This window comes from Podarcis liolepis, assembly GCF_965112155.1.
Source record: "Podarcis liolepis genome assembly, chromosome: Z".
Taxonomy (NCBI): Eukaryota; Metazoa; Chordata; class Lepidosauria; order Squamata; family Lacertidae; genus Podarcis; species Podarcis liolepis.
The window spans coordinates 34,728,628-34,960,635 of record NC_139570.1 but is presented as its reverse complement, the minus strand read 5'-3'; the positions used below and the strand labels follow the sequence as shown (position 1 = coordinate 34,960,635).

At 45.0% G+C, this 232,008-nt stretch overlaps 9 protein-coding genes and 1 long non-coding RNA gene across 27 annotated transcripts; 5 read left to right on the top strand and 5 right to left on the bottom strand.

The window, feature by feature from the left end:
- Positions 1 to 4,378: 4,378 nt before the first annotated feature.
- ZDHHC12 (zDHHC palmitoyltransferase 12) lies at positions 4,379 to 10,815 on the bottom strand. Its single transcript, XM_083484546.1, has 5 exons — positions 10,631 to 10,815; positions 9,154 to 9,290; positions 8,217 to 8,303; positions 6,421 to 6,587; positions 4,379 to 5,521 (listed from the first exon to the last, which is right to left on the bottom strand). Exons 1-5 carry the CDS (start codon positions 10,734 to 10,736, stop codon positions 5,209 to 5,211), a joined length of 810 nt encoding a protein of 269 aa, XP_083340672.1. The 5' UTR covers positions 10,737 to 10,815; the 3' UTR covers positions 4,379 to 5,208.
- Positions 10,816 to 14,269: 3,454 nt separating this feature from the next.
- On the bottom strand, positions 14,270 to 36,532 carry ZER1 (zyg-11 related cell cycle regulator). Of its 4 annotated transcripts, none has more exons than XM_083485091.1 (17): positions 36,128 to 36,524; positions 32,297 to 32,485; positions 30,625 to 32,011; positions 29,665 to 29,815; positions 28,243 to 28,673; positions 26,513 to 26,689; positions 25,729 to 25,843; positions 24,721 to 24,867; positions 22,914 to 23,087; positions 21,927 to 22,142; positions 21,467 to 21,508; positions 20,634 to 20,753; positions 19,243 to 19,358; positions 18,425 to 18,613; positions 17,975 to 18,072; positions 15,896 to 15,998; positions 14,270 to 14,700 (listed from the first exon to the last, which is right to left on the bottom strand). In XM_083485091.1, exons 3-17 carry the CDS (start codon positions 30,780 to 30,782, stop codon positions 14,643 to 14,645), a joined length of 2,295 nt encoding a protein of 764 aa, XP_083341217.1. In that variant the 5' UTR covers positions 30,783 to 32,011; positions 32,297 to 32,485; positions 36,128 to 36,524; the 3' UTR covers positions 14,270 to 14,642. The 4 variants fall into 4 exon arrangements, with proteins under 4 accessions (XP_083341217.1, XP_083341218.1, XP_083341219.1 ...); XM_083485092.1 differs by having other exon boundaries at positions 30,625 to 30,923; positions 32,343 to 32,485; XM_083485093.1 differs by lacking the exon at positions 32,297 to 32,485 and having other exon boundaries at positions 15,896 to 15,995; positions 30,625 to 30,923; positions 36,128 to 36,532.
- Positions 36,533 to 39,386: 2,854 nt separating this feature from the next.
- Positions 39,387 to 65,163, top strand: TBC1D13 (TBC1 domain family member 13). Of its 2 annotated transcripts, XM_083485277.1 has the most exons (12): positions 39,387 to 39,637; positions 47,717 to 47,790; positions 50,533 to 50,573; positions 51,185 to 51,246; positions 52,302 to 52,401; positions 52,666 to 52,748; positions 52,884 to 53,043; positions 54,022 to 54,232; positions 55,006 to 55,169; positions 56,505 to 56,665; positions 58,374 to 58,431; positions 60,842 to 65,163. In XM_083485277.1, the coding sequence occupies exons 1-12, from the start codon at positions 39,615 to 39,617 to the stop codon at positions 60,905 to 60,907; spliced, it is 1,203 nt and encodes a 400-aa protein (XP_083341403.1). In that variant the 5' UTR covers positions 39,387 to 39,614; the 3' UTR covers positions 60,908 to 65,163. The 2 variants fall into 2 exon arrangements, with proteins under 2 accessions (XP_083341403.1, XP_083341404.1); XM_083485278.1 differs by lacking the exons at positions 39,387 to 39,637; positions 50,533 to 50,573.
- Positions 65,164 to 67,274: 2,111 nt separating this feature from the next.
- Positions 67,275 to 70,537, top strand: ENDOG (endonuclease G). Its single transcript, XM_083484882.1, has 3 exons — positions 67,275 to 68,066; positions 68,942 to 69,051; positions 69,271 to 70,537. The coding sequence occupies exons 1-3, from the start codon at positions 67,533 to 67,535 to the stop codon at positions 69,581 to 69,583; spliced, it is 957 nt and encodes a 318-aa protein (XP_083341008.1). The 5' UTR covers positions 67,275 to 67,532; the 3' UTR covers positions 69,584 to 70,537.
- A 2,529-nt stretch (positions 70,538 to 73,066) lies between these two features.
- LOC310697911 (uncharacterized protein) lies at positions 73,067 to 109,275 on the bottom strand. Its single transcript, XM_083484514.1, has 27 exons — positions 109,178 to 109,275; positions 108,146 to 108,292; positions 96,914 to 97,036; positions 95,477 to 95,535; positions 93,983 to 94,133; positions 93,006 to 93,155; positions 92,219 to 92,305; positions 91,667 to 91,795; positions 90,681 to 90,801; positions 90,301 to 90,377; positions 89,431 to 89,520; positions 87,688 to 87,874; positions 86,187 to 86,263; positions 85,313 to 85,399; positions 84,987 to 85,054; positions 81,812 to 81,986; positions 80,623 to 80,665; positions 79,871 to 79,987; positions 79,377 to 79,536; positions 78,643 to 78,732; positions 78,207 to 78,256; positions 76,578 to 76,708; positions 75,586 to 75,658; positions 75,189 to 75,287; positions 74,392 to 74,494; positions 74,152 to 74,299; positions 73,067 to 73,798 (listed from the first exon to the last, which is right to left on the bottom strand). Exons 1-27 carry the CDS (start codon positions 109,256 to 109,258, stop codon positions 73,724 to 73,726), a joined length of 2,898 nt encoding a protein of 965 aa, XP_083340640.1. The 5' UTR covers positions 109,259 to 109,275; the 3' UTR covers positions 73,067 to 73,723.
- On the top strand, positions 108,267 to 146,076 carry LRRC8A (leucine rich repeat containing 8 VRAC subunit A). Of its 4 annotated transcripts, XR_014521370.1 has the most exons (5): positions 108,267 to 108,482; positions 115,807 to 115,986; positions 133,682 to 135,845; positions 143,260 to 143,777; positions 145,789 to 146,076. XR_014521370.1 is itself a non-coding variant. In XM_083485083.1 (4 exons), the coding sequence occupies exons 3-4, from the start codon at positions 133,689 to 133,691 to the stop codon at positions 143,533 to 143,535; spliced, it is 2,433 nt and encodes an 810-aa protein (XP_083341209.1). In that variant the 5' UTR covers positions 108,267 to 108,482; positions 115,807 to 115,986; positions 133,682 to 133,688; the 3' UTR covers positions 143,536 to 146,076. The 4 variants fall into 4 exon arrangements, 3 of the variants coding, with proteins under 3 accessions (XP_083341209.1, XP_083341210.1, XP_083341211.1); XM_083485083.1 differs by having other exon boundaries at positions 143,260 to 146,076; XM_083485084.1 differs by lacking the exon at positions 108,267 to 108,482 and adding an exon at positions 110,183 to 110,372 and having other exon boundaries at positions 143,260 to 146,076.
- On the bottom strand, positions 145,765 to 150,131 carry LOC310698372. Its single transcript, XR_014521468.1, has 3 exons — positions 150,021 to 150,131; positions 148,373 to 148,573; positions 145,765 to 146,622 (listed from the first exon to the last, which is right to left on the bottom strand). It is a non-coding gene; the product is annotated as an uncharacterized lncRNA (long non-coding RNA).
- On the top strand, positions 148,513 to 168,881 carry PHYHD1 (phytanoyl-CoA dioxygenase domain containing 1). Of its 3 annotated transcripts, none has more exons than XM_083485351.1 (11): positions 148,513 to 148,662; positions 152,620 to 152,778; positions 155,285 to 155,360; positions 157,121 to 157,168; positions 161,058 to 161,113; positions 163,738 to 163,800; positions 163,918 to 163,939; positions 165,810 to 165,938; positions 167,159 to 167,275; positions 167,550 to 167,676; positions 168,165 to 168,881. In XM_083485351.1, exons 2-11 carry the CDS (start codon positions 152,680 to 152,682, stop codon positions 168,214 to 168,216), a joined length of 789 nt encoding a protein of 262 aa, XP_083341477.1. In that variant the 5' UTR covers positions 148,513 to 148,662; positions 152,620 to 152,679; the 3' UTR covers positions 168,217 to 168,881. The 3 variants fall into 3 exon arrangements, with proteins under 3 accessions (XP_083341477.1, XP_083341478.1, XP_083341476.1); XM_083485350.1 differs by lacking the exon at positions 148,513 to 148,662 and adding an exon at positions 149,949 to 150,084; XM_083485352.1 differs by lacking the exons at positions 148,513 to 148,662; positions 152,620 to 152,778 and adding an exon at positions 149,884 to 150,084.
- Positions 168,882 to 169,302: 421 nt separating this feature from the next.
- On the bottom strand, positions 169,303 to 176,179 carry DOLK (dolichol kinase). The gene is made up of 2 exons (XM_083485176.1): positions 176,158 to 176,179; positions 169,303 to 171,212 (listed from the first exon to the last, which is right to left on the bottom strand). Exons 1-2 carry the CDS (start codon positions 176,162 to 176,164, stop codon positions 169,486 to 169,488), a joined length of 1,734 nt encoding a protein of 577 aa, XP_083341302.1. The 5' UTR covers positions 176,165 to 176,179; the 3' UTR covers positions 169,303 to 169,485.
- NUP188 (nucleoporin 188) lies at positions 171,682 to 227,431 on the top strand (the record flags this gene model as incomplete). 9 transcript variants are annotated; one of them, XM_083484937.1, is made up of 44 exons in its annotated part: positions 171,682 to 171,794; positions 185,080 to 185,134; positions 186,227 to 186,300; positions 187,254 to 187,338; positions 187,658 to 187,738; positions 188,625 to 188,669; positions 189,903 to 189,995; positions 190,099 to 190,218; positions 190,768 to 190,979; positions 192,089 to 192,203; positions 192,528 to 192,725; positions 193,805 to 193,894; positions 194,061 to 194,126; positions 194,828 to 194,947; positions 195,253 to 195,379; positions 197,384 to 197,539; positions 198,135 to 198,261; positions 199,394 to 199,481; positions 199,587 to 199,663; positions 200,608 to 200,722; positions 201,197 to 201,317; positions 201,776 to 201,842; positions 203,207 to 203,335; positions 204,241 to 204,374; positions 204,878 to 204,984; positions 205,807 to 206,013; positions 207,153 to 207,322; positions 207,498 to 207,567; positions 207,982 to 208,049; positions 208,875 to 209,070; positions 209,441 to 209,515; positions 210,643 to 210,728; positions 211,999 to 212,144; positions 212,758 to 212,939; positions 213,571 to 213,771; positions 215,329 to 215,421; positions 216,868 to 217,026; positions 218,190 to 218,327; positions 220,207 to 220,281; positions 221,602 to 221,811; positions 222,944 to 223,075; positions 223,867 to 223,940; positions 224,289 to 224,418; positions 224,952 to 227,431. In XM_083484937.1, 44 exons carry the CDS (start codon positions 171,682 to 171,684, stop codon positions 225,120 to 225,122), a joined length of 5,298 nt encoding a protein of 1,765 aa, XP_083341063.1. In that variant the 3' UTR covers positions 225,123 to 227,431. The 9 variants fall into 9 exon arrangements, with proteins under 9 accessions (XP_083341063.1, XP_083341062.1, XP_083341065.1 ...); XM_083484936.1 differs by having other exon boundaries at positions 208,857 to 209,070; XM_083484938.1 differs by lacking the exon at positions 171,682 to 171,794 and adding an exon at positions 174,356 to 175,634 and having other exon boundaries at positions 208,857 to 209,070.
- Between the last annotated feature and the right edge of the window lie 4,577 nt (positions 227,432 to 232,008).

The following is a 232,008-nucleotide window of genomic DNA, read 5'->3' as shown; positions in this document are numbered from 1 at the left end:
TCTGTTTTGGCTATTGCCTCATTGGAAGCACAGCTAGGAGTAGCTAAGAGGTATAGGACTGATGCACAGGCCCTTCCCTAACTGGCAAGCATACTTTTTACAATACAGTGGTACCTTGGGTTACAGACGCTTCAGGTTATAGACGCTTCAGGTTACAGACTCTGCTAACCCAGAAATATTACTTCGGGTTAAGAGTTAATTCCTTACTCTGGACATTCTGTGCCTGACAGCATCCTAATGGGGGGAGGATATCAGACAAACTATGCATAGTAAACATTACAGGGTAGTAGCCAGCTAAGTTCTACTCAGAGTAGAACTCAATGAGATGAATGAACCTAAGCTTATCATGTTTATTAATTTCAACGTGTCTGCTCTGAGTAGGATGAACACTGGGGAGACAACCCAGCGTGTTTTCAACTTGGCCCAGAACTAGGAATCTCTCTGGCTGTGATTGCCATTCTGATGCTGACTTTTCCTGAATGAATTTACTTTATTACGGTCACAGACCAGCATAAGCAAAACGTCTAAATAAATAGCATAACAGTATCTCTAAGCGGATAATTATTAAATTAAGTGGGAACAAGAACCAAACGTAGATTAAAACATATACATAGAATACTTGATTAAGCATAGGAAATGGATGAATAAAAACCGATAAGGAAATTTTAAAGGAGATCAGTTAAAAAAGAACAGCTGTATGGGGTGGGGCTTCAGAAGTGCAGATCTAACAATATGGGCCTTCTATTTAGGACTGATTTGTAGCATAGACCATCCTTTGACGAATATCTATCATGGCAGCGTAAAATTTGGTGACTAGATATGTCACTTCTGGGCTTTTGTTCTGTAATGATAGGTAGATGTAGTGTTGTTCTGAACACCCAGGGAAGCATATATAGGATGGGTTGGAGAAACCTAGCTCAAATGTCTATATCAGGCATCCCCAACCTTTGGCACTCCAGCTGTTTTGGACTACAGTTCCCATCATCCCTGACCACTTGTCCTGTTAGCTAGGGATCTTGGGAGTTGTAGGCCAAAACATCTGGAGAGCTGCAGGTTGGGGGTGCCTGGTCTATGTAATACTGACAATGAATAAGGGCATGCTCCGTTATTTCCTTCTGCTCAGAGCCCCATGGGCATTTCCTCTCCTCATATGGTATCGTCCTATAACGGCCTTCCTTAACTGCTGAAGGGAAGGCCTGACAACGAGTCAAGGTATAAGTCCTTCATTGTTTTGGTATTTCACAATTAGCTATGTATGGCATTTGGGAAGGCTGACTTTTCCTTTTCCTTTTTTTTAAAGAAGAGCTGGTTCCTAGCCCTTATGGTTCTAGGGAGAAATTAGTGTTGCCATATTTCAAACAGTGAAAATCCAGACAGAAAAGTTGTTGAGCTTGGATTTCCCCGGACATTCAAACACTTTCTGCCCAGACACTGCTGCCGACTGCGATGTTCTGGATATGTCCAGTGGATGTTAGGGGTGAGGGGGGGTTTCCCTGCACGTGTTTTTCCCTGTTTAGTGAAAGGTTCTTGTGCCTCCTGATGTTTTCTCCTCACATATGCTCAGCAGCGTGAATTGCAAGAAGTGCATATTTCAAAGTGCCAACTCCACAGGCAGCCCCTTTCTGGTGCCCATTCATACCCAACACTGATGCCTGGGCCTTCTCCTCACACCTATCTTCACAACAGCCCTGTGAGGCAGTTTAGACTGAGAAGCAGTGACTGGCCCAAGATCACATCCGGTAAGCTTCATGGCTGAGTGGGGGATTGGAACGCTGGTCTCCCAGACCCTAAAAGATAAAGGTAAAGGGACCCCTGACCATTAGGTCCAGTCGTGCCCGACTCTGGGGTTGCGGCGCTCATCTCGCTTTATTGGCCGAGGGAGCCGGCGTACAGCTTCCGGGTCATGTGGCCAGCATGACTAAGCCGCTTCTGTCGAACCAGAGCAGCACACGGAAATGCTGTTTACCTTCCTGCCGGAGCGGTACTACCGACCTTCCGATCAGCAAGTCCTAGGCTCTGTGGTTTAACCCACAGCGCCACCCACATCCCCTCCCAGGCCCTAGACCTCGTTTAACCCCCTACAACAATCCTGTGAGGTAGGCCAGGCTGAGAGGCAGTGACTGGCCCCCAAGGTCACCCAGTGAGCTCCGTGACTGAATTGGGAGTTGAACCCTGATCTCTCGCAGTCATAATCTGACACTAGAACTGTTACACCACACTGTCTCTCTGAATGTGAATGAAGGTGGTTTAGACATACAGCCATACCTTCAGTTGAATGTGCTTCAGGTTGAGCGCTTTTGGGTTGCGCTCTGCGGCAACCCCAAAGTAACAGAGTGCGTTACTTCCGGGTTTCGCCGCTAGCGCATGCACAGACACTCAAAATGACATCACACGCATGCACGGAAGCGGCAAAACGCGGCCCACGCATGTGCAGACGTGCCATCGCGTCTTACGTTCCATTCAAGATGCAAACGGGGCTCCGGAATGGATCCCGTTCGCATCCCGAGGTACCACTGTATTTCATATCCATTTGTAGGAGCTAAAGCAGAGCAAAGGATTTTGGGAATTCTCCAGAACATACAGCTATTTCCCAAACCACTATACAACACTGCTTGTCTATGGAAAAAACGCCTTTCTGTAGGCTCTACTCAGCCTGTATGGTTCTAGGATTCTGAGATAGGTTAGTCTGAGGGTGAATGAGTCACTGGCCCAGGACTGCTGAAACAGTACTGCTGGATTTAGTTGTAGCTTTCCTGGGAAATCCAGTATTTCTTTTCCCCCATGTTGGCGGGGGCTGACAACTAGAGGTGTTGTGCAAAGCGCCTGGAATGCACCAGATTGGCAATGGTTCATGTGTTTAAGTCTGTGTGGAGTGGACGTGACCAAAATATATAATTATGGCCCACACTGAACACATTAAATAGGCCACATAAATGCTAAGATGATGGCTATGTTGGCAGTTCTTATTCTTTACTCCCGCTAATAGCAAACCCAGCTGGTGAATGTTGATATGACTGCAACCAAGATAGGAGAAACAAAGCACCCCCCAAAGCATACTGGGAACTGTAGTTTGCAAGCGGTGTTTAGAGCTGTAATTTCCCACATGGCTTAACAATCAATCCCTCTTCCCAGGGAATGGTAGCCCTGCGTAGGGAACAGTGGTCTCCTAACTATTCTCAGCTCCAAGAACAAACTGCAGAAACTCCCAGGATGCTTTTGGGGTAGGCACACCTGTTTAAAGTGGTATGATACTGCCTGAAATGTATACAGCGGTACCTCTGGTTACAAACTTAATTTGTTCCGGAGGTCCGTTCTTAGCCGGAAACCATTCTTAACCTGAGGTACCACCTCTGCGCGACTTCTGTTCTCATCCTGAAGTAAAGTACCTGAGGTACTACTTCTGGGTTAGTGAAGTCTGTAACCCGAGGCGTTTGTAACCCGAGGTACCACTGTAGTGCAATTGGGACCTTAATCCTCTCCACTGACTTCCCTGGGTCTACCCTGAGTAAGAGTAGCTTTGGCTACCAGCCTATGTTTTTTTCTTCTCTCTCTGTTTCCCAAGAGATCAATTGGGATGCCCTCTTTGCCAGGACTGTGAAAACACCCTTTGCACCCACATTGGGTGGGGCTATTGATTTTGGCCACTTTGTCAAGGGCCTAACTCCTCTGGATCATCTCCACCCTCTTACCTCAGAAGGGCAGAGGTTCAAAGACTTAACTTTGTCTCCAGGCCCCTGCTAGAGCTCAGATTCATTCTCACTGGGTCGGAATAGTTTTGTTCCTTTTAAGGAATGTTGTGATGATGATGTAACTTTTGAACGTAGAACCGGAGTATGGAGCTTATTTCTGGAATTTAAATCTGTTCTTTATTCATCACCATGAGGACTGGAATATTTTTTCTTTTTTTTAGCAGAGGTTGGATGGTCATATGTCATGCATGATCTAGTTGAGATTCTTGCATTGCAGGGGGTTGGATTAGATGACCCTCGAGGTCCCTATGTTCCATGGCAGAGCATCTTCCAGTAGGACTGGGAATGTCCCCTGCCTGAAACCCTGGAGAGCTGCTGCCAGTCAGTGTAGACAATACTGAGTGGGGGATGAATTGTCTGGACTCAATAATTAGGCAGCTTTCTTTTTTCCTTGAGAAAAGTTGAGAAAAATTCAACCCACCATGACATGCACTAGATTCAGGCCCAAACAGGGCCAACATCAAATAGAAAGCCACAGTTTAAGAACTCTCTAATTAATCTTCAGGTGAGAGATAAATTTGGGCTTGTTCTTTTAAAAAACAACCTGTCTAGAAACTGAGGTAGAAATATTAGGAAGACAGTTTTTTGGGGAAAGTTGCATTGGAGGTGGGGAGACCAGAAGCAAGAACCAAGCTTTAAGCTTTTAATAATGTTAAATTTTATTGGATTACAGAAACAGAATGTAGAAATGGAGCATGTAAAAAAATTGCCCCTCCTATTGAAGAAGCAGAAACAGGTTTAAACTCCTTTCCTGAGGAGAGGCTCCCAAGAGGACCTCAAGAATTATTAAACAAAGCTTTAGTCCCTGAGATCTACTTCTTGAAGGCACGCCGTGAAATGCTGGAGGAATACTGGGAACATAGCTCTTTGTTTTAAAAAAGAGTGAGCCCAGCCTTGACAGAAGGCACACCCTGCCCCACCCCAAACAAAACGCCAAGTACCACCCCAACAAGACTTTAGGTCTTCAATATATGGCCTCCTCCTCTTGGTCCATCCGTGGTGGCTGGGGACCATTGGAGCAGAAGGCAGGGAAGCCATGATAAGTGCAACCAAAGCCAAGGACAGGCAGGGCCACTCCTTGCTGGGGTTTAAGGAAGGCACGTGGGGGGCAGACTGAGGCTGGCTGGGCAGCAGCCCACTCTCCCAAATGGACCATGCTCCCTAGCTCCCCTGCCCATCTCTCTCCCCAAAAAGCAATTTGAGCAGCAAGGTCTGAAAGCAGCGTCTGCGGGGTTCACTTTCTCAAAGGACACACTTCAGAACAGCTCTGTCTTGGCTTATGGGGAAAGGCTGTTTTTTTTTACATATTTTGCTGAAATATGTAGGAAAGCTACTGGCAAAAGTGAGCCTCTTCCCTCAGTTCCATAGCTGCTGGGAGAATACACAAACATCTGCTTCCACCCAGCCAACAGTTCACTCTCTCTTAGTCCTGGATTGGGTGCTCTCATCCAGCCCACGGTCACACAGTGTGGCCTCCCACTTCGGGGTACAGGGTTTCCCAGGCGATGAGGTGGCAGGCGCAGAAGAACTGCCAGAGGTTGAGGAAGATTCCTCGGTCGAAGGGGTTTTCCACTTCACAATCTCTCAGGTAGGAGATGCGGTGACGGGACATGAACTCCCAGGTGGTGGTGTTGTGGGAGGCCAGGTAGAGGTGGCAGCCCAGGAGCAGAATCATCACCACAGTGAAAATGGCAACCACAAGGAAGGAGAGGAGGAGGAGCAGGTTATACTGAAACCATGCCCATGAGGGATGCTCAAAATCAAGCCCAGACCTTTTTTTTTTTTTTAGTGGTGGAGGAAAAAAAAAAGAACAACATCAGAGTTATTGCAAGATTCACAAAATTATAAAACCAAAGCTTTCGCAGGTGATATTGTCTTAACTTTGGAACAACCTTTAGAAAGTGCCTCAGATCTTCAGATCTAGCTGCATTCCTTTCAACAGGGGTGGGGAACCTTTTTTTCCAGCTGGAGGGCTGCATTTCCTCGCAGGCATCCTTCCAGGGGACGCATTCTTGGATCTGGGATGGCCAGGGGCCCAAAGTGGACGGGGCAACAGGTGTACCTCTGTAGAGTGGGCTCCATTAAGCCATGCACTGCTCAAGAGTTTCCTATCCATAACACCTCTGACATTCAAGACAATCAAGGGAGAATTCTCAGTCCTATGAGTGGGTGGAGCAGGGCAGTGAGGGGTGTGGCTTGAGGAAAGGGGTGTGGCCTGGGTCAGTTAATGTTGTGTGAGGTTCCGATGAATGAATGGATGGATGGATGGATGGATGAATGAATGAATGAATGAATGAATGAATGAATGACTATTCTTTCATCCCTGGTTACGAGAAAGGAAATTACGACTAAACATCAGGAAGAGTTTTCTGATGGTAAGAGCTGTTTGACAGTGGAAAGGACTCCCTCCAGAGATGGTGGACTCTCACTCATTGGAGCTTTTTATGCATAGATTGGATGACCATCTGACATAGATTCTTTAGTTGAGATTCCTGCACTGCAGGGGATGGACTAGATGACCCTCAGGATCCCTTCCAACTTTACAGTTCTATGATTTTAAGATTGGGGAAGGGGGCTGAACACCTTCCTTTAAACACACACACACACACACACACACACACACACAATTAAAAAAAATGTCTGGGGGTCTCCCGCCATAAGCTTTGCTTACCAGGCCACTGGCAGGGCCCACAGGAGAACTACAAGCTGAACAGCCAAATAGGCGACGAAGAATGGGTGATTCCTCTCCCCAACGCAGTTGTAAATCCAGGGGCAGTGGTGGTCATAGCGCCGGACGCAGTGCCGGCACGCCTGGCAGTGCCTGGCCCTCATTGGCTGCTGTGAGATAGAAAAGAACAGGATGTGTTTTTGTGCTTCCTTACATTTTCAACTCCAGGAGGGTCTGGGAAAGAGAAGTGCTGCTGGTGGTATGTCAACAGTACTGAGCTTAGCTGGGCTGAGGGTCTGGCATAGGATCAGGAAATTTCCTCCAAATAAGGCCTTAGCAGACTGAGATGGATGCAATATGCAATTATTAATGGTGGGAGGTCTTCGGAGGTTCCTTTCAGCAGCAGCTGGGGGCAACCTTAAAAGAGAGATCTGGGACAGACTGGAACAGGGATACACCCATTTATTTAACTGTTGAAGACGTCTAAACCAAGGGAATTATAATTGCGCATTATTTCACTAAAAGGCACCAGCTGATCAAAAATTAAGATTAAAAGAAGAGGATTATTTATTGTTAATGTTGGACTAAATAGAACTCAAAATAAAAATAACAATATTAATCTACTGCTCTGGACATTAAAACTTTTTTATTTTGATGTTGACGGTTGTAAAGATCTGAATATATAATTGCAAAAATCTAACCGTGAGAAATGTGGGAGAGGGGGAGGGAGTAGGCTGGAAGTACTGTTTTTTTTCTGTTGAGCTCAGTGGAGTGTCCTTGACAAAGTTCTGATAAGGGTAAAAATAACACTCCTGGCTGTGAGAAAGCATCTTTTATTATGGAATGAAATTCTACAGAGGAAGCCAAGAAACAGGGAGAGAATCAGCCCTCTCTGTTTAAATCAGAAATGGGAGAAGGAAAAATTTTAATTTCAAAACAAACCAGCCAGGCCATAATGGAAGAGTTTGTATGATTGGCTTTTAGATTTGAAAAGAGAATTGTTTGATGAGCTAAAGGAATATGTCAATAAGGCAGCTGTTAAAATTCAGGAAAATATAAATTTAACTTCAGAGGCTGTGAGACAACTAAAGGAGAAGGCACAAACCACTGAGGTAGGAATGATAGCAAGACGAAGTCTGAAGAAAATACAAGGGAAAGCAAGAGTGGTGCAAAACAAAAATGGTAATTCATGTGAAATGATATGGGAGTCTTTCACAGACAAAAATTATATTTTAGGTAAAAGGATTTTGGAGGCTCTTACTGTGATAGAGAAAAAAACAGAAAGGGAGAGCAAAAAGCATAAAAGGTTATTATATGTGGTGGCAATGTAAAATTATTTAAATGGCCTGGGATAAGACATATAAAGATCTGAAAGCAATGTGGAAAATGATTGTCCAGTAGCACCTTAGAGACCAGCTAATTTTGTTCTGGGTATAAGCTTTCGTGTGCATGCACACTTCTTCAGATACCCATGCACACAAAAGCTTATACCCAGAACAAACTTAGTTGGTCTCTAGGGTGCTACTGGACAATTTTTAAATTTATTTCGACTGCATGATACCAACACGGCTACCTACCTGAATCTGGAAAATGATTGTTGTAATAAATTGTTAACAAAAAAAGAAAATTTCCTCCAAATAAGGCCCTAGCAGACTGAGATGGATGCAATATGCAATGATTAATGGCGGGAGGTCTTCAGAGGTTCCTTTCAGCAGCAGCTGGGGCAACCTTAAAAGAGAGATCTGGGACTGACTGGAACAGGAACACACCCCTCAGACTCTTTTTCAAGGAACATCTACCTTCAACAGACAGTAGCCACAGCGCCGAAGCCGGAGGTTTAGAGATTCCTGGGAGCTCATTGCTTCCTTCTCATCGCTTACAGGTTCCTACCAGAAACAAAAAAATAAAACAGAATACAGATGAAGGAAAAGGGGAAAAAGAATATAAGCATTTAGGGATTGGAATGGAGGAGTGTCTAAAGCATTTAATGTCTCACACACTCCATATTTAAAGCCCATGGCATTCCCCAAAGGATTCTGGTTTACCCCACAGAAAGTTATGATTCCTAGCACCTTTAACAAATGACTGTAACCAGGATTCTTGAGGAGAAGACATGTGCTTTAAATGTATCCAATGGCATTTTCTGCTAGAGTGGGGAGAAGACCCCCTGCCCAAAACCCTGGAGAGCCATTGCTGCCAGTCAGTGTACACAGTGACGATCTAGGTGACTCTGTTTATGGCAGCTTCCTGCATTCCTATTTAATTCCACTCTTTATTCTGGACAATGAGGGCTAGAATCTTACTTCATTCTTAGGGCACAAGGTTGTAGCTCCATTGTAGACCTCATGCTTTGCTCACGGAAGGTTCTAGGTTCCATCTCCAACAGCTCTGTAGGCTGTGCTGAGGGCGGGAAGCGGGGGAGAACTCTGCCTGAAACCCTGCAGAGAGCTGCTGCCAATCAGTACAGTGGTACCTCGGGTTACAGACGCTTCAGGTTACAGACTCCGCTAACCCGGAAGTAGTACCTCGGGTTAAGAACTTTACCTCAGGATGAGAACAGAAATCGTGTGGCGGCAGCGGGAGGCCCCATTAGCTAAAGTGGTACCTCAGGTTAAGAACAGTTTCAGGTTAAGAACGGACCTCCAGAACGAATTAAGTTTTTAACCCAAGGTACCACTGTACTGAGGCAGATGGGCTAATGGAGTGACTCAGTAGAACACCATTCCCATGACGTACCTTCTCCTCTTCATCATGCTCAACGTATCCTGGGTCCATGAGAGAGACAACAAAGTACAGCGACATGGAGCAGAGAACCAGTGCGAGGAACAAGAGGGGCTGGAGGAGGTCTCCCTGCTCTTCCTGCCTTTGCAGGTCTGAAAAAGAAGGGAAATTATCACGGGGGAAATGTACTGTACATGATTCTGTTTTGGGGGCACTGACCATAAACAATCCAGCATCTCCTGGGACTATGCACTGAGCTCCCAGAGATGCAAGGCATCCACTCCTATTGGAAGTGTCCCAGCTGGCCAGCCCTGCACCTCCTGGACCACTGATTAGCCTCCACTATCCAAGGTAAGGCAGGTAGCACCTGCAGAAAGAGAGACAAATAGAGCCTTGCTGTGGGGCTCCCCACCTCCAACATGATTGTCCTTTGAGTGCCAGGCAAATACTTATTTTATTGGGGGGACAGGACATTCCCATGTTTTCATCATTGCTGTAAAATCTATCCATTTGTGTATTTCACACACCCCATTTTCTTCTTTTGGTAAAGGAAATAAAATAGAGGAGGAAGAGGAAAACCTGTATTACCTCTGACCACATGCAAAGTGCTCCACCCCTTAACCCCACTGCCCTCAGTCACAACCCACAGACTATCTTGCAAATCCAGCTCTCTGTGTTAAGTCCCCTTGTGTATATTTATTTCGGAATAAAGAAAACCAACTGCAGCCTGGGCATGCAAGGAGAAAATGAAATTCTTACGTCTTTAAATTATATTTATAGCCCCCTCTATTCCTTCCTCTTGGGAATGTAGGGCAGGGGCAGATGGTTCCCACCCCCCCCCTTTACGCTCCCAATAACTCTGTGGAGTAGGTTGGGTCGAGAAGGTTCTAGACGATGGTGGCCCAAATGTTCATATCAAGTGGGCCACAAAAGTGCTTCGACACAGAACCCACAAGCCCCACAACTGCCTTGTTGGACAAAATTTGACGCTCCTGCCCAGCTCTATCACTGTGGGGAAGCTTGGTGGGGGAGGGTTATAAAATTTTGCAGAGGGCTGCCAAAAAAGTCCTTGAGGGTTGGACCACCCTGGGCTAGACTAAGGCCACTCAGCATGCTACACAGGAAGGTGCCTTCATACAGAGTCAGACCCACTGGTCCATCTAGCTTAGTATTGTCTGCACTGACAGGCAGCAGCTGCTCTCCAGGTTTCAGGCAAAGGAGATTCCCAGCTCTGGAGATGCTCCACCACTGAACTTACAAACCTTCCACAATTACCCATGGTTTTATTTTATTTTAAAAATAAAAAATTAATTAAGGTTTATAGAGAAAAATACACAACTTAATATCTTCCCCCTTTTTGAAACCAAACCAAGATTTTTTGGGGTGTGGCAGAATGCTTTCTCTGTAGCCTGAGTGCAGATCTGAACCCTAGGGGTCCTGATCCTACCGCCCCACTTTTGGGGAGAGGGAGGAGAGGGAGAGACTGCCTCACCTGTAGGGTAGAGGAAGAGCCCCAGCAGGACACCGCACGTGAGCCCCACGTACACTGCCCGGACCATGAAACCCCCGCTGCCCCGCGCCCCTCTCCACGCCATCATCGCTGCCTGCCGGGATCAACGGAGCTCCGCAACCAAGCCGGCCACAAAGTTGCGGAAAGAGGCGGAAAGAGACTGCGAGAGGCGGGCGGGGCGTGTGTCATGGAAGAAGCGTGGCGATTGGCTAGCGTCAGAGGCGGAATGTAGCGAGTTGGATCCGAAGTCTGGAAGGGAGGGGCGGGGCGGACTTCGATGAGGCAGTGAAGGGCTGCCGAGGAGCTTTGTGGCATCTTATCAGTCGTTTTTGACTAATGATTTAAATAACAGTAGCAATGAAGTATTCTGATTATCGTTAGAACCATAGAACTGTAGAGTTGGAAGGGACCCCAGGGATCATCTAGTCCAACCCCCTGCGATGCAGAAATTAACATAACAATAATATATCATGGACAGAAACCCCTTCATCAAATGCAGAAAGCTTCTGACGCCATCATTAATATACAACAGAGGTGCATCCAACCAGCCCTGCTGGACACCTCGTTGCTGCCCAGCCCTCCATCTCTTTCAGGCCACACTAAGGCTGCCAGACTTCCAGGGTTGGCCTACAGTCTCCATCTTTGCCTGGTGATGGGAGCAGTCTTGAATCTCCAGGTGAGCCAGAGCACCTTTCAGGGTTTTTGTTTTGTTTTGTTTATTTTTGTACCGTGTCCAGCGTGCAATCAGAGGCGTACCTAGGCTCCCCTCCCCTGCACTCTTGGCAAGGAGCTATTTCTGAATCTGGGAGACACCATGGACCAGAAACTCAGAGTTTGCTTTTCCCTGCCTTTCGTGCTCTGCCAGTGACTTCCTCCAAGGCCATGAAGTCTGCTCTGCTCCCCCTCCCCTCTTCCGGCTTTAAGTTGCCCCAAGTGACACCTGGCTTTTAGGGTGGAAATGACTCTCCACTCCTGCTTTAGGAGACTTTTGTTCCTCAGAGTTTCAGTCACGGAGGAGGTTACCCAATGATGAACTCAACACATTTTTGTTTAATGGTAGCCACTGATGCACTGAGTGAAGAAGTATCTTCTGTTGTCTGCTTTGAACCTTCCAGCATTCCGGCTCTGAACTGCTTTCATGATGAGTTCATCATTTTTATTGTGAGCTTGGCACAACCCATTTGCTACAGTTTTGTGGTATGGACACTGGATAAGAGTGGTCATAGGCATAGCCAAAGGGGAGCAGGGGGGCAGCTGACCCCCCCCAATCAATACAAATCGAAGCTTCTGTCCCCCCAAACAATATCCTCCCCCCCAACAAAAATCCTGGCTACGCTCATGAGAGTGGTGGAGGCAATTCCAGTTCACTTAGGAGCACACCTGCTTGATCTGCATGTTCCCATTTAATTTTTTCGATACCTTAAGTAAAATGCAGTGAAGGAAAAGGCCTTTGTGAAACAGCACTAGGAAGGACACCATCTTGTTCACATCTATTCATCCTGCATAGGTATTGTGTGTTGAGGCAGTGAACATAAGAACCTGATGGATCAGGCCAATGGCCAGTCTAGCCCAGCATCCTCTTCTTGCCACAGCCAACCAGATGACTGTGGGAAACCTGCAAGCAGCACCCAAGATCAAAGGCATCTGCCTCTCCCGTGGCTTCCAGTAGCTGGTCTTCAGGAACATTTCTGCCTCTAACTGTGGAGGCAGAACACAACCATCATGGCTGGTACCCTTAATAGCCCTCTCCTCCATGGAATTGTCTAATCCTCTCTTCAATCTATCCAAGTTGGTCACTACAGCCTCCTGTGAGAGGGAGTCTCACAGTTTAACTATGTGCTGCATGAATAAGTTCTTCCTTTGATCTGTCCTGAATGTTCTAATGTTCAGCTTCAGTGGATGCCCACAAGTTGCAGTGTTAGGAGAAAGGGAGAGAAACTCTTCTCTTTCCATCTTTCTTCAGAGGGAAGTCCCAGAGCTGAGAGTGCTGAGTTCATGTGGTCTGGAGATTGTTTGTTCCTGGCTGCTGCAATTCTGGATGGAAGTGTAGCAACCAGCTCAACAGGGCCAGGTGACACAGAGCGACCAAGAAGGTTCCACCTGGCTCTGTATGAATCTGTTGCTGAATCCGGCCAAAGTCCTCCATATGAGTAGCTGGGCCCTGGGCAAGGAGAGGAGAACCCCAGGCATGGGCTGTGTGTATATGCATGCACCAAATGCAGTTGTTCAAGCCTCTGTCCAACTCCCAGGCCTCTCTGCAGGTCACTCCTCTCAGTGGCCCTGTTGCACTTCCTTCTTGAGGCCTCTTGCTTGCTGAGATGGAGGGGTGGTTGTGGGTTTCCCAGAGGCATCTGGTTGGCCACTGTGGGGACAGGAGGCTGGACTAGATGGGCCAAGGCCTGATCCAACAAGGCTCTGCTTATGTTCTTAGGCCAAATTAATGAACATGGTGTCAATCATTTAATAGGTCCAATCTGAGTGAGATTTAGAGTACATACACACTGTACATTTAAAGCACCATGATACCACTTTAAACAGGGATGTCGTCCCCCACAGAATCAAAGAATGTTGGAGTTGGAAGGTGACGAGAACCTGCTCGTCATCAATAATCAGCCTCACGCCAAGTTGGATTCAAAGAGCCTAATAGCCAACATTTATTGTGTACAGTAAAAAACATACTCTCTGCCTTCAGCCCAACGTTTATTGTGTTCCGTACTCCAAAAGTAACAACCAGAAGAATGCCACCTTGCCGGCAGACAAAGAAGTTGCTATATTTGGGCATCAGGTCATCACACCAGACCACGTAATAAATCAGGCTATACTACGTGGGCCAATCATTAGGATTGCATGAGCTGTCCACGCGCTGTTCATGCTCCAAGCAATGCCTCCTGCTACGAAATCACCCTGCAATAATAAAAACTTTCACCTATGTTCTTATGTACAAACAACCATTTTCCCACAGGGACCCCAAGGATCATCTAGTCCAACCCCTGCAATGCAGGAATCTCAACTAAAGCATCCATTACAGATGGCCATCCAAACTTGGCCCACCACCTCTAGTCCCTGTAGCTCTTACTGGATAATCAAATCAAAACTTTATTAGCAAAGCCAACAGGCCACAGCTGTACAAGAGTTAAAAGTGAGAATGGGGATAAAAGGAAGAAAAGAACAGGCAAAAGGAGGTCCGTCGGGTAAACAGGTCTGTCACTCAGATGGTGGCCCTCAATTTCGCAGCTCTCTCGATGTACCTCGCGACCTTCTCTGTTATCTGACTATCTTACTGGATAAGAAATGTAAAGCATTTTGACTCTGCACTGCACGAAGGAGGATGATTCTGTGATTCTTTTTATCTGTCCTGAACCTTCCAACATTCAGCTGCATTGGATATCCATGGGTTTTAGCATCAAGACGGAGAAAAACCTTTCTCTCTCTGCTTTCTCCATACCATGCATAATTTTATACACTTCTATCATGTTGTTCCTTACTTGACTTTTCCCTAAGCTAAAACACCCCTAAAAGAAACAGGGAAATTATTATTATACCCATTGCACAGCTAGATAATTGGGCTTACATTCATTTGAAGCTTTTCATATTCTCCAGAAAGCGCCAGCAGACACAGGATATGGTCATTGCTTAATTTTCCTTTTTTTATATATATACAGAAATCATAAACATACACACAAACTCCAATCTGAACCATTTGAAACAAAACAAGACCAAAAAAAGAGGAAGTTGTAGTGGTAGAAGGGGTTAATGGATTTCTATCCATTATTTAAAGGAAAGGAATTGTTGTTGTGCAAAATGGTCCCCACAGCTGGTGCTACTCGGAAGCGCTTTTGTTTGCTGGGGGGTCTTTTTCAAAAGACGGACACACACACGTATTCATAAAGGCTTGTTCCAACTGCTAAGCTGTTGAGAAAGTCCAAACTATGTACAGTGAACGGGAGAGATGTCAAATGCAATGCTGGCAGGTGGCGGAAAGCCAGGGGTGCCTCTATCTAGACGTGTCCATGTTCTCGTCCATAAAGTTATTGCAGTATTCTATGACTTTCCTGGAAAGGAAACAGAGGTCAGTGATTTAGGAAATGGCAAGAAACACAGAATGAGATATGACTATTGTAAAACTTTTCCTCCCTCTCTTGTAACAACAGAACTTGTGGACATCCCCACTTTGGTGCTGGGAGTTTCAGGACAGATAAAAGGGATTTATTCACACAGCACATAGTTAAACTGTGGAACTCACTGCCACAAGAAGCAGTGATGGCCACCAACCTAGATGGCTTTAAAAAGAGGACTGGACAAATTCATGGAGGTGGAGAAGGCCATCAATGACTAGTAGTCACAATAGCTATGCTCTGCCTCCACAGTGGGAAGCAGTAATACTTATGGAAAACAGTTGTTGGAAATGGCAGGAGGGGACAGTGCTTTTGTGCTCAGGTGTTGCTTGTGGATTTCCCACTGCAGCATTTGGTCAGCTGCTGTGAGAATAGGATGCTGGACCAGATGGGCCCAGGGCTCTTCTTATGTTATTACTATTAAATTTATTACCTGTTCTTCATCAGTGGGTCTGAGGACTGGTTGCAACAATTTAAAGTTCATAATTAAAAACAGATTACAGTCATAGGAATAGAGCGGGTCTCCAAAACACACATCTCAGGTGTCAAAGGCCAGAGATGCGCCTTCAGCATCTGCCGCCGGAAGCTGCATAGTGGAAGTGCCAGACACATCTCTGCAGTGAGGGAGCTCTGCAACTTAGGGGCTGCCACAGAGAAGGCCCTCTCCTAGGCCAGCCCCAAATATCTGAAGGAGGTGGAACTACCAAGAGGGCCCCCTCTGCTGATCTTAACAGCTGGGAGGGTCTGTAGGGAAGGAGGTGGTCGTCAGTCACTATTGACACACTGCTCCGTGGCTGCATCTGCATTATAGCTTGAAGCAGTATCACACCACCTTAAACAGCTGTGCCTTCCCCCAAAGAATAATGGGAGCTATAGTTTGTTCAGGGTGCCCAGAGTGGTTAGGAGACCTCTCTTCCCCTTCAAAGAGCTACAGGTTCCAAGGTGGTTCAGTAACGGATCTCTCTTCCCAAGGATCTCTGTGAATTGTAGCTCTTCTGAAGGGAACAGAAGATGCACCTTTAACAAGCTACTGGCCCGGTATTCTTTAGAGGAGGCAGCAACTGTTTAAAAGTGGTACGATACCAATATAAATGTATAGTGCAGATGGGGCCTATTTCTCCAGAGGACTTACCTTCCCATCTCCTTCGTTTCTGGCCGGGCTGATGCCATTTTGATCATGTCGCTCAGGAGAAGGAGGCCACCTTCTTTGATCAGTAGAGGGCAGTATTTATCTGCTGTGAATGGGGAGGGGAAAAGATGAGTTTACAGTGGTACCTCGGGTTATATACGCTTCAGGTTACATACGCTTCAGGTTACACACTCCGTTAACCTAGAAATAGTGCTTCAGGTTAAAAACTTTGCTTCAGGATAAGAACAGAAATTGGGGCCCCATTAGCTAAAGTGGTGCTTCAGGTTAAGAACAGTTTCAGGTTACTGTATTTTTCACCCTATAGGATGCACCGTCCCTTAAGGCGCACCTAGTTTTTTGGGGGGAAATAAAGGGGGGGAATTATTTCCCCCCCCAGGCGCGGGGCTGGGGAAGCCCGAGCTTCCCTCGATCCCAGCCCCCAAACAGGCAGCTCTCTGCAAGCTGTGGGAGCCCAGCGCCGGCTCCCGCTGCTTGCAGAGAGGTGCGCGAAGCCTGGACACGCTGAGCTCAGCGCGCACAGGCTCCAGCATGCAGGCAACTCTCCGCAAGCGGTGGGAGCCCAGCGCCAGGCTCCCGCTGCTTGCAGAGAGGTGCACAAAGCCTGGATGCGCTGAGCTGAGCGCACACAGGCTTCAGCATGCAGACAACTCTCCGCAAGCAGTGGGAGCCCAGTGCCGGGCTCCCGCTGCTTGCGGAGAGGTGCGCGAAGCCTGGAGAGCGAGAGGGGTCGGTGCGCACCGACCCCTCTTGCTCTCCAGGCTTCAGGGAAAGGCTTCGCCCCATAGGACGCACGCACATTTCCCCTTCATTTTGGGAGGGGAAAAAGTGCGTCCTATAGGGCAAAAAATACGGTAAGTATGGACCTCCGGAACGAATTAAGTACTTAACCCGAGATACCACTGTACTCCCAACTACACTGAATTATAAAAGGACAAGTGATCATATTTTGCTCTTAAAAGAGGGGCTGTCTACACTTCCCGATGCTGGGTTTGACTTCATTGATGGCAGAGGAACTCTACCCAGGAAAGGATATAAAAATAAGGTAGAAGGAAGAGAAATACCATCCTACTTGATGATCCTAAAAAATGTTTGGATACATCCATAGAAGTTATCCTGTAAGTTCAAAAAATTATTTTTCTTTGAAGGTTCCCTGTCCTCCCATTTTTATCACATTATTCTTAACTGAATGTTTGCAGGGGAAGGGAATTGAAGAGCAAGAAGTAAACAATATTAAAATAAGAGATTAAGTAAGCAGAGATTAAAATAAGATGCCACATCAGAGTTGGGGAACCTGTGACCCTCCAGCTGTTTTCGGACCACAACTTCCATCTTCCTCTGAGATGATGGGAGTTGGGGGTCCAGCGACATCTGGGAGGTAAAAGAAAAACCTGCTGCCCCCACTATAAGAGAAACCACCTCTCTTGGGACGGAATGCCTCTTCTAAATAGAGGATTTCTGGCATTCCTCCTTCCATCTCATTCAGGAAGGAACACTGCTTCTTAGAGCAGGAAGGGGAATCTACAGTCTCGCAAATCTTCATTCAGTCATTTCATTCTTTTTAATAGTTCATATACCTCTTAATATAACAAACTCTCCAAGTGGTCTGCACAATTTGCAATCACATACATAAAGAGTCTAGGAAAACATGAGAACAGAAATACTGAAATTATGTCTATGGGCTGCTAGCAATGCTTCAAAGAAAATACATCAGTGATGCATTCTCACACCCTAAACTGTGACTAATTTTAACTACTGCTTGCTGAAACAACTCCCAGCAACCCCCCAGCAATGGCAAGGGATCATGGAAGTGAAGCCTAGGGGGTAGTTCAGTCAATACAGTGCGAGACTCTTATTCTCAGGGTCATGGGGTTCGAGCCCCACTTTGGACAAAAAGTTTCCTGCATTGCAGGGGGTTGGACTAGATGACCCTTGTGGTCCCTTGCAACTCTTAACAATTCTATGATTCTAACATCTGGTGCGGATATTTCCTTAGAGGAACATTCTTAACTACCTAGTCTAAACCTCAGCTGCTGCAGTAGAGGTTTCTCAGGAGGGACTTACGGTAGACAGACACAAGGTTGAAAAGGGCCCACGTAGCCCAGTGCTGGCTCACTGGAGAGCTTCCTTGAGGGATGAGCCTGAGGATTGGCTCAAAAGACCTGAAATGATGACAAAAAGCAGGGTAAAAAAGTGATCAGGAGAAAGAATGGGAAACCCAACATTCTGCAGGTATTTTGTGGAGGTCAAACAACAATGACAACAATAACCATTTAAAAATGGTAAAGGAAAATATTACAAAACTAATATTAAAAATACAAGGTTTTCCAGGCCAATGTGGGTAGGGAAAGTGAATCGCAGTTTAAGGATATGTCCGAGCCTAGCAAAAGCACTCAAGAGGGGGTGGAGCAGTACCCCTGAGGGTGGTGTCCTGGGGAGAGTCCTGAGGGCCAGAACTGAGAGGTTCACATTTGGTCCATGGGCCTGAGATTCCCCAGCCCAGTCTCTGCCTACCTGTAGTTGATGTTCCTCCTGGAATTGACATCCCACCGCTGGATAGCTGCCCACATCCGGTCAACCACCTCCTCCCTGCGGGGCTCACTGATCATCCAGGCTTCCGGGCCATCAAACATGATGTGGGAGAGGACTCCACAGGCATTGTAGGATACTTCAATGCCGTCAGCTTCACTGTCCAACAGGTTGCTGTTGTATATAAAATAGACGTATAAGCCAAACTGCACCAACCTTTAAAGCCCTGGGTACCTAAAAAGGATTTTTAGGATACCTTAAAGCCACCCTCTCAAAAGGATTTTCTCCTCTGCAATCTTCCAAGATCTGAGTTGTCTGTGGTTGGGACATGGGAAAAGGCCTCAGCTTGCTGGGCAGACCTAAACATCCCCAGCAAGGGAGGCCAATCACACACCTGATCTGATGGCTTTTCATTGCTATACCAGTTGGTGGGGAGAGTACCTTCCCACTGAGGGTCCAGCTTGTGAGCTTCCAATTGGTGCATCTGTTTGACCACTGTGAGGACTGGGTACCAGACCAAATGGCCAATAGTCTGATTCAGCAGGGCTCTTCTTATGTTCTATTTATTCACTCATTGCTGGAGGCAGGATGCCTCTGAAATCTAGTTGATGGGAATGAGGGGCTGCCGTTTCACTCGGGTTCTGCTTTTGGGTTTCCTGTTGGGACATCTAGCTGGCCACTGAGAACAGGGGGCTGGACTAAGTGGGCCACTTTGGTCCATTCCAGCAGCCAATCCCTTCAGATATTCTCTTTTACCAGAGAAGAAGAAGATGGTGGTGCTTAGCCCTAAAAGATGCACCCACCTGAATACACTGATGAACTGGGAGGTCATCAGTTGTGGGCGGAGCTCTTCCACCTCTGCCACGTTTCCCAGGAGGCCCAGCATGTTGCGATGCAGTTCTTGCTTGTCGGGAAATTCCTGCAGGGAAGACAGGTGCGAGGAACAAAGATTTTAACAGAAGAGGGAGAGGGATTCAAAATGGTCATCATGCCAACCTCCCAGCCTACAGCAAGTCACGCTATGACTCCTCTAGATGTTCCTGGCCTACAGCTCCCAACATGCCTGCTGGCTGGGGCTGATGGGAGCTTGAGTCTAGCAGTATATGGAAGGTCACAGGTTCCCCACCCCGATCTAAGAAGAGGCATTTCACTTTCTCATAAGGGGAAGCTTCAGGAGACATTGTTGCATCTCTTGCGAAGGAAATGCCTCTTCTTAGATCAGCAGTGGGGAATCTGAACCAGAAAGAAGCATTTCTGCATTGCTTGCAAGCTGCTTTTTAGATCAGGGATGAGAGACTTGTGGCCTTCTAGTTATGATTAGACTCCAACTCCCACCATCCCTGGCTCTTGGCCAGGCTTGTTGGAGGCTGATGGGAGTTGGAGTCCAGCAATGTGTGGAGGGCCCCACAGGTTGCTCACCTCTGCCCTAACACACTTCTCACTTGGGGCCAATGTGAGAAACTTTGCCACCCGAGGTAGAAAATGTTCTTGGCAACAGATACCCATGCACACACAGACACAGTGCACACGTCTGGTACATTGCTTCAAAGCATACCATTCATGAGAGTGTTCCAGTGATCTCACCCCCATGTATTTACTGAATGCATGAGAGAAGGTTTCAGTTTGGGTGGGAGGGGTTTATGCACATCACACCTCCGGGAAGCTCGCAAACAGGACCTGAGCACAAAAACACTCATCCTACTCATGACCCCCAGCTACTGCCTTTGACAGTGGAGGTTGAATGTAAGGGTCCTGAAGGATCAGGCCACAGGCCAATCTAGTCCAGCATTCTGTTCCCCCAGTGGGCAATCAGATGGAATCCTACAAGCAGGTTGTTGAGTGCAACAGCACTCTTCCCCCTACCCTTGCTGAGATTCCCAGCAATTGGCATACAGAGACAGGGGAGGGAAAATGAAAGATTCTAGGGTAATAATCTAATTAATACATGAAGGAGTTAATTAATGCATGAAATAGGTTGTCCTGACAGGCTTGGCCAATGTCACTTCCCCTCTCCTCGGGAGGATATGGGCAACCAAGCCTTTTGTTGTACTCATGCCCCAAAGGGAAGCCTATAAACAGGACCTGAGCACACCAGCAACTCCCCCACACTTGTGACTCCCAGTGACAGGCATTTGAATGTTTTTATTCTGTTTCTGTAGTTCATGTAACTAATAGCGCTTGAAATTCTGCATACCTTCAAGCACTCCAAGAAGAGCTTCATGCCACTGTAGTTGAGGAACATTTCACAATTGTTTGGGGTCTCGTCCGTGATGTTCCACAAGGCGCTCCAGGAGAACTCCATCACCTGATCACACTGCCGGAGTAATGGAAAAGGAAAAAGGATTCAATCTATTGGAGTCTCTAAGGGGCTTCAGCCTCTGGCTTCTGTTTGGCTGGAAATCCTTATTTGTGTCCTCACCACCCATAGGAGTGTGGTGGGCAGGGACAACGGACAGCATGGTTTTGGAGGCAGCACTTTGGAATGCTGGAAAAAGTGAGGCATCCCCCTCAAAAGCAGCAGCAGTGTGTGTGATCAGCACCACCAGGGTTAAAATCCTGATGCTGCCCCCTGAAGGTCCCTGGGTAGTCTTGGGACAGTCTACCCGCCCCCCCACCTATCCTACTTTGCAGGATCGCTGTGATGGTGAAAGCCGGAGAAAAGTCAATACATTTCCTTGGAAGAAAGGGGCAGGAATGAAAATGTAATATGTTTGAAAGATTTGTTCTTTGGGGGGAAAGGTAAAATCTGGAGCTACCTGGGAGATCCTCAGGGTGATCTGTAAGTCACATGAACATAGAAAGGTGCCTTCTTCTGATTCAGACCATTGAGGTCCATCAGTATCAGTACGGTCTACACTGACTAGCAACAGCTCTCCACGGTTTCAGGCTGGGGTCTTTACCACACTCTACCAGCCTTTTGTGGTTTGATTAAAACTATTTGATTTGATTTGTTCCTGGCTCTGGTGCCCTTGTGGGGTTTGCGGGGGGTGGGGGAGGGCAGGACAGAAAACCAGATCTGAGTCATACCGTTTTATCCAACAGCTTCTTCTGAATCAGTTTCAGCATGGTCTGTTGGTGGGAAAAAGAAGCTATGTAAATGTTTAGGATAATTGAGGCCAAGGGGTGATCACTGGATAAAGCAGGCCCAGGGGCCAAATGCTGTCCATCAGTTTCTTCTCTCCCCCCACCCAATGTGGCCCCCAGAACTTGGCCAAGGCTGTATCTCCCTCACCAGGCCACGTCTCTGTTGACCCTGCCCATCATTCACTTGGCATGCCCTCTTTTATCCCCTGGTCTCACCCACTTCCAGCCTCTGGTCCTGACCACTTTTGGCTTCCCTGGCATGCCAGCCCCAGAAGGTTGCCTGTAAGGGAATCTGGATGGTTTAAGTGGGAAAAGACTCTAGAAAGCGTCCTGGAAAGAAATTTTGGCTCAGCCTCCATTAGCATTGAGCAGACGCCTGAAGGCAGCGTTCATGAAAACCCACCATGACAAACCCCATCTTGCCCACAGCCTCCTTGTGGTCGTTGTCCACCTGGCACACCAGGGCGTTACAAAGGTGCACCGCAATGCGCTGGATCGACTCGTCCTGCCGCGTTGGGTTTAGGATATTCAGGAGCAGCTCATTGACCCGCCGGTACTGAAACTCCACCTCCTCAGGGATGCTGAAGTTGCACAGAGTCAGGCAGCAGTTGCGCTGCACCTGGGGGAGGGAAGAAGGGAGGAAGTAGTGGTGACCAGGCAGCCAGAAAGGGCTGTCCTGCTTTAGGTGAGCTTTGGGCAATGCAGTCTCCCCAGTTTCCAGAAGGAAGCTGCCTTTCACTGAGTCAGACCATTACCCCACTGAGCTCAGCACTGTCTACACTGACTGGCAGTGGCTCTCCAGGTTTCAGGCAGAGAACATTCCCACATTCCTACATGGTGATCCTGACTGAACGTGGGACCTTCTGTTCGCAGTGCAGATGCTCTGCCCACCAAGCCACGGCACTTTCCATGTCTGCCAGAGACACCGGAGAGCTGCTGCCGGTCAGGAAGATATTCTGACATGGTAGAAGGCGGCTTTGTTAAGAGCAGAACTCTGAACCACTTGAAAAAGTCAGCAGTAATCAATCAATCAATCAGAAGCTTCAGCTAATAATTAACTGAAGCTTGCTTGGATTGTTCATAAGACTGGGCATGGGGATTTTAAGTCAATGGAGATGCAAGTTAATTTGTTGCCCATTTTGATCCTGGTGCATTTTTTCACAAGGAAGTTGAGAACTTTTGCTCTTAGCTCCGCCTCTGAGCCACCAGGAGCAGCCAATCAGATGCTTTCCCCTGCTAGACTCCACCCCAACAGGCTCCACTCCTGATGCAAGATGCACTGCCCCTCTCCCTGACTCTACCTCTTGACTCTTGGGGGCCCCAGCAGACCTGGCCACCCAGGACCCACAATTATGTCAGTGAAATTATAAATTTGGCAGTGACCACTTACAGTGACTTCCTGGTAAGACTCCATGCCACTCAACACCACCTGGACAACCTGGCGCCGCAACTTGATGCTCTGCTCCAAGCGGTATTCTGCATTGGTGAGGTAGAACAGAGTGGCACTTCCTGTCACCTGGATATTCTTATCGTATTTGTGGCACTTCAGAGCTGTTATAACTAGCTGTGGAAACGGAGCAGGAAAATGCCATTGTCACTCAATTTTTTCTTGATTTTATTTTTAGCTTTTTTGCAAACCATTTTTTGAGGGGGTTTTTTTTTTAAACCCACAATCAAGCAGGGTATACATTTTATGAAATAAATACAATTCTATAAGTCTGTGATTCTCCTCCATGAGAATGTAAGAGCCTGGGCAGATCAGAGAAAAAGTTCTCTCATATACAACGCCCTGGGGTCCTAAAAAATAAGGATTTTTATATTTCATTTAATAACTCATATAAAACAGAGAAAACAGCTGTAACAACATACAAAAAACAAAACTGTAACATAAGCATATAGAATAAGCACAACTGAACTTGGTTTAAGGTAACCAGGTATACATAAAGAATATCATCAAGTCTAGTTCCAGATTTGCCTGGCTTGTGACGAGAGCTGTCTTGAAAACGATGGTTCCGTTGTCTATGTTGTCAAGGAACGCCAGAACAGACAGAAAGCACCTGGAGGGTCCAATCCTTGTTGGAATCTCAAATTATGCACAATTTCCTCCATTATAGCTCTGCTCCAGAGTGAGTGGTCCAGTGTTTGATTTGGGGCTGTTTTCCACTGAGGTGCAATTACTCTTTGTATAAGCTTTGAAGATTATCTGTTGCTGCTACCAGTGGGGATCTCAGAAAACAGCAACAGAAATTGCCGGCATTTGGCTGTTCATCCCATATTCGGAATGGAAACCAATCCAGTGAATATAATAGGTATCTGCTGTTGTTGCTGCTTTCAGTCGGGGGACTGAACCCAGGACCATTTGTATGCAAAGCAGATGATCCACCTTTCCTTCTAAATAAAGTAAGGTTCTAGTCCTCCTGGGTTCTAGTCCAGCCCTGAATAGAGGGCTGAATAAGAACATTGGGAGCTGTCTTATACCAATCAATCTCAGTGCTGTCTTCACTGACCAGCAGCAGCTCTACAGGATTTTTACAGGGAGGTTTATTTCCAAACCTTACCCAGAGGTGCTGTTGAGGATTGAACTTGGGACTTTCTGCGTGTAAGGCAGATGCTCTATCACTGAGGTATCACCCTTCTCTTAAAACATAGGAAGCTGCCTTATACGAGATCACACCATTAGTCCCATTGTGCTGACTGACAGCAGCTCTCCAGGCTTTTGGATAGAGCATTCCCACTCCAGCACTACTTGGATATTCCATTGGGAATTGAACCTGGAGCGTTCTGCATACAAAGCAGATGCTGTACTACCGAGCTATGGCCCTTTCTCAAAAAAATAGAATAAAAGAATCATAGAATTGCAACTGTAATGCAGGAATATCAAATAAAGCATCCATGACAGACAGCCATCCAAACTCTGCTTAAAAGCATCCAAGGAAGGGGAGTTCCCACACCTTCCGAGGGAGTCCATTCCACTATTAAATGGCTCTCACTGTCAGAAAGTTGCTCCTTTTGTTTAGTTGGAATCTTCTTTATTGTAACTTGAATCAATTGGTTTGGATCCTACCCTCCGGAGCAGGAGAAAACCAGCTTGCTCCATATTCCATGTGACACCTTTTAGCTATCTGAAGATGGCTATTGTAACTCCTCTCAGTCTCCTAGTCCTCATGGTTCAGAATAAAAGACTACGACTCGCTCACCTTGAGGGCTCTCAGGTGTTGGTTGCAGTGCTCAATGCGAGTGATGTCAAAAAGGTTGTTGATGGCTCGAGACGTGATCTCAGGACGATGCTCGGTATATGCCTCAATGGCGTTGAGCACTTGCTCTTCACTCTTGCCTCCAGTAACCTGGCATGGAGAATGGGGACAGTTCAGAGGCGGCACAGGAGGTGTGAAGTATGGGGAAGCGGGTAGAGCACTGGTTTTTGGGATGGGGAAGACTTGGCTTCAAATCCCCAAGCACATGTTTCACTTATTTTGTTTATATATTTTGGATCCCAAAGGGGTCCAGAGCTGCAAACAACAAGCAATAAAACAGCTTTAACATGTTTAAAACATCTTTAAAAACAACTTCAGTGCAGATGTAGACTGACAGAAAGATCTCAACTTAAAGTGCTTGTTGGAATAGGAAGGTCTTCAGCAGGCGCTGAAAAGGCAATAAAAATGCACCTGTCTATCATTTTAATGGAACAAAATTCCAAAGTGCAGGTGCTGCTATACTAAAGGCCCAATTCCTACATTGTGGCTAATGGATCTCCTGAGTCGACAGTATCTGCAGGAGGCCCTCACCTGCAGAGTGCAGTGTTCAACTGAGTATATAAAGGGTGAGAAAAACTTTTAGGTATTTTCTACTTAAGACCACTGAAATCGCTGATGGGAGCAGATTAGATTGTGGGGTGAGTAATTTGTTTATGTTACCAAATTATGGATGGCGCTACGTGAATAATATAATGATCTCCCAGTGTAGCCTATGTGTGAGTGTGGGTGTGAAATCTTATTGAGAGCTATGTTTTTTGAACACATTGGCACAAATCAGATCAGTCCCTTTCAGAATCCATGAAGATCATATTCCTTAAGAAGACCTAATATGCATCTATGAGCTGTGTTATTCCGCCAAACGATTAAAAATATTTTCCCCTCAGCTGAAAAGATGCCTCAGTAGCAGATATAGTTATTATGAATACTTTTTGCCGTCTATTCTTGCTTTACCTTGTAGGCTGGGATGTGTGAGAGATGGCAAAGGGAGGTCTCGAAAAGGCCCAGGAACTGGAGAGGCTGCTTCAGGTTCCTGAAAGGGGTGATGCTGCTCATTTCAGGGCTGATGCTGGGGGAAAATAGGAAAGACATGAAAAACCTCACCCAAGAGAAGCAGGCTGCTGGTCAGTCTGGCTAGTATGACTCTGACTGGCAGCAGCTCTCCAAGGTTCCGCCTTCAGCTCCCCCAAGAACCTTTTAACTGGTAGATGCTCAGGGTTGAGCCTGGGACCCTCAGCACTCAAAAAAGAACGTGTGGATTGAGTTGTGGCTCATTCCAGTCTTCTGTGCACATCAACCAGAGTCAGGCCAGTGCCCATTTAGTTGTCTTCAGCAGGGATGGGCACCCTGTTACCCTCCAAACATGGTGGGACTCCAACTCCCATAAATCCTGGCCAATGACCATGATGGCTGGGGCTGATGGGAGTTGTAGTACAATAATATGTGAACACCCACTGGTTCCCCACTTCTGAGGTTCCCTCATGAGGAATGTATCTTCTAAATAGTGGCATTCCTCCATTTCTTGCACGCAGTATGGAATGCTCCTTCTTAAATCAGGGATGGCAAACCTGTGGCCTTCCAGCCATTGATGGACTACAGCTCCCATCATCCCTGACCTATTGGCCATACTAGCTGCTGGAGGCTGATGTGAGCTGTTGGGAGTCTAGTAAGATCTGGAAGGGCCCCAGGTTCCTCTACCCCTGTTTGAAGCCACCAATATGGCTCCCGTCTGACTCACCTTGTCTGGTCCACTTTCTCGTCCTCACTAGAAGAGGAGCAATTCTCCAACATGACGTGGCCAGAGATGTCCAGAGAGGTGAGGTTGACCAGGTTCTCCACAAAGAGGTTCAGGACCCGCTGGGTCAATTTGAATTTGTAATAACTGGAGAGGCGGTCCCTGGAGATGTCCAAGTGCCTGGGAACAAGGAAGAACAGAAGCATGACGGCAAGATAGAAGTGTGTAAAACTATGCATGGCAAGGAGAAAGAGACTAGAAAGGAGTCATTCTCCCTCTCCCGTAACACTTGAACTTGGGGGGGGGGGATATCTAATGAAACTGAATGTTCAGTTTCACCCCTTCAGGGTGATGCATGGTTCAGAATGTTCAGTTTCACCCCTTCAGGGTGATGCATGGAACTCTTTTCCACAGGAAGAAATGATGGCCACTAGCTTGGCTGGCTTTCAAAGAGGATTAGACTAATTCATGGAGGAAGACAAGGCTATCAATGGCTACCAGCCACAATGGTTATCCTCCGCTCCCATGGCTGGGAAGCAGAAATGCTTCTGAATACCAGTTGCTGGGAATCACAAGTGGGAACAGTTGTGTTGTGCTCAGGTCCTGCTTGTGAGTTTCCCAGAGACACACAGTTGGATGCTGAACTAGACGGACCAGGGGCTTGATCCAGTAGGGCTCTTCTTATGATGATAATAATATTTATTACTAGGTGATGTGGCTCCTGCTCACCAACCCTTCTTACTCTTTGCCATTCCTCCACACCTGACCAACAATGTCTTCCCCCTCATTAAACAGTTCACATGAGCTGGCCTGCTGTCCCTCACACTGCACTTGCAATGGCTGCTTCTTGGCAGCAACGCAAATTGCAGAGTGTGCCCAACCCCTTCCATTGCCACATACATTGGAAATTGATATTTATTTATCTATTTAGTTAGTTAGTTTGTATATCGCCCTTCATCTATAGATCTCAGGGCAGTTCACAACATAAAAATACAGTATAAAAACACAAACTACGTAATAAAAATAAGAACAAAAACAAACCAATAATTCCCCCTCCCGTAGCACATTTGAAAGGGTATCAGATGTTAATTAGCCAAAGACCTGGTTGAAGAGGAAGGTTTTCGCCTGGCACCTAAATATATCTATTTTAGCTCATTCCTTCTGCATTTCTGCTACAGTTATTTTTATAATGTTCTTACTGTGAATAAATATTGGGTTTTCATGGGTTTTATAGGGTAATAGTCAAATAAGTTGTACTCAGAGAAGTGCTGTTGGTTTCAGTGGCTCTATTCTAGGGATGACCTTGAGCTCTGGCTTACAGCAAGGAAAGCATTTAAGCACATGCTGCCTGGGGGCTCATGGGAGTTGCAGTCCAAAACACCTGGAGGACAGCAGGGTGGAGGAGCCCGAGCTAAATGCCTGCAAAAACAGTCACATACTTGGGGTAGAAATTCAATCAATTAGAAAGGCATTATCTTGTGGCAACGAGTTCCACAAGTTGGCTCTATCCTGGATGGAGAAGTTAACAATCAGGTCAACCCAGCCTTTGCTAACTCAGTGCTCCCCAGGTGTTTCAGACTACAACAACCATCCATGAAGGCTGGGGGTTGGTGGCAGTTGTAGTAAAAAAACATGCAGGCTGGGGACTGATGGGGGTGCTAGTCCAGCCAGGCTAGTAAAGGCGGGGCAAAGTGGCTGCAAAAACAAGCGGGTCAACAGCACCACCAGCTGACCTGAGCTTGCGCAGTTGGGCGATGGCCTGAACATGCTCCTCACAGAGGTCCACGTTATAAAGCACCAGGGAAGCCAAGCTGTCCTTCCATTGGGTGAGGAAAAAGATGTCGTTGAGCTGGATCCCAGAGAGGTCCAGTGCAGTCAGTGAAGCCAGAGGTCGGAGCAGGCTCTCCACATTCACCCCTTTGGTCATCTGGCCCAAGTTGAGGAACCGCAGGCGGTGGAAGCCCTCAAATGTGAAGTCCTTGACCAAGACCTGGCGGGTTGGGTTTAAGTCATCCTCGCAGCCCCCTGGATTCTCCTCCTCATAGAAAATGTTGGTGCAGCCGAAGAGGCTGAGGGAGACAAGGGTGGGGCTGAAGCTGCCCAGGGTCTGGAGGCTCTTGGCTGTCAGTTTCTCGCAGTTTGTCAAGAATAATTCGACCAGGTCCTAAGGGACGGAAAGGTAGAGTGAAAAGTTAGAAAAGTTCGGCTGACTTGGTTTCAGGCAGCTTCTCATGTCCCTATGAAAGATTAGGTTTGGGAACGATCCTGTGCCCTGGAGAGTGGTGCCTTCTGTGGAAGATGCCAAACAGAGGAAATGTCTGTTGCTCAGTGATAAAACAACTATTTTGCATGCAGAAGGTCCTAGGTTCAATCCACCATTGCATCTCTAGGTAGGGCTGGGGAAAAGACTTCTATTCCTATTTAATTCAGCTCTTTATTCAGAATCATGAGGACTAGAATCTGATTTTATTTTTTAGGGAAAGGGCATACAGCTCAGCAGCAGAGCATCTGCTTAGCATGCAGAAGCAGTGGCGTAGCGTGGGGGGTGCCAGGGGTGCCGGCCGCACCGGCCGCAACATTTGAGGGGGCGCGTTTGGCCGGCCCTCCTCGAGGAAGCAGGAACCCCACTGTCCTCGGACCTCCTCCGAAGGCTGGCGGTGGGGCGGAGAGACCTTCTCCCCGCACCAGCCTTCGGAAGGCTGCTCTGAAGCCTGGCGGTGGGGCGGAGAGACCTTCTCCCTGCACCAGCCTTCGGAAGGCTGCTCCGAAGCCTGGCGGTGGGGCGGAGAGACCTCCTCCCCGCGCCAGCCTTCGGATGGCTGTCCTGAAGACTTGTGGTGGGAGCAGCGGCATAGCGTGGGGGGTGCAGGGGGGGCCTGCCGCACCTGGCGCAACATCTGGGGGGCGCGGAAGAGACTCGAGTGCTAAAATCCACGGGTTAGAGGGCGCAAATTACTTGCCTTGCCCCGGGTGGTGAGAACCCACGCTACGCCACTGTGCAGAAGGTCCTAGGTCCAATCCCCCATGGCCTCTCCAGGTGGGACTGGGAGAGACCCCTGCCTGAACCAGCAAGATTCACTGCCAGTCAGTGTAGACAATGCTGAGTTCAAGGGACCAATGGTTCAATGCTACAAATTGGCTTCTTCTGTCCCTACCTGTTTTCGGATGGCTTCCAGGTCCTGATCTTGCACAATATCCTCCCGCAAATGGATTCTTGCCAGCCTGGTGCTCCGTGGATCTGAGAAGAGCGTGAAGAAGTTCTCATTGTGCTCAAAGATAGTGTCGGCGTTTACCAGCTCCACATACCTATGTTTAGAGACAGAGATCAAGGTGAGGAAACGATCTGAGAATTTTTCGTTAATCAAACATCAGCAGACAGAGGGGCTTGGGTTTGGCCGCCAGAAATAAGGATCCAAATTTTTGCTTAGCCCTGAAGCCCTTCATGGCTCCTTCCTGAACTAATAGAATTTTTCCACCTACACTACCTCACAGGGTAAGTCATGAAGATTAAATACAAAAAAGGATACATTGCTACTCATGTGTAAGCCTTATATATTAGGGCACTTAAGAAATTTAAATACAGTGGTCACATCCAGACCATACATTTAAGGCACACAGCTTCAACCAATAATCATGGGAATTGTAATTTGTTCAGGGTGCTGGAAATTGTAGCTTTGTGGGCCGTAAACTCACAGAGTTATATTCCCACTACAAACTACAGTTCCCAGGATTCTTTGAGGGAAGTAATGTGCAGCACAGATGTGACTCAAGTCTGTTTTCTGAAGCATGTGCCACCGTGCTCAAGACTTTACCATGAACCTCAGGAATGAGCAGAACTAGTAAGAAATTCAGCAGCAGAGCATATGCTTTGCATGCACAAGATTCCAGGTTCAACCTCCAGCATCTCAAGTGAAAAAGACTCCTGCCTGACACTCCAGAGAGCCATTTCCAGCCATACAAGGCAGAGCTAGATGGAGCAAGGGTCTGACTCTGTGTAAGGCAGGTTCTTTTAGAAGCATCTCTCTGCCAGGGACTGAAGTGACCAGGCTAGGATAGTGAAGACAAGGTGCTCCCAAATACAATAAATAAATAAATAAATAAATAAATAAACTTACTCATTGACAAGTCTGTCACAAATCTCACTCGGCAGGAAGATGTCTGGGTGGAGACGGAGTGTCTCGTTGTCCAGCAAGTAGCAAAGAGTCCCCTCCAAGTTGTAAAGACAATAATCTGTGCAGAGGGTCATCAGAGGGTCTGGGCTGTCGGAAGCCATCTTGTGGCAGTGAACAGGGGAAGACCAGGGAGAGTGAGGGAGAAGGGGCAAATGTGGGGCAAAAAAAGTGCTTCTTCGTCCCCACCTGGAGTTCCTGTTCCTTTGTTTTAGGGATATTCCCCACTGGACTTTGCGGGAATGCTGCAGGCCGATGACGGCGGGGTGGAGAGAAGAAGATAAATCAGAGAGTGGGGTGGAACATTTTCCACCACAAAGCACAGAAGTCCTTGCAATATTTTCCCACCCTCAAGCCAAACAAAGATTCAGTTTCAGTGGCCTGAAGTCAGACCAAACAGGGATGGGTGTGTGGTAGTCTTGGATACCAAAACTCAACCTTGACTAAATGTCTAATGAAATGGGGGTGGGGGGTTAAAGGGGACTTTATGGGGTATTTTAAGGGACACAAAGGAGGGGTAGACAACATGGTGCGCTCCAGATGCCTTGAACTACAACCCCCCTACTCCTCGACTATGGCTAACGGGAACTGTAGTCCAGCAAAGTCTGGAATGCAGCAGGTTGGGGAAGGAGCCTCCAGTCCATTCAAGCAACATTAAAATTACACACACACACACACACAACTTTATTTTATTACATTGTTCTTCCACTGCTCCCCAAGGAACATAGGCTAGCATACATTGTTCCCCCTCAATTTTAATCTCACAACCTGAGAGATAGTTTGATGAAGAGGCAGTGTATCCTACTTTACAGAGAAGAGGCCTCTATTGGAAGGCTCTTATTTTGAAGAGCTGCCTGAAGTCCAATTTTGGCTTAAAGGGGAAGAATCCCAGGAAGCAGAGGAGCATCAGCAGAAAACAGCTGGGCAGTAGAGTAAGCAAGCAGGCTGCTGCTCAGCTGGTCACAGTCTTCCCAATACCCCACTGAGGTGAGCTTTACCTTTCTTTCTATTCAAATTATAGTCATTATATCTAAATTTGCATATACATGTATAGATCAATATATGCACATTTTCTGCAAATGTGTCCCCACATCTGTCTTTTTCAATAATGTGCAAGTGACTACCTTAGTAGCCCAGAGAGAGAGAAAGAGAGACAGAGACAGAGACAGAGAGAGAGAGAGAGAGAAAGAAAGAAAGAAAGAGTGCATTAAAAAGCAGTGTTAATAAAAGAAAAAAGAAAAAATATGCACAACATTACAAACTTTTACACCATTTATCAAATATGTGAGAAAGAGACAATTACTTACAAAGTGCCATGAAAACTTACAAACTACTGCCGAGGTGTAGAGAGAAAAAGGGACACAGCGATATATGATTAAGTTAAAGAAAAGATTAAGAGAACATATATTTGACAAAAATTATTTAGAAGCTGCTGAAATAATTTAGTAAATTGGGATGCAGAAAGGGGAGGAATGGGGAAGTCCGAGAAATGAGGGTTATGAAAAAAAGGTCATGAAATTATACTTGTTTGTTTGTCTTTTTATTTGTTTGTATTGTTTAAAAAATGTTGTAAAACCAATAAAAATTTATTAAAAAAAAAAGAAAACTTACAAACTACCTAAAATAAAGTGAACTTGCAATATCAGATTTTACTAGGTTCTTACAAATTCTTGACTTAGTTTTTCGTTTTTTCTTGTTTTTTAAATAAGTTCAAGAAGATTCAAGAAAAGGGTAAGTTCAACGCTGTTCCTGGTAGCTGTGAGGTCCACATGTTATGGGATTGCCCCAAAATCCAACCCTTCTTGTCCTACAAGAAATATGCAAACAGAAGCCACCCCAGTCCTATTGAATATTTTCCAAGACAATAGCACACACATTATAAAGAGCTTATAACCCACCTACTCTCAGCATCCAGAAGCATCGTAGCCAGACACTGGAGAGACCTGTCACGAGTGAACATGGACCACTGGTACCAAATTGTATGGGAAACAGCCTTCCTAGAAAAGCTAACCAACATACTGAAACTGAAAAGGGGACAAATAAAAGAGGACACATTTGCCCCAGAGTGGCTGCCCTTTATTACACACACAGTCCAACAAGACAACAAGAACCCACCGTTAGCACACAAATCAGTATGCTTAACTTGACTCAACAACCCCACTGCAAAGAAATCTGCAGTCAACTGAAGGTAACCAACCATGCCCTGGGCTCCCCCCAAAAAACTTTCTAACTGCCAATGAAAACTAATAAATGAAAAGAAAGAGAATCTACCCAAGTGACGATGACACAAAAACCTCACACATACACTAAGTAAAAGAATGTAAGTTTACTACCACCCGTCCCCTCAATCTCTCTCCCCACCTCTCTTCTCCCCCAACCTTATATTGTATACAACATTAATGGCTCACATCAAATGTAACTTATCCATAGAAAAGACTTTGCAACCTGAAAATAGACACAAAGCAATACTTTTCTAACCCAATAAAATCTTTAATAAAAGCTTTTTAAAAAACAAAACCATTTTCATCCAGCGCCTAAATATCAAGACATTAAGCACTTTTCTAATTCCAGGTGGGAACTCATTCCAGATGGCTGGAGCTGCAACATTAAAAGCCTAGCCTTTACTGCATACATAGCACACCTCTGGGGCATGCAGTACTCTCAGCAATGTCCCACCTGAGCAACAAAGTTGACCAGCAAGGATATGGGGCCGAGGCAATGTCTTAGGTAATCTGATCCCAAGGTGCAGGAAGCAAAACACTGAACTGCACCCCATAGCACACTGGATTCTCTTCCAAGATATAAAAAGATGGCAGGCACTAAATACTTATTTTAAAAATAAGTAACCTTCCTAAAAATGCACAGCTTAATTAACTGTGTGTGCCTTTTTAGTTAAGGAAAATAGTTATTATGGCTACTAGCCACCACTCAGTTAAAACCTATGTTTGACCTCCACTGTTGGAGGAAATATCTCACTTGCTGGCAATTGCAGGTGGGCAGAGAGCTCCTGTGCTCAGGTCCTGATTGTGAGCTTCCCATTGGAGCATCTGATTGACCACTGTGAGAATAGGATTTTGGACCAGGTGAATCACTGGCCTGATCCAGCACTTCTCTTCTTATGGCCTTGTAACTGATTAAAGGTTGCAGCTCTACTACTTGCCCAAAGACTTGAAGTCTAGTGCTACTCCCGCTTCTCAAGGCAGGCTGTGCCAACCTCAAGTAAACTGTGCACCTGAGTAAATCCCTTTTATAGCCTTCTGACAATCTAGCACTGTTTTATAAGCTGTGTAACCTTCCTAGCCAGGGCAACAGAATTGCATGATCATAAGTCATCGCTGCAGCCAATGCTGCAGTTGCAGTCAAGAAGGGAGGTGTGGTGAAAGAAGACAGCAACACAGACCAACATCCAGAGTGGACTAAACCAGACCATTAGATTCCAGCAGAGCCTACAGTTTTGAAGAGGAAAGTGCTTTGACCTTCCTGCTGATGTTCCCATGGATCCCCACAAACAAAAATCTTGGAACAATTCAAAGGCAACCTGCCTCTTCACCTTCCCTTTGCATGAAAGTCTGAAGTTATTTTAGAATATGATACTTAGTGCATGTGCATTAGAAGTCACGTTTTCCACTCAAATCTATGTGTGTTCCTTCCAAATGATGTAGATATCAGATACAGGAGGAAAAGAATGAGACTGACCCTGCAACATCAGATTTAAATCTGATGTACTAGTATTCTTCAAGCCTTTATTCCACATTAACTTGAGATCTGTATGTACCATCGTAATTGATTTAAATGGGATGGTACGTCAGTTTCATACACAAGCATTGTTGAACACTCTGTTTAACAACACGTAGAGTTGCCAACTTTACAAGTATTGTCTGTAACTGACGTTTATCAGCCATTCATCTGCAGCAAATTAGCAGGTGGCATAAGGTTTATCTCCAGGCTGTGAAGAGCCTCATGGTGCTAATTTCTGCAGATCAAGCATACACAGAATCAGGGTAGTGATTAGAATGTCAGGTTTGAATCCCCACACACTGTCATGAAGTTCACTGGGTGACCTGGGGTCTATCACAAATCTCTTAGCCCAACCAACCTCACAGGGTTGTTGTGACGAGAAAAGGAGAACTCCATGTAGAAAAGGCAGGAACAGAAATGCAATAATAAATGCACGACATTTCAAAAACAGCAATTTAAGTCCCAAATAGTTGCTCTGGGCAAAGGTAACTGTTTGATCCTCCACTAACATCTACTTTTTTTTGTCCTCCTCAGTTCCCAGTGGGCATTTGGGGCATTTTATAACCATTCAGCAGCCATCAGGCACTCCACACCATTCTCTGTGTTTTCTTTTTCCACCCTCAACATTCCTGCCATTCTGCATACACATAGTGCCTTCCAATACAACTTTTAAAAACTAAAACAGTCTATTTTCTGCAACTGATCAATAAGTATATTTATCTGCAGGAGGGAGTATTGGGGAAATGGATTTACCAGGAGAGTCCTTTCTATGCATTATATTTTGAGGCATCTCAGCTGACACAGAGCCCACAGCACCAGATTATAGTGGGTAGACACCACATTTTCCTATGGAGCAAGTGGATTCCTGAGGCTTCCTCTCGTTTTACGGAATATTTATTTATTCATCTTATATACTGCAGTTACATGCTACTTGTAGTTTAAGAGCAGCATTACTATATCCTGCACCAGAGGTGGAAAATCCTTTGGTTTCCAGATGCATCTGGACTTCGACTCCCATCATCCCTGACCATTGGCCATGCCATTTGGGGTTGATGGGTCTGGAGTCCAACAATACCTGGAGGGCTGTAGGTCCCCACTAGTGCCCTATGAACACTCACTCACCCCAAGTGGATCTGAGGCAAAGCTGTCTGAAAGGTGCTGTGACCACTTTCCCTGTGAGTCTCCCCCATTCCCAGCAAAAGAATCTGCACAGATATCTGCCTTGGCACATATGCCATAGGCAAAACACAGGTGGGTTTTGGACAATACATCATTTGTCAACCCCTCCTCTCAACAAGTGGCCCTCAAGGCTGAGATTTTCCAGTGATGGAATTTCAAGGTTGTGGTGAGATATGGGTTACCAGCTTTCTGAAGAATGTGCACATATTGGTATCCTTGCCACGGGCAGATCCCAGATGGATCAGCTGTTACCCTCCTCTCAACAGGTGGGTCTCAAGGGGCTTGATATCCTTCCAGTGGCGGGGTTTCGAGGGTTCGCCAACCCACCCACTGGGCCCACCGACTGCGCCCTTGCATCCAGTAGCTCCCATGCAATTTGGGTGGGGTGGAGTGGGGGGTGCTGCCCATAATCTCCGCCCCCGCCACGTTGCAGCAGGGTGCATCCCAGCGGGTCCTCCACCCCTCCCAGCAATGCACGAATTGCTCCCAGGGTGCCACTTCCACCTTCCCCATCAGTCACACGCGCACTCACCTGGCTCCCCGGCTCCCTGGACGAAAGAGAGTGTCCGGGTTGGAGTTGGTTCCGTTTCCGGTAGGGATAAGAGAAAAGGGGCGGAGGGGGGGGGCTGGATAGAGATTAAGCGAAAGAAAAGCTGCGGGGGGGAGTCCCTAGTTCCCACCCGGGTCCCCTCTCTTTCTTTCCCAATTCTCTCTCTCTCGATCGCTCTCTCCACCCCGCCGCAAGCAGCAGCAGCACCAGCACCAGCCGCTGTCAACAAATCGCAACGTCACTTCCGGCAGCCGGTCTCCTCTCCTTTCCTAGAGAATCAGAATGACGTGTCTTTCTCCCCTCCCCTCCCAGAAAATAAGTCTACGAGCGGAGGGTTCCGACCCGCCCATTTCACCTCGCAGATTTGGATCGCACATCCACGCTATAAACCTCTGAAGATCTTTGGCTTCCACCGCCTCACCCAGCAAAGAATCATGGGAACTGTAGTTTGTCCAGGTTGCCGAGGGGCTGTCCTGTAGCTTTGCGAGGGTGACGCTACAGTTCCCACGATACTTGATGGAAGTGTTTGCTCTAAATGTGCAGTTAAGTGTATGGTGTGGATGTGACCTCTAAAGGAGATTTCCCCTTTAGTACAGCGACCTGGCCGTTGGCCATGCTAGCTAAGGCTGATAGGAGCAACAGCTGGAGGACCAAATGTTCCCCACACCAGTTCCAAAGGGAGCCCCCATACCAACTTGTCAAGCTTCAGCTGCAGTTTATTTACCCAAATCCAGCCTGTTACCAATTCCACATAGCAGTTTTATGCTTCCATCTTTCACACCAGAATCCTTGTTCAGCCGGGCTTATACTAATACAGAGCCTATTGTCACTTACACCAAATGTGTTCTGACTATATACAATTTTGGTTTTAAGTGTGATCCCCATAATGTAACCCCTGCATAAGTAGAGGGCTTACTATATTTGTGACCCTGTCACTGTATTACAGCAACCAGAGGGGTATAATGGCTTGTTGGTCTGTTGCAAAGCAAACAACAGAGTCTTGAAGGCCTGTACTTAACCAATTTTTAATGTAATGGGCTCTCATAGTGTACAGTACATTATTTAAAGGCATTAAGTGTTACACTTAGCAAACATATGGGGGATGTAAACAGTGGGGTTAAATAGCAATGAGATACCAAAAAAATGTCTGTGACAATTCAATTTAAATTGGCAATACAATTTAAGTCAAATACACGCACGCATAAAAGCACAGTGATCTTTCACAACAGCAGTTCTAGGACACAATCATCTAGGCACCTGTGAGCAGGACAAGTCTCTGTTCTACCCTATCTATCAAACTTCATGCTACATAGACAGCTCTCCTAGGATACTTTGGGCTTGAATAAAAGCAAGTTTCCTATTTCGTTAACTCTTAAACTGGGTTTAGGGCCTGCCTCAACATACAAGTTTGGTGATAAATATTCTACAAATTGCAATAGAATAGTTGTTTTAGTTTGGAGAGTCCCCAGAACTCTGGAACTAGGAGGGTTTTTTAAATTGTTTCTTCCTATATGCATAATAATATAAGGTTATTATCACACAACACTGAAAGACTTGTAGTACCTCATCACAATCCAGGATTTGCATTAAGTCAATGGTGAGGGAGGAGAGCAAAGCACGTTTTAAAATGACAGAATTAATCAGGATTAAGAGAAAAACAGAGCAACCGTGAGAGGCTGGGGGGGCTGGAGAAGGAGAAGAAGAAGGAGAAGGAGAATTTATTATTTCTACCCTGCCCATCTGGCTGGGTTTCCCCAGCCACTCTGGGCGGCTTTAAACAGAACATTAAAAACAGAATAAAACATCAAACATTAAAAACTTACCTAAACAGGGCTGCCTTCAGATGTCTTCTAAAAGTCAGATAGTTGTTTATTTCCTTGACATCTGATGGGAGGGCGTTCCACAGGGTGGGCGCCACTACCGAGAAGGCCCTCTGCCTGCTTCCCTGTAACCTCACTTCTCACAGTGAGGGAACTGGCAGAAGGCCCTCGGAGCTGGACCTCAGTGTCCAGGCAGAACGATGGGGGTGGAGATGCTCCTTCAGGTATACTTTAGGTAAAGATACTCCTTCAGGTAAAGAGATACTGTAGAGGTTTGGGTGAGAGGTTGGCAAGGTGCGTGGGGGGGTATGTAGGGCTGGCGAGCAACTAGAGTAGGGCATGATAATAATCATTCATCTGATGAGGTGTCCTCTCTAGTTCACCAAAGCTTTGTGACAATAAACCTGTTGTAGCTTATTCCTATGTATGTCTGCTCAGAATGTCCATTTAATTCAATGGGACTTGCTGCCAGGTAAGCCTTCATCAGCTATTCTAAACATCTTGCCTAGGAGTAAGTTCTGTTGACTCACTGGGGATTACTTCTGAGTAGATGCTAGTAGGACTGCATTGCAAGTCTTAAGGTGTCACAAGAGATATATTAAGGGCATTTTAAAAATAAAGGAATATATCCAATTCATAGTAGAACCACTGAAAAAAATGGAATTATGCTCATTAATTTTAGTGCATCCACATTATGACAACCACTGAATTGAACTCAACATGTTGTTTTTTTAAATATATAAATTGCTTAGTTTCTTTTTCTTTATGATGCTAAGAGGTATAAAAAGATAGGAAAATTACATCCAGCTAAGTAGATCCCACTGAAATTAATGGAACAAAGTTAGATATGTCCATTAATTTAAATAAGTCTACTCTTAGTAGAAGTAATGTGAATGCAATATGTTCTAGTCAATAATTGTAATATATTTTAATTGTTTTTAATTCTGAATTTTAAATTGTTGGAACCTGCCTTGGAAGAGTGTAATACATTTAATACTAAATACTAATATTAATGGTATAATTAATAGCTACAACCCAATGGTTCTACCCTCAGTAGGACTAATCTAGGTCATATTGTATAGGTGGCTCGTTATTTATAAAGGCTTGCATTTAATGCTCGGCCTCCTCAGGGTAGACCCACTGGAACTAAGACCTAAGCTACTCCTAGTCCCTCAGTTTCAGTGGGCCTACTCTATATAGGACTAATTCTAACTCTATATATACTAACTCTATATAGGACTCCTATTGATTTCTGAGTGGTGTGCACCTCTTTGTTTATTGTGGCTTGCATTGGATACTAGTCCTCAACAGACAGACCCTTTCAAATTAATTAAGGCCTAAGCTTGCCATAGCCCTTATTGTCAGCGGGTCTACTCTTGAGTAGGACTAACACCGGCGCCCACCTCCCCTTCCCCTCCCGCTCAATTAGGCAGGCCAGCCTCCCTGGGGCACCTCCTCCTCCTCCTCCTCCCCCTTGATTTATATCTTCACATTCCCCTTCGCCGGGCGGAGTCTCTGCCCGCTGCGAATGGAGCTGGCTGGTGCTGGGCTGCTCGCCAGTGGCTCCGCGAGTCCTGCGAGTGGGAGAAGGGAACAGAAGAGGAGGCGGCGGAGGAGGAGGCGGCGGAGGCTCCTGTTCGGCCTTCACCATGTCGAGTCTCCACAAGAGCAGGTGGGGCGCCCGCGGGACTAATGGTGGCGATAGCGGCCGTTATTGTAAATTAGGGTGGCAGGACTTGCAGTGGGCACAAGCGTGGGCAATGAAATGTGTGCTTGTTTGTTTCGTGTCTTTTCTTCCTTCCCCCTCCACCCCCGCCGCTTTCTCCCTTTTGAGGAAGGGTGTTTGCTTAGACTAGGAAACGTTTTCTCCTCCCCACTTTTTTTTTGCATGCAAATTGCAAGGGGTGATCTCGATATATTAATGTGTGTTAATGAATTGAAGGCGAGAGGTTTGCAATGGGCAAATGTTTGTGTTTTCCTCTTTTTGGGGAGGGGAAGGGGCTGCATTTAGAAAGCCAGTCGTCCTTCCCTTTTAAAGGAAATATATGTTTTAAACTAATAATAATTCGTTTTTTGCAAGAAGTCTGTAAGGGGTGAGTTTGATATTTATTGATATTTAATACGTATTAATGAACCGGGAAATGAGATTTGCAATGGGCAAATGTTTTGGGGTTCCCCACTTGGCGGTGGGGGATGTATGTGTGTGTTAGCTTAGACAGTTTTCAGCACAGCACGATAAAAAAATTAAAGCATTCTATTCATTTGTTTTCTCTTAGAGAAAAACCTACTCCCCCCACCTTTTGGCATGCATTTTTTAAATGAGAACTTGTTATTTATAAATAAATTAGGAAGGGAGACGTTTGTAATGGGCAGTGCAAACGTTAATGGCTTTCCCTCCTTTTTTGAAAGGGTACTGTTTGCTAGAGCCACCCTACTGTTTTGGAAGAAGCCTCCCCCTTTCTCTCTTGCATTGCATTTTATTATTTATCAAATGTTTATTTATTATTCAATCTTATGTTCTGCCCTTCACCCCAAAGGAGCCCAACGGCTGCAATGGATAAGCTTAATTTATTGCTGTTTAGTAGATACTGATATTATTTATCGGATTTGAGAAGGTGAGGTTTGCAGTGGCAAGTTTCTGTAAACGTTATTGCTTTTCCTTTTTGGTGTGTGCTTGCTTGCAGCGGTTCTCAACCTGTGGGTCCCCAGATGTTGCTAGCTAGGGGTGATGGGAGTTGTAGTTCAGCAACATCTGGGGACCCACAGGTTGAGAAAGGCTGATAGAGAGTCATCCCCCACCTCACACAAAAAACCCTCTTTTTTCTTTTCCTTTTGCATGTATTTTTTAAGTGTGATGCTTATTGATACTTAATCCCCTCCCCTTTCCTGTTTTGCAAGAAGGATGCCTTCTCTTGTCCAACATTGAGGGGGTTTCTTTTCCTCTCTGCCTCTCATTTGCAACCTTCCCTCTTCCTCTCTCCCCTCCCTGTTGGTTCTTCATCTTCTTTACCCTTATTTTTCAAAATGTAAAGTCACATTATTTCCCTCAAAGAATTCTGGGCAGTGGTCACTGTAGTTTATCCTTCAGAGGGACAATTCTCAGCAACCCTTAACAAACCACACTGCCTGGAATTATTTAAGAGGGGGAAATGTGCTTTGAAAGTATAGTGTGTACACAACTAAAACCACATTTATAACCTACCTTCAAGGAGCTTCTACTAGTACAGTATATGTTATCTCCTTTTAATACTCACAAATTCCCTGTTAAGTAGGTTAGGCCTAGAGAGAGTTACTAGCTCAGGGTTGCTCAGCATGAACTTGATAGTTGGATGGGGATTTGAACCCAGGTCTCCCTGGTCCAGTTCTGGCATGCTAGCTATGATACCACCTTGCCTAAATTGATTGTTGCTACAGAAGATTAATCATCCTGGTAAACCCAGGTTGTCTTAATTTGAAACTGATTGATTCCAGCTCCATAGGGAGGCAATTCTCCCTCAAGTTTTTAAAAATGGATTATAATTATTCCTAGTTCCACTGAACCCCATTTTTTTTCAGGGGAATGCCATCGCATAGTGGTAGAGGACCTGTTTTGCATGCAAAATGTCCCATGTTCAGAACCTGGCATCTCCAGCTAGGGCTGGAAATGTTCCTTGTCCAAAACCCATGAGACTCACTACCACTCAGAGTTGCAGAGTTTCAAGGGACCACGAGGGTCATCATGTTCAACATCCTGCAGTGCAAGAGACTTGCCCAACATGGGGCTTGAACCCACAACTCTGCAATTAAGGGTCTCATCTTCTGCCAACTGAGCTACCTGGAGAGCCACGGCCAGTTTACGCAGTACTGGTGACGCTGTGGGTTAAACCACAGAGCCTAGGACTTGCCAATCAGAAGGTCGGCGGTTCGAATCCTCGCGATGGGGTGAGCTCCCGTTGCTCAGTCCCAGCTCCTGCCAACCTAGCAGTTCGAAAGCACGTCAAAGTGCAAGTAGATAATTAGGTACCGCTCCGGCGGGAAGGTAAACGGCGTTTCCATGCGCTGCTCTGGTTTGCCAGAAGCAGCTTAGTCATTCTTAGTACATGACCCGGAAGCTGTACGCCGGCTTCCTCGGCCAATAAAGTGAGATGAGCGCCGCAACCCCAGAGTCGGTCACGACTGGACCTAATGGTCAGGGGTCCCTTTACCTTTAAGCTAGATGAACCAGTGGTATGGCATAGTATAACTAGGCAGCTTCTTAGGTTTCTGCTTAAATTTCTTTTATGGTTATTTTCAAATATGTTTTCTGAAGAGCTCCGTTATCTACAGTGTCAAGGAAGGAAACCACTGTGGCTTGAAAATCGCTCCTCCAGCATTTAGCAATCCATCTTCCTTCCTGGTTTTGTGTGTGTGTTTTTTTAGGGAGGGGGTCCATTTTCCCTCTGAATGCTCAAAAAATGCAAAGTCAGTTGTTGATGAGGGCATGTTTGTATGCTTAGCCCCCACATTGCAGTGTCATGACATTGCATGACACACAAGGAAAGAACTTGTGTGTAAAGCGCCTTTCCGAAACAAATTTGACTAAACCCCACACGTGGGATGAAGAAGAGAGAGACAACTTCCAGGAGAGGGAGAGAGTGCAGCTTTCAGGCAAACTTGACACCTCTCCCCCCAAGTGCTTTTTACTTCAAAAAAAAAGGAATCTTGTCTTTTCAACTGATGAAATTCTCTTCACCAATTTGCATGAACCAATTTGAATACCATCTAAGCGTACTTGCAGAATCTTAACAGTTTCTGCTAATTGCTAGGCATCGAGTCTTCTACAAAAGTCAGGGATGTGGTAAAAAGAAGGCAAGGGGGAAAGCCCATTGTAGATCAGAAATGTTTCTGAAAACCAATTACTGGAGACCACAGTAGGGGTTCTCAAGTCCTGTTTGTGGGTCTCCCGCAGGCATCTGGTTGGAGACTGGTTGGAAACTGTGACAACAGGATGCTGGAGGAGAAGGGCCTGTCTGGTTTTTTTCCCTGATAGTGGCCAGCAGTGGTGGCTAGAAGGCATTGGGACTGGTGGGGTGGAAGGCAGGGAGATCACCAGTAGTTGGAGCCAGAGCCAGTGGCAGGCAGAGCTGCTTCCTGATTGGTTGTAAGTAAGAAGGCAGGCGGGACGCGGGTGGCGCTGTGGGTTAAACCACAGAGCCTAGGACTTGCTGATCAGAAGGTCGTGGTTCGAATCCCCGTGACGGGGTGAGCTCCCATTGCTTGGTCCCTGCTCCTGCCAACCTAGCAGTTTGAAAGCACATCAGAGTGCAAGTAGATAAATAGGTACTGCTCCGGCGGGAAGGTAAACGGTGTTTCCGTGCACTGCTCTGGTTTGTCAGAAGCGGCTTAGTCATGCTGGCCACATGACCCGGAAGCTGTACGCCGGCTCCCTCAGCCAGTAAAGCGAGATGAGCGCCGCAACCCCAGAGTCAGTCACGACTGGACCTAATGGTCACGGGTCCCTTTACCCTTTTTAAGAAGGCAGGCATGTGGACTAATATGCAGTTCACATTAGTGAAATAAATATAACATGGGGGACACCTGGCTTACTAGTAGTACAGGGTCTTAGTGGATCACAAGCTTAACATGTGATGCAGTAGCAAAAAAGAAAAAAAGTTAATGCTAGTCTAGGCTGTATAGTGTCCAGGTCAAGGAAAGTAATAGTACCACTTTCATCTGCCTTGGTCAGACCACTCCTGGAGTACTGTGTCCCACAGTTTAAGAAGGATATGGATAAGCTAGAATGTGTGCAGAGGAGGGTGACCAACCTGATCACAGGTCTGGAAATCAAGGCTTATGAGGAATGGTTGAAGGAGCTGGGTACATTTAGCCTGGAAAAGAGGAGACTATGATAGGCACCTTCAAATATCTAAAGGAGCCTGCTCTGGAGCGTAGGACCCAAACCAATGGCTTCAAGTTACAAGAGAGTCCAACTAAACAAAAGGAGCAACTTTCTGATGGTGAGAGCTGTTTGACTGTGGAACAGACTGCCTTAGGTGGAGGAATCTTCTTCCTTCCTTGGAGGTGGAATGACTCCCTCAGGAGGTTGTGGGCTCTCCTTCATTGGAGGTTTTTAAGCAAGGATTGGATAGCCATCTGCCATGGATGCTTTAGTTGCAGTTCCTGCAGTGCAAGGTGTTGACCCTGTTGATAGTAGAATCCCTTCCAATTCTACTATTCTGTGATTCCATGGCACATTTTTAATATCACACTTTTAATAGCAGTTTTTAATTGGACACTACAAACTTAAATGTGGCTCAGTCTCGGCAATAGTGGCCAACCATAAGTATTTATGAATTCTGGTACGTATGTACATGTGTACGTACGTATCTTGCTGAATTCAATGGGGCTTACTCCCAGGCAAATGGTATTGGGATTGCAACCTAATTCATTATTTTTGAGCATTACCTCTCCAGCAGCATGGCTTTGAATACTTCATTTGCAAGATAACATTTTTTGCAGGACTGCCTGTACAGTTGAGCCTTCAAAATCCTGTTACATGAAAGATTCTGGGTACCTACATGTACTGTGACAAACTAACTATGTATATGTTAATGCAATTTGCAGATCTTCCTTTTAATATGCAGAATCTGAGAATATATTAAAACATTAATGTAGGCATCATTCTCCTTCTCCCTTGATAGTGGCCGTGTACTCAAGAGTTTTTAAAATGCAACAACATGCTATTACTAGACAAGTAGCTATCTCTCAATTGAGAATTGAGTACCACTTTCTGAATTGAGGATTGCCATCGTTTTCCTGGTGAGTGCCTAGGGCTGCAGCATATGCACATCAGACAACAAGTCAACATGTGATGCTTATTTTATCACTGTATGTCTGAAATGGGGAGGTTCCAGCAGTTTTGACTTCTGAATTCTGCCTGTCATCAAACTGGCAAAGGTACAGAAACCCTGTCATTAAAAAGTTGTAACTCTGGGTGGGACCTTGTTTATCAAACATGAACAAAACCATGTTTGCTATGTAATACATTTAACTTACAGTAAGTTTAATGATTTTGTTAACACAATTTCAAAGCCTTGATTCAGTACCTGACAGGGGTGTCATAAGGATTTAAGGAATACGTACCTGCAGCATCTGAACACTCAAGCACATTTCAAACACTTATTATGTTTAATTTTTTATTGTTTAGCAGTTCCTCCTAAATAATGGGAGTTGGGAGAAGAGAGGAGGCCCCAAACCTCTCCAAGCCAGCCTTTTGGCACCTTATTACATAAACAAGAAAGGAATGCCCACAAACAGAATGAAATAAACTTGGAAAGATAGGTGTCAAAACAACAACAAAGCAACCTCCCCAACTCTTCTTTTATTCCCTTCCCACATCAGTCATGCTTGCCAGTCTCTCTCTCTCTCCCCCCCCTCCTTCCCTCCACAACTCTGAACAAAGCTCATTTTGCTTAAAAACACATCCATTCACACCCTTTTTTTGCTCCTCTAAATTGGACTCAAGGCTCTATCTGGGCTTTCCAAACCACACTCTATCTGAAATAACAGGGTGATGCAGTGTTCAAAACTTGCATTGTTCTAGGCACATTTTGCGACGGGGAATTTCATTAGCGCTGAGCTCTTTAGTATAGCCATGTTTTGTTTTGTTTTTTGGTGGGCAAGCCTTTTGTTAGGGGGGCAACACCTCAGTTAGCTATGTGTTTTTATTGATAGCCCTGCTCCCCCTTGGCTATGCACATGGAAGGAAAGGAGGACTTTGTTCTGCCTCCCCACTTCCATCTACTCTCTGAAGACTGGAGAAGAGACCCTCTTAAAAATATTAGGGGGTGGGTGGGCAGGAGACGGACTAGACCACGTGAAAAATGAACATAATATTTTAGCTGCAGTTCATTTTCAGCTTTGTATTCTTGTTATTAAAAAAAAGTGCATGTAGACATTCTGTTATTGCTCCCATAACCTAGGTTTTAGGTGCCATTTAACTCCTAGCTTTCATATCTCAGTTTCTAACACTGGGGTGATGGCAGAGAGGGGCTGGAGCAGATGACCGCCTGTAGGAGAAGGAAGAAGCAGAGGACACCAATCCACCCCTCTCCTATTCTCCAGGAACCAAAAGCAGAGTAAAAAATGCAGAGGAGCAAAGGGGGAGAGAGGCAAGAGGCACTGGTGGCTTAAAAACAGGCTGCTCTGGAGAGGGTGGGCTGGCTGAAAAATCAGCTGCAACAGCCTTTGGAATCATGGGGGTAGAGGGTGGGAACAGTTGTCATGTTTAACCATAGAAGGACTGAGCTGAAGGTTCTCGTCCCCATTTTATCCTCACAAACAACCCTATGAGATAGGTTAGGCGGAGAGAGGGGGTGACTGGCTCAAGGTCACACCCAGTGAGCTTCATGCCTTAGTGGGGATTTGAACCCTGGTCTCTGTCAGCTCATAGTTCAACACTTGAACTCATGGGTCTTTAGACAGAAGCTGTCACATTTTGCCACATATTGGTGGCAATGATGGCCCCCAACCTGTTGTTGTTTAGTCGTGTCCGACTCTTCGTGACCCCATGGACCAGAGCACGCCAGGCACTCCTGTCTTCCACTGCCTCCCGCAGTTTGGTCAAACTCATGCTGGTAGCTTCGAGAACACTGTCCAACCATCTCGTCCTCTGTCGTCCCCTTCTCCTTGTGCCCTCCATCTTTCCCAACATCAGGGTCTTTTCCAGGGAGTCTTCTCTTCTCATGAGGTGGCCAAAGTACTGGAGCCTCAGCTTCATGATCTGTCCTTCCAGTGAGCACTCAGGGCTGATTTCCTTCAGAATGGATAGGTTTGATCTTCTTGCAGTCCATGGGACTCTCAAGAGTCTCCTCCAGCACCATAATTCAAAAGCATCAATTCTTCGGCGATCAGCCTTCTTTATGGTCCAGCTCTCACTTCCATACATCACTACTGGGAAAATCATAGTTTTAACTATATGGACCTTTGTTGGCAGGGTGATGTCTCTGCTTTTTAAGATGCTGTCTAGGTTTGTCATTGCTTTTCTCCCAAGAAGCAGGCGTCTTTTAATTTCGTGACTGCTGTCACCATCTGCAGTGATCATGGAGCCCAAGAAAGTAAAATCTCTCACTGCCTCCAACCTAGGCAGCTTTAAAAGAGGATTAGGGAAGCTCATGGAGGAGAGGGATATCAAAGGCTTGCTATGATGGCTTGCTCTGCTGCCATGGTTGGAGGCACAAGTGCTTTTGAATACCAGTTGCTAGAAAACAAAGGAAGAGGAGAGGGTTCTTGGTCTCAAGTCCTGTTTGCTAGTTTATCACAGGCACCTGCATAGCCACTGTGAAAACTGGATGCTGGACTAGCTGGGCCAGTGGCCTGATCCATCAGGCTCTTCTTTTGTTCTTTTTAAGAAACTTCAGTAGTTTTGGAAGGGGCAGCTGGCTGCTTCCTTCCCCCACCCCATAGTCTCATGGCTTCGTTTTGCTCCGATAAAAGTCCTTATCTGAACGGCACATTTCTCTGACTGTTTACAATGGGCTTGGCTAAGATTGTAGGTGCCCTTGATGCAAATAGTAATAGTAATATTGAACACCATTCAAGCCTGGGCATTATCTTAGTAAGATTCGGGCCTGGTGGAATTAAAAAACAAAAAACCTCATGTACCCAATGTCTAGATTATATAAGAGCTGGATAATAACAAGCAGCAACCTGGAATGCAGTTGCATTCTTGCGTTTAACATTGCTTCCTTCTGATAATTGTTGCATTTATCACCTGCTTCTCTTCTTCCTTTAGGATTGCAGAATTTCAAGACATCCTTAGTGAGGTCAACATCTCGCTAGAGAAGCTCCGTGAACTTTGCTTCAGCGGTAAGTGACTTTGGCAAATTCTCCCTCATAATTGACATCTGCACAGGTCTAGTTTCAAGGGCTAAAGCTAAGGCGGTGATCAAAGCTTCCCAGATGGGATGAGCGTCAACTGATGGAGCCTAGCAAAAGATAATGCTTTGATCGGGGTGAAAGCAGCATTCTTCAGGCAACTAAAAACCAATAACAACCCATTTCTGGATTTGGAGATAACCCTTGCTGTTTTTCACCAGTCGTGCCTTGTGGTTGTAAATACAGATGTAACTAGAACAGCATTGTGATGTGTAGAAGGTTGTCTGAATCTGCTGGCGTAGCAAAGTGTTTCCTTCCTGAAAATACCGCTTCTCCTCCACTACAGTGGTGCCTCGCAAGACGAAAATAATTCGTTCCGCGAGTCTTTTCGTCTTGCGATGTTTTTCGTCTTGCGATGCACGGTCCGTCGCAACTGCGCCTCTTCAAGCGGCTTTAAGAAAAAAGTGCAAGATGTTTTTGTCTTGCGAAGCAAGCCCATAGGGAAATTATTCTAGCGAAGCAACGCAAAACCGAAAAACCCTTTCGTCTAGCGAGTTTTTCGTCTTGCGAGGCATTCGTCTTGCGGGGCACCACTGTATCAGTCTTTCCCTTCAATGTACAGTCACAATTAAACAGTGAAACTCACTCCTGCAAGTGGCAGCTCGGTGCAGAGCATCTGCTTTGCATCCCCCATGGCATCCCTAGGTAGGGCTGGGAATGTCCCCCTTCCTGAAACCTGGAGAGCCACTTTCTGCCTGTGTTAACTGTGCTGAGCTGGATGGGCCAAGGGTCTGAGTCAGTGTAAGTCAGCGTGTCACTGTCAGTCAGTGTAAACAGACAGCTTGCTATGGTATGAGCCAGCTTCCTATCCTGAAAATTAAAAATATAACACAACTGGGCATTACCAAGGGCTAGAACAGGCAGATCTATGCTCAGAGGGCTGTAAGTGGGTCCCTTAGCCATCAGGGCATTGTGTGTCTGTATGTGGGTCCCTACACCCATAGAGTTTTTGTTCTTTTCCTACGTATCTCTAATTCCCATCTTAAATACATCACAATCTGTTCCCAGGGCTTTTTGCCTTTTTGCATTATGAATAATACATTTTGCAATGAGAATCACAGGCTGCCTCTATACTTGGATTGCCTTGTTTGAAAGCACTGTGCAAGTGGTCGGTATTCGCATACAGTCCTGTGTCATTTTGTATTTTCCCCTGCGGTGAGTTAAGGGAATGCTGAAATGTTCTGGATAAAAGGTTCCACAATCTACTTCTGGCTGCTGTTTAAAACAACCAAAGGCCAACCTGGCTGTCACTGAGTTACTATTTCTATAAATATTTAAACATATTAACTCTTGGAAACTTAAAAGTGCTTGTGGAACTGATTTTTTAAAAAATCTTTTTACACTGTTAGATGTGTAAATGTTGCTTGTCTTGAGATTTGTGTGCTTAAAAAAGAACAAAAGAAGAGCCTGCTGAATCAGGCCAATGGCACGTCTAATACAGTATCCTGTTCTCAGACCGCTAGTCTCATGGCTAGTTTATTAGATTTGGCATAGGGCAACCCAGCTTCAAAACCCTAATCGGACATCTCTGTTGCTCTCTCTGTCTTTCTGTCTCTGACTCTCTTTTTCTCTGCCTTGCCTACCTCTCAGCATTGTTAGGAGGATGAAACAGAGAAATGTGCTAAAGAGCCAGTGTGATCCTGTGATTACAGTGTTTGTCTGGGATCTGGGAGGCCAAGGTTCCATTTGGTGGGATAAAATGGGAAGGAGAACCATGTGTGCCTTCTTGAATTCCATGGAGAAAAAGTGGGATGTAAGCATAAAAATTAGACTAAGGTCCAGTTAAAAAGGGGTGCGGGTGGCGCTGTGGGTAAAACCTCAGTGCCTAGGACTTGCTGATCGTAAGGTCGGCGGTTCGAATCCCCATGGCGGGGTGAGCTCCCGCCATTCAGTCCCAGCTCCTGCCCACCTAGCAGTTCGAAAGCACCCCTAAGTGCAAGTAGATAAATAGGGACCGCTTACCTAGCGAGAAGCTAAACGGCATTTCCGTGTGCAGCGCTGGTGCTGGCTCGCCAGATGCAGCTTCGTCACACTGGCCACGTGACCCGGAAGTGTCTTTGGACAGCGCCGGCTCCCGGCCTCTAGAGCGAGATGAGCGCGCAACCCCAGAGTCGGTCACGACTGGCCCGTACGGGCAGGGGTACCCTTACCTTTACCAGTTAAAAAACAACAACAGGTAGAGAATACTGGAGGGAATAGAACACACACACACACACACACACACACACACACACACACTTGGTGAAGGAGAAGCTGCTGGATGCCTCCCTCCTTCACTTGTTTATTTCCCTTTTTCTGTTTCTCTATTTGTTACTTCTTTGCCTGTTCATGGAGTATACGGTTATGCTGCCTATGGTCTGCCCCCACTGTCCGAAGGCAGGATGCCTCTGAATACCAGTTGCTGGGAATCACAAGTGGGGAAAGTTTCTGCTGTTCTCATCTTTTGCTTTTAGACTTCCACATTAGGGCATCTGGTTGGCCACCGCGAGAACAGGATGGATCTTTGACCTGGTCCAGCAGCCAGGCTCTTCTTAGATTCTTATCTTCGGAGTGTCACATTTCCCCTCTGAACTGAGAGAAGGGAAATCTAGGCATGAGGATGAAAGTCAGGCACTTGGTGGAGAAAGGCAGCAACGCTTAATTTCAGTGGACCTGTTTTTTCTTGTTTCACAGGGATTCCCTTTGAAGGTGGCTTGCGCTGTCTGTGCTGGAAGGTAGGGGTTTTTTTGACGAGGAACCTGAGTCTTCTCTTGGTGTTTTGTACAGGCTTAAGAGGTTGGGGTGATGTTTTCAAATCATACTGTATCCACTTAGGCAGAACTCCTAAGTGCTTTACAAACACAGAGCCTTCTCGGTTATGGTTCCCAATTTGTGGAATGCCCTCCCTGGCGGGATCAGTCTCCCTTGTTATAACTTTCAGGAGGAATTTAGAAAAGCATTCTTGTTCAGCTAGGGATTTGATAGCTGAAAGTGGCTGTTCCCAGAAACCTTGAAATTATTAACTATGATAGTATATGTGATTGTTTTTAGGTATGCTTTTAATTGTCTTGTTCATGTGTTTGCCATCGTGGGCTCCTTCTGGAAGGAAAGGCAGGATATAAACTTAATAAATGAATAAATAATAGGTTGATCCTTGCAGCAAATTCCCATTTGACAGATGGGAGAAATGTGATTATGTGAGAACACTTTTACCCCATGGGTATAATGAGCTGGATTCCTTTAAGATTATTGTGCTCTAGAAAAACAGGTAGCCAGAAACATTTAGCTAAATAATTGCTGCTCAATAATATAAGGCCCTTATAGTCATCCTGCTCTCTTTATACAGATCCTCTTGAACTACCTTCCCGTGGAGAGAACCTTATGGAGCTCCGTTTTGCAGAAGCAGAGGTGAATTTCTTTTCTGGGTCCTTCATCCCCCTGTTTATGGCCTTTATATCACTACTATTCTTTAAGATCAATCTCTCTTGACTTCACAATAGCAGCCAATGCTGCAGTGTTTGATTCTATAAGTATTAATTCAAATACCCTTGCACTTGCTTCTCTACTGGAATGTCCACTGTGGTAATTTCATACTGCTGATTGTTAGGACTGAGGGCCATACTTTTTCCTTTTTTTAGTTGCTGATAATAGCAACAGATCAGCAATGAAAAAGCCTTTTAAAAAATAAGCAAAAATTACCTGAATTAAACTAAATTCACTGTGAATTGATCTTCTAATTAAAGCTTCCAACTCTATTTGTTTTAAAAAAACACAAAACAGAACTTAAACTAGATGCTCCAGTCAGATTAGAATAATGACATTTGGATAGCAGGAGAAAATGTAAGAATAAAGCTTGGCACTTTCTATGTTTATTTAAAGCATATCTAAGAATACTGAGTGGGACGCGGGTGGCGCTGTGGGTTAAACCACAGAGCCTAGGACTTGCCGATCAGAAGGTCGGCAGTTCGAATCCCCGCGACGGGGTGAGCTCCCGTTGCTTGGTCCCTGCTCCTGCCAACCTAGCAGTTCGAAAGCACATCAGAGTGCAAGTAGATAAATAGGTACCGCTCCAGCGGGAAGGTAAACGACGTTTCCGTGTGCTGCTCTGGTTTGCCAGAAGCGGCTTAGTCACGCAGGCCACATGACCTGGAAGCTGTACGCTGGCTTCCTCAGCCAATAAAGCGAGATGAGCACCGCAACCCCAGAGTCGGCCACTACTGGACCTAATGGTCAGGGGTCCCTTTACCTTTAAGAATACTGAATACCAGAAGAGCCCGCAATCAATTTTGCGTCATTGATGCAACTTTCTCTTTTCCCTCTTTTACTGTAGAGCAGGGTTGGGCATCGCATCATGGACCTTCTGGGGTAATCTGGGGCTGCACACTAACTGTGGGTGGTGCCGGTGGGTATTTGGGTTTAAACCTGGTTCCTAACATATAATTCTTTCTCCCTCCCTGTTGAAGAGAATTGTATACCCAGTTTTTGAAGGAAATGATTATACAGCCTGGAATAGCCAAAGCCAACCTCGGAGTCTCTAGAGAAGATGTGACCATGGAGGATCATGTAAGTGCAGCATCAACAGTAAGGCTAAACCATGGTCAGAGGCAGTATGCCTCTGAATAATACCTGTTGCTGGGAACTGTAGGTGGGAAGATTGTGGTTGTGCTCAAGTTCTGCTTGCAGGCTTCCCAGAGAGGCATCTGTTTGGCGACTGTGAGCTAGTCTGATCCTGCAAGGCTCTCCTTAAGCTCTTAGAAGCCCTGCTTTAGCGTCTGAAGGCCTTTCTTACTCTCAACTTGGCTTCTTGTCTTAAACTCTTCCATAAAGCCACTGAATCCGAACCCTGATAGCAGATGGAACACTTACTTCAAGGACAACGAAGTGCTGCTGCAGATAGACAAGGATGTCAGGTATGTGAAGACGCTGAGTGTAGGGGGTGTGGGAATCCCACCGCCAAAGCTTAATCTGCTTTGGGACGGCTCCCTTTTCGCCATGGTGCTTTGCTTGTCCTTTTTACAAGCCCAATGAATAATTATTTCACCCAGGAGGCTGTATCCTGACATGGCATTCTTCCAGAGCATGACCGAATACCCCTGCCTGTTGATCCTGGACCCCCTGAATGATTTTGAGACCCTCCGGAAGCGAGTGGAGCAGACAACACTCAAGTCACAGACAGTGGCACGGAACCGGAGTGGCGTCACAAACGTAAGAGAAAGAGAGTTGTGTGTTTTTGTTATTGTTGGACTACAGCCCCCATCATCCATAGCCAGTTTGGCCAGCATTCAGGAATGATGGGAGTTGCAGTCCAACATCTGGAGACCCAGGGTTAAAAAAACACTGAAATAGAAAATGCCTTCAAATAGAGGTCGGTCCTTTCTAAACTAGGGACATGCGGCTACCAGACTAACTTCCAGCTAGTTTTGAGGCCTAATTCAAAATGATGGTCTTGACTTTAAAAGGCCAAGATATCTCAAATCCCATCTTCTCCTGTATGAACATGAACTTCTGAGGTGTTTGTGTGTATAATTGAAATTTTAACAATATGAAATAGCAAGAGAGACAAAGTACAAAATATTTTCGAAACAAAGTAAATAAATATACAGTAAAATACAGTGGTGCCTCGCAAGACGAAAAGAATCCGTTCTGTGATTCTCTTCGTCTAGCGGTTTTTTCCTCTTGCAAAGCAAGCCCATTGACGGATTAGCGCTATTAGCGGCTTTTAGCGGCTTATCTGCTGATTGGATCAGCTGATAAGCGGCTTAGAAAAAGGGGGGGAGGAAAAAAACCCAGCAGGAACTCGCAAGACATTGTCGTCTTGCGAAGCAAGCCCATAGGAGATTCGTTTTGTGAAGCACCTCCAAAACGGAAAACTCTTTTGTCTAGCGAGTTTTCCGTCTTGCGAGGCATTCGTCTTGCGGGGCACCACTGTAAATGGAACAGTGAGGATATGAGTAATCACTCATCATGTTCCAATTCTTGGACAAGGTTATGAATATAGAGGCATATAGAATATGTTGATTGATATTATTTGGTTTTAGGAGTGTGGTGATTTTGTTATAAGCATGTTGTGTGCTATTTCAAAAGGTGGGATGTAAGTGATGGAAATAACGGAGGTTCCATTTGCTCCAGATCTGGTATCCGCAAATGGTTTCGTATGTTGTTCTCCTTCCTTTGATTTCTTAGGTAAGTTCTCCTCTGAAAACACTGGCCTCTAACTCGCTGAACGAGTATGAGGTTCTGCCCAATGGCTGTGAGGCTCACTGGGAGGTCGTAGAACGAATCCTCTTCATCTATGCTAAACTGAATCCGGGGATAGCCTACGTCCAAGGGATGAATGAAATCGTAGGACCTCTTTACTACACGTTTGCTACAGACCCCAACAACGAATGGAAAAGTAAGAAGAGCACATGCCCTTCTTGAACATACTGTCCAGTTCTCAAATATTGTAATGCTGAATGTTCAACAAACCCTGGTGTTCCCCCCTTTTTCTTTTTTTATTGACTTAAGAAAATTATACAGACAGCAAATTGAAGAAGCCTAAATTAACATTGGCTTCTACCGATAAGAAATAATAATAACTATTACAATAACTAAAATACTAAAAATACATTTACTTCCCCTTTTGAACTTCTATTCTGTTTACAATATATTATTATTCTATAACAATCTATTATATCCTTTGCTGTCCCATATATTATTTTATTTCCCAAATTCAACCTAACCCTCCCCTCCTCCCCACAGCTTCCCTTTACCTGTGTGAGATCTTCCCATCGTAATATTTTTTTCTAGTTGCTTTAACAAAATAGAAAAACATGAAAACTGTTAAATTATAATTACTTCTTTTGTCCTTACACGCTTAACAATTGCCTATTAAGAGTTCTGCTTTAACACCATATTTCTTCATGTATTCCCCTATGCATTCCCATTCTGTATAGAATTTTTGATTGGAGCAGCCCCTGATTGATGACTGCATCATTCAACAAACCTTAGTTTGTTTCTCTATGGGGCAACTTGTGGCTTGTTGAACAAACCATAGCTTTGGGTTGACTTGACTGTAGTACTGCGTTGTAACTTGCTGAGATCCAAGAAACGTGCAAACCAGGTCACTTCCTGGCTTGTGGTCTTGATAACAATGCTGATGGTATCTTCCTTATCCCCACGCTATAGAACACGCAGAAGCAGATACCTTCTTTTGTTTCACTAACCTCATGTCTGAGATCAGGGATAACTTCATCAAGAGTCTGGATGACTCTCAGTGTGGCATCACCTACAAAATGGAGAAGGTGTATTCTACCTTGAAAGAGAAAGATGTGGAGCTCTACATGAAACTGGTAAGGAATATTGTTCCACTGTGGCCTTCAAACAAAGTCCTAGGAAGCCTTGGTGTGTGTGTATGGGAAGCATCCTTAATGAAGGGATCATCCATCATAGCATTAAGTGGTATATCTTCCTACATACATAAAAAGGACCAACTGCTCTCTGAAGCACCTGCCCCTTTAAAACCGTCAGGGGATAGACACGAGAGGGTGGATGAGCTGTAACGAGAGGGGGAATTGGTGAGCAGGGGCAGCAGAATTTTGAAACAGAAACACTTAATATAAACCAGGGTTCAAATCTCTACTTGGCTTTCATGAAACTCACTGGGGACCTTGGGCCAGTCTGTACCTCTCAGCCTAACCTACCTCAGGGTTGTTGTGGAGATTAAATGAGGAGAGGGAGAACGATGGAACTCCTTGGAGGAAAAGGTGGTATATAAGTGAAATAAATAAGTCATTTGAATGAACCCAATGGTTACTTGTTCCTTTGCAAAGAATAGCTCTGGTGATCTGTAGCAATTTTTATTTTTCTCAAAAGACTTGGAAGGGGGAAGGAAACTTCTTGAATCAAAAATCCTCCAGAGAGGTATAGATGCTAAACGAAACTTAAATGTCTGCTGAACAGTAACTTAAACTTGCAGAGAATTTAACTACCGTATTTTTCGCTCTATAGGACACACTTTTTCCCCTCCAAAAATTAAGGGGAAATGTCTGTGCGTCCTATGGAGCGAATGCAGGCTCCTTGGCTTCAGCGAAAGCAACACGAAGCCTCCGAAGCACAGAGGGAGCGCTCCCTCCGCGTTCCTTGGCTTCGCGTTGCTTTCACTGAAGCCCTCTCGCTCTCCAGGCTTCAGGGATAGCTGCCTGAAGCCTTCGGAGCGCAGCGGGAACTCGCAATGCGCTCCAAAGGCTTCGGGTTCCTTTTGCTGAAGCCGGGAGAGCAAGACACTCCTGACTTCAGCAGAGAGGGAGAGCTGTGCAGCGCCTCTTCAGCAAAGTGGGAGGAGAAATGGAAGGGGCTGCGTTTCTCCTGCCGCTTCGCTGAAGGGGCGCTGAGCAGAGAGGAGGAGAATTTTTTTCCCCTGTTCTCCCCCTCCTATGGTCCAGTGCGTCCTATAGAGTGAAAATTACGGTACCTTGTAGGTTTGGTTTGGTTAAGGAAATGAAAAGAGGACCAGCAAGAGCTTTTTAGTAGGCTCAGTTTTGCTCCCCAAAATGTCCCTATTTAACTCAGCTCTCAGTTCAGAGATTTGAATCTTTGTGGAGCAGATATCTCCAGTCCCTAGTCCCCCTGCACACACATTTTTAAAGAAGTGGTCTGAAATAATGCTTTTGTCTCTCCCCTGCCAGCAAGAGCAGAACATCAAGCCCCAGTTTTTCACCTTCCGCTGGCTAACGCTGCTGCTGTCCCAGGAGTTTCTGTTGCCAGATGTCATTCGCATCTGGGATTCTCTCTTTGCTGACGACAACCGTTTTGACTTCCTGCTGCTAGTCTGCTGCGCCATGTTGATGTGAGTTCCAGCACAACTGTTGGCAATGCCCCGCATGGATCGCCATACCATCATGGTGATGGCTGTGGCAAACTAATTCTCTTTTTTCAAAGAAACAGAGCAACTCGTATAGGAGGTCAGGTCTGTCTATGGCCATTATGCAGTATAGCTGTAAAGAGTCTGTGTGTCCAGAGGCAGCCTAACTCTGGAATATGTGTCCAGAGGTAGCCGCTCCTCTGGAGAGAAAAGAAGAATGCATGGATGGCTGCCACCTTCATTGTCTGCTTGTGAGTTTGTAGGTCAGGGTAGGAAAAGGTGTTGTATCAGAAATGGTTCTATATCAATGTCCTTATCAGTGCAAGGATTTCTACTTGCACAATAGAATGTTTCCCCCCTTTTCTTCCCCCATGTGCTGCCTAAATCTGGGGGTTTCTGTTGTGCAAGCAGAAATCCTTGTACAGATGGAACAAGTGAATTAAATACCATCCTGGCCTCTCCCCCCGCCCCCATGGGCCAACTTTGACAGGTGACAAATGGGGAAAGGCCTGCTGAGTCCCTTTGAAAACTGCCTGACAGCGCTGATCACCTGATGAACGCTGAGAGCTCAATTTAAAAGAGAGGTGGCTGTTGGCGCTGATCTGCACTGAGAGCCAGTCCTTTCATGAGCTATTTGTATTCAAAACCATTTGCAAATGGCTTTCAGATATGTCCATCAACTGGATGGCACCAAGAGAGCCCTGTTAACCCCAGGGAGCTGCTACCGGAAAGCTTCCTAGTATAGTGGTACCTGTGGATGTGAACGGGATCCATTCCAGAGCCGCATTCACATCCTGAAGCAAACGCTCCGTACATGCATGTGACGTCATCTTGAGCTTCTGCACATGCACGACTGGCGAAACCCGGAAGTAATGCACTCCGTTACTTCCGGGTCGCCGTGGAGCACAACCCGAAAATATTAATCCCGAAGCACATTTAATCCGAGGTATGACTGTACAACTGATCCCAGCTGAATGTAGCATCAGGAGTTAGGCAGGTTTGGGGAAGAGAGGCCTCAATATGCTACAGGCAATATGCTACATGCTATGGGCTGTGCCCTTCCCAGCCAGCCCTTTGCCTTTTTCATGCTCCACTTGGAACTGTGGTTCCCAAACTCTTCTCATCCATGGACCACTTGAAAATCACCGAGGGTCTTGGTAAACCACAGTGATTTTTTTGGCCTGCTGTAGCAATTGTAATGTGCCGTTGCTAGGTGCAGAATGATTTTTAGTTGTATTTTTATTGCTTCTTACATAGGCCCCAGCCGCATTATGCATTTAAAGCAGTTATTGTACCACTTTATAAACAGTCATGGCTCTATCCCTCCCATAGAATTCTGGAAGCTGTAGTTTGCTGAGGGTTGTTAGGGATCCTGTTAACATCTCAACGCATCCTGTTAACAAAGCACGGGTACAGTGGGCGCTCGGGGTTGCGAACGTGATCCATGCAGGATGCATGTTCGCAACCTGCAGCAGCGCGTCTGCGCACGCGCGGGTTGCGATTCAGCGCTTCTGCATGTGCACAAAGCGCGATTTAGCGCTTCTGCGCATGCGCAACCACCGAAACCTGGAAGTAACCTGTTTCGGTACTTCTGGGTTTTGGTGGTCCGTAACCCGAAAAAATGCAACCTGAAGCATCTCTAACCCGAGGCATGACTGTACTTTGATCATTTCTTTCTCCCCCTCTCTTCCAGGCTCATTCGGGACCAATTACTAGAAGGAGATTTTACTCTGAATATGCGACTTCTGCAGGTAAAATGCAGTAGGGGAGGTTCTTCAGTTGTACTGCCTCTAGTCACTACCTTGTCCACCTCCATGCTTTGATTAGTAAGCTAAGGTGGGCAACCACTAGAGAGGACATAAAAAGAGGCCCATCTGGCCCAGCATCCTGTTCTCACAGCGGCCAACCAGATGTCCCAATGGGAAACCGCAAGCAGGTCCTGAGTGCAACAGCAACACTCTACCCACTTGCAGTTCCCAGTGACAAGTATTCAGGGGGGTAGTACAGATGAGAACTCAGTTGGATACAACTCGTATGTATGTATGTATGTATGTATGTATGTATGTATATACAGGCAATGACCATTCTGCGTGCATCCACTGCAACCTGGAAGTGGACTGAAAAGAGGGGCATAGGCACAAAAGGGCAGCGTGGGCTTATGCAGAGCGGGGTATACAAACATAATCCCCATGCAAATTGGTTGTTGCTTATATGTACTACACCCATAAGGTTTCTCGGCCATTTACGAAGAATTGTTCATCCTGGTTTTGGAGATACTCAATATGGATATAAGAAATGAACAAGAAATAAAAGGAATTGCATTAGAGAGCAAATTAGTTAAGATCTATAAATTAAAATCTAACACTTGCTGGAGATGTAATATGGCAGAAGGAATGATGTACCATGTGTGGTAGGAATGTGAAAGAAATAATTCTGGTGTATTGTACATGACAAATTGAAAAAGATGTTTAAAATATCGAGAAAAAAACCAGGTGTTCCTATTAGGTATCTTATCAATAGACATCCCTAAGGACAAGAAAAAAGTTTTTTTATATATGCCACAGCTGCTGCCAGAATATTAATAGCCAAAAATTGGAAAGGGGAAACAGTCCCATCAAAAGCTGATTGGCAAAATAAACTGTGAATATATAGCTGCTGTCATCTTGGCCAATTATATCAGACATCAAATCAGAAACTTAGGAAAGAATGGGAAAGTGGAAGAATATATGATAAAACATTGTTCCAAAATAAAACAATTGATATGCATTGATGAAATTTATTGATTAAATAAAATATGGATAGATAAGTTAATTGCTTTATGGAAGAAAACAAAAACAATATTCATAATAGAAAAAGAAATGTAAGTAGAAGAAGCTGCAGCGTGGTGGTGGGAAGTCACAGGGAGAGGAAAAGATGTGATATTGAAAATGGTTATAACTTGAATGTAATGTAAAGATCGTTAGAAATGTGCAATTGTATAACGAATGACAACTAAATAAAAAGCAATTTGGAAAAAAATGAAAAAAAGGAATTGCAACATGGCACCACTGTTAAAGTGCAGAAGAAACCAGTTCCGTTAAATACATACAACTATAAATGACCATGATTAAAATGTGCAATAAAATGTTTCCTGTTAAGGCAATTACCGTATTTTTTGCACCATAACACTCACTTTTTTCCTCCTAGAAAGTAAGGGGAAATGTCTGTGCGTGTTATGGAGGGAATGCCTACGGGTGGCATGCCTACGGATTTTCCTCCTCTAAAAACTACGTGCGTGTTATGGTCGGGTGCGTGTTATAGAGCAAAAAATACGGTAATACAAGGGACCAAGGGAATGGCTGTGTAAACAGGCGTGTCTTCAAAAGCCAATGGAACACCGATTCTGACGGGGCCTCCCATATTTGGCAGCGACATCAAGTTGTCGTGCTTTATTGTTACTTTATTACTTGCCCTTCACCTGAGGTCCCAGGGCAGTTTACAATGATTTAAAATACAACATAAAAAACGTAAAAAGGCTTAAAATGACCGAATATGCAATCGCCCCCAAAAATAGTTTTTCTGGCAGCAGATTTTTGGGGTGTGATAAGATGTTCATCCTTCATGTCATTTTAAATAAAACGAAAACCCACCAGAAAAGGGATGTTTGTTTTACTCCTGCTGAGTGAAGCCTTTGCCCTTATTAGTCACGTGGGTGATCCCAGCCAGTGGAATGTCCAGACTCCCTCACTCTACAACAAATCCCCACCCCCACAGTTCAGGTTATTTTTTCACCCATTGTTTCTTTTTTAATTTTACTGATATGTTAACCAAAAGAAAAGAAACAAAAACAAAGAATTAAAAATGTAAACCATTGAGCGTCATGCCCTGGAAGGACCAAAGGTACAAAGGCGCAGCTCCAAGGGGATAATAAAGTATTAATTCATAACAGATATTCCCTTTACAGATAATTAAGATAAATAATAATAAAAGTATTATGTGAGTTCCATCATTGCTGAGAATAATGGTTCTTTATGGTCTTTAATGAGCAAGGCATTTGCGTATAGTGATGGCACTGAGTGACCATGTCCCTCAGTGTTTGTCTAAGAAATAAAACAGTGCCATATTTGGGGTGGGGAATTCGAGCTCTGCCCTTTAGATTTTTGCTCTTTTCTTTTCATGCAGGATTACCCCATCTCTGATGTTCACCTGATCTTGAAGAAGGCAAAAGATCTTCAAGACTCCAAATAGCCCTGGATCATAGAGAGAGTCTCTGCAGGTACCTGGAGGTGGAGTCCGTTGCTGAAAGTTCCTACTTCTGCCTCTGATCAGGGCCTGACTTGTGTCCTGGCTCTCTGCCCCTGGGGAGGCTTCTCCCCGCTCTATTAATTCACAAGAGAGTGACTTTCAGTTTTGCTGAGCCCTGCACTCTTAAAATTTCTTGAATCTCACCTGCTGAAATGATTCCACATCAAGTGACCTATTCCCTTTTCAATTTTGTATTTCTCTGTTAAATGACTCCAGACAGGGAGATGGAAACACCTGTTTCCCTGTCATTATGGAATGAAGACTATCGAGGGGCATTACTGCTGCAGGGCACTTAATGCGCACACACACAAAAACCTTTTTGGGATACAGACAGGACAGGCACCAGTGGAATTTAGCCGTATGAGGAGAGAGCTAGCATATTTCAAACCTTGGCTACTTTCTTCTGTGGGGAGTTGCTGGACTCTACTTCTACTTGTTAAACCCTATTCTGTTCAGTTCCTTCCCGCAACAGCTAAATGCCAGATGGATCTCTGACTTTCTTCCTTCAAGGAAATGGGTATATAGCACTGAATTTCCCCAAGCAAAGCCCTCTCCAAATTCACCTCTTATCTGATCCCCTCCCCTTTTGATCTTGGCTGTACTTGGAAGCTAGTTCTAACCAGTGAAAACAAGAGCTTTGTTGAATGAAGTTGGATTGGCCTTATCACCCACTGCCTTAGAGAGGGCGCCCTATTTTTTCCCCTTCTACTCTTATTCCCACTGCTGAGAGATTGCAGACCTGCTGCAGCATTGCTACATAGCTCAGGGCCCTAGCAGCTATTGGGCTGTACAGAAGATATTGAGACACAAAAGGCCAGTGAGTGAGAGAGAGAGAGAGACCAAGCTTCTAGGTGTGCTGAACCGAGGTCGCTCCTCAACTGTGGGTTTCTGGTGTAATCCTTCTATCCCTCACTCTAGCTCCTTGGTGTGTGGGTAAAGATTGTCAGTCCTTCTGTAAGTTGGTGGCTTCTAATGAGCCCGTATCTCCCATGTTTTCCTGGAAAAATTAAAAGATTATGGCAAGGCTCGTGTGTGCTTGTGGTGCTGGGATGTAGTTCATCCACAAGGTTGTCATCCTGAGCATATCTGGGTAAGAGTGACAGCAAGAAGAAGGTGTCCAGCAAGTGTGGGGAACCTTTGGCCCTCCAGATGATGAACTACCACTCCCATCAGTCCCAGCAAGCATGGCCAATGGACAGGTATGATGAGAGTTGTAGTTCAGGAACATCTGGAGGGCATCACAGGTCCTCCACACCTGGTGTAAAGACTAATAATGGCACAGCACCTACAGCCACTTGATGTCTTTTCAGAAGGGTGTAGCAAAATTGGGCTTTTCAAAATAGGACTGGTAGCTTATTCTACCTATGTAAGGAAGGAAGTCTGGCAGAACTGGCTTTTTCTAAATGAGATGGCAATAGTTTTATCTCTCTCCTTATCTAACACAGCCTGAGTCTTGACACTTCCGATTCTATATTTTTATCTTTTGTTTTCATCTTCTGGGGCAAACCATAGCACTAAAGGTTGGCTTTGATGCTGCTCTGCATCAAAACTGGTTTGGAATAGTTCCAAGTCCTGTTTCTGAAGCTTATCAAAAGCTCAGCACATGAGCAGTGCCTCAAGTCTCAGAGGGAAGACAAGATGAGCCTTGGGGAGCAGCTGGAAGTATAAGGTTCAGTGTATTCTGGTATTCTGTGTATTCAGGGTATTCTGGTACCCTTATCCTGCTGTCCTCTGTTTACAAACTCTTGGAGTGCTTCAGGAATCCTGTTTTACTAGAAACAACACTAGGATAGAACACGTTTCTCAGTTTGTAGGCAAAGGAAAAGATGGCTCTTCCATTCTGCCTTCAAATCTTTGCATTAGAAGAAAAAAGGGACAATTCTGCCTCTGGCTCTGTTAAGAGAAGCAACTGCTTTCTCTGAATAGTGCTGCTGTTCTGATTATAATTAAGAGTTACTTCCCAGGGGCAGGGAGAAGAGCTGCTGGTTTTCTAAATTTGTGACACTCTATTAATATGCCACATCCACGCCAAACATTTGAAAGCATGTTTAAAACGAACTGCTGCCCGCCTCAAAGAGTCCTGGAGACTCTTAGGTGCTGAGCATGGTAGCTCTGGGAAGGGGATAAACTACAGTTTCCAGGATTCTTTGTGGGGTCATGTGCTTTAAACGTATGGTGAAGATGTGGCCATAGATGTGTCAGAGTTCATGCCTTTTGGAAGGTTTTTTTGGGGTGGGGAGAGGTTGCAGAATTTCTTGGTGCTTTTTTGTCTTTTTAGCAAACCAGAATCTGCATGGTAACAGGTCTATAAAAGACCCCTTCACAGACATCTAAATCTTAACCTCTTTCTCTGCATATAAGCAGATTTGTCTTACAGTGGTGTTTACACAAGACTAGAGCGGGTGCCCTGGATAAACTGAAGAGATTTCTGGATAAAATGATGTCCTGATCTCATTGAGAGGAATGTGTTTTATGGGAACCATGGTGTGGATAAAGCTTGTTGGTTATGGGGAACAAGGAGGTGGGTGAGCACTATCTCTCCAAAGAACGGAATTCTCAAGGAAACGTCAGCCCTAACTCACCACCAAATGTGTATGAGAGGCAAGGGAAGAGGTGACCACAGGAAGCGTCCATTGTAAACTTGGTCAGGTCTTCAGGGATGGGGAACCTGTGAACCTCCCAGAGGTTGTTGGACTCCCAACTCCCATGAGCCCTGGCCAGCATGTGACCCTACAATCAGGGGTGATGGGAGTTGTAGTCCAGGGATATCTGGAAGGCCACAGAATTCCCCTTCCCTGAACTGGATCCTAGTTTACAGTCCATTGAGAGGGGTACAAATAATGACATTATTATCGTTACTATGTGCCAGAATGATGCGTCAAGTAGACCACCATGCCAATGTGGACTGCAGGTAGAAAATGCCATTTCTGAATGCTTCTTCATGTGAAGGGAAAAAACTAGTGCATTGGTGGGAGAGGGAGAGATATTCTAGGGTTTTCTTTTCCCTGTTCTGCTTGCAGAAATTAGTCATGTAGAGCATTTGCAAAAATAAATAAATGCCACTGGCATATTTCCAGCTACCTTGGAACTCTTACCACATCTCCCTGTGTGGATTTTGTCTCGGTGAAGAGACCTAAGTGATAGCCTGTTACGAGTAGCATGCTTAGTTTCTTGGTCTCGGCTTGCATATTTGGCAGTTAGCAAATTCTGGATGTTAAAAAAACTCTTTAAGTAGAACTTTCTGCAGTTTCTGAGATCAGTTCTCTAATATTCTAAAAAAAGGAAGGTGATGGTTTTCTGTTACCTGTGGGAGTCTGGGCCTTGGCATCTGCATTTATTTTTATTTTTTCAAAATTGCATAATGACGTTTTGCAGAAAAATTGTGGATTAAATGAAGCCAATGGTAACACACAGAGAGAAATCTGACTCAAATATGTGCTCACAAGCATTTAGTTTATGTGGAAATGCTCAATGAAATGGTACAGGCTTGGCCTCTCAGCTCACTAAGGTGGAAAGGGGAAACTGTTTTTGAGAGAAGCTGCAACGTTCCGCTGAGTATGTATAGTAGGAGTAGAGAACCTCTCATGCACAGGCTTTGCTAGACCTGGAACAGATCCCAGTTTGGCCTACAGGGACATTTCCACCCAAACTACATTTATCTGCCCCACCACAGCTGATGTCAGCTCTGGCACAGGTAAGAATGAAAATAAGGGGCATTGAAAATAAGCTGATTGTGTTCCTTTGTAAGAAGGGCTTGCTGTCGTCACTGACAGCAAGCCCTACTGGGATCTGCTATACACAGGAGTTCCCATTGTATGTCCATTAAATGCACTAAGGATTTCTCTCATTACAGATAAGGTGCCTAGATTATTATTTTTTAAGTGACACAGGGTAAGGAGCTGACTGTCAGATACAGAATGTTCTCCCACCCACCTACCCCCCATTCTTCTACATTGTATTTTTCCATTATCTTCCTCAGACTTTTTCTTTTTAATTGCCTTTTGGGAAGTTTGGAGCATGAACCACAAAAAAAAATGGTTCTGGGGTTAGTGCGTGTTCTGTAGTAGCCCAATATTAATGGCTTTATTTCTGTATACTGGACCACCTACAATACTGTTACGAATTCTGTTTTCATCAGTGTGGCCTCCCTCTTGATTTTCCCTGCCCCCCTCAAAAAAATAAACATGAACCTTTGTAAATCTTGACTTGATTTTTTTACCCTCTTCTGACAGTAACCATAAGGGTGGAAGTGACTGGTGTTAAAATGAAGGAGGCAGGATGTGGCAAATGAGTTTGTACAATCTCAAAATAGGTGTGGGCATGAGGTTTTTTGCAACATGGTCTTCTGCAAAAAATGTGCCACCATAAACCCTATTATTCTGTTATAAAATAAAATGCTGCACAAATTTTGTTGCTATCATGGGCTTGTCAAGTGGCCTTTTAAATCTCAAAAGTTTAAATGATGGAAAAAATCAGTCTTTCAAGAACACAAGAATGTGGTGGATCAGGTGAATGGTCCATTTAGTCCAGCATCTTGTTCTCATAGTGGCCAACCAGGTAACCTGTGGGGAACCAGCCTGCAGTATTTGTGCACAAGAACACTCTCCCCTCCTGTGGCTTCCAGCAACTGGTATTCAGAAGCATAGCACTTGTGGCTAGTAGCCATTGACAGCCCTCTCCTCCATGAATCTAGATTGGTAAACATAACTGCCATCCTGTTCCATAACTGTTGCATAAAGAAGTACTTTATTTTACACACATTTCTCAGTGGTTTTTGCTGCATCAGACTAACTAGTAACCCCTCTAAAAGTGATACTGGTATTTTCTCCTGTGTATTTTTTGGAAACTTCTTTGTATCTGGACACATGGATGCTTTCTGAGTTCAAGCAGGAGGCTTTTGTCTTAAGCTTGCAGACAATTGGACCCTGTTCTGAATCATGATGGTGAACCAGAGTTTCCAAAACCACTGATTTTAACCACTGATTTTCAAAACAGTGATTCTTTTACTTCTTAGAATTACTGAGCAGGGTTGGGTCTGAGGCTGCTTGGTGACCTATAAATTACATCTTGGTAATTTCTTGAAAAGTTAAAAAGTACAGTTGTAATATATTATTTAAAGTTATAGTGGTTCTGTTATTGTACTGGTTGAACCTACCAACATGCTCTACACAGTGGCAGGCTCTCCACACTGTTAGAAATTATTGTTAACAGTCTTAATTCATTACAAGAAGGAAGGCTTTAAATGCGGGTTTATGGAATATAATATGAAGACAGTTGTAGTGCAATACACCTTTGCTTCAGGCCAGCCAAAGCACCAATCTTCTTCTAACGGCTCCCTAAGGTCAAAGAATCAGCAAGGGCAAGGACCGTAAAGTGTGACGGGCTTTTTAGTGTCCTTAAAAGGGCAATGTTCTACAATTGTTACATGCTCCGCATATACTGTAAAGTAATCATAGAATCATGGAACTGTAGAGCTGAAAGAGACCCAAGGGTCATAGCCCCCCCCCCCTACAATGCAGAAATCCCAGCTAAAAACTCCCGCTGACATGACCATCCAACCTCTGTTTTTAAAACATCCAGCGAAGGAGGACCCACTACATCCTGAAGAAGTCTGCTTCACTGTACAGGACAGCTCTTTTGGCAAAAAGGGACTGCCTTCTTTTCCTGTGAGTGTGTGGTTTTGTAGAAGCAAGCGCTGCTTTTTCTGTCGTGGGCTTTTGCTCCCCCTGCTTAATCTTTGCTAGAGCCACAGCAGTACGCTCTCAGGCGCCCTCCTTCAGGAGAAGCTTACGTAGCCCTCAGCCTTTCCAGAGCCCCAGGAACCGACCTCCTTAACTCCAGTGTGCATTTGGCTGATTTCTTTAGTATCAGGGCCAGCAGAAGATATTTGGGTGCCTGAGGGTGAACCCCAAAATGGCACCCCCCCACCCACCACGGAAGAAAGGGTGAGTGAAGATCAGGAATACTGACATCAGGATCAGCTGCCCCTGTGGGTTCTGCCACCCGAGGCGATTATCACACCTTGCCTCATGGATGGGCCGGCCTGCTTAGTATTATTGTTACCGTGGGTACTTGTTTTGAAGACAGGAGTGCCTGGCGTGCTCTGGTCCATGGGGGTCACGAAGAGTCGGACACGACTAAGCAACAACAACAGTACTTGTTTTGTGGCAGAGCTGATGTAGCAAGCCACCTTTAGATCACGGCCCACGCGACCCTGTAGCGGGCCCAGGGACCTCCCCCAGTCGCAAGACCAACGCGGTATAGCCCGTCTTAGCCTCCTGTTCGAAAACATTGCCCCTTTAAGAAGTCGGCACGACCGACGAAGGCGGGGCTACAGTGTATCCCTTTTGCTCCTCCTCGAACGTTCTGTCCCACTCGCACCTTCCCTGACCTTCTGCTGATCGAACGTTTCGTTCCATTCACACTTTTTTCTCATTTTCGGCGTTCCGCTGATCGGACGTTCCATCCCCATTCACACTCTCCCACCCGCAGAACCGAGAGTCCTCGTGTCTGTAGCAGCCGCTTGCAAGCTGCCGCTGGGTCGCTTCCGCCAAGCGGAGCGGATGAAATGAAGCGCTTCTGCAGCGGCAGCCGGTGGCTGGTGCCGGCGGCCTCCCTGGCTCTCGGGTTGGGCTTGGGCGCCGGCTTGTCCAAGAGAGGGAGGCAGCCGAGCCAGCTGGGAGCGGAGGCGGAGGGGCTCCTCTCACGGCTGCCGGTCGTGCCGGTGGTCGCCGCCGCCACCACAACTTCGGATTTGGCTGCCCGAGGCGGCGTTGGCGACTCGGGGGATCTGGCCAAGTACGGCTTGCCGGGGCTGTCCCTGCTGCGGACCCGGGAGTCCTACGTGCTGTGCTACGACCCGCGGGCTCGTAGCGCCCTCTGGGTGGTGGAGCAGCTAAACCCGGCCACGCTGAGCGGCTCCTCGGACCGCGCTGCCTGCGACTTCCGTTCCGACGACTCGATTCACGAGTACCACCGCGCCACCAACGCGGATTACAAGGGCAGCGGCTTTGACCGGGGACATCTGGCGGCCGCCGCCAACCACCGCTGGAGCCAGAAGGCCATGGGGGACACGTTCTACTTGAGCAACGTCGCCCCCCAGGTAAGGGAGAGTGTACTGGATTGGCTTGTTTGAAGGCAGCGAGCGAGCGAGCTATTTTCCCCGGGCGCTCAAGTCCCTCTGTTAATGGTTGGAAAGCTGGTCTTGTCCCCCACCCTAAGCTGTGGCAATTGCACTCTGCATAGCCTCAGAGGCACTTCTTAATTTGATATCGAGGAAATAAAGAGAATGCCTGTCCATGTGACCAAAGGCAGACCTACATTTGGGGGCCCCATAAGCTTTAATTGTTATGGGGGCCCCTTTGCAATAAGCAGTCATGTCTGGGTAGCCATTGTTAGTTTCTTCAGTGGGATTGTTCCATGACAATCACCAGTTGTGTTTTTGATTTTTACAACATCTCAGATTTTGATTAAAATTGCCCAACTGGATTATCTCATGTCAAAGTCACAGAAGTGAATAAAAATTTCCTATGCCTTACAGTTTTTGAGTTGTGTGACTCAAATTAGGTCTACTAGACCTAATATTTTTAAAGCAATGTGAACTAAAGTCACTTCTGGGTCACCTCTGGGATTAGGCGCCCCACAGAGGCTTTTAAAAGGTGAGCATAGAGTTAAACATAGCACCACACACATAAAGGCTGCTATGGAGTCAGGTCAGTGAGGTCCACCTAGTTCAGTGCTGTCTACTCTGACTGGCAGCAGCTTATTTGGGGCTTCCAGCAAGGGACACTCCCAGCCTTTCCCAGGATTGAATCTGGGACCTTCTGCATGCCAGGCACGTGTTCTAACCAATGAGCAACAGTCGTCGTCCCCTTACCACCTTGTGGTTCTGCAACATTTGGACCACACCTAGCCTTTTAACTGCTTCATTATCATCCTCACTTCAGCTACTGAACACAACATTTATTTTGCTTCTAGAATCCTCATCTGAATCAGAATGCCTGGAATAACCTGGAGAAATACTGCAGGAGCTTAACTAAATACAACAAGAATGTTTATGTCTGTACAGGACCACTTTTTCTACCCAGGTAATTAATAAAAACGAAAACAACTTACAGACTTTCCCCTCTGGTTTACTCTGCCAACATCCCCCACCCCGCAATCACAGTTATTATTTTATGAAATAATAAAATATCGATTTTGTTAAATAAAAATTATAATATTGTTTCACATTTTTGTAAAAGGGGTGCTGGAATTACCCCACATCATGGCTTCTAACTCCCCCCCCCCCCGATTTCCCCATACAGGATGGAGGCAGATGGGAAGATGTACGTGAAATACCAGGTGATTGGGAAGAGCCACGTGGCCGTCCCCACACACTTCTTCAAGGTGCTCATCCTGGAGAAGTCAAGTGGGGAGATAGAGTTGCGCTCCTACGTCATGCCAAACAGCCCTGTCAATGACAAGATCCCTCTGGAGAATTTCCTGGTCCCCATCGAGAGCATCGAGCGGGCCTCTGGCCTCCTCTTCGTCCCCAACATCCTTAAGAGGACTAGCAAGTTGAAAGCAATCTCTGCTGGAAGCAACTTGAAAGCAATCACAGCTGGAAGCACCACCTAAGGAAGTGATTCCTGAGACCTTGCAAACAGACACTTGCCAGGCGGTAGGATCTGCCCAAGTAGTCAGTAGCTATCCCAGCTCCAACAAGCAACTCTCTCTTTCTCAGCACTCTCAAGGAACAGTACCTGCTTCTCTCTAAAGACAAGAGGCAGTGATGGCCACTAACTTGGATTGCTTTCCTCTGCTTGCTGTAAAAGGGAAACTTGGGGCAGATGGGGCTTGTCAACCTGGGAAGGGAGCCCATCTAGGAGAAGGAATCTCTGCTGCTTTGTGGGATGTCTTCAGGAGAAGAAAATGCTAAGGAGTAAACCCTATACAAATCCAGAGTGCGCCTCCTTCTGGCAACTCCTGCAGCCAAGCTGGTACCAAACAAATTGCTCTGCTTTCCTTTGGACCACACCAGCAAGGCCGAGACGGGGGTCTTGCCATCTGGGCAGCCCAGGACAGCCCAGACATGTCCTCCAGGGAGGTCACTTTGGTGCTGCTTAAGCAACACAAACAATGTAGGAGGCAGCAATTATGAGTTACTGGTCTCTGCAGCCACAGCTGGCACTGTGAGTCTCCAGTAGTATGACTTCACCCCTGGAGGTGCCATCCATTGTGTTTTGAGAAAGATGGGAGGCCAATAACAAGTATTCATAAAAACCACTTAGCTGAAAGCCACTTCTGCAGTTTCCCCTCCTTTCTCACTGGAAGCTCCGCCACTCCCCACGAGGGTGTCAGCAGGGGCACAGGGCTTTATCAGTTGTGGCTTCTCAGCTGGGGAATGTTCCTCCCCAGTGAGGTCTGCCTGGCACCATCATTAACATTATTTTGGCGTCAGGTGAAAACTTCTCTCTCCTAGACATTTGCAGGATTAGGGTGGTTTTGTTGCTGGTACATTTTTTTGCTGCTGTTTTATAGGATGTATTTGTTCTGATTTTGCTTTACGCTATTAAAAATTATGCAAGTTCACTTGGAGGCTCATGTGATAAGTGACTAATACACTGAAGTAGTATGATTATCATCATCATAGGAAAATATATCAATAAGGGCTTGTATCCAATGCTAGTCCTACTCTGAGTAGACCCATTTAAAACAATGGGCATGACTAACTTAGATCCATTAATTTCAGTGGGTCTGTGGTGGATGATCTTAGTTGGATCCAACCCAGTATTTAGCAGGAGAGAACACTGATTTTCTGTCTGCCTGTAACAACCAGGTAAGTCTAAGAGCTGCCTGAACCACTGTTCAACACCTATTATTGGGGGGGGGGGGTGGCAGTCATCCACACATATTCTTCTCCCCACTGCAGAGGTTGTGCAGAGGGAAGCTGCAAGTTATTGAATAATAGGAGGTGGTGCTGTTAAACTGCCAGCTAGCAATTTGATTGATTAGTGAGATAGGTTTCCCCCCTTCTGAAGCTTGAGAAAAGCTATGTGAGTTGAAATTTCGTGTCAATGTGCACACACACACAGTTCACAACAGTGGTTCCCAAACTTTGTTTGGGCCAGCGCCCCACCCCACTGTACTGTCAGAAAGTTATTGCTCATGGTTAGTTTGAATCTCCTTTATTGTAACTTGAATCCATTGGTTCAAGTCCTATCCTCCAGAGCTGGAGAAAACAAGGTTGCTTCATCCTCCATCCTTGAGATATTTGAAGATGGCTATCATGTCTCCTCTCAGTCTCTTATTTTCTTAGCATATCCACCTCCTTCAACTGTTATAATAGTAATAATAATAATTTATTATTTATACCCCGCCCATCTGTCTGGGTTTCCCCAGCCGCTCTGTGTGGCTCCCAACCGAATATTAAAAACAATACAGCGTCAGACATTAAAAACTTCCCTAAACAGGACCGTCTTCAGTTGTCTTTTAAAATAGTTGCTTATTGTCTTGACAACTGCTGGAAGGGCGTTCCACAGGGCGGGCGCCACTGCTGAAAAGGCCCTCTGCCTGGTTCCCTGTAACCTCACTTCTCGCAGCGAGGGAACCGCCAGAAGGCCCTCGGAGCTGGACCTCAGTGACCGGGCTGGACGATGGGGGTGGAGACGCTCCTTCAGGTATACTGGACCGAGGCCGTTTAGGGCTTTAAAGGTCAGCACCAACACTTTGAATCGTGCTCGGAAACGTACTGGGAGCCAATGCAGATCTCTCAGGACTGGTGTTAAGTGGTCTCGGCAGCCACTCCCAGTCACCAGTCTAGCTGCCGCATTCTGGATTAGTTGTAGTTTCCGCTCACCTTCAAAGGTAACCCCACATAGAGCACATTGCAGTAGTTCCTCATAAGGCTTGATTTCCAGACCCTTGATCATCTTGGTCACCCTCCTCTGCACGCTTTCCAGCTTGTCAGTATCCTTCTTAAATTGTGACGGCCAGAACTGGACACAGTAGTTATTCCAGGTGTGGTCTGATCAAGGCCAGTACTATGACTTCCCTTGATCTGGACACATCCCTTGATGCAGCCTAGAGTAGCATTCACTTTTTTTTACTGCTGCATCACAATGTTGACACGTGTTCAGCTTGTGGTCTAACAAGACCCTAGATCCTTTTCACATATACTACTGGCAAGCCAGGTGTAGGTGATCATTTATATGTATATATTTTACTTCTATTAATGCTTAATGGTTTAAATAATAAAAATGCACCCCCCCCAAAAAAAATCCCTGCACAAAACTGAATTAAAACCATTTCATTTAATTCAACAAAATTGATGAACCTGATCCAGTGATACTAGCTATTTAACATCTGATAGTCCTTTTCACTCTGCTAAGTAATCCCTCCCCCCCCCCACCAGTGGGCAGTATTGCCCACTTTGGGAACCACTGGTTTATACCTTTAAAAGGTTGGCCGTTTAATACTCCTGGAATATCACATTAGGTCATACACTTGATATGTTTCTTCTTAAACTGTACGTTGCTTGGGGTGGGGGGGCGGAGATCATATCCCTAGCAGTCTTAATTGTGTGGATAAAGTTGTTGCTCCTGTGTTAAACATGAACGTGTTTGCAACAGATTGCATTTGAGCTGGAGGGCATCATCCTCCAGTCAATTGCCACACTTAGGTCTTCACTGTTTCCCAAAAGTTCGAAGCAGATGCCTCCTTCTGAGAAGTGGCAGCTGAGCTAGACAGGCCAGTCTCCAGGTCCTTCCCCCTTTCCCCCTCTGTTTGTGTCTGGCTACTCTCCAACCCATGGGTAGGCAAACTAAGGCCCAGGGGCCGGATCCAGCCCAATCACCTTCTCAATCTGGCCTGTGGACGGTCTGGGAATCACCGTGTTTTTACATGAGTAGAATGTGTCCTTTTATTTAAAATGCATCTCTGGGTTATTTGTGGGGCATAGGAATTCGTTCACCCCCCCCCCCAAAAAAAGCCTCCCCACAAGGTCTGAGGGACAGTGGACTGGCCCCCTACTGAAAAAGCTTGCTGACCCCTGCTCCCTGGCAGCAGGGAGGTGAGTTTCCTGACCTCCCAACAGAGAGAGAAGATGGTCCTACATCACAATTCGGTGTTAAGTTGGCTGGGAGAGGTGATGATTAATTTATTATTTCGGTCACAGACCAGTTCCAGCCCACATACAATATCAAAGAAGTCATAAAACATGATAGGGTTACATTTGAATTTGCAATTAGGTATAACAGGGACAATACAGATATAGCAACAGTTTAAAAATATATAAATTAAAACTTAGTCACTAACATATAACCTAAAATTATCATTTAAGGCCTTAATCATTATGATAGCACAGCTTGTTCCCTAAGTTTGCACAGAATTTGCTACCCTTAACGTGATCTCAGGATCCTTGTCTTCTACCAGGGATTTTAGACACTGAAGTTTGGATTCATTTAGAGATTTTTGCATAGCAGGGGTAATAAATACCGAGCGTATATCCCCGTAGAAATGGCAGCGTAACAAGGCATGAGAGACAGTTTCTACCTCCATCAAGCCGCAGGGGCAGACTCATTTCACATATGGTTTACCCTCGAATCTGCCCTGCAATAAGGCAGATGGCAGCACGTTGAATCTAGTGAGGGTAAATGACTGTCTGTATTTAGGTATTTGTAATTTTGACAAATAATTTGCTGGGGCAAATCCTGGGCTGGGAGAGGCAAAGATTGATGATGGTCTGCCCATGTTGGATGCTTGAGTTTCTGCTTCTGTTCAGAGGTTGCTGCCTTTCTTCACTGCTTCTTCGATCCGAGGTCTCAGCGCCGACAGAGAGATGAGAATTGCTTCCTGGAAAGGGAACCCCAAAAAGAAATTTATGGCCACTGTGAGAACAGGATGCTGACTTAGATGGGCTCTTGGCCTAACCCAGCAGATTCTTCTTTTGTATGGGTGCAGGAGGCCACCATAAGGAACAAAGAAAGAACCTGGCTGTCAGATTGGGCACCTATCAGCATCCTCTTCTCACAGAGGCCAGCTAGGTGCTCCAATGAGAAGCCTGCAAGCAGGACGTAAGCAATAACAACAACTCTTCCCCCCTTGTTATTTCCAACATATTGCCTCTAACAATGAAGGGAGAATATAGTCACTGTGGCTAGTAACCATGAGCCTCCATGAACACCCTTTTTAAAAAAAAACCTCACCTCAGTCCTGATGGTGCGGCTGCCCTGCCCCGGACAGGTGTTTAAATAAAAGTCAAACAAAGTGCTTGGATCTGTGACCTCCAGGTTCAGGTCCATGTCTACGCTTGCCTCCAGGCCTTGCAAGCCTCCGAAAACTATCAAAGCATGTCTGGGAGACAGAAGAAATGGTAAAGCAGGTTTGCGGGATGTAGAGAGAGGATTCTAGTCCCCATAAAACCTGGTAGGATTGCAAAGGTGTACCTGAAAGAAGGCAGAGTTGCCTGGTCCACAGAGGCCCCTCGCTCAGAGGTTCCAATGGAGAGATCGTAGCCTTCTTTATACGGGGACTCAGCAAACACAGCACCTGACCAGCAAAAGACAAATGTCAAGCAATGCACTTAAGCCATGGACGGGGAAAACCTGCGGTTCTCCAAATTATTTTTATTAAATTTACAAGCCACTTAATGCCACTTAAATTTATAAACTACTTAATGACTTCTAAGCAACTTAAGTCTAAGATCATACATTTCCCAAAAGAATGCTGGGAACTCTAGTCTACTTTATTTCATAAAATTTATACATCACTTAGGTGTAAATTTTTTTTAAAAAAATCTCAATCCAGTTTACAAAAAGGATGATAAAAGAAAATCATCAATAAAAACAGCAATAATTCCAGGCTTTCAGAAAATCAAAATATCAATAGACATAAACAGATTAAGACTCCCACTAACTTTCTAAGCATCTGGGTACACTTGTCTAACTAAAAATGTTTTTTGCAGGCACTGAAAAGAATGCAATGGTGGTGCACACCTGATTTCAATAGGCAGGCAGTTCCAAAGGGGAGGTGCCTCCCCACTAAAAGATCATTTTTTTACAGCTGCAGAGCAAGTATAATGTGGGGCCTGTTAACAGTGCCTGTTCCCCCAATCAAAGCTGTTGAGTGGGCATAATGACGTAAAGCAATCTTAAGTATATAAAGCCAGTTGTTAAAGGCTTTATATACTTAATCATAACAGTTTGTTATGGCGTCTTTTTAAAAAGTAGGCGTGTACACTTACTCAGACAGGATGCCAAGCGGACGCTGTAGCCCCAGTAGAGCCCAGAAGCAGTTCGGGGCTGGTGCGATGAAACAACCACCCCCTTCTGTGTTTTGCTCTCTAGGGAAGAAAGTGGGGAGTTAACAGGGCTGGCTGGCCCACAAGAACCCAGGTTTTTGTTGGGATGCGAATGGGCAGTCCGCCTCCCAGTTGCATGGGAAAAGGAGAGGGTTGCTTGCAAATTATGAAGTTTTTCCTCACAACTCTTGAAATCATGAAGCTCAGGGAAATGTTATGAAAGGGAGATTCTGCCCCCCACATCCTTGTCTGGGACAAATTTGAGCAACCTGAGTGCAGTGGTAGATGTGGGGCTAGCCCATTCAGCATTTGGGCCAAGGTATGGGGTCAGTCACGTTACCTAGATTTTGCTGTGGGTTGAGACGCACTGTAACACGAAGGCCTGCCTCCAGCTGCTTATCGATCTGTACCTCCTGTAGGAAGAGAACATTGGCTTGGGATGTGGCAGATCTCAGGCCTGCTGAATGCACAGCAAGGGAAGGGTGTAATATAAGCTATAGGGGTCAGGTAAGGTGACAACGGGATGCGGGTGGCGCTGTGGGTTAAACCACAGAGCCTAGGGCTTGCTGATCAGAAGGTCGGCGGTTCGAATCCCTGTGACGGGGTGAACTCCCGTTGCTTGGTCCCTGCTCCTGCCAACCTAGCAGTTCGAAAGCATGTCAGAGTGCAAGTAGATAAACAGGTACCGCTCCGGCGGGAAGGTAAACAGCGTTTCTGTGTGCTGCTCTGGTTTGCCAGAAGCGGCTTCATCATGCTGGCCACATGACCCGGAAGCTGTACGCCGGCTCCCTTGGCTAGTAAAGCGAGACGAGTGCCGCAACCCCAGAGTCGGCCACAACTGGACCTAATGGTCAGGGGTCCCTTTACCTTTAAGGTGACAACACAGTGTAGTGGTTAGGGTGTCGGACTAGGACCTGGTAGACCAGGGCTCTAAATCCCACCGGGCCATTAAGTGCGCTGGGTGACCTTGGGTGGTTCACTGTCCCACATCACAGGGCTGTTGTGGGGATTAAATGAGGAGAACCATAATCTCCTTGGAGAAAAAGGTGGGATAGAAATGCAACAAATAAATAAATATGAGTAGCTACAGTTTCACATCTATTGCTCTGTCCCCTTTTTGGTCTTTGGCCACATCCCTCACTGGTAAGTGGCCCCCAGGGAGTTATCCTTGATGCAATGCAGCTCTAGGGTCTCCCCCTGATCCGCAGGGACATCATGCTTGCCTCTGCAGAACTCACTCACTCCATCAAGGATAGAGATTGGTTAAGGATCGTGGAGGGTTAAAAGTAGGACCCCCCTTAAGGTATAGCAGCAGGACAGGTGAGGGTTTACCTTTTGCATTCCACAGTTCACAAAGGATCCCCGGCCGGGCTTGGTGGGCCGTGACAAAACCACTCCTTCCCGATACTCCGATTCCTCACTTATCCGCACGTGGTGGGGGCTGTCTAGGGGGTTTAAGAGCCCTGAAACAACATGTCCAAGGTGAGTAATATGGAGTCACCCCCACCCTCCCCATCCAATGCAAAATAAACTAACACTGCCCACATTGTTCACCTTCTGGCATCCACTGGAGACCAAACAATTCCTCTAAGTCTTTCGGGGGTGGGGGTTATATACTCAGCTACTGATTTATTCCAGGGAACCAATCAATTTAGTGTAAAGTTTATGTGCTCTTATTTTATTTTTTGAGGGACCTTATTGAGTGTATAATATTTGTTTATCTGACTGTGACCTGACCTAAGACTGTTTGGCTGGAAAACGTCACTGAACTCTGATAATGATGCTGCATTTTAAATTGCATTTTAACCTGTCTTTTAAATGGTTTTTTTTCTTTTTCTTTTTTTCTTATTATGTTCTTACTGAAATTTTATTGATGTTAGCCGCCCTAAGCCCGGCTCTGGCCAGGGAGGGAGGGGTATAAATAAAAATTATTATTATTATTATGCCTTTTCATTAGGAGGAATGAGTGTGTGGGGACGATGTCTGGTTTCTGACATTGTGACATACCACTGGCTAAACACTGAAATATACCAATATATAATGGTGTCACTATGTAGAGGTGCGACACAGAAACACCCGCACACACAGAGAGAGAAGAGGGAAAGTAAGGAAGGAGGATTAAACAACAGGGCAAATTTTTATTATTATTATTATTATTATTATTATTATTATTATTATTAACAACTCAGAAGTAAATAACCCCAGTCTATTTTTCCATGGGACTAGCAGTGGCTTCCAAGCGAGCCCCGGCTGGGGGCAGCAGCCTTTCAAAAGTCAGGCTTGGGTAGCAACATGGGGGGGGGGGCTTTTAGGAGATGGAGCCGAAAGGGCTTCCTGCTCTCGCAAGGGCCCTGGCAACCCTCAGGCATGAGGAGGCAGCTCTGCCAGCAGAGAGAGTCCAAAGGAGGAGAAAGGCAGGGAAAAGGGGCTCCCAGCAAGAAGCCGGGAGGTGCTTTGACAGGGGTCTCCCTCAACCACTTACCAGCCTGGGTCTGCACTTAAAACAAGAAGCTCATGGTGTCTACATTACTGAGGAAAGTTCCCAGGTAGGCTTCTTTATTCGGCACCTGCTCTTGTGGTTCACTGCCCCCTATATAAGAGGCAGCGGAGAGCTGGGGAGGCAGAGCAATAGGGGCAGCAGGAAGCACGAGCGAAGCGATGACTGGCTTCATGGGTTTTCCTACAGCATGATTTTTTAACATAGTGCATGCACACGTTGTGATTCGAGATATATGGCCACGTCAAATATCATGAAACTATTTTGGAAACTGGTTTTGGATGATGTATTTATACATACATCGTGTGTGTGTGTGCGTGCAGAAATGAGCCTACTATACAGAAGGTAAAATCTGCATTAGTTGTTCTGCTTGCTTTTGCCTCCAGCTCTGTCTACCACTGGAATACGGCCCCCAGAATGTTGCCCGGAAGGGAATGTGGCCCTCCCATTGCTCTAGGCCTTACCTGCAAACTGAAGGTCCTGGTGTTTGGGGAAAAAAGACTTCCTAAGGTATCTGTCCAATAGAGGAAAAGAAATGCTTTTAGAAGGGAAAATGAGAAGAAGCAGCTTCCAATATTCAGCTGCGATAATGGTCAAGTTATCCAGTGATGATAAAATAAAACACTGCAGCCAACAGAAAAATCTAGCCAGCTAGACCTAAGGCCCCCAAGCAGAAGTGGAGTGCACTCTGAGATATACATGGAGCGGAGGGTCAAAATCTCCCCTTCATCCCATGAAGGGCCTGCTGAGAGAAAAACAAGCCTGTCTAATCCCTGGGGCATTATTGTTCCCTCTCTCCCCCCACCAGCAAATTCCAGTCCTCGACAATAAATATTGAGGAAGCATCGGTAGCGTAAAACCATTAAAGGCGCTTTCCCATGTTTTTGCAGAATGACTTACTGGGGACATTCCAGGTACTGCAGAATCCGGGCCAGCTGCACACAGGCCTGACCTCTCTTCTTGATCCCTTCAAATTCACCTTCCACCGTCCTGAAAAGATTGAGGCGGGGGGCGGGGGAGAAAACAGAACAATCTTTGGAATTAAATTTTAAAGTTAAACCCTGTTGGCTTTCTGTGGGCCACTCAGTAACAACAACAACAACAACAACAACAACAACAACAACAACAACAACAACAACAACAATTTATTATTTATACCCCGCCCGTCTGGATCGGTTTCCCCAGCCACTCTGGGCGGCTTCCAACTAAAATACAATAACCTATTAAGCATTAAAAGCTTCCCTAAACAGGGCTGCCTTCAGATGTCTTCTAAAAGTTTGGTAGTTATTTTTCTCTTTGACATCTGGTGGGAGGGTGTTCCACCGGGCGGGTGCCACTACCGAGAAGGCCCTCTGCCTGGTTCCCTGTAACTTGGCTTCTCGCAGCGAGGGAACCGCCAGAAGGCCCTCAGTGCTAGACCTCAGTGTCCAGGCAGAACGATGGAGACACTCCTTCAGGTACTCAGACGCTGCTGCAGTGTGTCTTATTATAAGAGAGCATCTGCTGTCTTTGTGGTAACAGGTCCCTACTCTAATTCCCCATGGCATCTCCAGGTAGGTCTGGGAAGGAATCCCTGCATGGAAATGATGCCAGCTAGCTAGGGGGAAAGCCTCGCGAGCAAGCAGAATCCTTACTTTGAATCCTCCCCTTGCTCATCAAACACCACAATCTCGTCCACGCAGAAGATGACGCAGGCCCTGGCGATCTGCCCGGCAAGGTAAGTCCGCAACTCTGCCGACTGGGCATTGCTGAGAATGGAGCCCGGAAGGGCAACGCTGACTGTGTAGTTGCGTCCTAGGAAATAAAGAAGTTACTGTTTAGGAGAAGCAGCGCACAATAAACATTCCTAGATTTCACGAGGAGGGTTTTATTACCCATCGTACCCAGTTCAGTGGTTAGAGCATCAGCTTTGCATGCAGAAAGTCCCAGGTTACTTCCCTCCTCCATAGCAGCCTGAACCAATCCTGTGCCCCCTCTAGATGCTTTGGAGTACCATCAGTCGTGCTGGCTGGGGCTGATGGGAGTAGTCGTCCAGAACATCTGAAGGTGGCTCCAGATTGCCGAAGGCTGTTCTGTAGCACATTCTAGGCAAAGTTCAGTTTCATTCCCATTCGTGGTTATCCGTTACCTTTATCTTCAATGGGCTTTGCCTCCTCTTTCTGTTTCTCTGCCGCTTCCTGCATCATCTTCTTATCCAGTTTCCTCAACAGCTTCAACTCCTTCCATTTCTTCTTCTCCTCCTTCTCTGGAAGAGAGATGAGAACACAGAATGGACAATAAGTGAAATCCCTGAGAGTTAGCATTGGGGTTAAAACAGTTTCAACACAGAAGGCCCTGGACTAAGGTGTACTGGGAATAATCAAGCAAGGACTGTGCAGTGCTTTTCTCCCAGGACTCTCAGGCTTGGAATACTGCTGGTGTGCCAAGCTAAGACAAAATGAGGCATCCACTTGGAAGGCAGGGGGGAAAGCAGAAACATAAACTTGTTTTTCTTCGTGTGCACTTTGACAAAAATCTTGTGTTGCAAGGGGGTGGGGGGATCTGGAAAGCCAGTAATGTACAGTTTGAAAATTGGTAAATTTAAGACACCATAAGCATATGTGTTTATTAGGCACTTAACAACAGGCAACGGCAGGGGCAAGCCTCTGCACACATTGTATAATGGGAGAATGAGCTAATTTTCTACACTAATGGCAAATGGCCCAAACTATATCAAAACACCCTCTTCTTTTGAGTTGGATGGAATGGCCTTTGGCCTGATCCAGCATGGCTCTTCCTATGTTCTTTGGCAGGACAAATTCCCAGTGCTGACGCAGAAAAAGTAAAAAAAAAGTCTGTGGGGGTGGGGAGAAGACCCAGGAACCCAAAGAGCATTCTTACTTTCCTGCTTCCATTTGCGCCAGTCCATTTTTCTGTCTTCCCCCTAGGAACGAAGAAAGAACAAAGATCCCATTAGCTGCTTCAGCGGGATACATGCCTTAAGGATGGTCACACAGGTAGTTCACATCACCCACTTCTGTTCAAGACACACACTCGATTCCAGGATCGATTGGCAAACAGTCATGTACTCATAATAGTGCATTGTTATCATTATTAATTGCCCACCCTTCTCTGTAAGGTCCCTGGGATACACCCTAAGAAAGAGTCTGGCTGTTGGATCAGACCAAAGGCCCATTTGGTCCAGCATCTTATAATCATGAACATCAAATAGTAATCACCATCAGATTATCAGCATCTTAACCAGATGCCCCACTGAGAAGCCCACAATGGGTCCCATCTTGTGGGTAAAAGATGGGCAGCTCTGCTCATGAGCATCCAGAGGTGCTTGGCAAGCCCTGAGTTAGACCCATCTATCTGCCTGGTGTTTGTGGAACATCTGAAGGGCACCAAGAAGGAGAAGGGGTCCGGGTGAGGAACTGGTATTAGATTAAAGTCTGTGGCTAAAATTGGACGCGGGTGGTGCTGTGGGTTAAACCACAGAGCCTAGGACTTGCTGATCAGAAGGTCGGCGGTTCGAATCCCTATGACGGGGTGAGCTCCTGTTCCTCAGTCCCTCTCCTGCCAACCTAGCAGTTTGAAAGCACGTCAAAGTGCAAGTAGATAAATAAGTACCGCTCTGGCGGGAAGGTAAATGGTGTTTCCGTGCGCTGCTCTGGTTCGCCAGAAGCGGCTTAGTCATGCTGGCCACATGATCCGGAAGCTGTACGCTGGCTCCCTTGGCCAATAAAGCGAGATGAGTGTCGCAACCCCAGAGTCAGTCACAACTGGACCTAATGGTCAGGGGTCCCTTTACCTTTACCTTAAACCAAAAATGACAGCTGAGTGAAACCTCCATGTCCCAACGCTGCCTACCTTGGAATATGAGGTTGCTGGGAAGGGTGTGACTTTACCCTTTGCCTCGCCCTCTCAAAAGGTCTCATTTTCTCCCACCACCATTATTTAAAAGATGTGCCCCCTCCTCCAAAAGAACAAGAGGTCCCCCGCTCTCCTCAAGCATCAGCGCCATCTCCTTATTCACCCCAAGAGTGGCCCCGATTTCCCACCCTCCAAGAAGGCTGAGCCCTCTCACCTTCCCCCGCGTAAATGCCCAAGCTGAACCTAATGCACAGCAGCCTCTTCCTTCCACCCCCTGAATCCCACGTGTACCTCCCGCAAGCGCTTCGCCTGGCTTTTCTCCGCCATGTTCCACTCGCCCAATCACCATCCTACAACTTGGGGGCGGGGCCAGTATTATCCTACGACCGCTGATTGGGCGAGAAAGGGAAGGGCCACAGAGCTATGAAACAAGCAAGACAGGGCTTCTCCCTGTATAGATTTGTCACTTCCTGGTTCATACTGAGAGGCTTTCCCCCCGTGTGTGTTAAATCGTCTAACCCTTTCGCGTTCGCCCCTCAATCCCTGGTAAAAGATTGGAGAGGGGAAAGGGACTTTTATAAGGCTGGAAAGGGTTGCATTTCCCCAGATCTTAACGTCGAACGCTAATATCTCATTCGCAACAAACGTGTGTTGTGCATGTGTGTGAAGCGTATCTCCAGTTGCGCTCCTGCAGGGTTTAGTGTTAGTTCGTCTTGCTGACAATATTAAGTGCCCAATTAGTTATTTCTCTAATCAGGACAGAAACCGAGCTGAAAAACCCTTCTGCGGGGAAGGACAGTGACACATCAGGAAGGGAAGGCAGGATTCACGCTTTCACTTATTCCTCGGAAAGTTCATCCTCCGTCCTAGCAGGTTTAAAAGATGAAGAATCGGAGTCACACAGTTCTTTTTCTTCCCTTCAGAGGCTGAGCATTAGCAGCGGCAGCGGCACATTTCCGTGATGACAGGAGAAGTGTTACTGGAAGAGAGGGAGAAAGGAGACCACTGCTGCACGTGGCTGGATCTCCTTCTGTTATGCTTTGTGGAAGGTGCTAAACTTTTCTCTAATGGGCAGAAGCAGCCTGTGCCTGGCTAAACATACATCAGATTACACTCTTTCTAAACCAAATAAACATACAAGTTCAGGCGTTACACAGCCCAAATATTTTTTAAACAACTTCTTGACACGACTAGCCTAGTAGGGAATTGTTTTTCAAATATATAAAATTCTCACACTGTTATGTACTGAAGTTCTCACCCTGGGCCAGCAGGGGGATATTGTAGATAGTTTTCACTCAGGTCTACATATGCAAATGAGGAATTGAAAGTGATGTTCAGTGATTGGATAGTTACAGAAAGTTGTTATGTTGCTTTGTAGTTGAGCTCTGTCTAAGCAGGTTGGCTGAACCCTTCAGCCCTGTTCTGTTCTGGGCCTGTGAATAAACAAGAGCTGTCTGAAGAATTGCTGTGCCGTCTGATATGTTCACCCACAACTTAACACACACAGTTGGCTTTCCTGCCCCTTGTGACATTATGATTAAAATGGGAGAAAGACTCTGCAGAGGAAGTAGATGAACAACTTTGGAATAGCTTGCCAGGTTCGACCTCAGTCAAGACTTAGAAAAGACTTTAAAAATAGCACATTGCTGGTACATGTGTCTGGTCTGACTGAATAAAAAAATAAAAACTATGCTGACAGGAAAGTCATTTGCCTGGGTCTCTAATATATATGCGGTAGCCTTGCCCCAAAATTATTTTCTTCTGGGATTTTCCCCCCTTGAACAATTGATCAAATGACAAAACAGCTTGGACCCAAAATTGGTTTTATTCTTCACTCCCCAGACTCAAAATGCAACTGGTAGAGCTCTTATCCTCCATTCACTAACAGCAGCTAAATTAGTGGTAGTCAAAATTTGGAAACCCATAGATATCATTTTGAAGCTGGGATATTTTACATATAGACAAATTAACTGCTCTACAAAAAGAAAAAAGACCAACACCAGTTACACAACATGGTATCCATTTACTGACTTTGTAAATTTATTAAGCGTGGTTTTCATCCTCCATCAACACATGGGATATTATGGAACAACATCTTTATTTGATTGCCTATACTGGAACATAAGTGACTGCAACTTTCAGCTTATATTTACCTCAATCTTTTATCACTCTCTGCATTCCTATTTAATGACATTCTATGATTATTTTGTATGTTTATCCTGTTAACTTGAAATTAAAAACCCCAAAATGTTTTCTTTTTCTTTTTTCATTTTTCATGATTATGTTGTCCTCTAAGAACCTCAGTCCCAGCCAGGATGAACAGCGGTAAGGGAAGATGGGAGTTGTAGTACAGTCACACTTTAAAGGGGCTGCAGGATCCCCCACCCTTAAGGGAAATGCGAGGATTTCTCATATTGATAGGACCTGTCCTACCCTTGAAGGAGAGTGAGGGAAGATAGGACCAGATGTTCTCCTTCCTTGCACTGGAAGAGAAGTGGTCAAGTAACAACTGCGGGGTAGAGGCAGGGGAGAGATCATTCTAGACCCATACCAGTGTTACAAACCACCTACCTGCCCCAACACACATACTTCCCAAAAAGCAAATTTGTAGTGAATTGCAGTCATAACATCACATGCTCAGAAATTTCGTTCGTTAAGGAGCTGCTTCTAAAAATTATTGCACTAATAAGGACAGCCCAGCAAGAAGCACACTCACAGTTTCAGTTAAAAATTCAGATCAAAAGTAATGCAGGGGTGCCTTTGGAAGCTGTTGAGCAGGGGATGGGGAGGGGATGGGGCTTTCCAATGTTGCAGGACTACAACTCCCATCACCCCTAACCATAAGGCCATGCTGGGAGCTAATGGGAGATATAGTCCAACAACATTTGGATGGGCACAGATCTCCCCATTCCTATTTATGGAGATGCGTTAAGAGTTTCACAAGTAACACAACAAATTGTAGCCTGTTAAGGAAACAAGGAACTGTAGCTTCCTAAGGAGGAAATTACAGTTCCCAGGATTCTTTACGGGTGGGGGAGAAACGTACTTTAAATGTATGCTGGATGTGCTTTAAATGTATGGTGTGGTTCTGACCACAGATATTGGAAGCCTGACAGGCTGTGAAGAGAGTGGCCAGGAGCAGCATTCTCCATTCTGCTGCCTTCCAGATCTTTTGGACCACAACTCCCATCTGGGAGACTATGACAGGGCACATCACGTTGGTGAATGTGCGATCCCTAGGGCCTAACACTACTTCCCTGCTGCATATGCAAATTGGCAACAGAGGGCTATTCTGCACCCTGATGTCAAGCGGCAAAATAGGCACGTGGGTTTTCTTTCTTTCCTTGTTCCAACATTCTAGCTACAGAGCCTGCTTCAAATGATCATATTACTGCCCCTGTGTCTTCCGACTCCATTGCTGCAAGATGCTGTCTGCGGCTTCCAGAGTTGAGTCTTCCTAATGCACAAAACAAAAGTAAGTTTTAAATGCTGGTGTTTGGCACTGCCAAGATTTTTTATCTGACGCCTGCCCCCCACCCCCACCTTGCACAATCAAAAATAGCTGTTCAACATCTGGAGGGTCACAGGTTTCCCAGCACCCTCATTTTTTGCTAAAGCAGCTCACAAGATACAAAAAAATGTATGTAAACATGTCCCCCTCAAGTGGTGTGAAAAATGTGGGAAATCATTCCAAATAATCCCATGGACAGCTCACCTTGGCAAAGCAAAAGCGAATGAGATGGTCAAAGTTCTTCTTCTGTGGTGGGCTAAAGAAGGCAGAGACCGGAATGGCGGTTAAGCCCTATGGAGGTAGAAGAATTGTGTATTGACAGATTTTCCAGCTACATGATAAAGTATCTGCCTTAGGTTTTTTTTTAAAAAAATGAAAACGGACACCTATTCTTTGTAAGATTAAAAAACAATTCCTGACTGTTTTTAAATCTTTGTAATTCACCTTGACACACAAGTGAAAGGGGATTCATAGATTAAATACTGTTGCTATTCTTATTAACATTATAATTACACGTATCATTGTAAACCACTTTGAGATTATTATTTTTTTACAATCAAACAATGTACAAATTTTATCAAGTAAAGAAAGAAATCTTATTATAATTATTATTATGCACTCTCACTCGTCTGGCTTCATGTCCTGAGTGTTTCCCCCCTGGTTGAAATGGGTGTCTGAAAATGTCTCTTGCTTGGATGGAGGAGAGAGGGGTGTGTCCATATACAGAAACTGGTTCACTGTACAAAAGCTAAACACTGCATTCATTGATCCATCCACCTTTGTCTCTAGCCCAGCCCACCACTGGCACATGGCCCCTGGAAGGCGGAAAAAAGTTCTCCACCCCTGGAGCTGTCAATAATGAGTTGGATGGAGTATTGGTCTGACACAATCCCAGGTGACGTTCTATGTTACCAACCTTCTGAGTGCCTGAGGCAGAAAATCCAGTGTGGCCATCCCTTCCCCGTGTCAAGAAGCAGCAGACTGGCAATAGTGCCACCTTCAGTGTTTTCCCAAATCTGCCACCTAAGGCAGCCACCTCACTAATGGTCTGGACGGTCCCAAACCTTGGGTCACGTACCTTGTTCTTGATCATCCACTTTGTAAAGCGATAATCGTACGGCTCCTCGAAGTCTGGCTCATCAGGAAGTTCATCTTCTAAGAAGAGAGCATGGGCATTGATTGAGAGGCTAAGTGGCTAAGATTGCTAAGTGGCAGAGCACATGTTTTCATGAAAAAGGTCCCCAGTTCAAATGCTTGGCACTGGAGAGACCCATAGTCAGAAACTCTGGAGAGCTGATGCTGATCAACAATGCAGGGCTTTATGCACAAACTATCTTAAGTACAGTGGACGCTCAGGTTGCAAACGTGCATCCCGCAGAGATCACGTTTGCAACCCGCAGCTGCGCATGCGTGGGTTGCGATTCGGCGCTTCTGCGCATGCGCAATGCGTGATATAGTGCTTCTGTGCACGCGTGACCACTGAAACCCGGAAGTAACCCATTCCGATACTTCCAGATTTCGGCAGTCCGTAACCTGAAAAAAACACAACCTGAAGCGGCTGTAACCCAAGGTATGACTGTACAGTGGTGCCTCGCAAGACGAAAAGAATTCGTTCCGCGAGTCTTTTCGACTTGCGATGTTTTTCGTCTTGCGAAGCACGGTCCGTTGCAACTGCGCCTCTTCAAGCGGCTTTTAAAAAAAAGCACAAGACGTTTTCGTCTTGCGAAGCAAGCCCATAGGGAAATTCGTCTAGCGAAGCAACGCAAAAACGGAAAACCCTTTCGTCTAGCGAGTTTTTCGTCTTGCGAAGCATTCGTCTTGCGGGGCACCACTGTATAAGGCAGCTTTCTATATACAGTGGTACCTCAGGTTAAGAACTGAATTTGTTCTGGAGGTCCGTTCTTAACCTGAAACTGTTCTTAACCTGAGGTACCACTTTAGCTAATGGGGCCTCCTGCTTCCGCTGCGCAGCCACCGTGCAATTTTCTGTTCTCTTCTTCTGAAGCAAAGTTCTTAACCCAAGGTACTATTTCTGGGTTAGCGGAGTCTGTAACCTGAAGCGTCTGTAACCCAAGGTACCACTGTATCTCCACTGAAATCAACCCTTTATTCTGAATCCTGAGGACTAGAACTTTACTTTATGTTTAAGGGAAGGACCATGGTTCAGTGGTGGGGCATCTGCCTTGCATGCAAAAGGTTCTAGGTTCAATCTCCAGGCCTGGTAAAAACCTTTGCCTGAAACCCCAGAGAGTTGCTGTCAATCACTCTAGACAGACAGTACTGAGCTAGGTGCACCAATGGATCTGAATTTGGACTGGGTCTCAAAACAAGCAATATTATGGCTTCAGACCCACCATACATGTACAGCACATGGCTTGACTCAGAGAATCCTGGAAACTGTAGCTTGTTAAGCATGCTGGGAATGCAGCTGGTGAACTACATTTCCCGGGATTATTATTTTTTTGAGAGGAAAATGTGTTTTACATGGATGATGTTCTCTCTTTAAATGTATGTTCTCTCTTTTAAAAAAATAATAAGTGTCCACCATTAACTGGGTGAAGGGGGGGTGTCACGCTTACTGAATTCGGAGAGGTCGGCCACTACAAAATAGGAACCCTCTGGGATAATGGGCTTCATGCCAACAGCAAGCAAGCTCTGGACCAGGAAGTCTCGTTTTCGCTGCAGCCGTTGAGGTAGCTGGGCAAAGTAGCTCTCGGGCTTCCCAAAGCGCTCAAACTCTTTCTCTAGCCCACAGGCCACGGCTTCCTAGAGACTCATGAATAACAACAGATGGACATCAACTGCAAATGCAATTATCAGGCAAGATTAGCAGCGTCAAAGTTGTCACTAATTCCCCCTCCCCCAGGTTGATTATTCCAGTAAGTATATACATTCCATGCTCAGTTCTTTGAGATGCCAAAAAATATTAATGTGGGTCTTCTTCGGTTTTAGTCCTACTCCGAGTAGACCCACTGACAATAATGGGCATGATTTAACTGGCCCAATAATTTAAATTGGCTTGCTCCAAGCAGAAGAATAGTTCCCAAAAGCCTGCGGGAAAAGAAGCTTCACCTGCTGGCGGAAGGACAACAAGGAGGGAGCCAGGCTGGCCTCCCAAGGGAGGGAGATTCAAAGCCAGAGAGCAGCCACTAAGTAGGCCCTCTCCTGCAACCCCAGTTAGAACTACAGTGGTACCTCGCAAGACGAATGCCCCGCAAGACAAAAAACTCGCTAGACGAAAGAGTTCTTTGTTTTTTTGAGCTGCTTCGCAAGACGCAGTGGCGTAGCGTGGGGGGTGCCAGGGGTGCCGGCCGCACCGGGCGCAACATTTGGGGGGGCGCGTTTGGCCGGCCCCCCTCGAGGAAGCGGGAACCTCTCCAAGGCCTTCGGAAGGCTGCTCCGGAGCCTGGCGGCAGGAGGAGGTCTCTCTGCCCCACCGCCAGCCTTCGGAAGGCTCCTCTGAAGCCTGGCGGTGGGGCGGAGAGACCTCCTCCCACCGCCAGGCTTCGGAAGGATGCTCCGAAGGCTGGCGGCGGGAGGAGGGCTCTCCGCCCCACCGCCAGGCTTCGGAAGGCTCCTCCAAAGCCTGGCGGTGGGGCAGAGAGACCTCCTCCCGCCGCCAGCCTTCGGAAGGCTGCTCCGAAGCCTGGCGGTGGGGCGGAGAGACCTCCTCCCTGCGCCAGCCTTCGGATGGCTGTCCTGAAGACTTGTGGTGGGAGCAGTGGCGTAGCGTGGGGGTGCAGGGGGGGCCTGCCGCACCTGGCGCAACATCGGGGGGGGGGGCGCGGAAGAGACTCAAGTGCTAAAATCCACGGGTTAGGGGGCGCAAATTACTTGCCTTGCCCCGGGTGCTGAGAACCCACGCTACGCCACTGGCAAGACGGCAAAGTCTTGCAAGTTTGTTTCCTTTTTCTTAACACCGTTAATACAGTTGCGACTTGACTTCGAGGAGCAACTCATAGAACGTGGTGTGGTAGCCTTTTTTGAGGTTTTTAAAGACTTTGGTGATTTTTGAAGCTTTTCCAAAACTTTCCCGACACCGTGCTTCGCAAGACGAAAAAAATCGCAAGACGACAAAACTCGCGGAATGAATTAATTTTGTCTTGCGAGGCACCACTGTATTATTTAGTTCTTTCTAGATTAAGACTTGCTTTAATGGATTGCATGTAAACCACTCATAGGATCCATTTGGGCAGTACAAATGTTCTAGATAAATAAAAATAGAAAAACATGGGAGATTGTAGTCCAGCAGCATCTGGAGGGCAACACACTGGTTACTCCTGCAGTGGAAGGGACTGTTTTGTCCAGCGCTGTTTTCTTACCTGAGCTGCTGTTGCACAATGATAAACTGAGTTTTGATGAATTGTCCTCAGGTGCTTCAAAAGGTGGTCGGGCCCAATTGTCCAGCCAACCTATGGCCACGGAAAAGGAAATGCGGTTATTTTTCAGATCTCTGGATAGCTGGTATTCTTCATATGTCACTGAGAGTGTGGGAAAGTCTACAGTGGGCAGGTGAGGGGCTCTGCAACCAGAGGGCTACATTGCCGCAGAGGCAACCTTCTGAGGAACACCTGTCAGCAGTGGGAGGAACCAGAGGCAAAAGTAGGCGGAGCAATAAAGATAAATGCTACCTTTGTACACCTGGCTGGTTTCTACCCACAAACACACCCTCTAGCCTCAAGAGGCATTACTAGAGTTCAAGGACACATTAGGAACAAAGGAAGCTGCCTTATATTGAGCTAGACCATTAAGGTCCCTCCAGCTCAGTATTGTCTGCACTGACTGGCAGTGGCTCTCCAGGGTTTTAGGCAGGCTCCCAATGGCAGTGCTTGTCCCCCAAGCCTGAGGTTCTCCTGGTCTACGGGATAGTCTCCTGGTCAACACAAAGATAGCTAGGCAGCTCTACTGTTTATGAACAATACAAAGCTATGCTATGACCATCGTCCTAATATTTGATGAAATGCTGTGTGCTTTGAATTACCTGTCGGCTGATCCATTTTTCATGTGTAGATGAAGATGATTATTAAAATTGCTATGCTGCCCTTCATCCGAAGATCACAGGGCCTGGGACCTCTCACATGAAAAGTATGCACCTTACCATGGACCTATTCCTTTGCCTGCAAAGGATTAGGTAGGAATTTCAACTGGAAAACAGTCCTTAAGTCTGGCTCCTCCTACACCTGCCTCCTCACCTTCCATCCCGTTGCACTGAAGGTTTTTCCGGCACTTCCAATGGTCACGGTTCGTTCCCACATTCCTGGTAAACTGGCTGTCAGCAAGGAAAGAAAATGAAGCTGAAATCTACACGGTGGTGCATTCAAGAGAAAGGAAATCAGAGCTGGAACATTCCTCCCATAAGGGAGAAGCACCCTGAGTATCTGCTCCTTTAAAAACACTGTTCTTTGCAGAGTCTGGAAAGTCCAAGGCAAGATCTTGCAGGAGTCAGACCACTTTGGTCCCAAAAGGGAGAAGAAGGCATAGGGACCCACAAATGCTCATACCAGCTCAGGCTCACAGATTAGGAGGATGATCAGGTATGAAGCCAAGTGTCCAGAAAGCGGATCTGCCTTACCCATCCGGATATGCTTGTTGCCATCGTAGACCAGCCACTCGTATACCTCATCACTGAAGCAGAGGACGTCATGTCTCACACACAACTCTGCAATGAGCTCCATCTCCTTTCTACTGAACACCTGCACAAGAGGGAGAAGACTGGCAACTCTGGGCCCCTTTGACATAAAACAGTGGCAGCTACTCCCACTGTTGGAATAAGGACGCTCCGAACACCCATGGGAAGGGTAGTCTGCTATGCTGAGGAAGGTGTTCCCAGGTGGCAGAGAGAAGTTAAGGAATTTGACACTCTTTAAGACAATAAATAGGGACACAGGTGGCGCTATGGGTTAATCCCCACGATGGGGTGAGCTTCTGTTGCTCGGTCCCTGCTCCTGCCAACCTAGCAGTTCAAAAGCACATCAAAGTGCGAGTAGATACATAGGTACCACTCCGGCGGGAAGGTAAACGGAGTTTCCATGCGATGCTCTGGTTCGCCAGAAGTGGCTTAGTCATGCTGGCCACATGACCAGGAAGCTGTCTGCAGACAAACGCCAGCTCCCTCGGCCAATAAAGTGAGATGAGTGCCGCAACCCCAGAGTCGGTCACAGCTGGACCTAATGGTCAGGGGTCCCTTTACCTTTTAAGACAATAAATGCTGCTTCATCAGGAACAGATGTCATTCATTCACTCTGTTCCTAAATGGAGACTTCAGACAATATTGCTGTCTTTCAAGATTGGTTTATGAAGAGTTTTCTTTTTACAACAAAAGTTGGGAGAATCCTCAACTTTCCCCCCGATCTTGCAGGAGAGGAAAATCTGGCTGCAATGGCATACAAGACTGGGGAAAGGTGGTGGTGGTGGTGAGGATGGGTTTAGCTGAAGCAGAGATTGATGCCTATGCGATGCCCTCAAGCTACAATGATTCTATGGCACATACTGAACTGCACATACATATTTCAAATGTACATCAAGTGGCCTGTGCAAAATTGCAGGGTTCTTAGTTACCTTCCCCAAAGGGTTGTTGGGAGAGTTCAGCACAATGGCTTTAGTTCGCTTGGTGAACTTTGCTGCCAGCTCGGCTGGATTCAGTTGCCAGTCTCTGCTAGAGTTCAGCTTGCCACCTTCTGCAGCATTCTGGCGGAGGAGATGGAGAAAAAGAGAGAGTCAAGGGAGAGTCAAGCCACTGGACTTCTGCCCATGGGCAAAGGCCCCAGAACTAGCTGTTTCGTTTGATTCAGGTGAAGCTGTGGAAGAGCGGAGCCACCATCTAGGATCAAGGCCAGTAAACTAAAGCTGCATTGGGACAGGACAGAGGCAGTGTTGAGACAAGACAAAAGTACTGTTGGTGAGTGACTCATCCATTCAGGGATGTGGAGTTCAGGTTGTTTTGGATGAAGTAGCACTGCCCGTAAAGAAGAGTTGGGTTCCAACCCCCATGACATCCACCCATACCCCAGTCTGTGTGGCCAATGGTCAGGATTGATGGATGTTGTAGTCTAGTGAATCTGAAGTATCAGGGTCACTGTTTACAAAGGCCAGCACAATCAGTCCACTTACTAGTTGCAGAGGTATGAACACAGAAGTCCCACCAGCCATTTTCACCATGGGCTCATAGCAGTCAAAGTAGGGCTCAATAATAATGACCTAAGGAAATGCAAAAGAGGTATCAAGCACATCATTGGTTAGTTTTTATATTATGTGGTTACAGGATTTCAGACCTCAATATATTACTTGATTTTGTGTGTGTGTGTGTGTGTGTGTGTGTACGTACAACATTTTAACAAACTGCCAGACAAAAGGATCATTAACAGCAGTGATGCCACCCATCTGCCTGTCAGGAAGAGAAGAAGGAAGTAAAGAACACGAAACAAGGCTGGCTGATGGATCAGGCCAAAGGGGGCCCACCTAGTCCAGCATCCTGTTGTCACAGTGGCAAACCAGATGCCTTAACAAAAAGGCCACAAGCAGGACCTAGATGCAACAGCAACACTCTCCCCCACTGCAATTTCCAGCAAATGGTATTCAGAAGCATACTGCCTCCTGACAGCAGAGGCAGGACACAGCTATCAGAGTCAGCAGTCATTGATACCCTTATGGATTTGGCCCGTCCTCTTTCAAAGCCATCCAGTTTGGTGGACATCACTGCCTCCTGCAGAAGTGAATTCCATAGCTTAGCTACATGCTGTGTGAAGAAGTCCTTACTTTTCTCTGTACTCCCAACATTTAGCTTCATTGGGTGGTTCAGGGAGGCAGAGGCTAGAACCCCCACTTTCCAGTTTCATGAAGTCTGAGAAGCATTGTCCTAGCCATTAATATGTCCCAAAGCACACAGGCACTCTGTTACCTCATCTCCATCATCCACCAGAGCCTGGAAGCAGCAGAAGAGGGCCTCATAGGCACCAACAGTCACCATCACATTTTTCAGAGGGTCCAGGTCTCGCTCGAGCAGCTTCCCAAAAAAGCGGGCCAAGATTGCTACTAAACGTGGGTGGCCCTGGGGAAACAGCAGAGGCTGAGAACACGGAATGGTAACCTGAAGCAAGCAGGCTAGCAGACGTTTATTGAACATTTGTGCTGAACTTGATCGTAAAAACAAGTGTTCTTTCTGCTTACTTGCTGCACTTAGATTGCAGCCTCCCCAGAAATCCTCTTCTGCAGCCCCATCTGCACTATACATTTAAAGCACTATGATACCACTTTAAGCTGTCATGGCTTCTCCCAAAGCATCCTGAGAACTGCAGTTTTTGAAGAGTGCTGAGAGTTGTTAGGAAGCCCCTATCCCCATACCTAAGGGACACGGGTGGCGCTGTGGGTTAAATCACAGAGCCTAGGAATTGCCGATCAGAAGGTCGGCGGTTCGAATCCCCGCAATGGGGTGAGCTCCCGTTGCTCAGTCCCTGCTCCTGCCAACCTAGCAGTTCGAAAGTACGTCAAAGTGCAAGTAGATAAATAGGTACCGCTCCGGCGGGAAGGTAAACGGCGTTTCCATGCACTGCTCTGGTTTGCCAGAAGCGACTTAGTCATGCTGGGCACATGACCTGGAAGCTGTATGCCGGCTCCCTCGGCCAATAAAGCGAGATGAGCGTCGCAACCCCAGAGTCGGCCACGACTGGACTAATGGTCAGGGGTCCCTTTACCTTTACCTTATATCTCCCTACCTATAGAGCTACAATTTCCAGAGTGGTTTAACAACCAATCCCTCTTCCCGTGGGATAACTGTGCAGGGAACTATGTATAGTAGTGTTCTTGCATAGCAACACTTCAGACTTATGTAAGGTATGCATGCAGCCTGAGAGAGAAAGGGAGGAGATTCTTACGTACAAATTCTCGGGTATATTGGTGCAGCAAGGTATTCTCTCCACCAACGGCCTCTACCAACGCTTCCCTGACAAAGTCCGGTGGGGGGAAATTAGGGAAGCCTTGGCCCAGGTTCACGGTCTTGTACGTGGCTGCCAACTTGACAAACTCCACCCTAAGGAGAGTGAAAGGCAAAAGAGCAGAGAGGAAGAATTAAATCCCACTAGGCCAGCCTCCTGCAATCTCAACCCCAGCTGGATTACAGATACTGTCTATTGCTGGGGTTCAGGGTATGCAAAGAGGCAAGCCTTGGTTGGGTGGATGGTTTGAATCCCATCATTCACTGACTCCCTAAAGCAACCTGCCAGCCTAGAGCAGACAGATATAGCAGAAGCAACGGACATGAGATAAAGGAAGGAATGCTGAAAGCCTGATGGAGGCCTGGTTGCTAGGGGAATGGTGACAGAAGTGTGACATTTGAGACCCAAATGGCTTAGGCATTCTTGGGGCACCTCTATGTGATTATGGGGGTGAAGATACCAGTATGGAGCCATGCTTGTTGTACTTCTCATGACCTGTAACCTTCCTTGATATATGTAGAAGGATGTTTATGTTTTAAGAACGTTTAGATGTTTTATGACTCTGTGTGCAATCTCTATAAAACCCTCATTCTAATTCTCCTCGTGGAAGAGCTTCTTCTTAAGTGGCAGTTCAGCTAGAACAACCACATTAAGTTTGGCTCTGCCCTATTGAAATAGTATCTAATAAACTCTGGGTCCCTAACTGGATCTGCTGAAGCTTGCTGTAATTGTAATTCTCTTGGTTCCATGTTTTCCTAAAAACCTGTTCCCTCTCATCTGGGTAATGAACAGGTGGTGTAGAAGTAAATTCTTACCACACTTGGACTGCCTGGATCATGTTTTGGGGCTGAACTGATGCTCTGTGCTTGGCTGGCTAAGACTATGCTGCTCCTTGAACTCTGCTCTCTCGGGCAAGTATTTTGACAAAACGCTTTACCCTCCTTGGACAGAGGTCCTAGCACCTAACAGCAACCCTGGACCATAACCAGTACCCCTTCGCCCAAGCAAACAAGATGTTGTTGTTGGTTTGTCAGGGTGGGACTGTGGCTGAGTTGCAGTGTGCCTGCTTTGAATGCAAAAGGTCCCTGGTTCAATCCTCAACAGTATCTCCTGTTTAAAAGGATCAGGGAGTGGGTGAAGTGACTAGGCTAGATGTAAATATAAGGCCTCTTTATCCTGAAAGGGCTCTGCACCTGTTCAGCTTTTATTTTTGCTTGGTCAGTTACCTTAATAATGCTCTGTATTTCTTTTCGTTTTTAAGAATGGTAATTTATGTTTGCACGTTGTAAGCTGTCCTGATATTTTTATTATCTGGCCATACAGAACTACATTTATTAGTAAAGAAAGAAAGAAATAGTCTGGCCTTGTATAGTCTGGCAGCTGGGCAAGTATGGACTGGGCAAGTATGGTGTATGGGGCCCACACAAGAAGGAAATACCAGATATTCTTCTCTACGCCCTCCAGCCTCCGAGCCTGAACCATCCTGGACATTTTTGCCTAGAGAAAGGAGGAAAGGGCGGGGGGAAAGAAAGAAGGAAGGAAGGAAAGAAAGCATGTTAGAATTGCTGCTGATAATGGCTCTTTAATAACAAAGAACTGCAGAACTTTTTCATCATCTTTCAGATCTTTTATATGCCAGTAGTTGATATGGTCCCTATAGGTTCGCTTATTTTAGTTTACAGCTGGTCTGTGGAACCTTTGGCCCTTCAGATGTTGGTGGACTACAACTCCCAGCAGCCAGCATAGACAATGGCCCAGGATAGCAATGGGAATTGTAGTCCAGCAGCATCTGTAGGGCCAGAGCTTCCCAAAACCTCATTTAGTGGCATTTAAGAGGGTCTTCTCTAATTTTTCTATGGTGCTTTAAAGTGTGGAATTCTTATTAGGGTTTTTTTGGTAATTTTTATAATGTTCCAAACTGCAACGTTTGATGCATAAAGTGGTAAATAAATTACTAATAAAAAAAGGAGCAACCTTAGCACAGCAGGCAGCAAATACCCCGACCTCCCCTGCTCTGTTCTGTCATCACCAACAAAAAACTTAAACTCCATCCATACAAAGCACAGTCACATTTTCCAGCTGGCTCCTTCTGGTTAAATGGTTTTCCTATGGCAGGGCAGACTTTTTCAGGCCTAGGGCCACATCCCCTCCTAGGCGACCTTCTGGGGGCCACATGCCACAGGGTAGATAGGGCCAGTGGCAAAAGCAGGAGCAGCAACAAAGGTGATTTCCCCCTTTGTACAGCAAGCAACACCCACTCGCACTTCCCATCCTCCATCCAGACAAGGAGGAGACTGGAATGTCTGCAGAGGGTGACTAAGACGATCAACAGTCTGGAAACCAAACCTTATGAAAAATAGTTGAGGGAATTGGGCATGTTTAGCCTGGTAAAGGCAAAAGGTAAAGGTAAAGCCTGGTAAGGAGACTGAGGGGAGATATGATAGCCACCTTCAAATATCTAAAGGGCTGTCGCATGGAATATAGAGCAAATTTGTTTTCTGCTGCACTGGAGGGAAGGACCCAAACCAATGAAATCAAGTTACAAGAAAGGAGATTCCAACTAAACCTTAGGAAGAACTAACTAATGATTGACAATAAACAAGCTACCTCGGGATATGATGGATTCTCTTTTATTGGAGGTTTTTAAACAGAGGTTGGATGGCCACTGTTAGGGATTCTTTCGCTGGGATTTCTGCATTGCAGGGGGGCTGGATTGTGCTTATGGTCCCTTCAAACTTTAAGACTCTACAACTTTAAGACTTGTTCCAACGAGACCAAAACACTCAAGCAGGGCCAGTGAGGGGGAGAGTTCCAAGGGTTTGGTAGAGAAACCTGGGAGTCCACATTTGGCTCCTGACACTCCTGGTCTTCCTACCTTAGAGTGATACCAGCAGAATCCAATACGATTATTCCTTCCCAGTAGGTAATGAATCAAGGACAGAGCGATACTTCTAACCATACCACTACAACACTGGTTTGCTGTGCCGTATGCATGGACCTGTGTTATTTCTTACACAGAGAGAGGAATGGGGAAGAGGAAAAGAAATGAGAGATCAGTTGCATTCAGACATAAACCCAAAGCTGTTCCTTGATCTTGGGAACCGTCATGCAAAATGTGGTTAGGATATCCTAGGTCCAAATATCTCATAGTCCAAATGCACTATGAGAAAATGAACAAGTTTGCAAAATACATAGCTGATGTATGAGCATACATGGGGTGTGGGTGGGACAAATTGTAAAAAGTGAGGTCAGAAGGAAATGAAATTTAGAAAAGTACGGAGAGTCATAATTATCTACTTGCAAGTGCCAAGATGTCTGTGTCATCAAACACTGTTTTGTAAATTACCATTGTTAAGCACTTAATTATCACTTTGTTTTTATATACCTTTTAACTGTTGGTTGATTGATTATTTATTTATTGCATGCTTGCTTGCATTTATAACCAACCCTTTTCTCTCCAAGTAGCTCGAGAAGGTGTACATTGTTCTCTTCCCCTCACAAGAACCCTGTAAGGGAGGTTAGGCTGAGAGGCAGCATCCAGCCCCAAGGTCACTCAGTAAGCCATATGGCTGAGCAGAGGGATTCGAACCCTTGTCTCTCACAGGTCCTAGTCAGGAACTCTTAACAGCCGTACCACCACTGGTTCTGTCTTTACCATTAAAATATTTCAGGATGTTTTATGAGAGACATTTACACACACACAAGATACACACTCATATACACACAAAATCAGTGGTTAAGATCAGTGCAATTTTGAAAGGTTCAGTCTTCGACCTTCAAAATGCCATCCAACTGTACCCAAACATAGATGAGAATGTGATCTTCAGTCACAGGAGCCATTGTGCAAAATTTGGTGGTGGTAATTTAGCAAATAGACAACTTTCCAAAATATATAGTAAAAAGCAACACATACAGGTTCCATATAAAATCCGTAACTCCCAAGAACTTGAAATATGATAGCAGAGCATATGGGTTCAGCTACCTACATTTAAGTTAAAAACAAGAAGATATAGCTGTACGTGTGTTTTGGTGGAAAGTACTAAGGACCCAATTCATATATGTGTACATCTTATATGTATTCATATTAACTTTGTACTCCTAAAAGAGAAAAGAAGGTTAGAAATAAATTAAGATGGTTATGAAATTGGAGGGAGGGGGTTATCAGTTTGCTTTCGTTCTTGTTTTTATTACTTTTTCTTAATCTTGTATTTTTATGTTTAATTTGCCCTGAAATGTACTCATGGAGGATGGTATATAAATTTAATTAATAATAACAACAATAACAAAACTTTATTTCATAAACTTCATATACTGCTTAATTGTAAGAGAAAATTTAAATGTGGTTAGAATCTCAAACAATGTACTTAAGAGCACATTGCTCAGTAACAAGGGTGCCTCTGAGCACATGTAAGCCAGACACTAAAGCAACTTGGGAATTCAGAGAACATGGCTTTCAAGCTCCGAAGACTTTCACTTTACAAGAGTTACCTTGCAATCTTATGCACAGCTGTGAGTAACTAATGGGACTTACTTCGGAGTGGACATGCATACGTGTGCGTTGCAAGGACTGGCTAGGGTGTTGGTGGAACTGGTCACCCCTTGCAAGAAAATATTAACATGACCTTCCATGGGATCTCAGTTATACTGGTTAGTTATTTCCTGTTTAGGAACTGAGGAAGATTGCATGCAACTTCCTTACTGTGGGCAGGTCAACAATAAAGAAGAGCACTAGCAGATTTCTCACAAGCAAGTCAGTTTGGACAAGGGATTTAGTTGCTGCTGTGATCTGCATACTCTCACTGGAAGCAAATAGCCTTGAGCCAGCAAGGTGTAGTGATTAGTACTGGACAAGGGTCAGGGAGCACATTGGTTCAAAAATCTCCAGTCATGAAATTCACTCTGTGACCTGGACCCAATCACTAACTCCCGGTCTAACCTGACTCACAGAGTTGCTGTGAGGATAAAATGGGAAGAGAGAAAACCGTAAGAACTGTCTTGAGCTCCTTGGAGGAAAAGTGGGATATTAATGTAATGAACAAAACAAATGCTGCATTTGGAATTTGAAGGATGTCACAGAAGCTTCTCTACAAAAGGAAGAGATGCCACCCATCCCTGTCCTAAGTAAGAGAAATAAAAGCACATTTCCTAAGAATCACATGCTTCCTGGCAGGATCAGAGCAGCTTTCAGAACCAAGCTGAGTTTTGTTGTTTCCTAGCCACCAAATGGATTATTAGGTGTAAACAGATAATCTCAGAGGAACACAGGATGACAAAACTAAGCATATGGGGTTTAATCAAGAATTTTAAAAAACAAAGAGCAAGAACTGTTAACAACAACATGACCACTATATTTTTAAAGAAAAGATTCCAGAGGAGTTCAAAAGCTGTCACAAAGACACTTTCTGTCTTATTTCTAGATAAACATATAAATACTTAATATTAATAATAAAGCAAGTCTTTAAAAAGGGGGGAAAGGGGATCCGCTTGCTCTAAAGTTTTCTGGTCTTTTCCAAGCCACAAAATTCACCATGCTTGGCACCTTTCTATTTCCCTGTGGGTGGTTTTGTGTTTTGTTTTTTGAACAAGTGAAATATTTCTGGGAGGAGATATGGCAGGGCTTCCAGCCAATCACAAAAAGCACAGGGAGGATTTTAAATAAAGGGAAAGGGATCTTGTGGCACCCCAGCTAGGGGTGACAGCCTTTTTTCTTTCTTTTTTGGCCTGGGGTCCTCAGCTGTCAGCAATGCCATGCCTGGGGGAGGGGGGAGGAAATTGTCACCTGATTGTTCAGCTTCTATTAATGGCACAACTGTACATCAAGGCTGTGTTTAAAGCATTATACTGTATGTTTAAAGCATGATCCTCCCAAAAGAAATCCTGAGAGCTGCGGGTTTGTTAAGGGAGGGGGAAATTTGCTTTAAATGTATGGCGTGTAGGCAACTATAATTGCCCTGTTCCTTACCTTCTTCTGACTAGCTGGCAACCTTAATTCCGATGTCCCTTTTGACCAAGCTGGTGATGGCAGAAAGGAGGCAGGTGGCTCCTTTTAAAGAACTTTGCTCCTCAATCTAGATAAGTAATAAGTAACCTTAAGAAGAAAAAAAGGAAATGAAACAAACAAAGCTGGAGGAGGTGTGAATTTGCATGTGCTTGACAAGCCCTCTGCTGGGTGGAGAGAGAATCAACACTGCATACATTCCCCCACCCCAACCCCAGAAGAATCCTGGGAAGTGTAGTTTGTTAAGGGCAGGCACAGGCAAACTCAGCCCTCCAGATGTTTTGGGACTACAACTCCCATGATCCCTAGCTAACAGGACCAGTGGTCAGGGATGTTGGGAATTGTCATCTGGAGGGCCAAGTTTGCCTATGCCTGGTTGAGGGTGCTGGGAAGGGCAGCTCTGATAAGTAAATTCCAGGATTATTTGGGGAGGAGTGTACTTCCATGGAGGGCACAAGGAGAAGGGGACGACAGAGGACGAGATGGTTGGACAGTGTTCTCGAAGCTACCAGCATGAGTTTGACCAAACTGCGGGAGGCAGTGGAAGACAGGAGTGCCTGGCATGCTCTGGTCCATGGGATCACGAAGAGTCGGACACGACTAAACGACTAAACAACAGTACTTCTGACTCTGATCCACACAAAACATTTAAAGCATATTCAGCACACATTTTTTAAAAAACAAAACCCAAAAGAAACCTGGGAATTTCAGTTTCCCCTCACAGTGCTGCTATTCCCATCCTTTGGCAGGCATGGGGTTTAAATGTATAGTGTGGATCTGCCCTAATTAAATGTACATTGTGTATCTAGCTTTCATTTGAGTGACACTGCCCTTCAAAAAGGAGGATAAGAACATAAGAGTCTGCTGGGTCACACCAGCCACTCATCTAATAAAGCATCCTGTTCTCAAGCAGCAACACTCTTCTTATGTTCTGATACCTTTCAGATTACAAGGCTGCCAATGGCCACCAACCAAGCTCTCCCTTCACAGTTGTGTGATAGGAATTTTGAGGTCTTAGATATATGGAAATGTTCATAAATGTACTAACCAAGCACGTACATAGATCAGCACAGGAAGACCAACCTGGAACCATTTTGATTCCTAAACTGAGCAAATGTTTTCTCTGCAAGGTCAAAGTGGGAAACCTCCCATTGTCTCTTTCCTCACAAATCTTGTCTTAAGGGCACATTTAAGATATGAATAGGGTGTGAGCCTGTGACATGGCCCAGGAACTAAGTATTTATCATTACAAAAGAATGGCCAGGCTCCCCAGGCAATCCAATCAAGTAACCTGCCAGACAGGAGATAATTCAAATTTCTGTTTAGACCGCCCTTTCTGTGATGTAGGTATGATGTATCTGAGGGGTGGTCTTAGGTTACACCCCTTCTGTGATGTATGTATGATGTTTCTGGGGATGGTCTTGATCTACTGGGTGGCAATTTCAAAAGTCTTTATAAGGCCTTGCGCACCATTTTTCGGGGTTCCTCCTCTCTCCTGCGGGTGAGGGGAGCACCCTGTTGCAACAGATCAATAAAGATCAAGCTTACTAGCTGCTTTGCTTCTCAATATTCTCTGGTTGGCCTCTGTTATTCTCTCCTACCAATAGGGAACCTATGTAAGGACTCTATATGGGCTCTTGGATACCCCATAAGGGGAAAGGGCATTTTTTGTTTACAACAGTTGGAGGCAGTGATGCTTCTGAATTTCAGATGCAGGAAACTGCAGAAGGGGACAGTGCTTTTGTGGTCAGGTCCTGCTTGTGGGTTCTCCCTTCAGGGTATCGTTGGGCACTGTGATGACAGCATGCTGGACTAGATGGGCTACTGGCCTCATCCAGTAGGTTCTTCTTATGTTCTTAAGTGAGAGCTATTTGGGGACTTGGGCTTAGATTTCCCTCTCCCTGTGGGAGGTTATGTCTTCAGGGTGTCTGGATAAGTGAAAGGGTCAACAGGCTACCAGTCTTTGCAGTAACGTCTGACTTAAATCTCAAGAGGCCTGCTTTGCTCTCTGTGCTATGACACTGGAGGTTCCCACTGGAACCTAACCAGAAAGCAAGATCTGTTGGGAGTTAATGCTGCAAAACACACCCCAGTTTTATGCTTATAGGAAATGACAACAGTTTCTAGCAAATCACATTCAAAGCAAACCAACCCAGGAGGCACACTGGAACCCTCAAAACCTTTCACCCCTCTGAGACTGGGGTGTATTTACACCCCCAAAAACAATATTTACAACAATATTTACATGAACAAATGGAACATACATCCTTGTTCCGAGACTCTAATGACATGGAGGGCAGATCTGCACCATACATTTAGAGCACATGGCTACCTGCAAGGAATCCTAGGAACTGTACTTTTCTTCTTTCATAGCTACAAGCCCCAGCACAAAACTACAGGGCCTAGGATTCTTTAGAGAGAAGTCGTGTGCTTGAAATGGCCCTAAGAAGGGCTATAAAAATCAATGTGATTTACTGCCAAGTAAACGTACTTAGAAATGCAACATTGGTGAAATCTCTAAAAACCACCCCTTAGATTTTAATATGGAAATATATTTGTAAAGACACAGTATTTGTAAAAAGAAAAGAAAAGACCACCTTAAACACTGTGGTTGCTTTCCTGCTCTAATGAAATTGGAGTGAATGCCTTTCAATTCTCCTTTATCAATATTTCAGGAATTTACTATGCAATCAACATTTTTGTGATGATCCAGCCCAATAAAAATGTTGGTGAGTGAATCATCCAAGTGCATCAGAAAACCCACTTTTTATTGATGCTCACACAAAAATTAACATTGGAATCTGATACAATCACAGGCTTGAAAGAAGGCTGCTATCTAGCGGGCAATAAAAGGAACATTTATCTGACCAAATGCCTTGACATTGGGAAACCAAAGTCACAGAGATGCTTCGGGTTGTTAGCAAAGCACTTTTCTGTTTGTGAAGGCAATTATGGAAGGGTAGTCTTCTGGTTTGTTTGCTTTAAAAAATAAATAGTGTGTTGCCCGGAACAGGCAGTAGTTGCAACTATCATTACTGTCTGGAAGAGTGTGGAAGAGTGCTTAGAGAAGGGGTTGTCAACCTGGTCCCTGCCGCCCATTAGTGGGCGTTTCAGGATTCTAGGTGGGTGGGAGGGGGTTCTACAGTACAAGCTGAATCCTCTTTCCATCGAGCACTGAATCATAGAATCATAGAGTTGGAAGAGACCACAAGGGCCATCGAGTCCAATGGTGGGCGGTAAGGAAATTTTACCATCAAGAAAGATGCATTAGTGGGCGGTAGGTATAAAAAGGTTGACTACCCCTGGCTTAGAGCATAAAATTAGGATCAGATAGACTCTGGTTAAAATGCATGAAGCTCACTGCGTAATGGTCATCATCTCTGTGGCCTGGGGAGAGTCCTGAGGGCCAAAAAGCAGTTGGCCCTCTGGGGACTGAGGTTCCCTTCCCTTCTCTGTATCTTGCAAATACATATTAATATGCTAACAAATTTTTGCCAGGCCCTTTAAAAAAATGATGATGATGATCTGCAGATTGATGCAGAAATGTGGAAAACTGGACTTGCGAAGCCTAGATAAACTGAAATTGGTATTTGCCCTTCTCTAGATGCAGGAGGAAATGATGGGAGGTAAAGTGACTCCTGTTTACACACATTACCCATCTGTCTGTCTGTCGCTCTGCCAGTGAAGAGTGTGGAGTGCAGTCATTGTGTCGGTAGGAGCTGGGAAGCCCAGGTTCAAATCGCCCACTCAGCCATTGTTATAGGGGTAGGCTTTTACAGCCCAGCTCTCCATCAAGGGATTCAGTGTCCCCCAAGTCTGTTATCAGTCAGAGGAAAATGAGTGGAACCAGTAGAAGGAAAGCAAGGAAGACATTTATTTTTCTGTCGCATCAGAATTCCCCCTTCCACCACCTTGCAATGAGGTGAGGACCCAGAACAAAGGTGTATAACAGCTTTTAAAGACTTAAGAAATTTCCCACCCCTTAGCCAAAGACCACTCAAAAGCATCCTACAGATTCGAGAGTGTGTCTTATCTTCTGTTTGTCAAGATAGCTGATAATCCTTTCTGATTGCATTATCCTGCCAGTCTTTTGAAGTGATAGATACCCTAGCTTCTGAAACCTTTGTCACAGACCTCCCCTATTCATACACAAAATGTGCTCTTTGGACTGGATTTGAAGGATTTGTAAGTGAAAAGAACAATTGGGAAAGGTTTTGCTAAGATAAACCCTCTACAAAGAAATAATGGGGGTCAATAAGAGTCAATAAGACTTCAGGATGGATCTCCCATACTATTGCAGACATGTGCTTTATGTGCTTAAGTATATGTGTTTATCTTGTGCACTTATGAACATTCATTTTATTTACAACCCCTTAGAGTTCTTATCATGGATCACAGCCTTGTCATGGCGAAGGGGCTTGAATAACTCAGAGAAGCTATGAGCTATGTCCAGCAGGGCCACCCAAGATGGACAGGTCATAGTGGAGAGTTTTGACCAAACGTGATCCACCTGGAGCAAGAAGCAGCAAGCCACTCCTGTATCCCTGCCAAGAAAACTCCATGGACAAAGACAACAGGCATATAAAAGTTATGACGCTGGAAGATGAGCCCCTCAGGTCAGAAGGTGTTCAACATGCTACTGAGGAAGAGCGGAGGACAAGTACAAGTAGATTCAGAGCTGATGGAGCGGCTGGGCCAAAGCCGAAAGGTCGCTCAGTTGTGGATATGCCTGGAAGCGAAAGGAAAGTCCAATGATGTAAAGAAAAATATTACATAGGAACCTGGAATGTAAGAACCATGAACCTTGGTAAGCTGGATGTGGTAAAAAATGAGATGGCAAGAATATTGACATCCTGGGCATCAGTGAACTAAAATGGACGGGAATGGGCAAATTCAGTTTGGATGACCACTATATCTACTACTGTGGGCAAGAATCCCATAAAAGAAATGGAGTGGCCCTCATAGTCAATAAAAGAGTGGCAAAAGCTGTACTGGGATGCAATTTCAAAAATGACAGAATGATCTCAATAGGAGTCCAAGGCAGACCTTTAACATCACAGTAATCTAAGTTTATGCACCAACTACCGGTGCTGAAGAAACTGAAATTGACCATTTCTATGAAGACTTACAATACCTTCTAGAAATGACACCAAAGAAGGATGTTCTTCTCATTATAGAGGATAGGAATGCTAAAGTAGGGAGTCAAGAGTTAAAAGGAAAAATGGGCAAGTTTGGCCTTGGAGTTAAAAACGCAGGGCAAAGGCTAATAAAGTTCTGTCAAGAGAACAAGCTGGTCACCACAAACACTCCTTTCCAACAACACAAGAGACGACTCTACACATGGACATCACCAGATGGGCAGCATCGAAATCAGATTGATTATATTCTCTGCAGCCAAAGATGGAGAAGCTCTATACAGTCAGCAAAAACAAGACCTGGAGCTGACTGTGGCTCAGATCATCAGCTTCTTATAGCAAAATTCCAGCTTAAACTGAAGAAAGTAGGAAAAGCCACTGGGCCAGTAAGACACAATCTAAATCAAATCCTTTATGAATACACAGTGGAAGTGAGGAACAGGTTTAAGGATTTAGATTTGGTGGACAGAGTGCCTGAAGAACTATGGATGAAGGCTGGTAACATTATACAGGAGGCAACAATGAAAACCATCCCAATAAAAAGGAAATGCAAGAAAGCAAAGTGGCTGTCCAATGAGGCCTTACAAATAGCAGGGCAAGCAAAGAAGGCAAGCAAAATGCAAGGGAGATAGTAAAAGATACAGGAAATTGAATGCAGATTTCCAAAAAAATAGCAAGGAGAGACAAGAGGGCCTTCGTAAATGAGCAATGCAAAGAAACAGAGGAAAACAGCAGAATGGGAAAAACCAGAGATCTGTTCAAGAAAATTGGAGATATGAAAGGAACATTTTGTACAAAGATTACGATAATAAAGGACAAAAGTGGAAAGGACTTAACAGAAGCAGAAGACATCAAGAAGAGGTGGCAAGAATACACAGAGGAATTATACCAGAAAGATATGGAGGTTTCGTACACCCCAGGTAGTGTGGTTGCTGACCTTGAGCCAGATATCCTGGAGAGTGAAGTCAAATGGGCCTTAGAAAGCACTGCTAATTACATGGCCAGTGGAAGTGATGATATTCTAGCTGAACTATTTAAAATTTTAAAAGATGATGCTGTTAAGGTGCTACACTCAATATGCCAGCAAGTTTGGAAAACTCAGTAGTGGCCAGAGGATTGGAGAAGATCAGTCTACATCCCAATTCCAAAGAATGCTCCAACTACTGCACAATTGTGCTCATTTCACACGCTAGCAAAGTAATGCCTAAAATTCTACAAGGCAGGCTTAAGCAGTATGTGGACTGAGAACTTCCAGAAGTGCAAGCTGGATTTCGAAGGGGCAGAGGAACCAGAGAGCAAATTGCAAACATGTGTTGGATTATGGAGAAAGCAAGAGAGTTCCAGAAAAATATATACTTCTGCTTCATTGACTACGCAAAAGCATTTGACTGTGTCGACCACAGCAAACTATGGCAAGTTCTTAAAGAAATGGGAGTGCCTGATCACCATTGATTGTCTCCTGAGAAATCTCTATGTGGGACAAGAATATACAGTTAGAACTAGATATGGAATAACTGATTGGTTCAAAATTGGGAAAGGAGTACGACAAGGCTGTATATTGTTTCCCTGCTTATTTAACTTATATGCAGAATTCATCATGTGAAAGGCTGGACTGGATGAATCCCAAGCCAGAATTAAGATTGCCGGGAGAAATATCAGCAACCTCAGATATGCAGATGACACAACCTTGATGGCAGAAAGTGAGGAGGAATAAATGAACCTTTTAATGAGGCTGAAAGAGGAGAGCGCATAATATGGTCAACATCAAAAAGACTAAGATCATGGCCACTGGTCCCATCACCTCCTGGCAAATAGAAGGGGAAGAAATGGAGGCAGTGAGAGATTTTACTTTCTTGGATTCCATGATCATTGCAGATGGTGACAGCAATCATTAAATTAAAAGATTCCTGCTTCTTGGGATAAAAGCAATGAAACCTAGGCAGCATCTTAAAAAGCAGAGACATCACCTTGTCGACAAAGGTCCATATAGTTAAAGCTATGGTTTTCCCAGTAGTGATGTATGGAAGTGAGAGCTGGACCATAAAGAAGGCTGATCGAAGAATTGATGCTTTTGAATTATGGTGCTGGAGGAGACTCTTGAGAGTCCCATGGACTGCAAGAAGATCAAACCTATCCATTCTGAAGGAAATCAGCCCTGAGTGCTCACTGGAAGGGCAAATCCTGAAGCTGAGGCTCCAGTACTTTGGCTACCTCACGAGAAGAGAAAACTCCCTGGAAAAGACCCTGATTTTGGGAAAGATGGAGGGCACAAGGAGAAGGGGACGACAGAGGACGAGATGGTTGGATACTGTTCTCGAAACTACCAGCATGAGTTTGACCAAACTGTGGGAGGCAGTGGAAGACAGGAGGGCCGGGCTTGCTCTGGTCCATGGGGTCACGAAGAGTCGGACATGACTAAACGACTAAACAACAACAAGAATTCTTAGAACATCAGGAAGCTCACCTTTGGCACCTTTGCTCACCTCTCCGCCTAACCTACCTCACAAGGTTGTTGTAATGGATTAAAAAAAATGGGGGTGGGGTGGGGAGAGAAGCATAGGTGCCGCCTTGAACCTTTTGCAGAGGTGGGGAGGAAAAGGTGGGATAGATATGCAACAAATAAATAGCAAACATGCAATGCTAGTCCTATTCAGAGTAGGGCCATTGAAATGGATGAGCATGGCTGATTTAGCTCTATTAATCTCAGCAGGTCTACTGTGAGAATTTATTTGGACGCAACCCAATATGTTGCTTTTTATATATAATATTGTATATATGGTTTATAAATCTGCTATAAAACATCACATTAGTACCCGTTGTCATCAGGATATGGGGATTAATATTGCCGTTTTTACATAATAAGTTGGAGATTTCCCTCCCTTTAAATACGGAGAGGCGCAACGTGTTAATTATATATATTTTAAAAAGAAAGAAAGAAAGAAAAACGTACGTGCTGAATGCGACCTTCCCTTACCAAGATGGCAGCTTTGAGCGCCTTTCCCCCTCCATACTCAAGATGACCTCCAGGCATCTTTTGCGCTTTCCATTCGCTTCCTTTCCCTCTCGCTCCGTGGGGAATGCCTTGCCCTTCCCAAGATGGCTCCTCTCGAGATGGCGCCGCCTAGTGGAAGAGAGGAGCAAGAGTCGCGGCTGCTGCTTACTTCCGGTTCTGCCGCCGCCGCCGGGGGATGCCCATGCCGGCCGGGTGAGGTCAGCTCCGGGGTGGAGCAGCCCGGTGGTGCAGTGAGGAGGCTGCGAGGGGGGCAAACAAAAGAAAGCCCGAAGCGACCGAGCCGGGAAGCTGCTGCCGGGTGAGTGCGAAGGGTCGCAATAATGACACTGTCAGGGGCTGGCGTTTCCCGCCCCGTCCTGGGGGGAAAGTGGACTGGCAGGGAATCTGATGAGAGATACGAGGGTGTTGAGGAATGCCGAGGCGAGCCAGGAACACTGAGGACTAGTAACCCCCCTTTTTTTGATGGGGAAGCGGGGACGTCGGGCATGTCCCCTCCCCACACACACTCGCGCTGGGTGGGTTTGTTTGGTATTTCTTTTTAGTATCGAGGTGGAGGACCAGTAACCGTGTTTTAGCTAGTGAGTGGCGGGGGGTCGGGGAAGGACGTGGATCTCGGGAAATAGAGAGGAAGATTGCCCCATTTCCACACGCTGCTTTAGAGTATTGGGGTGGAGAGGGGCGTCTGGGAAAGAGGACGTCCTCAGAAACCTCGGGGACCAGCAACTTTTATTTATTGGTTGGCATAATGGAGGAGGCTTCTCTCCCACCCCCACTTCCAACCTACACTGGTTTTGTTGAGGTGAAAAGGGGCGTCAGGGAAAGGACAGCCTCAGGAACCTACAGGACCAGTAACCTTGCTGCCAGTGAAAGGGGAAGGAGAGGAACTTGGGCAATGCAGAGCTGGGAGAAGGATCCCCTGCCCGTCGCTGCTTTTGAGTATTGGGGTGGTCTCTGGGAAAGAGAGTAGGCTTAGGACCTGGAGGACTTAGTAACCTGGTTTTGTATGATGTCAGTGAAGAGGAGGGTGATCGAGGATGGCGAGAGATGTGTGCCCGGCAGGGTGGAGAGGAGCATGCATGCCTTCAGCTTGTGAGCTTTGCAAGCGTGGGGAGTGGAGAGAGATCTAGGAACCCCTAGGAAAATCCTGGGTTGCAGAAGGACCCGTGTGTGTGTTGGTGTGTGTGGGTGTATGTGAGTGTGTGGGTGGGTGTAAAGTTTAGGGCTGGCAATTCCTCAATTGAGAGGGAAGGCCGTAAGGAAAGGAAGGGGGGATGTGCACGTGTATGAAAGGAATTTCTAGGGGGCTGGGATGGTAGGTGTGATTCGAGAGTCCGGTAAGACGTGGAAGAGGTATCGATGTGACATGGCCATCAACAATCATAACCGGGGCTTGCAGAGGAGTGGGTGACAATGGGGGGGGGGAGTTAGGAAGAGTGGGTTTCCCCGGAGATGTGTTGTGGAAGAGATCTGAGACTGGGTTTGTTGTGGGCATGGAGAGCTAGTGAGGGGGGATGTTAGGAAGAGGGAATTATCCAATCCGCCAACCCCAAAATCTGCTATGGCAGAATATTCTTGCAAAGGCAGCCAGTGTTGGACTAGGACCTGAGAGACAAGGGTACACTCAATCAGGAAACTCACTGGGTGTGTCCTTGGGACCAGTCACTGCCTTTTAGCCTAACCTACCTCACAAGATTGTTGTAGAGATTATATGAAAAGGGGGAGGACAGTGTAGGCCCCCTTGAGCTCCTGGGGAGAAAAAATGTGGAACATAAATTCAGTAGTTAATTAAAACGAATGCAGGACACTAGCAGCAATTGAAGGTTTATTGTGGGCATTGAGAGCGAATAAAAGCGGTCTATAAAAAGGGAGCTTTGCTTATGATTCAGAAAATAGAGGGGAAGGGATATTTGGAAGGGGTGGGGGAGGTGGAGAAGGGTTTCGAAGGCTTGGCAGATGGAAAACAGTCACCTTTTTGTAGGTTCTCAAATTAATTGGTTATTTTCCAAGTGGGGAGGGCGGGATTTATTGGCTGTCTCCCACCTCTAGCACTTGTTGAATAAGAGATGGTGGTGGAGGGGTTGTGAGATGGCACTAAAGAAGGAAACTGAAGCATTATGGATGGGAACAAATTTAGGGTGTGTGTTTATCTCTTGTGCTGTTTTTGAAAGTGGATCTCAAAAGCGAGAAGGTGAGTGATGATAGTTCTTCTTAAGCTGTTCTTGCAACTTACGGGGCTGGCAAGGGGGAGAGTAAATAGGGGCAGGAGAGTTGTCAAAGGGGCTGAGTCTGAGAATGTGCCCCAGTAACTGTTTATTTTTGGGGTGACAGGGGAAGCATTAAGGGCAAGGAGAGGAAGCAGAGACTCCTTTGCTACGTAGTGTTGCTGGCAATTAAGGGGTGGCAGACAGTAAGTGAAGGAAGGAATAGTGCCTGGTTGGCAAGAAACACTGATGAGTCAAGCTGTGAGCAAGTCACAGAAGGGCTGGAGAAGCTGGGTGGGTGGTGTTATCGTGTTACTAGTCCATGCAATGTGAGTAAAGGGGGGGGGAAGGGGGGCATCTGGCAGGGACCTGTGAAGTGAAAACAAAGGGGTGGCATTCTGTTGCAGAAAGTTGTGTGTGTGTGTGTGTTATTGCATTCAGGTAGCTCAAAGAATGGGTGTGGAAGCAAACTTTTTGGCACCCGTGGGGAAGGTAGGTTGTTGGAAAGGAAGCAGGAGTATCGGGAAGAGGCAGGAGAAAGGGTGTCAGTGGAAGAAAAAGGCCGGGCTGGAGGAGGAAAATATTTGGGTGTGGGACATTGGAGAGCAATGTTTAGCTTTAGGTGCTGCTTGATTGGGATTTTTTGCAGTCAAGCCTCCAGAAAGATCTCTGTTGCTGGATGCCTCAGAGCCCTTTAAACTGCCATGAGCCTATTTTATGATTGTCCTGGCCTTCCAGTAATTGGGGATGGCAGGTTGCTGTAACAACAGCGAGGGGGTGTGCAAATTTCCACTGCAGCAATGTGGCCTCTTTTAAGGTTTATGGGATTATTCCATTTACAGAGAGCAAGGTCATCTGAGGTGATGTCTTTTTGGAGTCCTGGGGCAAGTAAAGGGAACACTGTCAAATGTGAAGGTTCCAGGAAACTAGCCAGTGTCCTCAAGGCAGGGATGTGCAAAATCATGGCTTGACTGAATTTCTTTTTTAAATGGAGCAGAGCTTCTGCATTGCCTAATTCTGAAATGCATCACTTTTGGGGAAAGGGTGGGGCTCCTCCTTTAATTACTGCCCACTTGATTTCAAAATTGTGTGTGTGTCATCATTTCAGCAGTATACTGTACATGATATTCTGTACATTTAATGCACCCCAGTGAATCCTGAAAGCTGCTGTTTATCCTCCACAGAGCTAGAATTCCCAGCACTCGTAACAAACTATAGCTCCCAGGATTCTTTGGGAGAAATCATGTTTTTTAGAGTTATAGTGTGGATGTGACCAAAGATCTTATTTAATAATCTTGAAAATGTCAGGGGGGGTACCCTTTTTATTGTGAAATTGCTTCAACGTACTTTACAGGATGGGACGCGGGTGACGCTGTGGTCTAAACCACAGAGCCTAGGGCTTGCTGATCAGAAGGTCGGCGGTTTGAATCCCTGCGGCGGGGTGAGCTCCCGTTGCGCGGACCCTGTTCCTGCCAACCTAGCAGTTCGGAAGCACGTCAAAGTGCAAGTAAATAAATAGGTACTGCACTGGCGGGAAGGTAAACGGTGTTTCCGTGCGCTGCTCTGGTTTGCCAGAAGTGGCTTAGTCATGCTGGCCACATGACCCGGAAGCTGTCTGCGGACAAACGACTGCTCCCTTGGCCAGTAAAACGAGATGAGCACCCCAACACCAGAGTTGTCCGCGACTGGACCTAATGGTCAGGGGGCCCTTTACCTTTACTTTACAGGATGTGATTCACAAATGGAATGAAAGCAACAGAAAATAAAATGCTTGTTGTGTTTTAAATGTATCATACTTATGCAGCCTTACTGCTGTGAAATATACTAATACTGTATTCAGCAACTTTGCATGCTGGGACGGAGAAATAAGCTAAGTGGAGAAAGTATACTAGTTCAGGAGCAAAATTCAAGGTGTTGATGTTGCTGGGCGACAAATCCCTTCATCCCTGAATATTGGACATGTTGGCTGCTGGACTCCCATGATGTCTGGAGGACTGTTGGTTTCCGAACCCTGGATTACAGCTTTATGCTGTGGCTCACCCAGTGAAGTTGGATCAGCAGTTGATTGCAAAGTAATTCATCATAAGATACACAATTCAGTTATGGCTTTTTCTGCCACAAGATGCAGCAATGGTCACTTGGCCTAGATGTTTTAAAAGCGAGACAAGTCACATGGCAAGGAGGCAGGAAGATACCTTTCAGTGTCTACTCAGCGAAACCTCTCTCTTCAGATAAGTTATGCCTCTGAAGGGATAAGAATGGGCTGTAGTTGCGTGGTAAAGTAAAGGTAAAGGGACCCCTGACCATTAGGTCCAGTTGTGGCCGACTCTGGGGTTGCAGTGCTCATCTCGCTTTATTGGCCGAGGGAGCCGGCGTACAGCTTCTGGGTCATGTGGCCAGCATGACTAAGCCGCTTCTGGCAAACCAGAGCAGCGCACGGAAACACCGTTTATCTTCCCACCGGAGCGGTACCTATTTATCTACTTGCACTTTGACATGCTTTCGAACTGCTAGGTGGGCAGGAGCAGGGACCGAGCAACGGGAGCTCACCCCATTGCAGGGATTTGAACCACCGACCTACTGATCAACATGCCCTAGGCTCTGTGGTTTAACCCACGGCGCCACCCTTGTGGTAGAGTACCTTATTTGCATGCAGAAGGTTCCTGGTTCCAGGCATCTCCAGGTAGGGATGGGAAAGATACCTTCCCGAAATGCTGAAGAACCACCTCCAGTCAGGATAGGCAGTGCTGAGCTAGATAATCCCTTGACTTGGTATAATGTAGGTTTCTCTGTTCCTGTGAAACAGTTACTGTCCTCATGCCTTGCTTCTGGAATTCCCGAAAGCATCTGTTTGGCCATTGCTGGAACTTTACTGGTGGTGAAGCCTTCTATTATGTTGTTATGTCTGTTGTGGAAGTTGAAACAGAGGCCTTGTAAACACTTGGTGCTGGTGGTTTGGTGTTTTATGAGTAGCCAAAATTGAAAGAGTGATGCCCAAGTCATGCCAGTTATTGCTGAGAGCATTCTCTGGACCAAGAGTGTGTTTGGTTTGAAACCTGGTCCATCCCAAAGGGTTGAGGGAGGGAATTGCAGTGTCTCAAAAATCTGGACACCCAACAGCTTGCAATGCACCAGTTTGCCCCACTGGCTTGTAGGAGGTATGACAATGTCATGGCCACACCTGGAGCTGCCAAGTATACCCTTTGGCCTTAGCGGTAGCTACAAACCAGTTCAGAACTGTAACTGAATATGAAACCTGTGTAAGTGTTGATGCCTGAGGCCCTTCCCACCCCATCCTGGGAACCACCCAGTTGTGAAATTACCAGAGGAGTTCTCTTCATGGGGAAGACTGTGTTTTCTTTGGGATTTAGGGCTCACCCTGGTGAAGAAGGCTTGACTAGGAAATCCTGAGGTGTTACTCAGTTAAAGTACATTTGTAATTGTTTGCTTTTCTGTCAGTTAGTGAACACCTTCAATAAAAAATTACATATGAGTGAGTGAGCAAATAAATAAATAAATAAATTTTTATTTATACCCCGCCCTTCCTGGTTCAAAAACCGGGCTCAGGGCGGCTAACAACAAATCTAAAACACTTAATTGTAAAAACAGCATAAAATACAGTATAAAAACACGAATACAGTGGTACCTCTGGCTACATACTTAATTCGTTCTGGAGGTCTGTTCTTAACCTGAAACTGTTCTTAACCTGAAGCACCACTTTAGCTAATGGGGCCTCCTGCTGCCGCTGCGCCGCCAGAGCACGATTTCTGTTCTCATCCTGAAGCAAAGTTCTTATCCCAAGGTAGTATTTCTGGGTTAGTGGAGTCTGTAACCTGAAGCGTATGTAACCTGAAACGTATGTAACCCGAGGTACACTGTAACAATAAAATTCAAAGTTCAGAAATCAATTTAGGGGAAATCCATCTAATAAGCATTAGATAATCACCAGGGCTAGCTGGCTGTATTAGTCCTACTTGGGCCAGCGAGGAGGCCAGGGGAAAATTAGCTGTGGGGCTCAGAGCAGGTAATCTTCATAAAAGGGGAGGGGGAGGGAAGAGAAGAGGGGGAGGGAAGGCTGAATTCAAATTAAATCAGGCTGAATTCAAATTAAAGGCCAGGCGGAATAGCTCTGTCTTACAGGCCCGACAGAAGGAGTTTAAATCCTGAAGGGCCTTAGTCTCATGGGACAGAGCATTCCACTAGGTCGGAGCCATCGCTGAAAAGGCCCTGGCCCTGGTGGAGGATAGTATGACTTCCTTAGGGCCCGGGACCTCTAAACTATGGTTATTCATGGACCTTAAGGTCCTCTGCGGGGGATACCAGGAGAGGCGGTCCCGTAAATACAAGGGCCCTAAGCCACAAATAGGAAAAGCTTCCTTTGTTTTCAGATGCCCTGTCAGGCTTCATCTTAGGCATTTCCAACTTTATGTGCATCTCTTGATACAAGTTTCCCCCCAGCAATATTTGTTTTCATTGGATGCATGTAAGTTCTAGTTGTATTGTGAGACTATAGAGAGGTGATTGCTCTCTGTACTTTTTGCATTCCATGCATTCCAATGTATGTGTGCTTTATCAGAGGTAGGGAGCCTTGCAGGCCTAGGGGCAAAATGTGGGCCTCCAGGGATCTCTGTCCAGCTCTTGGGATTCTCCCTAGACCACACACCTCACTGGTCCTGCTATGCATCCTCATGTGCTTTTGCCGGGCTGGAATGTGCCCGTGAACTGGGGTAGCACCTTTTGCTTGCCTGGATATGGACAAAAAGAGATAAGTGCGTAGTAGTGCATGGCTGGAATGCTGCATACCTGAATAGTTGCTGCTGTTGCAATGTCTGCTTCTGCCCCTGGCCCCCTCCCACCACCAGAATGCATGCAGGAATGTGACCCTCAGGCTAAGACAGGTCCCCCATCCTTGAAACCAGCCATTGATTTGATTTAGCAGTTTTCTTTTCCTATTCTTAAGGGGCTCATTGGGAGTATGAATGTCACTGAGATGTTTTGTATCCTAAAAATGGTTATTACTAATACTGTACAGTGGTACCTCAGGTTACATACGCTTCAGGTTACATACACTTCAGGTTACAAACTCCGCTAACCCAGTAATATTACCTCAGGTTAAGAACTTTGCTTCAAGATGAGAACAGAAATCGTGCAGCGGCAGCGGGAGGCCCCATTAACTAATGTGGTACCTCAGGTTAAGAACAGTTTCAGGTTAAGAATGGACCTCTGGAACAAATTAAGTACTTAACCCGAGGTACCACTGTACCGGGATGGTTTTTGGATGAAATGCGCCTTGTGTGTTGAAAGTGGGGAGTGGCTGTGTAGGGATAGCGGCCTTTGGGTTCCTTAGTCAAGTATTTTGGGCTGGACATAAAACCTAGCCACACTCAGCGTGCCTTAGTAAACTGTGTGCTTCTTTTTCAGGAATTAGCTCCCATGGCGCTTGGGAAAAGCCTCCCTTCAGCACCCGCCCAGAACTCGACCCTCGGAGGCAGCCTCTATCTTCAGTACAAAGGGCTGAAGTGCAGATAGCAGTATACCCGGGCACAGAGCGGCAGCCTGCATCCCATTCTTCCAAGGGCTCCACTGTTGACGATGTACTTGGTAATGCAATATTAGTATTAATATTATTTTGAAATGCAAAAAGTAACGGTGGTGGTGGGGGGAATGCCTGGTCTGCAGCCAAATGGAAAAAGCCTCCAGGCGAAAGGGTGAAGCCAGAAGAAGGGGAAACAATGTTCTTGCATCTCATTACTGCTTAGGCATGACTTGAATTGGAATAGGAGAACTGAGTGCCCTTCGTTGTGTAACAGCTTCCAAGCCCAGGCATGGAAAAGGGGATTGATGCAGTTTCCGTTCCTTTGTATTTCCCATGCCTTGAGGCCCCCAGCATTCCTGTCCATTTGTTTGTGTAGTGTTTCAAGTTTTCTCCTCCAGGAAGTTGGGGCCTGCCTGCTTTCAAGCCTCCTGGGTGTGAAGTTTGGTCCTCCAAGTGCTGCTGCCTGTTGGGGTTTTCCAGGTCCAGAAAATCTCAGGCCCGTGGGGCTAATATAGCCCTCAGGACACTCCCTACCCCACACTGCCTCTTCTCAGACCACACCCACTTTGCATCCTCTTTTGAGTATTTTTACCTGGCTGGAATATGTCCCTGAACTCTGATCATGCCTCTTAGTGGCCTGAATGGAGGAAATAGAGGGTTGTGTGAGTGTTTGTAGAAAGTTCTATACTGTACAAAGATAAAAATTCACATTTGTCATCCCACTCACTTTCGCCTCTGGCCCAGAACACCATGGGCTGTGGCCTCTGGAAGGTTGACCAGAAGGGAATGAGGCCATTGGGCTGACAAAATGTTCATCACTGTTGAGCTCGTGGGAGTTGTGGTCTGGTTCTTTGGTGGCCTATATGTGTCCCTCCCAGGAGAGGCAAGGTGCAGAGATGGTCTTTCTAGGGCTCTGCCGCGGCTCTGTTTCTTCATTTCAGCCTAACCCAACCTCCTCTCCAAAAACAATCCTGTCTTTCTGTTTCTCCCCCCAGCCACAACCAGAGTCTCCCCATGGGATGTCCCAGCCCTTGCATTTTAGAAGTAATGGAGTCATTATTCAATTAAAATGTTGACTTTAATTAACCAATTACAGCTTTCTTCCACCAACAGCCCCTAATGGATATCCTAGTACTGTAATAAAATGCTGTACAGTGTTTCGTTTTGACAGCAGGATTCTGGCTTTGTGTGGTGTTAATGTTTGAAAAGCAGGCAAATAGATTACTCATTTACTTATTTATTACCCACCCTTCACCTCTAGAACATTAAAACATAATATTAAAAACAATTAGAAACAATTTACAATAATAAAAATAGAAGTGACTGAGCTAATCATAACTTTGGAGTTCATGTGAAACTGTATTTGGTCCTTGCAAGGGGAGATTTCTGCAGGGGAGCCACATAGACTCTCTCTCTCTCTCTCTCTCTCTCTTTTTGTGTGTGTGTTGCTGCTGTTAAACTACATTGGAGATTTAAACAGCCAAACGTTCCCTGTGGCTAAGAAGCTTTGCCCTCCCTTTCTTTGTTAATTACTGCGTATGATTAACATCTAATGGAAGACAGATTTTGTTAGAAAAATGAAGTCATTTGATGCCTCTTCCTCTTATCTGCCCCACCCAGTTCCTTGCTCAGTTTTTGAATGCCTGTTGAGATAAGGATCCAATGTTGTGGATCTGCATTTGGGGTTGCTACCTTCCCTCCCCATATCAGCTTGCCCTCCTTGAAACCCTGGTCTATGGAGGAGGATCATGGGAAATGTTCTAGGAGAGGGGGGGCTGCCTTCCTTTGGGGGAAACCATGCAGGACCCGTGTGCCAATAATGGTGTGTGGGCCATAAACAAGAGTGGTTGGAATACTAAAAGCAAATGTTGCCATATGTACAGTTTTTACATACATTTCCTTCTGTCCCATCCAGGCATTTTCAGGGTTCAAAGGCGCGTTCTCTCTCTCTTTTTTTAATATAATTTTTTATTAGTTTTTTAACATATCATTTTCAACAGTAATTAAACATACTTTTACATATTATTCAATTTTTTTGACTTCCATCAGTCCTGTCTGAAAATTTTCCAATTTAATCTCTTAGTATGCGTTTATTATTTTCCCTATTACATTTCAAACTCATAACCAATATCTATCTTTTTCTACTTTGTAACACTTTGTATATTTCTCCTTACAAAACTTCTTGTAGTCCTACTAGCGTAATTTGTTGATTACAGTTGCTCTTCAAATAATTCATATACTTTTTCCAATCTTCTGCAAATCTCTGGTCCGACAGGTTTCAAATCCTTCCTGTCATTTTGTCCAATTCTGCATAGTCCATTAATTTCGTCTGCCATTCTTCTTTCGTCGGAAGTTCTTCTTGCTTCCATTTTTGGGCTAACAATACTCTTGCCGCTGTTGTTGCATATAAGAACAGTTTGACATCTTGTCTATTAATGTCTTGGCCTATAATACCAAGTAAAATTTAAAAAAATGTATATTTCAACATCTTTTTCATCTCATTATATATAATTTCCCAGATGTTCTTTACTTTCTTACATTCCCGCCACATTTCCAACATTTATTATTTGTCTTATACATTTTAGCTAACTTCACTGGTGTAATATACCATCTATACATCATTTTCATAATATTCTCTTTCAAAGCGTTACAAGCTGTAAATTTTATCCTTTCATTTCACAACTTTTCCCATTCTATAAACTATATATTATATCCAAAGTCTTTTGCCCAGTGTATCATTAGCGATTTCACTTCCCCATCTTTCAAATGCCATTCCGACAGTATTTTATACATTTTAGACATTATTTTACATTCATTGTTTAATATTTCTATTTCAAATTTTGATTTTTTTATCATCAAATCCTTTTTCCTTTAAATCCTCTTTATACATTTCATTGACTTGGCAGTAGTGCAACCAATCATTTACATATTCTTTAACCTCAAAGGCGCATTCTCCGCAGGCAAAAGCACTTGAGTATGCAAAGCAGGGGTGGCTTGGTTTGGCACAGGGAGAGTCCATGCTGGGAGGGGTGGCTTAGAACTCCTTTTTCTCCCTTGCTATCTGGGTAAAAGTGGTGACTTTAATGTCACAATTGCTGGAGTTTAGAACACTTGTCAAATCTGCATTCTAGAATGCCCAGCTTCTGAGAAAATTGGATACGGGTAGGCAAGCATAAATCTTCAGCATTTAAATATTATTTTCTTAGCTAACCAGCTAATTCAAGGCAAGCATCTCCCTAGGCAATTGACAAGCAAGCTTTTAATATTCTGTCAGATGCCTGGAGGAAGATGAAAGTCTTAACCTGGCAGCAGAAAGATGTCTGGGTCAGCACCAGGCGGGCCTCACTTGGGAGAACATTCCACAGCTGTTGGGAGGGTGGGTGCCAACCAAAAAGTGGCTCTCCCTTTTTGCAAACCTCAAAGCCTGGTCGGTGATTTGTGGAGATATGCCTGTGAAGATGCGAGCAGGGTGGTGAGAAAGTTTTTAGTTTTGTTTTTCTGATGCAGTTGGTCATCTTGAGAGATGCCCATCAGGAGAGGAGGGATTCCACCTCCCCCCTCAAAAAACACATTGCGCAGTGGTGTATGACCTGAATGGCTTGCTGCATATAACGTGGGTTGATTGTACTAGATGCTTTTTGCTTGATCCACATACTTTTCTTCTTGCTGGAAGGGTTGTTGTTACTTTCAGGTCTTCCTTGCAGTCTTCCCATTGGGGCATCTGGCTCGTCAGTGTGAGAGCAGGATCAGGATGCTGGACTAGGTGGGCTGTTGGCCTGATCCAGCAGGGCTCTTCTTGCATCCTTACGTTCCTCTGTTTACCCCTCCCTCCATCTCTTGTGCCCCTTCCACTGTTCCTTTCCCCTGAATTGAGTTTTAAGATTGTCAGCTCCTTGGGGCAGGGATCTGTACTCTTGTACACTTGTCAAATGCCACAGCCCATGGATGCTGTACAGGAGATAAACAGTTGTTATTTGGAGCACCCTACGGGAAGCTGCTTCTACAGAGTCAGAACACTGGCTCATGTAGCTCAGTATTACCTACACTGACTGGCAGCATCTTCTCAAGATTTAAGATGGGGAGCTTTTTCTTGGGCCTTCCTGGAAATGCTGCTGGGGCTTGAACCAGGGACCTTCTGTATGCAAAGCAGATGCTCTGATGCTGAGCTGCGTTCCCTAGTTCCTTCACTTCACCAGTTGCGTCAAACTGCCTTAATTGCAAACAATTCCTGGCTTGGTGCAGAGGAGCAGCGTCTGAACGTGATGGTTTTCATCAGCTCCATCCCGCTGCTGCAGCTCCATCCATAAACACCTTGTACCCTCCTCTGCCTATCTCTCTTGTCCTTGAATACACCTGTGTTCAGTCCCCTACTAAAATGCAAACGCTGGTCTTGGACAGGAAGCTTGTAGGATGTGGTGACTTTGCACTTCTATAATTCATAAGGAGGCACTGCCTACCTGGCTAGCTGTCGTCTTGCGTCACTCTCCAAATGTGCCCTGCTCTTGTGCAGCCTGCTTTCATGCTACGTCCCCACTGCTGCTTCAGCACATCTCCTGCATCTTCCCAGGAAGCAGTGGAATCACACACGCGTGCTAGAGCTGCAGTGTGCGGGGCTCCCTAGAAAGGGGGATTAATTGTTAAACCATAGCTGTCAACTTTCAGATTTGAAAATAAGGGATCAGCAGCCTCGAAAATAAGGGATCAGCAGCATAAGTGTCAACTTTCGGATTTGAAAATAAAGGATCAGCAGCCTTACCTGTCCCGGAGACAGTCTACGGGATATCGAACAATCCGGCATAGCAGGGAATTTCCCGCAAAAAACGGGAAGGTTGACAGCTATGTGTTAAACCATGCTCAGAATTGTAGCTCTGTGAGGGCAGTAGGGGGTCTCCTAATCACTCTCAGTACCCGTAACCAACTACAGACCCCAGAATTCTTTAAATGGGAAGAAAGCTGTTTTAAAGTGACATGATAGTGCTTTAAATGTATGGTACCATTGAGGGTGGCGCTGTGGGTTAAACCACAGAGCCTAGGACTTGCCGATCAGAAGGTCGGCGGTTCGAATCCCCATGACAGGGTGAGCTCCCGTTGCTCAGTCCCTGCTCCTGCCAACCTAGGAGTTCGAAAGCACATCAAAGTGCAAGTAGATAAATAGGTACTGCTCCAGCGGGAAGGTAAACGGCGTTTCCGTGCGCTGCTCTGGTTCGCCAGAAGCGGCTTAGTCATGCTGGCCACATGACCTGGAAGCTGTATGCCGGCTCCCTCGGCCTATAGAGCAAGATGAGTGCCACAACCCCAGAGTCGGTCACGATTGGACCTAATGGTCAGGCGTCCCTTTACTTTTACATTACCTTTACCATTACCATTACCATTGAGGTCCCTCCTTTCCTTCCATTGTATATCAGGGTCTCCAGCCAGAGTCAGGAGTTTAAATTAGTTAAATTGGACTACTGTAATGCACTGTCTGCAGGGCTGCCCTTGAAGATGGGGGGCGGGGGCCTCCCGCCAGTGCAGAATGCACCTGCTAGACTGGAAAGTGGGGCATTCTGATGGAACCATGTGCCGCCATCCTGAAAGTGAACTAAGGATCTCAATTCAGGGTGTTAATACTACTTATTTCTTTATTTAAAATACTTATCTGCCACTTAGTGTCAATAATCTATAACCTGTGTACAAGAAACATGATGCAGAAAAGGTAAAAAAAAATCAGTCAAAACTATAAAATCAAGGTTAAACTAAAATTCCTGTGGAATATACTAGCAAATTGCAATGGTTCTTAACTTTTTTTGGGGGGGGGGTGTTGTCTGATGAAAGCTTTTAACCCTCTTTCCAGAAGAATGCACATAAACACATACACAATAAATTTTCCATCAATGCAATTATATTCCATTGTTAAAATAATCTCTCTTTTCTTTTCTTTTTCCTTTTTTGCTCCCAGTTCACAGACCACCTAAAGGTCCATGGACCAAAGGTCAAGATATAAAGCTCTAAATGGCTTGGCACTCAAGTGCCTAAAAGGGCACCCAACAATTGGCAGGTGGAGGCCTTGTTCTTGGTACCATTACTGGGGGCTGCTAGATTGGCATTGACCCATGATTGACTTCTCAGTGGTGGCTCCCCATTTGTGGAATGCCCTCCTTTGTGAGGTGCACCTGTCTCCCTCTGTATTGACTCTTGGGAGAAATTTTAAAACATTCTTGATTTTGATGGCTGAAAGGTATGGCAACCCTAAGGCCAATGGTTCGAGATAATGTTAAAAAACTATTTTCAGGTTATTTTTTAATGTGTTATCATTTCTGTGTCTGCTACCCTGGACTCCTTTGGGAGGAAGGGTGGGAAATATGAGTTGTTTGCAGAGGAGGGCAACCGAGATGATTTAGGGTTGGGAAACTAAGCCTTATGAGAGATGGTTGAGGGAGTTGGGTATGTTTAGCCTAGAAATGAGGAGACCGAGAGGAGACATGATAGCCATCTTCAAATATCTAAAGGGTGTCACGTGGAAGATGGAGCAAGCTTGTTTTCTCCTGCTCTGGAGGGTAGGATCCAAACCTATGGCTTCAAGTGACAAGGAAATAGATTTTAACTAAATATCAGGAAGAACTTTCTGACAGTAAGAGCTGTTCATCAGTGGAACAGACTCCCATGAGAGGTGATGGACTCTCATTTCTTGGAGGTGTTTAAGCAGAGGTTGGATGGCCATCTGTCATGTATGGTCTAGTTGAGATTCCTGCATTGCAGGGAGTTGGACTAAATGATCCCTGGAGTCTCTTCCAACTCTACAATTCCATGTTTCCATGATTCTATGAGTAGACGGGCCATTGGCCTGATCCAGCAGGGATCTTACATCTTATGACAGAGCAACAAGAGCTCACCCCATTGCAGGGATTCAAACCGCCGACCTTCTGATCAGCAAACCCAAGAGGCTCAGTGGTTTAGACCACAGCACCATCCACATCCCACAGCTCTGTCCCAGCTCCTGCCAACCTAGCAGTTCAAAAGCACACCAGTGCAAGTAGATAAACAGGCACTGCTGCAGCGGGAAGGTAAACAGTGTTTCCATCACGGTGTTCTGTTGCGCTAGAAGCGGTTTAGTCACGCTGGCCACATGACCCAGAAAGCTGTCTGTGGACAAACGCCACTTCCCTCGGCCTGAAGCGAGATGAGCGCCGCAACCCCATAGTCGCCTTTGACTGGACTTAACTGTCCAGGAGTCCTTTACCTTTAGCTTATATTTTTATGATTTTCTCGCTGTTGTAACAATGGTATGTAAACAATGGTTATAATAATGGCCTCCCATCCCAAATTTGAACCCAAAAATCTCAACCCATTTCTATGCTGTTGTATGTGAGCCTTTGGGACACCTCCTCCTGTATTTGCCCTCAAAACGATTGCAAGAAGATTGGGAATTTGCCTTAGCTGTGGTACTTCCACATGCACCCATTGTTTTACATCTTTTCTTTGAGCTCTCTTGTTGCTAAGAGAAGTTTTCCTCAAAAGAGAGCTAGCATTGCAGAGTTCTTTTCTAAAGTTACACCCACCCACCCTCTATCTGTTTGTAACTGCCCTAGTTTTTGAGGCTAAGAGTTTTTCATTGGCTTCCTTCCACTGCCGGGACAGAAGCAGCTTTGTGCGCCCCCCCTTTTTTTTAGGATTTCAGGTGGTGCTTTTGAGAAGTTCGCTGTGGGCATGCCTGCTAGAAAAGCAGCGTTCCTGTTAGCTTCCCTCCTATTGCAATATTATATTGCATAATAATGATTTAAAAGGCTGGATATTGAAGCAGTCGAGACCTGTAGATTCCCACCCCTTCAGTTTTCCTGTCTTAAAAACACAGCATGGGGAAGAGACTATGTCTGAGACGCCCTTTCCTTTGTGTTTTCAGACAACAGAAGCTAACTTTCTGGAAGGGGAGGCAGGTAGAATAATATTGCTAGAGAACAAGTCTTCTGTATTTGTGGAAGTCGAGTGATGGAAGATCATATACATGATTGATTAATACTGTAGTCTGTATGAAAATCCGGGGGGGAAATGTGTGAAGATTTTAGAACCTGTGGCCACTTAAAGTACCGTAATACAGGAAAAATTTTTTTGCTGAAAAGGACAGCTAAGCCGTGTGTTTGTCTAGATTGGTTGTGAAATGTCCCAACTTAGAATAGCATTATGAGGACAATGGTTTAAGTTTCTTTTTTCTGGGAATGTATACTTTTGTATTGTACTATCTGGCAAGATTTTTTTATGGTTACCCTCCTCCTTGGCTGTAGTCTGCATTTAGTTGCCTCATAAACTTGATTGATTACAGTGGTACCTCGGGTTAAGTACTTAATTCGTTCCGGAGGTCTGTACTTAACCTGAAACTGTTCTTAACCTGAAGCACCACTTTAGCTAATGGGGCCTCCTGCTGCTGCCACGCCGCCAGAGCACAATTTCTGTTCTCATCCCGAAGCAAAGTTCTTAACCTGAAGCACTATTTCTGGGTTAGCGGAGTCTGTAACCTGAAGCGTATGTAACCTGAAGTGTATGTAACCCGAGGTACCACTGTAAATATTTCTGTTGGGTGTCAAAGTTTTAAGATTTTAGGCCCCTGAGGGAGGTGGAGAGGACAAGTAATCCAGCTATTAAATTTAAACAAGGGATTATTAATGTATTTCATAAAAATTTACTTGATTATAAAAACAACCTCAAAGTGTTTGTCTGTAAAAACAATTGTTTAAAACCTTCAATAAGCTAAAAATGGATTAAAATGCATGTCAACATGCTACAGGTCTGGGCAGGCTTGCCTAAACCAAAGTGTTTTTTAGTGGGCAAGGAAAAGAGTACAATGAAGGAACCTGCCTGATGTCAATTGGCAGGGAGTTCCAAAGTGTGAGTGATGCCACAATGAAAGATTTTAGAAGTCCAGATGTCCGGAATCAAATGTTTCAGAGGCTAAAAGAGATTACATCAAAAACAAGAAGAAAAAAGCATGCTCTATGCAGCATATACTAGTGGCATATCTGGGCCTTCCTTGGATAGAAACAGTGACTGGAATAGACTTTTATGTAACTTCTTGGCTGTATTAAAACAAGAGACATATTAATGACTCTCTTGACCTTGAGAATCTGAAGATGCTATATTAAGGAATATGTGGAGGTGTGAGAGGAAATTGATTGCAAATAGGCCAGGAAATGCTTTGCTGCCGGCTCTTCAGATGGTGGTACAAAATATTGAATGCTGTCCTATCTTTAAACATTGCTGGCTTTTACAAAAGGCACCATGTTTCCTGATTTTAGTTTCTGTGGATAGGCTTCTCTGTGCCAGTACCCATTTTATTTAAACCAGGAGTGAGCAAACTTTTTCAGCAGGGGGCTGGTCCACTGTCCCTCAGACCGGACTATATCAGGGGATGGACTATATTTTGAAAAAAATAATGAACAAATTCCTATGCCCCACAAATAACCCAGAGATACATTTTAAATAAAAGCACACATTCCACTCATGTAAAAGCACTAGGCAGGCTCCACAAATAACCCAGAGATGCATTTTAAATAAAAGGACACATTCTACTCATGTAAAAACATGCTGATTCCCGGACCGTCTGTGGGCCGGATTTAGAAGGCGATTGGGCCGGATCCAGGCCTTGGGCCTTAGTTTGCCCACCCATGGTTTAAACCATGCTCTCTGCAGGGGTGTTGACAGCTTCATGTGCAGCGAAGGCATCTGCCATAGGCAGCGATACCCATAGTTGATATCCTTATATCTACAACAGATATCAGGCTATTTTTTGACACCTATTAAAGTTGATGTGAGCTTTCCTATGTTTTTAGTATGTTGTTATTTTAATTTTCTGAAATCTTTAAATTATTGTTGTTAATGTTTCTTATTGATAATTTTATCATGCTACCTTTTTCTTGCAAACTGCCTTGAGGTTTTCTTTTTACAATCAAGCGGCATGTAATTTTTATGAAATGACAAACTACTGTATCCACCATCGTTGCTTTTGTATTCAGGCTGTAATATGGATTAGAATCCCAAAATCCTTCCCATACATGTTCTGTGTGGGGTAGGGCCATAGCTCAGTGCTAGACCATCTGCCTTGCATGCTAAAGGTCCCATGTTTTAATTCCCAGTATTTCCAAGTAACACTGTGGGAGGCCCCACTAGAAACCCCCAAAAGCCGCTGCCTGTCAGTGCAGACAACATTGAGCTAAGTGGATTGATGGCCTGCCTTGCTGTAAGGCAGCTTTCTGTGTTCTTATGAAACGGTGGTACAAATTCCTCACCACTTTTGGCTATATCAAGTGGTTATAGACATCCGTTCCATACTTTAGAATAAATCCCATGAAGCTCAGCAAGGTACTTTTGAGTAGGCATTTATCAGGACAGCACTGTAAAAGCTTGTTTGGGATAACTAGTCTGAGTTAAAGTATCTTCAGTGCATGTTTTCTGAGGAAGCAAGACCTTGTCTTCTTCCACCCCCACCCCCCATGGGTCTAATTAATAAAAGGTTTTGCAGATTTCCTGTCCTTATAGCTCCTTTGGCTGCAGAGGGAATTCACTGGGGTCCACTCCTGGGCTTTGCCAAGGAACAGGAGATAGATGATGGTGCAGCTTCTGTTAATATTTCTAGAGGGGTATATCAGGTGTGGTTTTCAAGCAGCATTTGGCATTTGTATGCTATGCTGCCTGGACCTGTGATCACTTTTCCTGGGCTCTTTGTACTCAAAGTATCCCCCACCAAAAAAAGGAAGGAAGGAAGGAAGGAAGGAAGGAAGGAAGGAAGGAAGGAAGGAAGGAAGATGTTTGCATTTGTTCCATCTTTCTGTCTCTTTTGCTCCGCCATCACTTTAATGAACTGCGGTTGCCAGGGTGAGCCAGCAGAAATGAGAACTCTTTGCCATCCAGTTGTCATCTCAAATCTAGCAAAACAACATCACACAAGCCATGCAGTGCCTCTATGTCAGAGGGCTGGAGAGGTGGAGGCTTTTTTGCTGGAGGAGGAAATTTTTGCTGGATCCACATCCATCCCTTAACTTGTTGTCATACCTGGAGGCCCTGCCTGTAGTAATTATTCAGCTCATCCCCACACCCCTTTTTCAGCAATGCTAGCTTCTGAGGCTGATGGACTGTGCTGGGTGAAATGAATTTCTGTATGATTGCTCAAAAAGCAAGACACCCAATATATCCTGGCCATTGTATGATTACTGTCAGACAGGAAAATCTTTGCCAAATGAAACAAATCCAGCATTGACGGTTTTTAGAACTAAAACTGTCTGTAGACCCAAGTTGCACACCAGGCAAGAAGTGTCTTTGGCACACACTTTCTTGAGCTTACTGTTTTAAGCATTTGTAGCCCATTTCAATAATAATAATAATAATAATAATAATAATAATAATAATAATAATGGTCACCAGCGTCTTTGATTTCTTATTACAGGTAGGTAGCCGTGTTGGTCTGCCGTAGTCGAAACAAAATTTTAAAAAATCCTTCCAGTAGCACCTTAGAGACCAACTAAGTTTGTTATTGGTATGAGCTTTCGTGTGCATCATGTCTCTTTCTGTGTCTCATCATGCACAAGTTGCGCTGGCAACCTCCCTCTTGGTTACCTATAGGATCTCTTGTCTTCTAGATGGCTTAATGTCCAGGCCATCATCCGCCCCTGCCTCTCTGTCTGGCAGAAAAACAAGCCCATGCATACACACCGTATCTTGCATAGGTGCTGATTCAAACATTCTGCAGGTGTTTGTGTGCTTGAGTGCTTTAAACGTGAAGGTGAGCTGTCTGTACTGTACTATTTTTGTTTTTCAGCTGCTGAGTGGAGAGGCTATTACAGGCATGTACACTCTCTTTGCCCAGTCCCTAAAATCCGGCCCTAAAGCAATTTGTTTTGCTTCCAGTGAAGTCATTAAACTTGTGGAATGACTTCTGCTTGCACAACAGACCTTTCATTCTCCGCACTCGCCTAAATATTCTCTGGAGGGTTGGGGTGAATCCAGGTGTGGGGAAACTTTGGCTCTCCAGATGTTGCTGAACTACAGCTCCCTTCCGCCCAAGATAGCTAACAGCCAAGAATGATGAGAGTTGTAGCTGAGCAGCATCTGCAGGACCAAAGGTTCCCCACACCTAACTTAGCCAGTAAGACAACTATTTATTGCTAGCCCCAAAGTGTCACACCCATTCTAAAATTCATTGCTACTGTTATAATAATTTTAAGGTCATATATATATATATGTGTGTGTGTGTGTGTGTGTGTGTGTGTGTGTGTAATGTTCATAACAGTATATATAAACCACATGTTTGAAACCCCATAGAAAAGGTCCTGAACAAATTGACCTCAAATATTTCTCTGCAAGGTCAAAGTGGGAAACCTCCCCATTGTCTCTTTCCTCACAGATCCTGTCCTCATAAATCCTGTCTTAAGGGCACATTCAAGATGTGAACAGGCTTGTGACCTGTGGCCTAGATTCAGGAACTGAGTAGTTATAATAACAAAAGAGTGGCCGAAACCCAGATAATGCCATCAGGTAACTTGCCAGACAGGAGATAAACAATGCAGTCAGATTTCTGTTGTAGACCACCTTTTCTGTGATGTAAGTATGATGTTTCTGGGGGTGGTCTTGGACTCCAGGGCAAGTAATTTAAAATATCTATATAAGGGCGAGCACACCTTTGTTCTGGGTCCTCCTCCTATCTCCTGTGTGTGGGGGAGCACCCTGTTGCAACAGTTCTTTATTTTATCAGGCTTACTAAGCTGCTTTGCTTCTCAGTATTCTCTGGTTGGTCTCTGTTATTTTATCCTACCAATAGAGAACCTACAAAAGGACTCTATATGGGCTCTTGGGTACCCCATAAGGGAAAAGGAGCAGGTTTTTTTCTTATAACACTATGTTTGTTCTTAAATTGTCTTGTTCTCAGTGCTACTAGAAAAACAAAGTTTCTTCTTGTTGCTGTGAGCTGATTGGAGTAGAAGGGTTGGGTGTAATGCAATAACTCTTTGGAAAAAGTGAATTGGTTTTTACCGACACTTTTGTGCGATGAACCTGGAATCTTTTGGTGAAGGGGTGGTTAAGAAATATGTGATAAAACATATAAAAAATCCAGAAGGTAAAAGCTTGATGGAGAACCGTCACAAAATTGGCTCTTTTTATGATTAGAGAATTAATAGTTCTAGCTCTTGTCATTCAGAGCCTGGGATGTGGTTTGGAAAGTTTTGCAGCTTGAAAAATTTCCACTGTTTCATTTTTGCATTGGACCCCCCCCCCCCCCGTTTCATAAGCTCATCAATAACAATGGATGGAGGCCAATTGCAGATACGATGTAAGACCGGCTTGGCAGTATCAAAACTGTATTTCCCCCCCCCCCCCAGGTTGATGATTCCTGGCAAGTATATGACTCAGCACACAATGTGCAGTTCTTGGGAAAATTAAAATTTATTAGTCTGCTAAAACTCTGTATTACATCTTCTTTTCTTAACACGTTTGCATCATTTAAGTAATATCTTCCAATTCTTACAAGTGTTCCAATAAAAACAATATTCATCGTGTAACATTAAGCATTGTTTACTTAAGAACCTGAGAAGGGTCCTCCTGGATCAGGCCAAAGGGGGCCCATCTAGCTTAGCATCCTGTTCTCATGGTAGCCAACCAGATGTCCCAGCAGCAAACCTCAAGTTGTGTTTCTCATCATCTGGTATTCATAGATACGCTGCCCCTGGGCATGGAGGTACTGCTTTCACAGAAGACTTCCATATGGAGAGATGTGCTGGATTGGACCAGAGCTCCATGTAGTCCAACATTCTGTTCTCACAGTGGCCAGCTAGATGCCCCAATGCAAAACCAGAAAGCAGGACCTGAGCACAAGCACTCTTCCTTCCTTTGGTTTCCAGCAACTAGTGTTGAGAAGCATTACTGACCATGGAGGCAAGCACTGCTAGCCATTGTTGGTAGCCTCCTCCTCCTCCTCCTCCATCATCATGAATTTGTCGAATCTTCTTTTAAAGCCATCCAGTTTGGTGCCATTACCGGGGGAGCTACTTCTACAGTTTAAGTATGTGCTGTATACTACGGTATTTCCTCTCAAAACATTTCAGATCGCATACTTCTATATGGGGGGGTGGAGAGAAAAATCAACAAGAGTGATTTTTTTTTTAGCTTTGTTTATCAAAAACAAGTCAAATAAACATGCTAAATTAGATCACTCTTTAGGACCAGAATAGGGAAATCTGTGGCCCTCCAGATGTTCAACTCCCATCAGCCCCCATCAGCATGGATAAAGGTCAAGGATGATGGGAGTTGTCATCCAACAACATCTGGAGGGCCATAGCCTCTCTGCCCCTCTGGGGCATGAGAAAAAAAAATGACGTAAATTACCTTGTGCAGATTTTGTTTTTGTTAGAAAAACTGGCATTGCTTCTCAAAGCTCAATTAATTGGTTCCGTTGGTGGATCAGACCTTGAAGTATTGTGTGTGAATGTGAGCAAGTTGTGCTACAAAGGGATATTTGTTGAGTGTCTCAAGTGGGTAGGTTGTTAAGCAGAGCTGACATCAAACAGAATGTGGGTAAGGGTCAAGCGAGAATTTCTGAAAGACCAAGGAAGAGCTATTGAGTTCATAGAGCAAACATCAGAGCAAACAACCAACCCAGCCATTTTTCAGTAGTATATAGGGGGTGTTTGATCAGGATATGGGATTTTTTGCTTCAATCAATATAATGGGACCATCATATCTGCTTAGTTTCTTGAGGAGGAGAGAGAGAGAACCCATTGAGTGGGTTATTTATTCATTTTCATTAAAAGCATTTCCAAAATACTTAATATATAAATACATAAGTGGTATACAAGAAGTTATGGTTATATCGAACCATAGTCCTGCTCTGAGTGGGCCCATTGAAATCATTGGGCCTAAGTTTGCCATGCCCATAAATTTTAATGGGTGTCCTTAGCAAGAGTACTTGTTGGCATCCTTCTGTCTCAACGGACAATGGAGTGCACCTCTGGAGGTGAAGCTGAACTGCTGCATTAGCAGCACTGAAGTGGCCTCCCCTGTGTGCAAGCGTGGGCTGTGTGTATGGAGGTCCTGGGCTGCTCAAAAGACAAGACACTTGGCTTCACTGATTTGGCCCAAAGGAAAGCAGAGCAATACGTTTGGCACTAGCTTGACTGCAGGACGCGTGTGTACAAGGCGCCATCCAACTATCTTAGGGATGACCCCCCCCCAGCCCCGCCGATTGTAATCTTGTGAAGAGGGACAGTTTTGTTTCAATCAATTGTATGCAAACCTGTCCAGGAACCTTTTTGACTGAAGAGGGGGTTGCAAATATCTCCAAAGATATTATTTTTTTAAATAAAGCATTATATTGTAGACAATAGGATAGAATCACAGAATTGAAGAGTTGGAAGGAACCCCACGGGTCATCTAGGCCAAGCTCCTGCAGTGCAGGAACAGAGTCTTGATATTTGCTTGGTTGCTGTGTCTCTATGCGATGCCCACACCAGTTTATCCAGATGTGGCTGTGGGCCCCAGGAAGGTTGGCGACTCCAGAGTGGACTGCTTCTGGTTACCCTCATGTGAACCTTTGAGTCCTAGCAGAGGAGCCTACTGCCAGGTGGGAGTGGCCACAGCCAGGAAATAATCTTTTGATTCCCATCTCCTTTGCGTTTCCTTCCGCTTGCTGAGCTCACGGAAATTAGAAAGAAAATGAATAGTGCTTCTTGCACAGAGGCCCAAGTGACTTTATCCTTAGTGCCTGTTCCTTTGCACGCATTCACGTCCACACACACAAAGCCCCCACCACAAAACTTTGTGATTTATACATGTGCACTGCACTCTGTCTTCTGCTTCTCAATGTGGTTTTGCAGATAACAGGTGAAAGTTTTGCATAAAGTCACAAGGCAGGTTACCATATCTCAGTGGCTCTACACTTGGAACAAAATCGGCTGGTTAATGTGTTCCGCAACATTTCTCTGCATTGGGAACAACTGGTTTTCCTGCGTCTTGGAAGAGGACATAAAAAACCCAAAACCACAACCTCTGATTCTTTGGGTTGAATCCCACAAGATTACACTTGCAGTAGACCCGTTAAAATGAATGTGCCAGAGTTAATTCCAGCCCCAAATATCTGAAAGACTGCCTCCTTCCCTGCAAGACCCTCCTGGGTGATGAGATCGGCAAAAAGGGCCTTCTTGGTAGTTCCTCCACCCGCAGAGGCTCTGTGGGTGTCACCTTGGCAGAGGGAACTTTCTGTGGTGGCACCTAAGATATGGAACTCTCTTGCCCCAGAGGTGTGCCTAGGACCTCCTTTATACAGCTTCCTCTGTACCTTGGCCCTTTGATACCTGTTGTGTCTGTTTTTAGGATCCACCTTGTTTTTATGATTGCAAGTTGTTTTAAATTGTTTTTGATACTATGGTTTAATGTTGCAACCCTCATAGACAATTACAGGATATTTTTAAGGAGGATAACAAAAAAGGCTTCTCATATTCCGTTTCCAACTTCCAAAAGGAAGTGATAGAAGAAAATACAAAATTATTTTAAAAGGCATATAATATTCTTTTGGAGTGGGAGACCAAAGATGAAGAAGTAAAATCAGTAATGATTAAATGGGCGCAAGATGTAGGACATAATATACAATTTCAGGACTGGATAAAATTGTGGAAAGTAAATTTGAAATTTACAGATTGCATATTATTGAGAGAGAACTATATGAAAATGATGTACAGATTATATGTATCACTGGTTAAATCGGCACAAATGTATAAAAATGAAAAGAAAGGGTGTTGGAGATGTGAAACAGAAGGTACATTTTATCATATGTGGTGAGATTGTAAAAAGGTAAAACCCTACTGCGAAATGATATATAATTAATTGAAGAAAATGTTGAAAATAACTTTTGTAAAAAAAAACAAAACAGAAGCCTTTCCGTTAGGTATTTTAGGTCAAGACATACCAAAGGAAATGAGGACTTTATTTATGTATGCCACGACAGCAGCAATAATGTTGACTGCACAAAATTGGAAGACTGGAGAAATACCAACTAAAGAACAATGGCAAGAGAAGTTGATGAACTATGTGGAACTGGGAAAAATGACAGATAGACTAAGAGAAAAAGACAACAGAGACTTCGAAAAAGATTGGGAACCATTCATATTATATTTGCAGAAACAAAGAAAGTCAATAGACTTGATGGCAGGATTTAAATAAACATTCACATTATTAGCATAAGAAAATGTTTAGAAGATAGTGAAATATGATGGTGCATTTACTGTTACTTTTATGTTTTTAGGCTTGATGTTATGTTATTAATAACTTTCTGTTAAGAGATAACAAAGTGGGTGAAAATAGAAACAAACCAGAAGTGGAAGTTGAGGGAAGCCTTGGAGGGGAGGGAGAATTTGAGATGTATGTAATGAATGAAAAAGAAAAATGAATAAAAATATAATGATGATGATGATGAGGATGCTGTGAAGGCCCCCTCTATACTGTATATTTAAAGTGCTAGTTGCTCTAGCCACTTTTGCCTCTATCCCACGCACCTCTGGCATGTAGCCCCCCCCAAAAAAGTTGATATAAAGGGAATGCTGCCCTTGGACTGAAAAATCTGCCTCTCCATCTGCTTCTTTTGTGCAGTTCAATTGACTGCATGTATCTTTGTTGGAACTAAATGTACGATGATTTCAACCCTATCCTTTTGTTGTAATGTAACCCTTGCCACCTCGTGGTCAGTTTGGAAATGTGCTGTTCTTTGTTGGTAACCTCTGTGTTTTTGTGTCCTCCTTCCCCCCCTTCCAGGTGAACCATGATTCCGGTCACAGAATTGCGCTACTTTGCCGATACCCAGCCGGCGTACCGCATCCTAAAGCCATGGTGGGACGTTTTTACAGACTATATCTCCATTGTGATGCTGATGATTGCGGTATTTGGTGGGACGCTGCAAGTCACCCAGGACAAAATGATTTGCTTGCCTTGCAAATGGGTCACCAAAGACGCTTGCAACGATTCCTCCAGGGACTGGCCAACTGCAAGCCTGGACACAAGTTATTTTAACTCCTCTTTAGTGGCAGCCATGGAGCCAGGGCCGACGGGGATTAAATACGAACTTGACAGGCACCAGTACAATTACGTAGATGCTGTGTGCTATGAAAACTGCCTTCATTGGTTTGCCAAGTATTTCCCTTACTTGGTGCTAATGCATACACTGATCTTCTTGGCTTGCAGTAACTTCTGGTTCAAGTTCCCACGGACCAGCTCTAAGCTGGAGCATTTTGTCTCCATCCTACTCAAGTGTTTTGACTCTCCATGGACCACAAGGGCCCTCTCTGAGACAGTGGTGGAGGAGAGTGACCCCAAGCCCACCTTCGGGAAGATGAATGGCTCCATGGACAAGAAGTCTTCCACAGTTAGTGAGGATGTGGAAGCCACAGCCCCAATGCTACAGCGGACAAAATCTCGGATTGAGCAAGGAATTGTGGACCGGACAGAGAATGGCGTCCTGGACAAGAAGGAAGGCGAGCAAGCCAAGGCACTCTTTGAGAAGGTCAAGAAGTTCCGGACACATGTGGAGGAAGGAGACATTGTCTACCGCCTCTACATGAGGCAAACCATCATCAAGGTGATCAAGTTCATCCTCATAATTTGCTACACTGTTTATTATGTCAGCAACATCGCCTTTGATGTGGACTGTAAGGTGGACATTGAGAGCCTGACAGGCTACCGCATGTACCGTTGTGCTCATCCTCTTGCCACCCTCTTCAAAATCTTAGCGTCTTTCTACATCAGTCTGGTGATCTTCTATGGCTTGATCTGCATGTACACCCTCTGGTGGATGCTCCGGCGGTCCCTCAAGAAGTACTCCTTTGAGTCCATCCGGGAGGAGAGCAGCTACAGTGACATCCCTGATGTAAAAAATGACTTTGCCTTCATGCTACACCTCATTGACCAGTATGACCCCCTTTACTCCAAACGCTTTGCTGTCTTCCTCTCCGAAGTGAGTGAGAACAAACTCCGGCAACTGAACCTCAATAATGAATGGACCTTGGAGAAGCTGCGCCAGAGGATCACCAAAAACTCTCAGGAGAAGCTGGAGTTGCACCTCTTCATGCTCAGTGGCATCCCAGACACTGTCTTTGACCTCCTTGAACTGGAGGTCCTGAAGCTAGAGCTCATCCCTGATGTCACCATCCCACCAAGCATCGCTCAGCTCACCAGCCTCAAGGAACTGTGGCTGTACCATACAGCGGCCAAGATAGAGGCCCCGGCCCTTGCCTTCTTGAGGGAGAACTTGAAATCCTTGCACATCAAGTTCACGGACATCAAGGAGATCCCTCTTTGGATTTACAGTTTGAAGACTCTTGAAGAACTCCACCTGACCGGGAACTTAAGTGCTGAGAACAACCGGTACATTGTAATTGATGGCTTGAGGGAGTTGAAGAGGCTCAAGGTCCTGAGGCTGAAGAGCAACCTGACAAAGCTTCCCCAGGTGGTGACAGATGTCGGGGTGCACCTCCAGAAGCTCTCCATCAACAACGAGGGCACCAAGCTCATCGTCCTCAATAGCCTCAAGAAGATGGTTAACCTAACAGAGCTGGAGCTGATCCGCTGCGACTTGGAGCGCATCCCCCACTCCATCTTCAGCCTCCAGAACCTCCAGGAGATCGACCTCAAGGACAACAACCTCAAAACCGTTGAGGAAATCATTAGCTTCCAGCACTTGCACCGCCTCACTTGCCTTAAGCTGTGGTACAACCACATTGCCTACATCCCCATGCAGATCGGCAACCTCACCAACCTGGAGCGCCTTTACCTGAACCGCAACAAGATTGAGAAGATCCCCACCCAGCTCTTCTACTGCCGGAAGCTTCGGTATTTAGATCTCAGCCACAACCTCTTGACTTCGATACCAGCAGACATCAGGCTGTTGCAAAATCTGCAGAACCTGGCTGTCACAGCCAACAGGGTAAGAAAAGGGGATTGAATGTGGTGGTGGTGGTGGGGCACAGAAGCCGTTTGGGCTGGGAGTGGTCTCCCATATCTTTGGTACAAGGCAGGCCCTACCATTAGGCAAGGTGAGGCGACTACTTCAGGTGGCAGATGATGTAGGGCGGTGGCAGTGGCGATGGCAGCCTCCTGGCTTTTCCTCCCTACTGAAGGGCAGAGCTGTGTTAGCTACATGGAGTAAGTTTGCTTCTCTAAACTAGGCTACAACAGGTGGGTTATGGCAGAGTCATTGCTGCCATGTTAGATTCTAGTTAAGATTGACTAGACCAAAGGAGCACTGCATGAATGGATTGGGCTAGGGTGCATTCTTCTGATGGTTGTTCTGAACAAGCCGCCAACTAGGGAGGACTGCCTTGAACTTACATAGGGATTTCAAACACACCACACCAAGGGTCAAAAAACTTCAAAACATCTACATTCTACATACATCAAGAAAGGTTACGGGTTATTATGGGATGTAAACATGCATTGCTCCGTACTGATATCAACTTCCCAAGTTTCCCAAGCCGTTTGGCCTCAACTATCATACTTTTAAAATTTTACTTGTTTGTTTGCTTCCTTGCTTTATTAAATTTGTATACTGTTGTAAACAAAAATTGCCCTTTTCCCTTATGGGGTATCCAAGAGCCCATATAGAGTCCTTACATAGGTTCCCTATTGGTAGGAGAGAATAACAGAGGCCAACCAGAGAATATTGAGAAGCAAAGCAGCTAGTAAGCTTGATCTTTATTGATCTGTTGCAACAGGGTGCTCCCCTCACCCACAGGAGACAGGAGGAACCCAGAAAAATGGCGCGCAAGGCCTTATAAAGACTTTTGAAATTGCCACCCTGTAGATCAAGACCAACCCCAGAAACATCATACATACATCACAGAAGGGGTGTAACCTAAGACCACCCCTCAGATACATCATATCTACATCACAGAAAAAGTGGTCTAAACAGAAATTTGAATGTTGTTTTTCTCCTGTCGTTTATCTCCTGTCTGGCAGGTTACTTGATTGGATTGCCTGGGGAGCCTGGCCATTCTTTTGTAATGATAAATACTTAGTTCCTGGGCCATGTCACAGGCTCACATCCTATTCAAACACAGACATACCCTTAAGACAGGATTTGTGAAGGAAAAGACAATGGGGAGGCTTTTCCATTTTCCATTGACCTTGCAGAGAAAACATTTGGTCAGTTTGGGACAGTTTGGGAATCAAAATGGTTCCAGGTCGGTCTTCCTGTGCTGATCTATGTATGTGCTTGCTTGGTACACTTATGAACATTTAACATATATCTAAGACCTCAAAATGCCTATCACAATACCACCCTATACCTGTAGATCTCAGGGCGGTTCACAACATAAAATTACAGTATAAAAAACACAAAACACATAATAAAAATAAGAACAGAAACAAACCAATACGCTCCCCCTTCCACAGCACATTTAAATGGGCATCTAATGACAACCAGCCAAAGAGGTTAAAGAACCCTTTTTGTCTGGTGCCTAAGTGAAGGCGCCAGCGAACCTCCCTGGGGAGAGCATTCCACAAACGGAGAGCAACTACAGAAAAGGCCCATTCTTGTGGTGCCACTCTCCAGACCTCTCCAGGAGCTTCAAGGAGATGCTGAATTTACACCCTAGTGTTAACATTAAGAAAACATCCTGGCTGGCCATTTGTGCCACTTTTAGGATCAGAAAAGATTACATGTTTATATCTTGGAAAGGAAAGCATGAGGGTTGCAAAATGCAGGCACACAGGAATTATTCATTTGACGCATTCTGTCTAAAAGTTAAATGCAATTAACATTGAATCATTGAAACAAAAGCAAAATCTGTATCTAATGTGTAATCAAATTTCTACATCAACATCAATGGACAGGGCACTTTTTTGGTCCTGTCTCCTCTGTCATCTTCTGCACCATCACCCCAACCAAGTCGACATGAAACCTTCCTGACTGAATCGGCTATTGACGGCTTGATTTCTTCCGTAATTGTTGCAGTAGCAAAGACCTGTTTTTTGTTCTTTTGATTGGCTGTTCCGCACACAGGCACTGTGTACCCTTTGGGTGTGGACTTGCTTGTGGAGCTTAAAATACAAAGTGGAGGAATGCTACTTACAGGGGGGTGCAACATGACCATTCATTCTTGGAGTATTTGCCTAGCACTGAGCCATTATTATCAGTATTTGCCTAGCACTCAACCATTGTTTTCACAGTATTTGCCTATCACTGCAGAAGCCAAATGCTGTGCTTTGATAAACCTGCTGGGCCCCGGCTTACCCTAAATAGTGTATGATTTATCAGAGCAGCTCTGCTGCTAGGCTGCTGTGCTTCTTTTTCCCAAAAGGCACACAGGATGTTACCTTATATTGACTCAGACCACTGGTTCAGCTAACGATTGGAGCATGGATGGCGTTTAACAGATTGGGGTTGAATCATGACAAGGCAGATGTACTGTTTTGGGGGGACATGGGCTGGCCGGCCGTGGGACTCCTTGGTCCTGAATGGGGTAACTGTGCCCCTGAAGGACCAGGTGCGCAGGCTGGGAGTCATTTTGTCACAGCTGTCCATAGAGGCACAGCTCCATCTGGTACGCCCACTGAGGCCCTACCTGTCCATGAACTGTCTCACCAGAGTGGTTTATGCCCTGGTTATCTCCTGCTTAGACTACTGCAATGCACTCTACATGAGGGCTACCTTTGAAGGTGACCCAGAAACTATACCGATTCCAGAATGCAGCTTCAGTATGTTTCTGAGCGCAATTCAAAGTGTTGGTGCTTTGGCCTTGGTCCAGCATACCTGAAGGACTGCCTCCACTCTCATTGCTCAAACTGGACACAGGGCCTTATCGGCAGTGGCACCTTCCCATCAGATGTCAAGGAGATTACACAACTTTTAGAAGGAAGCCCTGTATCAGGAAGTTTTATATGCTTGATGTTTTACTATGTTTTTAGATGTATTGTAAGCTGCCCAGAGTGGCTGGGGAAACCCAGCTAGATGGGCAAGGTATTATTACTACTACTACTACCACTACTACCGTATTGTCTATACTCTCATGTAGAAGCTCTCTCTAAGTTTTTCAGAAAAGGGTGTTGTTGTTTTTACCAGCATGACCCTTTCCCTAAAAAAATAAGTAAGATTCTAGTTCTCATAGTTCTGAATATAAAGGGCTGAATTAAATAGGAATGCCAGAAGTTGCCTGAGTCACATCCTTGGTCCATCTAGCTCAGTATTGTCAATAGTGATCGGTAGCAGCTCTTCAGGGTTTCAGGCAGGGAACCTTCCCAGCCTTACCTAGACATGCCTTTGGGGATTGAACCTGGGACCATTCTACGTGCAAAACAGGTGTTCTGCCACTGAGCTACAGCACAAGAAGACAGATTCCCTGCTCCAAGGATCTCTCACTGCATCTCTTAAGGGACAGAGAACCAACTCAGCCTTTCCACCACTTGGTAATACTTAGCAATTTGGCTTCCCTTAACGCTGCACATACCATTTGGTGGCAAACAGTTTCCAGTTTCAGTAATGTGTAAAGGTCTGCCACATTTTTTCTTTTGCACCTTTGCCTTGCAAGGGATCTAGGCGTTCCGAGACGGATCCCAATAACTGCTGGGCTTTTTCCTTTCGTTCTATTTTCAGAGTTGGAGAGCATCAATTACTCCTTTCATTCCAGTATACTTTTGGTGCAACCTGAGAGCTTTCTGCACTTGGCATAAACTCACTTATTTAGTCTGCAAAGAGCTTCCTGAATCACTAAATTAAGACTTCCATCATGCAGGCAGGACTGTTACCATCTGCATCTGCAACCTTTTTCTTTCTCTCCCTCCCCAAGCTGCTCTTTTTTCTAATTTTTTAAGCATCCACTCTCTGAAGACAAAGCCAGCTCGCTGGTGGGTTTTTTGTTCTGTTCTGTTTTGTTTCTGCATATAGTAGGTTTGAACAAAGGCATTGGTATTACTGCTGTGTTGAGCCCCCTCCTCACCAAATGGGTCAACATGGCTGGCTGCATGCTTAATTAAGCATTGATTTCTCTCCCTTCCTTGCCTCCCAAACCTTTGCTCTGAAGGTTGCCTTGAAGAGAAATATGGTTGGCCACTATGAGAACAGGATCTTGGACTAGATGGACCATTGGCCTGATCCACCTGGCTCTTCTTATGTTCTTAGTCTGTTGTACTAGTGTAGAAGGAAGTCTAGAAGCAGTTCGCTTGCCCACCTCTCTTTAAGCTGTCTCCTCATTAAAGCCTCATCTGCACTATACATTTAAAGTGGTATTTTCCCCAAGCCTACCTGGGGATGCTGCCAGGGACTGGACCTAGGAGCTTTTGCCTGAAAAGCAAGTGCTCTACTACAAGTGCCTTTCCCCTAAAAACTTTGAATAAACACTTGAATTACATAGGAAGCTACTTCATACCTAGGACATTCTACATGCAAAGCAAATGGTCTACCATTGAGCTCCTTCCCTCTCCTTAATAGCACAAAAACCTATGTTTCAATGTATGCCGTTGATTCCCTCCCTGAGAGATAGCTCACTTGGTAGAGCATGAGACTGTTGGTCTCAGGGTTGTGAGTTCAAGCCCCACGTTGGGTAAAAGATTCTTGCATTGCATTGCAGGGAGTTGGACTAGATGGCCCTTGTGGTCCCTTCCAACTCTACACTTCTATGATATCAAAATGCTCTATGATATCAAATACTGACAGTCTGGAAACATCCCTCATCCTCAGTAGCTAGCTTATAAGAAGCCAAGAAGCAGGGCTGGGTCCCATCACCTGTTATGGCTTCTTGGTTTTTGTTTTCTTGGAAATAATGTGTTGATCTCATTAGCTCTATGACAACAAAGGATGCAAGTTGGAGAGCCATGGCTACGGTGGATAAATTAACAAGTTCCCCTGCTTCTCCACCCTGAACAAGATGCTTCCTGTTTTCTAGTGTGGGTTTGTTTTCTTAGGAACATAGTTTATTAATAGAGAGTGATTTCTCTAGGGCAGATCTTAGTTAGCCACAGCAGTGTCATGGCAGGATCTCCCAGAAGATATTTCTGTGGTCCAAGAGTTAAAGAACTGTTTGAATCAAGAGCATATTTGCCTGCAGAGGAAGACTTGCTTGGCTGAACATCAGAGCTTTTCTGGATCAGTACAGCTGACCCCTCCTCTCCCCCATGACTAACCAGATCTCAAGTGAATTTTAGACCTTCGTTTTCAGCAGTCATCGTTTTCATGCATTATAACTGCTCCATTGCTGTTTTATAATGGTTACTCGAAGCATCCGAGCAAAAATTCACTTAACGCCCTGCGTAATGTGGGATCTGGTGAAATCTCTGCAGTTGTGACAAAGTCATTCATACTTAATTTTTTTAAAAAAATCTATACACTGCTTGATTGTAAAGAAACCTCAAAGCAGTTTACAAAAAAAGATAAAACAATAAAATTGTTGGGTAAAAAAAACACCAACCCACCAAAATTTGTTAACACCTTCAATAAATTAAAATCAGCAATAAACTAAAAATGGATAAATCATGCAACAGCATTCTAGCTACCCGGGTATGTTTTGTTTATGGGAATGTAAGGACACCAACCATCTGATTGCAGGATATTGCTTCGTAAGCTGTAAATGCTTACCCTAAAAACATGCCGGTTTTTGGATAGAACGAACTATGGCCATTGATAGTAGTTTTAATCACAATAAAGTCAACTTTTGCAAGTGTCAGTCGAATGGCTAAGCTGGCATTTTGCCAACGGGGAGGTCACTGTGGGGACTGACTGGCAGGAGATGGAACCTCAGATCATTACTGATGCATAGGGCAAAGGTATTATGTATTCAGTGCCTGCCCATCAGAGAGAAGCTGTCCTAGTCACTCAGAACAACTCCTTGCATGGTCACCTTCTGACGAACTGCCAGGTCTGCCTCCAGAAAGTGGTTCCTGAGTGTTGGAGCATAAGGCTCAAGCCTTTCTGAAGTCCAGTTACAAGTCACAATGCAGCATCACAATACGCCCAAGAAAACAAAAAGCTGTACCCAGTTTATTCATTATACAAGTTAAGGATTAAAAGCACCCATTATTTGGGGTTTTCTTATAAATCCCATGACTGCTTGTGCAGGCTTTGCAGCTCCCGGTTTGGGAAATGCTTCTGCAGAAGCATGGCAATCCTGCCACTGCGGTGTACCTACTCTTAGCCCTACAGCGCACCAGGATAAACTGAAACAACTCACATATGGGGAGCACAGCGACAGAGTGTTAGGAGACATCTGTACCAAGCAAGTGTCTGCCACTAGATTATGGGCTCTAAAGTGTCTTGCGCCTTCCTGATAGTTACTTATTCATCGCATTTATATCTCACATTTCCTTCTCTCGGGATCTCGAGGTGGCAAGCATAGTTCTCCCCATTTTATCTTCCCAACAACCCTGTGAGGTAGTCCAGGGAAAGCATTGGAAGCCCCACACCCCACCGCAAAAAAATTCCATGGGTTCAGTTTGGATGGCCAAAATAATCCAGGCCCCCAAACAGGACATCTTTGTTAAAAGCATTGCTATGTGCTGCGACCCATAGAACCAGTTGTAGAGTTGGAAAGGATCTTAAGGAATCATCTAGTCCAACCCCCTGAAGTGCAGGAATCTTTTGCCCAAGTATTTCAAACAGCAGTATTTGCACACTTATTCAAGCGAAGAATAAGCCAATGGGCAGTTATGTCCATATATGGCAATCTTCCATATATGGCAAAGGGTTGTTAGGTCCATATTTCTTCTGCTGGCTTATACTGGTTAAACCACGAGACATAGCAATTTCCTTTTCTTCCTTTCCCTCCTGCTTCCTCAACAGCTATAGCAATAGCTCTAGTATACATGCCATTCCACCCTTCTCTCAGGGTTGTCTTGCAAACACAGTCTTTACATTCCAAATGTCAATCACTCAGCCCTTTTCCCAATGACTGTACAGTGGTACCTCTGGATATGAACGGAATCCATTCTGGATCCCTGTTCGCATCCTGAAGTGAACGCAACCTGCGATTTGCCGCTTCTGCGCATGCGCGTGACATCATGTTGACTGACTGTGCATGCGCGAGCGGCGAAACCCGGAAGTAACGTGCTCGGTTACATCCGGGTCGCTGCGGAACGCAACCCGAAAGCTCTCAACCTGAAGGTATTTAACCTGAGGTATGACTGTAGTTGTAAACGGATTTAGAAGCCACTTAGGTATTTATTTTGTTTGTTTATTTATTAGATTTTATATAACACCCTTCATCATAAGATCTCAGGGCGGAATGCTTTCTATAAATTGATGATGATGATAATAATAATAATAATAATAATAATAATAATAATAATAACAACAACAACAACAACAACAACAACAACAACAACAACAACTTTTCTCCTTTTTCCTCTCCCAGATTGAGAACCTCCCAGCAGAGCTCTTCCAGTGCAGGAAGCTTCGGACTTTGAACCTGGGCAACAACGTCCTTCAGTCGCTGCCTTCCCGAGTGGGTGAGCTGACGAAGCTGTCTCAGATTGAACTGCGGGGGAACCGCCTGGAGTGCCTGCCGGTGGAGCTGGGCGATTGCCCCTTGCTGAAGCGCAGCGGGCTGGTGGTGGAGGAGGACCTCCTTAACACTTTGCCACTGGAAGTCAAGGAACGGCTATGGAGGGCTGACAAGGAGCAAGCCTGAGAGTCTCCACAGAAGAGGAGGTGGGGAGAAGAGGAAGGAAACCCAACACCTCAGGCCAAAACAGCCAGGGGGCGCGGGTATGGGGAGCCCCTCAGGCAACCTTGTCCCCATGTTCCCTTACCCAAGAAAACCCGAGCCAAAACAGACTAGCCAAGGACCACCCTGCCCAAGGACCGCCTTGAGGAGTTGGGAGAGGAGGTTGCTATTTTCCTTCGGAATTGTGGAGGTGGTGGTGGTCCAAGGTGAGGACTGTGGCTACAAACGAGAGTTTGTGGTTTGTACGGCATAGGAAGTTGAATGCGGCCGCTGTGACCGACCAGGAAACGGAACTCTAGAACTCTTGCACTGAGTTGTTGCGAGTGTCGGGAGGAGCTGGCTGGCATCCAAGCTGGTGGGGTGGGGTGGGGGAGTGAATGAGTGGGACCCATTGATCCTGTCCAAACCGCCTGCTGCTATGTTATCTCTGTGAGGGCTGTCCAGGAACCGGGTGTTTTACCGTTGTACAATCAAGGATAGGAACTGTGTTTGGCCTTTGGCCACACACCGTGACACTAGCTTTTTCTTGCACACACTGATTTATTAACTGTTGACTCATCAGTCTGGATGATTTCAGAGGAGCTAATAGGAAAGGACTTCTTAATTTCTCTGTTTCATGCTGACGTTGTTGGTCGTTTCTGTCTTCGGTCATTTTACCTCTTGATCACTACATGCGGAATTTTACTTTCCTTTTAAAACCTTCAATTAAAAATCCCCCTGCTGCCGCCATGTGGTGGCCTGATAGTAGGATGTTCCCACATCTGAATCTTTTCCTGCTTGAATCCGGCGTTACATCTGCCTCTGGGTGGGGTTGTGTTTCAAGAGTGGCTAGTATGGCTTAAGTGGGGAGATATATATATGAGAATGTATTACTGGAATCTCGTGCCCGAAAGCTAAGGAGACAATCTGCAAAATTATTTTCAGTTGGCAAAACCACAGTACTGCTGTTTTCGACTACGTAGGGAAGGCAGGGCAGGCATACATTCGAATGTTCCTTTTCGCTCAAAACACTGGAATTCAAAACATGTCAATTCAAAGCATCCCTTTTTGATCACAAAGCATGGGCAGTGGGCATTAAAACACTAAAAAGCAGGAGTGGGGAACCTGTGCTCCCCCCCCAACAACTTTACTGAGCTCCCATCACTTCCCCTCCCCGTCAGAATGACCAGTAATCAGGGATGGTGCGTGTTGTAGTCAATGAACATCTGGAACGTCACAGCTTCTCCATCCTTGACAAAAAGGAACAAGCCAGCTATCCTCTATACTCTTCAGCCTCCCCCTTGCCTAGTGCCTTCCAGATGTTTTGAGCTACAGCTCCCATCAGCCACAGCTAGCATGAGCTAATGGGAATTGCACTCCAAACATCTGGAAGCCCCCAGGTTGGGGAAGGCTGATGTAGGTCCTTGTTCTCCCCTCCCTCCCTCAGGTGCTGCCAACATCTTCCATGAGATATAAAAAACAACTTCCATGAGATATAAAAAACCCAATTTCTTCTCCCCTCTCTCCTTACTATTTTTATAGCAGCTGGTCTGTGTTTTAATTTTTTATATTATTTTGCTAGCTCCCATGGAGATAGCATTGATACTTGCCTCTTTTATCCGAGTTGTCATTCCATGGGGCAAGAAGCCTGGTTCCCCTTCTCTGCAAACGTAGCGGAGTCTCTCTCTCCCCCCCCCCCCCCGTTTTTCTACTTCCCTCTTCAGTGTTAAAGGAAGAGCATAAAATGCCTCCCAGGGTGGACGCTTCCCATCCACCCTCATTTTTATTGCAGAAGTCTTGCTCTGGGGAGCGAGGAACACGTATAGAAGAAAAGTAAAATTTGCACTACTGTTTAATACAGGCTTTGCCAAGATTACAACCTCCAGGTGTTTTGTTAAGGCTATCAGTTGTAGTTGTAGTTCAGCAACATCTGGAGCTCACCAGGTTGGCCAAGGCTTTCACAGAATCATGCAGTTGTAGGGTTGGAAAGGGACCCCAAGGGTCATCTAGTCCAACCCCTGCAATGCAGGAGTCACAGGTAAAGAATCTCCCAACAGCTAGCCATCCAACCTCTGTTCAAACATCTCCAATGATACTTAAATTTTAATTATTGGGGTCTAATACAAGCATCTAAGCTGGTTTAATATACCTATCTATTGGAAAGGTAAACCATTTAACAGCTAGTGATCTATTGCAAAACAGGTACTGCAAATCTTAACGTACCGTCATTTATTTCAGACAGTTGTTTTGCTTTTTACTGAGATGCCAGGATGGTGTTGGTTTCAGACAAACGTTCGTGTGTATGCACGTTCGAAAATCTCCCCTCCTTGGATGTTTCTGGCAGTGAAGAGAAAGAATAAAATATACTGCTAGCTTCCTGTCTGCGTCTGAAGTCATAGGAAAAAGACCTGCACGCAATTTAGCAATGCTGAGGACACACACAGACAAATCAAAATCAAATAACCAAACCCAACCAATGTTAACCAGGTATTGTCAATGTCTAAATAAAGCTACATGGAAACCTTATGGAAGACTCTCTTTTTTTTATATGTTTGTTTAATACACACTCACACCAGCTGGAAGAATCCTACTGAATCAGGCCAAGAGGAGCCCATCCAGTCCAGCATCTTGTTCTCACAGTGGCCAACCAGATGCCCTAAGCAGGACCTGAGCCCTGGCAGCAACACTCTCCCCACTTGTGATTCCCAGGAACTGGTATTCAGGGGCAATGCTGCCTCTGATGGTGGCATTGACAGCCTTATCCTATCAACATCCCCAGTGACTAATGCGTGGACTTTTCAAGAACAACTTTCTGGCTACAGAAACACCTGCAGTGTTATTATTTTATTATTGTTATTAAAGGGGATAAAGGTAGTTTCTAGCTCTCTGCCCAAAAGGTATCTGTCAAGGAATGCATATCTATATTGCAGTGTGCTATCAGTGTTCAAGCAGGGGCAGGCTACGGTGTGAGCTTAGTCACTGCTGCCACGAACATGGTTGGTGAGAACAAGGGTTCCCAAACTTGCCTGTGAGCTTCATTCAGGTGGCTCATGCTGTCTCTATGAAGAATACCTACAATTTGAATTATAGATAGATTTGCCTAAGGCGACCGGCAAGTGCAGTTAATAATATTTAATACACTGCAATACCTTTACAGGTAGGCAGAGCTTTCCAAACTCTGTGTTCGCGCTGCTTTGCTTAGCCCTGTGTTAAAAAGGAGACCCGATTGCTGGCCTGTCAATCCACAATAAGGAGAATCAACTGACAATCAAGGAATCCCTGCACTGGGTTGTTTCCTCCATTTTATCAATACGATTTCCCAAAAATGCAGATAAGCACAGCCTTCTACCACATGTGAAAGTCAGATCCTATAGAGTTAAATTAGGTTTCTTTGCTCTCTGCTGGCCAAGGCTATTATTGCCTCTCGTTCGGCTTAACCTTTAAAAGTATCTAGGCTGTGAAAGCTAAGCCTTCAGGATGATGCTAAGGCAGCATTTTATTGCTGCATTCAAAGCTTGGGCCCCAGCAGCTACTGTCCCACCATAAACAATTGTGGCTCCCCCCAAGGAATTCTGGGAGCTATAGCTTATTAAGGTGCTGGGAGTTATTAAGAGATCTCCTAGTCTCCAGCCACAGCTACAATTCCTGGAGTTCCCTGGGAAGAACGATAGTTAGACTGCTCTGGGAATTTTAGCTCCCTCTGGGGAATAAGGGTTGTCATAGCTATTCTCAACACCCTTAACTACATCTCCCAGAATTCCTTTGGGGAAGCCATGACTGTTTAAAGGGATATTAAAGGTAAATGGACCCCTGACCATTAGGTCCAGTCGTGGCCCATTCTGGGGTTGCGGCGCTCATCTCGCTTTACTGGCCGAGGGAGCCGGCGTACAGCTTCTGGGTCATGTGGCCAGCATAACTAAGCTGCTTCTGGCGAACCAGAGCAGCGCACGGAAACGCCGTTTATCTTCCCGCCGGAGCGGTACCTATTTATCTACTTGCACTTTGACGTGCTTTCGAACTGCTTGATCAGCAAGTCCTAGGCTCTGTGGTTTAACCCACAGCGCCACCCCCAGTGCATTAAATGTATGGTGTGAGAGTAGCCTTAAGATCAGGGGCCCAACAATCTCAATATTGGCTATGGCAGAGAGAAGCCAACATAGGGCCCTGGCTGGGGATGACAGGAATTGGAGTCCAAAAAGATCTAGAGGGCATCACATTGGCTGGTCCTGGGTGACACTGTCAGCACTGTCCTGGAGATGTCAGGGGTTGAACCTGGACCTTCTGCATGCAAGACAGAAGCTTTACAACCAAGCTGTGGTCCTCTCATTAAATGCAAAGTAAGATTCCTATCATCCTAGTTCTGAATAAAAGGCTGAATTAAACAGGAAGCTGCCTTATACTGAGTCAGACCATCCGAGTCCATCTAAGTATTGTCAGCACTGGCTAATAACAGCTCTGCAGGGTTTCAGGCAGGGGACCTTCCTAGCCCTTCCTGGAGATGCCATTGGGGATTGAACTGGGAGCACAAAACAGGTGCTTACCACTGAGTTGAAGGCTCAAAACCTGAAATCGCAGAATAGCAAACCTCTATTACAAGTGCAGAAAGAAGCAGCAGTAAACAAGTAGGCATTGGTTGGGGGTGGGAGGACCTTTTTACACTGGCTCTTCTTACATCACGGGGTCGTAGAATGCAGGAAAACAAGTTCTAGCAATCAGATCCTAGTAATCTGGTTGTCATTCTGCACCCTTTCCTGCTTGCAATTCTTTGGCAAAATACTATGAATTCTTCTTCTCGTTCTGGGAAGTAATATAATAGTTTTACCCAAAGAAGCCTCTCTTTTGGAGATTTATTAAGGGGAATGTTCCAAGAAAATTGGCAGGATTTGGGCTGTGCTGTTTGCAGAGCACTGCATGTTCCCCCGTCCTTGGTTTCTTCGCCCTTTGTTCGTCTTTTGAGGACAAGAGGCATTGGCGTGACTCACTGTTCTCCCCATTCCCCTGAGAGTAAATGCCATCAGAACTCCTAACAGCAAAAAAAGAAAAGGGAAAAGAAGAGGGAAAATACATCCTCAGCTCTTTCGGAATGGTCTCTGGTGTCCTGAGAACTGACAGGTAAGATTCCAACCAGCACTTTTCTGGCTCAGGGTTCCTGGCTTGCCACATTTATTTAAATTTATATATATTTTAAATGTTGTAAACAGCCATCAGCAAGATTATAATACACAACAGCAAAGGAAAGGAATGAAGGAGGCTAGGTCTGGAGAAGGAATCATTGCATATTGGACACAGAAGATCAAACAGAAGAGTGTAAAAGTGAACTATTAGGAAAGAGTACCCTGTCTCCCAAACATGAGGAACTCGGGAGCAGTGGCATGCAAATATGCCAATTTCATGCTCTGTCAATTTCTCATTTTGTCCCATTTTAAATTCAGTTCTCCACATTCCCACATCAGTTTGTGACTTTAAAAAAAGTCATGAAAATTCATCAGCATTTTAGTGCAAATTTTTCCTAATACACCTTCAGAAAGTGATTTCTCCTAATATATTGCATTTTGTTGCGTAATTTTCAGTATTATAAGCATTGATATGTACACTTTAGCTTAATGTAATGCATTTTTGTAACACATTACTTAGGTGGATAACTTTGTTGCAAAATTCAGAGAAGGGTACATTTTAAAGGATGGCCAATTCTATGGATCATCTACAGGTCCTAGGATTATTTGCAAGAAGCCATAACTGTTTAAAGTATTATAAATGTGCTTTATAAATTCATTATGTGGCCCATTTCTACTTCAAAATAAATCCCATCAAATTCACTGGAGCTGACTTCCCAGGGAAGTGGGGTTGGTATTGAAACCTATGGGTTGCATTTCATAAAGTTCTATTAAGAGCAGACCAACTGAAAATAGTAAATTAGTTATATCCACTCATTTAAATGTGTTGTAGCCACTGCTAGTCCTACTCAGAGCAGGCCCACTGGAAATAATTGACATGACGAAATTAGATCCATTTCATTTAAAAGGCTTCTACCCTTGAGTTGAACAGAGTTGGGTGCAACCCAGTAGGCCTCCTCTGAGTAGGACTAATATTGGGTACAACCCTAAGTCTACATTTTTTATTATTTTTGGCATTATAGAAGCTGCTGCCTTTGATGCGCTTGCAAATTAGCCAGAATATAAAAGGCAGCAGCAGAAGCATCACTTAAATCTTTTTATAAACGTTTGCTTTCCAGCTTAAAAAAAGAAGAAGTAGCAAAAGGATAATATGCTGATTCCATCTGGACTCTAGAGTCCAAAGAAAATAATTCAAGAGGCCCCTGAAATAATCATCCTGTACACAAATATATATATATATCCGCCTGTGTCCTCATTGGCAATATCACATGGTCCTGGAAGGGATCACAGATACAAGCCGTGGAACATTAACTGTGGAGCCTCAACAAGATTGCACATTGACCACGCTTCCCTTACCTCCTGGCTGAACTTCTTTGCTTTGCCTTCGATGGCATCCATAACCCAGGAACAGATCCATAAGGTAAGGAGGGAAATGCCAACAAGAAAAGGTGGATAAAAATGTGTGTGCCCTGATGAGTCGCTTTGAATTAGCAAAGCTTTCCGCTGATTCCCCCACCCCCGCTAGCCACCCTCTGAAATTGGATTTAGCAATGATTAACTCAATGAATTTATCTCTTGTTTTTTTGTGCACCCATATGGAGAGAGAAACATCCTGCCATGACTTGAAATATATTGTTGGCCTTTTGCATACCCTTTCTTTTGATCCTTCTCATTCATCTCCTGATCTTTCTCTTTATCCGTTGCCTCTCTTAAACTCTGAAAATCCACCTCTCTTTATCCATAATCTTCTTGGGCAATGTGTTCTCCAAAGTAAGCAGGCACTTCATTCCAGGGGGTTGTTGCTGCGATGGTGTTGCAGGTTAATTTTCTTTTCCTTTTCAATGTTGTTTTGAATTTTGTTTTATAATGCTTTTGTTTGTTGTTTAGTCATCTTAGTCGTGTTCGATTCTCCGTGACCCTATGAACCACAGCATGCCTTGGAAACTCTCACTTTCTTCTCAAAGCTTCTCCTTTTTTTATGTCCATGGAGTTTTCTTGGCAAAATACTGGAGTGGTTTGCCAGTTCCTTCTCCAATTTTTTTTTATAATGTACAGAATGATTATAACAGATGAAAATCAAAACCGTAAAATAGGCACACAGAATAAATACAGTTACTGAGCAGTTCAGTAACAAAGTCCAGGCCAAGAAAGAAAAAAGAATGGAAGTTGTCTTCACACATGAAGGAAGAATATATAACTGTTACTTGATTTTCAAGTAGAGTTCCCAATTTCCCAGGCTTGTAACGAAGGTTGCATTGAAAATAAGTGTTCGGATGTAAAGGAATGCCAAATCATATAAAAAGATTCTAGACCCTGTCAAAATCTCAAATTATGTGCAATTTCCTTCACTATACCTGCATTCCTGAGTGGTGTCAAGTGTCCAGTGTAAGATTTGGGGCTGTTTTCCATTGCGTTGCAATTACTATTTGAGCTGCAAATACCATATATAAGACAAATCCTTACGAAAATAAATCTACATTGGTATCCTCAACAATTCAATGAGATTAATTTTGGACAGCAAACAATAGTTCCTCTGGTAGTACTGATCATTTCTGTCAAAATTAAACAATTAAAGAATTCTAAGTATCTTGAACCAACGTACATTCCCACCATAAATGTGTTGTGGTTTGATTTGATAGATAAGAAACAATGGCAAATTTGAATCAATAAAGCAGAAATCTCTCTTTATTTCTTGCTACTTCAGTGGGAACGTTTATCAGACCATTACGTAGTCAGAGCCTAACATTATTATGAGAAGGATCACCTCTAAGTATGCTAGGAACTAAATTCTTCAGTTGAGAGAACCCTATACAGTGCCACTGAAACCACAGATTTAGGGGTTTTATGGTTTTATTTTATTTTATTTCAGTTTCAGGGGCCCCAGATCCCTCCCAGGGCTTAGAGCAGGGGTCAGCAACCTAAGGCCTATGGGCCACAAGCAGCCCATGGGGGTCATTTACCTGACCCATGGACCCCCACCGCCCACTTGGGGACCCCACCACCCGCTCGGTTGGCTGGCTCCCATGCGCCATGCTAAACCAGCACGGAGCAGAGTGGGGACGGCCTTCCGCGATGCTAGTCAGCTTCTCATTGGCTGCAGGAAGCTCCTGCAGCCAATGGGAAGCTGCACATGTCTCCTCTGCGCCGGAAGGAGCGCTGGAAATAGTGTTTGCACATGCGCATGCTCGCACACACTCCGGCCCACTGTGGCGTCTGCAGGACCATGAACTGGCCCAAGCCACAAAAACTTTGCTGACCCCTGGCTTAGAGCAAGGGAGAACAGCAGATGCTTTTGTGCAACAAATGAGTCATTGGAAGGAGTTAAGACTTATTGCTCAAAGACCTAGGGCCATCACCAGCTGTAGCAGATGATTCATTGAAAAAGACTCCAACATAACTCTATGGAGCACTATGATTTGTAATACTGTCCAGCAGGGAATAGGGCAGAAATTTGATTTGGTTCACTCTTAAAGGAAAACTTACCCTAATTTGCACTTTCAGAAACTATCTGTGAACTGAAATGCAGTCATGTTTTGAAATTTGTACTTCTCTGAATGTTGCAATGTTGCTTTTCAGCCAAGTCATGCGTAAAAATAATAATGCACATACTAGGGTATAGCATGCAGAAAAATAAACACCCAAGTAAAAATAAAATACCCCACCCCAAAATGCATTCTGTTAGAGGAAATGGCATTCTTTGCCAAAATGTGTATAAATTGCATACAAAAATGTGTATGTTGGGGAGAGAGTCACACTGAAATGCTGATGAATTTCTGGGAGGACTTTTTGAAAAAGTAAATAAATCACAAACTGATATGGAAACCTGGAGAAAAGTGGGGGGCGGGAGGGGAGAGAAACTGAGCAAAAGTGAAAACGCCAGATTTGCCTATCTCTTGATTCTAGTCGTTGTGGTGATGGTGATGGTAACAAAATGTCCTCCCTCCTACCCCCCCAGTTCCGCCAAGATGGCTTCCTTGTTCTTGACCGGTTTTTCAGCTCTGAAGTGTGTGAGGCCATGAGGGCCCAGATCCAAAAGATCATTGCTGACATGGACGTGCCTCCTCACTGCCGTACAGAGTTTTCAACCCAGGAAGATGAACAGCTCCAGGCACAGGTGCAGAAACCAGCTTCAGTCACATCTCCCACCACAGAAACCACTGCAGCGTGGTTAAGAGTGCAGGCTAGTACCAGGGAGACCCCAGGGTTCAAATCCCCACTTCCCTGTAGTTGGATTCAGTTTCATTTATTTGTTTCTAATCCTTAGGCAGTGTGAGCTGTATCTGTATGACAACCAGCTTTAAAAAAGAAAAGAAAAGAATAAGATTTTTTATTTGTTTTATTGCTTTCTGTTTGCATCCCTGGGCTCCTTTGAGAAGAAGGATGGGATATATATTTAGTAAAGGAATAAGTAACATGAAGTAACATGGCACCTCTATTTTGCTATTTGCATTTTTTAGGACAATATATTGTTGATGACAGTAATAATAATGATTTGCTTCCAACAACTTACACTTTTTTCCGTCTTTCCTTTTTCACTATGCCAACCTCTTTTTGGGGACAGATGCAGGTAAACCCCTTTTTTGCCATGCAGACAGGATAATGGTCCGTTGCTGCAGAGTAACTCAGAAGAGCAGCCTACCCCTCAGCCCCAGCTTTTTGAACTATTAAGAGCCAGGGTGGCAGAGCAGTTGCTATGTTGGATAGGAACCAGGGGGAGAGTTCGAATCCTTTCTCAGCCACACAGCTTGCTAGACAACTGTGGGCCTGTTGCAATCTCTCAACCTACCTTACAAGGGTTGCTGTGAAAGTTACCTTATTTTTCGCTCTATAGGATGCACCCGACCATAGGACACACCTTGTTTTAGAGGGGGAGAACAAGGGAAAAAAATTATCCCCCTCTCTCCGCAGTGCCCCTTCAGCGAAGCGGCAGGAGAAACGGAGCCCCTTCCATTTCTTCTCCCGCTTAGCTGAAGGGGTGCTGTGCCTTAGCTGAAGGGGCACCTACCCTTCAGCGAAAGGAACCCGAAACCTCCAGAGCGCAGAGGGAGCTCCCACTGCGCTCCAGAGGCTTCAGGCGCTATCTTTGAAGCCTGAAGAGTGAGAGGGGTTGATGCGCACTGACCCCTCTCGCTCTCCAGGCTTCAGTGAAGGCAACCCGAAGCCTCCAGAGCGCGGCATGAGCGTTCCCACTGCGCTTCGAAGGCTTCGCGTTGCTGTCGCTGAAGCCAAAGAGCCTGCATTCGCTCCATAAGATGCACACACATTTCCCCTTAATTTTTGGAGGGGAAAGTGTGTGTCTTATAGAGCGAAAAATACGGTAAATGGTTTGAGACAGTGTCATTGTGTGCTCCCCTGATCTCTTAGGAGGAATATGGGATAAAAATATTATATTATTGAAGTAAAAACAATGCACTCACTTCTGTGCATGGATGTACACTTGTGCAACAAAACTCCCCCCCCCCCTTCTTCTCCCCTCAGCAGCTTCCCCAGTCAGTTCTGTAGGGTTGAAGGAACCCCATAACATATTTAGGGGGTGCATGAGGTGGGGAGAGGTGTGGAAGTTCCATTGCACAAGCATAAATCCTTGCACTGGTGGAAAGAGTTAGCGCTGCGTTGGAGACAACCAGATATATATTATAGAATAATGCCTTTATCTAACTGAATAAAATTCTAGTGCCAATTCCAGTGTGTTGTAACTGACATGAGTTATCCAAATAACAGGATATTATAGGCATATTCAATTTCTCATTAATTTGGAAGCTACAGTTTAGTACGAGGGAAACGGGTGGCGCTGTGGGTTAAACCACAGAGCCTAGGACTTGCTGATCAGAAGGTTGGCAGTTCGAATCCCCGCGACGGGGTGAGCTCCTGTTGCTCGGTCCCAGCTCCTGCCCACCTAGCAGTTCGAAAGCACGTCAAAGTGCAAGTAGATAAATAGGTACCGCTCTGGCGGGAAGGTAAACGGTGTTCCGTGCGCTGCTCTAGTTCGCCAGAAGCGGCTTAGTCATGCTGGCCACATGACCCAAAAGCTGAACGCCGGCTCCCTCGGCCAATAAAGCAAGATGAGAGCCGCAACTCCAGAGTCGGTCACAACTGGACCTAATGGTCAGGGGTCCCTTTACCTTTACCTTTACCTTTACAGTTTAGTACACAGGGCTTACTTCTGAGTGAACACATATAGGATTAAACCATGACATGTTAAGTTTGTACAGTCTCAAAGAAAGAGGAAGGGCCATAGCTCAGCAGCAGAACACCTGCCTTGCATGTAGAAGGTCCCAGGTTCAATCCCCAATGGCATCTCCAGGTAGGGCTGGGAGAGACACCTGCTGGTCTGTGTAGAGCATACTGAGCTAGATGGATGAATGGGTTGACTTTGTTTAATGGCAATTTCCTAAGTCTTAAAGAATGGGTTATAGCTCTGTAGTTAAAGGGGCCACATGACTTCATCGCAAACAACATTTTTATTAGCTTATCAACATTTCTATATTGAACTTCTTACCAATTTTATTATTTGTATTTGATTTAAGGAAGAAGCACCCTACAAACTGCACAAAATATTTAAATAAACAGCCTCAGTATTCATTGTGAGATGATAATATTTTTATTTTGGCCTCCAACAGGGCAGCGCGGAATATTTCCTAACCAGCGGAGACAAAATCAGATTCTTTTTTGAAAAAGGTGTTTTTGACAGAAAAGGTAAGCATTTTCTAATTTTTTAAAAAGAAATCTAGACTTAAATAAAAAAGTTAAAATAATAATCCAGAAGAAAAAAGTACAAACCCCTCAATATACTCCACATTTAATTAGATGTTATAACATAAAGCAGCCTGATACAGGAAGAGGAGAAAGCAAATGTTATGATGAATACCAAATAAAGCCACATTTCATTGGGACGTGCCACCCCCATGATTGGCCTATCATATAAGTAGCAAATGACTCCAAAATGAAGGTGAAATCACAGGTACCTTTAATATATGACAATTTCTCAGAAATGAGAATAAACATTACTCTGTGGAAGCAAATGTTTAATGAAAAACCAGAGGACTCCTTTCAGTCCTGTGATACAGCCAAACTATTTTGGGAGTGGGGATGGGGTCAGCTTTTGCTCCCCCCCCCATAAAATTTTATGAAGGTTTTTTCATAATACAGTACAATAAAAAACAAACTAATCTAAACAAAAACAGAAACTGAAAAAAGAAAGGAAAATGCAGAGTCCTGTCTCAAAGGCATAGCTTTCAACGTTTTCCTTTTTTTAAGGGATATTCCCTTACAGTGGTACCTCTGGTTTCATACGCTTCAGGTTACAGACTCCGCTAACCCAGAAATATTATCTCAGGTTAAGAACTTTGCTTCAGGATGAGAACAGAAATCATGCTCTGGCGGCGCAGCAGCAGCAGGAGGCTCCATTAGCTAAATTAGTGCTTCAGGTTAAGAACAGTTTCAGGTTAAGTACAGACCTCCGGAACGAATTAAGTACTTAACCTGAGGTACCACTGTATTCCGAATAGGATTCCATGCAAGAAAAGGGAAAAGTTGACAGGTAGCTCAAAGGTAGCTCTGACCCCTTGTCACCCACAGAAAGGGGTGGACCCTTCAATCTCTCACCTGAGAGCTCCCCTTTCTTCTCCCAGCCTCTCACCTTGGGAGATCCTCCCTTGCCTGCCTCACACACAGGGTCCTTCAGCTAGTCATCACCTTCATGAGTGTATAATCCCAGAGGAGAGGACACCAAACAAAAAATAAAGACAGAATAAAGAAAATAAAAGGAAGTGAGAAATAGAAGGGGGGGGGGGGGAGAAAAAAGAAATTAAAAGAGCATCTGATTTTCCATCTGTCAGTTACATACATTTCTTCCTTAGAGGGTCGTGCAAACCGTTATAATTAATAATGCTTTTTGTAGGATGGGGGGAGTGGGGATGAGTTGATGGAACCAAAGGTGGCAGTTGCTGAAAAAGAAGAAGAAGAAGAAGAGGAGTTTGGATTTGATATCCCGCCTTTCACTCCCTTTAAGGAGTCTCAAAGCGGCTAACATTCTCCTTTCCCTTCCTCCCCCACAACAAACACTCTGTGAGGTGAGTGGGGCTGAGAGACTTCAAAGAAGTGTGACTGGCCCAAGGTCACCCAGCAGCTGCATGTGGAGGAGCGGAGACGCGTACCCGGTTCCCCAGATTACGTGACTACCGCTCTTAACCACTACACCACACTGGCTCTTTAGGAACTTTTCCTAAACTGATCTAAACTGATATAACCAGTGCTTTTTTCTGGGGGTACGCAGGGGTATGGTTACTCCTAAACATTTTGTGAATTTAAGTTTGGCCTCATTAAGGGGCAGAATTTCAATATGAGTAGTAAAATGTGAGTACCCCTAAGCATTTATTTATTTTTTAGAAAAAAAGCACTGGATATAACACATGTGCTATGTGATTTATGTTGAATTCAACATTTTTCTTTCCTAGGAGATTTTCTTGTTCCAAAGGAAAAAGCTGTTAATAAAATTGGCCATGGTAAGTATTAAAGACAGAAGTGTATGAAAATGATACACACTTGGCAGTCCATTTCTCCATAAAGCATGTTGCAAAAAGCATTTTGCAAAAGCCAAGCCACGGACCCCTACTTTTGAAAGTTTTGATAACTCTATAGTAGTTACCTGTGCAAAGAAATTTTTTAAAGAAAATGTGGGGTAGCCCCTAATAAGAAAAGGATTTTAGGTGTACTAAAAAACAGACCATAAAATTTGTGATATTACCACAACTTGTCTATCCACAGAAAGTAGGAACAACTTGTCGCCATTGTTTCATTACAACTGAATTTTTTAAAAAGCAATTGTGTCCCTAACTTGCAAGTGCTCTATATGCAGAAAGCTTTTTATGTGAGTATTCACACATGCTATTCCTTCCTTGTAATCTGAGACCGTACATATAAGCAAAACTTTGCAACATAGGGTTCTGCTAAGTAAGGGATCTTGCACCTTCAAGACATAGGTGAAGGCTTGGTCAGGGCTTGATAACACATTGGTGAAGACTGAGTAGAAAACAACTGGGATTTTGTAATGTTGGTAATACTTCTTCTACTACTAGTAGTAGTAGTAATAGTAATAGTGCATGCAGGTATCTGAAGACTGCAGGTATCTGAAGAAGTGTGCATGCACACAAAAGCTTATACCCAGAGCAAACTTAGTTGTTCTCTAAGGTGCTACTGGACAATTTTTTAATTTTTTAAAAATAATTTATTTAGTCTTCCTGTGCCCAAGTTTAATCCTTGGCTTAAAGAGCTTAATTAAATACAGTACTTTTGGGGAGTGAGGTTGTTATTTTTTGATGATTACCCAATAGGAACAACCAACTTTTTAATTTATTAAGATTCAGCTGTACATCCATTCTCCACCCTACCCCCATTGTAGCCACATAGCTTCCCAGAGTAAACAAGAAAACAACATCCATGCAGGCTGCCTTTTGCACTACATAGGCCTGGGTGATGTACTGATACATCTCCCAGCACTCAGTGGTACAATACCGGTATATTGCAAGTGCAATCACCACTGCTCTCCAGCTGGCGCTGATAGCAGCTTAGTGAAGCCACCATCCCACTCTGCTCTCATACTGGCAGAGGGAAAAACAAGGTACATCAGTGAGGCGCTGATAGAACTTGTTTCTCCCTCTGCTTCTTTAAACTGCTCAGCTGAGGAGTGCACGGCTGTCCTTGCCTCAGCCAAGCAATTTTACGGAACCCCTGACCTGCCACCTGCTCACATGAGCCAGTGGTGGGGTGGTTTTCCATGAAAATGCTCCACTAAGGGGTGCACGATTGCCCCTCTCCTCAGCTGAGCAGAGCCCCCAGCCCACCACTTGCTCCTTCATTGGGGGGGGGGAGACCTCTTCCATCCTCCAGCTGAACAGTTCAGCGCAGGTGAGCCTGAAAGGGATCAGGACTTGTTCACTGTGGAGGGTTGGGCCATGTATCTTGGCTGCTTCTTCCTTCCCTAAGGTAGGAATGACCGTGCAGGCTAATCGTTTCCCTTCGAGGTCGAAGGTTGCTGTCTTTCAGAGCTGGGAAGGAATTCCCCTATTGAAATATACTCGGAGTCGAAAGTGGATTTCATGCTCTTTATTCAGCTCATAGTGGTGAGGAGGAATGGAAGTTCCCCTAGAATGTCTGCCATATATACATTATTTACACAATGGTCCCCACGTGATTGGCTAATTCCAGGATTCTCCTGTAGGCCAATCAGGCTGCAGATTCTCTTCCACCTGGAGCTGGTTTGGGTGGCTCCTGTGGACCAATCAGACTGCTGCATTCTAAACCCTATTGTTCTAGGACAATCAGGCTGCTGCATTCTGAATCCTATTGTTCTAGGACCAATCAGACTGCTGCTTTATGGATCCTATTCAACTCAGTACATAACACCTGCTCTGCAGGTTTTGCCTTCCCCTTAAGAATTGTCAAAACTTTGGTGGTTTTAGGTCTTGGGCAGAATCCTTTAGTCCATCAATGGAATGGAGGGGTAGTGTGGTAACGCACCCCTCCTGCGGCAGTGTTGCAGGGCCCTGTTAGAGGGGGTTTGAGAGGGGAGTCACTGACCATAAGCACTCGTTGGAGGGTCAAACTCCCCTCAGCAACTTGAAAAGGGGAGGGCAGCTGTGTAAACGCACGTTTTGCAGTGTCCCTCATATTCCTGACTGACCCTGCCTAGCCACAGATCCTAGCTAGGGGGCTGAGAGGGATACATGCCCAATGCCTAATGCCTAAGCCAAGGTTTTACTACATCTGAAATTAATAAAGTTGTAGCCAATTTAATCCCATATCTACACTGTCTTGTGCCTTTATTGATTTGGGGCCTGGCTCCTGGGGAGCTGGGTCTGCTCCTGGACACTCAAGAAGCAGCCGAGATAAATTCCAGTCACCGTGATGAATCAGCATATACCAGTATTTAGCTGCTGATATATCACAATGTGAATGGGATGCAGGTAGCGCTGTGGGTTAAACCACAGAGCCTAGGGCTTGCCCATCAGAAGGTTGGCGGTTTGAATCCCCGCGACGGGGTGCAGTGGCGTAGTGTGGGGGGTGCAGGGGGGGCCGGCCGCACCGGGCGCAACATCTGGGGGTTAGGGTTAGGGGCGCAAATCCATGGGTTAGGGGGCGCAAATTACTTGCCTTGCCCCAGGTGCTGACAACCCACGCTACGCCACTGACGGGGTGAGCTCCCATTACTCTGTCCCTGCTCCTGCCAACCTAGCAGTTCAAAAGCACGTCAGAGTGCAAGTAGATAAATAGGTACTGCTCCAGTGGGAAGGCGTTTCTGCGCGCTGCTCTGGTTCACTAGAAGCAGCTTAGTCATGCTGGCCACATGACCCGGAAGCTGTATGCCAGTTCCCTTAGCCAGTAAAGCGAGATGAGCGCCGCAATCCCAGAGTCGTCCGCAACTGGACCTAATGGTTGGGGGTCTCTTTACTTTTACCTTTATATCACAATGTTGAAAAAGAAAGTATTGCCCAGCCCTAAATCATCAGAGCTGTTGTGCTAATCATAGTGGCAATTTGCTTAGCTATTTCCCCTGTGGGACTTCCAAGAGGAGACATGAATCCCAAACTCATAAGGCAAGATTCACTGAAAACCCTACCTATAAGCAGTGGGAAAGTCCTCTAAACTTGATAGTTCTTGAAAGCAATTAGAAGTCATTTTCAGTTTAGAAGTAGATAACAAGGGGAAGGAATCCCTTACATTTTTAAAAATGATAATAAGGATTTGAGCTGTTTGCACTCCTTCCCTTCCCTCTAATCGCAAGAGCCCATAGGAACTGTGTCAGAGGTTTGTGCCCAATCCCAGCTCACCTGCCATCCAGCAACTTTTCCACAAGTTTTTCCCCTGCCAGCAACCAGGCATTGGTCATGAGCAGAGGCTGGGTGATCTGTGGAAGGCTTTCACTGCACAAATTAAGTGAGCCCCTGGCAGGAGATGGAGCCGCAGACTCCCGGGGTGTGTTCTGCGGACCCCCAGGGGTCCCCGGACCCCTAATTGGGAGCCACTGGTGTGGACAATACTGAGCTAAATGAACCCAAATGGCCTCCTTCACTATAAGACAGCTTCCTATGTTCTGCAAATGTGTGCCTCATTTCAAACTGAATCATCTGGATGTCAGGCCCCAAAACTCATCAGCACACTTACCTGGTAACGCAGTCCATTAAAATACCGGTAAGTGTGATTTACCTCTTAAGTCAAGACGCATAGGATTGCGCTTTCATTGATGGACCCCCTTCATTGCTGTTTTTAAAAAGGGTATAGGGATGTCCCTTTCCCTTGATCAGGAAGGTGATTGGATGAGATACAGTAAGTTGCAACAGCAAAAAAGCAGGGACAATTTCTACTTGCTTCATCTCTTTCCCCACTCTTTTGCAGCGTTGCATGCATACGATTCCACCTTCAAGCAGATCACTCACTCCTCAGACGTGCAGGTGAGTTCGAGTGCCAACCGAAAGCCCCAAGTCCATTTAGACCACATTTCTACCATGCATTCAAAGCCCCCCTTATACCCCTTTTAACAGTCATGGCTTCCTCCAGCAAATCCTGGTAGCTGTGTTCAGGGTTCTGAGATTCATTAGATCATCCCCCATTCCTTTCCCAAAGCTATAGTTCCTTGAGAAGAGTGGTGGATGGTCCAGGCACTCTGGGAACTGCAGCTGTGTGCATAGAACAAGGGAGTTTTCTAGCAACTCTCAGCACGCTGAACAAACTGCACCAAAAACCATGGCAACAGCAGTTACAAGGGTGCTGAGAGTTGTTAGGAGACCCCTATTTTGCACAGGGAGCTACAATTCTCAGAGCAGTTTAACAATCCATCCCTCTTCCCAGGGAACTCTGGGATTTCTTGCTGGGGGTGGGGGAGATAGGGGGTCTCCTAACAACTCTCAGCACCCTTAACTAACTACAGCTCCCAGGATTCTTTACAGTAAGTCATGACTGTTTAAAGGGGCACTGTACGGTGTGTATGTGACTTTGGAAAGAACAATATGGGGAATTATTGGTTCATACTCTTTCTGCTCTTTCTGGTTCACAATAGCCTTATTTTGAAAGGAACTGAGCTACTGGTATGACAAAATCTGGCATGTAGCTTTGCTGGATAAACTTTCCCACCAATGACAGGTGATGAGAGGACAATGGGAAAGTGACCAGTTTTCGGCCATCTGGTTTCCATTGGTTGAATATGCTAATACACTGGAAAATGACTAAGGGCCCAATGAGGTACAAATAGGTGTAACTGCTCCAAACCTTCAGTGGAAAACTATATCCTCTTTACATTTGACTGTAAGGAATCGCCTACTCTGAAAAATTGTAACAGAAGGGGAAGAAAGCATTTAAATAATTTAATTACTACCTCTGACAGCTTCCTTTACATGACTTGCATTGTTATAGTCCAGTGGTTCCCAAAGTGGGCAGTGGAGCCACCTGGGGGAGTGCAAAGAGACAAGGGGGTGGTGGGGGGGGCGCTGGAGGTGTAAACAGCTTCAAAGAGCTGGCACCACTGCATCAAGTCCTTCAATTTTGTTGAATTAATGAAACTAAACAGCTTTAATTGGGTTTCAAATAAATGTGCAATTAATTGTTACTGTTTTGAATTTTATTGTGCTATTATCTTCCTTAGTGGGTTCTGCAGACTGCTAATCTGAAACATGCTTTTGGGGGCATAGTGTAGGGAACACCAGGGATGAGTTTATGGAACCAAGGGGGCAGTGGCCCCCCAAAATTTGGGAACCACTGGTCTAGTCCACACTGCACCTGGAATCACACTGTGCAAATTCTGGACCTGGACACACTGGCGGAGGAAGAGGAGTGTGCGGGGAGTGCACCACCCCCAGCAGCACGATCCCGGTGGGGTGCCATTGCAGCTGCCACCAGGCTGCGTGTCCCACCCCTGGGATTTGTGCCAGCCCCGCCCCCACCTGCTCTCCGCCCCCCAGTGCTAGAGCATGAAGCTTCGCCACTGTCTGGACCCTGCACTCATACATCTGAGGCCCTTCTTTGGGTGCTTCCTCCATGAGGTCTGGAGAGTGGCAACACGAGAACAGGCATTTTCTGTGGTGGCTCCGTGTTTGTGGAATGCTTCCCAAAGGGAGACGCACCTGGTGTCATCATTACATATCTTTAGGTGCTAGGCAAAAACATTTTTTCCCCAAACAGGTGTTCAGCTGATTAACATCCTATGGCTTTTTAAGCGTAGTGTTGTTTTTTTGAGAGGGTATTGGTTTTTCTTTGTGTGTTCTCATTTTGTATTTTTCTGTTGTGAACCGCCTTGGGATCTGTGGATGAAGTACAATATACAAATTTTAATAGTAATAATAAGGTATGGGTCCTGTTTCTTTCCATCAGGCACGGAGGGTTGTTTTTGGTAAGGACATGTTCACTTACCTGCCTTACTATCTTTTTTTCTGTATACTTTACTTCCCTTTTGCAATATGCAAAACTTCATAAATAACTATATGAGAAGGAATGAAGTTCTCAAGCTCCAAAGGGAGAGATGTGCCTTTGTTTGTTTGATTGATTATATTTCTGGCCCATAAATATAATATGAAGAGTTGAAGAATATTTACACGTTATAGCCATTAAAACCAAATCACATTTTAAAAACTGTTTCTGATTGTTAATACTCTCATTTCAAAAGCCACGGTTTGTGTGAATGTATAATGGAGTTGGAGCCAATGAAGTTGGAGCCATTACAATGGACCTCAGTTCGTCATGCCCATTGATTTCAATGGGTATACACTGAGAGCCCCTATGTTTTGTTACCTGCTCCTTTGTAGTTAGCTAGCTTAACAAGCCTGCTTCATAAACTATGGTTTGAATGTGGCATATTTTGAAACTGACCATAGTTTGTAAAAAAGCCACAACTGCAAGCAGAGTTTAACAGAAACTGAAAGTAAGTTCCCAAAAATCTCCTTCTGGCTATGTGGAACTAAGTGGTGTGTAGGCACAAACCTGAGGGTAGTTATAGCTTGCACATGTCATGACAAACCATATTTCACCATGATGTGTGAACTACTATTTTTATCTAATCTCGTGCAAATTTTGGGATATTTTTCAGGTACTGGCAAGAAAACTGGGCTTTGAAAACCCAGTGGTGGTGCAAAGCATGTACATATTCAAGGTATGGTAACCTTTAACTCTGCTTATTAACTGAATGAATGAATTAAATGCATTAATAGGACAATCTTTTTGTAGTTTCCTCCTCAATAAAATGGTGTTTCCCCCCCTTGTTTTCTAGCAACCTGGCATCGGCGGTGAAGGTGAGGTTCATACTCTGCCTATTTCTACAATGAAAGTAGTTCTGAATAAAGGGCTGGATTAAACAGGAACAGAAGAAAGTCAGACTATTGGTCCATCTAGCTCAGTATTGTCTGCACTGACTGGAGGTAGCTCTCCAAGGTTTCTGGAAGGGAACAGTACCAGCCCTACATGGAGTTTCCATCAGGGATTGAACCCGTGACCTTCTTCCCTGGCCCTTCCCTCCAAATTAAAGTCCCAGACCTCATGATTCTAAATAAAGGAAATAAGCTGTTTTATACTGAGTTAGACCATTGAGCTATCTGGCTCAGTACAGTCTACACTGGCTGGCACCACCACCACACGGATTTCAGACTGGGGTTGTTCTCAGTCCTATGTGGAGATGCTGGGGACTGAACACTCCTTCCTGTGTTGCACCACTCTCTGGCCAAGCTGAGTGCCCTTCTTGAATGCTTTTGGAGGGCACACACGGACTTTGATCATGTATTTTACTTTTGTATGTTTATGTACAAACTAGGTTACTGTGCAAAGCTAAAATTTACTCCACTGACGTCTGCATCTGTCCCTGACCACTCCTTGCATATGGCGCCCAAAAGGTTTGTCCAGAATAGAACGTAGTGCTCTCTTCTCTTGGGAGTAGATGGACTTTTGATCTGATGTAGCAAGGCTCTTCTTATATATAGGCTTTTGGTTGTTTGGCCAAAGATTGATTCTGGTGAGGGGCACGTACACAGCTCCTGATAATCTGGTTTCAGTGTAAATCAGTGTTTCCCAAACTTGTCTCTCCAGCTGTTTTTGGACTACAACTCCCATCATCTGTAGCTAGCAAGGCCAGTGGTCAGGGATGATGGGAACTGTAGCCCAAAAACAGCTGGAGACACAAGTTTGTGAAACCCTGATCTATATTAAGAAAGAGAGCCAGTGTAGTGTAGTGGCTAGAGTGTCAGACTAGAGCCTGGGAGAGAGCAGTGTTCAATTCCCCCACTCAGCCATGTAGCTCACTGGGTGTGACCTTGGGCCAGTCACGGCCTCACAGGCAACCTACCTCGCAGGGTTGTTGGAGGGCATGGTGAGGAGAACTGTGTACTTCACCTTGGAGAAAAAGGTGAGTTATAAATGCAGTAAATAAATGAATAAATAAATAAATGCAATCTCTTGTTACCTGCTGTCACTAACAAGCCAAGGATATAATAGACCAGTGGCATGGTTAATAGCGAGTGCTGAACTCTTGCACTGCTTTGAGGCTGCAATTCAAGACAGCAGCGTCCCTCTGCAGTATTACTGTCAATGATAATGTTACAGTCAAGGGAAGGGCAAGTCCATGGAAGAGGAAGGACGGGAAGTTGTTTACTTTGCAGGAAAGCCCATTTTGCCTTTTCTACCAAGACATCTATGCAAGATGTCCATGGATTCTGAAAAGGTTTAAAGTGAACATTGCATGCAGAAGTTTCCCTGGTTCAGGCTGGGAAAAGCCCCCTGCCTGGAATCTGGAGGGCCACTGCTGCCAGTAAGTTTGAATAATACTGAGATAGATGGACCAATTATATGACTTATAGAATTACAGAATCATGGAACAGTAGGGTTGGGAGGACCCTCAGGGTCATGTAGCCCAGCTCCCTGCAATGCAGTAATCTCAACTACAGCATTCCTTACAGATGACCATACAAGCACTGCTTGAAAACCTCCAGTGAAGGAGAGTCTACTACCTCCCAAGGGAGTTTGTTCCATTGTCAAACATCTCTTACTACCAGAAAGTTCTTCCTGGTGTTTAGCCAGAATCTCCTTTCTTGACTAAATGAGGGTTGGAGAAAACTTTTGTTTAGTGTGACATTCGAGCCAGCTGTTTGCATCTGTGCGATCTGTTGCTTCCAGTGACGCCACATCAGGATGCCACCTTTCTACATACGGAACCTTTGGGGCGAGTGATCGGCCTCTGGATCGCCCTGGAAAACGCCACCCTAGAGAATGGCTGTTTGTGGTTCATCCCTGGCTCTCACACAAGTAAGAAAATAGTAGCATGGCATTTGATTTGATAGGAAAGCAACTGCAGACCCACAACATCTGGTTGGCGCCACATTGGCTGCCCTTGCTACAGCTTCATTTGGCACAACAGTGGTACATTTGTCCCGTGCCCCCAGCTCTGTTACTGTCCTTCAGTGGGGCTCTTCTGCCTATCCTGTCCTGAGAAGCTTCCTCCTCTTGCAGGCTGGTTGCTTGGCCCCTCCCTCCTCATCAGCAAAAGAGCACTGCTAATGAGAGGGTACAGGCATGAGTGGGGCGAGTGGGATGCTTGAAAACCCACCAAAGGGGAGAGCTGGGCATTGGATGTTTCAATGCCCTGCCTTTTGATTGGCAGGCCAGCGCAGGGACACAAAGTGGAAGTATGGCTGGGAGGCGGCAACCTTTTGAGGGATGTGGCAGAGCTGACCTGCCAGGTTGGAGAGAGGCTGTGATGCAGCCCAGGACCAACAGAGACAGGGTGAACAGCCAACCAGCCAGTGGGTGGGGAGAACTTAGTGGGACCTCTATCTGCAGCTCTGCGGGACAGGTTGACTGCCCCTGGACATGGAGGCTGTGCTGTTGGCTGCCCTGTTTGACAGGCAGGGTGGTGTGTAGCCATTTGCTACGGATTGCAAATTGGGCTAGAATTATGATGATGATGATTCTACGTTGCTTTTTTATATTGACAGGGACTCAATCTCCCCACAATCTAACAATTGTGTATTTAATTATATATACAGTCATACCTCGGGATGAATACGCTTCAGGTTAAGCATTTTCGGGTTGCGCTCTGTGGCGACCCGGAAATAATGGAACGCATTACTTCTGGGTTTCGCCGCTCATGCAGATGCTCAAAATGACGTCACGCGCATGTGCGGAAGCGGCAGTCGCGCGTTATGTTCACTCTGGAATGGATCCTGTTCGAATCCAGAGGTACCACTGTATATTAAATTTATTAATTGTATTAAATAATATTAAATATATTATAAACACTTTAATTTACAACATGGAAATTTAAATCAGTGTGTGGCCGGCAGGTTGTGTGTCCAACTACTATTGCAGCCCACTTGGTCTGAGAGGCTGGACCACCCTGGCCTAGAGTATTGCTTTACTTGGAGAGATCTTGCCAGGGCATCTGTGTACAAGACACAAGTCTGTCAACATGTCCTCCTTGGCACTTTCTGTGGCATCCTTCATGTTTCCAACGTGCTGTTTTATAGGTGGGATCACTCGGCGTATGGTTCGTACTCCCCCAGGCACAATCCCCTGCACAAAGTTTGTTGGCTCTGAGCAGACGTACGATGACAGGCAATTCATCCCAGTGCCTGTTGAGAAAGGTAAACTTGACAACAAGGGTAAACATTAAGAGGAATATAGATATTAACTGCTGGGCATCATGCCACGAACACAGTGTAGAGAAGACAGGGGGGTGTTCAGGTAAGCATCTCACTCTCCTTTCTTTGCTACACAACAAAGGTTACCTTAGGTTTTGATTCAGATCCAATAGACAATAGTAGGCTAGGGGGAATGGCAATGGGATTGGTGATTTGACTTTGCAAATTCATGCACTCGCTTGGTATGACGGTGTGTTGCTTTTAAATCACAAAATAGGTGGCCTCATTCTGATCCATGGTGAGGTTGTCCACAAAAGTGAGCCGAACCTCTCCGAAAAGTCCCGCCACGTCTACACTTTCCATATCATGGAGGCCAAGGACACGGCTTGGAGCCCAGAGAACTGGTAGGAAGGAGGCTGTAGATCAGAGAACACTTTGCAATATAAAAGGGACCTTGGGGGTGATCAGTTGCTAAGCACTATGCACTTGCCCCCACAATAGCTTTCAAATCTTAGGAGAAGGGCTGCAGCTCAGTGGCAGAGCATCTGCTTTGCATGCAGAAGTTTCAGAGGTTCAATCCTCAGTAGCATCTCCAGGTAGGGTGGGGGAAGACCTCCCAGCCTGAAACCTTGGAAAGCTGTTGAGAGTCAGCACAGACCATCCTGAGCCAGATGGACCAAGGGTCTGACTCAGTATAAAGCAGCTTCCTATATTCCTATGCAAGCCGGCCCTTTTCCTAGGAGGTTGCCCAGAAGGGAATGTGCTCATTGGGTCGAAAAAGGTTTCCTACCCCCACCTTCCTTTGGGAGATTTAATTTCCATGCATGTTGTGCTCTAGTTAATCTGTTAGTATTCTATGTTCCAACATACCATACCTTTTTTTGTCTTCTAGGCTTCAGCCAACCCCTGAGTTGCCTTTCCCCTCTTTGTACACACAAAACTAACAACTGGAGTGCAAGGTGGCGACTGACCAGCCCATGCCTTGGAGTTCACTGCTAGCTACTTTACCTTTTTTAAAAATCTAGCTTTGTGATTTCTTGTTTCCAGTCTCGTCTCATCTTTAACGTGGAAGATTCCTCTTCTGGGCAGGATGGGAGAATCAGAGTCAGTGCGGTCCTTAGTGCTAGACTGGGGAAGACCCAGGTTCTAATCTCCACTTGGGCCAATCACATACACTCTCAGCTTAGCCTACCTCACAGGGATGTTGTGAAGCTAAAAGGATGGGTATGTGTGGCAGGGAGGAGAGAACCACATACTGTGGAGTTGTATCCAATGGTAGTCCAACTAGCCTAGATCTACTGGGTTGTATCCAATGAAGTTCTACTCAGAGTAGGCCCATGGAATTTAATCGACCTAAGCTAGTCATTTTCGTTCATTTAAAAGGCCAGGACAATGGAAGGCATTGAAATGGATGAAAGTGACGAACAGAGGTATTCATTTCATTGGCTCTCCTCTGAGTAGAACTTTGTCAGAGACAACTCTCTGCCTCTTATTCCTTGGAGGAAGCCTGGGATACAAATGTAATAAGTAAGTAAGATTTGTATAAATGATGGAATATAATTACACTAAATAGACTGGCAGCACCAAATAAATCTTAAATGTGTAGGAATATTCTGTGTTTTCCCTGTTTTACAGTGTTGCTTATGAGCAAGGGGGATTTCAGGAAGGCACCAGCTATGCCCTGCAAAAATAACCTATGCATATCTACTGGGAAGAAACTCTCACTGAATTGAGTGGGACATACTCCCAGGTAAAACTGCATGTGTAGAACTGCAGACTTAACAGCACACAAAATCTACAATTCAAGATGTCCATTATGAATTGCCTTCTGACAGGGTTGCTTCTGGGCCGGACACTAACAGCCATAGAAAAGACCTTTAATCACCAGGACCATTAAGCCATGTAAAGAGTCCAATATGCTTAGACACGTTGCCTTTCCTTGATTTATCTTTACAACACTGCAATACAACAGAACTAAAGTTGCTGGACTAATTTTGAAAACACAATTAAAAATGACAAGCTGACAAAGATACTTTTGCATGTCCATTTTTAAATATTCATTTGATCCAAGAGCAATTATCTGAACACTGTTATCCCTCTTTTGGAACTTTACATCCTGATACTGCGAATTCACCACAGTGATTCAAGCCATTGCCCTCCCCTATAGCCCCCATCCCCGCACCGGTCATGCCAAGATTCCCAGCCAAGGCCCCCTAAGTCATCAGTAGTATTTGGAGGTAGAGAGGCAGAAGTAAATTGTCCACTTGGGTAGTGTAGGCTTCCAAAAGGGAAACCAAGCTAATAGATGCCAGAATCCAGGAGTAGCTGGCATTTAGATCCACACCACTGTCAAAGATCAGAATGATGGCAACAGCAATGATCTGGGAAAATATGCCCATCATGGTGCCTTCAAAGGTCTTCTTGGTCCCCGGCCATTTGATCTCCCCCGCTGTGCTCCCAAAAATAGAAGCTACTGAGTCCCCAATGCCCACAGCAAGCACCCCAGAGTAAGGGGCCAAGGCCCCAGCCCCAGGCAAAGTAGCCTTTGAGGCACAAGGTCTGGGGAACAGCCAAACAGGGAGGGACATCCCCAGCAGAAGATATATGTGAGTCAAGATCAAAGGCCCACTGTCCCGTTCATCCAAAAAGAGAGAGAGCAAGTTCCTGAGGGTGTGCCCCAAGGGTTTGATGGTGAAGTATCTGATGTACTCTAGAAGAATGAAAACTGCCAAGCACACCACAGCAGCCACATAGAGGAGCTGGCGGTCGTAGATGAGTCCTGGGACATACGTTGCCACCACAATGAAATGGAAATATTTCCTGGTTATGGTTGATGCTTGGTGTTTCTTAGAACCAGATGACCTCTTGGCGTTTTGATAGAGAACCACTGTGCATGCCAAAGCAGCCAGGAGGATCCAGTAGGCGAGGAGATAAACTCTGGTCTGTGTTTGAGAGAGGAACTGGGAGAGCCAAAAGAGGGGGTTCTGCCGGATCAAGCGGTAGAGCCACGGCATGACAACCCCCAGACCCAGCACCGCCGTCATCATATGAAAGAACATGGAGGAGATCCAGGTCCCAGAATCCATGAAGAAAAAGAGGGCAGTGAAGAATATTCCAAGGAGAACCACCCCGACCACCACCACCAGGAGGAAGAAGTCAATCGGGTCCCCTCTGCTTTCGGTTACGTTCAGAGAACGTTTGATGAGCTGATTGAGGACGAAGCTTATTCCTGTCAGGACGAGCAGAGCCTCACCAGGAGTGAAGCATCGAGGCAGCAAGTATAGCAGTATCATACTGAGGTAGACAAAGATAAGCAGGACCTCCAGGACCTCAATCACTTCAGAGACCGTCAACGAGTGCTTCATGGTGTAGATGATCAGGCTGCCAGCAATGCCAGAGAGGATGCAGGTATTTGTTGGCACAGGTTTGGTAACACCGAGTGCTATCACAGAGAGGAACAGGGCGATGATCATGCCAGTGGACGCTACGATGATGCCAAAACGCTCAAAGTACACAATACCAGCTGCTTGGCATCTCTCTTTCATCACAATGCCCAGCAATGGGACAGCCATGCAAGCTGGGAAGAGGCCACTGTTTGCTCCTGCCCGAAACTGGAAGACAGCGCTGCCCAGGCGGAGGAGGTTGTCCCATTTAAACTGGATATAGAAAGCTTGGATTGCAAGCGCAATGGCGCACCAGGAAAAGCGATCCCAGACTGTGCTGTGCACACAAAGCACGATGGTGAACATGATGAGGGATTCCACAAGGATGGGTTGCTTGCTTAGCATGGTGACAGCCAGACTGTTGCGCTCCCTGTGCTCAGAAAACCCTGGCAGCTGTTTGTTCTGGTCCAATATTTTCAAATGCGGTCTCTCTGTGTGTGTGTCTGTCTGTCTGTTTCCCTCACTGTCAAAAGCTCTCTTGTATCTTAGTGCCCTTCCTAGAAGTGAAAGCAAAAACCATCCCATTAAAAAAAGAGCGTATTATATACACCATCTGCTTCTTCCCTTGTACTGAAGGAAAGCTTCTCTTGTTTAATAAAAACATTGACACGCTCTGGAACTCCATGCAAAGGGAGGATAATTTCTGCCCCTCCTTGCTAGTTTTCCATCACAGTTAAGACCTTCCTATACTGGAAGGGCTGTTGTGGCTGGAGCTCATTGCTTGCCTTACTAGAATTGATAGGGAATCTTTTTCCTTCTGAAAGTGTAAATTCTAAATTGTTTATTCCTGTTATTATGGTAATTTTACTGTTGGTTTCATTCTATGTGATTACGTTTTTCTTAGCTGTTATGAACTATAAGAGGAAAGACGCAGTGCAGATAAATAAAATATGGTTTGGGCACACTCCTTTGTTTACGTGACTTCTGGTATATTCTGTTTAAATCACTCTTGCCTCTCCCTGTTGCATGCAGATGTACAGATGCCAACATGGTGCCTTCCAGATGTTGAACACCCATCATAGAATCACTGTAGAGTTGGAAGGGACCCCAACCACAGCTAGCATGGCCAAGAGAGAGAGGTGAATGGGAGTTATAGTCCAACAACACCTGGAAGGCACGAGGTTGGCTATCCCTTTGCTATAGAATACTTGGTTGCATCTAATGATACCCCCTTCTCATCTAATGATACCCCCTGAGACCTTCGGGTATAGAAATAAAATAAAATACTCAGATTTGCCTCATTGAAATTAATGGACGTAAGTTAGTCATGGAGTTGGAAGGGACTCCAAGGATCATCTAGTCCAACCCCCTGCAATGCAGGAATCATGGTGCAAGAACCCTTGACAGATAGCCATCCAATTTATGTTTAAAAACCTCCAGTGAAGGAGAGCCCACCACCTTCCAAGGGAGTTTGTTCCACTATTGAACAGCTCCTATCAACAGAAAGTTCTTCCTAATGTTCAGTTCTTATAATTTGTATCCAACTTGTTCAGGCCCTACCCTCTGGAACAGCAGAAAAGAAGTTTGCTCTGTCTTCCATATAACAGCCCTTTGGATAACTGAATATGGCTACCAAATCACCTCTCAGTCTTCTCCTAAGCAACCTAAATATATACCCCACGCCCTCAACTGTTTCTCTTAAAGCTTGTGTCATGAACTGGGAGGACAACAGGGAGGAGGAACAGGATCCTGGCAAGCTGTGACTGGGACCCACCAAGGCAAGCTGGGGATGGGAAAGGAGAGATTGGAGTTGCACAGGATGACGGGATGGCAAGGGGGTGGGAGTCAAGGTGCAGGGACCAGAAGAGCAGGATCCCTCAACAGAATCAGAGAGGACTCTGTCTCCATGAACAAGGCAGGCTCTGAAGCGTAGTGAGCAGTGGGAGGTATGCTCTGGGAGGCTGAGGCAGGCAAGGCTCCAAAGCCCAGGTGAAGCTCATTAGCCCCACAACCCGGGGGGGGGGGGAGAGATGTGTGATTCCTCAGCTGAAGTAGGCTCAGAACAGGTGAGGATCATATGGCTTGTCAAGCCTAGATGCCGCAATCAGGATTCAAGAAATAAAAGGGAAACAGGTGAGGGGCTACATCTGCTTAACTGCCCATGTTGCTGGACCTTGGCTTAGATGCTCCAGGACTTCCAATGGACTGTTTTCCCTGACTGCTAGACTTTGGACCTGACATACTGTATAAGACAGTGGGACTTGCTGCCATGTATGCTGGGGATTCAGGACAGCTTGGTTTACAGACCCTTGATCACCTTGGTTGCCTTCCTCTGCACATGCTCCAGTTTGTCAATATCATTCTTAAACTAGGGTGCCCAGAGCTGGCCACAGAACTCCAGGTGGTGTTTGACTATGGCAGAATAGAGAGGCCCTAGGACTTCCCTTGATCTGAACACTATACAATGGGTCTACTCTGAGCCCTGAGTAGGAATACCACTGGATACAACCCACTGTGGTTTGGTTGTTTAAGATAGAGAGAATTCTGCCTCACTGTGAGGATGGAGTAAATCATTCCTTCTGTTTCTACTGAAATCCATCTCCCTGATGGGGGGGGGACCACTTATCTTGCTTCATTTCATTTATATGCAAGCAGCCTATATTCTGATGGTATAGCTATTTAAAGCATAAACAATAAATTGATATACTTACATGAATCCATGGCACATCCACATCAGAAATAATATGTGTTGCATCCAATTAAGTTCTGTTTAAGAGTACACCTACTGGAATTAAGGTCAAGTCATGTCCAGTCTTCTGCCCAAACTGGTTTTGCATGATTGCGTTTCCCACATAACACATGCAAGGAGTGTTGGCCACACCCACACCCACAAACCATCAAACACTTAAGCTAGAGTGGTCCAACTTTTCATGCCAAGTAGGCTGCAAGAGTACTTTGACACAGAACCCGTTGCACACAGGGGCAGGAAGTGAGTGAGGCAAACATCTGACAACCCTCTAGCCCTCATGATGCCTTCCCAAAGCAGGCTAGGTGAGGCACAGGGATTGGGAAGGAGATGTAAGACTCTGGCAGGGTCCTGAAGCCCTCCCATCTCCTTCCCAATGATGGGAAAGTGCAAACTAGGCTTTGGGGAAGGAGGCAGGAGGCTTCAAAGACCCTGTCAGAGCCCCCATGCCTCCTTCCCAAAGCTGGGTAAGGAGGCACAAGGTAAGGCAGTGCAAGGGCTGTCGGGTGGGGCATATAATAATAATAATAATAATAATAATAATAATAATAATAATAATTTATTATTTATACCCTGCCCATCTAGCTGGGCTTCCCCAGCCACTCTGGGTGGCTTCCAACAAAATATTAAAATACAGTAATGCATCAAACATTATAAGCTTCCCTAAACAAATGTTGTTGTGGGCCACCAAAAAAGGCATCACATGTGGTCCCTGAGCCACATGTTGGACCACCCTGACTTAAGCACATGCATTTAACAACCCTAGATCCATCAGTTGCATTTTCCAAAACTATGTTTCTTACCTATCACATTCGGTCAGTGTGATATAATGGAGAAAGCTGTTGAGCTTGGGTGTTGGAGGACCAGCCTCAAATCCCTGCTCAGTCATAAGGTCATGAAGCAGGGTACATGTACTTGGGCAGGTCAGTCACAGCTTAATCTACCTCACAGGGCAATTCTAACAATAAAATGAGATAAAGTTAGAGAGTTACACATCCTGAGCACCTGAAACAGGCTTAGAGGGGAAATCTAAGCACACAACCACCCTACACTAGGCATGCAGAACTTTCTGCAAACAAGCTCTAATTTAGCCTTTAAAGCTTCCCCACCCCAAGCCATGGCCATTTGCCCCACAACAAATGTCTCACATGTAACCACAAAGGAACAATTGCACTCCTGCTCTCTCCTTGGCAAGCGGAACTTGGTGCTAAAGGATCCACTGTTTAGCACAGACAATCCCCATTGGATCTTCCTTTGAAGGCCTGTCTCAAGTTCAAGCAGGACTGCAGAGTAAGAAAAGGAAGAATCAGGAGCACATGCCTAGTTCTTTCCTTTGAAGTTGCGTCACCTGATGTCACAGTGGCACCAAATGGTTGACAGGTAGGCAGTTCCACCAACCCGAAAAGTCGCCCACCCGTGGGGTGGAATGAGGATCTAGCTCACCAGTCCTCAAACCCTGCTATCTACCATAGAATTAAGTTGTGTTCACTCCCAATAATTCCCTCAAAAACAGTCTTATGCAATTCATTTAAATCAGTCACAGACCTACCCATATCTACCCCTCCTACACCCGTAATGAAGCAGCGGCCACAGTGAGATACAAAAGGCACCCACTATTTACACTTTTCAGAAACAATTGCAGGCATTTTTGTTCTGGCAGGCCTTTCCAGCTGGATAAATGGGTCTTTACTGTGAGTGTCCACTTGTTAGAAATTTAGTTTTGTTCTATAAGTATTTGCTGTTTTTAGTTACCTTATTGCTTTGAGATGGTGGTTTAGAATGAGATTAAAAAATCAGTGGTAATACCTGCCTTGACCCATTTTCACATTTCTACTTTCACACCCAAATGTCACCTTTATTTTCTATGCCTCCTCAATATGCAGTAAAAAAACAAACAGCAGCAACAATAAGAATACACCTCTCTATCCCGTCTCCCCACAAAGTTGCTTAAGAATATTATGCCATTTTAAAATTTGCATCAACATTCTGTATAGCAGCAGAGAAAACAACTGAGCCTATCTCACAAGGTTACTGTGAGGGCAGAATGACTTTTGCACACTTAAATGAGTCCATGGGAACCATTGTTAATTACTGGTGTGCTGCCAACGCTTCCCATTGCCATTTACTGAGAGGGAGGAAGGCTACTTTGTTCTACTTTTAACAATACATGAAAGGTGTTTGTTTTTATGTTTCTAAAGATGCCATTAGGTGCTTGGAGACCTTTGCATAGCATGTAAGTAACACATCTGATGGATTCTGTACTTGACCTCCTTTGTAATGTTTTATTTTGAAATCTTTAAGATAATAGCTTGGTTTCCTGCTAGTTATGTCTCTTTCAATGTATACTTTATATCTGACTTCCTTCAGTAATGTTTTATTCTAGATTGTTGTCTTCATGTATTGTAAGTCACTTTGAGATTCCCCCCTTAAAACTATAAAGCGGAAATGAAATGAATAATATTAATATAGAACAGTAATAAGCAAATAGCAAATAACACAACAAGCATGAACTCCAGGGTAGCGTCAGGTTGCCTCACTGCGCGATCGGTTACCTTTCTGCATTCAACACCTTACACTGGGCTACCTTGGCTCTGGCAAACACATTTATCAAATCTAAATATATAAATAATATTAATAAGCCAAATAAAGAAATGCATTAAAAATATTTATACCCAGCTGCTCTTTCTCCCGCACCCAGCATAAATTTTAAAATATATATTTTTTAATGAAAGCAACCTCAACAGGCCTCCACAAACCTTCCATTGCCTCACCCAGCTGATCCCTCTTCGGTAATAAACTCACCCTACTGGGCGCCGCCATCTTGTCGACGTGCTACGCACATCACGTCACGTCGCCTCCCTCACCCTGCGCCCCTCACGCTTCCTCCCCCCACCACTGGGGCAAGAAGAGGCAAGAGAGAGAAGGGCCTTGTGTCACGTGACTCGCGCACAGCGGGAAAGAGGCGCTCTAGCCGTTCGCTCCACCTTCTTCTTTCTCCCTTTCTAGCTCATGGATTGGCTGATTTTGGGAGGGAGAATATCACGTGGGAAAGGGGGTGGGGCAGGGGGAAGAGGCAAGATGGCGACTGGGGGGCTGTGCGCGAGGTAAGGGAAGGCGCGCGTTGCGAGGAGCGACTGACTGGGTGAGGGCGAGGGGAGAAAAAGATCGTGCAGTTTCAAAATGAAATAAAATGATTTTATTTTAAATTGTGGCTAAATCAGCCCGAGAAGGGAGGTTGTTGGGCCAGAGCTTAGCCCTACTCCAAAGTCGGCCCCTTTGAATGAATGCATGTGGTTTCTTTTAGTCGTTTTAATAGGGTCATACCCGCAATTAGAAGCTAGTTGGATTCATGCTTAGAAAGTTGAGGTAATTTTAATCTGTTTAAGTCTTCTAACTTTTGTTTGTTTCAAAGCAGGGTTGTTGATTTTTCTTGATTTTCTTGTTTTATCTTTTTGTAAACTGCTTTGAGGTTTTTTTTTTCTTTTAAAGAACCCAGCAGTGTATAAATCTTGTGAAATTAAATAAATGAATAGGAAGCTGCATTCTCATGAGTTAGCCCATTGACCCATCTAGCTTGGTGCTGCCCACACTGACCGGAAGTAGTGGCTCTTTGGGGTTCCTGTCAGGGGATGTTGAAAGTGGTACATGGAGATGCTGTTTGGGACTGAACCTGGGAAACATGCATGCCAAGCAGATGCTTCAGTTACTGGGCTATGGCCCTTCCTTGGAAGACACACCACTTCTTTTTACTGAGTTGCACCTTTGGTCCATATAGCTCAGTGTTGCCCACACTGGCTGGCAGCAGCTGCTCTCCAGGTTTTTGGACAGGGTCTTTTCCCCAACCTTACCTGGAGATGCAGCTGGGGATTGGACTTGGGACCTTCTGCATGCAAATAAGATGCTCTGCCACTGAGCTATATGCATTCACCTAAATGTAAAAGAAGGTTCTAGTCCTCATGGTCTTAAATAAAGTGCACAGTTAAACGGGGCAGGGGAAACTGCCGTATACCAAGTCAGACCATTGGCTCTTCTAGCTCAGTATTGCCTACACGGACTGGCAGCCACTCCAGAGTTTCAGACGGGGGACCTTCCCAGCCCTACCTGGAGAGGCTGCTGGGGATTAACCCTTTGCCTTTCTGTGTGGCAGACAGAAACTGTAAGCACTGAGCTATGTCTCAGTCTTTAAAATCTAAGTAAGGTACTGAGTTGAAGGCTGATTTAAATAGGATCTTAGGAAGCTGTTTCTTGGTCACTTTGGGCTACATTTTCTTCAGGTGCACAGGAATGGGAAGTTCATATTGGCAATGTACATAAGTGTGCTGTGTGTAGAAGTAACTGTACTTGGGGCAGTGTTAGAAACTCTGATATATAAGCTATTCGCCAAATGGCCCCTTAAGCCTAGGTTAAGAGTGTGCACGCGTGCGCGCGCGCACACACACACACATATACACACAGTGGTACCTCTGGTTACATACGCTTCAGGTTACAGACTCTGTTAACCCAGAAATAGTGCTTCAGGTTAAGAACTTTGCTTCAGGGTGAGAACAGAAATCGTGCTCCAGCGGCACGGCGGCAGCAAGAGGCCCCATTAGCTAAAGTGGTGCTTCAGGTTAAGAACAGTTTCAGGTTAAGAACGGACCTCCAGAATGAATTAAGTACTTAACCCGAGGTACCACTGTATATGCAAGAGTATGAAGCAAAAACTGGACAGCCAGTTAGGAGATGGTCCCCCCAGAGACTGATGGAATTTGATGGATTCTTGACTGCTCTGGGGGATTTCCCAGTGGATAGAGCAGGTAATCCAGTTGGTAATTGCAGAAGAAAGTAATTGCAGAAGAAGTTGGATGTTCCCAAAGTGCTGTATCGAAGCACATTAATGGAAAGTTATGCGGAAGGGAAAAGTGTGGAAGAAAAAGGTTCACAAGCAGCAGAGATGACTGCAGCCTGGAGAGGATTGTCAGGAAAAGACCATTCAAACGTGTTGGGGACTTTCACAAGGAGTGGACTGAGGCTGGAGTTGGTGTATCAAGAGCCACCACACACAGATGGATCCTGAAGATGGGCTTCAAATGTATTCCTCTTGCCAAGCCGCTCCTGAACAAGAAACAACGTTAGAAGCGTCTTACCTGGGCTAAAGAAAAAAAGAACTAGTCTGTTGCTCAGTGGTCCCAAGTCCTCTTTTCTGATGAGAGCAACCTTTGCATCTCATTTGGAAACCAAGGACCCAGAGTCTGGAGGAAGAATGGGGAGGCACACAATGCCAGATGCTTGAAGTCCAGTGTGAAGTTTCCACAGTCTGTGTTGATTTGGGGAGCCATGTCATCAGCTGGTGTTGGTCCACTGTGCTTCATTAAGTCCAGGGTCAACGCATCCGTCTACCAGGAGATTTTTTAGCACTTCATGCTTCCTTCCGCAGACAATCTTTAGGGGGATGCTGACTTCATTTTCCAGGAGGACTTGGCACCTGCCCACACTGCCAAAAGTAACAAAACCTGCAGAATGCAGAAGAGCTGAAGGCTGCTATTGAAGCATCCTGGTCTACCTTAGCAGTGCCACAGGCTGATAGCATCCATGCCACGCTGCATTGAGGCAGTAATTGATGCAAAAGGGGCCCAAACTGAGTACATATGTATGCTTCTACTTCTCAGAGGTCTAATATTGATCTATTTGCAATCCTTGTTTTGCTGATTGCATTTAATATTCTAATTTTCTGAGATTGTTAATTTGGGGTTTTCATCAGCTGTATGCCATAACCATCAAAATTATAACAAATAAAGGCTTGACATATCTGGCTTTGCATGTCATGAGTCTATCTCATATATTAGTTTCACATTTTAAGTTGAATTACTGAAATAAACGAACTTTTCCACGATATTCTAATTTTTCGAGTTTCACCTGTATGTGTTTTACTGAGAGTTGTGAAACTCCATTTATTTGCTGCTGCTTGTTGCATATTTGTATCATGATTTCCCTCCCTGGAGCTCCAATGCTCAATAGAAGGACAAATTTTAAAAATAAAAACTTAAGAGTATTTTGAAAACTGAAGTATGGTACCAATATTTTTATTGTATAAACAAAATAAAACATGTATGTTCTATTTATTCATTCACCTTTTGTAACAAACTTCAGATTTTTTCTCCTTGTCACAGTACTCATAACAAATTGGACAGTACTCTTAGCAAATTAGTGTTACACACTACTGTAGTGATAATAGTGGTTATGGATTTAGCACAAGTAATACATAGTATATTGTCATTTAAAGCAGTGTTGCATACAAATCTAGCACAATATTTTATGTAATACACACATATATACTGATATTTATAAATTTTAATTATTCAAATGATTTATGGTTGTCCACTATTTCTGAGGCTCAGTCCCATTTATGTTTGTGGTGTCCAGATAACAATTGCTAATGTGATATTAAAATGTGTCACTCATGTGAATTGTGTTTCTAAGAAAATGGATTCTAAGAAAAAGGATTACTGTAATTGGTAAAATGAGTGACTGAATTGTAAAATATATTACAATATACACAGTTCATTTTTTTGCTTCACTGTCTTTAGGGGGAAATGGTGACTAGACATGTCGTTGTTGCACTTTTAACCTAGGTTTAAGGGGCCATTTGGCGAATAGCTTGCTTATCTGAGTTTCTAACATTGATACACAGCTGGTTTTGAAATGGAATCAGCCTTGGTTGCCCTGATGGATGACTTTTATTGTGAGAGGGACAGAGAGAGTGTGATCCTGTTGCATGTTGATCTCTCAGCAACTTTTGATACCACTGACCATGGTATCCTCCTGAACTGATTTAGTGAGATGGGCATTGTGGCGTCACTGTATTAGAGTGGTTCTGTTTCTATCTTCAAGGTGGTGACCAGAAAGTAGCACTGGGTTAGTGCTCCTTGCCCCTGGCATTTGTGCTATGGGGTTCCACATACTGCCGTGAGGTGTCACCAGTAGGCAGGGATGACACGCAGCTCTACCTCTCCTTAACATCTGAATCAGGAAAGACTGAAAGCTTTGAACCTGTGTCTGGATGCAGTGGTGGACTGGATGTTGGCCAGTTAAACTGTGTTTGAATCCTGGGAAGACTCAGGCTCTTTGGGTGGCTGGTTCCCAAGTTTGGGAAGTTGGCAAGGTACCTGCTCTGGATGGGGTTGTACTCCCTCTGAAGGAGCAAGTGCATAGTTTGGGGGTACTCCTGGTTGCATCTTTGCCACTTGAAGCCCAAGTATCCTTTGTGGCTAGGAGTGCCTTTTATCAGCTTCATCCGGTTTGCCAACCATTCCTGGACAGGGATAGCTTGGCCACGATAGTTCATGCATTAGTAACCTCGAGGCTGAATTAATGTAGGGCAGTGGTGTCCAAACTTTTTTCAAAGAGGGCCAGATTTGATGAAGTGAAGGACCGTGAGGGCCTACCAAAGGGCTGACCAAAGTTGTTGACCATTTTTGGGGGTTGAAGTTGTCAATTTTTTATTTTTTTATTTTTAGGATTTTACCCCAGGAAATAAACTGCCACAGGGGCTGGATTAAACTGACCAGCGGGCCGGATTAGGCCCCCAAAACGGACTTTGGACATGCCTGCTGTAGGGTGTTGTATGTGGGGCTGCCCTTTGGTCTGGTTTGGAAGCTCAAGTTGCTGCAGAATGCTGCAGCCAGATTACTGATGAAAATTTCTGGCTACCGTATTTTTCGCCCTATAAGACGCACCGGCCCATAGGACGCACCTAGATTTGGGGGGGGGGGATAAAGGGAAAAAAATTATTCCCCCCCCCCGGCGCGGGGCTGGGGCAGGGGAAGCCCGAGCTTCCCCCAGCCCCCAGAACGGGAGCCAGAGCGATGCTGAAGCTGCGGGCATCGCTCTGGGAGCTTGCGTGGCTGGGGGAGGGGGGAGCCCGAGCTTCCCCAGCCCCCAGAACGGGTCCCAGAGGGAGGGCAATCACCAGTTTTCATTGCCTCCTCGCAGCGGATCAGGTGAGGGTGACTGGGGAGCCATATTTGCAACTTTGTAGTCCTCGTGAATGCGCCCTTTCTCTCTCCCTCTCATCCTCCCCTCCCCAGATGTTGCGAAGCTCAGGCATAGTTTTTGGGAGGGTAGGGGGAGTTTGCATTTAAGACAAGGATTGGAGGATGGGTGGGGGGCTTAAACCCTCCGATATAGCGAAGAGGGCAAGGAAGCTGGTGGCCGAAGCAGCCCCTGATGGAGCCACCATCCTCACGCAAACACAAGATACACAAAAAGGCGGGCGAAAGGAAGCGGGGGTTGCTGACTGGTTGAGTTACCCCCCTTTTCCTCGGGGCTGGACTTGGGATGTTGTTCTGCTTCTGCCTCTAAATAAAGCTGAAACTTTGTCTGAGCGAGGAAGAGGCTGGAGCTGCATTTTGTAAAGTCTCCCAGCCTCGCCCGGGCGATTTCCAGGGCTCTGTTTCCCCCGGTGCCCATTTCCCCGGTGCCCATTTGCAACAGAAGAAAACACTTTAGCCTGTGTAAGGTTAGGGCGGCAGGGGGAGGGAGAGAACTTGAGGCGCTGCATCCTTCCCGGCCCGCTGCCCAAGGAGAAATTAAGGTTGCCCGTTTTGAAGGCTGGTCTTCATGGGGAGAGATTTGGGTGGCTTCTACTCTGCGTAAAGACGATGGCTAAGGAACCGGAGTGCAAGCTCTCATCTCCCCCTCCCATTCTTTTGCAAGAACTCGCCTGTGTCTGGGGAAGCAAGTGCCCCCCTCCCCAACCCCACCCTCTTTAAAGATGTTTTCCTCCGCTAACGCGGGGGTGGGGGCATTTGCGTAAGGTTTTATTTATTTTTTTTAATAAAATTTTTATTGGGATTTTCTCAATTTTTTTTAGACAAACACATAAACGTAAACATACACATCAACACTACACACAAATAACACATGTAATTTTAAAACCTTATTTTCTTAACCACTTTCCCGGACTTCCCCCACCTCCCCTTCTTGCATCCCAATTCCAAAATTTAGCTCAGCAAGTTCTTTATACCCAACTTATCCCTTATCAATATTTTGCATAATTCGTCTTAATTAGTCAATTTTAAACTTCTAAACCTCATTTTAATACTCGACATTAACCCCTTTTTCTAAGGTCGACCCAAGTTCCCTTTCACGAAGTTCCCAGTTATTACAAAACAACCTATCAAGTAAAACACATAATTATACCCCTTTGGATTCCAAATCTCCCCCCCCCGTCCCCCAGTTTCGATCCCCAGAAATTGTCCTTCAGTCTGTCGGCTCTCAGCCTGGATCTATCACATCCGAGGCTCTTAAATCTCTCTCAGTCCCTTTCAGCCAATTTTGTTGACAGTCTTTGACCCAATAGGGTCTGTATTTTTTCCAGCCTGACCACCATATTCAAAGAAAGAGTCCAGGTCTTGCTTCTTACTCTTTCTAAGTCCAAGTGTCCCAAATGTCCCAAACATTCCAATTTTCGCCTTGATCAAATTTGTAATCCATAGGTCTTCCGGACTCCCCATAGGGAAAAATCCCCAGTCCTCATTCTCCATTTCGAACCAAATTTTCGTCATCCAAACCTTGCTTTCCTTATATTCCAATTTAACAGGCCTCTGGCTGTCCTTTTTCACTTGTAGCGTCTCAGCTCCTCCTTCGCATTCTTCCAAAACAGCACATGTATCTTCCTTTCTAGCTGCAGATTTTTCTTGAGTCAAGTCCTTAACCGCTTCAGCAGATTTGTTTATTTTAAAATTCAAGGTTATAAGATTTGTAGCCATAACATCACTCTGCTCTTGCAGTTTTCCCAGGAAATCGAACACCCTGTCCAATTCTGCCTGTAATTTTCCATCTGTAGCCATTGTAATGTCTCAGAACCCCTCTAGAGGGATTCTGGTTACAAAGTATTCTTTCTCCAACAATCAGGTTATTTTGTTCTTATTTCCTCTCTTATTTCAAAAACTCACAGTCCAATGTAACAAAAATAACCGGCACAAGTAACAACAAATAGAATTTCCTGACTTTGACAGCTCGTTTGACAGCTGTCAAACTCTGTAAATATCTTCTGCAGGCTCTCTCACGGATCGGTCCCGGGGGGGGGGGGGTTCACTTCAACTCTAACGTTCAGTTCTAATCCTCCAGTAATAAATTATATATCCAAGTTGTGAAATTTAAATTTTTTATCCCAAAAAGAGGAAAACAGTCTCTCGACCTTAGTTATCTAATTCTTGCTTTAAGTTGTCTGCAAGGGGGGGGAGGCGGACTTCCTTTTGGCACCTCCCCCGGTCGTACCGAATTCAATAGAAAAAGATTTTTAACTCCAATTTCCGTATTACTCACGGGTTGCATTTGCGTAAGGTTTTAAAATCATAACGCAGTTTGGTTCCACCATGTTGGTGGCAGTAGTGGGGGAAATGGATCTGTCACCTGCCTCCTTTTGCCCCCATCTCCCTTACTGCCCCTGCCTCGGAAGCAGCAGCAGCTGCAGCTCTCTGCGATTTTGGGCCCCTAGACAAGCGCAAGAACCTGACCTGCAGATTTATGTAGCGTGCTCTTTAAACTTTAAAAGAAAGAAGTCTGGAAAGGGGGGGACACTTTTTATGGCACACACACCGGCGCAGTTCTGCTTCTCCCTCTCTCTCCGTCGCGGGTGTTGACTAAGGCTTGTGTGGGCAGACGCGTCTCTGGTCGTAGGCGTGTTTGTGTGTGCGCTCGTGGGGACGCCGGAGCCGCCTGCTTGTGGGTCGGGAGCTCTGTCGGAAGAGCACACTCCTCGGTCTCTCTCTCTCTCTCTCTTTCTCTCTCTCTCTCTCTCTCTCTGCCTCCGCCCCGCGGAAAGCCTCTGCCTAACTTGGGTCTCCTCGCTGGCACTGGCCACACACACTCACTCCGAAGTAGGACACGGCGCCATCCCCCCCCTCCATCGAACTGCAAAGGAGATAAGAGGCTGGGTTGGGAAACGGAGCTTGCCGGGCTTGGGGGATAGCTTCCTGAAGCCTGGAGAGCAAGAGGGGTCGGGGCGCACCCCTCTAGCTCTCCAGGCCTTCAGCGAAAGCCTGCATTCGCCCCATAGGATGCACACACATTTCCCTTCATTTTTGGAGGGGGAAAAGTGCGTCCTATAGGGCGAAAAATACGGTAAGTCCATGTGACACTAGTGTTCAAAAAGCTGTACTGGCTGCCTATCTGCTACTGAACCAGGTTCAAGGTTCTTGTATTGATTTACAAAACCCTGAACATCTTAGGTCTAGGATATTGTAGGAATCTCCTGAACCCTTATACTCCAGATTGATCACTTCAGCAGTGTCCTTGGTCATTTGGTGACGCTTGTTTGACAACAGTGAGAAATCAAGTCTTATTTAGTGTCATCAGCCCAGTCCTGTGGAATACCCTGCCAATAGAGATTTAACAGACACCTTCTGTGCCAACTTTTAAATGGCTGCTGAAAACTTTTCTACTCCACTAAGCCTATGCAGATCCTACAATGGTCTATTGATTTTTTAAAAATTCCTTTTCCTTTAACTTGTTTTTAACTTTTTATGATGTTACTGTTGGTTTCATGCTTTAATGATGTAAACAGCTGTAATATATGTTTATGATACAGCAGTGTATAAATATTGTATATATAAGTACATAGATACAATAAAAAAGACATAAAAGAAGCAAAACAGATACAGTTCTTTGTCTTTCAAAATACATTCTTTTTCTAGAAGCAGCAGAGAACTGTGGACCATTCTGTTGGGCAGATCAGCTCTGAGAGAACCAGTAAGTAGAGGATGGGTTTGCCACCTCTTTTTTGTTGGGGATGCTTTTGTGGGATGTCTGCCATCATCATTGTGTAGCCTCTATCCCTGAAACATGTATACAGAGAGGATTTTTCCATATTGTTCACTTTCCATGTAATATTTGTTCTTCCTTATGCTGCACGCTTGTGTAGATTGGTTTCTGGTATAGACAGGCTATCTCGCCTGGAATAATAATAATAATAATAATAATAATAATAATAATAATAATATTCCGCCCACTCTGGGCCGGCTCCCAACAGAATTAAAAGCACAATAAAATATCAAACATTAAAAACTTCCCTAAACAGGGCTTCCTTCGGTTGTCTTCTAAAAGTCAGATAGTTGTTTATTTCCTTGACATCTGATGAGAGGGCGTTCCACGGGGCAGGTGTCACTACCGAGAAGGCCCTCTGCCTGGTTCTCTGTAACCTCACATCTCGCGGTGAGGGAACCGCCAGAAGGCCCTCAGAGCTGGACCTCAGTGTTTGGGCCGAATGATGGGGGTGGAGATGCTCCTTCAGGTATACTGGGCTGAGGCCGTTTAGTAGAGCGGCCTGCTTCCCTGCTTCCCTTATTCCCCAACCCCTAAGGAAGGAGTCCCTGATTGTGAGCTGAACATGCCCAGATTCTGTCTTCTTCCACCTCAAGGCAAAACAAAAACAAGTTTCTTTTTATTATAATTTTATCTTTTTTTAATAGAAGAATTCAAACTGTAAATCAGTGATTCCCTGCAGAAATTCTGGACTACAACCCTTTCCATTCCATTGGTATAGCCCAATGGTCAGGGATGATTCTGTTATGTATACTGTAATTTGAATGCTAGGTTGTGGGGGGGGGTGCCACATGGTGCCCTCCAGATATTGTGGACTATAACTCCCATTAGCCCCACCCACCATGGCTGATAATCAGGAATGATTGTGTTCTGCTTATGCTGGAATCTAAACCATAGGTGATTATGATATTCCTTTTTGCTCTTGTCAGGCTTTGTACATGATAGTGGAAATGAGCATGTTCCTTTTTAAGTTTCAAGCATGGAGAATGATGTATTTGCTATTATTTTGGTCTTTTCTAGGCTCAGATTGAGGAAGAGTTGAATAAACACTGGCAGAGGCTGCTCGAAGGGCTTTCTTACTACAAGCCACCCAGGTACAGTAATTTATTAGTTATTATTTATCAAGGCTTGCATCCAGCTCAGTAGATCCACTGAAATGAAAAACTGAAATAAAAGCATATCTGAGACATTTACAAGCTATTAAAAATGAGTAAAACCTACTAATTGGCTATGTAGGTGCTATATTGTCAAAGATCTTTTATTGGAACAGATCATAGAAATGTAAAGTTAGAAGGAACCACGAGGGTCATCTAGTCCAACCCGCTGCAGTGCTGATGGCAGAACCAGACTCTTCAAAAATAAATCTTTAATTGAAAATTTTCAGCGGGAACAGAAAATAGCTAAACCAAATAGGAGCGTCAAAATGATGAAATAGAGCCATGTTCTTTACCACATACTCTGGAGGCTTTTTGAGAATCCTTATGGCTTTTATTTCATTCAGTGTGTGGAAAGATGGGGTGCTGAAAGGTAATGTGCTGATTATTTTACACAAAGACTTGTGGAGGATTGGTGATGTGATAGCTTAAATGTCACCCATGGCAGCTAAATGGAACTTCCAAGTTCAGAGGCAGTCTAGCACAGAACTTCAGTTGCAGGGGAGGCAACAGCATGGAATAGCTCAGCTGTGACCACCAAAAACCCATAGAAATTGGGGTTTCTGATTGGCTACAATTGGAAGTGGCATGCCGAACTAAATGTGTGCTTGGCTAGAACTGGTAGAACTTCTCTTATGTTCTTAATTTCAAATGAGTCAGATGAAGTTTCTATACCTTGTTTCAAGGGCTTGAGCTAGTTGGGTAACATTTCCAGTGCCTAGTTGATGGAGCTTAGTCCTTGTAAGTCCTTCAGAGGGGAGGAAATAGTTTTCACAATACAGCTGTTATAAAGATGTCTAAATTTCATGCTTGTTTTGCTTTATGAACAAAAAGCTTTTGTGACTTTTCATTACCACAAGTTAACTTTTTAATAATAATAATAAAATCTGCAGTGCAAATTCGGCCGAGAAAGTGAAAGCTGACAAAAATGTTGCTGCTTCGCTGAAGGAGTTGGGTCTGAGAACCAGCAAGTTCTTGGTGAGTAGGTGTAACAGGCAGCTCTGTTGCTTCCTTTGTTATTTCCTGATAAGCTTTCCTCTGGGCAGAAGTGGTGGGAGGAATGCAAGAAAGAGAGTTATCACCATCTAATTCCCTATTTGAATGGCAGTAGTTTCTGGTGGGGTTTGAGATTTGACTCAGCATAATTTGGAAGCACGATACTTCATAGAAGCCTTGAGAGCTAATGGGGACAAATTTAATTTGCTGTACTCTCCTTAAAAAAAAAATTGTCCAAAGGAGGTGTATTGAATGCGCCCACCCCTTAACGGAAGCTGGCTGAATGTGTGTGTTACTCCAGGGTTTGGATGAAGAGCAAAGCGTGCAGCTGTTACAGTGTTTTCTTCAAGAAGATTATAGGGGGACCAGAGACTCATTAAAGGTTGGTAATTTTCAGCTGTGTGGGGATCTATCTTCAGTGTTTATGTTGACATATGTTGCTACAGATGGGTCAGTGTAGCTGGGAATCTGCTAATCCCTTTCTCTGTGTGATGCTGCAAAGTTGGGTAAGGCCTAACTTCTTGGCTACATTAGCCATGCTAGCAATCTCCTTAAAGTGAATTTCATTAAGTCTTCAGTCCTTTCCTAACTTGAGGGCCCTCCAGACATTTTGGACTACAGCTCCCATCAGCCTCTGCATCATATCGCTGTGCTGTCTGGGGCTGATGGGAGTTATAGTCCAAAACCCTTGGAGGGCCCCGGTCTGCTGTGCACACTGCCTTACAGGCAACCGTGATGGCCACCAGCTTTAGCCACCAGCTTTAAAAAAGGATTAGACATAGCACAATGGCAAGTAGCCATTGATGGCTTTAATGGTTATGCCCTTGCTTCCATGGTCAGAGGCACTAATGATTCTCAATACCAGTTGCTAAAAACTGCAGGTGGGAAGAATGCTCTTGCACTTGGGTCCTGCTTGTGGGCTTCCCATTGGGGCATCTGGTTGGCCACTGTGAGAACAGGATGCTGTTGGGCCAAAGGCCTGATCCAGCAGGGTTCTTATTATATTCTTTTGTGTTCTAAAAATAGGGCCTGTTGAATTTAACAGTAAGCTAGTTCTTGGTAACAATTTTTAATGCACTAATAAACATTTTTAAGTGAGCTAAGTTTGAAGCTTGAAATCCGGAGGATGGTGGGGTGGGGAATGATAACCAAATTCCCTTGCAGTGCTTCCAGTATACATGAGATTTTGTTTCATGCCACAAGCTATTTTATGATGCTGTTAATGGTTATCAGTTACTTTATGTTACTTTTATTATGGTTCTGCATAGGCTGTTCTGGAAGACGAAAGGCAGAGTCAGGCTTTGATACTGAAGGTCAGTAACTTGATGCTGCAATCTTATTTTGGATGGTCATTTCTACACACTGCTTTTCTGCAGATAGATGTGGAATCTGCTGATGGTCCTTGCAACTTGAGGAGCTGTGGTGGTGATGACTACAATGGATGTGGATTTGCTGGCACTTGTGACAGTTACAAAGCTGCCTCCCTCCCACCTCATGTGTAGCATATTACAGTCATACCTCGGGTTGAAGTAGCTTCGGGACAAGTATTTTTGGATTGCGCACTGCGGCGACCTGGAAGTAACGGAGCACGTTACTTCCGGGTTTCGCAGCTCGTGCATGCACAGATGGTAAAAATGACGTCATGTGCAGAAGCAGCGAATAGCGACCCGCGCAGACACGGGTTGCGTTTGCTTCTGGATGTGAACGGGGCTCCGGAACGGATCCCGTTCACATCCAGAGGTACTACTGTAATTGTCCTTGGAGCAGTCATAAAGCCCTTTCGCTTCAAAACAGGTGTTAAAATAAGGGAGCCTCCAAAAAAGGTATATCTCCCCGCCAGCACTAAGTAAATGTTTTAATGGCTAAACATGCTGTGTGTGTGTGTGTGTGTGTGTGTGTGCGCGCGCGCGCGCGCGCGCGCGCGTGTGTGCGTGTATTTTAAAATGCCACACAGGGACAAGATCAGAAGAAAGACCTTAAGATTTTCAGTGGAAGGTCCCTTTAAGTAGAGTGAGTTGAAGAAATTGATGACATTCTAGGACCTTTAATAGAAAGGTTGGGGAATATTTTAGCGACAACAACTCCCATCAGATCCAAGCAGGTTGGCCATACAGTCAGGGATGATGGGAACTAGAGTCCAACAACATCTGGAAAGCCACAGGTTCCCTAGTCCTGTTTTATAACCCAGAACACTTGGGGTTAAGGGAAAGAATTGACTACAGTGGTACCTCTGGTTACGAACTTAATTCATTCCATAGGTCCGTTCTTAACCTGAAACTGTTCTTAACCTGAGGTACCACTTTAGCTAATGGGGCCTCCCGCTGCCACTGCACGATTTCTGTTCTCATCCTGAGGTAAAGTTCTTAATCCGAGGTACTACTTCCGGGTTAGTGGATTTTGTAACCTGAAGTGTCTGTAACCTGAAGTGTCTGTAACCCAAGGTACCATTGTATTTAGTAGAAAATTAATAGAAGGATGTAGGGGAGGTAATCTAAAATCAAAATGCAGCTACTAGTGTTAACGAGTGGTGACATATATTTCCACAGCTTGCTGACTACTACTATGAAGAGCGGATCTGTATCCTGCGCTGTGTCCTCCAGCTTCTCACGTATTTCCAGGATGAGAGACACCCTTACATGGTGGGTATTGGGCTTTTATTTCCTGGTTCTCCGCACAATAGAAACATTAAAATAAATCTGTCCCTGGTGGTGCTCTTAATCAAATTATTTTGCTTTATAAAAGGCCCAGTATTCTCATTGTGTGGAAAAACTGGATAAGGAGCTGGTTCCTAATTACCGGAAGCAGTTTGAGGAGCTGTACCAATCCGAAGCACCCACATGGGAGACCCACGGAAGCCTAATGGTATTTTGTTCCTTCCAGCTTTTTGTATTTCTGACTTTCATTATTCGAATGTTTTAAAATAGTGGTTTATAACTTTTTTTGCTGGTAATTTCATTATTTCATTCATTTTGTAAATCATTTTAAAGGGTTGTTTTTGCTTTTAGAACCAAGCAGTATATACATTTTCAGAAATAAAGGAATAAATTAGCCCCAGCTTTTATTTTTTATTTATGTCATTTTAAATTGTTATTGATATTAATGTTGTATTATTAGTTTGGGATTTTATGATTTATGTGGAAATGTTTTCCATTTGGTTGTGTACCTTTTGATGTGTTTTATTTATTGTTTATAACTTTTGTTATGTTGGTAATTATGTAAATCTTTTCATATTGTAAGCCGCCTTGAGCATTGTTTTAACTTTGGAAAGGCAGCATACAAATAAAATGATGATGCTGATGACCAAAATCCACATGGGATTGAGTTGCTTAAAAGCTATTTTTTTTCTCTCTCCCCGCCCTAACCCCCACATCATGTTTGCATGTAATTGTAATTCGGATCCTCCTTATTCAGACCGAGCGGCAGGTGTCTCGCTGGTTCATGCAGTGCCTCCGGGAGCAGTCAATGCTGCTGGAAGTCATTTTCCTCTACTATGCCTACTTCGAGATGGCAGCAGAAGAGCTGCTGACTTTCACCAAAATGTTCAAAGATCAGGGGTTTGGCTCCCGGCAGACCAACAGGCACCTGGTGGATGAGAGCATGGATCATCTCGTCGAGCGCATCGGGTGAGCAGGGGGGCATCTCAAAAAGGCTGTTGCAGCCCCAAGCATGTTCCAAATTGTTGGAGGATTTAGGGTAGGCAAAAGAAAATCCTTCCTCACACAACACGTTGTTTAACTATGGAACTTGCTTCCGCAGGAGGCAGTAATGGCCACCAACCTGGCTTTAAAAAGGGAATTGGACAAATTCGTAGAGGAGGGGGATATCAGTGGCTGCTAGTCACGATGGCTATGCTTGCAGTTGGATGCAGCAGTGCTTCTGAATATCAGTTGCTGGAAGCCACAGGAGGGAAGGGTGCCCTTGTGCTCAGATCCTGCTTCTGGCTTCCCTACAGGTTGGCTCCTGCGAGAACAGGATCCTGGACTAGATGGGGCTCGTGGCCTGATTCAGCATGCCCTTCTATTCTTATTTATTCATTGCATTATTCATATTGCCTTTCTGCCAGGGTACCCAAGCCGTTTACAGTTTTAAAGCACTAAGACAAATGATATATTATGTAAAGTTTTTTTTGGGTGGGGGCAGTCCAACTAGAGCCGACCCTGATGTTGTCTGGGCCTGCCTCCCTCGCACTCCTCTCTCCCTTTTTCTTAATGTCTTCACAGCCTGCTTCTCCCACGACATTGTTTTATGCCCAAAGGTGTATTACGGTGGTGGGGTAGTACACAGATGTATGTGAAAAAATCCATGCATCTATTTTGCCACATCTGGGTAGATGTGTTGAGAACATGTAGGGAGATCCTGCAGGCAAAGCATATAATACTCTGTGGTTTTACATGTCTTTTTTAAACTATTGTGGGCAAAAGGGCCCACTTTCCTCTTGGCATTACAGTGCCACATTACAGTTTGCTTGTGAGCATTACAGAAACTGGAAGAGAGACATTCCTTCATTTTGCAGTTAATGACTTTGCTGTCTGTTTTTGCTCACCAGCCATCAAAGCTGCTCTGATTTTTTTCTTTTTTATATCACATCTCTCAAAGAAAAAATATGTTTGGAAAAATAAAGAAATAATTGCACATGATATCCTGAATATTTCTTATTCCAGTTCTAACTTCCTTGACCCACCCTGTCCCTCATCTATATCTTTTTCTTGCCACCTTACTCCCTATCTTCCAGGTACTTCAGTGCTCTGATTCTAGTGGAAGGCATGGAAATCGACTCTCTGCATGAGCGTGTGTTGGATGACAGGAAAGAGGAGCATAAATTCTCTGGCACTGGGCAGATCCGCCAAGTAAGCCCATTGCAAGTCCTGCGTGTTCAGTGGTGAAACGTACAAAAGAATAGTCAGGAAAGCCAGTGGGGTGTAGTAGTTAGGGTATTGGACTAGGACCTGGGAGACCAGAGTCTCCACTTGGCTATGAAGGTCATCTTGGGCCAGTCACTTTCTCTCAGCCTAACCCATCTCACAGGAGGATAAAATGGGGAAAAGGATATCTATGTACACCACCTTGTGCTCCTTGAAGGAAAGATAAGATATAAATGTAATTAAAAAAAAAAGAATGCTTCTTTGTCCAAGATTCCCTGAGTAAGAGCTTGATTCTCTTGTTCCGAGTAGGAGGTGGACTGCTTGCTGTTAACTCTTGGGGATGTCACACATCATGCCCCAGTTCTCTTGGCCTGGGCTTTGCTGCGCCACATGTTGAGCCCTGAAGAGTCTCCTAGCGCGATCAGAAGGATGGGCAGCACAGCTATTCAGCTGAATGTATTTCAGTACCTCACCAAGCTTCTCCGGTCAATAAGCAGCGAGGGAAATGTGAGTCTCATGTCTTGTGCAATCTCATGGAAGGCTCTTGAGCAGAGGTGGGTGGAACCTCCAGCCTCTGCGGGCCAATCTTGGCCCACCCAAGGGTCCAGTTTGACCCCTGAGACACTTTCCGCATAACTATGCCAGCTGTCAAGCAGGTGACAAGTTGGAACTTGTGCATAGAAGGGCAACCAAGATGATTAAGGGTTGGAAATCAAGCCTTATAAGGAGCGGTGGAGGGAGCTGGTATTTTTAGCCTGGAAAAGAAGAGACTGAGAGGAGAAATGATAGCCATCTTCAAATATTTGAAGGGCTATCACATGGAGGATGGAGCAAGCTTCTTTTCTCGTGCTCTAGAGGGTAGGATTCCAACCAATGGATTCAAGTTACAAGAAAGGAGATTCCACCTAATTTAAGGAAGAACTTCCTGACAATAAGAGCTGTCTGACAGTGGAACGAACTCCCTCAGGAGTGTGTGGACTCTCCCTCATTGAAGGTTTTTAAGCAGAGGTTGGATGGTTGGATGCTGTAGTTGAGATTCCTGCATTGCAGGGGGTTATACTAGATGACCTTTGTTGTGCCAGGCAACAACATTCCTTTTCAACCAGGCCTTTTGCTTTTAACTATGGCTTTTTAAAACATGGGTGTGATGTACTAATGTTGTTCTCTACACCTCCCCCCAGTTTTAATGTATGTGTTTTAAATTTTTTTAGTTGCTGTGGCAAAAAAGCAACTAATAAATTACTGTATTTTTCGCTCAATAACACGCACTCGACCATAACACGCACGTAGTTTTTAGAGGAGGAAAATCCGTAGGCATGCCACCCGTAGGCATTCCCTCCATAACACGCACAGACATTTCCCCTTACTTTTTAGGAGGAAAAAAGTGAGTGTTATGGTGCAAAAAATACGGTAAATCACTAAATAAATAAGTGTATTCATTTTTACATTTGCAGAGTTTGGGCTTGTTACTTTGGGTTGTGTGATCATAATAGATGTCTCATTAAATTCTGTGCTCAACTTCTATAGTTTCTGAACGAGTCTTTGTTCACTCCATATCCTTTCCTCCCACTCTCTTTGCTCTGCAGTGCATCGCCAGCACAGCCTGCATGTGCATTTATGGCCTGCTCTCCTTTGTGCTGACCTCCTTGGAGTTGCACACATTGGGCAATCAGCAGGTAGGAGGCCAAAGGCTTAAGACGGGAGTCGGTGGTTCCAACATTGGGTGGGTGAAGTCTGGTTTAAACAGTCTTGAACCTGGTTTAATTCTTGAGGTTTACGGTGGAAGAACCAGAAACGAGTGATGTGTAATGTGGTGGGTGGTTTTCTCTCTCCTTTCTAAAGGACATAATAGATACAGCGTGTGAAGTTCTGGCTTCTTCCAGCATTCCTCCACTGTTCTGGAAAACAGTAAGTTAGCTGCATTTGGCCTGCATTTCCTTACATTGTATTCCTTTGACCAAAGCCTTTATGGGGAAATCATCTTTTGGGCTTTGGACCTCTGCTTGCTGTTTTGAGCAATAGACTTCTTGTGTTGCTCTTCTTTGCATTGTGGCCTTCAGAAAACTTGGTGATGGGGCACTATTATAGTTGTGATGGGCAGATTGTGTTCTTTACTTCATTCTGATTAGCAGCAGTGGATTCCAAGACTGACTGGGGAGTAGGAAAGTGGCCACTTGCAGTGCTGGCCAGCTTTGGGCTCTGCATCCATGTGGACTCTGAGGCTGGCAGACAGAGAAACTAGCAGAGCTGGGGATCTGCTGCTGCAGTCTGTTTGGTCTTTACCTCCTTTGATGGCCTGGGCTGCCCATCCACTGCCTTTTGTCACACTGTAGTTTGCACTGTGGCCAGGGAAACTGCCACATGGCAACACACTTTCATTTTTATTACATACTGTGTTACAAACTTCTATCTCAACCTTCTATTGCTCATGCACCATCTCCAAACTTGTCTACCTCTAAACTTCCAGTGGCCAGGATGTGGAGCACGCTAGTGCTCTAAAGTTAGGAACTCCCAATGCCCAAGCTGATCTGATGTTAGCAGCTCAAGAAAATGCCTTTGATTAGCACCAGTTTGTAATGAACATTCTGTTCATGTCTTTCTCACACCAGGAGCCAAGTGCAGGTCTGGGCATTATTTTGGACAGTGTCTGCGGGATGTTCCCCCACCTCCTCTCTCCTCTTCTGCAGTTACTCACAGCCCTTGTGTCTGATAAATCTACAGCAAAAAAGGTACATTTGGAGGCTAATAAATCCTAGAGTGCTTTTAATTACCACTCTCTGGAACCAGTGCAGTTGCTAGAATGTGGAAATTATACTGGCGAGACTGGTTTAAAAATATGTATTCAATCACAGGGTGGAGCTTGGGCTTTTAAAGTCAATCTTTCAAAAGGTAGTTGTGGCGATAAAAATAAGATGGAGCATGCACACTACCTTGGATAAAAGAGTGGGGTGGTTATGTGAAAGATATCAGACTTCCAACTCCTTGCCACAATGAAGGAGTCTCTGCCTTTGTCCCCCCACCTCTCTGCTTAAAGGTCTATAGCTTCTTGGATAAGATGTCCTTCTACATAGAGGTCTACAAGCACAAGCCTCCCGATGTAGTTTCTCATGAAGACGGTACCCTGTGGCGAAGGCAGGCGCCGAAGCTGCTGTATCCCCTTGGTAAGAAAGAAGGCAGGGCTCTTTGCCCCAGGTCGTCCCAACTCCTTGTTTGTCCTCTCTAATTATTCTTATTCTTATTACACTCATATCCCACCTTTCTTCCAAGGAGCTCAAGGTGGTGTACGTAGTTCTCCCCACTCACTTTTATCTTCACAACAGCCCTGTGAGTTAGGTTAGGCTGAGAGGCAATGATTGGCTCAAGGTCACCCAGTGAGCTTCATGGCTCAGCAAGGGGATTTGAACTCTTGTCTCCCAGTACCTGCCAAGCAGCATGGGAAGCAGAAGTTGGGACCATTTGGGATCCTACAGTTTTATGTTCTGCTGGGGCAGCCAGCATCAAATGCCCAGGGCCACCTTCTGGGCCATAATTGCCAGCTTGGAACTGTAACACTATCTAATAGCCCAAAAGATTTCCATGATAGCCAAATGATACTGCAAAGATCCAAAACAATGGAGAGGCATATGTGTGGCCAAAAAAGTGAAAACTTTAGGAGAGTAATGGGACAATAAACAGGCAGGGCAGGAGTGGGGAATATTTTTCAGGCTGAGGACCACATTCTTTTCCAGGAACCACATGCCAGTGGTGGTGGGGCAAAGGCAGAAGTTGGCAGAGCAGCAAATGTGCATCTTACCAGTAGGCTAGTTTCTACAGAGTCATGGACACACCTCTCCATCTTCTGTCTAGACAAACCAAAGGCAGCATCAGAGTTCAGGTGCATGTTCCAGGAAGCTGAAAACCTTCAAGGCGGGTGGGAAGCAGGAACAGGAGTGGGTGGCCTGGTGAGCTTGAGGTAGAGGATGGAATATGAATGATAGGTGTGAGAGATGATGGTATCAGTGTGTCAAAACTTTGCTTCCTTAATAATAGAGCCAATAACAAGAAGCTTCTGTGACATTTTCTGATGATTGTGTTTTGATTGAGTTGGTGGTGGTGGGACATAATAAGTATTATCACCATCATCATTCCCTTGGCACATAAGTTTGGTGACTGTATGGTAATTTCTATTTTACACCTATCAAAAGAATGTGAAAGTTAAATGTTGGTTTGTTAGTTGTTCTGTATATACTACTTGTACTTAGCTTAAAGGTAAGGGGACCCCTGACAATTAGAGTTGTGGCGCTCACCAGAGCAGCGCACGGAAACGCTGTTTACCTTCCCGCCGGAGTGGTACCTATTTATCTACTTGCACTTTGATGTGCTTTCGAACTACTAGGTTGGCAGGAGCAGGGACCGAGCAATGGGAGTTCACCCCGTCGCAGGGATTCGAACCGCCGACCTTCTGATAGGAAAGTCCTAGGCTCTGTGGTTCAACCCACAGTGCCACCCACGTCCCACACTTAGCTTGGGTGAAACCAAATGATCCTGTGATATTTTTCCTTGTATCTGGCTTGGTTTTGTCGTATTTTGTTCTTATGTAATGCCACAAGATAATAAAATTTATTAACCAGGCAGGTGCCTTCACTCTTTGTTCTTTTTGGCACCTGCTAACCCCCCCCCCCTTTTTTTAGACAAGCCTGACCAGATATCTAGAAAGTCAATGCAATGCAAGTATTAATCTATTGTTAACCTATTGCTAGTTTAACTTTATGAAGTGAGAGAGTGGATTGGTTGTCTTATTCTGCAGCTGATTCATGCTATCCTATATATGTGCCCTGAGATTGATCCTCACAGCAGGTAAAGTTTTTAAGCAGAGTCTGGATGGCCGTCTTATCATGGATGCTTTAGTTGAGATTCCTGCATTTCAGGCGGTTGGACTAAATGACCCTGAAGGTCCCCTCCAACTCTATCCAATTCTATGATTGTTGTTGATTCTTCTTATTGATAACTTTTTATCTTTTGCTTTTAGAGCTTTTTTATACAATCAAGCTGTGTATGAATCTTATGAAATACGTAATTCTGGAATGTTATTTGTTTTTTTCCTAAATACAAATGTCCGCAGTTTAAGAAATTTCAACTTGCCCAAAGGTTTTGACTTTGTTTTCCTCCCTTTCCCCGCTTTTTAGGGCTGGGCCAGACAAACCTACGGATACCTCAGGGAACAGTGGGCCAGGTGATGCTGGATGACCAGGCCTATTTGGTACGATGGGAGTACTCCTACAGCAGCTGGACGCTGTTCACTTGCGAGATTGAGATGCTGTTGCATGTAGTGTCGACTGCAGGTGAGTCTCTCCCAGAAATTTGGGAAAGCAGGGTGGGGACTCTGTAAAATATGTTGTGAGGTGTATTGCCAACTCAGTGACAGAGCAGCAACCTTGCATTCAGAAGGTCCGAGGCTCAATCCCCAATGGCATCTCCAGGTAGGACTGGAGCAGGTAGTGACTGGAGACACTCCCTGCCTGAAACCCTGGAACGCAGCATTGCTGCCAGTTAGTGTCTACAGTACTAAGCAAAATAGAACCCAATGGTCTGACTCAGTAGAAGGCAGCTTCCTATGCTCCTGCGTAATTCAGTCCTTTATTCAGAACTATGAGGACCAGAGCTCGGTGACATTTGCATGGAGAAGGTCCTAAGTTCAATCCCTGATGTCTCCATGTAGGCGTGCCTGAAACCACCACTGAGAGCCACTGCTGCCAGTCAGTGTAAACAATAGTAAGGTAGATGGACACTGGACTCACACAGTATAAGGCACCTTCCTGTGTGCCTATGATGAGTAAAACAAAAACCTATCAGCTCACTAGTAGCCCCTGCTTCTTAATGTTCCTTGCTTTTACCTTGCCTGGGTGTTTCACACTAAATGCATTCCTTCTTTCCCAGATGTCATTCAGCACTGCCAGAGGGTTAAGCCGATCATTGATCTGGTTCACAAAGTCATCAGCACTGATGTGTCAATCGCCGATTGTCTCCTGCCCATTACTTCACGGATCTACATGCTGTTACAAAGGTAATGGCAGCCTGTGTGGTCATTCTGCTTAAGCCTCTCCAAGAGAAATGGAGATAAAATTCCCAAGTACTTATTTTTTTAAAAAATATTTTTTATTGATTTTAACATATAAATTATAAAATGTACCACAAAACTTATCACTTATACAATCTTTTTAGTCTTCCATCAGCACCTCTGATGATCCACCGTTTTAACCACTTCTTATGCATTTCTTAACTTTATATTGCCTTTACACCTCTTAACAAATCATCCTTTCCCTTCTCCATTTTTGCAGTACTTCCAATAATACTCCTCACAAAACTTCTTGCAAACCTACGAACGTCGTCTGATCTTCAGAAATACTTTTCAAATAGTCCGTAAATTTACTCCAGTCTTCCATGAATTTCTAGTCCCGCCGGTTTCGAATCCTTCCTGTTAGTTTATCTAGTTCTGTATAGTCCATTAACTTCATCCTCCATTCTTCAATCGTTGGTAATTCTTCTTGCTTCCATTTTTGGGCCAGTAATATTCTTGCTGTTGTTATTGCATATAAAAAGAGCTTAAAATCCTTTCTATTTATATCACTCCCAACAATGCCTAGTAAAAATGCTTCTGGTTTCTTTATAAATGTATATTTCAACATTTTTTCCATCTCATTATATATCATCTCCCAGAAGAATTTCACCTTTTTACATTCCCACCACATGTGATAAAATGTTCCCTCTTTTTCTTTACATTTCCAACATTTATTACTGACTTTATACATTTTCACTAACTTGACAGGTGTAATATATCATCTATACATCATTTTCATCACATTTTCTTTTAGGGCATTGCATGCAGTAAATTTTAAACCTTTCCATAATTTTACCCAATCACTCAGCTGTATATTATACCCAAAATCTTTGGCCCAGTGAATCATAACCAACTTAACCTCCTCATCCTTCAAATGCCATTCAAGCAGCAATTTATGCATTTTAGACAAAATTTTAGAATCATTACTTAATATCTCTAATTCAACTTTGATCCACTTTCATCAAATCCTTTTTCTAAAACTCCCAAGTACTTAAGCCGGTGCCGGAACCACGAGATGGTATCATCCTTTTGAGTGTTTTGGAAAAGCTCTGTGTATTTATTTTTGCCTCTCTTCCAGGCTGACTACTGTTATTTCTCCCCCGGTTGACGTTATTGCTTCTTGCGTCAACTGTTTGACCGTCCTAGCCTCTCGGATGCCTGCAAAGGTAAAGGGGCCCTCTCTGGCTTTGCTTCTATTGGAGTTGTCTCCAACAGGTGTAATGATCAGATGTAATGAACAGATAAATATACTTTTTGCTCTCCCTTTTCAGGTTTGGATGGATCTTCATCACACAGGCTTTTTACCATTCGTTGCCAATCCGGTCTCTAGTATGAGCCACATGATCAGGTAATTTGACTACAGATAGGTAGCCGTGTTGGTCTGCCATAGTCAAAATAAAAAAATTCCTTCCAGTAGCACCTTAAAGACCAACTAAGTTAGTTCTTGGTATGAGCTTTCGTGTGCATGCACACTTCTTCAGATAATTTGACTGACATCCATGGAACAATGAATCCACTGACTTCATTGTACAAAACCCTGGATGGCCATTGTGTTTATTGTTACTTAAACACTTACAAACCATTTATTTTTAAACGTTTTCTAAGCAAATGTACAGCATAATAAATTGTAGCATTATAACAATAAGCATATAGCATTATAACAAAAACACAACATAAATCCAGTGAAATAGTAGTAGAATCATAGAATCTTAGAAATGGAAGGGACTCAAGGGTCATGGGTCATCTAGTCCAATGAAAACAGATATGGCCAAGCGGCATAATTTTATTGACTGTGGTTGGTAATGTGGTTTATTACCAAATATGATTTCTGGTTTGACAATGTTTGAATGTTTAGTAATAAACATTTAAGTCATTGAAATATATGTTACTTTCTTTCTGCTCCCTAATTGGATCCCTGACATTGCCAGGTAAGGCTGGGGAAGAGACCCTGACTGAAACCTCAAGAGAGCTGCTGCCAGTCAGTGTTGATAATGCTGACCTAGATGGATCAGCGGTCTGATTCTGTCGAGTGCAGTTTCCTATGTTCCTGACTGGCAGTGACCCTTCAGGGTTTTAGAAAGTTTTGCCCACTTTTACCCTTCACCATACAAAGGAAAGTGCTTTGCCACCAAGAGTATCCTCTCCATCTTGGTATAAGGCAGCTTCCTATATTCTTGTGTGTCGTCGACAATTGCACACTCTTCCAGTTTCCTCAGTTACGGATTGGAGTGCACAGTCTCACACTTCCCTCACTTTCTTTCCCTGTTGCTTGTTTGTCCTCTTCTCTCACAGTGCAGAAGGAATGAATGCTGGAGGCTATGGCAGTCTGTTGATGAGTATTGAGCAGCCGCAGGGCGAATATGGTGTGACGACCTCCTTCCTGAATTTAGTCATGACACTCATACGGGTAAGTGCTTTAGGGGAGAAGGAATACTTCCTGCATCATGCAGTGGGGAACATTTATTAGTGTTTTAGACTGGTGTTTTATTGGTTTATGGTTGTTCTTGTTTTATTTTATTTTATATTGTATAATGTAAAAATTTGTAAAAAAAATAATTGCAAGCTGTTTCTGAATGCTTTTGAATAAATAAAAAATCAGCAAGGAATGTTTAGGCTTATCTGCTTTTTTATTTTGGGGGGATTTCCTGATTGACTTGAGATTCTTTACATTTATCCTGTTTTTCTACAAAGCATCCAAAGCATCTTATCTAAAAAGGAGAATATATATATATTGCTAAAATAAAAGACACAGTTGCACAGATTGTTGCAGTAACTTCAGAAATACAGAAACAGGGTTTGGAATAGAGTAATAACAAAGAAAGCTTGTGGTCTCTTCGTTCCTTTGATTTTGGTGTTGGGTTTCTTGACTGCTTTTCCTTAGGGGCAGCTTGGCAACACCCAAAGCCAAGGTCTTGTGCCGTGCATCGTGTTCGTCCTGAAGGAGATGCTCCCCAACTACCACAAATGGCGCTACAACTCCCATGGAGTGAGAGAGAGAATTGGTAAGCACGACTTCTGTGGGTGGATGGAGCTAAGGATTTGGGGTATTCCCCCACCCCCACCCCAAACTTATAGCATTTGTGACCTGCTTTTCATCCAAAACGGCTCCCAGAAGTGGATTATAATTCATTGAAACAAGACAGTACCTGCCCTCAATCTTGCCATCTTAAAGCACAGCATACAAAGGATTTTCATTTTTATAAAGAGAAACAGAAAGACATAGAGCCAACAAGTATAACAGCCATTCAGAACAAGTTACCTTGGACCTTACAATAACAAAAAATGTGAAGGGTTGGTGTTGGGATACAGGTGGGGACCATTTTAAGCACAGCCAACTGACGCACAATCTGGCATGCAGGTTGTTTTGGACAGAGAAGAGAGGTGGGGCAGAACTGGCAGCTTAAGTCCACTCCCCACCCCTGTCCTGACAATGGTTTCCCTCTCCCTCTTGGTTTTTCAGGTTGCCTTATCCTGCAGCTGATTCATGCTATCCTCAATCTATCCCCGGAGATGGAAACTCAGAGCAGGTAAATTTAAGGTTTTTAAACAGGGGTTATGTGGCCATCTGCCATGGATGCTTTAGTTGAGATGACCCTTGGGGTCCCTTCCAACTCTGCATTTTGTGTGTGTGTTTTGTTCCTATGATTTTTTTTTGTCATAGGAAGCTTCCTTTCTGTCAGGTCAGACTACTTGTTCCTTCTAGCTCAGTGCTGTCTACTCTGACTGGCAGCAACCTTCCAGCATCTCTGGTGGAGAGAGGGGTCTTTCCCATCATTTGCTAACTCCAGAGAAGCCAGCGTGGTGTTCTCCAGCTGTTCTTAGGCTCCAGCTCCCATCAGCCCCAGCCAGCATGGCCAGTGATCAGGGATGGTGGTATATTTGTAGTCCAGCAACATCTGGACGTGGGTGGCGCTGTGGGTTAAACCACGGAGCCTAGGACTTGCTGATCAGAAGGTCAGTGGTTCGCATCCCCGCGATGGGGTGAGCTCCTGTTTCTCGGTCCCTGCTCCTGCCAACCTAGCAGTTCGGAAGCACGTCAAAGTGCAAGTAGATAAATAGGTACCGCTCTGGTGGGAAGGTAAACAGTGTTTCCATGCGCTGCTCTGGTTCACCAGAAGTGACTTAGTCATGCTGGCCACATGACCCAGAAGCTGTCTGCGGCCAAACGCCGGCTCCCTCGGCCAATAAAGCGAGATGAGCGCCGCAACCCCAGAGTCGTTCGCAACTGGACCTAATGGTCAGGGGTCCCTTTACCTTTACCTTAACATCTGGAGGGCTCCATGTTGGCTGTTGGCTGGGACCTTCTGTATGTAAAGCATGTGTTTTCCCCTACAGATTTTGTTTCCCCTACCCTTCTAATAATAATAATAATAATAATAATAATAATAATAATAATAATAATAATTCACAGCCCCATGCACATTTCATTTTCAGAATGGGAGTTGTTGTTGTTGCTCCTTACATCATTTTTATAATAAATCTATCTAAACTTACAATGAAAGCGGAACAAATGAAACATAGGAAAGTACCTTGTACTGAGTTGGTTCATCTAATTCAGTACTGTCTACATTGACCTGCAGTAGCTCTCCAGGCCTACCTGGAGATACCAGGGATTGAACCTGGGAGCTTTTGCATGCCAAGTGGATGCTCTACCACTGAGCTACTGCCCTATCCCTCAGAATGGGACGAGTTTTTAAATTTATACCCCCACCCTTCCTCCCAAAGGAGACCAGGACACAACAACCCTGCGTAAGAGTTGAACTGCTAGTACTCATGGCTGTGGAGACGTCAGCTCTCTGTTCACTTTTTTTTTTATAGCGCTGGTTGTGCTGGGGGTTAATTGCGAGGACTTTCACATTGAGTTGAGCTCCGTGTTCTTGCCTTTTTCCAGCGGGGCCCCTAGCCTGCAGTCCCTCTGCATCTTCAGCCTGGCCAACACAGAAGCAGGACAGGCCGTCATAAACATCATGGGCATTGGTGTGGACACCATTGATATGGTGATGGCCACACAGTCTAGCAGGTGAGTACTTTGTCGCCTGCCCCCCTCTCAGCTCCCCAGGGGCATTCTTTTGTAAGGAATAGCAGATAAAATACTGACATGTGTAAGGAATAGTAGATAAAATATTGACATGTTGCGTTGTAGCAAATAAAACAATACGTAAAAAATGCAGTGGTTCAATAATTCCAGCAGCTAGTAAGCCAACGGAAGTAATCATGGTGAAGTAGAAGTTAAAAACAGTACAGTAAATAAACCACCAAAATCCTAGGTGAATAGGTACCCTGTTGGAGGCAGGGTATACCAATTGCTAGGAATCACAAGTGGGGAGTGTGTTGCTGTTGTGCTCAGGTTCTGCTTGCAAGCTTCCAATTCAGACCTCTGGGTGGCCACTCTGAGAACAGAATGCTGCAGTAAATTGGCCACTGGCCTGATCCAGCAGGACTCCTCTTTTGTTCTCTTTCTCCCCTGTCAGAGGTTGTTTGCGTCTGAATACTGGTTGGTGGAAATCACAAGTGAAAAAAGTTGCTGTTGCCCTTGGATCCTGCTCATGGTTTCCAAAGAGGCATTCTGTGTGAACAGAGTGCTGAGCTAGATAGGCCATAGCAGATGTAGATCTAGTAGATCTACATAGTAGATCTAGCAGACTCTACCACCTTAGTTAGGCACCAGGAACCCAAGGATGCATGGGGTGGTGTAGGTCTTGAACAAAGGCCCCGATGGGAACTGTGCCAGTTATGTGTGTCTGCTTGCACTGTGATCTTACAACCCTAAAAGGAGGGTGGTGGTTATGTGGCCCCAATGCAGAGGTGTGCTTGAGTTTCATACATTGATTTGAGGTTAGCCATTAGCCTCTAATGTGATCAGATTGCTCTGAAAAAGTGCTGTGGAAATGATGGGTTCTAATGCAATTCTCGCTGACAATGCAGTGATGAGTCTCATGGCCAGGGCCAGCTGCTCATCCAGACAGTGAAACTGGCATTCTCTGTCACCAACAACGTTATCCGGTTGAAGCCGCCGTCCAATGTGGTGTCTCCTCTGGAACATTCCCTTACACAGCATGGTAGGTACCTCCTTTTATATGTTCTATAGCCAGGAATGTGGCACACTAGTTTTATGCCTAGACAACCTGTGTGTAGTTTTCTTGTTTCCTTTTAATTACATGTTTACCAGAGAGAGAGAGGAAGGGAAAAGAAAAAGAAAACTACCTCATCAGCTCACATTAACAATTGTTATAGCCCTTGACTTTTTAACATTTAACAATTACAATTTCTAATCTACTGTATTCTTCTTCACATTTTTGTTTTAAAAACAGCACCTTTTAAGGAAAAAAAATCCAGTGACTATCAGTACATCCATCTTAATTTAAACATATTAATTGATATGTGCCATTGAAATAGGTACCTACAACCTGTGTGTGGTTTTCAAAATTTGCATTTTGAGAAAGGGATGTGGGTTGTTGAAGGAAGCTGCTTTTTTCTTACACTTCCTTTGTAAGGAAATATTTTCCTCAGAGATGCATGAATCTTCTTTGTGGTTTTTTTAAAAAAACTCTGCTCTTGCCAGGTGCCCACAGGAACAACCTGATTGCTATCTTGGCCAAATATATCTACCACAAACACGACCCTGCCTTGCCACGCCTCGCCATCCAGCTTCTGAAGCGGCTTGCCACAGTAAGTCTTTTACTGTTCTCTGCCCATTAAAGGGCTTTTGTGGTTTTCCCATGAAGATGATTCATTATATTTGTTAGTCGCAATTCTTACAAGGTCATTTAAAGCAACTTCATTTCCCCATCCTTAAAAATAGGACCTCCTGTGTGGTTGGGGGAAATCAGTAGTCACTAACTTTTCTGTCTCCACTGTTGGAGGCAGCAATGCTTCTGAGCTCTGGTTGCTGGGAACCACAGGAAGGGAGTGTGTTGCTGTTGTGATCAGGTCCTGATTGCAAGCTTCTCATTGGGGTATCTGGTTGGCCTGATCTAGCAGCCAGGCTCTTCCGTTCTTATGCCCACCAGTAAGCAGGACTTCTCAGAATTTCTGAAAAGTCCTGAAGGGGTCACCACTGCATAATACACAGAAAGAGTCCTACTGAATCAAGCCAGTAACCCCTCTTATCTGTCATCCTGCTCTCACAGTGGCCAACTAGATGCCTCCATGGGAAGCCCTCAAGCAGGAACCAAGCACAAGAGCAACACTCTCCCCTCCTGTGGTTTCCAACAATGGGTATTCAGAAGCATTGCTGCCTCCGGCTGTGGTGGCCAAGCATAGCTGTTGTGGCTAGTAACATGTTATAAAGCTTCAATGGATTAGGTTTGGCAAATCTGAGACCATCTTCCTCTCTATCCTGTTACAGCATCCAGAGTCAATCTCTCTTGAGCTAGCTAAGGAATAGTGAATGCCTAAGCATTTTTGAAAAGCATTGCAATACTTTTAAAAAATTAGATTGGATTTTGACTACTTTGGTTATTTAGTAGAGTTTTATTTCATTTATTTTAGGTTGCTCCAATGTCTGTCTATGCCTGCCTTGGGAATGATGCTGCTGCCATCCGTGATGCCTTCCTGACTCGCCTGCAGAGCAAAATCGAGGACATGCGCATCAAAGTCATGATTCTCGAGTTCCTCACCGTTGCTGTGGAAACGCAGCCTGGCCTCATTGAGCTGTTCCTCAATCTGGAAGTAAATGATGGGACTGATGGATCAAAGGTAGACTCTGTTTGTGTGCATGTGTCTGAGAGAGAGAGTGAGAGAGAGCACACAATAATTTTTCACTTTTGTGACCTAGAATCGTCACCTTAGCCACCTCCCTTTTGCTTGAATGATTCAGCCCACATATTTTGATCTGCTTTAATATTTGCATGCTGCTTTCCCATTCACAGCATTGAGTTCAAAGAAGCACGAGAGAATAGCAGAGCATTAAAAATTAGAACCTCCATACAGTTCAGTGTGCAAACTCACAATAGTAAAGAGTATTGTGATAATTCAAAGATCAGAAGTTGCAGGTCAGCATCAGCCCTGAAGCCAGCTGACATAATCTTTCTTCACTCACCGCAGCAGCCACAATCCTAGGCTTTCCACAAAGGAGATCTGGTTTCACTCAGCACTCGATAGAACACCCACCCACACAACCTTTACAAAAACATGCACAGTCGCTGGCTACTAGTTCGTGTCTAGGTTTAGGCACAAGGTGAGAAAGGTTGCAGTGTTTGGGACTTTTTAGTTTAGAGGCGACATTATGTAAGCTTATAGACATGTGACGGAGAAGGTGGATAGAGAGAGGTTTTCCTTCCTTTCTCGTAACACTAGAAGGTGTAGTCTTCCATTGAAGCCGGAGTTCTTCACTCAGCACACAGTTAACAATGGAGCTCGCTTCCGCAGAAGGCAGTGATGGTCACCAACCTAAATGGCTTTGGATTGGACAAATTCATAGAGGAGGATAGGGCCGTCAATTGCTACTAGCCATGATGGCTATGCTCTGCCTCCACATTCTGAGGCAGCTATGCTTCTTAATATCTGTTGTTGGAAAGCACAGGAGGATCTTACAGGTTCCCCATAATGACCATCTGGTTGGCCACTGTGAGAAGAGGATGTTGGGCCACATTGGGGGGGGGGGTCATAGGCCTGATCCATCAGATTCTTATAAGTTTCCTCTCTGCCACAGAAGGGGCAGAATTCAGCATTCTCTTCTCTCTCCCAGTGACCTGACCACATTGTATGGTTACCACACAGACCTCCACACTCCTGCCACCCTGCTGTTGTAGCTTCTGTGAACTAAAGCATGTCCTTAAAAGTTTTTTTCCTTTCCCACTGCCACTCTTTTTGCATTTTGTTTTTCTCTGGTATAGGAATTCAACTTAGGAGAGTGGAGCTGCCTTCACGTAGTTCTGGAGCTGATAGACACCAAACAGCAGGAGCGGTACTGGTGTCCCCCGCTTCTCCAGCGAGCTGCCATTGCCTTCCTTCATGCCCTCTGGCAGGACCGCCGGGATAGTGCTATGTTAGTCCTCCGCACCAAGTAAGTGATAAATTTTCTTGTCTCATGTTGCAACCCGTCTGGGAGCGGGCACAAAGTAGAGCACTTTAATCACCAACACAAACACACTTATCCTTCTATCCTTAGGAATGTTTTGAAGTTGGCAAAAAAGTGTGAACAATGCCTGATTTTGTCTGTTTTTCTGCAATTTTTGTAGGCCAAAGTTTTGGGAAAATTTAACTAACCCACTCTTTGGAACCCTTCCTCCGCCTTCCGAAACGTCTGAGGTGAGTTGCTTCCATAGTAAGTAGCACTAGTTTGTGGACCTGCATGTCTCCTGCTACCATATTTTGGGTATTACAGCCTTTAATTGCTATTCCCCCTAGGTAAGATATGCAGGATAGATACATTTTAAAAGAGTAAAGTAAAATTTGATAGATTTCCAAGTTCCAACATCCGCACCCCATCCTTTTGTTTCTGTATGAGCCACCAGCCTGATAGTTCTCAAATCAAATCAAAACAAATCAAAATTGATTGGTCAACCAAATACAGAATATAGAAATGAAGAAAAGAGAACAAGCAAACAGATTTTAGCAAGCAAACAAAGTTAATAACAGCATAATAAAATGTGTAATAAAACACATAGGATACATAAAACATGCATACATACATTCTACATAACTCCCTTTTCCTCTCTGTAGCTCAGCATCTTGGACACCTGTGCCTTGATCATGAAAATCATTTGTCTGGAGATCTACTATGTAGTTAAGTAAGTATCATTCAGAGCATTTCCTAAAAGCCGGTGACCTGCCTCTGCCAGCTCAGTACAGATGTAACAGGAAATTATGGGTTGTATCCAGTGCAGCATTAAGTTGAAATCACTTAGTAGTGCATACTAGTTCTACTGGTGAAAAACGTTTTGCATCAGCAGAATGTTGTGCAAGAGAATTGTATAAGCATATGTTGCACAATAGACGGCACAATCTGTTGTAGAGCATGTTACTGCCAGCACAGTTGACTTTCCCAAGTGTTCCCAAGTGGTGTTGCCAGTCCTGTGCTGCTCCGTGTTGCTCCTTTCCACCTCCAAAATTCAAGGTTGAAAGGAGCAAGGCAGGGCAGCTTGCAAAGAAATTGAATGGAAACTGCTCCTCTCCTTGAACAAGGCTTGCTCTGACCACCCATCAGAGGATGGGCAGTTGGGAGAAATCCTTGCTCCACCAAAGGAACAGTCTGGTGAGCTCTGTTTCACCCATGGGTCATAGGTTCCCCACCACATACTTACAGCTTCCTGTAGAATGCCACATGTTTATTTTTGTATACCTTGTTTTTCATTATCTGATACATCTGCTGTAGCTTTGGTGTGAATTCATCAAGGTGACCTATTCCAGCCTGGTGCTGTCCAATTGTTTTGGATTGCACCTCCCTTCAGCCCCATCCAGCTTGGCTCTATGATGTTGGGGCTGGTGGGAATTGTAGTCCAAAGCATTTGAGGTCAAAGCTGCTTTAGCAGGAAGAGACACACTTCTACTTTTCTGCAAAACCAAGAGTAACCAAGAGCAAGAATCACGGCTCTCAGTTTCTCATTTGCCCATAGGGGTTCTTTGGACCAGTCACTGAAAGACACACTGAAGAAGTTTTCCACAGAGAAGCGCTTTGCTTACTGGTCAGGCTACGTGCAGTCCCTCGCGTTCCACATGGCAGAGACGGAGGACAGCGGCTGCACCTCTATGTCAGAGTATCAGATGCTGATCTCCGCATGGCGGATGATGCTCATCGTTTCTTCCAGCCACGTAAGGAGGTTTTGTCTCTTTGCCTGTCCATAAAATGTTACAGTATAGATTGGGAGGTGGGATTGAATCACATTGCATCCCACATAAGTTAGTTGGGCCAGTTAACAGATTTGTCAAAAAACAACAACACAAAAAAACCCCAAAAACAAACCACAACAGCTATTACTTGAGAGAAAGAAGGAAGTTGCAACAGATTCTGCTCTAGTAGTCTCAGATTTTATAGTTCCCTGTTACTGCAGCTGCTGATTGCTCAACAAACATGCATCTTGCATATAAAGGAACTTTTTTGATGTTGTTATTTACAAAGTAGAAATGGGGGCAGGGAATGATTCTGTTACAAATTTTTAATGATGGACTTTGATCCTCTCAGGCCGACATCATGCACTTGACTGACTCTGAAGTCCAGCAGCTGTTCCTGGAGGTCCTGAGTGGGACTGAGGCTTTGGTGAGTTTTGTTATCATCACTGCTTTTATCATCAATTTATTAATTGCCTTCTGAACCACTGTCTCGCGATTTATGCATAAGATAAAACAGTTAAAACCACCAAAGCAGCAAATGCATTTTAAAACAAGACTAAAGCCCTAACAAATGGGTACTTGTGGCGAAGAAAGACCCATTTATACAGCTAGGAAAGCACATGGGAACAGAAAAATGCCTCCATTTGGTTTTGGAAAGTGGAAAAGTGTCACACTATGAGTTACTGCAGAGTGGGCTTCTCAGATCTTTAGAACTTGTAGGAGAGACTCAGCAATCTGCTAGGTGTATAAGGGATAAAGCAAGCTGTATAGGCACTTAAATGTTAGTATTAACATCTTAAACATGACCCTTGGTAGCAGATTGGCAGGCAGCAATGGGTTCTAAGGGTACCATTGAACTAGATCTTACTTTGAGTAGGCCTATTTCAGTTAATGAACGTGATCCTTCTAACAGGTCTACTCTGAGTAATACTTAGTTGAATAGCAACCTTGGTCTTCTACAGCTTGAAGTCATAGAATTTGTTTAACTTAAGTTAAGTGAAGTTAACTTCTTCTTAAGTGAAGAAGAATGTATAAAAACAGTATGTATCTGTAAGGGGAAAACGATAGTTCCCAGGGTTCTTTCACAGGGGGAGCCATGTGGATGAAACACACTTCAAATTTATGGTGCGCACGTAGCCTGTGTTTCTTCACTGGAGCATGATCAATGACAAAAGTTTGTCCTGGTGAGCATTGCAGGATGCACGAACAGTTGTCCTGCCAACTTAAAGGTGCTCACAAAACTTAGGACCATTTATGTAGCAGTCTGGATCTTGGATCACACTCCTTTGAGATGCCCACCTGGCTCCCCCTCTGTCCTGAAGCCACTTAAAACATTTCCCTTTCTGTTTTTGGAAATAGAATCAAACATGCTTTTTTTCTTCCCTCCTCCCCCTGTGCTGTCAGTTTATTGGCTTGCATCACATTTTTATTTTGTGGTTTTATTTTAAGGCTTGATGGTTGTCTATTCATGTTGCTTTCTCCTTTGGAAATGTTGTTTAGGGAGGTAATGTTAAAATCTTGTTACTCAGTCCAAATAAATAAATATTTCTGCAGTTGCTGGTTCCCACTTCGGTGTGTTGTCTACAGCTGGGATCCATGCTGTGCACCCTCCTCTTAATCCTGCTGAGACAGTGGAAGAGGTAGGTCTCTTGGGGGAAAGGATGCAGTAGCTTAGTGGCAGAACACATTCTTCTCATTCAGGAGGTCCTAGGTTCAGTTCCAAGCATTTCCAGGTGGCAGGTTAAGAAGGACTCCTTGCTGGTACTCTGGAGAGTTACTGTTAAGAAATCGATCCATAATTGTAAGAATTCGATCTTGTAGTGTGGCAGTACCTACACTTTAGGGACGCAGGTGGCACTGTGGGTTAAACCACAGAGCCTAGGACTTGCCGATCAGAAGGTTGGCGGTTCGAATCTCTGCGATGGGGTGAGCTCCCGTTGCTTGGTCCCTACTCCTGCCAACCTAGCAGTTCGAAAGCACATCAAAGTGCAAGTAGATAAATAGGTACCATTCCGGCGGGAAGGTAAACAGCGTTTCTGTGCGCTGCTCTGGTTCGCCAGAAGCGGCTTAGTCATGCTGGCCACATGAGCCGGAAGCTGTACGCCGGCTCCCTCAGCCAGTAAAGCGAGATGAGCGCCGCAACCCCAGAGTCAGTCATGACTAGACCTAATGGTCAGGGGTCCCTTTACCTTTACCTAAACTCTCTTCCTATTGACCCCAGGGAGGCACCTTCACTGTACTCTTTTCAGCCTCTATTTAAAACAAGCCTATCCACATGTGCTTTAATTTCAGGTTTTTTACTGGTCTTATAAAATAATCTTATATTTTTATTTTCTTATTTGGTATTTTTTATTGATAATTTAGTATTTCTTGTAAACTGCTTAGAGGTTTTACTGCAGTCAAGCAGTATATTTATTATTTTTATTATTACTTCAATCAATCAAATAATTCTTAATATCTCTGAAGGCAGTGGAAACGTAATATGCGATCCCAACCCTGTCTACTTAGCCCTATTTTATTCAGGGGACTTACTCTCCGTTAAGGGGCACCATAAATTTCTTTCTGTGCTTTATGGTCTCTAAAAGTCCTAATCCAGTTTTGAAGATGGCCAACACAAAAACAGGTGTGAACTATAGTGAACCACTGTTTAAGGCGGAATTGTTCGTTGATGGGGGAAACGGGAAAGGGAAGTGGTTTTACTGTGCCCTCCGTGGTCTTCTGCTGGCAGATGATCAAGAGCAGGCAGGTACTAGATGCACTAAGCTGAGGATTGTTGCTCTCTTCTAAAGCAAACTCACCCAGTGAGGTTGTGAATCATGCAGAGCAGATGACATGCTGAGGTGTGTATAATTTTATGCATCTTAATATATTTCCTTCCATTTTGCTCCCCCCCCCCAACCCTGTTGTCAGCGAGTTGGGCTCTGTGGATAAAATCATAAATTCCTTGACGAAGATTCTGGATGGAGTGCTGCAGGCAGACCAGCAGATGATGGAAAAGACAAAGGCCAAAGTGTTCTCTGCTCTCATCACAGTCCTGCAAATGAAGCAGATGAAAGGTGGGGAGCTTTATATGGACAACTTCCGCGGGCATCACTCTTGCTGCTTAGCATAATGCCTTGAGCAAAGATGCTTGTGTTGTGTTATGTTGTTGTTTGTTTATATGCCGCTTCTCTCCCAAAAGAGCCCGCCTTCCCACCCCCTGGGCAAACCACACAGAACAATACACTGATGCAAAATTCACATGCAATACAACTTATTTAGGCAGCAGTTCCTCCTTCTAAGGGTCCCAAGTAGGGGTGTAGGGCAAGGCAGGTGGAAAATCTGGTGCCCTTTGAAGGTTCCAGTGTTTGCATGGGAAAGAATGTGGTTTCTGAACCCAAGCATTCCTGAAGTGGTTTGGGAACAAACCATGGGACAATAGCTTTGGACGCAGTGCTAGCCCACATTATCACAGTTGAGGGGCAGATTCCAGCTAGGCAAATGCACTTGAGGAAGGAACAGAGCAGAGCTGGTGAAGGGGGTATGGTCTAGGGAGAGTCATGAGGGCCACATTCATCCCCTGGGAGTGATTTCCCCCACCTCAAAGTAAGGCTTTTGTCCAACACTAGGCTGCTCTATATGCTTTTCCTTGTGCTCCATATCATATTGCTGTGTGCATGTGTGTTATAGTGAGTGAAGTTCCTGAGTATTCCCAGCTGGTGTTGAGCGTGTGTGAAACGCTCCAGGAGGAATTCATTGCCCTTTTTGACCAGACTCGGCATTGCCTGACTTCTGGGGACTCAACAGATGACAAAGACAGCATGGAAACAGACGATGCCTCCCGGCATAAGCAGAAAGACCAGCGAGACGGGGCAAGTGGCTTCATTAGTCTTGGGGAAAGACTGGTGGGGGGTGGCATCTCCAAGTGGGGCTTAGCTGCCCCTGTGTTGCTCGAAGGCAGGAAATCCTGAAGCTTCAAAGAAACTTGTTAATCCTTTCTCCCTTGAGGCCTCAGTCCATTTCCTGCCTTCATTTGGAGTGGACCACTTGATTCAGCTGACCTGCATAGCAAGAAGACGGTGATTTAAACCAAAGTTGTTTGGAGCCAAGCTGCACTTGACAGTGAATACATAATTGCACAGCAGAGTGGCCCTACTATGATTAAAACTTGGTTGGATTCAACCTTTGGTCTCCCAGGTCTAGCCTGATGCTAACCACTGCATGCCACACTGTTGTGTAAAAGACGTAAATCCTTTTTAAAAATATTTTTTTCATAAAAGTATTTAACACTGCATTAATATGTATATGATGTGCAGTATTTATATGTGATGTGCACTAATATGTATACAATTAAAACACCATATAAAACAATCACAAACTCAAAAACAATTGTTTGCTAGTAGCAGTTATCCTAAGTGGCTTGTTTTCTGACAGTCAATATCCTTTCTTCCCCACCTGGGTGCCCATGTGCTCTTTGCTCCCTGCTCTGCCTCCTCCCAGCAGGTGTGTGTGCTGGGGCTTCACCTGGCAAAGGAGCTCTGTGAAGTGGATGAGGATGGGGATTATTGGCTGCAAGTTACCCGGAAGATCCCACTGCTCCCAACTCTCTTCACCACCCTGGAGATAAGCTTAAGAGTGAAGCAGAACCTGCACTTCACAGAAGCCTCGTTGCACCTGCTGTTGACCTTGGCCAGGACCCAGCAGGTGAGAAGAGGCAAAAGCTTTATGTTCCTTCCACACAGTTTTAGCTAGCTAGTATTGAGCTACAGTGGTGCCCCGCAAGACGAAATTAATTCGTTCCGCAATTTTTGTCGTCTAGCGAATTTTTCGTTTTGCGAAGCACGAAATCCCATAGGAATGCATTGAAAATCAATTAATGTGTTCCTATGGTCAAAAAAAGTCCAAACAAAGCCAAATTTGGTACAACAACAGTTTATTAACTGCTCTTTAAAGTCACACATACTGTAAAGAGCAGTTCAAAAATTTAAGGGAAAATAAATTAACTTTATAAACAAAACATGTCTTTGTTTTTAGTCAAAGAAAAAAAGTCGCGAGACGTTTTAGTCTTGCGAAGCAAGCCCATAGGGGAAATTCGTCTTGCGAGGCAAATCGCGAACGGAAAAACCTTTCCTCTAGCGAGTTTTTTGTCTTGCGAGGCATTCGTCTTGCGGGGCACCACTGTATATGGCTGAGTCCCGTTTCCCCCAACTGCTTGTGGCTGTATGGGGGAATATGGGGGAACATACAGGGAACATGTGCTCCCTCAGCTGTTGCTGGGCTCCATCTCCCCTCAACCGTCATAGCTAATAGTCATGAGACGATGGGAGTTTTGGCCCAAGCAACAGATTCTGTCACTCCTGCTGTGGAAGGTGTTGGTCTGGTTTTGCCGTTTGCTCCCAGCATATAATATTCAGTGGCATGCTGCTGCCTCTAAACATGGAGAGTCTGAGGATTCTCTGAGTCAGCAAACACGTTGCATAGTTTAAAGTACTGGGAAGAATAACTCAAAGTGGCAAAGTCAAATGACATGTGGAGGAGAATGTGCGCATAACACAATCACATGGTTAGATTTCAGGGAAGATTGGCACATTGGGGATTTGTATCAGGCGAGCTTGCCAGCATGAAAGAAATATAGAGAATCATACTGTTGTAGGAAGGAACTCTGCAATGCAGGAGTCACAGCTAAAGAATCCCTAACACTAGCCATTCAACCTCTGTTCAAACTTCTCCAGTGATATTTAATTTTCATTATTGGGGTTTAATACAACCCCCCCAAAGCTGCGTACCAGCTCAGAGCTGAGCTCATTGTTTGATCCTCTGCTTGTCTTGTGGGTGGGCTGTTGGATCCAGATACTGGAGAGCCTGAGAGATGAGCAGGTAGAATGTTTTCCATTGTAAACATCAGAAGAAATCTGAGGGTCTTGTCAGAGAGCTCTGTGGCGGCTTCAGTTTAGCTCCACCAACTGGAGAGAGAGGCGGGTGATACCACTTCTCAAGAGCTATTGACCCCAACTCCTTATACAAATTAATGGAGAAGGAGAGGGCAATCAGTGGCTACTAGCCATGATGCCTATGCCTTCACTTCACAGCTGGAGGCAGCAGTACTTCTGATTACCAGTTGCTGGAATCTGCCAGGTTAGGTGGGAAATGCTATTGTACTTGGATCCTACTTATGGGTATGTCACTGTGAGAACAGGATGCTGGGCTAGATGGACCCCCTTTGGCCTCATCCAGCAGGGATCTTCTTATGTTCTCTTGCAGGGGGCAGCAGCTGTGGCTGGAGCTGGCGTCATGCAAAGCATTTGCTTGCCTCTTTTGAGCGTGTACCATTTGAGCAGTGATGGAGCTGGTCAGGTGAGTGACTCTTCTTCCTTTCTTTTCCAGTGTGGGTGACCCACTTTGTCAGAACTTTGCTTTGCTGCCATGGTGAAGCAAGGGGCTACTTTAAGTATATCATTATAATTATCTGCTGCTGCTACTTATGTAACTCCATTGGTGTATGTGGCACTTTATAAAGGTGTTTTTAATATACATAGCACTAAAGTGAAGGACACGGGTCAAGTATTGGTCATCAGGTGAGCTGTGCATAAGCAAGCTGCCAGCTAGCTCTGCCGAGGCTCTTTTTATTAGCACAATATGCAAAACCAGTCAGATACATTTTGGACTGTGACCTTGACACATTTTCCAATCCCGAGATCGAGGGGTGGTACAAAGTTATTTTGGCACCTGTTCCCACCACGTCACTTTCCCCTTGTGCAATGTTTAATCAAAAGAGACAAAGGTCACAGACAGGGCCCAGCAGAACTCTAAGAGAGCAAAAGGTTAGATAGAGGGCATGATGTTCAGACAGCTGTGGCTTGTCTGCGGGTGGAAGTGTGCTCCACACCCAGCAATCATTCCTTCATACCACCAATTTACATAATATAGTGTGGTGTACAGCAGCATATGCAGTAAAATATAAAATACCATAAAGGGAGGTGCGGGTTCTCAAGGAGGTTTAGAGGGTGGTGACAAGGAAAAAGGCCTCTTCCATTGTGGCTCCTTGTCTCTTCCCAATAAGACCCGCCTGGCTCCTTCACTGACATCTTTTTGGTGACACATAAAGACACCCCCCCCCCACGTTTGATAGACTTATAAGATGTTGCTTTGTTACTAATGTTCTGGCAAAGCTTCCTTTGGTTGTTAGGGGATTATTTGCAGTTTTATGCGGTATAATGTTTTTGTAGTGTTTTTAAATGTGTTGTACATTGCTTGGAGACATTCTGGTAACAAACAACTTGGGAAGTCTAATAAATCATATTGTCGCTATTAAAATGACTGGCTGATCAGAAAATGCAAGCAGTTCTGTAGGCTTGTCTTCATAGAAAGGGCTTTCAAGAGACACCTGTAAGTCAAAAGCAAGGTACCTGCCGAATCTCTCCTGGAAGAGCATTCTGCAGCAGGGGACTGACCACAATAAATGCCTAGTGGAGGCCAGTAAGGCCTCTGTAACATGAGAGACAACTAACAGCACTCCTCTGGATGATCTCACTGATCAGGCTGAGATACGTGGGCTTGAGTATTTTTTAGTATAAGAGCACTGGTCTCTGACCTGGGGAGCTTTCAATCTAAATTTTACCATAAGGATAGAGGAGAGAAATTGGGAGGGGGCAGGCGGAATATCCAGCTGTAAACAGGGTCTATCCATGTTGACATCCCTAGAGAAACCCAGTTCTATCAGTAAGCAACTGGCCCCTTCTCAGAAACATCTGCATAGCAATGATTTGTGTATTTGAATGGTGTGGTCCTCGTGTGATGCAGGTGCAGGCTTCGTTGCGGAAATCTCTGGATGCCCCTTCCTGGCCAGGAGTCTATCGCCTTTCCATCTCCTTGATGGAGCGCCTTCTGAAGACGTTGCGGTACAACTTCCTGACTGAAGCCTTGGACTTCGTGGGCGTCCATCAAGAGAGGATCCTTCAGGTTTGTTGGGAAAGTGTGTTTGTCATTAAATTAAACTCTTCCATACGTGTCTTAATTGTTTCCCTCACTTAATGATTGGTGTTTTTTTTCATACAGGTGTATTTCTGTCAAGCTTAGAATCCAATATTTCATTAAAATCTATCACCACTTCATCATAAGTACACTCATTTAGGTGTCAAAAACATTTGTAAATCATAGTGGGAGGGAATTTGAATTAGGTCCATAAACATTAACCATGGCTATTAAAGTCTCTGCTATTTTAGCACATAAAATTAAATAATGCCCATTTACATCATCTGTTTTAAGTCATTTTTAAGCTCTGATCTTGTTGGATCAGCTTTAAGACTTGTCTCTTTCAACAAATTAGTATGAGAATCCCCCTCTGCCAATTCCCCTGGCTCAGTAGATAGTGGCGCAGTTAGAATTAAGTCCAGTGTTGATCATTTAGTCCAAGTTGTCATCGCAGCAGGTCATTAAAAGCAAAATAATATGTAATGAGAACTTTTCTTCAGCTGATAATCAAAGTCTTTGTCCACACAGTCCGATGATTCAGAAGTTTGAAAGCATTTTTATCAGGAAAGAGCTGAGAGCCTTGCCTCACAGCGTCATCCTGCACCAGAAGTCACCATCATTTCATTTTTGAATCACTTCCCATGGGCCATCCTGAAGCTTCTTACAGTATAGCGTAATAAGAACATATTTAAAACAATATATAAAAAAGATTTTTAAAGCTGCATATATAAAAATTGTGTGATTGTGTATGATACACACCGAGAGTTTTAAATCACAACAGCATGTACCAAAGATCAGTTCAGATGCAATCCACATACCAACTTCAATAAAGATCTCCATCTAGAAGTCTTGTTGAAAGATGGGCATCTTTAGCAGATGCCAGAATGATAATAGAGAAGGTGCCTGTCTGTTATTAGGTGCTGCTACACTGACATGCAGAACAGACGTCTTGACCAGCTTTTCCCTATTCAGAAAGAAAGTGGGGTGGGAGATGGTCACGATGTCTTGTTAGATTGCTGAGAGATGGTAGGGATTCTCCAGTATTCCTGTAGCCGTGGCACACTGAATATCAGAGTCTGCACTGAAAGACAGAGAGAAAAAGAGGAAATTTCTGCTCTTTAATGTCTCCCCACCCTCACCCCCTTTTCCAGTGCCTGACTGCAGTCCGGACTGTACAGAATTTGGCCTGCCTTGAAGAAGCAGATCATACGGTTGGGTTCATTCTTCAGCTCTCTAACTTCCTGAAGGAGTGGCACTTCCACCTGCCCCAGCTTCTAAGAGACGTGCAGGTAGAGAGAACTAGTTGTCTGCATGTCCCTGTCCTATTGAATTCTGCTTACATATTGGCTTTACTGTGTTTACACACGATTAAACACTTTTGCACAACTTTGTCCTTGTGGTTAAAGCAGCATGAGTCATCAAATGTCACCCTCACCCTTACCCCATGTCACCGTATTGTTGATCCGAGCAAAGTTCATTATCCTTAAGCCTGAAACCAAAGCCCAAAGCCAAATTGATTTCTCTAATGAGAGAGCCCTACTTGGAAATGGCTATTGGGCCCAGATTGTAAAGAGGAGGTTTCTAGAAGAAAGGCTTTAGAGGATGGGCAGAAATCACTTTTAAGTAGTAGTAGTTGTTGTTGTTAAATTGCCAGACTCCTTCACCCTGAAGTGCATTTTATTGTTCCCTTTTGGTGATTTTTAGTAGTATTTTGCTCTTATCTGCAATGCACTTTGATCGCTCCTAGCAAACGTCTATGGAAAAGGAGGGATCTATTCTCTGCCTGTGTTTACAGTAAAGTTTGCTGCCTTTATAATAATTCTGGTGGTGAACGTTCCTGAGCAGGGGGTATATTTTTGTAGTGTACATTCTGCAACTTCCCAAGAGGTGGGCGCTCAGTGACTGCCCTCTTTCTCAGTCCTGTAATGGGGCTTGGGTCCCATGGCGCTCTTGTCATGGTGGAGTCTCCTGTCAGAGCATGGTATATTTTTGCTTCCAATAGTGGTTTGGTTGTGGATTTTGCGAGCAAAAGAGCCAGTTCTGCACATGCTCTGTTGGAAGTCCCGAGACACCACGAACAAACGATTTTGCTTTCCCCGAGTCTCATGAGTGCTGTCCTCAGCAATACACAGTCAGTGTGCCATGGCTGTTATGGATTTGCCTGCTGATTTAGCCACCTCTGGACAAGATGGTCACCGAGGAGGAGTCTGGTGAAACTCCAATGGCCCCTCCTCTGATTGTGCTTAGCACTTTGAGGCAGGAGCTCCCCATTCACCCACCCATTCTGCAGGTGGGGTGAGCAATACTACTTCCTTTGTCAGATCGGGATTCTTACCCTCCCCCCCCCCCATTGGTGCACTCTTGTATTTAGAAAGAGGTAAAGAACTCCCTCATAGTAAACACAAAAGTGGGAGCTCCTATTCATAGGAAGCCTGCAAGGGAAAGAGTTGGCATCATCCAGGATGCATAAAAGAGGATCTCACAGAGCTCCATCAAATAGCAGTTCTGTGAGGTCTCCTTCTCTCCCTGTTTTAGGGGCTCTTCTCCAGTCATCATGGAGCCAGCTAAGGGGGTGGATGGTCCTGCTAATGCTTTAGCCTGTGGACAGTGGTCCTCTGTAGGGAAGACCTGTTGGGGTGGAGGGTGAACTTTCTGAGGAAGAAATGTTTCCAGGCAAAAGGACCGAGGTTGTTAATAGCTTACTGAGAAGGAAGTGTTGCATCACATGAGGACCACACCATTCAAGTCCTCAAATATGGTTGCCCTCTGCTTATTGTTAAAAGTAAAAAACAAATAAAAAAGCATTATACTTTTCCTACCTTGGTTCTGAATCGGTTGAGGTATCATTGGTATGGAAGGGTGTTCAATCCTGCCTTTCCTGCTATGTCAGTGTCTTTCCCTGCACAAGGGTTTCTGCTCAGTTTTCTATCCTGGTTAAAGGCTGTTTACACCCAGGAGTTTAGGTGGTCTTCCCCTTTATAATTTGGTCTGCTTTGGCAAGGGAAGATATTCTACATCCAGATGAAAAATAGAGGTTAAGAGGTGACTCCTTCAAGATATCTTGGGCTCTTTGAGGTGGTTCATCCTCTATCCTCCTGATGGGACCCTGGCTTTATTTTCCATTTATCAGGAGATTTGTTATAAGAGACATTTTCTTGAACATTTCAGGTGAACCTGTGTTACCTGTGCCAGGCCTGCACTTCACTTCTGCACAGTCGGAAAATGCTGCAACACTACATACAGGTAAGGGGCTGAGGTGGCTGGTTCTCACTGAAGCTAGGCTTAGCTTGTGCCACTTCAGACTGCAAGTGGAAACTCCCAGGATTGAACAAGAGACCCATGTTCTGATCTGGACCTGGAAATAATTTGAATTACTCTTGAATGACCACATGTGGGCAACCATTGTTGTTCCATGACTTGCCTATTACTACAGTGGTACCTCTGGTTTCAAACTTAATTTGTTCTGGAGGTCCGTTCTTAACCTGTATCACTTTAGCTAATGGGGCCTCCCTCTGCCAGTGCGATTTCTGTTCGCATCCTCTGGCAAAGTACTTAACCCGAGGTACTACTTCCGGATTAGCAGAGTCTGTAACCCGAAGTGTTTGCAAGCTGAGGTGTTTGTAACCCGAGATACCGTTGTATTGTTACTGATGTGTGTGTGTTGTGGAGTGGGCAGTAATTTTACAGAAAGTGGAAGATAAGTTCCAGGAATAGGAAACCTTTGGCCCCAGGGCAAAAACTGCCCAGCAGCCTGCCTCATTTAGCCCCGAGGTCATTTCCCATAAACCATGACCACCTGCCTTGCTAGCGGATGTCATAGAATCATAGAGTTGGACCCTGTGTGAGAGGCGAAGAAGGGAAGATCTCCCAGGGTGGGAGGCGAATGGAAATCTCTCAGGTGTGAGCTGGAAGGGTCCACCACTTTTTGTGAGAGACTAGGGTTGAAAGCTGCCTTTGAAAGAGGACTCTGCATTTTCTTTTCTCTTTATTCCTTTGCTTTTATTTCAGTTTAGATTAGTTTCTTTTATCTTATTGGATTAGGATAAAGCTTTAATAACCTTATTAAAAAAGAAGAAAAAATAAACCCCATAAACTCCAGCCAGCATAGCCAATAGCCAGGGATTATGGGAAGTATGGTGCAAAAAGTCTGGAGTGCACCAGATTGTGGAAGACAGCTTCAAATAATAGTTTTTCAACTTTTTTTCAACTCATAATTTCATTCTTTTTTTGTAAACTGCATTGAGGTGTGCCCCCCCTTTTTTACAATTGAACAATATATAAATTTTATGAAATGGAAGTAAATGAGTGAAATTTCAGTGCTTCCAGTTCTTTTCGTACTTTGTGTGAGGGACTAGTAATTCAAAGGGGGACGGGCACACACACCAGGATTCCAACTGGCTGCTAGCTTGACCTGAATCTGAACAAAGCAAAGGTTCCTTTTGCAAAAACCTCCCCAGTACTGGTGATAGTTTGCCTGGCGCGTGTGTGTACGCCTGTGTATGTGTATGTAGTCGGTGCTCTTGTCTCATGTCCCTCCTTTCACTTGCTTGGACTTCTTTTCAGACCAAGAATGGAGAGCCCCTCCCGTCTACCATCCTGCCTCATGTCCAGCACCCCCCACAGACCTCTGCCAAGCCTCCCAGTCCGGAGACGGAGGCTGCTGAGCAGAAGGCTCTGCGTGCTGTGCAGTACAGCCTCCTTAAAATCCTCAGCAAGTCCCTCGCTGCCCTGCGCCACTTCACTCCAGATGTCTGCCAAATCCTTCTTGATCAGGTATAGTAAGCCAGGCTCTTAGGAGGAAGAGTCCAGAATTCTTCGGTGGTGCCACTGGCATGGACTTCCCCTGGCACCCAGGAAGCGTGCCCATTCCCTGCCCTCTTGGTGCTGGCAATGATTACCTTTTATATCCCTTGAAAAGTGCATAAAGTTGAAGGAGGAAGTTGGAAGAGCGACACTCTATCCAATTTCCTCTTTCAAGCTCTATGGTGCCATAGTTGCAGATAAGTGCCACTTAGACCATCTTTTACCCAGATCTGTTGGGAAAGTGAAGTGTGTGTCTAGATGTTCCTTATTTCTCTCTGGGGTGGGGTTGCTAATAAGGGAAAGAGGAGAGGAGAAGTGATTAGGGTGTGTGTGGCACCCATGGCACTCACTTATAAATTCAAACATATGACCATGGATGAGAACTAAGCCTCTGTCATAAGTGAGACTTCAGATGTGACCAGTGGATGTTTATCTCCAGTTTCTGCATAATGGCTTGGGACCCGAGTGGCTTAAAGAGCACCTTCATTATCAACCATTTCTTGGCCTACAATTGGGCCCCTTTTGGTGGTGTTGCCACTGGAGGTCACCTGGTTCGCTTTGAGCTGTGACAGGGCCTTCTTGAGAGTGGTTCCCTGTGTGTGGAATGCCCTCCATAGGGAGGTGTGTCTCTCTACCTCCGTATTAACTATTAGGGGGGATTTACCAGGCATAAGGCATGGCGTCTGGTAAATTACTATAACCTGAAATTATTAGCTGTGAGAGTAGGCGATAGTTTGTTTTTCTAAAAAAATTTAAACTGCTTTTAAAAGTTTCATTTGCATTTTTTATTATTGACATGTTTGCCAACCTGGGCTCCTTTGGGAGAAAGGTCTGGATGTAAAATGAACAATAAATAGATCAAGTGACTCCTGGTGGTATTGGTGAAATAAAGATTTAGCTGGTCTTTGTGTCTGGCCTGCAGTCCTCCGACTGTTGCTGAACTAAAACTCCCGTCAGCCTCAGCAAGCATGGCTAGGGATGGTGGGAGTTGTAGTTCAGCCTCACCCGGAGGGACAGAGGTTCAATCATACCTGCTATACAGCCTCAATAGAAGACTGATTTTGACTTCCATTTGGTTTTGACCCTGTTTCTTCTGTTGTAGTCACTGGACCTTGCCGAGTACAACATCCTTTTCATGCTGAGCTTCACCACTCCGGCTTTTGATTCTGAAGTGCCCCCCTCCTTTGGGACCCTCCTGGCCACAGTCAACGTGGCCCTGAACATGCTGGGAGAAGTAAGGATCAGGGGAGCCCAAGCTGACCCTGTGGAGGAGCCCACAGCTAGTTTTTCCCCCTAAAAGGGAACTGGGATGGGATGTGTTTGATTGCAAGGAGTTTTAAAAAGTTGTGTGTGAATCATAGAATTGTAGAGTTGGAAGAGACCCCTAGGGGGTCATCTAGTCCAATCCCCTGCAGTGCAGGAATCCTGCCCACAGCTGTCCCTGGGTGGGCTCAAACCACCAACCTTCTGGTTAGCAGCCAGATGCACTGACCCATTGTGCCACAGAGACCAGTAGTGAGAGGTGAGAGATTGTGGCCAAGGGATTCTCAGTGGATGTTTGAGATGGCTGGTGGGGATTGAACCTGGGACCTTGCACAGGTCCCTTAGGCTCCATCTTTTCCCAGGAGGCTATCCTGAGACACATGGCTCTGCCCAGGCAAATCAGAGCAACATTATCCCTTCCTTGGGGGATAGTACAGTCCCTTGTTTTGTGGCAGCAGGGATTTTCCAGAGCTGCTCCTCCATTCACTGTTCGATCAGCAATTTTGTCTAGACATTGTGTGCTGTTCCTTCCTCAGAGTAGAAAGGAATCAAAACTACATTTCCTTTACTGGGAAGAGGCTCCCTAAAGGGTGCTCTAAAAAAATAAAAGCTGAATTCTGCATTCAGTGCTGAATTCTGCATTCAGTGCTGAATTCTGCATTCAGTGCTGAATTCTGTGCTTGCATGGGGTTACAGAATACACTGGGCCTGGCTGAATGTCTGGCTTTTGAATATAACACAGCTTTTCCCTTCTCCCCAAAGCTGGATAAGATGAAGGAGCCTTTTACTTTGGCTGCAGAGCTGGCCACCCAGCAGGAGGGGAACAAGACCCTCAAGTAAGTACCTACGTTCCTTTTACTGCCCTATGGAACAGGAAACAGGGTGGCTCTCCTCCCTCCCAGCAATACTGTACACTTTATGCTTGATTTGCTCTGTAGATCCTAGGTTCGTGTTTTAACTTTTTGCAATTGTCAGTTAACCGGTGGGGCACGAGAGGAGATACCTACAGCTTTTGCAGCTGCTGTTGGACAGGCCCAGTCAGTGAGAATGTCCCGAGTGTAGAATCTGTGCTCATGTTTACCTAGGGTTGAAACGGCACCTCTAGCTCCCAGGCTTACCACTGAGTTTCATCTGGTCTTTTGTTTGTCAGCCGGCTTGACACTACCTCTTCCCTCCTCCTCCAGGTCACTTCTGATGTTTACAATGGAAAACTGTTTCTACCTGCTCATCTCTCAGGCTCTCCGGTACCTAAAGGATCCAGCAGTCCACCCACGAGACAAGCAGCGGATGAAGCAGGAGCTCAGCTCTGAGCTGGTAAGTAGTTTAGATGCTTGTATTATACCACAAGAGTTAAAATTAAATAACATTGGATATGTTTGAACAGAGGTTTGAATGGCCAGCTGTTGGAGATTCTTTAGCTTCTGACTCCTGCATTGCAGGGGGTTGGATTAGATGTTTCTTGTGGTCTGTTCCCTACAACTGTATGATTATGTGAAAAGCCAAAACTGTACCAATGTGTCAGTGTCTACGGTTGTTAATGTCCATGCACAGAGTGAATTAATGCGCATCTTTGAAATTCCATGTGGGTTGCCTCCCGTGCTAGTCCTACCTAGAGTAGATCTGCTGAAATTAATGGCTAATACATTAGTCCTGTTTACCAATTTCACTTTGCATAAAACGTTAAGTTCTACAACCCTGTACACCTGTCCCAACTGATCTCCAGGTAAATGTCAGTCTTTGAAATAGTAGAAGAAAGTAGAAGGTAGGGTTGTGTCCTGGATTGAAACAAAGTCTGACGGATACCGTATGAAGGAAGGACTCTAACTCTCCCTATGTCTTATTTCCAGAGCACGCTTCTTTCCAGCCTGTCCCGTTACTTCCGCCGGGGTGGCCCAAGTTCTTCTTCCGTGAGCATTCTCTCCTCTTCACAAGGGAAATCTTCCTCAAAGCTAGGCCCCGAGGGGCAGGAGCCGCTCTTCCAGCTTGTCCAGGCCTTCGTTAGGCACATGCAGAGATAAGACCCCAGGTGCCATTTTGAAATCCCATGTGAGTTCACTTCCATCAGCTTTTGGATGTAGCCCTGCCACCTGCCTTGCCTTAGCCAGGCAAAGGAAACTGTGAGATGTCTTCACCAGAAGAGCACAATGTCAAGAGGATGTGGAGTGGTCTGCAAACAGTGCCTCGTTCATACAAAACGAGCCTTGTGTGTCAGGTAAACCTGACGTGACTTTATAAGTATTGATGAACTGATTACTTTTCATAGCTGTTCCACAACTTGAAGAAGGAAAGAGGATGGAGAGGAAAAGGTGGCTTGGAATCTCTTCCCTACTCCCACTACTACCCTGGATTGGGCATTATTTAAGTGTAGCCTCTTCTCTGGTGAAGCACAGGCCAAATGATTGATTTCAGCCTAGAGATCATCTTCCAAGTGCTGTTTTTTATATTTACTGGACCATTCAGAAAGCAAAGGCAAGACGTTTTTAAAGGTGACCACCTTCTCTTCCTGTTCCAGTATGAATTTTGAAGTTAGAACTCCATTGCTTTGTTATCTCACATTTTTGTACCACCCATTTCCTGTTTATACTGATTAAAAAGCATATTTCTAAGTGGTTGTGGAATTCTAAATTTCTCGAGTCCAGTTGGTGTCAGGCTGCTGGTTTATTATTATTATTATTATTAATTCAACCCTTCAGGGCAAAGTAATTCATAGTAAAAACAGAAGATTCATCAAGCAGTGTGGGGGCTAAGCCTGCTACAGAGCGCCACATACCCTGCATCTTTAAGTGTCACAGCTGGTTGACAGCTGATGTATTAAGTTCACATGACAAATGAGTAGAGTAGGTAGTTCTGGTTTCTGCAGGGCTTTGTAGTGGCCATATTCGCACATAACACTGAGATATGCTTCCATTTTCCAGCTGACTTGCCTCGCAACCCTGGCACTTGTTGGGCATCTGGCACGGAGTGGCTGAAACTAGGCTATTGGGTTTGGACACATCACCAAACCATGGTTGAAACAATCCGTGGCTTGGGTAGTAACAACAAACCATGGTTACTTTGTGCTGGGTTTGTAGCTCAGTATTATGTGTGAAGCAAACCCATGGCTGCATGCTGTATAACACTTAAGGAACACCCCACTTGTGCACTGGGCAGATTATAGTGAAGGAGGGGGCTGTATTTATTTTTAAATAAGGGTGATCAGGAGACATTTGTTTTCCTTCTACCAGTCCCAAGTGAAAACAGGGGCTTTATTTAGTGCAGCCTCCATCTGCTGGTGCCCTTCAGTTGTTGTGGACTTAAGACTTAAGAACATAAGAAGAGTCCTGTTGGATCAGGCCAAAAGGAGGCCTATCTAGTCCCACATCCTGTTCTCAGTGGCCAGTCAGATGCCCAATGAGAAACCCACTAGCACAGTTTGAACACAAAAGCAGTCTTCCCTCTTATGGCTCCCAGCAACTGATGTTCAGAAGCATTTACTGCCTCTAATCATGGAGGCAGAGCTCAGCGTCGTGTTTCGTAGCTTTCAGTAGCCCTCACCTCAATGAATTTGTGATGGAGAAAAACCTCATGTTTTGATGGTTCCATTTTCTTTTGAGCCTATGGCTAAACTGAAAAAGGGCTGCACCTACATTTTACAGTACAGAGCGAGTTGCTTTCAGGTACAGTATACAGTGGTACCTCGGGTTAAGCACTTAATTTGTTCTGGAGGTTCGTTCTTAACCTGAAACTGTTCTTAACCTGAGATACCACTTAACCTGAGCTAATGGGGCTTCCCGCTGCCGCCACACGATTTCTGTTCTCATCCTGAAGCAAAGTTCTTAACCCAAGGTACTGTTTCTGGGTTCGCGGAGCCTGTAACCTGAAGCGTCTGTAACCCGAGGTACCACTGTATAGCGAATGTTCGTTCCAGAACACTGAAAACAAGAAACACTTAGAATCTGGTGACCGCATGAAAATCAGCCAGGTATGGCAGTTGTGCTCAATCTTGAAATGTTTTGTAGATAGATGAAAGAGGGTATCAGGAAACATTTAATGAAGAGGGAAACCAGCAAAATCTTAATAAAGAAAGACACTGAAAAATGATTATATGTTATCACATGATACAGTGAGGGCTGATCCGAGAAGCCAAATGATTTTGATTGGTTCAGGATGATGACACTAGGTTGCAACTGCAAAGAGTGTTGTGCTTTTTTGGTGCATAGAAATCACTTGTGTAATCTGGAAGTGTCTATGAAACATTGCTTTGGATGTGTTTTCTGGCAGTAGCAGCCTTATTTTTGAGGCTGTCCCTATATGCATTTGTATTTCAATAAAGGACTATTCACTTGGAGCCAGCATCCTTGTCTTTCGGGTTTCTGCGAGGGATACCTTGTAGCCTAGGAACCCCTTTTAAATTTCTCCCAACAGTTTGGTCATTGGGATACGGATTGACTAGAACACCACAGAGTTTAGGGAACCAGACTGAGGTGGAGAGACTGTGATGGGCAGAAGTGCCTTAGGAGATCCAACTCTTTGCCTGCCTGCCCTGTCCTTTCAGCACTAACTTCTCTGAAGCTCACGTGGCAGTAAGAGTATTAATCCCTATGTTATTTGACGCAGGCTTTAAGTGAAAATCCTTATTTATTTGTAAATTACCTTTGGGGCTGATTTGCTGGTTTTGTTGTTTCTGGTTATACAGTGATACCTCGGGTTAAGAACTTAATTCATTCTGGAGGTCCGTTCTTAACCTGAAACTGTTCTTAACCTGAGGTACCACTTTAGCTAATGGGGCCTCCCCCAGCCACCACGTGATTTCTGTTCTCATCCTGAGGTAAAGTTCTTAACACGAGGTACTACTTCCGGGTTAGCAGGGTCTGTAACCTGAAGTGTCTGTAACTTGAAGCATCTGTAACCCGAGGTACCACTGTATTGGTATTTTTTTTTATTTTTGCTGGGTGACTGCAACCAAAAATCTTGTTTAGGGAATTTTTTCTTTTATTGTATTACATTTTGTTTGTCCTATTTGTTTTGTTTATCCTGGTTGTCTATGAACCTGCAGCGTGACTGGTAGCTTAAGTTTCTGCATGTCCCTTGAGATCAGCAGTCTCTTTCCTTTCTCCATCCCTCCCCCCCACAAATGACCCTATTGTGATTGGTAAACTTTCCTTGTGACATGGTTCCCTGATGCTGTCAGCAGAGATGCCCTACACAAACCTTTCTTAAGTGTGCTTGGGGCCCTAGTACTCCTCCCCAAGTCTAAAAAGAACCTGGCTTACAGGAGTTCAGTAAGCTCTGTTTAGTATGATGTCTAAAAAGGACTCTTCCCAGCATGGTTTTCTGAATCTGGTTTGCTCAGGGAACCCTGAACTCGGAGGCGGAGCATATGCCAGCGCTGCTCAGGGTGGGCACACTCCCGAGGGAAGCCTGGTGCGGAGGGTGCCCTCCCAGGCATGGAATAGACGCTCAGGTGCCCGGAACGGCACACGCTCCCTGCAGCCGGGGGCATTAGGCACACCGCCCACCCACAACTCCCAAGCCTCCCCCAAGCTATCAATATAAACTTCAGGGAAGTTTTTAATATTTAATGCTGTACTGCTTTTAACACTTGATTGGGAGCCACCCAGAGTGGCTCGGGAAACTCAGCCAGGCGGGCGGGGTATAAATAATAAATTATTATTATTATTTACATGCCTTCCTTGTGTACATCATATTGGCCAACCACTCAGGGAGAGAACGGAGCTAAGCTTTAAGCTTGTGCAGAATCCAACAAAGAGTTACTGTACTTTTCCATCTATAAGATGCCCCCTATTTTGGGGGACTGAAATTTCAGGAATTGGGGGGAGATGGCAAAAAGTTGTTGAGCTATTTTTTGCAGAGGATTGCCCAGAGGAGGGGATTATCGAAGGTTGTTGAGCCTTTTTTAGGGGGGATGCTGAAAACCACTCACCCATATGCAAGCTGCCGATCGCCTGCCCAATTGCCACAGCACCGGCCAATCAACAACACCCATTATTGACGCAGCAACAAATAACATGCACAATAGCTGCTGACAGCCATGGCAGCAACCAATCAAATGCCCACCCTATGCACTACCCATGTATAAGGCGACCCCCACTTTTTAGCATGATTTTTAAATAAAAATACCTAGTCTTCAGAAATATTTTTCATTTGGGTTTTCCTATTAGAAGATCATGAATGAAAGCATCAATTCTGATGTATCAATATGTTTTTTTAACTCTTTAGCACAACTTTTTAAACTTTGCTGTTCCTTATGCAGTGCAGGTTTATTCCACAAGAACCAGACTCAATAAACATTCTTTTAGGTTTCTCTATTAGGTTTATGTACAGCCGTTCATCACAAGATCTCAGAGAGATTCACAGGATACAATACAGTTGTACCTTGGAATCTGAACGCCTTGCGAGTCAAACGTTTTGGCTCCCGAATGCCGCAAACGTCACTTTGGAAGCTGAATGTCCGGTGGGGCTTCTGCAGCTTCCGATTGTGTGCAGGAAGCTCCTGCAGCCAATTGGAAGCCGTGCCTTGGTTTTTGAACGTTTCTGGAAGTTGAACAGACTTCCAGAACGGATTCTGTTCGGCTTCCAAGGTACGACTGTACAAGGTAAAACAAGTAAATAGTTAAAACAACAAAATAATGATATACCTTCCTGAAGAAACCAGAGGCCTTTCTCCTGGGCATAGTCGGCCAATCAGTGCCAAAGAAGGATAGAACTTTCTTTATGTATGCCACAACAGCAGCAATAATACTTATTGCAAAGTACTGGAAGACAAAAGACCTACCCACTCTGGAAGAATGGCAGATGAAGGTGATGGACTACATGGAATTGGCGGAAATGACTGGCAGAATCCGAGATCAGGGAGAAGAGTTGGTGGAAGAAGACTGGAAAAAGTTTAAAGACTATTTACAGAAATATTGCAAAATTAATGAATGTTAGAATGATGTTGGATAGAAATTAAGTGGTTTTTAGCTGTAATATTATAAGGGAATATGAAAAATGGATTATTAACAGGTAAAAATTTAATGTCACAACATTTTAAGATTAAAGACTAGGATAAACAAAGAGGGGAAGGATTTGCTGAACTAACAAACTGAATTGGAATACAAAAAAGGGAGGTGCGAGGAGGTCCGGGAAATAAGTAAATGAAAGATAAGTAACGGAAAGATTGAGTTGTTTTTAACTACTTTTATTTTGTATTTTTCTTTTTTCATTTTGTAATATTTTGAAAATATTAATAAATATCTTTTAAAAAAAGGAAAGATCCTCCTGGTTCCATGGAGACCACATGCCCTGGATGGCAAATCCCACCAAATAAGAGGATTTGATTGCAGAACTGCATCAGGAGGAAACTGACCCTTTGGCCAGAAGCTGACAAAGTGGACGAAAGAACAAGGGAAACAGATCTCTTGATATTCTGAATGAAGACTTTGCTGCAGGGCTCACTACAGAAGAAAGCTTTAAGCTGATGCTGCTCGCCCAAGCAAGGGAAACGGACAAGATCCCAAGCTTCCCAGAACACGACAGTCCTGAACCCTGGTGATTGGCAACACAGGTGGCTAAATCATTTGTGAATAGCTGTTTGGCAGTGGGTACCACAGTGCAAATACTAGTAACCTCCGCACTTCTGACCTTTCGTACCCACTGACGTGTCCTTATAGTGTAAGGCCAAGAAAATGAAAAGCCAAGAGAACTTGATTCCTTATTTTTTATGTTCGCGAAAGACCAGAAATAGAATTGTAAAGTTGTAGACCCCCTGAGGGTCATGTAGCTCAACCCCCTGCAATGCAGGAATCTCGACAAAAGCATCCATGATGGATGGCTATCCAACCTCTGCTTAAAAGCCTCCAGTGAAGGAGAGTCCTCTGCCTTCTGAGGGTGTCCTTTCCATGGTCAAACAGCTCTCAGCACCAGATAGATATTTCTTCTCACCAATATCACTTTTGTAACAGTTGAACTGAGAACTTTGCTCTTCTGTCTTCTTCAGGAATTAGCAACAGCAAACTACAAAATTGGAAGAGGGTCAGAGGTGACCAGCCACAAAAATTTGAAGCAACATTGACAAGGCAATGAAACTGAGAATCAGCGCTGTGTAAAACATCTATGGAGGCCCATATTGCTTTTTTATTGGGTTTGCTCTCATACCAAGCTACAGGTTTCCTCGATTTTAGGGCCAAACTAATACAGTGGTACCTCTGGTTGCAAACGGGATCCGTTCCAGAGGCCTGTTCGCAACACGAGCAGAACGCAACCCGCAGTGTCTCGTCTGCGCACACGCGGATTGCGATTTGCTGCTTCTGTGCATGCATGTGACGACTTTTTGCACGTCTGCGCATGCGACGAAACCCGGAAGTAACCCTTTCTGGTACTTTTGGGTTGCCACGGGACGTATCCTGAAAGAACGTAACATGAAGCAGACGTAACATGAGGTATGACTGTACCTTCAGACCCTTTCAGCAGTTACTTCAGATTTAAATAAAGGCAACTGTTGGGTTTGTGAACGGATACAGCAGAACACAATGTACTGGTTTTGCTAATTACAGTCTTGCCTTTATTAAAGTATTTAAGTTTAAAGACTTTATTAAGACTTTAATAAAATCTTAATACTTGAATAATAGACAGTGAAAGATGATTATGTTATTACATGATAGTACAATGAAGACTGATCTGAAGAGCTAAATGATTTTGATTGGTTCAGGATGATGACACTGGGTGCAACTGCTAAGAGTGCTGTGCTCCTTTGGTGAGTGAAAATCACGTGTGTAACCTGGAAGTGTATACGAAACATTGCTTTGGCAGCCACTATGGACATTCATATTTCAGTAAAGGCCTATCTTTTCACTTGGAGCTATCCAGGTTGGTGGCCATCACTACGTCCTGTGGGAGTGAGTTCCACGGTCTAACTACACACTG

Bases quoted from the DNA above. Each gene is read 5' to 3' on its own strand.
- ZDHHC12 (XM_083484546.1), bottom strand. From the start codon at position 10,736: ATGATGGCGTGGAGAGGGGCGCGGGGCAGCGGGGGTTTCATGGTCCGG. The intron at 6,588-8,216 runs GTAGATGTTCCT...TCTATCTCACAG, and splicing joins GTGGCTACTGTCTGTTGAAG to CAGCCAATGAGGGCCAGGCA. The intron at 5,522-6,420 runs GTAAGCAAAGCT...AAAAAAAAAAAG, and splicing joins TGGGCCCTGCCAGTGGCCTG to GTCTGGGCTTGATTTTGAGC.
- ZER1 (XM_083485091.1), bottom strand. From the start codon at position 30,782: ATGGCTTCCGACAGCCCAGACCCTCTGATGACCCTCTGCACAGATTAT. The intron at 28,674-29,664 runs GTAGGGACAGAA...TCCGTCCCTTAG, and splicing joins TGGAAGCCATCCGAAAACAG to GACCTGGTCGAATTATTCTT. The intron at 20,754-21,466 runs GTATGACTCAGA...TTACTCCGGCAG, and splicing joins AGAAGCTGTTGGATAAAACG to TGTGATCAGGTGATGGAGTT.
- TBC1D13 (XM_083485277.1), top strand. From the start codon at position 39,615: ATGTCGAGTCTCCACAAGAGCAG. The intron at 54,233-55,005 runs GTAAGAAGAGCA...CCCACGCTATAG, and splicing joins CCCCAACAACGAATGGAAAA to AACACGCAGAAGCAGATACC. The intron at 56,666-58,373 runs GTGAGTTCCAGC...CCTCTCTTCCAG, and splicing joins GTCTGCTGCGCCATGTTGAT to GCTCATTCGGGACCAATTAC.
- ENDOG (XM_083484882.1), top strand. From the start codon at position 67,533: ATGAAGCGCTTCTGCAGCGGCAGCCGGTGGCTGGTGCCGGCGGCCTCC. The intron at 68,067-68,941 runs GTAAGGGAGAGT...TTTTGCTTCTAG, and splicing joins TGAGCAACGTCGCCCCCCAG to AATCCTCATCTGAATCAGAA. The intron at 69,052-69,270 runs GTAATTAATAAA...TTCCCCATACAG, and splicing joins GGACCACTTTTTCTACCCAG to GATGGAGGCAGATGGGAAGA.
- LOC310697911 (XM_083484514.1), bottom strand. From the start codon at position 109,258: ATGCTCCTCTCCACCCTGCCGGGCACACATCTCTCGCCATCCTCGATC. The intron at 93,156-93,982 runs GTACGTAAGAAT...CTGTTTCCCCAG, and splicing joins ACCAATATACCCGAGAATTT to GGCCACCCACGTTTAGTAGC. The intron at 90,802-91,666 runs GTAACTAAGAAC...CCTCTTGTGCAG, and splicing joins CCAACAACCCTTTGGGGAAG to GTGTTCAGTAGAAAGGAGAT.
- LRRC8A (XM_083485083.1), top strand. From the start codon at position 133,689: ATGATTCCGGTCACAGAATTGCGCTACTTTGCCGATACCCAGCCGGCG. The intron at 135,846-143,259 runs GTAAGAAAAGGG...TTCCTCTCCCAG, and splicing joins TGGCTGTCACAGCCAACAGG to ATTGAGAACCTCCCAGCAGA.
- PHYHD1 (XM_083485350.1), top strand. From the start codon at position 150,052: ATGGCATCCATAACCCAGGAACAGATCCATAAG. The intron at 157,169-161,057 runs GTAAGTATTAAA...ACTCTTTTGCAG, and splicing joins TGTTAATAAAATTGGCCATG to CGTTGCATGCATACGATTCC. The intron at 165,939-167,158 runs GTAAGAAAATAG...GCTGTTTTATAG, and splicing joins CATCCCTGGCTCTCACACAA to GTGGGATCACTCGGCGTATG.